The 288358-nt window shown below is 45.6% G+C and overlaps 5 protein-coding genes and 2 long non-coding RNA genes across 10 annotated transcripts in view; 3 read left to right on the top strand and 4 right to left on the bottom strand.

Moving 5' to 3' along the window:
* The first annotated feature begins 10954 nt into the window (after nt 1–10954).
* Nucleotides 10955–30397, top strand: LOC119397999 (uncharacterized). The gene is made up of 3 exons (XR_005184717.2): nt 10955–11065; nt 14059–14113; nt 30097–30397. It is a non-coding gene; the product is annotated as an uncharacterized LOC119397999 (long non-coding RNA).
* Nucleotides 30398–45858: 15461 nt separating this feature from the next.
* On the bottom strand, nt 45859–65626 carry LOC119397447 (neprilysin-1). The gene is made up of 5 exons (XM_037664872.1): nt 65534–65626; nt 54521–54595; nt 49610–51484; nt 48156–48506; nt 45859–46614 (listed from the first exon to the last, which is right to left on the bottom strand). Exons 1-5 carry the CDS (start codon nt 65624–65626, stop codon nt 46300–46302), a joined length of 2709 nt encoding a protein of 902 aa, XP_037520800.1. The 3' UTR covers nt 45859–46299.
* Nucleotides 65627–77027: 11401 nt separating this feature from the next.
* On the bottom strand, nt 77028–104838 carry LOC119397446 (serine/arginine repetitive matrix protein 1-like). Its single transcript, XM_037664871.1, has 9 exons — nt 103175–104838; nt 101457–101888; nt 100019–100129; nt 99179–99443; nt 95867–96024; nt 91647–91779; nt 89348–89452; nt 86072–86394; nt 77028–77046 (listed from the first exon to the last, which is right to left on the bottom strand). The coding sequence occupies exons 1-9, from the start codon at nt 104836–104838 to the stop codon at nt 77028–77030; spliced, it is 3210 nt and encodes a 1069-aa protein (XP_037520799.1).
* Nucleotides 104839–113482: 8644 nt separating this feature from the next.
* LOC119396073 (homogentisate 1,2-dioxygenase) lies at nt 113483–160403 on the bottom strand. Its single transcript, XM_037663150.2, has 15 exons — nt 160167–160403; nt 153487–153558; nt 150020–150108; nt 134234–134342; nt 133283–133342; nt 129731–129822; nt 129440–129474; nt 129242–129321; nt 127978–128077; nt 126551–126672; nt 125964–126068; nt 124366–124492; nt 122286–122338; nt 120113–120241; nt 113483–113708 (listed from the first exon to the last, which is right to left on the bottom strand). The coding sequence occupies exons 1-15, from the start codon at nt 160188–160190 to the stop codon at nt 113574–113576; spliced, it is 1332 nt and encodes a 443-aa protein (XP_037519078.1). The 5' UTR covers nt 160191–160403; the 3' UTR covers nt 113483–113573.
* A 410-nt stretch (nt 160404–160813) lies between these two features.
* On the top strand, nt 160814–262315 carry LOC119396072 (mitogen-activated protein kinase kinase kinase 15). 4 transcript variants are annotated; one of them, XM_037663143.2, is made up of 36 exons: nt 160814–160926; nt 174256–174403; nt 175414–175605; nt 175849–175959; nt 194921–195090; nt 197596–197674; nt 203961–204053; nt 205070–205176; nt 205940–206110; nt 207270–207542; nt 212872–212959; nt 213916–213987; nt 214091–214260; nt 215744–215927; nt 216818–217079; nt 218645–218745; nt 222633–222771; nt 224044–224105; nt 224242–224307; nt 226891–226991; nt 230785–230853; nt 231771–231820; nt 232427–232499; nt 236399–236530; nt 238213–238275; nt 240257–240422; nt 244329–244391; nt 245640–245718; nt 246253–246332; nt 247178–247283; nt 249765–249903; nt 253563–253661; nt 254426–254508; nt 256990–257084; nt 258351–258427; nt 261389–262315. In XM_037663143.2, exons 1-36 carry the CDS (start codon nt 160916–160918, stop codon nt 261447–261449), a joined length of 4035 nt encoding a protein of 1344 aa, XP_037519071.1. In that variant the 5' UTR covers nt 160814–160915; the 3' UTR covers nt 261450–262315. The 4 variants fall into 4 exon arrangements, with proteins under 4 accessions (XP_037519071.1, XP_037519069.1, XP_037519076.1 ...); XM_037663141.2 differs by having other exon boundaries at nt 231768–231820; XM_037663148.2 differs by lacking the exon at nt 236399–236530 and having other exon boundaries at nt 231768–231820.
* A 603-nt stretch (nt 262316–262918) lies between these two features.
* On the top strand, nt 262919–272122 carry LOC125759011 (uncharacterized). Its single transcript, XR_007416558.1, has 2 exons — nt 262919–271642; nt 271684–272122. It is a non-coding gene; the product is annotated as an uncharacterized LOC125759011 (long non-coding RNA).
* A 9534-nt stretch (nt 272123–281656) lies between these two features.
* LOC119397997 (uncharacterized) overlaps nt 281657–288358 on the bottom strand; it is a 10525-nt gene continuing 3823 nt past the window's right edge. Inside the window, exon 2 of the mRNA XM_037665274.2 lies at nt 281657–282150. Within this exon, the coding sequence (XP_037521202.1) occupies nt 281657–282150 (494 nt within the window). The remainder of the gene's footprint in view (nt 282151–288358) is intronic.

The following is a 288358-nucleotide window of genomic DNA, read 5'->3' as shown; positions in this document are numbered from 1 at the left end:
ACGCTAGCTTTCTTTTGTCGCACGCTAATTTTCCATGCTTTCTGGTGATACGAATTGCGGATGATACGAATATTTTTGGTGGTCCCGTGAGATTCGTATCACCGAGGTTTCACTGTAAATAACTATACACACTGGATGACGCAGCGGGTATAATTGCGGCCCCGGTAATGCTTACGTAGGAGGCAATACTTAAACTGAAAAAAGAAAGCAAAAGCTAAGCGATATATGAGCAGTGCGCTCGACACAAAGGTCATAGTTTATGTGCTCCCAGAATTGCTCCCAACGATCCCAGTTTAGGTGCCAAGGCTTGTCACGCTAAGTCAACAGCTCTGCGCATCGTGTGAAAGATACTGTTTACTGAACCGGTTCGTGAACCAGTTCAACCTATACAATCGCACTGTTATACATTATTTTTCTCCGAACTGGCACTGAACTAAAGCATAATGAAGCGCGTTTAAGCCGAACCCAAACTGAGCCAGTGGTGAAACAACCAGTCAACACGATGGATGAAACAACCGATAAATAATCGCCGACTCTGCTTATCACAATACCTGACCTTGAAGCCTGTTTAGCTGCGACAGTACGTTAAAAATAATGTCACGAATATTAGATTATGCGCTGAACCTGCCAACTTCGCGGAGGCTTGTTCTTTGCTAGAGATGACAGATTTCGAGTTCTTTTGGGCTCATCTTTGAAATAAAATATGATTAGCGCCTCATTTACGATATAGCAGTTAATATCATCGAGTTGGCTTTGACATGTATAAAAATTCTTGAAATATTGCTCTATGTTTTTCTCATACAGTCAATAGTGAAGCAGTTCAACAGGCATTGGAAGTTCGTGCATTGCATATGCCAGGCATCATAAGCATAAATCAATCACATTGACAAAATGGCCAGAGGCGCCTCAACAGTAACATGCATGACTAAGCTCTTCAAGAAAAACTTCTGCCGCCACATAAAATTTCAAATATTCTCCTAAATACCGTTGTTGGTTTACTACCTCTATGTAGGATAACCAAACCAGGTTTAGATTTTTTCTCAGTTTGTATTTTTTTTTTTGACGGAACCAGCCATTGCAATAATCGTTTTCATTGCAGATGTGGGCTTCCACCTCGTATTGGCGCAAGTATTAGATACGCTTGTACAAACAACGTAAGCACGACTATTAGATATTCCGTAGCGCATATCATAACCCACTGACTGCTTCTATAATATGCTGCTTTGCCAAGTCTACATGTTTGATCACTGGCCCATCCATCATGCGGACCAAGAGACAATGTTTCGATAGTTCCTCTCTGTGCTCATGACTCATGACAGGTGATGTGCGCTTAGATGAGGAGGGCCTTTTTAATGTGATCCATTTCTTGGTGAACAAAAGGCACTTTAAGCGTGCCTGCCTGCCTGCCTGCCTGCCTGCCTGCCTGCCTGCCTGCCTGCCTGCGTCTTCGTGCTCTGGCGGCCACTTCATGAACTTGACACGTACCAACATCGGCATGACATGTAATGAAAGTATGACGGCGAAAAATGAACGATCATGAGATGAATATCCCATGCGTGTCTCCTACGCCATGGCAAGATCTTGGTGCTTTCCTGGATATTTTATTAACTTAATGCATAACGAAATTGGTATGGCATGACATGAGTGTATGACGAACATAAATAATATAAATGACAGGCGATTATACCAATATCATACCATGGATGTCAGGACATAAATGGCGATTTATTGGACTCTCGTGGTCGTTTCATTAATATGAGTATGACAGCGGTGATGCATGAACAGGACCACAGGGCTCGTGCACGTGTTACTCAACAGAGGCAGTTCTTCAGACAATAAATCATCACTTGCAGTCAAGCGCTTGTGTTCTCACCTTCAATATGTGTGTGGTAATGCGTTCCTAATGCTCTGCCTCATCAATACCACATATAAAATTTCCCTTTGTTCGAAGAATACCCCATACCCCGGAATCATGTGCACTCCGAATATTAGCCGAATATTTCGCGCAGATATGTCGCGAAATTACGGCCGCATTACCCTTGCAGTAAATCTTCGTAAACTACAACATCTTTCGCAGTTCTCAATAAAACAACTTTTTTATTGAACTCATTTATCATCAAATATTCAATATGTCACTAGAAGCTACTTGGTTTTCATATAATTTCTGTTCTTTTCTTTTTTGTTCCTAAATCAGTGCAGAAATCGACGAGTGGGGCAAGCATGCGGTCTAGGCTGTACTTGTGTGCCTAACAACCTGTACAGGAATCTCTTAATCTGCTTGGCCAATAACCAAAGGAGACCCTACGATTTTGATCGATATCGAGGATGATTCGATGCGCCCGCATACTCTCAAGAACGATGTGCATTGGGTGCTCGCTGCCGCTTCTGTACTACCGTATAAGAAAGTTGTACAAAGCAACGCGAGCTGTACGTTTTCCTGATATTTTTTATGCACCATGGCAAATACCTGCAGAGTAATAAAAAAATACCTTTGGAAACCATTTCGGCAATACTGTTGAAGTTATTTCGATAAGCTCTGAAGTTATGCAACGATAAACTTCATCACTGTTATAGAAGAACGTCTTGCATGCGGCACGTCCTGGACGCGTGCTTTTGATGCTGGTACACTGCAGAAATCTTAAAATTATCCCGCAACCAAGAACATGATTGCAGTCTTTGAGTGCACTGGTGACAGCGGCAGACGTTACATCCACCGAAGATCAAATTGCATAGTCTACTAATTGCGTTAAAATTAAATCCTCATTTATTTATTACTTTACAATAGATATTCCAAATGTCGAATGGTAGCCAGAGAGGTCGAATGATATTTCAAATGGGAAGAAATATGTGGGTAGCGCGGAATTGGAGTGTAAGGTTCGGGAAAAACCAGAGAGTTGGGGAGGGCCGTTGGCGCCAGTATGCCGGCACCGTGCCCCACGCAAACAGAGGGACGGCGTGGGGGTTAGAGACATCTGTCACCGGGAGCAAGGTGGCGCCGAGGGAAGGCAGCCGGCGGAGGCGTCCCGGCGTCGTTTCTTGAAAGCAACACCCCCCCCCCCCCCCCCCCACCCGAGACTCGGGAGGTTAGCTCATCTGGAACACTGTACGTCATCCCTTCGGTGGAGCGCCTTCCCCGCGGGTGCGGCCGCATGGATTCTAGGAACTGGCGTGCCAGAGTTGGCGGGACCACGTGATCGCAGTGGGGAAAGGGGTGCTCAGGAGGAAGAAAAGAGGCCCGACCGTGGGAAGTAGAGCAGTCTGAGCAGGGCGGTGTTACTGCGAGGCAGTACTCAGGCTACACTTTTGGAGTGCCAGCGTCGCCGAAGGGTGGATTCGTCTGCACAAGCCAGCGAAACGCCAGCATATGGCGTGAGACACAGATAAACGGAAGAAAGAAACGAAGGTGAAACGCCAGCACCGCGATTTAGACGCACCGCACTCAGAGCAGCAAACAGAAGGAAAACAGTAGCAAGGAGGCCGTGGAACAGAAATTAGATGATCGCAAAGCAAATCAGGTAATCCTAAGATAAGAACAGAAAAGCATGGAACATATCACATAACCACACGAAAAGTACACAAATGAGCACAAAAGAGCAGATAAACAAAACACTAAGAAAACACAGGCGAATGAACGCCCCGCAGTTTGTACAGCTTTCACCTGGGGTGTAGGTGGCTTGAATTTTTCCTTGCTTCAAACCTCCATCTCCCCTGAACTTCTGTCTTGCTTTTAAGGAATGCGAGTTTTAAGAACTTTAAAGGATTTCCCATTAATGGCGCACGCGTGCGCATTCTTTGAAAGCTGGACGAACAATTTCGTGTATATAAATCTGTAATAATCAAATCCATTTAGTCAAAGCCGTACATATGAGCATCCCACATGTGAGATGGGTATTCGACTCTTTTTCACTGCCATTATACGGAGCTCTTGTGCTTCGCGTAAGGGCAACGCCGTACCACTGCATTTTTAATAAACATGCATATTCGGACATTCGCCGTCTTTTCGAATGGCCGTGCTCATTAATTTCCTTTCAATAACACGAGCATTTACGAAAAATAAATGAGGCTGCGTGAGCACTTGACGAAAAGTAAGAGATCTCGTGTATTGCCTCGAAACACCACGCATTCTGCAATCGTGACATATTTACTTAGAGCCGCTTCAGTCAGTACACTTGCCTCAAACTTCCCGCGCCTACACAAAAACACAAAGTCAGGCAGAACCACGTTGGCTGTTATTGTAATCGGTTTCCGCGTGTTAATTTCGTGACGGTATACTCGTATATGAGGAGTTCGCCGAACCATGTAATCGCACTTGATTTTTGATGGCGCCGTTGATTCGGAGGTTGTGCTTTTGACGAGCTGACTCGTTCGCATCTCTCACAGGTGGCATACGGAAATGGCCGAGGGTGACCCTGCCTCGGTACTCGTCCGTCTCTTTGGCAGTGTTCCTATCCACACTTCCAAATACAGGCCAGTCGTAGCCTTCGTCGTCCAACTCAATGACCACTGGCGCGCCCGTCGTTGTAGCTTCTTTCGGATGCCATTGGCTCGTAGTCTTCGCTTTCATTACGTGAGCGCGGCCAGTTGCCAAGCCGAATCGAATGAGCAACTCAAGAATTCCCGACGGTGGCGTCGGGGTCACGTCGCTCAAAGCGTCGGTTGTCGAATTCCTTGTGGCGCGACGTTCGTTATTCTGAGTCGACACTGGCAGATTCGACATGGACGGCGTGAACGCGTGTCGCCCAAAAGCTGCAATATCGATGAAGCTGTCAAAGTCTATTCTACCGTCGGGGTCGTCCTCTACGAACGTACCCTCGACGTCTTCAATGCCGTCACTCCCGGTCGCGAGGAAGAATGGTGTTTGCGCGTAATTGGAAGAGGTGACAACCGGAGACGTCGTTGGGCTTAGCACCGTTGTGTTGAAAGCCGGGGTGACGACCATTGACGAGGTGGAGTTGGTGTCATCGTCGTACTCCTCCTCAACGACGTAGTCCGCGAGGGAATCAGAAGGCGGCGGCTCCTCGGCAACGTGTCGAACGTCGAAGATGCTGCGACCCCACTCTTCTTCATCGGCTTCGTCGAGAAACTTCGAAACGTTCAGGTCGTTCGACTCGCCAGCTGCTCTCTCGCCCGCCAGCTTGTCTAATCCCAGGTGGCCTGCGAAATTCGTCGCGTGAATTATGGCTCAGAAATCCCAGACTACTTATGCATAACATTCGAAGTTTTTTTTTTAATGTAATACTCCAGTCGCCCAGGGGTGGGCAGCAGCTAAATTCTTCTTGCTCCCAAGAGCGTAAGAAAATATGATCGCGTATTACAGCAGACACAGTATGAAATGTCAGGTATTTGCGCTACAATCACTACAGCGTTGAGTCAGCAGTCAGCATAGCGCCTATCTATCTATCTATCTATCTATCTATCTATCTATCTATCTATCTATCTATCTATCTATCTATCTATCTATCTATCTATCTATCTATCTATCTATCTATCTAACTATCTATCTATCTATCTATCTATCTATCTATCTATCTATCTATCTATCTATCTATCTATCTATCTATCTATCTATCTATCTATCTATCTATCTATCTATCTATCTATCTATCTATCTATCTATCTATCTATCTATCTATCTATCTATCTATCTATCTGTCTGTCTGTCTGTCTGTCTGTCTGTCTGTCTGTCTGTCTGTCTGTCTGTCTGTCTGTCTGTCTGTCTGTCTGTCTGTCTGTCTGTCTGTCTGTCTGTCTGTCTGTCTGTATGCGACAATCACTTTGTACACCTTCTTCGCCTCAATACATTATCGTCAGCGGGACGGCTTAATTAATCTCCGTGGTAGTAGTTCGAACTCGGCTGGAGTAAGTACACATGCCACACGTATGCTAACTGCCGCTACAGGCAGGAGTGATAGCGCCCTGGCAGCACTGTTAATGGCATTGGAAACGCCGAACAGCCAGACGAGACGATACTAACGAGCAACACTCAGCACGCGAAGAGAAAAATTGTCTGAGCGGTGGTAAGACAACAACAACAACAACAACAACAACAACAACAAGACGCTCTTTCTGAAAGGAGCAGCTTGGCAAGGAAGGAAAAGAGGTGAAAAAAAAAAGATTGTTGGGTGTCGCCATATCTTTAAAGCTCCCGTACCAGCTCGACGTGACATTCTTAATTTGGAGAGCGTCTTTTCAGGCTCATTAATGAGTCAAGACGAGGTGTACATTGTATTGTTAGAGAGTGGAGTCCTAAATATTTCGTGCTTTTTTGGAGAAAAACAACTTTATTGAAATGACGCTGCTTGGTTGCCGGGCATGCCTCGTCCAGAGCCACGCTGGCTATTACGGCTCTACGGGCCTGTTCAAGGGTTGCCAGTTGGCTTCCCAATTCCCGTTCGGTGAGTAGCGCCTCCCATGACTAATCGATGAGTATGTCCCTTATTAGCAGCGAGACGGAGACTGCAGGAAGCTGTGTGCGCTGGTGGGTGATGTGTTAGAGTGTTTAGAACACTTACTGAGCTACAGCAGTCCAAATATAAAACAACCCCAAAGCCTTTGCAATTTGCCGTGTCAAATACTGTGGTACCTTCGGAGTACCGGCGTGATTGCTTTAGTCCAAGCATTTTATATATATATATATATATATATATATATATATATATATATATATATATATATATATATGTATATATATATATATATATATATATATATATATATATATATATATATATATATATATATATATATATATATATATATGTGTGTGTGTGTGTGTGTGTACATATATATATATATATCGTATAAGCAGCCTATTCCCGTGCAATAACAAAAATGAAGCAACAATAGCGAACACCTCGACCATCATGGTGGCTCACGCGTTCGTTTGTTCACTTGTTCCAATCAGTGTTGACGATATACACAGACCATTCTAAAAAAGCGAAAAAGCGGACCACTGAACACGTTTCTTGTTTGCGGATCATTTACTACCCTAAAACTGCCCAAATACGAAAAAAAAAAGCATGAAAGACTTTGAAATCTTTGAAGTCACATGCTTTGAAACCCAGAACATGCAGGCGTTGATGTTTTGCTTCGAATAAAATAAACACCTAACTTTCGCAGCCCCTCATTCTTCTTACTTGCCATAACAAGAACGAAGCTACAAAGGGTGATTTCTCTCCAAAGAGACGTAATCTTTCTCTGTATTGTCCCTTTATTATTTGTTTTGTTTATTGCCGATACAGCAACACCAACAGGGACGCGGTTTGCATGTTTACTTAGCGTTCCGATCAGACAGTTGTATACATACGCAGCTGATCCGCAGGAACCTTGGATTCGCAAAATGTGCTTCAGGAGAGCTTGTTCATGGCATACTTATTTGGGACAGTCAAATCACACAGACGAACTATTTTCGAACACGACAATGCTTTAAGATAAATGCATCAGGAAATATACGGCTACATCGAGCAGGAATAGCCGGAACACTTCATACATCGGACAGCGAGGAAACGCCCCGTAAAGTTGGCTTTCCCTCACAAGTGTGTTCTTCTCACGCAAGGAGGCTTTCCCGCAAACATTTGGGAAGGCTAGTGGTGTGATTGCGCCGCTCGTAGTAAAAACGACCGCTTGCTATCTCATGCTTGCTCCCATCATTTGTCATGCCCGTCGGCCCGTCGTGCGCAGTCGCCGTTCGCTTCTCCGCGATTCTTGTTTTTTTCCGAACGTGATGGCTGTCATACAAAAAAAAAAGATCCTGACATTCTCGCTAAATCTGGCGATAATCAACACAATTGAACGTGCAGCACAGAAGTCTGACGTCGCCGCTGCGTACAGCATCCAAAAAAGCACGCTAAACACGATATTGAAAACAAGAAAGCCGATATTAAGGCCAATGTGATCTGGCGGCTTCTGGCGCTCGACAAATACGCGCAGCTGTGTATGAAAATGTAGAGGCGCTATAAAACAGTTTTAGTTTTACGTGCGTAGAGGCTTTGCGTACGTAGAGCTTCTACGTGTGAGCAGTGCCCATGCGCAGAACATAGCGGCCGCGCGCTGGTCTCACGGACGTACGTGAGATTCTATTCTTTGCGTGCGTTTCTTGCGCACGTAGACCGCTTCGCGCTGAGTTTTCGTGAGATCACGAAAAGCAATGTCTTGTTCGTCATCTCGCGATAGATGGAGCTACGTGGTCCCTCCCGGCGCGCGTTGCGTACGTGTAGCTAAAAGCGTTTCAGATGGCGTGCACGTAGCGTGCGTGTACTTTTCACGTTTGCGTACGTGAAGTCCCCACGAACGTGAAACTAAAACTGTCTATTTATTTCGATACCGCATTTTCTCACGTATAACCCGCCCCAGTATATGACGATATTACCCGAAGCCCCAACTACAAAACGCGGAAAATCAAAAACAACAAAAAATATCACATGAGGGTTGCGGATTGCTGTGTGTGATGCGTAAACGATAGGGAAATCTCATCTCTGCAAATGAGATCTTCAGCACCTTATAAACAAGGGGAAACGATAGCGATAGCCACCGAGATTAGTTAATAAGTAAAATAGCGAAAATTCGTTTGTTACTGTTGTCCTTTTCATCTTACGCCACCTTACTTCCAACTCTGCAGAGTTCTGAAGAAGACTATTATGAAAAAGCTACTACCTATGCTGACACTAATGTATTAGAACACCACAGATTCTTATTTATAATTTCCTAATAACTGATGTCCACATTTAGAGCAATTTTCGTTCGTGTCCTTTTTTAATAGGACACCAGGAGCGAAACGCTTAAGACTGAAATCGGCTGGTGTTTCCTGATATTGGCTAAGCGATGGTTAATATTGCCGGTGTCGTCTAGCTTTGCCTAAAGGTGGCTAAATGACTCTTAACGGTAGCTACTTTAGCATCTTCGTTGTCCTAACACCACCATGGTGTTCATTTAGCCCTAAACCGATGATAAAATTGTCCACCAATGTCTTTATCTTTAGTATACGTGTAGTGAGCAAAGATTTGACCTTCTGGGGCTCAATTACATCTGGCTGCAGCCTAAGCGATGCACTCACATAAGACATCGCCGATCTCGTTGGGAAAGAGCAGGTACGCTATCGCAACGCCGAACGCTGCCAGCAGTAGTACGAACCACAAGCTGAGGCAGCAGCACCGCATCCACGGGAAACGCGCTCCTTTCGTGCGAGATTCCTCGTCACTGCCCTCCTCCTCTTCGGGGCTTGTGGACCTGCGCAGATGAGGCGACCAGACAGAGGCACGAAATTCACTTTGTAGCGCATCTTACCATGAAACTTCAGCCTTGCTAGTTATCCTTACTAATAGACACAGCCCTGACGATAAGAATGCTAGTATATTACGCTGAAGCTTCGTTTAGTTTCCAATAGGGGCGTTCCAAAGGCGGCTGTTTTAAACGCCATCAGTGCGCCTGTGTTCTTTTAAATGCCAGCGGTTGCGCGCAGTCCGGGGTAATCGCAGAGCCGACGGCTTCCCGGATCGGATTGCTGAATCCTTTGAGAGATGGCGCCGGGCAGCGTGCAGCGCACCACGCAGTGTGACGCCTAAGATTGTGGCTAATACCATCTCCAAGCAATTTGCTTTGCCGGTCGCCATTTCATGCTTACCTCTACTCTAGATACCGCGAGAACCGGTATCTGGAGTACGTGTCACTTATCAGGCAGCCTTCGACGCTTCCGATTGGATGCTGAGGACCGGTTTCAACGCTTCTCATTGGAGGCCAGTACCACACCAGCGTCGCACGTCATCACATCAGCCACTCCGCTCCTTTCAACGCCGCTAGATGGCGATGTCCTCCGCACGCCTGCTGCCGTAGAAACGGCGCAAACGAGACACTCAATGACGTATGTCATTGTAGTATGTTTATCTCAACTCCGTTTTTCATCACCAGTCAGAATTTCGTCCATAGAGTGGATCAGACTCCGGCGGCTTGTGCGCACTCGCGAAAGGTGGCTGGACGGCAGGTCTCCCGAGGTGTGGACGATGTCCAGCGTAGGCGCTCTGAGCTTGTAAATACGTTGTAAATATGCTGTTTTGGCAGCCTTCTGTATATAAACTGCTCGAATTCTCCATGATCTCCGAGCGTCTGCCTGCAAATCGCCACCACGACCGTCGCTGACAGGGAACCTCCGGTGCCTAATCTTCACAAGCCTGGTGGTCAGCCTCTGGCTGAATCGCGATTATCGTATCGCGGTTAAAGAACCCAAACTTTACTTGGAGATATGTGCTGTCAAATCTGTGGTGAAAATATGGTCAACCAAGATAGTAGCAATGAATTGTTTTACTCATTGAAGCCATCGTAAATAGCGCAACGAAACGGGACAACGCAGAGGAAGACGAGCACAGGCGCAAACGGTTAACCGATTTCATTGACGATGAACTTAACGCAAAACACCATCTAGCCCTACACTCAACTATCTTATGCGTTAAAGTACAACTGCAATTTGAACTCTAAGCGAAGGAATATCGCGCGGACGGTCGGTAGATTTCCGAGGAAAAAAACTGCAGGTGGAATTCAAAATAAATATTCTCCTCGCCGAAAAAAGAAAGAAAAATGATAAAGCATGTATTTGATACTATCCGTGGCATCGAATATTCTCGGTCACAAAATAAATAAATCAGAAAGATTAGCGTGGCTTGCCCTGCGTGCATCAGCGTAGCCCGCAGCAGCTTTTGCTGTTCTGCCAAGTTTTGGAAATTTTCTCTGTCTTTTTCCCCCTGTTTCGTTCTTTTTCTCTTTGCCTCTGTCTTCTTATGTCTTTTTTTTTTCTCTGTTATAAGATCAGTCGTTATAAAAGAAGTCGCAAAGCTGTTTCAGCCTTGGCACTAGCACAAGACAGTGACATAGTGGTATGCTTCATCATCTGTAAACAAAAGCATTCCTTAAGTTTATGCGACGATGCAGGCACGTTATATATCAAACGCCCTGAATGTCAAACATTGCTAGAATGTTGGGCAAAACCTTGTAGTTACTGAGTCCTTGGAGACGCCGTGAAGATGAAGCCTATAATATTGTATTTATTCGTACTGGTAGCGCTCAGTAGCATGGCTCTGTAAGTATAGCTTACAGAATTTATTTAATTCGTAAAAGGGAACGCATTTAATAGGAAACTTGAAGAACGACGTGCACCTGTCGCAAACCATTCTATTTGCTGTACAGTTTGCATCTGCGTTCATCTGAATGCCCTTCTATTGCACCTTTTAATGAAGTCTTTCCCCTTTCGCATCGAAATGGCTGACAACCCTTTTTGTGACAACTGTGGTAACGATAAAACATTACAGCACGTCTTCTGCGACTGTCCTTGGTATAGTGCGCCGAGAAAATCACTCGCGGTCGCTTTTCTTCGCGTAGACTACTCACCGATGACGGCAACAGCCATTTTGGAATATCGTCCTGGGAGGTCATCGCGGATGAAGGCCACGAAAGCAGTGCTCAAATTCTTGAAGTCATCAGACTTGCACTGCTGGTTATAGACCAGTGGCGATATCGTGACTATGAGTTGTGGGACTCTGAGGGCGCGTGCTCCCCCTCTCTCTCTTTCTCTCTACCTCTACTTTAAAGCTCCCCCATCTCTTTCTCCCGTAGGGTAGCATGCCAGTTTTTCTAGACTGGCTAACATCCCTGCCTTCCCTTTCTCTCCTGTTCCTTCCTTCCTTTTAACGTCCAACGCACTCGACGATTACGGTGATCGGGGAGTCTGCGTGGCATATGAGCAAGTATATATAAGAATGGTCTAAGTACAAGTATATAAGCACTATGCGACTATGACTCATCCCATTTTGAACTGCTCAGTATAGCCAGACGACGTACGCGCTTTTACGGAGGAACATATAGAACAAAGGTGAGCGAAAGAGCGGGCTCGTTGCTCGCAAAGTAAGTGCTAATACAACAGCACGCCTGCACAAAGATGGAGTTAGATTCAACTATGCAAATCAAATAACATGGTAAGTTTGCGCGCTAAAAATGTACTCCTTCTTTCTGCTATGACATTCTCATTGGTGGGTCAACGTATAGCCTATAAGCTGCTTTTTTTTAGGTGAGCGTCTGCCGTTACGATGCGGCTCTCTTATCGGTGTCGCGCGCACTAATTAAAATATTATAATTCCATTAAGTAATACCGAAAATGCTACGCACTACGTGATAATTCACCAGTGGGGAGTTTCTGCCTTATTGCATTTAACGAAAGTGCGCTGCAACAATAAGACAGCTGCCCTTGATTCCTGTGCGGATTATGTTCAGGGTTAATAATTAACCGTTATAAATGGTTATACGGTGCACTTTGTTCAGTTGACGCACTTCAAGGCTCCGGGGCTGTACACATTGAACAATGGCAGCAGGTCTAACAGCCACCGCAGGTTGCCACTTATATCGGAGGCAATGTTTACAATGCAAGAGCTGCGCGAAATATGAGCAGTGCACTCGAAACAGTGATTGCCGGCTGAGTTTGCGTTCTTGTGATTGCTTACGTCTCTGTGAATTGTGATTGCCATGCTAACTCAACAGCACTGTGCAACGCGCAGAAAGCAAAGGTTTACTCTATGGGCGCGGTTCGTGAACCGCTACATAGTTTGATTTCTGCGAGCCGGTACTGAACACAAGAAAAATAGAGCGCGTCTAAGGAGCAGTCAAACCAGACCTGCCTCTTTTTTTTTCCTTTTTCGGACTGCATGATTGAAACACGTGGTAAACAGCCACCGACTGCCCTTATCCCAAATTCGCATTGAAGCCCGTTCAGTGGCGACTGCACCCTAACAATATTGTGAAAAATAATATTTCATTCACTGAAATTGTATTGCTCGTTCGCGGTGGTCTGCGATTTCTTTTGATGCCTGAGAGATGTCAATTTGCTTAGGCACGTTTGCTGTTTGCTGCTCGCCTCGAGCGCACGCCTACAGCGGCATCCATTCGCCAAGCGCTGGAGTTGATTGTTTTGGCAGTAGTGCCTTGCGCGGAGTAATGCTAACTCTCCAATTTTTCCTAATAAGGATTTAACCACAATTATTCGGTTGATGGGCCTTAGCAGAACAGGGAGAGGTATCGTCGTACTGTTCCATGCATTTCCCCGACGCGCTGTACATGACGGGTCACAACCCTGTTCGACCAAGCTTCTTGGCACAGCATACGCACTGTTTCACGAGGCATCTTACTGAAATAATAATAACCAGCACCATATTAATAGGCAGCATCATACTAACCAGCATGATTTGTTTAGATATTTCCTCGGTTTCTCTTTCATCTTGGGAGAACAACTACTGTAATCATCTATTTACAAGTCTGTGAATTTGGGCTTGCTGCTATTACATACTTAATCACGTAACGCAAAAATTTGACGCAGGACAAGAGAGTGGACGTATACTAGCGCTAACTTTCAGCAAAGTTTATTTTTAAGCGCGTACAGATATACACTCTCGAAATGAAAAAAAAAACAAGCAATATCCCCCCCAGAAGCACACAAGTGTCCTGCGCGAACATCTTACAATGTCAGGAAAGTTAATTCTTTTTGACACAGCCTGAGGGAGGGAGTGCTGACGTAGTCTTGCCCTATTTTACAAATCCTCTCTTCCTCGATAATTTCTTTCTTTTATTTGTTTTTTTTCTGATGATGACTGTGTCATGCAAAAGCCGCTTGCAGCCGCACGTGCTGCAGTAGAAGGCCAAGAAACTATGGCGACCATTCTTGATATTACAAGCATGTTTCCGGAGCCTGTCATTAATACAGCGGCAGTTTGTCCTACGTACTGCTTGTCACATGAAAGAGGTATTTGATAGATTACGTTTGCTGCACATGCGACGTAAGGATTTTTGTGCCTCTTAGAACAACTTCGTTTTGCTGTTGTAGAAGTACTCATATTTCTACAGCAAGAGCATGCACGACTGAGCTCTTCGCGAAAAGCTTCCACACTTTTGCTGCCGCATATAATTCTGAAGATTCTCGCAAATGCCGCTACTGATTTACTACCTCTGTGTAGGATAACCAACCCAGTTTGTTTGTTTTTTCTTCTTTCTTGGAAGAACCAACTGTTTTCATCGTCGTTTTCATTGCAGATGTGTGATTCCACGTCCTACTGGCTTGACTATTAGATATGCTTGCACAAGTAACGTAAGCACGACTGTTACTCATGCTATAGTGCATATTGTCGCCCCAACGTCGAAAGCACTTCGCAATATAACCACTTGGCAATATCATAACCCATTGACTGCTTCTCTAGTATTCTACTTTGTAAATCTATGATTTAAAATAACAGAGAGCTGAGCTGGTTGGTAAGTATTCATGTTAAAGAGACAGGGCGTGCAAACACGAACGCAAGAGAGAAGACACCACAAACGCCGACTAACAACTGAAGAGACGCACAACGGCGGAAAAGAAAGAACGCACGAAAACTTATCTTCGCATACGCATGCAATAGGCGAACCTATCAATCCGGCACGCCTGGTGGTCTACGTGAGAGATAACTATTCAGACACTTGATTTCTTCCTATGGAGGTTAATCCACGGTTGGCTCAAGCATGCGCTCAACCATCAAACGCGTTTCTTCATTTTTGTGCCGGTACAAAATCGCTCATTCATCGAATTTAGGCGTGCACTTACGCTCTCGATAATGTAAACATAGATTAGATGGTGAGCCTCCAGTTAGCGATCTCTTATGTTTCATTAATCTCTTGTTAACACAGCGACCCGTTTGCCCTACGTAAAAGCGGCCGCAGCAAAACGGAATCTTATACACCACCGCAATCAATAAATTTGTTGGTATGTTTCACAACACAAATATCAGTCCGCTTCTTGTCTATCACCCGCTTATTCTTTATCTGTACTACGGCACATATCTTACCTAGCTTATTGCCAGCCATAAAAACTGCATTAGCGCTGTATTTACCCCCTACTTTTTTTAGCCTATGAGATACGCAATGAATATAAGGAATACCGGCGACACGCTTTTAAACGATCAAAGTGCCGCTAAGAAATGCGAAGCATTTCTTAGCGGCACTTTGAGCGTTTCTATCTATCTATCTATCTATCTATCTATCTATCTATCTATCTATCTATCTATCTATCTATCTATCTATCTATCTATCTATCTATCTATCTATCTATCTATCTATCTATCTATCTATCTATCTATCTATCTATCTATCTATCTATCTATCTATCTATCTATCTATCTATCTATCTATCTATCTATCTATCTATCTATCTATCTATCTATCTATCTATCTATCTGGCCGCCTACGTCTGGGTGCTCTCGTGATCGCCTCCTTAACTTGGTGTAGGCCGAAATTGGCGTGGGAGGGTAAGAGGATTTGACGAATATGACAATGACATTCGGCTCATTACATGAATAACGTGAAAATCTTGTCGCGTACGTCGTCAAAACCTTTCCTCCAGACACGTGTGGCACATACCCATTTACTACGGGCCGCGGTGTACTGCTATGCGCTACAGGTGATTGACACTTTATATCTACCCAGATGCGAGAGCGTTAGGAAAACCGACATCGGCAGCGTTGACCCAACAAATGCAAAGAATAAAAAGTAGGATCCCAGCAGGAATCGAACCAAAGCATTCTGCAGGGCAGTCCGGTATTCTACCAAATAGCCACGCCAGCTCTAGAAACTACTTTGGAAAAACACCCTATGCAGGCGTAATGTCGGTGCAACGTCAGTTGTGGCTGTGCTGCTAGCTGTATAATTTTATAACAAAGAAACAAACAATACATTTGTACTCCTGCTATACAGACGTCATGTCCGGTTAACGTCTGTGGTTCCAGTGTTGACTCCGCTTTTATAGCAGCCTAAAAAACGTCGCATTTGTATTTTTATGATTTAGCAAGCTATATTCAAGCGTTACCCGACCCCGGCAGAATGCACTAACGAAAGTTACGTATGACATTCACATGATCGCACCGTAAAGTGTACTCCGTTTACTGACGTGTGTGCTTTAAGTGGGTACTGCCGTTACGTCAGGCCAGGCCCGTAGCCAGGGGGGGGGGGAAGAGGCTAGCCCCTCCCCCCCCCCCCGAATTTTGGTGAAGTACGTGATTTTACCAAAAATAAATAATAAAAATTGGTGTTTTCCTCAAAAAGTCAAGGGTTTTAGCGAGTGCCCCCCCCCCCCCCAAAAAAAAAAAAATTCCTGGCTACGGGCCTGCGTCAGGCCATAAGTTACCCTTTAAACGCCAATGCTGTCGACGTGCCTGGTAAGCCCACGATGGGCACATATCTATACAAGAAAATTCGACGACACAAACCACCGAGAAGAAAAGGCGAAAGGAAAGAGCGTCAACTCGCAACTGACTTTATTCTTGCAAATCCACCGCAATATATATACCATGCCACACATGCGCAATAACACACCATGCGTCACATCGAACATTCGGCCACTCTCAATGCACGTGCTAATTCAGAAATCTGTCAAAAAAATCAAACTCAGCTGAACGCAGTACCACCGACGTATCGCTAATACAGATATCTTTTTTCTTTCGCCTGTCCTTTCTTTCCTTTCGCCTTTTCTTCTCGGTGGTTTGCGTCGTCGAATTTTCTTGTAAACATGCACCAACTAGCCCAACAGCAAGTTTTACTAATGCACACATCTACTACACTTACAAAAACACCTCGATTCACCTTGTAACGCTTGGCTCAAGCCAAAAAATGCAGCATAGAACCACTCGCTGACTGCTTCGCATGAAACCGATTCCCGCAAGGCGTGGGATCTGCCGAATTTTTTCCTATTGCTTTCTGCAACCATGCTCGGACTTCACAAAATTGATTTCTTTAAGCGTTCAGTGACAGTGGCAACTGCCACGCGAGGATAACCTACACCTAAAAGACGTGTAACCTATGCGCTAAAGCTGGCACTCATTTTGTGTTCCCATGACTCAGTGAGAGACGACTTGAGGTATGACATGACTATACCACTTTTTACAATCTTAGAATGCTTCGACGAGAATATTAACATCGGTTTAGGAGATCTAGGACAATTTTGCCAGCAAACGTGGTTGTCCTGAAACGTTAAGGAAACGTCTAAAAATTGTATTGCATCATTCTGAGGCAATTCTTTAGTTAAGTTAAGCCCTCCTCCGTTTAATTCAAATTGTTCGCTTATTCACGTGACCACCGATTCAAGGTCATCACCGCTACAGAAAATCAAGTAATCGTCCACGTACAGAAAACCGTTATTAATATCATTACCTAAGGCGTCCTCTGAACGTTTGTCGATCTTGCTAAGGTATAAATCACTAAGAATTGGAGCAACCTTTGAACCAATACAAATTCCTGATTTCTGCGCCTAAATACCTTCCCTCCAACCTACCAGCGTCGACTTTAAATACATGGAAAGGATTTCTAGAAAAGCCTCCTTAGACACATACTTTTATCAGTGAAAACAGTTTCCTGTCCTTGTTCATTAATACAGTCTCTAACACATTTTAATAACCCTTCATGTGGCTAGGAATAATAAAGGTCTTCGATATCCATGCTAAAAGCTTTACAACCACCAGGGTTCTCCTCTGAGTAGAAACTGAACTAGCGCCTGAGAATTACGCATGCGAAAAGGGTCTGAAAAACTCAGTGAGGTTAAGCGGTTCTGCTAGTAACTAGAAACAGCAATTTGCCAGGTGCCTTTTTTCAGAAACAATAGCTCGAAAAGGAATCTCGTTCTTATGCGTTTTCGCTGAAAAAAAAATTATAAAGTGAGCGATTTAGCCTTCTTGACATTACACGCGATTTTCTCAAGATTACGTCTTAACAAAAGATTGACAGCACACTGCCTAACTACTGGTGGTTTAAGTTTTACCATCCTAAAATTCTTTTTTTATGGCTGTTAACGCTTTTCTGAGAACATGCTGTCTGGACATAATTACGAAATACCCTTCCTTATATGAAATAATAGGCCTGAGTTTCTTCTCCACACAATACTTAACCAAAGACTGGATAGTATCTGGAGTGCTAATTTGCTTATTAGAGCCCTTGATACTCTTGATACTAGCAATGCAGTCTGAAATGCAATGCGAGCGCTCTTCTTCTGCGACTAGTCTAGTGATGCTGCGCGGCAGGCTTAAGACGTCTATTGCTTTTAGATTAGGTTTAAAGCAATATTTTGGACGAAGGCTAGGGTTTTGCAGTGACTATCCTCTACGACAGTTCCTCCGAGGACAAGTAGGTTATTTGGTGGTGAAATAGTAGAAAAAATCTCCTAGCGGCGAACTTCACGCCTCCAGGAGCCGTTGTGCGCCGTTGTGCGCCTTTTCAGTTCTTAGTCGGCGTTTGTCGTGTCTTGATATCTCTCTTGTGTCCGTGTTTGCACGCCCTATCTCTTTCACATATGTGGACGAGTTTGAACACCGGCCGATCCATCTGAAAATCTTTCCGTTGGATGTGGCCAACGAGCCAGTGTTTCGATAGTTCCATGCCGTGCACATCGCTCGTGAAGTGCGCTTAGAAGAGGAAAAGCTTTTCAATGCGATCAATTTCTTGATGAACCAAAGGCACGTGGAGCATATCTATCTATCTATCTATCTATCTATCTATCTATCTATCTATCTATCTATCTATCTATCTATCTATCTATCTATCTATCTATCTATCTATCTATCTATCTATCTATCTATCTATCTATCTATCTATCTATCTATCTATCTATCTATCTATCTATCTATCTATCTATCTATCTATCTATCTATCTATCTATCTATCTATCTATCTATCTATCTATCTATCTATCTATCTATGTCACGAACTTGACATTTACCAAAATTGGCATGGCATGTCATTCACAGAGACCGGACTTTAGGCAAATGCCCAATTTGTCCCTTGCAATCATTTCGCCCCACTTTGATATATGAGCCGGAATTAGAGGTTGAGAAGGGCTTTTGTAGTGCTTTATAGCGCCTATAAATGCCTGTTATTGGCGTCTGTGCCTAAATGTCTATTAGTGCCTAGAAATGCCCATTTTAGGATCGCCGCCTATATGAACACTATTTATACTTAAATTGGAGATTCGAGTGCAGTTTGAGGCCGTTATTCATGTTACCTGGCAAGAATGACTGTTCGGAACTCTATGCGGTTCAACCTAGTGCTCTACTTCAGACAGCTTCCGGAAAACAACCACTAGCAGCAGTGAAATGGGACGCGCCACCCTCCATACGTCGCCGCGCTGACATGGCGGGAGTGGTCGGCAAATGCAAAACAGTGTAGAGCCGTTAGGGAAGAGGAGAGTGAAGATCAAAAGAAAGCGAAATGTGAAGGGCAGGCGGCTTTTGTTTTGCTTGTAAGTTACTCCTTAATGTTTTCACCGATAGGGAAGAAATTGATCCTGCACGGTTATATCCGGCCAACACGAGGCATCCCCCCTTTTCTGGTGTTTTAGTGGTCTGGCTACCTTCTCCTGTGCTGCCCTTCTCAACAGTGGGTTGTCAGGTGGACACTTGATTTACCATGCCAGAGAATGAAAGAAGAGACCGTATCCTACGAACCGTGCGTGGAAAGAGTGATTTGCACGTCTATGTTCAACTGTTGGAGCCTTTGTGCCATTATAAACTATATCATCTTTTACTTTCATGTGGTAGATGCAAGTCGCGCACGTCCTTGCTTTGAAATTATTTGCATTTAGGTAAAAATGTATTGTGCCTACATTTACGACGTTGGAGGCCTAAATCTTGTTTTGTCTGCCTATTCTTGGCGCCTAAAACGTTTTTTTTTACTGCCCATTTCCGGCACTTAAAACGCGCTCTTTTAATGCCTAAAAATGCGGCCTCCTGTTATAATGTATGACGTCGATAAATTACAGATCATAACATAAACATCCTGTCATGTGTTACGTCTTGATACACACGAGACGGTTTTAATGGTTTCGCGGCCATTTCATGATTTCCATATATACCAATATGGGTATGGCATGACATGAGCCTATGACGAACATAAATTATGAGTCATGATATTGCCACGCACGTTTATGAAGTTTATTTTGATGTATTCGGGTTTCAGCCACACAAACTGTTAGCAATGCTGCGCGCAGACAGCACCGCGATGCTTGAGAAGCTTCGCGATTATTCGAGGTCATTCTGTTAAGATTACGCGCAGGATGCAAACAGTTAAGTTTATTCGAGAGCTTACGCGAGCTCCAGCGATAACACTGGAAGTTGTGATGACTGCATTATAAAAGACGACGCGCTCCACCGATGATGAGATTACTCGACGGCCGACGAGTGTTCACGCCACTATTAGTGTAAATCGCTTGCATGTCGTATTTTCATTTTCCGGGCACAAGTACGCCCAAATAAAAAGTTTAGTTTTGAACACGCCGACTGCTGCCATCGTCAACGTCACGAACACGTGACAGTATGAAAATCATGCCAATCATGTCATGCACGTAATGACATACATGGCATGGTCTGATGCAGAAACACTTGGCATGGCACGGCATTAGTGCATTCCAGACACGGACAGACATGGCGTGAACATCATGTCATGTGCGTCATGACACGCATGACACGGTCTTGGTTGTGTTGCGGCCGTTTCATTAGCTTGATATATACCGAAATTGGCATGTCTTAATTTACGATCAAGACGAAAAGATGTAGCAAGAAGCATCGCCAGAAGTATGTTCAATGTTGTGCTAGTGTTGTGTATAAGATACCTCTTTCTTGCGGGCGTTACTATGTTGGTCAAACGGGGCGGTGCGCTAATGACCGCATGCGCGAGCATGCGAACAACGTCCGTAAACAAGCCAGAGATAGTCAACTGTCTCTTCACTGTAGTGACTGTGGTTGCCAGCCATCTTTTAAAGATTCGATATTCCTGTCAAAGTACCATGGTGAACGGGCGCGAGTCATTTCTGAAGCGTATCATATCTATAACGGCAGCGAGGCACGTGTCAGCCTCCCCTCGATCTCCCTCCTTCCGAAGGAGTTAACTTTTCTGTCTGATTAAGGACTTTTTGGCCTCTGCGCAGGCTAATCATCATCTTCTTCTTTGCTTTCTCACTTTTCTGTTTCCTTGAAATTGTGGCGGAGTATACACATGCGGACTGGAAAAATAAAGCACATTTGGTTTTTAGTCAACGTCGTGGTTTGTGTCCTTTCGTCGTCCCGTCTTTCAGCGCTGTTTTCTACAGTTAATCATTAACCAACCAGTCCAAATGCGTACCTTATTGCAGACAAATTCACGCACGCATAAAATGACAAGAACACAAGCGCTGTGTTTTCGTCATTTTATGTGTGCGTGAATTTGCCCTTTTGTGCGCTGCTTCATCAAATATTAGAACAGTGGCCGTGTACATTAAATATAATTTCAAATTCGTTCGCGCGCATTAATGGTTATCGCGACAGACTCGTTAAATCAGAGATACCGCTTTGTGATGGCGCTTTCCGATAACAGTCGAAATTAACTATTGATCAGACGTGCTTTTATTTTAGCACGCTTTTTAACAAATGGGTGCCTAATCTTTCCCTCATTCACTATCTCTCGTCGTGCAAGGGCTGAGGAAGATTATTTGATGACAACTACATGATTGGCAGCTGGCGGCTGGGAGCATGGCTGCTCCCAACAAATACATGACTAACGACAGACAAGTGCGAAAGTAGTCCGCCTCGCTGGAAGAACCAGCGTTTACGGTGCTCGTCTACTGACTCGAAGGTCACGGGTTCGATCCCGGCCGTGGCGGTCGCATTTTGACGAAGGCGAAATGCTAGAGGCTTGTGTACTGTACGTTTTCAGTGCACGTTAAATAAGAACACTAGATGGTCGAAATTTCCGGAGCTTTCCACTACCGCGTCCCTCATTATCATATCGTGGTTTTGGGACGTAAAACCCCAGATATTATTGTTATTACGTGTAAGAAAGTAAAATTGGGACAGCTAATTTTTGCCCTTTGAAACAGTTTTAACAAACTCATGTGGGCACTGGCCTAGCCAGGAGGAGAACCAAAACGTGCGTGTAAGATTCCGTCCCCACAAATAAAGCTTTCTTGCCGCATCAGTCCATGATAGAGGGATCGGAACCACTTTAGTTCTTTCATGGGCTGAGCTGGCTGCGCCGTCGACTAATTGATTCCCATTTATGCCGGTAGGACCTGGTAGCCGCTGACATAATGTCTTATCCTCTTGCTCGATCCTGATGGTGTCAATTTCTTATTTCAAGCACCAATTGCTCGTACACGCAGGGCAAACTGCAAACTCTGAAGCGCTGCCTTTGAATCGCAGAATATGACCAGTTAGCATGGTCGCACTTGTACGATGCATTGTAAAGCGGCTCTCATAGCGGCGAGCTCTGCGGCCCTAGATGTTACATGTGACAATTTAAATTTCATTGCTAGTGCTGCTGCCGGAATCGCAGCTGCACCTGGTGAGCTGTTGAACCAACGGATTCGTTTAATCAACAAGTATCTTAGGGCATGGTGACAAGGAAATAAGAAAATGATTAAGGAATTCAAAGGAATGAGAGTTGCCCTTTGAAAGACACTGTCATGAAACAAGAATGACACGCTCTCTGTGACGAGATGACTAGAGCCACTGTGCTCAGCAATAAAATCGTTGCATATTACCAGTTTGGTATACCACGAGTTAGTTACGCAATGCAGTACACAAGTGTTGAAGATTGGGCGAGTTGGTTCGTCGTACTTGAACTGCTATAGCGCATAACGGGGAAGAAGAAACGGCCGAGCAGATCGGCACAAGAGGACAGAGCGCTAACTTCCAACTGAGCTTTATTGTGAAAATGCATCAAATATGTAGACTTGCGCAAGCATACAAAAAACACCCTAACGCAACGCCAAGATTAGACACACCATCGCACTGTCACATGCCACGGATTCATAGACGGTTTCCCTGATTAAGGAAGGCCACTTCATGTTCAGATAAAGCCAACGAAGGGGTGCTGATACATCTGATGCCAGCTCTTGCTATACAATGCGCTTCAATAATCTCTCGAGTGATTTGTGACGGGTGCTTCCTTACTACTTCACATTGATCAAACATAGGGGAGCATCCACAATCGCGGCAGTGAATTCCAATGTGTTCCTGCATTGCTTTGTGAAGATTATAATGGTGCTCTTTTAGCCTTTCATTAAGGCAGCGCCCCGTTTGGCCGATATACCTCTTACCACATCAGAGTGGTATCGAGTAAACAACCCCCACTTCACACGGCACAAACCGAGTTTTGTGCTTGGTTGAGCAAACAGTGGCGCGTGATACGGGGGGATTGACTGCTTTGCAAAGCCGCTGTAACTTATCCGGCACCGAAAACACCACTTTCACACTGACCTTCTCCCCTATCTTTTTTAGTCGGTGGGAAATTTCATGCACGTAGGGTAAAACTACGGGTCTTTTTCGGTCGTTAGATTCCGGCTGAGCCGCGGAGTTGCAGTCTTTTTTTTATCTGTTTTAATAGCTTTTCAGCTATAGATGCCAGTAGGATAGCTGGGTACCCGGCACTCAAAAGCCTTTCAGCTTGAGCTGCAAAGCTGCGCTGCATGACATGACGACATGATTTCCTAAGGGGGTTGATGAGACAAAGATTTGTGATGCTTCGCTTCACTAACTTGGAATGGGAAGAGTCATAGGGTAAAAGAGGTTTTCCAGTTCTAGGTGCATATAGCCAGCACACATGGTCAGGTGAAAGAATCAAATTCAAATCTAAAAAGCGTAAGCTGTTGTCAGTTGGCATCTCATGGGTCAATAAAAGCGGTTTAAAACATTCATTAAAAGTCATTACAATATCGTCGGTTAGGTGCTGGCAGGTAGCGTCACTGCAGTCGATGAAAATCAAGAAGTCGTCTACGTAACGACATACTTTGGCGACAATATTTTGGTCAAGCATGCTCATCAGCAATCGGTCATCATATGCAAGGTATATGTCACTAAGGTTCGGTGCGAGGCATGACCCAGGCCCAGGCCCAGGCCGTCGAGCCCAGGCCGTCTGCGTGGCAAGCAGGCGTTCTACCACACAGCGACGCTATTGCTTGAAACTGCTTCGGACAAAAAGCCTATATGAATGTCATGTAGTGAAAGAAGGCTCCTTAACGCATGTAATATTGCGTGGAAGAAGCGTACAATCGCGCAAGGCGTCAAAAGATGTGAATTCCGCAACGAGTGCGTGTTTGAAAGGCCCACCCATTACAACGCGCTCGCACAAATTTAATCATCATCAGCATCAAAAGCATCAAAAAGTGGCCAGCTGCGTAGGTTCGCTTGTTGCCTTACAGACGCGTAGTGGGCCCTTTGCTGATTTCAAAAAGGAAGAATTATGGCGCAGTGGGCACTCAACAACTGCACTTGCAGTAGGCATTCTACGTTAGTTTGAAATGGTCAATGTTACGCGCACACTCGTTCGTTTCCTTACGGCACGGTTGAGGCATGCACCGAGAACCGAAGCCAGGCTAGCAATTGAGAAGGCGATGCGCACGGGGCCCGATTACGCTGTCGCGTACTACACTCTAAGCACGGTAACGTTTACTAAAGGTGCACATTTTCACAAATTTGTGTACTTATAAAATAGAAGTTATCTAGTAACCTTTAGTACCCGTTCACAGTATCGAGCATTCTCACGTAAAAATAGAGGTTACGTTGTACAGTACACGGTATACTGTTTACACAAAACGGCTTGCAGGAGATTTTATACGGCCACATCACGTAAAAATAGAGGTTACGTTGTACAGTACACGGTATACTGTTTACACAAAACGGCTTGCAGGAGATTTTATACGGCCACATCACGTAAAAATAGAGGTTACGTTGTACAGTACACGGTATAGTGTTTACACAAAACGGCTTGCAGGAGATTTTATACGGCCACCGCTCTGCGCCTCTTCTTTCCTTCGCTCTTCTTTCTTCGACGCAGTCCAGGAGGTTACGCTCATCACATGGATCAGCCAGTTGTGCCACAGCAACGGAAGCACAGCCTCTTTCGCACTTCGTGCTGCGCATGCCTCGTGTTTTTTCCGCGCTTCCTTGTGCGGTTTTAATACACCGCCCATATACGTACGCTAAGAAATACGAACCTTTGCGGAACGTGTCACATGGAAGGTGCTTCTCGGAACACACGCGATGGCGCATTGTAATAAATCAAGTGCATGACTGCTTATAGAATGTGACAATTGCGGTGACCGAGGCCAAACGCGTCGCCTTCGCTCATTAGAAAGAGGCAGCTAACAAAACATTCGCATATTCGAAGCGACTTGGAGTTAGCATGCACTACAGTAATGATGAACCGCGATTATTATTAAAATGTGGTCGACCCGTCAATATCAGTGAAGACCAGAGATTTTATAACGGTATCATGGTATACGTGTCAGGTCATCCTCTCTTGGTCCAACTTCTATGCAGTTTAAGCATAGGCTGGCGTGATTATAACACTTCAATTATTTTTCTGCTGCTCGTGCACTTTCATTGACTGTGTGATTCGTGCTTATCAAACTGTGTCTTATCCGATAATAAATACCAGCCGTTTATTTGTTATAGGGCTATTTGCCATTTTGTTCACCTTCAAATATGGGATCAGCATTGGAAACGTGGATACTGACAAAATGGGAAGTTGACAAAGCAGGGAAGCTGCTGAAGGCGGTAAAGAAGTGCGCGGAGAATTAACACTGCTCCTCACGGCGTAGAGTATATTCAAAATTGATATACAGACCACTCGCCACACGCCACGTTAAGTCAGTTTCACGTACTTCTCGCAAAACCCAAAGAAATGTCTGAAATCATCGCGTAATAAGTAGCTGGCTGGTACGTTTGTGCATATTATATACGAATGCTGAATGATATTATTAGAAAAACACGCAGTAAATGCAAATGTATGCATACGCAAAACATACAGTAATACGAAGAGCGCATATCAAGAGCCGCAACGCGGTTTTCTCGAGAGATGCAAATTGTAATGCTTAAGCATCTACGTAATTGGATCAAGAGAGGATACTTGTCTGATACACATGGCACAACTCATGATTAAGAATATCTGTCAATCACCTGCTCTTCTTAATTATCGTTTTAGTGGCAGACCGCCTTCGAACGACGCGATGCTTGTGGGCGAAGGTGTGACGTTATGATGCATGCAAGCTCTAAGCCAACTCCAAAGGAAATTGTTTTGTGTTTTTTCTTGCGATTATGGAAGCGTACAATCTCTTGCCACGGACACCGCAACTGTCGTGATCTATGCAGACAAGTACCAGAATTATTCCAAAGCTCCAGCGTGTGTATTCAGGACAGGGCAGGCCATATGACACCGCCGTGAAAGTTCTCATTACTCTGTGTACATATTTGTACGCTGCATAATAAAGCCGCAGAAAGAAGTACAAAAGATTAGGCGTGCACAGAAAGAAGCCCTAAAGGAAGAGCCACGCTTCTCTTGCTAGACGACACTTGGCTGGGCCGATCATGCGTGTAGCGAGTGGTCCGAAATATTGTCGCAGAAAGAAGATCGAAAGAAAAAAGAGGCACATACCCTTTGTTAGGCGACATCTGGGTGGGTGGGCCACGGGTAGAGCTGTTATACTGAGTGGAGCCCCCTGCAAATAATACGTGATCAGCGTCGTGCTTCTCCTTAAGTACACTAGTGTGTGCGGCATACCATAAATGCTGGTACTGCAGGACAGCTGAAACCCAGAGGGCAGCCAAAAAGAGGGTGATTGTCAGTCCTTTACTTTTGTTGCTCGGGTTGTGCGTGCTCACAAGAAACTTTCTGAAGAAAAAAAGAACATGCACCATTCGAAAAGAATTCATATTTTATTGCTTTATACCTCCAAAGCAGAATACATCAAAGTTTATTGATTTATAGCTTCAGGGACTTGTCTAACTGATAGAAGACCGCAGGTATTCAAAGCGTTTCTTCTTGTTTTCGCCTGTGGTTGGTACAAATTTACAGGGGCAGGTGGTCAGGATCTGCAGTCAAACCCTCTCTTGCTGCACGCACCATCATGTTTCATCAGTCAATATGTCAGTTGCTGATTCCGCAATCTCCTCGCTGGACAGTCGATCCTAAAAGGAGAGGACCGTTATTTTGCACTATTCCAACGGTTACTGCCACTTTGCACACAACTGCCGATAGCACGTAATGTGAGACACATACTCCAACCCCCCCTCCCCCCAAAAAAGGGTGTTACTTGACTAATACATAAGCGTTCCTCAAATCTACTATCCTGTGCAATACGTTTATCGGAAAACAAAAATCTTATTTGAAAACGCACGTTAATCCCAAATGCAATTTACTTCTGTTTAGCACAAGAGTCAGCAATACAATAATGTAAGTAACAGTTTAGTAGCAGAAACACGACAGCAGGTGATTAGAAACAGAAACATTGCAATTTACATTTTTCAGTGACCATACTTGGCATTTCACGTGGAGCTTGAATATGGTCGTACCTAATTGTTTTCCTCAAGGGGCATATTCCACTTGACAGTTCATAACCTCGGCTGCACCGAACGTAAGGCATATCGGCGTCTGGAAGTTTCCAAGCTGCCTGATATGAGATCATCTCAGCATGCCTTGGTACATATACACAAGAAAATAACGTACTGAAGAGAGAATATTGCTTACCTGCAAATCACATTTACTACTGTCTTCGGGCAACGTAACAACGGATGCAACCCGCTCGACAATTGCCAGTCTCAAGCGAAGAATCGGCAATGCAGCTCGTCGCAATGGCCGCGCAGCCCACTGAACGTGCCCGTTGCCATGTCTCGTGGCTGATTTGCGGCTGATCGTGCACGTTGATGACTGTCCTTGCTTACTGTATCACCAGTTACACGCCACTCACGTACACAACACGATTAGACCACGCACGTCAACAAAGCGCGGAGTGTAAAACTTGGATAAATCGATGAAACAAAGAGCAGCACCGGCAGCACTACACAAACGCGACTTCAACAACCGCACCAACCGCCTCGCATTCGAATGCTCTTCCCGGCATACACCTCAAGCTGTGCAAAGCCTAGGAGAGATGACGCCGTCCCTGGTTCGATAAAGTTGAAGCGGCGCCTCGAGGACGCCACATTGTTACTCACCGCGAACTCATACATCTCTCTACGCGGCCTCTCTACTGGAGCGGCCGTCCCACGCTGTTTTGTGAACTCAGCGGCATCTTTTTCTCCCGTGTTGGCGAATTGATGACGGTTAAGCGTGTTTGGTGCTATGTTGTCCCGTGACGTTTGCTGCACTTTACGATCCGTTAATTATAACGCGAAAAAAAAGAAACAAACTAGACAACACGACAGCGAAATTCGAATAAATTGTATTGCGAGTCTCGGAAAAATATTTTTCTCGCGCCACGGGATGGTTCTTCGATCGCATCGTCAGTTTAATTTGGTCGGTTGTCGTGTGCTCACAGTACTTTATCTTGTCGCCATATGCGAAGCTTCCCGTAGGCAAATTAATTACTTCTGCGGCTTAAAAGCAAAATAGATATAAGAGCTACTTAATAAGTTGTTTAGCACAAATATTTCACCAACATACGATAGTTTTTCGTTCTTGTGCTTCTGCCGATGTCTGTGCAGATTATGTCACTTCATAAATTACGGGTTTTGGAAGCGGGCTCACCTTATTGAACTCCAGTTTTAGTTCATACCCCACCATCGCTTGCCTCAGTATGCCGCAATGTAAAATCGCTGCTTCTGTGATTTGCTTTTCTGCTGTCAAGACCCGTTCTGTGTGTACATCATCCGCTGTTCAATTGATAAAGCCAGCCTTGAACAAGACAGATCGCAATGTGACACACTGATCAATAAACTTCCACTCCATAGTGTAGGTCCCCTGACGGATGAGTCATTGCGCTTATATATAAGTTACAATCTGAAGGTTACAATGCTCATCGCGGTGCTTTAGCTTTTAACTTGGCACGCTACTGTCGATGTAACCTTTATGAGAGAGGGAAATGAAGAAAACACAAAGATAAAATTGCTGTAACAGCCATGTAACTTATAAATTATAGGTTACATGTCTTTTTATGCTGTCCTAAACGTTACCGTGATTAGAGTGTACTCTTGAAGGCGAAGCTCAAACATCCTCCAAGTTTTTTGGCCCTATTTCGCGCACTTGACTGTTTCTGTTGGGACATGTAACCCTTATCAGTAATTTTTACAATATTAATGCCAATATATCTCAACGCAATATCTTTTCTTCATTGCTTGAGTGTATTTCTAAAGTTTTTTTTCTCCTATCGCATAGATTTACGTACTATCTTTTCGTTGATTCCTGCTCATGTATTACAAGAAGTTCACAGCGGCACACTTCCGATCGATCTCCGTAAGAAGTCAATGCTCCGTCTAGCTGCCTTTTAATACTTTTTTATAATCCCCATAAATCTCGTGCGCCCATAAAATGAACTTATGGTATCTATTGACGGGATAGTTGGTGTGCCATGATATTGATGAAACAGCGCACAAAAGACGCATTCACGCACATACGATGAAGACGCAAACACGAGAGCCGGACTGCTACTGAGGAATTATTGTCTGAAGTCCCGCATCGTACAGAGTAACACGCGCATGCGCTACCAGAGCAATGATCTATGAACAAGACCATAAAGCGCACGCGCGTGTTACTCAATATAAAGCTGTTCTTCAAACAATAAAGCGTCAGTTGCAGTCCAGCGCTTGTGCTTGCGTCACGGTTATGTGCGCGTTAATTTGATAGTTTGAGAATTTGAGAACTTGAGAACGCCTTGGGGACCCACGCTAGTTTTGGATTTTTGCGTCTTGGGCCAACGAGAGCGCAAGAGCCAAAGAGTGGCTTGGGTTCTGCGCATGCGCCCTGGCGGCTTGCAAGCTTTTTGGTCTCCAAGCTCCTTGGGGCCCCAGTTCTCAAACTCTCTAATGTGTCTTTTGTGTGCTGCCTCGTCAATATCAAACATAAATGTTCTCTCTGTTCGAATAATACCCTGAAATCATTTGCACTCATAATATTTCGCGAAGATTTCACGCAGATATGTCGCGAAATCACGACCACGCTACACGTCGAGTGAATCTTCGTACAGTACTACGTCTTTCGCGAGTCTCAAAACACAAAACTTCTTCTTTGAGCTTATTTATCATAAATTATTGCATAAGTCCAATGAAACTACTTGGTTTTCTTATAATGTCTGTTCTTTTTTTTTCGAACCAGTGCGTAAATCGACGAGCTGGACAACCATGCGGTAGCGGCTGTTCTTGTGTACGTAACAACGTTCACAGGGATGTCTTAATATGCCTGGCCAATCATCAAAGAAGACCCTACGATTTTGATCGACATCGAGGATGATTGTAAGCGTACACATGCTATCAAAAAATGTGTGAATTGGGTGCTTGTGCAGCTTCTGGATTACCGTAAAGGAAGTGGTATAAAGCAACGCAGAGCTGTACGGTTTTCTGACATCTTTCTACCTATTTTTCATGGGAAATATCTGCTGAATAAAAAATAGCGCCCGAAACCATTTTGAAACCGCTGTTCAAGTTATTTCTGTTTGCTTTGAAATTATGCAACGCCTCCAGCGAACAGCACATGGCGGACAATGGTCAAAGAAGGGTACAAAGACAAGCGCTGACTTCCAAGAGAGGACTTATCATATATAGATATAAGAAGCACTGCAACGACAAGCATGTCAAAGGTGTGCACCATGGTTTACACAGTCAAGAAATGCCAGTTCCTTGGGAGCGGGTGGTGGTGGTGAAAACGTTTATTGGCTTACGACAGGCACAGGAGGTATGCTGGGGATCAGCCCGCGCTGGTCCCAGCATACCTCCTGTTCTTCTTATGCAAATACATACAGATACCTTACAAATACTAGGTGGAGGTCCCTATAGTTCGGGACTCTTGTGGCCGTGGCCGCCGCCCGAGCGCGCCCGACTACGGCTTGTTGGGCCTGAAAGTCGTGGCAGCCGAGTATGGTCACCTCCCAGTCTTCCCTGGTAGGGTTGGGGATACGGGGAATATAGCCAGGTTGCAGGGGCAGGCCCACACCATGTGATAGGAGTCTGAAGACACCGCGCCACAATTCGGAGAGCTCCGGCTAAAGGAAGGGTCGGAATGTTTTAGAACAGCCGGGCACAGCAATGCATAGGTGAGAAGGTGTAGTAAGAGCCGCTTCTCCGCCTTCTTAAGGCCTTTACATGGGTGGGGCTAAACGTGATGACTGTCTTGATAGTACGCAGTAATATCTTTGAAGGCACAGGCAGGATTAAAATTGGGTTCCTGGTTGGGTGGTGAGGAGAAAACAACCTGGTGAGAGAGCGCGCGGGCGGCTGCATCTGTTGCCTCGTTTCCTGCCAAGCCCTGATGCGCAGGGCCCCACATAAGGTAACGGTGGGCTGGGTCCGTACCCCGTATGCAATTTTCGTAGACTTGATACGCCACGAAAGGAGTGCAGCCTTGTATGACGTTCCGACGTGCCTTTCGAGAGTCGGGGGTTATGTATTTCGGATCGGAATGTGAGGCCGCGAGAGCAGTAGCGACTGCTCCGATACACAGCGGTCGAATTCACTAATCTGGGCACGAATAGGCTCTTCGCGCACCGTTATTAGCTGTTCGGCAGGAGAGTTCTTTTTCTCTACTGCAAAATTCGGCCCGAGTGAAAGAGTCCGCTGAGCGAAGTCTGGTGAAACGGCACCGGTAGCTGTGTGAACGCACCGGACATGGTGGCGGTGTTCCCGTGGATCGTGGGGCAGCGTTGTGCCTTCCGACAAGAAAAGTGGGATTCTTTGTTGTTAGCTATGACATGTTCTTGCAGGAAGCTAGGCCAGCTTGGCTTTTTTTTTTCGACCTACAAACAGTCATAACGTTAAAAGCTGCCAGGTTAAAAGCGAGATGTCTGTGCGGGGAATTGAACATAACAGGTTCGGCTCAATCTGTTAGAACAAAAAATTGGCTTTAGCAACATTCTTTTCTGCAAAAACGCACCAAGTTGACGCACATTTTCGTGCAATCGTCTCTGAGCAGGGTACCTGGCAAAAGTGAGAGGCGCTTTGGTTGCAAGCAAAACTGAAATTGCTTCACGCCCATGAACCGTTTCCACGTAGTTAATAATTCCTCTCAAATTATTCAATTTCTCACAAAGCACAGCAACGTCGCCTAAAGCTTTGGCCATCGATGTAAATGTCCTCTATTACTTCTTATCATACGACGAACACTTGTCAATTGTCGAAGAGGCTATTTTTGCATTTTTGAAAACGTCTGCAGGGTCGCAATGGGAGGCTTTCTGGAACCATTGACGGTTCACATGAGCTCTACTTTTGCCGGATGAAATGGAAGTGTGTTCGTTCAATAAACAGGTGTGTGTGTTGGCTTTTGCACAGCCCCGGTTTTAAGCGACTTTCTCTTGCACACCTATAGACAGGAAGTTCTGCGGAACGCTATCATGATCACGGGTTGAAAAATGCTTTCGGTATGTAGACGGCTACCTCGTTTGGATAGACTGTGATGACGCTGCTTTCGGTTCCTCTGTTCACGACACGTTGACCTTGTTCAAAGGGTGCCTGAGTCCGTTGTTGCTAACCCACGAAGTTCCGGAAAATGGTTTATTTGGACCTAATATTGATCCTTTCAGGCGACCTTATTAGAAAGCCACTTTTAATCTACATGTCACTCACCTTCGCGAAGAACAATGAACATCTTTCGCAAAATTCTCCTGTTTTCACTCCAAGGTCTGTATTTTTCTCTCGCTTTCAGATCCAATCGTAGAGAAGTCAAAAGTTCAACACATGGAATCACTTTCGGAATGGCACGAACACGAGCGCGCTTTCAGCGTCACCAATAGCCACTGATGTGAAGGTTCGGGCTCATGACGTCGATTTTAATTGGAATCTTATTTGAAACGGGCTGGCGACGAATAGTCACGTATGTAATATTTAAATCAGGTTTTGTTGCATCTATAGTTATTTCCTGCTTTCTACTTCTATTAATCGCATTCTTCACTCCAGACGTTATACCATATTATACAGATGCCTACGCTCTTGACGACTGTAATTCCAATCTCCTCCCAGCTTTTTTTTTTCACCGATACTCTAAACCGTTTTCGCTTAACCCAGCCGATTTCTAGTTAATACTTCCATTCACATCAAACCACAGCGCCTCTGATAGATGGTTTCCTGCCTTAGGTATTGTTGTGTTAATATCCTGGTTCTCCACTGCAATGCTCTGGATAGCATCCGGACTTCTGATGCTGCAGAAGATATCCCGCTGCCAATTTTTTTCCTCGGCATGCACTTGTTTTAGTAAGTACATGCTAAAATGACACTTTGGGATAACAATTTCTTTTAAATGTGTATTAAAGGTGCGAGCTAACCATGAACGAAAACACACACACATACATGCACAAACAGAATATTACGGCTTCTACGTGACAATACTCTAACAGCAACTTTAAGGCTCTATATGACCCTGCTTGCGGATAGCAAACGTTTTATTGGGGAGTAGCCATGAACTGAGACATATTGTCGATGTCTGGAACCCACATTCTTATGCCTTACTACTTGCATATATATACGCCTACCATGAGCAACCACACGACTGTTATTCCAACATAAGGACGAAAATTATAGTTTGCCTAAATTTTTCATTAGACGGTCACAATTACAGCATAAAAAATTTGTCGAGCAGAGCTAGCAACGTTCACTAACCTGTCACTCACGCAAGTAGTAAACTTTACTAACACCGACATGCTAAGTGGCAATGACAACTCCTACTACGTCTCATGTATCGCAATAGTTCTGAAACGGTATCGACACGCAGCAAAGTTGACTTTCGGGTACTAAAGGCTGTAGTTGCTGACGTTGCACTACCACTCTTTTTTTTTCCTGACCATGCGGTCGCTAACACAATATCCTGATCTCGGTTCTGAAGTACGTCACAAAGTCTGAGCGCTATGCTTAGTGACGCAGCGCCGTGATGATCACTCACATTCAGTGTTGTACGGAACGGCGTTACAAGGAACGACGTTCCAGAAACTAGATCCTTTTTGGAAGAACGGAGGAACGCAACCGTTCCATTGAGGACCTGTGGAACTGTAACGGTAACTCGTTACGTTTACGTAGAAACGGCATAGGGAAACGGCGTTCCTTCTGTAAACGTTCCTCGGCATTGAATAGGCGCCCACACACAGCAAATCATTCAGAACAGTGTGGATGGGCGACGGCGTGAGGTGCAAGAATATACCGCTCGCATGTTACTTGACTATGCTGCATCCTGGTTTTCACTTTAAGGCGCTCGCCGGGAACGCAGAGAAGCCCGCGATGTCAAGACCGACCACGAGGAGGAGGAATAAACTTTATTATCAACCAGCAATTTAAGTTCCTTGGCCTAGGCCTCCTACGTGGGGACGTCGAGGTCTTGCCTCTTCGCCGCCTCGCGGGCTTGCTGGATGGCCCATAGCTGATCGTCCAGGTGGGAGCTACCACGAGCTGAATTTTTTTTTTTGTCTGAGGCAATCTGACGGCAATCACGGGCCCTTCTGGAGTGTAGACACACCTTGGAGAACTTTTACTTGACGTTCGAGAACCATCGAACCCCTTTGTAAAGTGCTGCCAGGAAGGGGGACGCACTGTTTTTACCTCACCGACTTTTTTGTTCTGTCAACTCGAAAGTAGCTTGTGTGTGTGTGTGTGTGTGTGTGTGTGTGTGTGTGTGTGTGTGTGTGTGTGTGTGTGTGTGTGTGTGTGTGTGTGTGTGTGTGTGTGTGTGTGTGTGTGTGTGTGTGTGTGTGTGTGTGTGTGTGTGTGTGTGTGTGTGTGCGTGCGTGCGTGCGTGCGTGCGTGCGTGCGTGCGTGCGGGGAGGTGCGAGAGGGGGCCGCGTATTCTAGCGGTTCTACTGCGCGTCCCCATAGTCCTGGGAGCCGACTTACCGTAGTCGAGGCACATATACGCGTGGTTCCGCGGAGTTCTCGAACGGCGCGAATCACCGTCGCGAATCTGGTGTTTGAGGATTATGGCGTTCGGCTGCTGACCCGAAGGTCGCGGGATCGAATCCCGGCCGCGGTGGCTTCATATTCGATGGAGGCGAGAATGTTTGAGGCCCGTGTACTTAGATTTAGGTGCACGTTAAAAAAAACCCAGGTGGTCGAAATTTCCGGAGCCCTCCACTACGGCGTCTCTCATAATCATATCGTGATTTTGGGACGTTAAACCCCTGATAATATTATTAATATGGTGCTTGACGCGCATGGGACAGAGGAGCCAATCACGACGCCAGAGGCCGCAGAAAATGAGTGAAGCACCGACGTGCTAACCACCGAAATCCCGCGCGGTAGCCTCCCACTGCGCATGAATGGTCTTCGGCCCCAACGTAACGGTGATCAGGGGCGTAGCCACGTTAGGGCACACCGGTCCCGTGCCCCCCCCCCCCCCCCGAAATTTTTTTTTTTTGCCATAGCATACAGAGCAGAAAATGACACTCGACCACATCTGCCTGCTCGTCCCCACTACAGATCAAGGAGGTGCCCCCCCCCCCCCGAAAAAAATTTCTGCCTACGCCCCTGAACGGTGATGACGTTACACTTTGGTTCCACCCCTTGGCAGTGAGCGCCTTGCCACGCGCAGCGTACTCCTCCGACGTTTTATTGGTTTTAGGTTCGTGCGCTGCCGACTGCGATGTTTCGGCCCAGTTCCTGGGAATGTTTCTCTCGTCGCGTGGTCTTTAGCGGCTGGCTCGATCGTCCCTTTAGTATTTCGTGCATGCCGCCGGCAGCTATCGACAAATCTGTCTTTTGACACCCGGTTGCGTGGATTGCAGGGAAGAGGACCGAAACGTAGTGGACGCGGGTTCTGCAGTGGCACCTGTCCAGTGCCTTCGATGGTTTCGTTTGGGCAGGCATCCCTTCAACATGCGAGTTATCTTCGCGGCTATCGGTCTATAACTTTCATTATAGTTCAGTTCGACAGTCGCCGCACCGACAACGTCTTTCATGCAATAAACTATATGTGTACATCCAGCGCCACATCTTTGTTGCGCCCGCTGAGCCTGCCCTCGCCCCTACGACCACGGTTGACTTGTCCCCATTTGTGTACAACATGGCAGTACCCTCAAGCACTTGACAGAACGGCTTTTCAACATTGCCAACTAAGTGCTGACGAGAAAACAGGTTCCTCAGTCGGATACCAACATCGAGATGCGACTCTTGCTGAGTGCGAACAAGAACCTTTACTAAGTTGCGAATGTGTGTCCTGGGCATCATTTTCTACTCACACTGCGGTATTGAATCAGCATTCATTAAACCCCTATGTATTGTTCTCTTCGATGTGGTTATGTGGAACTTAGTTATATATGTGCATGTGTTTGAATTTCTATTTGAATATCTGAAGCGCAGTATTTTTAAGGCATCCGCGCTTGAAGACTGACGTGGAAAGTGCCCCATGTGTTGCACTCGTAATAGAAGAGCACGAAAGTTGCAGTTAGACATGTCTGTAGTATGGCAGTGGCCTCTAAAGAAATTTGTCTAGGAGCGTTTCTTTAGATTCATTTTATCTACATATAACCTTCTGCCGGTGATGTCATTTTCGTAAAATGTATGTAGCTCAATATTAGCTTTAAACTGCTCACCTTATTTCACCTCAGGGTTATCCGGCACTCTATTTTGATTAAAAATTCAAACTATAACGTGAAAGTATCGACACATTCCAATTCTCGAAAAGTAACTGCAACGCGTTCCTTTCGCAGTGCAGGAACTTGTAAGGGGAATTCTTTCCAAGATAGGGAAGGAACAAGGAACGAGCCTTCGTTCCTGTTTTAGAGAAACGTGTGCAACACTGCTCACATTGGAGTTATTTCTAGCAAAGCACGCAAAGAAGCAGCATCTATTTTTTATTTATTTATTTCTGTACTCGTTATAAAAAGTCCTGGAGTGCTTTGTGTATAGTTAGTAGCACAGGATTGTGACGCAGTTGCAAATCAACTTATCTGAACAAAAGAACTCTTTGAAGTTGAAACATCCATATATAGGTGTTATGTATCAAATTCCCCTAATGTCACACACGACAGTACTTTAGACAAACGCAAACTGGCGTGGTGACGTGGTGACGCTGTTTCCGCTTCCACCGCTCGATGGCCATCGAAGTTTCAATGGTGTCTTCGAGTGCTCCGTTGACTCGATGGGCCACTGACTCAGTAGCCTTCGAAACTGCCCGTGTGGCAGCGCGTGCATCCCCGTTGAGTCAATGGACCATTGGTTCAATGACCTTCGAAACGCCCGTGTGACACGGGTATTAGTCTGTATGCCCATCGGCAGAAGGAGGCCCTTCCATTTTGATCTATATCGAGGATGACTCGTAGCGCGCACGTATTCTCAACAAAGGGGCGCACTGCGTGCTTTCTGCAACATTTATATTGCCGTACGAGGTCGCCGCATAATGGTGCGCAAAGCTGCAAGCTCTTTTGATGCTTTGTTTTTATTGTACCTCGCGGAAAGTCTGCTGAATAAAAAGTACCATCAGAAACCATTTCAGAAAGACTATTGAAGTTATTTCGATTAACAGTAAAGTAATGTACCGATACACTGCATTACTATTGACAAAACGCAGCTTGTATGAGGGATCTCCTGAAGCCGCCTTCCAACGTTTCATAACACAAAGGACTATTAAAAATATTCTGGGACTGATAGCATTATCGTAGTGGTGGTGGTGGTGGTGGTGGTGGTGATGATGATGCTGTTGTTGTTGATGATGATGATGATGATTATGATGATGATGATGATGTTGCAGCAGGCGGGGTTAGCCTGGCCTGCATGGCAGGCAATTGTTCCGCCTGAGCATCTCCTGAATTGTAGGTGTCTGTCACCACGTGTTGGACAGCCCAGTGTCTCGCAGGAAGACCAGCAAAATTCGTTGCACGCTCCTCCTCGTTGCCGTGGACCCTTCAGGAAAAATTACGTCTTCAACTATCCGATGCCTACGACAATCTTACTGCAAGCAGCGGACCATCGCTGCTCATTCCACATCAAACTGCGGGCAAAGCCAAATAAAATGTTTAATATCCCCGATGTCACCACAGAAGGCACAAAGCGGGGAAGTCCATGAGCCTTATTGGTCAATGCGGCGGATATTAGTTTCACGAAAAATCGAAATGCGCAATTTACTAATTTTAAAGGTTGTAGGACATTTTGTGCACTTCACTGCGAGTCGTCGTAATTACAAAGTGGCTAAATATTGATTTACTGGCAAGTCCGTGGCGCCACGTTTCTTCTTCAGTAAAAAAGTTATTCCAGTACTCAAAACCAATGCGCGAGTTAAAGAACAGCCGCAAGCAATGCGGGGACAGGACCGATCATTCGTTTACCATTGTTGCTGGTATGTCGCACGTCTAAAATCGCATCAAACGTGACAGGGACTTTGCTAATATCACCGTTGTTATGGCACGACATAGCCAATCCTGTGGCACACGGCAATAAATACCCAATGCGTAGTAGAATGAACTACGATCGCTTTAATGGCGACATAGAATCCGAAGAAGAAGAAAAACACGTGCGTAGTGGGTCGCTTCTCCGCTTCCTCTTTCTCTTCTTTTCTAGGTCCCAACATCTTCCGGGGCCTCAGTTTTGGTAGCGCCGATCTCCAGGTAGTATATCTTCTGCGCGGGTCTTCTCAAAACTTTTCCGTTACCCAGGCGTAACAAGCAAGCGCGAACAATTCCGTCATTGCCGAGGTAAACTTCTTCAACTTTTGCCAGAGGCCACATAAACTTCGCTTTGTTGGGTGTGTCCACAATAACGATGTCTCCAACTGCTAGGTCGCGGGAAGAAGATCCAGGAGAACGATGTGCAGATGGTAGAGTGAGAATATACTCGTGCTTCCAACGTCTCCAAAAATGATCCAACAAACTTTGGCGGTGTTTTAAACGCCGTGAATATTCCTTCGCACCGCTGTGGTTCACTGAATCTTCTGTTGAATTACCATCCGGCAAAGTGGTAAATTGTTGGCCTATAAGAAAATGTGCTGGCGTAATCGCGGATGGCTCACCAGCTTCGAGGCAGGCGTAAGTAAGCGGTCGGGAATTAACCACAGCTTCGACCTCGGTAAGTAGCGTACCGAGTTCTTCAGCAAAAAGGCTGTTTCGTCCGAGGACTTTTCGTAGAGACGTCTTCACTGATCTAATCAGTCTTTCCCACCAACCGCCCCACCACGGCGCCGCATCTACGATGAATTTCCATTTAATCCGCTGTGTCGTGATGAACGACTGGAAGTCGGTCTCTTTGATTCGGTCCATTGCCACCCTGAGTTCCTTGGACGCTTTTTTGAATGATCGAGCGTTGTCTGAGTAAATGACGATGGGCAATCCTCTCCTAGCCATAAATCTTCGGAATGCTAGCAGGAAGCCTTTCGCAGTCATGTCGCTCACCAACTCCAAGTGTATCGCCCGCGTTGATGCACAAGTAAAAATTACAATGTACATCTTTTGGTCGCATTGTCCGGCTTTTTTGGCAAAGACTGGTCCTGCGAAATCCACTCCTGTAGTGTCGAATGCCTTGGATCTTTCAATCCTGCAGGTCGGAAGTGGAGCTTGTGGCGGCGAGCTTGCCTTCGCTCTATAGCGAGCACATAACGCACAACGGTTTATCACCGTCTTCACTGTTCGGCGAGCTCGTATAACCCAGAAGCGCTCTCTCAGGTGGCTTAGCGTGGCGGTTATGCCTCCATGCATTGTGCGAACATGGGAATTTCGAACCTCAAGAAACGTGAAGTAATGACCGTCAGGCAGCACCAATGGGTGCTTTGTACCAGGGCTTTCATTGAGGTTTTGTAGCCTCCCACCAATTCGAAGCAGGTTTTCTTCATCTAGAAACGGTCGCAAGTCATTCACCTTTGAACTTTTAGGTAGAACCTGCTTCTTAATAAGCGCAACCATTTCATCACCAAAGGCTTCATTTTGAACTTGGTGTATCCAGTAACGCTCAGCTGCCAATATTTCCTCTGTCTTGAGACCTCCGTACCTCGGGCAACTTTTATTAGCGTTGTGTATGAAGCGCCGTACCCACGCCGTGACTCTCAGCAGTTTGATGAGAGAACTGTGTCTTGTTACGTCAAAGATTGGCGCTCTCCGCTCATGCGATTTGTCACCTATTTGAAGGGCTATATGTGTCGAGTTGATTGCTTCCTGATCCTCTTCAGGAGCTAAAAGCTTCCTGAGTGGCCATTCAGAAGGGCTCAGCCGCAGCCAACTCGGTCCTTGCCACCAAACGTTCTTTTGTATCAAGGCGTCCAACGATTCACCCCTTGTTAGCAAATCCGCAGGATTTTCGTCACCTGGGCAATGCTGCCAGCTGCAATCCCGTATTTGAGTCATTGCTTTAATTTCAGCGATGCGGTTTTTAACGAAGACTTCTTGCTTGCATGAATCTGCTCGAATCCAATTCAGGACAATTGTAGATTCCGTCCACATAAAAGAAAGTGGTCTGTCAAAAAAAGGAGTATATGCTTCTTCTATATATTTTAGCAATCTGCTGCCTATTAGCGCTCCCATTAGCTCGAGGCGTGGTAAAGAGAGAGGCTTCAATGGGGCGATTCTTGATTTCGCAGCAACGAGACTTGTGCTGATGTCGCCGTTAGCAAGTTCAGCGCGAACATATGCGCACGCTCCATAAGCTTTCGTGCTTGAGTCCACAAAGACGTGTATTTCAATGCCACGAATATCAGCTGCCTCTGGCGTCAAACGTCGGGGAACATTGACCCTGGGAAGGTGAATCAAATCACTTCTCCAGCTCATCCACTGTCGTGTTATATCATCTGTCAGCTCTTCATCCCAGTCGACTTTACGGACCCATAGCTGCTGAAATAACATCTTTCCTCGTACCACGAAAGGAGCAACTAGTCCCAGTGGGTCATAAACTCTCGACACCGTTTGCAGAAGAAAGCGCTTTGTATCTTGAGCCTTCTCCAGGAATGACAAGATATTTTGAGAGCTGTAAGTAAGGCTGTCGGTCTCCATGTTCCATGTCATTCCGAGGACTTTTGTTGTGGTTGACGGGGTTTGTCCGCTGCTGTTAGGTATAGCTGGTTCGTTTGAGTCGAATATATCCTGCAGCTCTTGACAACTTGTTGTCCATTTTCTGAGTGGCATTCCAGCGTCATTCATTATTGCCTTTGTGGTGGCGTAAAGCTCTACAGCTGCTTGTAAGTTATTCGCCCCAATCAGCAAATCATCTACATAGAATGACTTTGCAAGTAGTTGGGCCACTCCGTGCTGCTCGTTGTCTACACCTGTTTTGAGGTGATGTTGAATGGTCGCTGTAAGCATGAAGGAACTTGACGTCGATCCGAAAGGTACTCTTGTCATTCGCCAGACCTGTATGTCGTCTTCCCTGAATGGTAACGTCGGCTTCTCAGCAAACCACAAGAACCTGAAGAGATCTCTGTCTTGTGGTCTAACACCAACCTGCAGAAACGCTTTTTCTATGTCTGCAGTCATTGATACTTTGTACCAGCGAAATCGCATGAGGACTTGTAGCAGCTGAGGATTCAAGTTCGGCCCGGTTTGTAAGCAATCATTCAGCGATTTTTGGTCTCTTGCATGCGACGAGGCATCAAATACCACCCTCAGCTTCGTAGTGAGAGAGTCCTCACGGATAACTTCTCGGTGCGGCATGTAATATGTACGCTTCTCATTGGGTTTCCTTTTGGAGACTACTTCCGCGTGTCCCGAGTCAGCGTACTGTCGAATGGCATGGTCGTACCGTTCCAGCAGGCTTTTTTTGGTTGATAGTCGTCGTACAAGGCTCTGAAGGCGGTTACGTGCGACGAGGTAGTTGTCTTCAATTAATTCTATGTCAGGTTCTTTGCACGGCACTGCAACTTCGTACCGTCGATCCTTCTTGACAATATTCTCTAGGAACCTGGACAACGTGGTTGAAGAAGTTAGCTGTTCTTCCTCTGGGGAGATGCCCATAACATCCAAAGTCCAAAAGGACTGCAGATCATCATTAATCTCCGATTGTGACCGTATATCTGTTCTTAATACACATACCATCACTCTGGATGTGCTTTGAACAAAGCTCCTTTTCTTCACAGGTCCTTGTAGTGTCCAACCCAATATAGTGTTAATAGCCACTAGTCCTTCAATTTCTTGGCTTCTGATGACTTCACCGGTTATGATCTTCCATATTTGGTCTGATCCAATAAGCAGACTTATTCCAGGCTCGGCTTGCGCCATAGGAATGGTAAGCTCGTCCGCTAATACCATCTTCAGTTCACGAAGGTTCTTGCCAAAGGAACAGTCAGTATTCGTCACTGCGACATCTTGACAGATCACTGGTATCGTGATAGCTTCGATGACCTGTTCTTTGTCTCCAAACTGACTTCTCACGTGCACTTCGACTATTTTACTTCGTCGTGGTTGGGAAGGTTCTTCAGACGCAAACGTGTTGATTGCCAGCTTCGTTTCTCCGATTACTTTCAGCTGCAAACGTGTAGCGAGTTCTTCCTTTATAAATGAACGCTGGCTGCCGCTGTCTAAGATTCCTCTTATGTAGCATGCCTTATCTTCTCTTCCCACCCAAGAACGAAAAGTTTGAAGATGTACACCTTCGTCAAGTTGGCAGCTCGTTACGGCAGTTGATCTTTCGTTCTGATCTGACTGCGTTTCGTTAACGCATGCTGTCGTTGTGTTCAATTTCCTAGTACTCTTTTCATTGGCGTTTGGGTTGCACATAGTTGTTGCGTGCCTTTTTTTACAAGAAAGGCACTGTATGCGTCTTCGGCAATCTCTGGCTAGGTGCCCCGGTATAGTGCATTTATAGCACCTCATGTTTTTGCCTAGTCTATCTTTCTTCTCTTCGAGCGTTAGAGAACTGTCGCAAACCTCCGTTTCATGTCTCAGGGATTTGCAGAAGAAGCACTCACCATATTTCGGCTTTCCCGTATGCGCGGTATGCAGCACAGATGCCGATGGAATATGCTTGCGGTTGTGAGTGCGTTCTGACGATTCTTGTGTCCCTGATCGCTCTCGGCTTTCGATTTCGATGCGGGTAAACTGTAGCAAGCTCTCGAGCTCCTGACACGATGACACTGTTTCTTCGTTTGTAGCAACCGATGTTCGGAGCATGACTTCACTTATACGGCGCTGGCGGTGAAAAGAAATGACGATATCTTGCGGCAGTGCTTTTAGTAGAATGTCATAGAGCATCGCAGAAAAGCTGCTTGTCGGCACCCCGAGAGCGTCGAGACCACGCATGTTCATCTGGACTTGGTCGTATAGATTGCGCAGCTGTTGTACGTCAGACGCCAGTCTCACGCATCGAATGTCTCTCAAGGCTCGTAGGTGATGTTGCTCTATTTGCCGTTTATCCCCATATCTGTCTTTTAGTAGCTGAACTGCATTTCCGTAGCATGCGCTTGTAGTCGCAAATCCAGCGATTGCTGCAGCAGCTTCTCCTCTCAGGTAATTCCGAAGGTAATGGAACTTGTCCGTCTCGCTTAGTGTCGCATTTGAATGCACGGTGCCTTCAAACTGCTCCCAGAAAGCCGTCCACTCCCGCATGTTTCCGTTAAACGGCTTGATCTCCAGTCGAGGTAGGCGGGGTCCGATATGTGTATTGCTGACATTCCTAGGAGCATGAACGGTACTTGCTGAATTTCCAGCGTCGACGGCTCTCTGCGCGTTGTTGATGTCCTCGATTCGGCACTGTAGACGTGCAAGTGTCGCTACCGCTTGGTCTTCGTAGTCTGCTGCTGCGGCGTATTCAGACGCGAGCTCCTCTGTTGGAATGTGGTCTTCCATTTCGTCCGATATCTTCTTCAGCTTTTCATTGCTGGATGTCAGCCGCTCCTTCAATGCGATGATTGTCGCTCTATCGACGCTGTCGCTTTCCAAAATAGCTGTCGCCTCGTTGATTATCTTGGTATTCTGAGCTCGTGCCGATGATCTCTTCTGCTTCAAACGATCCATTGCTGCAGTGTACTAACAGGAAACCTTGGGCTTGCGTCCACTCGTTGAAGTAGCTGGTCGCGGCCACCGACGAGGCTTACCAAGCACCGACGATTATTCCTCAGAGAAATGGTTCTTGTCGATGCTGCCGTCCGTGTCGCCGATTAGCCGCAGATCCCGGGTTTTCGGCACCATATGTTATGGCACGACATAGCCAATCCTGTGGCACACGGCAATAAATACTCAATGCGTAGTAGAATGAACTACGATCGCTTTAATGGCGACATAGAATCCGAAGAAGAAGAAAAACACGTGCGTAGTGGGTCGCTTCTCCGCTTCCTCTTTCTCTTCTTTTCTAGGTCCCAACAACCGTAATAGCGATACATTGCACTTTAAAGTGAAGTTGTACCACATTGTAGAAAAGAAGAATTATCACTTTACCCTAAAATCAATGCTTGCAACTTTTCTTACCGACACTACACAGATGTGACAAAAAACAAGTCGCGTACACTGATGTGTATGTTATGAGCGAACGAGAAACCAGAAGAGCAACAAACTAGTGTACACGCTACGTCCCAATTCTGTAAAGTCGTGGTCATGTGCCAAATTTCTGAAAATCTCATGTTAGTGTGAGCTACGTACATGCACCTGTCAATAAACTGCCTTCGTTTAGTTTTAAAAACTTTGTTGTGCAGGAATTTCCCGAGGTCAAGTTTAGGTTGCCAGAAACTTTCAGGATGTAAAGTTGATCACATTCGCCTTAATTCTTTCCTGATTTAATACAGGAGTTCGTGCTCTCTTTGCCATTCAACTGCATATATTTGTGCCTTCCGAGCGGAACAGTGGTTTTCTTTGCCCATGTCGTCGGAACCTCTCGCCCCGTAGACCGTTTTCAGTTCTGTTTTCTGAACAGCACATTCACAGCAAGGACTGTTCAAGTACTGCACATATTTTGTGCGCACTAGGTGTCACGCGGTGTCCACCGCAATTGTACACGGCGTCTGACACGCATTCTCCCGTATAAGGATTTATCCTAAACTTAAACGCTCACCTTATCGTAACCAGAGTTTCAATTTCGTTCCAAGATTTTTTTACAGACTTGGGTTTGCCCTGCTGTAGTAGAGCTGTGAACAGAGCTCTACTGCACGAAGGCGTGAAGTCATGCAAGTACTACCGATGGTGCTCGCTTTGAAATCCCGCAATGCCTCCTACCGCAGCATCTGTTCGCACTATTTCTGTACAGTGCTACCCCATCCTGCGATTTCAATTTAGTGCCACATATCCATCCTCTCCCGGCTTCCAATTACTGGGCCCAATTGGTCGGTTCGTATCGCTACAGCGCTCTGACTCAGACTGCGACAAGGTAAAGCCGACTCTTCACCCGAGCTCTCCTGAGCAACTGGAAGCCGGAAGAGAAAACGCGCACGAAGCGGTAGCCAGAAGTAAACGGAATCCTACTGCTGCACTTCGTGTACTTGTAGTACGAGGTTACTCCGGTAGGGCAACCTAAGAGGGCCTCCCTTATGTGAGTATATCAAGTCTGGTCAACCGACAACGAGGCGTCTCTTTTCTCTGGCATTGCTCTTCGTGTACCTGTAGTGCAATTGTGACATGGAGAAATGGCAGGTTTTCACGAACAAGGTGCGACTGTAAGAAGAAAGCGTGGCAAGAATGTGGCACAAACTGTTGCGTTAGTATAAACAGCTCACAGAGAACATGCTCTCAGTAAAACGAAGGTGTTCTAATGAAAGCAAAGCATCCCAGTGGACGCCGCATAGAACAGACGACAACATTTTTTTTTTTATAAAATTAGGCATCTGTGACACTGAACAGGATTTCGTTGTCGATCAATAGGGTGCGCTGAGAGTCCGCGCCTCTAAAATATTACACAATACGCCGGGTGTACGCACAAACAGACCAAGTGTATGTGAAAAATTAATTATATACAGAAGAAATGTTAGTATAGGCAAGTAAAGCCTTGATTCACACTGCTTCACTTTCATAGCTTGTCGAGCTAATGAAAACGTCTATAAGAACGTAAGCGCTATGTTCTAATAAAGGAAAGTATATAATAAAGTGCATTTTTCCACTGAATGAATTGCGCTCAAGAGGACGATTATGTGTACCTGAAGTTAACACAAATCCCGCTGCCCTGTAAAGTGTTGTTCAACGACTAATGACAAAAACGTTTACGGCACTCTGAATTACGTCCCATCGTCCACGAGGCAGCCAATTCTTTATAAGTGAAGTCAGGCGTCGAGTTCCCCACACTCACTGCGGGTATTCCACTTAAAGCGACCAGTAAAGTTGTTTCCGCATCATGCGACATATACGGCGGCCACACACTCAAAAACCGCACAAAAGGTCCACAAAACTATTTCGATTTCCCTTCCTTTAGCGCCGAAAATCCTTGTGGATGGAGCAGCTCCGCTTGTACTGTTCAAACCACGCACAAGGTGGCGCCGCCAACGCAGGTACGGTGTCGGCCCCTAGCGGAGAAGACGACAGGGCTCTCCGGCCGCCATTGGCGTATGGGCCGCGCATCCGTAGGAGTCCGCGAAGTGTACGGACTGGCGCAGAGCCATGTTGACGCGTACAGAGGCTGGCAGGCGTCGATGTGCCTCGAACTGGTGCGACTCGAACACCTCGTCGCTAAGCTCGCAGTTGTCTAGGGCGTAGTAGAGGAAAAAGAGCTGGTCCGCCGTGACGCCCAGTAGTGTGGACAGCTGGAAGTCGCGATGCCAGATGCGACGCACGCCCATAAGGTTCCGGAAGGCCATGAATGCCAGCTGGAGGGCCAGAACCTTAGAGCAGCGTAACGCAACGAAAAACAAAAGGGTGATGGTTCAAATGCCAGAATGCCCGTATCGTATTCAAGCTTTCTCAATTCCTTGTCACGGGAAATTCCGTTCTGACCTAACAGAGTGGTCGCGTTTCCCGTGCGCCGGGCGCACGATCAGTTCCGATATTGCCATTGAAATAGCATTTTGAGTGTCTCGAATTGCGCGCACCTTTCGTGATTTCTAACAAAAGGGTATGCCAATATCTGTCGCGCACTGCGACTTTCTAATATAAACAGCTGCCCTCAAGTCAATAATTAAAAAGAGAAATAAAAATACGTTGCTAATTACTCGATTCAGTGTCATTTAGCTGCGGCAAGGTATTTCATCCTCAACGTAGAGTTTGTGTGCGAAAACTACAGGAGCCTTACTGTCATAGGATATTTATTAAACATCTGTATTGTCTAAAAAAACACCCTGTGTATAGTGATGCTTCGAGTATTCTGGAAGGATGTAACATGCTAATACAGGTGGAATTATTTTCTTTCTGAACGTAGTTTGCTAGGCTGGTTGGTTAAAACTGTAGCTGTGAAACGTGATATTGACGAACAGTACACGGACGAGTACAGAGACACCGAATACAGCCAGTTGTCTTTCTACTGTCCGTGTCCTGTTCGCCATTATGTTATACAATTTAAAGGGGCCACTAAACCAACAATACGTGGTTTTCAGCGACAAATAAATGTAGAGGGTTTATTGTGCCTAAACATATATGAAAAATGGACTATAAAGGAGTATTTCAGTGGAAAATAAGCCCTAGAAGACGCCGGCTACAAACCCCACACACCGCTGGCGACCGCCTTTTTTTTTTTTTTTCATGGCGTGTGTGACGTCGTGGGCTGCATGGAACAGAGCCGTGGTCTTCTACCAATCAGCCGCTGCAAATCTTTCATTTCCAATGCCAAACTGAAGAAAGCTTAAATAGCTCGATTGCGCGTGCAGCTGACTACGGAATAAAACCGTTCGCCGGAATGCAGACGCTCGCACAGCAAGAAGCTTGTTACGTCACGCCTTGCGAGTGCGCCAGTGTTGCGCGACTTTCAGGCCGCTGGCGTGTTTATAAAAATACTCAATCATAAATTAGGTGCTTGACCAAATGCGCTAAAATTACGTCAGCTTTCTCTAATTTTTTTTTTTTTTGTGGACGCGCAAGGATTTACCCACATAACACAGAATATGATCGAAAATTGGGTGTCATGACCCCTTTTAATTTTCTTTCCCGTGTACCTTTGACGTCTCTTCACCAGAAGGTTAATAATACTAATATCTGGGGTTTAACGTCCCAAAGCCACAATATGATTATGAGGGACGCCTTAGTGGAGGGCTCCGAAATTTTCGACCACCTGGGGTTCATAACGTGCACCTAAAGCTAAGTACACGGGCCTCAAACATTTTCGCCTCCATCGAAAATGCAGCCGGGGCGGTCGGGATTCGATCCCGCTACCTTCGAGTCAGCAGTCGAGCGCCATAACTACTAGACCACCGTCAAAAGGTTGCGTGCACACCTGTTCGAGCAGGGCGTTGCGCACCCGGTCAGCGTCGAGACCGTACGGGAAGCGGCGTCGCGCGTCGCAGAGCAGGCAGTCGAGGGCCTCGTCGAGCGCGCGCTCCGCTTCCTCGGTGAAGTACAGCGGGATCTCCAGCTCGTACACGGTACCTTCGTACAGCAGCTGCGACAGGCCCGAGTACAGGCGCACGGCGAAGCGCGCCAGGTGCAGCGCGAAGACTGTGCCGTTCGTGGGCACCGAGATGTTGACCAGCCCGACGGGTATCTGCATCAGCTGCAGGCACAGCCGATACCGGGCCCAGACGGAGAGTGGTGAACCCAGACCGACGGGGAGCAGGCTCTTTCCATACTGGATCCGGGGAACAGGAATATTAGTATAACCAAGAACCATAAAGAGAGCAATAAAATTCCAATAGGGAGATGGAATACAGGAAAGGCTGGGAGGTTAAACTATACTACGCCTAGTTTGTTACTCTACAAGTGTAGCTCGGTAATAAGGGGGTGAACTAGAGAGAGAGAGAGGAGAGAGAACCATCAATGTACACATTTCATAACACACACACACAGTGCAGCGCGTCGCAGGTGGTCCTTGAATTATGTTGCCTTCAAGAAGTGCAGGAAGGCTCGTGCGGCTTTCTGAGCTGATCAGCTGTGAGGCCAGGCTCCCGAGATCTTTTCTTCTGTAAAAGGCCGATCATCAAGCAAGGCACACTGGAGAGTCGGCTGATGTTGAAAATTCCAGCAAAGAAGGGTATAAGGCAAGGAGATACGACCTCCATTCACGGCATGTTTACAGGTGGTTTTCACTGCCTTGGATTGGGAGCAGCTGGGAATAAGAGTTATGGAAGAATACATCAGTAACCTGCCATTTGCTGATGACATTGCTTTGCTGTATAACTCAAGGGACGAACCACAAAGCACGATTGCTGAACTGGACAGGCAAAGCAGAATAAAAAGAAATTCAAAGAGAAATACACACTTTCATAATTTCTTTTATACCATCTGCCTTTCTCGTTCTTCTTTTTTGACAAATCTAAGAAATTGGCCAGTTTGGCCACCACTAGCACCGCCTATACCAATATCATATAATAAATATCTATAATAACTAAACTAAAAAATGAAAACGATGCTATAGATGTTTCTCAGCATAATGTCAAGAAACTTCACGTATCAACTCCTTAGTGTTCTCTTCCTCTTTCCCACACACACGCATAGGAGACCGAGGTTACAGGGATTACAAAAGCACACAGGAAATTAAAAATGTCCTACTGTTCGCGATTCATATTTTCGAACTACCTACTAGCCCACACCTGCCACATCACAGCCATGGTCTTCATAACGTCTAGATAAAAAAATTACTGATTATACAAATAAATGCCACCGAATGCCATACCGAGGACCCTCACTTACGCGACAAATACCACGACGGAGTATACAAAAACTGTGTAGCACCTGACTGAGTATCTCCGTTTGCCGCAGGCCAACCGCTCCCAGGAAAGCATCCATGGCCTTGGGTGTGCCTTGGGTAGCGGCTTGCTTGCACTGATCTAAGGTCCTGGTCGGGAAAAACCTCTCGAAGCGGTGGTGGCGCATCTTATAGCGAACGAAGAGTGACGTGAGGTTGTCCATCCAAGAAACGCCGTGCACGTAGCCAACAAAGAGCGACTCCAGCTGTGACAACCACACGGACCGCCGCACGTCCTTGTGAACCTCTCGAGAAGCCTTGATTATGCATGCCGGGTACGCCTGGACCACAGCGCGAAGGCAAAGTCGCTCCGTGGTTGGGGCCTCGGCATGCCCTAGAGTGTACACCGAGTGAAGCACGCGAAGTTGAGCGAGCCGGTCCGGCAGAAACGGAGCCAGAGACACCAGGGCGAGAAGTCCGAGGTAATTGAGCATCGCTCGAGGTGGTGCGCTATTTACAGTATTGTCGATGTCGTGTCGCACCAGTTGACCCCGGTGCACCATTACGCGAGTACCGGCGCTAAAAGCTGTGACCTTCTCAAAGACGACGCGCATGAACGCCTGCACACCCTTGCCTAGCGCCCCGAAACTCTCGATCTCGAAGTCAAGCGGCGAAGTTCCGAGGTCGTCCAGATGGAGCAACGAGAGCGACGCGAGCGCGATCGACACGTCTGTGCCGGCGGCGTTGGCAGCAGCGGCATCTTGGGGGTTGAGCTCCTGCGCGGCGGACCGTACTGCATCAGTGAACAGTGCCATGACACGATGGTCGGAGATGTCTTTGGCGTAGAAGATGGTCCCCTTTGGTGGCCCTACCTCGACGATCGTTTTGTCCAGGTCGCGAGGTTCCAGGCCAATTTCGACGCCTACGATAGAGGGCACACCGAGGACTCTCAGCAGCTTGCCGGCGAACCGCCACACATCGTCTGGTGTGCCTCCGGAACTGGCGGTGCGGGGCCACTCGGAGCCCCAACTTCGGAACAACTCCTTCACGCTCAGGAGTGCCGCGTCCGCGTCGGCTCGATTCGTGCAGCTTTCATGCATGGTACGTGCCGGTGCCACGTCAGCGTGCGTTGGATCCTTGATGTACGCCAGCAAGCGGTCCTCCATGGCCCTCTGTAGCAGGGTGTCGGTGGAGACAGCAGCGCCAGGCTGGTTGTCCCGCAGCGGAGTGGCGTACTTCTTCCAGGCCTCGCATACGTACTCGTAGAAATCATCGCAGGCCCGCTTGGACGACTGCGACGTCAGACTTCTCAGGTAGTCGCCTTCCTTCTTGCAGTACTCGGTAGAGCAAATGAACACGTCGTGCAGCGGCTCTTCCGTAGTGCGCGGGGGCCGTGTAGGTACGACGGGTCCAACGGGACCGACCGAGGGTGTTATGCTGGTGGGACCCGTAGTCCGGCCACCTGGTGGCGTTTCGTCGCCACCGGTAGTTAACTCCGTGCTGTGGTCGTCGTGGGAGCTGCCGTCGGCCCTGGTACTAGTCTCGCAGCCGGGTCTGACTCCGTGCTTGACCGCGGCGGTCAGGATGAGAAAAAGGATCCATAAGATGCAGAGCAAGGCAAGCAGAATGACTAGCCTGCTCTCCGGGTACAGCTCTACGGTAGTGAGCTCGTAGTCGCGCATCTCCTTGTCCATCCGTTCGGCCTCCTTGTCGGCCTGCAGCTTCTGGTCGTCGATCAGCTCGGCGAGTGGCGGTGAGACGGCGGCTTCAGGAGGAGGAGGAGGAGGAGGAGCCGACTTAACGGCTTCGACTACTCCCGTTTCCGGGTCAGCCTCCACGGGAGCGGCGGACGCCTGCGATGCCTCGCTCTCGCTACTAGTGCCGCTTTCCGCCGCTTGCGCTTGATCTTCATTCTCGGCAGCCTGTGAAAAAAATTGTCGAGCCAGTTCTACGACATTCGATCACTGAATGCACGCGGTTCCGGTAACGCATCCGCTGCCTGTCGAAAACTCTTGCCTTCTAAGCCGTTGGGAAGTGCTAACTGAAATCACTGAATTAAGTACGGAACCAGTTTGACCTTTTCGTGTAACGACCACGCATTATTGCTTTGGGAGATCACGTTCGCGAAGGAAAGCTGTGCCGTTTATTCAGTATAAGGTGCGACAAAACGTCCGATAAAGTTTGCCACTTAGAAACGAATGAGCGGAAGCTCATTTGGCAGAGCTAAAGGCTTACAGCTTTTGAAGGCGCTACGGCGCCGCAGGGCGCCGCACGGCCCGCCGAAAACAGAACTTGCGTAGTTATCTAGGGAATCTTCAGGTGCTTTTTGCATGATTTGGGGGTGCTGTTCTGGACACTGTAAAATACCGCCACATAGGTCAAAATTTGTAAAGGCGGCATTTTAAGCCCATCAGAAAGGCCGTAGCAGCCCTCTGGGCCAATCAAAGTTGACCAATGGCGGAATTTGACAACATGGCGGAATTTGACAATGTCCAGAATAGCACCTTCGGACTGAAATGCACAAGTTGGATTTTAGTCCGTCTTTTAACGCGATTAAATGTTCTTTTTTGTCATGGGTAGTTTGAATACTTGTGATTACTGAGGCCCTACTACGTCATCAGGCTTGTGTTCCGGAATGTCCCACTGGTGGCGCAAATCGTGTCCTACATTTACCTTAATATCTTTATTACTGATCCGCATACTGGTGGCATTTTAGACATTATCAAGCATTGACCTTTCACTATGACATTAAATGTTATTTGCCTTTTGTGTCCCTTTAAACGCTGGAACTCTAGTCGCCATCATCATCAGCCTGTCTACGCTCACTGCAGAGCAAAGGTCTCTCCCATGTTCCGCCAATCAACCCGGTCCTGTGCTGTGGCAGATAAGAGCGCTTTGCGATAGGGGGCGAGACACTGGAAATTGTAAAGGAGTACGTCTATTTAGGACAGGTAGTAACCGCGGAGCCGAACCATGAGAGTGAAATAACTAGAAGAATAAGGATGGGATGGGGCTCATTCGGCAAGCATTATCAAATCATGAATGGTAGTCTACCACTATCCCTCAAGAGGAAGGTATATAACAGCTACATCTTACCGGTACTTACCTACGCAGCAGAAACCTGGAGACTTACAAAGAGGGTTCAACTTAAAATGAGGACGACGCAGCGAGCGATGGAAAGGAAAATTATAGGTGTAACCTTAAAGGAGCCCTGCAACACCTTTCTTAGTTATATTGGAATAGTCTCATTATTGACGTATGACTCTTCACGAGTCATATGCCGCAAACATTTTTCGAATCCGTCAAGTCTAAGTGGTGTTACCAAATTATAGAGATCACGTTCCGCAGCTTTCTCTCTCAACTCAACGCCGCGAGCGCGCGCGGAAAGCTAGGCAGCGAGTCGAGGGAGGCAGCGCAGAGGAACGAGGCTCCGCCCAAGAGCGCCGGCGGTGTTTTTTTCTTCATTTTTTTCTCTCTGACGTCTGGGCGCAACCACGTGGTCTGTGCCGCCACTTCCGGTCGGCTTGCGTCGTTCTCGTCGAGCGGAGCCGATATCGCGCGTGCTTGAAAACTGCGCGTCGGTTTGGTAATGTTGGGTGTGCACCTCGAACGCCGTAGTGTTTTCATCGCTCTGCCAACCATGGAAGCAAACCTGCGCGCTCGTTTGGAACGAATGACAGCTGAGATCGGTTTCGGCCCATACTCCGATACACCGCCTCGTAAGACGGCACTGGCAGACGACCCCGAAGCGCCGCCATTACCGGACGCCAGCATTGATATCGGAGACACGCTGCGCCCGTGCCTCGGTCGGTCGTGAGAACGTGCCGACGATGCAGTTCTCAGCTGACGAGGCAACACTCGAACGGCTGCAACTCTCAACGGCAACCGGCGATGGTCAAAAGCACAGAAATATTCACGTTTTCGGCACTGCGCATGGCGAAGAAAACGGAACCACGCAACTACGAGCAGACGAGCTGTCGGTGAGACCGGAAGTGCTAATATTAATGTTTGTTCGGTGTTTTTAACGCGGTAACAGAATATAAACATACATATTATCTACTTATTGAACTCAAAATTAACTACGAAAGTAATAATGAGGGTGTTATCGTGATTATAACATCAGCCAATGGTGGAACTGCCGACAATCGCGTCATATTTTGCGGACTAATACATCATTTGTCGAGAGAAGAGGGAGCGATTTTCAGCTGACTTTGAGAATTTATTGTAAATTCCAGGCCGTGCGCATCGCTGTAATATTTGGCTCGCGTGTTCTCGGGAGCCTCGACTACCGATCGGCAGCGCTTTTTGAGCATGTTCGAAAAGTGTTGCAGGGCCCCTTTAAGAGACAGGAAGAGAGCAGAGTGGGTCAGGGAACAAACGGGGGTTAAGTATATCATAGTTGAAATCAAGAAGAAATGGATATGGGCCAGGCACGTAGCACGTTGGCAGGATAACCGGTGGTCATTAAGGGTAACTCACTGGATTCCAAGAGATGGCAAACGCGTGAGGGGGAGGCAGAAAACTAGGTGGGTGGATGAGATTAAGAAGTCTGTAGGTATAACGTGGCAGCAGAAAGCACAGGAACTCTGGTACCGAGTACCAATGCTCTAACCACTTGTCAGGAAGAACAGAGCAGAGTTAAGAATTTTCCGCATGCAAGCAAGCGCCTTCAGATGCTTTACACGTTCTCCACAATTCTAGTGATTTCCTCAATGTTTTTTTTTTTTTTTTTTTGCAAGCCAGAGCGTTAACGCTTGGTGCGTTCTCACAATGCTGACGCGATTTTCGTCGAACTCGACGTTATTGTGTTCGCATTGACAGTCATAATTAGCGCAAGTCAGCTTCTCAGCAGAAATCACAGCACCATAATTTCTTTTTTTTTTCTTTTTTTGCGTCCCTTCGCACATTCCTTCTGTTGATATAACTTATATGATCCATGTCGCTATGGGAGCGCTCACCACGATGGGGACCATCTCGATAAGTTCGCCGTCCTGGACGACCTCTTCGCCTTGATTGTCCCAAACGTCGTTCCCCTGCGCACAAGCATTCCGTTTGTCGCTTGAGGCAGATCTATCATTCACGACGTCATGTGCCATCATGGCAACCTCGAAGACAGCGATACCATAATAACTGCACTAGTATTTCTAGATAAACAACAGACAGATAGATATCCGAAAAAAATGGCAGGAAGGCATATTCATTATATGGGAGACGACACATTTATTGTAGGGGCACATGGCACTACTAACTAGTTTCACTCTAGTATTAAATTTACCATACATCATTCTTACAGTGAAATTACCTTCCTACACGACGGTATCTATTGAAACAGGAAAATTAAAGACGGCGCTTTACAGAAAACCAAGAGACAGTCAACAACGCCTAAATAGGAAATCAACACCAGCTAAAAGAGCCCCCCGTAGACAGCCCCACCAGCCGCCAGCATTTATAACCAAATACTGAAATGCGCTCCCAAACATAAATAAATTCCTACGTAAGTATAATCCAATGCTGGCAAGCAACGAACGCCCTAGAAAAGTGATTCTCTAAGTACCAAAAGTCGTGTATTGCCGCAATAGGTATTTTAAGGACATGTTAGTGCATGCAAAAGCACGGTGCAAGATATATACGCTTTAGGTGGGGACACTCCTCGGCTTGCATGCAGAGCGCGTTCGACCAGATAAAGTAACAACGGCGCGCGTCTGTCGGTCCGGTGACCGCAGCGGGTATCTAGCGGCGGGAAGACGCAACTTGAGGAGAAAAAATGCTTTCTGCACCGTTGCTATAGCAACCAACGTGGTCGGCGGCAACGCCGGCGTCCGCCGCATGTGTCGTTTTTTGCTCGCGAAAAACGCAGTATGCGTTTCTAACTTTACTTGCTGGCGTACCATGGCCGCGTTCGCTGACTAGGAAATTCAGATTTCCCGCGAAGCGCCAGTTGCTACGGGAACGCGTTTTTGTGTTGAAGTTGCGTCATCCCGCCGATAGGTATCCGCTGCCGTCAGCGGACCGACGGGTGCTCAGCGTTGTTACTTTATCTGGTCGATGGCGTCTGGCGAGTGTCCTCACCTAAAGTGTATATATCTTACACCGTGTGCAAAAGTAAACCCTCATTCCACTGCCCACATAACCCCTTATTCTCGTCCAAGATATAAGACCTGCAAACACTTTCAAGATGACGGTATAGTTAAAAGCACCGGAAGTGATTACGTCCACATAAAATCTAGTTTTACCTGCACTAGTTCAAACGTTATCTACATGGTCGAATGTTCATATTGACACGTCTGTGTACATAAAAGAGAATGACGATGGGGAGGTTTTAGAGACTCTGGCTAGCGAGGCAGTAAGTTTCGGAATGAAAGACGAAGACGACGTTTTCCTGTACAGCTGGTTTGAACACGATATTTCACTGTCGCAAGTTGTCCTTGTCCATTGTTCGGTTGCACAGCGACAATATTGTCACAAATGGTACATTGGAAAAATAGGACAGCCTGATGATGATAGATTAAACGGGCATCGCGCGGGCACGTGGAAAAAATTACCGAAAGAAGTGGCACAGCATTTTAATGTAGCAGGTCAGAACTTCGACTATTTGAAACTGTACATAATGCAGTCAAACTTCTGGCCCCAAGAGACAGAAAATATACAGTCATACCTTATTCAGAAGTTCAATACACTCCAGCCAGCAGTTATATATGTTTCTATGGGGGCTCTTCAATCCATCCGATTTTGTGCATACACAACGAAAGCCAATGAGAGCTAAGCCCTTCTACAAATTTGTAACCTACCAGTTTAGTGATGCTTCCTCTGACAACCATAATTCAGCGAAACGTCTAACGCGCCGCCACCCCCCCCCCTTCGTTTTTTTTTACAAAATATACTTCGAAGTGAAATTGCAGAAAAAAAAGTTACAGAGGATTCCTAAGCATATTCGAATGAGATAGCAATAGGAAAGTGTTTCTTTTCACTAGGTTGATGAAGCATATGCGGGGTGGTGTTTCATAGATGTCTTATCAAGAATGAGGCAATGTAGAGGCTGAATTCTGTTTATGTACATGATTTGGTGCAACGAAAGTTGCCGACAACACTTTACACGTGATAGGCAAAGATGCCATTTCCTCAGCCTCTCCTCCTCTTTCAACTTCTGTGGAAGCCCAATCGATGTGGCGGACAAGGATGTGCTCCCTTCAAGTCTGGAGTTCCAAATCTGCCTCGTAGACGTCGATACATAACAACAACTGAAATTTTGGATGCTAAAGAGCTTCGGCGTCTGATTCTTCGGACTTCCTGCCCAAATTTCCGGCCCAAAGTAGCATTAATTGAGCCCCCAACTCTGCCACATCTTTCATCTCCATGTTGGAACCAGCGTTTTCTTGAATTAATACATTTGCGACCGTAGCGGAGCTTGAAAGACAGCTTTGCCGCAATACTTGCTTGTGTTGAGGTGAAGCATATTAAAAATCTAGGTACCACTTCCAATCGGACGTTGACTTTGTCTTGGCAAAGTTCGACCGTAACGGAGCTTGAAAGGCGGCAGCTTTGCCGCAATACGAGATTGTTATGAGGTGAAACATATTTAAAATCTGAAGGGGTCACTTTCAATCGGACGTTGACTGTATTTGTTTTTGGGAAGTTCAAATAGTTCGAATAGTAAAATTCCAGTGCAAATCGAATCGAATAGCAAACACTATTCGAAAAATATTCGAAATTTCGAATATTCGCACACCCCTAATATGATAGATAGATAGATAGATAGATAGATAGATAGATAGATAGATAGATAGATAGATAGATAGATAGATAGATAGATAGATAGATAGATAGATAGATAGATAGATAGATAGATAGATAGATAGATAGATAGATAGATAGATAGATAGATAGATAGATAGATAGATAGATAGATAGATAGATAGATAGATAGATAGATAGATAGATAGATAGATAGATAGATAGATAGATAGATAGATAGATAGATAGATAGATAGATAGATAGATAGATAGATAGATAGAAAGAAGACGTTCTAGAGCATTGACCTTTCATTCTGACAAGAAATATTTTACTGTTAAGGTTATTACTCAGTACCGAATACCAAAGCTCTAACCACTCGTCAGGAAGCAAGCGCCTTTAGATGCTTTAAACGTTTTCCACAGTTCTAATGGCTTCCTCATCTTTTTTTTTTTTTTCGTGCAAGCCAGAGCTTTAACGCTTCGTGCGTTCTCGCAACACTGACGCGATTGTTGTCGAAGTCGGCGTTACTCTGTTCGTATTGACAGTAATAATTAACACAAGTGACCTTCTCAGTAGAGATCACAGCACCATTTTTTCTTTTTTTTTACGTCCCTTCGCACAGGCTTTGTGTTGATATAACTTATATGATCCATGTCGCTATGGCAGTGCTTACCACGACGGGGACCATCTCGATATATTCGCCATCCTGGACCTCTTTGTATTGGGCAATTCCTTGATTCTCCCAAACGTCGTTCCCCTGCGCACAAGAATATTGCGTTGGTCGCGTGAGGCAGATCTATCATTCACGACGTCATGCGCCATCATGGCAACCTGGAAGACAGCGATGCCGTAATAAGCGCACTAGTATCTCTAGATGAACAACAACTGACACATAGATAACCAAACAAAGAAAACGGCAGGAAGTAATATTTATGGTATGGGAGACGACATATTTATTATACGGGAACATGACACAAACGCACTAAACGCATTCATTGACCACTGTGACAAGTTTCACTCTAGCATTAACTTTACCATGCACCATTGTTTCGGTGAAGTTAACTTTCTAGACACGACGGTATCTATTGAGACAGGAAAATTAAAGGAACAGGAAAATTACAAAAAACCAACCGACGTCCAACAACCCCTAGATTACACTAATCATCACCCGCGACACTGCAAACAAGGGTAGGACAGGCGAGGCGTATAAGAAGGATCTGTAGCGACGGCAGCGACTACGTTCACCACTTAAGCACCCTGAAGGAAACATTAGTTGAAAAAAAAAAAATACCCGCAAGATGGTCTAAGCGAGGTCTACAAGGAAGCATGTACACTAGATCGGAAATCAACACTAGATAAAAGAGCCCCCGTAGCACAGCCCAACCACCAGGCAGCATTTATAACCAAATGCTCAAGTGCGCTTCCAAACATAACTAATTTCCTCCGTAAGTATTAACCAATACTAGCAAGCAACGAGCGCCTTGGAAAAGCGTTTCCCTAAGTACCAAAGGTCGTGTATCGCCGCAATAGGAAATCTTAAGGACGTGTTAGTGCATGCAAAAGTAAACCCTCATTCTACTGCCCACATAACACCTTATTCTTGTCCAAGATATGACTTGCAAACACCTTGAAGATAACGGTATAGTTAAAAGCACCGGAAGTGAATACGCCCATATAAAATTTAGTTTTACCTGCACTAGTTCAAACGTTATTTACATGATAGAATGTTCATATTGTCACAAACGGTGCATTGGAAAAACGGGGCAGCCTGTTAATGTTAGATTAAACGGGCATCGCATGGACACGGCGCAAAAATTACCGAAAGAAGTGGCACAACATTTTAATGTAGCAGGTCACAACTTCGACGATCTGAAACTGTAGATACTTCAGTCAAACTTCCAGCCCCAAGAGACAGAAAATGCAGAGTCATACCTTAATCACAAGTTCAATAAACTCCAGCCAGCAGGCATAAATGTTTCTAAGGGGGCTCTTGAATCCATGCAATATTGTACATGCAGAACGAAAGCCAATGAGAGTTAAGCCCTTCTACGAATTTTAACCTACCAGTGATGCTTCCTCTGACAACCATAATTCAGCGAAACGTCTAAACCCCCCACCACCGCCTTTTTCTGTTTTTTCACAGAATGCCTCTTTCTTTTGGACTCACCCAATTCGTTACGGCGGCCTCTCCCCCACCCCCACTTTCGCAGTTGCCCTCTCCTCCTCCTTTGTTTGAATTGGAGGAGAGGGTACGAAGCATTATATACACACAAGAGCCAAGGAAATTAGTTCCAGCCTTGAAGAAGTCAAGTCCACTTGTCGAAACGTCGGCTCGAGCACACCACATCTGTTTACGCACTTTTTTAATCAGATAGATAGATAGATAGATAGATAGATAGATAGATAGATAGATAGATAGATAGATAGATAGATAGATAGATAGATAGATAGATAGATAGATAGATAGATAGATAGATAGATAGATAGATAGATAGATAGATATAGAAACATGGTCCCCCTCACCCCCCCCCCCCCCAGAAAAAAAAAAACTAACATTTGTTCCGTGTACGGTGTACGAATACAACCGATGAGCGAAGCTCCTTATGAATGGGACGCAGGCGACTATGCGCCTGATTTTGCTGCTAGCTTTCGTGAAGGCGGTAGGGTGAGGAGCGGGTGGGGAGAGTGCCTGCTGCGCTCGGTGGCGGGAACGACTGAGCGATTGAGTGCGGTGCGTGAAACGCAGGGAGAGGGGGACAGGTGGGAGGGGGGTGCGGGCGGTGATGCGGCGGGGAGCTTCGACGGCGGCGACAGAACGCCGCGCGCGCTCATTGTCTTTTTGCGCCGGCGCTGAGTGGGGAGAGCGTCTGCTACTAGCTTCGACAAAGCGCCCGTAGTGCGCTGGAATGATGGTTGTCATTTCACAATCCACGATAAAGGTGGCGAAAGTGAAGACGACCATTATAACCAGTCGTGCACAGAGATTCTATTTTTCAACCTCGAATTTCTGGTGCGCTAGAACCAAACCGCTAAAGGCCTAAACATTTCCTCTTAAATCACCGGCCACTGCAACCCAAATCTATGCTTAAGAGAAGGGAGCTTCAACGGCGACGACGGGGTGCGGGCCTAAGGAGCTTCGCTCGTAAAAAAGGAAATGAGCATGCCAGGAGCGCATGTACAGTCGTGAGCACGCTTAGCGTGAACACGGGAGTGCGTGCAGCACGGTGCTATCAGCGACGCCTACCCTAACCAAAACGAAGCTCTGCGGATGTGCAGTTCGTTTTCGGTGTGGTTAGGGTGTACTAGAACAGGGGAGTGCTCGGAATGAGCTTCGAAAACTGAAGCTCAAACAGGGTTAATCCGCTTGCAGCGCTGCGATCGGTAGTCTGCAATGTGTCTTCGTTTAAGAGCTGCGCGCGGCTCCGCCGAAGTGGTGCAGGGGTAGCATGCCCCCTTCCCACTCAAAAGGCCGAGGTTCGAATCGCAGCTGTAGAGGGTGGGATTTTAATTTTAGTGTCACCTTTTATAGCTGCAGTGGTACTCCTTTGTTTCTTAAAACAAGCTTCAGTTGCTACGTGTTGGTTCAAAAAGTGACTCAACATGTGAAGTAAAATATAAGAAATTTGACAGTGAGCGCAGGACATTAGAGCGCAGTTATTTGCAGCGCCACAGCCCGGGATTGAACAAAAAAGTCGCAGTTTCGCCGCAAGGGCGAAGCAATGAATGCGATAGCAAGAAACTAATGCTATACGAAGTGAGGCTAGCCAATGGATAGTCTCAGGTTGAACAGCGCTCCTATTGCAAAGGCGGCCGAAGCAGCGAAGGAAACTAGCGTGCTTCAAGTGTCGAGCTGTGACACTTAATAGTTCGCGCTCATCTTCTGTTTGTTCGTTTAGCGGCGTCCCTTGAGCTCGAGTGACTTTCGTACGCTCCGTAACATGAGCGCGGACATCACGGTGAAAGCTTGAAACATCCCTCTTCCCCTCACCACGCGAAAACCGCGCGAGCAGACAGCGGAAGGCAAGGTTCTCCTTGCGCAAATATAAGAAGAAGCGAGCGAGCTCGCTGACGACTTTTAAATGCGCCCGTCGCGCTCCTAGCGCCATCTCGCTGGTAATGAAGGAACGCTTATAAGCGCCTGCCGTCTCTCAGTCCGTCCAGCGGTATAGGGTGTGTATATTACGCGCGCCGTTAGCTACGTGGAGAATCTGCGTTTCGTGGCGTAGTGGTTAGCGCCACTCGCTGCGGAGCAAGAGGTCCCTGGTTCGATACCGCGCTTCAGAAGCATTTTAGGGGCGAAGCTCCTTAAGACGGCACCCGTTCGTCCCTCGTAGTCGTAGTAGTGCGTAACCAGTCGTAACGCTAGTACCAGATCTTGACCTCCAAGGTGGTGCAGGTGGGAGATTTTTCCTGTGCGTTGTTGAACAATAAAAAATTCGCAGCGTGCGCGTTAACTAAAAGCCGAATTCTTCTGTCTGTCATTCCCCATTAGCAGCCATTGGCATGTTCCAGTAGGAAACGTTAGTAGAAGTGTAGGTGTTAGCTAAAAGCCGACTTATTCTGTCTCTCATTCCCATTAGCAGCCATTGTATACCTCCAAAGTAGTGCCTGGTGAGATTTCTCCTGTGCGTGATTAAACAATAAAAATTTTCTTCAAAACGCCGTTGATTGATGAAATAAACCAACGAAAGACGCCTGATGTTTTCTAAAAGCAAAATGAAAGAACGCCAGATGTTTCTAAAGCAAAACGAAAAGACGCCAGCTGCTTAACGAAAGACGCCAGATGTTTTCTAAAGCAATGGTTTTCTAAACAATGAAAATTCACAGCGTACATGTAAAATTAAAGTGAGCTGCAAGTCGTCATAACTCATCGCACCTTTAGTATAAACGCGCCCGATCTCACGTCGGTGATGATGTACTGGGCAGAATTCACGGAAGATTCACGGTTTACCGATGAACCTCCGCAGCTTCGCCCACGCATCATCATTCACTCCGTGGATATGCTGTGATTTTTTTCTGAATTACTTTTCTTTGGGGCCTTTATATATATATATATATATATATATATATATATATATATATATATATATATACACACACGCATTCTTATACGGTGCATGACGACGGCGACGGCAAAATCTAGCCGAGACTGTCCATATAATTGCTATCGCAATAAAACGTGAAGTTTGGCCTCCGACATTTTCGCGGACACGGGACTCGAAACGAGATTTCACATTTTACGTCACTTTTTGTGGCAACACGTAGGAACAGAAGCCAGTTTAAAGAAAAAAGGACAACCACCACAGCTATAAAAGGTGACGCAAATAATAAATACCCACCATCTACACCTGCGATTCGAATCGGGGTCTTTTGAGTGGGAAGCGGGCATTCTACCCCTGTACCACTTTGGCGGAGCCGCGCGCAACTGTTAAACGACGACACATTGCAGAATACGGATCGCAGCGCCGCAGGTGGATTGACCCTGTTTGGGCTTCACTTTCTGTACATTGGTACTGCGGCCGTTCCGAGCACTCCCCTGTTTTAGTACACTCTAGTGTGGTTATTATTCTGTCGTGTGCATCGCATCATCAGTAAGTACTTTCAACGATGGGTCGCTCAGATGACGTGGTGCGCATGTAGGCGTCGCTGATAGCAGCATGCGGCACGCGCTCCCGTGTTCACGCTAAGCGTGCTCACGACTGTGCTTCGTTCACTTCGTCCGTGCGGCGTTCGCTCGAGTAGAAAAATAAAAGTTCGGAGGATTCTTAGAACTTTCTATTAATATGAAGGCGAAAGCCTACTCGGACCTTCTGTTGGTCTGCCGTTGAACTTTCTCCGGATGTGCTGAACTGTGTGATGAACGGCAACTGTTCATAGAGGCACGTGTATCGATCTGGCATTTCAGAACCAGGAATGTGTAAAACCGATACGGTGTGCTTCATGCTACTTCACAGCTCACGAGGTACTGCTTGTGAGTGTGCATACCGGGCATCCGCTAAGAGTTGCTGGGAATGCCACGTGTCACGTGGTCACGTGGTCGTGACGTCGACGAAGGCAGCAGTCAGCACGTCAGAGATGAAACTCTTTATTTGGCCGAACTTGTGGCCGGGAAACTGAAAGTCAAACTACAGCTATATCTACACTGATAGCGGCGGACAGAGCGTCGACCGTCGATCTACTGACAAGCGGTCAAGCGGGTCGGCTTTTATACAGGCGCTATCTAACTTCCCAGCAATATCGCTGGTGGCGGCGTTATCTCTCGACAAAGCTGGAACATTCGCGTGCGGGGCGCAATCTTAACAAAACGATCTACTACAATCGCGAAGCTTCTCGAACACTGTTTCGCGGACTTAATAGAGCGTTGATAACCGTCCCTGCCGGTCAAATCCGAATACATCAAAACAAGACAAGAAGTGGGCGTGGCAATATCTGCGCTGTCGTCACCGGCATTCGCAGGCACTAGAACCTCGGGAGGAAGATGCAGAGGTAGATATGAAGCTGGACAAAAGAGAAACTTAGCAGCAGTTTATATGCATGGTTTACATGACGAAATCTTCGTGACGAGTGAGATGGATGGCTCACTATAAAGGGCATCTTCCAGAGCCCCAGATCCGTAGAAGGGGAAATTGCTCCAATTCCTCCAAAGTGCTCCAATTGCTCCAAAGTGCAGTCACACCACACGCGATGGTTTTATGGGTGAATACTCTTTATTGGGTGAGCTTGTGCCCAGAAAATTAAAAGTGAAAATACAAGCAATGCGCGCTGCACACTGACAGCGGCAAGCACAGTCGTCGGCCGCCAGTAATTTGATCGTTGGTGGAACGCGTCGTCTTTTATATGTGAGTGATCGAACCTTCCAGCGTTAACCCCGGTGCTCGCGTAATCTACCGAATAAACTTGACCAATCGCGTCCTGCGCGTGCTCTTAACAGCACAATCTGAAACAATCGCGAAGCTTCCCGCACATTGCGGTGAGGCCTGCGACGGGTGATGCTAACAGTTGTGGGTGAAACCGGATCGCATCAAAATAAAGAACGGCGCGTGGTAGTATTGTCCTCCGCATTACAGTGAACTAGAAGCTGCATCCGTGGCAACGCGTCCTCGGTCCCTTTCAAAAGCCGTAACAATGGCGGGCTTCCATCATGTGTACGTACCAGAGTTCTTCAGTGTCAAACCTCGACAAGCGCGGCGAAGCGAGCGCGTTTTCAATGTTCTGGAGAACGCGAGCGCGAGCCGTCGAGCGCCCTCAAAGGAAGGCGCCTGCGACGAGCGAGTGCCGTCAACAAAAGGGAACGCTGTCGGCATCCACTTTCTAAGCCTCTTTTCTATTCGTGCCTATTCATTGCGGTGAATTGGGAAGAGCGTAACACATTGTGTTGCTGCGATTGTTGGTTAATTCAAGCAAGGCATGAAACAGCGCGAAGCTCTCGCGGAAATGGAAAACAAAGCAGACGCGCCGACCTGCAAATACATTTTATGGCAAGTTGTAGAACGTAAGAAAATGGCTGGTGCGCCGACCGCATCGCATTGGTCAATATGAAGTTAGCGCTCGTACCTTTGTCTCTCCTCTAGACTCTTAATAAGGTCCTGCTTAAATGCACGCTATATCCAGGAAACCAGATGAAAAATGTCCGGTTTCCCGGCTATATCTAGCATTTTAAGCGAGACCTGATTAAAAGTGCATATAGTCCCGCGCGAGAAGTTTGCGCATTTTCATAGGTACTTTGCACTGAAATATCCCGCAGTGAAGAAATAACAGGAACAATAGCTCCGTTTTAATTTACCGCAAGTTTGATGACATATACATCAAAATCCATGCCACTCTAAAAGTTCGTTCTAAGCAGATATGCATTGCTAATTCACCAACTGCGATTCGTCAAATAAAATACATGCCAAAGAGAAATTAATTTCCAAGCAAATTTCAGTTAGCCGATTATGTACTTCAATTTCATGCGCGAGTAATATCCGCTGTTTCGAGTATTCGAGGTCAAGGGCTACCATAAGTATATGCCAGGAGGGATAATTCAAAATTTACGTTATCTAAATAAACAGCCTGATAAGCGCAAGCGGACATGCATGGCAACAGTTCGCGGATGACATTGGGAAGCCGCGACGCATAGGCCAGGACATTGCTTACCAGTATACTCTGACTGTATAATAACATTCGGGACGAAAGCGTTCGTTTGCGTCCGGCGTGATGGCACCGTCGTCTTATTCGCGTAGCAGTAACGTACACTCACCTCGTCCACGTCGTATGTGGACTCCGCAGCATGGGTCTGCTGAGCGATCACGGCTTCGTCAGTCGTAGAAGAGCGCAGCAGATTGGTCTCCATGGCAACCGGAACCGCAGAGGACTCTTCAGGGACGGCTTGACCGCTTTGAAAATTATTAGTCATGCTCATTATATATATATATATATATATATATATATATCGAGAGAGATATATATACATATTGGTAAGAGATTAATTGATTGACTGACATTTCCGCGCGCGCGTGTGTGTGTGTGTGCATGCGTGCATGCGCGCGATTTATCATATTGACGCATGCCTTAACCTCTGCAGTGCATATGCTGCATCGACGTCATCGCAGCTGCCGCGTTGCACAGTAGCAGTACGTGAACGATTAAGCTGTAATAGTTAACGATAAGTGCAGGGGTTTTCTGCGCCAAAACCACGATATGATTATGAGTCGCGCCATAGTGGGGGACTGCGGATCGGTTTCGACGCCCTACCGTTTTTTAACGCGCATCTAATTACACGGATGATCTTTTCATTTAGCCTCCAATCAAATGCCGCCGCCGGGCATCGAACCTGCACCGTCGTGATTAGCAGCGCGACACTTTGTGACAAGATACCACGGCGGGTTTTAAGAAGCAGTCTCCGTGATGTCACGTTAGGCTATCAGTACGGCGTTCCATAGTGAGGACGTGGTTTTGATACATATTATTCGTGAATTTTAAAGTGATCTCGTGTCATGAACAGGACAATCGTGTTCTGCGTTGCAATGCTGTGCTAAAGGAACCCGTACGCAGACACACAGAAAGCATCTATGTCTTTGAGAAGAGCACTTCGAAGTAGCTCCGAATGGCACGCTCACGAAAAGAGGCGCTTTCATCTGTGCCTGACAAGCTTTCGTATATGCACGCACATTGAACGACGCTTGAACCGAAGACGATCAGCGAGCTAAACAAAAAAAAAATGCGTTGGGGTTTCAATGTCGTTGAAGAAGCTAAAGGCACTCGTCACTGTAACACCCGACAAGAAAAACATTTTGGGAAAGCTTACGCTTAGTTTTGCTGCTTATGTGCCTTGTTTTGGTGCGAGATTTAAAACTCGAAGAAAAAGCCCCGATAAAGGAAAGTTTAATGACAGCCCCTGACACAAACCGAAGAAGACCCGCGCATGCGTAGCCGAGCCAACGTGTGGCGCAGAATGAAACTGTTCTTGATGCTGTCTTTCAAGCAGAGTGGCTTTTCTTTCGATAGAACGATGTTTCCCTCGCGTGTACCACGATGTAGGTGCCACAGACACAAGTGCTTCATTTCCCATATCTCTCCTATGCACATTTGCCTCGTTCTCAAGTCATAACAGCAAATACAATATTGACCAGGAAGCACCGTAAAATTATCATTGCCACTTAACTATAGCTTGCACCAAATCTAGCGTAACAGCTCTTACCAAACCTAACGTTTAAATCAAGTTGCTGCAGTTCTAAAATGTCATAATCGGAAACAACCAGTGCAATTTCTCTTATTTTCAGCGCAAAACGAGGACCCTGTCTAGTGACTTCTAATTTCTCCCCTCGCGTGCTAGCCGACTCTCTGCTGTACTACAATATTTTCTTTAGGATACCCGCCACGATGGTCCAGTGGTTATGGTGCTCGACTGCTGACCCTCAGGTAGCGGGATCGAATCCCGGCCGCAGCGGCCGCATTTTCGATGGAGGCGAAAATGCTTCAGGCCCGTGTGCTTAGATTTAGGTGCACGTTAAAAAAACCCCAGCTGGCCGAGATTTCCGGAGTCCTCCCCTACGCCGTCTCTCATAATCATATCGTGTTTTCGGCGCGTTAAACCCCAACAATTATTCTTTTCCTTAGGATAGACAAGCGTGTTGTTTCGTGTAAGTTGTAAGGTGCCGAACAAGAGCCAAGAGCGCTGCAGAACTCCCCATCGCATCCGGATACTACGAACGAAACGGGCCGGATAATGAAGCGTGGACTCGCGAGATGGACAGATTGCTTTGAAGCTGAAATCGGGAAGCTTCATTTGTTCCTCAGACCAGGAACTCATTTGCGAAAGCTGCGAACCACCAAAGACGCGACGCTGCCATTCTTTCACAGAATCGCCGGCCATTGTAGTGTTCGTGTGCCGCAATTGCGGTTGTGCCATAACTTTCTGGTGCGTCCGCCATTCGAATAAAATTTTCGATTACGAACAGCCCTTCTCCATCAGCAGGGTTGAATAGCGAACATGTCTGAGAAGCCGGTAAATTACACGAAGCAATGCGGTTCTTGCTCAATGGAAATACATGTACTTTCCGTATATTCATGCTAGAAATAGTGAAGAAGTACTAATATATAAAATGTTATCCTTTTTTCCATTGAAAAAGAATGCGCTCTTTCAGAAGTTTTGGAAAGCAATTAGAGTATGCAGGTGGGGAGCAGGAGCGCCCCGAACTTGCTGGGATTGTGGGCGATTCGCTGGCTCTAAAGCTGCACTCTTGGAACCGCTCGATAATTAAGACTTCGGTATTAGTACCGTTCAGTTAAGTGTCGCAAACACACGTTTACTTCGAACGGATCCTACGTGAACTAGAAAACTCCAGGCCGGAGCGGGACACGTTGCTCAGGGCGTAAGCTGAAGGAGCGGCATTCTTAGAGCCCATTGTAACCTCTGTAAGGACTCCTACTGCGAGTACAGTTGCGATTCAATTGTACGAAGGTTGTTGGTTCCAATCCCACCTAGAGAAATAGTTATCTTCGCCCAATTTATTTCATTTTAATTCACGTGACAATTAGTACACCATAGTTGAAAACAACGATTAATGTGTCCCATGCTTTCCTTGCCATAATTGTCCGTTGAATTCATTTAGTTGTGTGTAACAAGGAAACGAGCCCCTCAAAAAAATTTCTCATCTTTCGTTCATTTTGATGAGGAAATAATACTAATGGGAGCATTTATTACGAAGCTTCTTTACCATCTGTTCGTGATCATTATCACATCAGGCTTCTTCATCATCGATTCGGAGCACTCTTCAAGTTTGAGCGTGATCTGTGCCTTGAGTGAGGCCATTTCGCAACGTCTTCGGGCGCAATGAAGGTCGAGTTGGCTGTTGAGTCACTAATAATAATAATAATAATAATAATAATAATAATAATAATAATAATAATAATAATAATAATAATAATAATAATAATAATAATAATAATAATATAAACATAGCTGAGATCTGTACCGGATCGCAGCATAGCTGTGCCAGAATCAAGGTCGGAAATTTTCAATGGGGCCAACGTTTCCCGCATCGTAATGAGTCGCTGTACGGTGGGTTAAATTAAAGTTCAGTGCAGCATTTCGGCGAAAACCTGGACGTGCAGGCTTCGCTGCGACATCCGGGCCCGGTAAACAGCAAACTTTTTCCCATTATTATTCTTTTCAAAGCTCTCGCCTGTCACGGACAGTACCGCGATTGCAATCAACCGGAGGCTTTATTTAAATGGCACAAAAGGGAAATCGATACGTAACACGCACAAGCACTAGCATGCGTGGAAGGTGCACTGCCTGACTTTATAAGCACGGTAAGAAAAGAAATTGCGACCCGCAAGGAATCACTGTCGCGAACGCGCGAACCAAGTATTATGCCATTCCTCACAGCGGGTGGCCGCCAATCTCGCGGTGAAGATTGCTCGCTCTTCCCCTCGAAAACCGGCGCCCCCTCCTCGCCCACCCACTAATATGCCCCTTCAGTGACGTCATAAAACCGCGTGGCAGGCTATGTACTCTATATTTGGTTGGAACTCAAGAAAAAAAATATATGCTCCGCCTACAGTCATTGTCGTCCTACGCAGGAGAGAGAGAGAGAGAGAAATTGCTTAGATACACCCAATTAGGTCACTTTCGTGGCGTCGGGCACTTGTACGCGTTTGACACCGGTGTCACGCAATGCACTACTAAACGCGATCAAGCCCGATCGGGATCAAATTTCTCAACAGTGACTGGCTCCCTCCGGCAGCTTGCGTAAAGGAGCCAATCACAACAAAGAAATTTCATCCGGATCCGACCCGATCGCGATCAAAAGTGAACGTGTGACACCGGTATAAAATAGTCGAACAAGGCGATAGGGATAGAGTATTTCACCATAGAAGTACAGGTTTGTGTCGCTGGTTTTAGACAGAGGACTTGAGCGCCGTGGCAAATTTTACCAGGTGTTCTGACACCAGTACGCAGCTATTATTTCGGTGTGCCTAGCATTTACATTAGAATAGCGAAAAAAAAAAAAAAAACTCACAGGGTCGCTTATGTCTCCGCCTCAGACAACTCAAAGGCGAAAGCCAACTTCTTCCAAGTCGATGCATTGAACCTCCCGCGCCCTCCTCCGAAAGCTTTCTGCAACTAACATGATATTGCAATTCCTCCAGGATCGGAGGCATTGCAAGCTTTCTGCACTGCCTCCGGGATCGCAACACCCTTGAACAAGCAATGATGACGTCACCATGTGAAGTCAGAGTATGTGACATCATTGTGTCGTCACGATGACGTCACAAATTTTGGTGATCTGTGACGTCATGGTGACGTCATCACGTGATGAATTTTTGCATCACTCTTACTGACGCCGCCGACTAGGGACGCCGGTCAATCTTCGCGTTTCATGAGGCATCTAAGGCTTTCACCTTAATAGTCTCGCTTCGAACGAAAACCGGCTGGTAAAAGATTCTCTTGGAGTGTTGACGGACGGGCACCTCGCGAGTTGTTGTGAGCAGAGCTTATATTTAATCGTAGGTTCTAAGCAATCATAGCGATCGCGTTCTCGGTCGCTTTATTCCCGAGTCCGGCATGTCAGACGCGCTTTTGCAATTTCCTAGCGGACTCGTAATCGCCGTTTGCTAGCGCGTCCCGCCCGACCTGTCAACAACATTCGCTTGCCAACCTGGGACATTTTTGTCAGACCACGGAAAGTTCCTTGAAATGCACGGACGGAAATAAAAAAAAAAGACTCATTCTACCTGAAAAAATAAGAATGGACATTACGTCGCTGTACACGAATGCCAGCGGCATGAAATGAAACCATTGGGTCTTGGAGGGAAAGGGTAAGAAAACACTTCACTCCTTATATTATTACTGGGTTCCTAAAAAAAAAACATACGCGTGAACATCGAAGTGTTAGGAACCTTTGGTAGAAGCGAAGGAATTGCGATGATCTGGGGAGAGGAGAAAAGAAAACGAAGTTGGAACAACACTAGAGCGGAAAGATGGATTCTGGGACTTTACGGCAAGCCTGTTTGCACTGTACTTTTCTACATATGAACTTTGGAAAGGTATTCGTTGAAACGACTGGCACTCACCACGCGGGCTGCCAGTTTCGAGGAGAGTGCGCGGCAGGGCTCTCTTACGGTTGCTAAACTATCAACGTAAGATAAGACACGAACAATCGTCAACAGTTGATATAAAATTCTGATAAGTCTATTAACGTTTAGTAAATTGACATTTCAGTCTCCAGAATGTAGATTTCAGTGTTGACAATGTGCTTTGAAACAGACTTAAAAGTGATTCAACTGTGTCTTACTGCGTAATTATGGGTAATGGCGTAGCATAGGGCATCGACACTGTCTACGTAGTATATTAATATCTAGGGTTTAACGTCCCAAAACCAAGACATGATTATGAGAGACGCCGTAGTGGAGGGCTCCGGAAGCTTCGACCACCTGGGGTTCTTTAACGTGCACCTGAATCTAAGTACACGGGCCTCAAACATTTCCGCTTCCATCGAAAATGCAGCCGCCATGGTCGGGATTCGATCCCGCGACCTTCGGGTCAGCAGTCGAGCGCCATAACCACTAGACCACCGTGGCGGGGCTCTGCGTAGTATATTCTAAGACGTAGTAAAGAAAATAGACCCCAGTGAACCAACGTCAGTGTATGCGATGCATGAACGTCTGAAAAACTTTCAGGAGAGTCGGAAAAGCTTAATCTGCGAAACAAATGACGACAAATGACGTATACAGCATTGCTTACACTAGCATTTACGTTATGGCCTTGTTTGTATACCCCAAATATGGGTTGTTTTTTTCAGCGAAGTGGTGTTAATCGTCGCAGAAAAACTTCCTTGCAGTCTAGTTGTTTCATCGACGTGCTGGGGAAACAGAACAAGAGAAAGGAAAGACAGGTGAGAGCACAGGACAGTGCTCTGTCCTGTCTCACTTTGCTTTTTTTTATTTTTCTGCTTGAGGAGCACGTCAGCAGTTCAGTATGTGACTCCAGCAGGAACCATTGGACCGGAAATCTTCAAGTAGTATGAAAAATTATACATACTATCAAGTCTACACTTACGCTGCTTCCTCCGCTTCCAGTTCAGCCTCGCTAGAAAAGAGGGCAGAATGAAACAAATTATTACCATATCTTAACATAAAAAACGCTCCCGCTGTAGCGATAATTTAAAAAAACACAAATTACACATTAAAAACCACGGCATACCGAATAATTCCCACAGTGTAAATACTCTTACACCGGAGAGGTTGTAGAAACAGCGTAGACACGTTTTTACGCCCCCGCGTTACGCCCTTCCGTCATTATTTTGTAATAGTACACCCTTTCAATAAGGTGCTAAATCCTCCCAATATATCGCCGCTCGAACAAACAAAAAGTGAGAGACGAAATGTCATTTCTCATATTTATATGAAATTTATTTATTTACACGTGCGGTGGCGCTCGACATAGGGCTATACTACACAATATTATTATTTTTCAGTGGCTTATCACGAAGAAAAGCGTGAAGATCCTTGCCTTCAACGGTACGACACAAGAGCAAAACTTTTTAAACATGTTATCACGAGCATTGTGATAAAAGACGGTGTTTTACGCTCGAGAACCGCGATACGATTCTGAGGCACGCCGTGGTGGAAGGCTCAGAAAATTTCGGCCGCATTCTTTAACATGCACATAAATTTAAGCACACGGACCTCTAGCATTTTCGCCTACATTGAAATGCGACCTCAGCGGCCAGGATCGAATCCGCGTCCTATTCGGGTCAGCAGCCGAGCACTATAACCACTGTACCACCGCGGCGGCCTTCACGCGCATTATAGTAGTAGTGTACGTTAGTTGGTAGTTTCGGCTTCTGCAAGATATCATCTACTTTACAGAATTCCGCTGGAGGTAACACTGCGAATTCGAAGAAAAAAGTCACAAGGTCCCTTATGCCATCGCCTAAGATGATTTGAATGTGAAAGCTATATTCTTCTTTCCCTTCTCAATCGATGTATTGACGCCCCCCCCCCCCACCCCCCACCCTGTCCCAAAGCATTCTGCTCATACGAGGTTTGGCACTGCCTCCAAGATCGGAGACCTTACAAGCTCTATGCACCTCACCTGATTTTGCACTGGCTCCGCGATCGGCACACCTTTGACCCAGCGACGATGTCATGTGATGACGTCATCGTGTGACGTCATAGCGCCCCGCCACGGTGGTCTAGTGGTTATAGCGCTCGACTGCTGACCCGAAGGTCGCGGGATCGAATCCCGGCCGCGGCGGCTGCATTTTCGATGGAGGCGAAAATGTTTGAGGCCCGTGTACTTAGATTTAGGTGCACGTTAAGGAACCCCAGGTGGTCGAAATTTCCGGAGCCCTCCACTACGGCGTCTCTCATAATCATATCGTGGTTTTGGGACGTTAAACCCCAGATATTATTATTATTGTGACGTCATAGCAATGTCACGATGACGTCATGATGCAGTACAAATTTTGGTGATCTGTGACACCACGATGACGTCGTAAATACACTTCATCACGTGACGATGATTTTTCCCATCACTCGTGTTGACGCCGCCGACGCCGACGCGATGGTCAGTTTTCGCGTTTGATGATGCATCTAAGGCTGTAGGAGTGCGCTTAACTGGGCTGATTGGTACATGATTAACAAGAGAGCAAACAGTGCTAAACACGGGACGGAGAAGAAGAACGACAGACATATCTAAGGCTTTTGCCTTAAAAAGGCTTGCAGACTCTTCGTGTCCCGTGCCGTAGCGCTCACTGATAAGAGTTTAAGAGTTGAACGGTAAAGTGAAATACAAAACGTTTATGACTGATTAGGTACACCTCGAGGTTCGAACGGGCTTTTTAACTCTTTGCTGCCTTTGACCATTTCCGAAGATTTAGCGTTTGGTCGCCATTTATACTTGCGCGATAGATATGGGAAGATATTGACGACTTCAGGCACTGTTTATGAGCTTAATGCTGTGTTGTCGAGCCGTAGACAACTAGACCCGCAGTCGCACCTTAGCGGCTATCATGTGTAGCGTTGCTGAATTCTAGGAAGCGGGTTTGATTCCCAAGCACGGCGGACGAATTTCGATGGGGACGAACTACAATATTACCCATGTACATACACAAACATGGGTGCGCGTTAGGTAGGCTGGGTGGTAAAAGAAATAATGCGGAGTCCTCCACAGCAAGCATCGTGGTTTCGTTCCGTAAAACCCCAGAATTTATTTTTAACACGAAAGTGTTTTATGCCGTGGTCCACCACGGCTTCAGTGACGTATTTCAGTCACGGATATGACGTTGGTTAAATGGACGCTAACCGATAAGGAAGAAAAAGACTATAAGAAAAAGTTCAGCCGCCGGGAATCGAGCCTACGACCTCTCGGTCCGCGACGATAAGCGCCCGGTGCTCTACCGACTAAGCCCGTGAGGCAGACGTGCGACACTCCACAAACGCGCCTTATATCTCTCACGCATCCTCTCTCGCGCGGTGCGCTCTGTTGGCGGGGCCAGGCGGGGAGGTGCCGCCATCTGTGAGTGGTGAAGAGAAGTATTGAGGCATGACACTTACTAGCGCCGATAGAGAACGATTCCGCGACGGCGCAGTTAAAGTGTGGCCTCAGAGAAACCTGCCGGCGCGCACTTTCGTAAGTCATGGTTAAAACATCTCGATGTATACCAGCGAAAAACACTGGCGGCGCTAGCATCGCGGAGTAGCCCTACACGCAGTTACGTTCTTTGCCTTTCGCTTCGTGTTAGCGTGTGACGGCTCGTTGTCGGAATAGTGCAGCTTCCACGTGCACCAACGGTGTTTCGCTTTTCGTTTCGCTTTTTTGGTTTCTCCGCCGCCGACTGCTTCCAGTGCGACGGCAGCGACTGATAAAACTGCTGCAGTAAGCGCCGCCGCAAAAAGGCAAGGATGTCGATGGACGAATGTCGGGCCTCAGTGGAACGAGACAGAGGTCAGCGGGACGTAGAACGACTGCGCGCGTTCGCGGCTCAAACTACGAACCTTTGCCTCCCGTGTTGCTGAAGCGCAATGGGGGTAGGTTACCCTATTACTCAGGAGCGCACACCGTGCCGTTTCTCTCCTTAAATGACGACGCTTTCAAGACGTTCATGTCGAGTACCAGTGTGCTTGTTGATGTCATCTTTGCGCGGGATTCACGATACGCTGTGTCTAGGCGTCAACGTGGGTGCATCCACATCATACGGGGCTACAGCTGCCAAACAGTAGACACTGTACAATCTCTCTTATAACACTACACGATAAGCCCTATACTTCTGTGAAAAGACGTTTCGCTTTCATGGTATACCGATTCTTATGACGGAGGGATCAGTCATGTTTTTTTTTTAATTTTCTTTAGACTACTAATGTAGTTGGTGGCACATTAGATAACCTGTCTCTGGCTGCTCTCTGACGCAGGGGCGTAGCCAGGGGGTTGGGGGGGAGGGTTCAACCCCCCCCCTCCGACATTTTTCAGTTTTGCTTGCATATATATACGCACACACATACAAACGTACGCACGAAGATACATAAAGTATGGTTGATCCCCCCCCCCCCCCCGAAAAAAATGTCTGGCTACGCCCCTGGTAAGACGTCTTGCGTCGTTAAACATGCGCCCCTAGGTATGTGTCCGAAAAGACAACATCGGCATTTGCTATGTGCAACTGGTTATGCGATGCTCAGTACGTGCTTTCATTCCACGCAGACAAAACCTTCCCGAGCACGATTCGCTACCTATACCTTGCCGGAGAGATTACTCCGAGCTCGACAGGTAAACGCATTTCACCACATTAACAAAATGCACCTCCCCGCCCTTATACAATTCTCTCCGCAATTCTTTGTCTTTCCCTTTTGTTTCGCTCTTTCTCTCTACGAAATGCCGCTCTTGCGGAGAACCTGAATCCCCTCCATACACCTATGGAACAGGCGTCTATAGCGCACCTCAACCAGCAGGCCGCAGTAACAAAATTTAGCTCCGCAAGGGCCGGGACTGTGAATGATGTAGGCAGGGGGGGGGGGGGCGGTGAAGGGAGAGGGGGCGGGCGGTACAGAGTTCAGCTCACGTTACCATTTGTTTGAATGAAGGCCTTTTCCATATCTCATATATTGGTCATTTCTGAAGGGGACTTGGCGTCAGGATTCGAGAAGCATATCGATGCCGGGCTTTCTCTTCTCGCCTTCTTCTCCATTCTCTTTCTTTCGAAGCGGGAGGAACGGAGAATACGGCATTTCGGAGTAGGAGGCCTTGGGCCACTACAAAATCATCTCTTGCGACAAAAACAATTGAAGAGAAACTCGTTCGCCGTCCTTGCCTGCCAAGTCCATTTCTGGTACGGACAGCTGTCCATTGCGGGAGGGAGGCTCATGAACATACCTATTATAAAAACAAAATGGGACGAAAACAGTCATGAGAGGGAGGGGCCGCGTGTTTGAGAGTTCTGGTTTTCAGTAGGCTACAAACAAGCGCAACTAAAATCCTCAAACCCTTATCGCATCAACAAGCTTTGGGACAGAACCTTGGCCAGCTCTGATCTTGAGGAGCAGATACAACTGGTCGCAAGGACGAGGGACGCGGTCCGAGCTCTAATCGTTCTGTAAAAGAAAGCCTCTCCGATGCTGTACTATCGAAATAAAGAAGTTTTCTCTCTCTCCTTTCTCTCTCTCTCTTGGTCAATCATTCAGAAGAGGAGATACACCACTGTGATGAAAGAACTAGTATCGCACTACTTTCCCGTATCCCGCATCACTACTTTCCCGCAGACAAGATCGACGCATAGATCTCGCTGTGAAGTATCAAACTATTGCACCGCAAGGAAAGCAGCTGGTATTTCAAACGATAGGTTGCGCTCCGCTCCTCTCGAGTTAGCACCGTTCCTTGTCCGGGTGTCCAGGTGACACGCACAAGGATCCCAAGGAAACATGCATTGCTAACAGCGTCACAGCATATGACGCGTGAGATAGAAAAGCAGTTTGAAAATGAAGTTGCTGGCGGTCCACCACTATGGTTTTTCAAAGTACATTTGAAAGTAACGATAATAATTATTTTTGGCGTTTTACGTACCAAAACCACAATATGATTATGAGGGACGCCATAGTGAAGGGCTCCGAAAATTTCGACCACCTGGGGTTCTTTAACGTGCACCCAAATCCAAGTACACGGGCCTCTAGCATTTCTCCTCCATAGAAATACGGCTGCCGCGGTCGGGATTAGATCCCGCGACCTTCAGGTCAGCAGTCAAGCACCATAACCACTAGACCACCGTGGTGGGTCTGGAAGTAACGATGCAAACGCGAAAGCCTTAGATGCCTCATCAAACGCGAAAACGTGACCGTCGGCGTCAGCGGCGTCAACACGGTGTGACAGAAAAAATAATCATCACAAGATGACGTCACAGGTTTCTCAAATTTGTTACTTCATCATGACATCATCATGACAGCAAGCGGATAACACCATCACACGACATCGCCGTTTGGTCAAAGGTGGGACCACGGAGGCCGTGCAAAACCACGTGAGCTGCCGAAAGCTTCCAGTTCATCTGATCCCGGAGGCAGTGCAAAGCCATTTTGGATGTGGCAAGCTTTCGGGCGGTATCAATACAATCCACTGAGGCGAAAAAGATGGATCTCGCCCTCCAGTCGTCTTAGGCAAGTGCATATGGGACCGCGTGACTTTTTTCAGCAACACGCTGAAAAGAACTAAGATTTTGCCGGCTAACGCTACAGTACTTTTCAGCGGTTATCGTCAGCTATCGCTACTGATAACAAATGTAGCTGCATTGGTTCATGCGCTAGCTATTGCTCCACGTTACCTATCCATGCCCATCTGGAATGATATCTTACCGTACCGATCAGGCACCCAGCCGATATACAAAAGGCCCCTTTACCTTGGGAACCAGCGATTACCTTCGATACTTTCCACCACATCCTCACCCTCCCGACGCACCTCTTTTCTCTTATTTCCTCTTTCGCAACGCCGGTGGTGATCCAGCGCGCTTATTGGATGAGGCACGCAGAACCACCCCGGAAAGCGGCCCCGACGTCATAAAAATGTTGTGGAACATGTTCCATCTTTTTTTTTTTTAGCAGCGATGCTGTTCTTAGTCGAGGCTTTCATGTCCGAGAACGTGGTAGCGGTGATCACGTGCCGTCACAGTGTGTCGAGAGTGAGCCTCAGTAGGAAGGGGAGGGACTCGTGTACTGCGAGAGGCGAGGGCGAAGGATGTCGAGGGGTGAAACTTCGAGAAACGCGCCGAGATGGGGTGAGGGTGAGGCGCAGCGGAGTGTCAAATAGCGTGTCAGTGTCAGTGTTCAGGAGATCGCACTTTCAAAATGGCGAACATTTCTCATTCTCCCGATAAAGAAGCCGCCCGACGTGAGCGTCAGCGAGAGCTGACGCGAGAACGGGCACGTCGTCGCCGAGCCAACCGCGACGTTCGCGCAAGAGAGTCTAAGAGAGGCCGAAGCTAAGCGCCAACTAGCGGATGATGAAAGCAATTAGCGCGAAAAAACGTAAGACTAGACGAAGAAGGCTACAGCACAAGCCAGGGCTGGGCAAAGATACTTTGAAATTGTATCGCGATACGATACAAGATACTCATGCAAGAAGTATTGGAGATACAGATACAAGATACTGCCGCAATAATTGTATCCGATACGATACTTGGCAATTGTATCTTAAGATACTTCGATAAATTCTCTAATTTGTAATTATAGATACATATAATGTAGCAGCGAACGCCTATGCACGAAAATGTCTTCTTCAAAGTTTCCTAACTGCGACCTATTTTGTTTCACTTAATGAAATGTTTGTTAGTATCTAAAGGTTTTGCCCTTCTTCCTCAAAGTACATTAGTTTCCTTCCAAAACAGCTTATTGCGGTTTGTTTTCGCTTTTTCACAGGACAACTCTTTATACGCTTCGCTGGCAGCGGTTCTTGCTTGTCATTTTTGCAATTAATGGGAGTCGCTGCTCAGCTTGCCGACCAGCTAGCGGATTGCCATATAATCACAATAACTTTTATGAGAAGCCTTCGCGCGACGGCGCAAATACCGGTGTGGACTTTTACCTTGTCCGTAAAAGACAGTGCGCACAATACCGTATATCCGGACAGGTGTACAGTAGGAACAACGCTGGTGGCGACGTTTTTTTTTTTTTTTGGGGGGGGGGGCGCATGGTGTATACTAGGGGTTTGAAACTTTTCGCTAGGGGCCCTGCCCGCACACATGACCATCTTCGTCCCATTTGTCTTTATTTTCTAGATAAGTATGTTCATGAGCTACACAGACATGACAGGTCTCAAGCTTTCCTTTCGTGAGGAACATGTGGTCACGATGTCCTGAAACATAACCGTGGAACAAAAACTCTATATTTCAGAATCCGCGTCCAGAATTCACTCGTTGTGCACATCGGTATCGATGTTTCTCTAATCCTGACTCCTAATTCCCTTGAGAAAGGACCTATATATGAGGCACGGGAAAGGCTTCCTTTCGAATGGCAACGTCATTTTGTTCAAACTCTCTCCCACCATCTTCACTGTCCCGGCGCTTCGAATTAAATTTCGCGACTATGGCCCGCTGTTTAAAAGCTGAGTTTGACACCCCTGGTGCATACGTAGATGACGTAAAACGGCAATGAATTTTCATATTCTACTTATCTGCTGGCGTAAAGGCTTCTTTGTTGATATACTCATTAACGTGTAATCTTTTAGCAATTTTTCTTCAACGAGAAAACATGTGCAACACAGAGACGTCTCAGACGTATTGTATAGTTGCACAAAGCGTGGGAGGACACCGCCGTTATTCGCGCTATCGCCGCTTATAGCTCCCATTAGATGTCGATTAGTAATACGAAAAATATTTAAGAAGGCTTAAAACAGGAAAACTAACATAAGTAAAATATAGAGGTGGTTCTGTATCAAACATTCACACTGAATGAGTACAGAAACACAATACAGACAGCGCCCTTAATAGCTATGAGCATGAAGTATCGTCAACTTACCTATTAAGACAATAGAAAAGTCAGTGCCTATGGGAAATTACCTGAAACGGCTCGTTGGGACGCTCATGAGTAAAACGGAGCATTCAGTAAAACAACGTTTCTCGGATCCCCTTCCTAACATCTTTAAGATGGCTCCTAATGATTTCCATTATTATAATGCAAACTCAGTTTCGCTGTTTTCCTAAGCGATATAAGCAGAATGCTTTGTACTGTAACTCAAGGAACGCCTACATTATTATACATTTGTTTTCAAAATCGCCTTGACAACGTGTAAATGGGTAAACAGTAGTAGAAATATAAAGCAGACAGTTAGAAGAATAAAGCAGAGATCTTATTCCGGCAATGCGTTACAAAAGACATACTGCAGTGACCAGACCAGAAGAACAGAACAGAGACCTAGGTAATGTAGAGGATGCAAAATGACAGCAAAAAAGCATTTGTGCTAATAATCAAGATATGATTTCATAAATTCTTTGAATAAATGTAGCATGAAGTAAAAAATACAGTACGCCAAGATATTTTCTGTTTGATAAACGCTTGCTCTATGAGATCTAGCATTAGTACCAGTGGTGCTATAGTTGTTTGCGTATCTTATTTGCATATAAGTTAATTCACTGCATGCAAGTCAAGCTTTACATCCACGAGATCCTTCAAATCGCTGATATGTAAAGTCCACGAGACACAAAGCAACCCCATTCTTGCATGCATCACATTTCGTTACGGAGCAAGACGCAAGAGAATCTTCAATAACGACACTGTAGCAACATCAGAATTTGCGCGATAGACGCTGCACGCATGGAGTACGCGGCGTAGGCAGTGGCTAAAAGCAAGTGTCGCGGCACTGGCGCAACTAAAAAGCAAAAAAAAAAAATCGAGAGAAGGAAAGGTACGTGGGCCGGGCGTAGACGTCCGCGTGCTTGTCTTCCTCATCTTCTGCCCTCACTGGAGGACTCTGGCGGAAAAATAAAATTGCGTCACAGCCCTTAGACTTGTTCAGGTGGCTTAGTGGCACCAGTATCAGCTTGAGAAGTGGAACTTGGCCAGTGATTATTGTTTCGCACGGTTGTGTTGCGATAGAAGTATCTTGTATCTTAAGATACACGATACATTATCGAATGTATCGGAAATACAGATACAGATACTCATCTTTCGAGACGTATCGCGATACAGATACAAGATACTCATAGAGTATCTAAGATAGTATCTAAGATACATATATCTTCGATACTGCCCAGCACTGGCACAAGCGCTTGTGCTGTAGCCTTCTTCGTCTAGTCTTACGTTTCTTTCGCGCTAATTGCTTTCATCATGAATTACCAACTCGCCCAACAATCAATCCTTCTAGCGGATGACTTGAAGAACATAAAAGTACGATATGGCCTCATTCAGAACGGGCATATGTTTCACTGTTTCGACAGTGTTCGCGAAGTGGAGCTGGCTGGATTCTTTTTTTCAACCACCGCACGGCCTGCCAAATGGTGGTTGAACTTCCAAGTCTATCGCGTCTTTTAAATGCGAAGCATTTCTTAGCGAACTTCTGCGACTTTGACCGTATCTATCTATCTATCTATCTATCTATCTATCTATCTATCTATCTATCTATCTATCTATCTATCTATCTATCTATCTATCTATCTATCTATCTATCTATCTATCTATCTATCTATCTATCTATCTATCTATCTATCTATCTATCTATCTATCTATCTATCTATCTATCAGGGGCGTAGCCAGAAATTTTTTGCGGGGGGGGGGGTTCAACCATTCTTTATGTATGTTCGTGCGTGCGTTTGTATGTGTGCGTGCCTATATACGCAAGCAAAACTGAAAAATTTCGGGGGGGTTTGAACACCCCCAACCCCCCCCCCCCTTGGCTACGCCCCTGCTATCTATCTATCTATCTATCTATCTATCTATCTATCTATCTATCTATCTATCTATCTATCTATCTATCTATCTATCTATCTATCTATCTATCTATCTATCTATCTATCTATCTATCTATCTATCTAGCCGCCTACGACTTTGTGCTCTCCTGGTCGCTTGGTTGATCGAATGTACACCAAAATTGGTATGGCGTAACATGACTGTATGGCGAACATAAATGACAAGTCATAACATGAAAATCATGACACCCATGTCATGTACAACATGATTTACGTGCCACGTTCACGGTGCGCTGGCGGCCGTTTCGCTAGCTTTATATACACCAAAATTGGTATCTTGCGACGTGACTGTGTTACGAATATAAATGATACGAGTTAACGTGAAAATCAGGACACGCATGTCATGTACAGCATGACTTACGTGCCACGCTCATAGTGCGCTGGCGGCCGTTTCGCTAGCTTGATCTACCCCGAAATTGGTATTAGGTGACGTGACTGTGTGACGAACATAAATAATAGGAGTTAACATGAAAGTCATGACACGCATTTTCCTCAATGACATACAAGACGATTTATGCAGATCGTTGCTGGCTGCTTCGCATTACATCGATTCCCACAATGCGTGGGATCTGCCGGCTTTTTTCTTAGTTACCTGATTGTCAAAAAAATGCCTCCCTGCTGCGCGTTTCATTCCGGCTGTAGATCCCAATGAGCACTAGCATTAAATTTCAATTTGCCGAGCAAAACGGAATGTCGAGCGCCGGAAGCTAGTTGCCACACGACATCGTAAGGAAGGACTTTGCCTGTTCAATACGCGAGGTTCTTTCCGAGAAAATCATTGTTCCTGTCACTGTATTTCTGGATAAAGCCGCACTGAGAATTTTCTTTTTTTTTCGGTAACCATGGAGATTTCTCGTTCAATTACAGAGTTCACTATCTTGGCTGAGCACACGGCTTGTTTTTTTTACGAGAAAATACTTAGGTGAACTTTTCTGTGCGATGTCCCTGCTGCGGTATAGCGTTTCATTTGCGTTCGCATTAATACATGACCTTGAGAAATAGCTGAAATAGATTTCCGTGGCCTCACGTTTGCAATAAAGAGTGTCTTGTTTTTGTTTGTGTTTTTTTTTTCTCCTTAAAGTATATATTTTTACGAGGTCAAGGAAGCGCAATACTTCGTGGTCCTCGTGTATTTGTGAAGTTTGAATGTGGTAACGTCCGTACACACTGAAAGGGCTGCCATAATTCAGCTCTAGTCTGCTGACATATGGAAAGCTTATGTAACGAAAAAACAACGCCGAACAAAGTTCTTACTTTGTTCTCACATTAGCCGCTGCCAGCAGAAGGAAAACCACCGGCAAATAAGTGTTTCGTGCTAATTACAGCCATAGCGGCATGTAGCCATAGCTGCAGAGTAAATTTATGAAATGAAATTGTGTTCGTTTATTTTTCAACAATTTCCCCACCGCAAGAAGCACTTTCGAGGTTAACGTAACCTTCTCTTCTTTTTCGAATCGCCTACCCTATAGACCAAGTTCAACCCCGCCTATATACTGAACATTCGTAGTTGAGTCCCGCAATATCCGTCAATCCGTCAATACCATATTAGCATTCATATCAATACCATATCATCCATATCATCCATTTCATCCGTCATTACTATATCAGCAATACCATATCATCCGTCATATCGGTCAATACCAGAAATAGTGATATGCGGCATGTTCCATGGTTTCGTAATAAATATAGCCTACAATCATTACAGTATATTCTGCCACACATTTTAAATAAATATCAAGGTGTAAAGTGTTGCTCACCGAAGGAACTTCGAATACATTTTGTGAACATGTGATGATTAAGTGTTTTCGTCTTCGTTTTTAGTGTTCTTTAATCAGAGGCACTAATGCATGATTTATTGTAACCCTTGCATATATCTCTCTCTTCTTATGTATCGAACATGTTTTCATTATTCTTTATGTTATTTATATCTTTTGTGCATTTGTGTAAATATTTATTTACTTTGAGTTTCTAACAATGTTACTATTTTTTTTCATGCAACCGTCACGTATGCCTTGTAACGGACCATCGGCCCAGGCAAGCTGTTTTTAAACAGCCGTTAGCCAGTGCTATCACCCAGAATGTTTGTATATCTGGAAATAAAGCTGTATTGTATTGTATTGTATTGTATTGTATTGTATTGTATTGTATTGTATTGTATTGTATTGTATTGTAATGTATAAACCAAAGTAATAATAATAATAATATCTGGGGTTTAACGTCCCAAAACTACGATATGATTATGAGAGACTCCGTAGTGGAGGGCTCCGGAAATTTGGACCACCTGGGTTTCTTTAACCTGCACCTAAATGTAAGTACACGGGCCTCAAACATTTTCGCCTCCATTGAAAATGCAGCCGCCGCGGCCTGCATCCGATCCCGCGACCTCCGGGTCAGCAGTTGAGCGCCATAACCACTAGACACCGTTCTAAACGAAAGCGGATGACAACACAAAAGCATCACGAATTAAGTTTTTTTTTTTTGTCAAATAAAACAACTATCCGTTCTCCTATGTGCTTTCTTAAAAATGAATTTGTCAATTGCAAGTGAAGGAAGACCGTTAACGACCCCTTACAGTTATGCCGCGGTAACTGCCGCCGCGACACGTTCAAGCAAAATCCCGTAACTGACATGCATTATACGTGGGCTATAAAACACCACTTACACCCGTCGCATATGCTACCTGAATTTTGATGAAGTTTACATGTTACGTGCTATATGTTTATCGTAAATTATAGCGCCTTAGTCCAAGAATAGTTTTCACGAGGCGCACAGCGAGGCCAGCGTTTGTGGACTAGAATTTCTCGTGGTTTCAACACGCCAAAACTCAAGCACGCGCATTGCGTCACATGTTCGCTATTCAACAAGCCCAGAATTTTTTTCGCGCAGTGGCATTGGCACAATCACTCTTGGTGCTCTCAGTAAGGATACTCACGGTCAATAAACTAAAAGCCACGAAAATTAAGCAAATAGCCACGTACTTTGTGAGTTTCTGAGTTTCCGCGTCGGAAAAGGCCTGAGCTGTTCGGGAGGGCAAGTCGCTGCTTGGTGTCCGTTTTTTAGAGCGCTTCCACTCACTCAAATGAAAGCGCATTGAAAAGAAAAATAAAACGTTCAAACGTTCGTCGGCGAATTCTTTTGAGCACTTAATGGTGTCAGTAGACGAAGAGTTCTAAAGATATTTCGAACCGTCTGAGCAATAAACACGCGCATTGAATTTTCCGAGGTGGTTCGCGGCCAAGCATTTCCTGGGTGCCGTGCGCATCGCGCCAAGCCGCGTGAGATATACATTGGTGGAGGAAAATGTGCGCGGCGAAGATCGCTACTTTTCAAAATTAAAGGGCTTTAGCTATTCGTTCACTCACCTTCCGATTCGGTCATCCGCCCATCTGCATATCCTGCCACTAATTCATCCTGAATGCATCCATGAATTCATCCATCCACCCATTCACTCATTTACCGCCCCACACACCCACCCGTCTATTCATCCATCCATTCATTCATCCATGCACCCACCCACTCTCTTACGGGCCAAGCCACTGACTAATTATTAGGGTGAAAACCTTGAATGCCTCATTAAACACGAAACGTGGCTGTCGGCGTAAACACAAGTGATGCAAATATCATTGTGTGATGACAATACCGTGACGTCACAGATGGCTCAAATTAGTGACGTCATCATGACGCTCTGGTGACGTTACAGAACAATACGTCACATAATAGAGAGTTTGAGAATGGTGGCCCCAAGAAGCTTGGGGACCCCAAGAACTATGCCAGCCGCCAGGGCGCATGCGCAGAACCCAAGCCACTCTTGGGCTCTTGCGTTCGCGTTGTCCCAAGGCCCAAAAATCGCAAACTAGCGTGGGTCCCCACGGCGTCTTGGGTCGCCAGCGAGACGACGCAGACGCAGCGCGGGCCACGACGCAGTATAGCTTGCGTCTCGCATGATTGTAATAGCGCCATGCATGGCGCCCGGTGCGTTTGACCCAATGCAGCTTGCGTTTGACCCAATTCTCAAACTCTGCTCCTCTTGCGAACGCAAGAGCAGCCTACCCAATGCAGCTTGAAGACCCAGTGTGTTGGGTCCCCTATTCTCAAACTCCCTAATGACGTTATCACATGACGTCTCTTGGTCATAGGTGGGCCGATCCAGGAGGCACGTGAGGTGCAAAAAGCTTGCAATGACTCCGATCCCTGAAGCAGTGCAATACCACGCCAGGTACAGAAAGATTTCGGGGGCGGAGAAATCAGCACGATCGACTGAGAAGAAAAAGAAGATGGCTTTCACCTTCGAGTCATCTTATGCAAATGCATAAGGGACCCTGTGAGCGTTTCATTCATCCCATTTAACGCACCTTTCGTAGACGGTTTCGGACACCCCTTGGTCCCGGCTGGAACCCCAGCCGTGGCCACTGGCTGCTCCGTCTGCACGCCGCATCTCGTCCGAGGACCAGGAAAAGCGTCCTGCGTCGGCGCTACTTCCAGCTGAGCTTGCGCGGTCGGGCCTTGCCAGGATGTAGCTCCGCCGCCATCCTTCCTCTGGGGCGTCCCACGAGAAGTCGAAGAAGTCGGCGCCAAGGCCTTCAGCCATCGCTCCGCCAGCTCCGGACAGCAGCTCTTGCTCTGCCGGGGCCAGAACCACGGGTACCAGGGGCTGCTGGGAACCGCTCTCGCTAGCCTGGGAGAAGGGCACACGACTTAGGATATGTGTCCTTATAAAGGGCCCCTAAACAACCTCTGAAAATACAAAAAAAAAACGTGCACGGATATGTTGGATGAACAGGAGAAAAGTGCTTCAGACAGACTTGAGATAAAAATTGTAATTGCGCAAAGAGGACGGGGACAAAGTGAAGACACGAACTGACGGACACGGGCGCCAGTTCATGTCCCCACTTCGTCCCCGTCCTCTTTGCGCCATTCCAATTTTTATCTCAAGTAATGAACCAACTAGCTCAGCAACAAGTCATTTTGCATCACACAGGCTGGCCGAGGTTTCGATAGGAGGACCTATATTTGTCAAATGCGCCTTGTCATTCTTGGCGTCAGGGGCGTAGCCAGAAATTTTTTTCGGGGGGGGGGGGTTCAACCATACATTATGTATGTTCGTGCGTGCGTTTGTATGTGTGCGTGTATATATGCGCAAGCAAAATTGAAAAATTTCGGGGGGGGTTTGAACCCCCCCAACCCCCCCCTTGGCTACGCCCCTGCTTGGCGTGTTAGTTTCGCAGCATGTGCCAAGGATAACAAGGGGCGCTTAACCTGTTCCGTTATCGTCAGCAGACGTGGAAATTCAGTCTAGGTGGGAGCCGACGGATGGAATTTGGGAAGAACGAGCGCATCATTCCCGCCTGGCGTCTCCAGTCTTCTCTGCCGTATTCTTGACGTCAGCATTCTGTTCGCGTGACGTCACGTGGAAATAAGCTCTCCATCGGTCCATACACGAGGGACATCAGTTGTCAATTGTCTCCTACCGTGCTTTCCCAGGCAGTCGCACGCCCGTTCTGCTTTGTCTAGCATGACTATCGCGTGTGATCAATTGACTTCACTTCGTTTTGTGCGTTTTCGACTAGGCAAGTTGAGATAACAGCGTGGAGCTGAAAAGTGTGAAATCCTGATAGGCTCAACGCTTAGTGCTGACATTGTCAACGTGCTTTATGAAGATATAGGTGACGAGGAGTAGATAGCGCATGTAGGAAGAGTAACGAAGACGAGAAAGAAACAACTCTCTCGTCTTTAAACTCGGAGTGGGAATCGGAGGAAGTATGACAAACAGGGAGAGAAGGACGCGTTGAAATATAAAAGTTGGGAAGGAAGGTGAAGAACCGAAGACAGAAAATGAACGTACATTCTGCCTGTCCATTATGCAAGCGATACTGGGGAAATAGAAAACGCAATATTAAGTTTCATGCGTCCATATGAAGCTCCTGATGATCGTGGTGGTATTTATTTATGAGTATACTGCTGCGGACATCCCACCGTGAACTATCGACCCGGTCGTTCGCGAGTTCGGCTCCCACGAGCTCTAAGTTGTCCAAGCACTTTCTCTTACTCCTTCTACGTTGCCATTCAGAACAACGTGTATCTCCGCGCATGCTTCCTGTGGATGTTTTTCTAACTAGTTTTCTTCTTACGGGTTTGATATTCTTGCCCACTGATAATGCATGCAGCTACAACGTAGCACTACCATAAACTTGGGAGTGGGGATGCGATGAGCAGGGGTCGTGATGAAATCAGAACAAAATAAAAAATTGACGTCAGCCAGAGTGGCGGTCCACGTCCACGTGTCACGGGGTTATTACATGGATGTGTGCCAGCCTGTCACTCTCTTGAATCACTTACTTCATTATATACTGAGTCGACCAATATCGTTGATAATAATGCCTGGGCTTAATTTTCGTGCCAAAACCACGATATGATTATGAGGTACGCAGAAGTGGAGGCAGTGTTGCCAACCGTACTCTCTTAGTCAGGTCCCGCCTAAAGTGCTAGATATAGCCTGGAAACCGGACATTTCTAGATATAGCCTGGAAACCGGACATTTTTCGTCTAGTATTTGGATATAGCCAGCACTTAGCCAGGACCTGATTAAGAGTGTAGGGTAATTACACTATTGTAGAGTACTTTGAGAACTTTTCGGCCAGCGTGGGGTAGTAGGGCGGTAATACAATTTTCGTCTCAGGCGTAGGGCAGTTTCTGCTTTTTGCTCGACATCGATCAGTGAACAATTTTAGACGACCTACGCGACACCTGCGAGAGCAACGTCCCTAAAGACATCTGAAAACTAAATATTTCTTCGAATAAAATTTTAACTGTTTTAAGTCACGTGTCACTAGCATGGGGAAGAGACGAAATATAATATGCCACACATGCCTGTGCTCGCATTCTTTTCCAATGAACAGCGTCTCCTCTCCTCCGTCCCTCTCCATTAGTTCTGGGGAGGGGCTTTTAAATTTCGGGATGGCGGTCGGTTGCACTTATTAAGGCGAAAGCCTTAGAGGCCTCATAGACGAAAACTGAGCGCCGGCGTTACACGAGCGATGCAAAAAGTAATCTCATGTCATGACGTCACATATCGCCATTATTTATACGTCATCATGGCGTCACTGTGACGCCACATGATGACCTCGTCGCGTGACATAGGCGCTTGCTCACAGGTGGCCGATCCCGGAGGCACGTGACGTGCACAAAACGTTCAATGCCTCCGATCCCGGAGGCTGTACAAAACCAAGGTAGGTGTAGAAAACTTTCGGGGGCGAGGGGGGTGGAAGGCTGAAAGAATTGACTGAAAGAAAAAGATGGCTTTCGCCTTCTAGTCGTCTTAGGGGAATGCATAAGGGATCCTGTGAGTTATTTTCGATGACAGTGGATGGATGTATGCTGTGAGCGTCAATTTTATAAGGAGGAGGTGACCTGCGCGTTAACAAGCTCAAGATTTCATTATTATTATTATTATTATTATTATTATTATTATTATTATTATTATTATTATTATTATTATTATTATTATTATTATTATTATTATTATTATTATTATTCATACAATATATCCCGCGGTTTCGAATAGAACAAACGGCATAGTGGATGTGTTTCGTGAAGCGTTTCATTTTTCCGTAATGTTACGAAGAACATACCTGCGACACGATATGCAGGGGCTGGTACCAACCGTACATCGCCGAGGCATCGGATGCGACCACAGCTTGCACTTCGTCCATCGACACAGGTCGGAACAGGTCATCCTAAAGATAAACGAACAAAGGAGAACGATCGATCAAAGAGCCTGGCAAGCAGGTAAGCAGTTTCCGTAATTTTTCCCGTCGTTATCTAATTTAAGCAAAACAGCACGGCACATTAGACACACAAAGCACATCACTACGCATCTAGAAAAAAAAGTTCAACAATTGGTGCAACTTCCTTTGTGGCCGTGGAGAGTAATAGCACGAAAATTACACATTGTATCTCAGATAAAAGCTGGACCTACAGTTCCGAAATTAATGTGGTTATTTTGTTCATATTGTATGTGTATGAAGTAAGCGCCAATATGAAACCATTTTAGCTATCCTCACTGCACATAACGAAATACCGTATGTACTCGTGTAATCGCCGCACCCATAAAATAGCCGGAATCGGAACTATGTTAAGTAATCCCCCCCCCCCCCCCCCCCCAAATATATTTTTTTAAATTACCCGTGTATTAGCCGCCCCTTAATTTTTGAGAAGGTTAGCAGTAGTATACGTCGTGCAGTGCGAAAATTCCGAAGCTTTTCTTTTTTTTTTTTCGGGTGCAATACAAGGCAGCCGTGCCGAGTTTTCGGCACATCCAGGTAGCAAAAGCACAACCTCCGAGATTTAGCGTCTGGCTACGAGCCGTTGCCCTCCATAAAGCAACAACAATTGAACGGCTATAGAGGGCATCCCTCGTGGGTGTGTGACCGGATTTACGAATCGTGAGATGGGGTTTCCTTGAAGACGGTGGAAAACAATCCTGCAAGACGGCGGAGAGAACCTTCAAGGGAATCTCGCACAGATTCGACGGAACTTTTCAGTATTTATACTCTAGGACCCTCATCTGTATACACGTATTATGTAACTAACGCTCATGTCACCAATAAACTCAATAAACTCAAACTCAGCTCAACGGAGTACAACCTCATCTGGCACAGAGGCGAGTTTGAGGATGCCACGAGTAACAAAGAGGACGAGGGCGAAGATTAACATTCTTGCAACTGAGTGAAAGTGACAAAAGCCCCTTTTTCGCGTCTCCCAGTACAACCGAGTACTGCAGTTCAATAAAGGCAAGTAGCGTTGAAAATATGTACGCAAAAAAAAAAAAAGTTGTATTTTTCTCCGTGTAATGGCCGCATCCGCGATTTTAACCCCAAATCTCGGGGGGCGGAGGGGGGGACCCTGCGCCCATTACACGAGATGCAAGCAAACAACGACGCGATAGCTGGCAAGTGTGATAAGTGAAAATTTCAAAGTGGGTGGCGTAATCTTACGCGAAAGAAACGCGATTTTTAAGGAGAGGAGCTGCGCCGACGGAGCGCTTTACCACGTGTCGACTTTCGAGTCCATAAAAAAAAAAGACTCGATTATACAACGCGTGCACACTGGCCTCAAAAACATCTTAATATTTTAGACTGATTCATCAAAGCTTCGAAACCGCATCGGGAGTAATGCACGGTCATACTGGTAGCTGCAAGATAGCAGTAATGCACTCTTAAGAGCGTGTTACTGCTGCGTGCACCCGGCGCCAGCACCCTCCCTACTATAGGTGGAGCCCGTATTCCGGGGCTCCATATAGTGCTGTTAGTGGAGGAGGCCAATAGGGCTCTAACCCAATCACCTCTCTGAAACCATGCAATGGTTCATCATCATTATCAACAGCAGCAACAGCAGCAGCCTGACTACGCCCACTGCAGGGCAAAGGCCTCTCCCATATTTCGCCAATCAACTCGGTCCTGAGCTTCCTGCGGCCCCTCAGACTTCTTAATCTCATCTGCCCACCTAACTTCCTGCCTAGCCCTCGCGCGATTGACTTCTCTTGGAATCCAGTCTGCTACTCCTAATGACCAGTGGTTGTCCTGCCTACGAGCTACGTGCCCTGCCGATGCCCATTTCTTCTTCTTGATTTCGACTAATACACCCTTAACACCCATTTGGTTCCTGACCAACTCTGCCCCCTTCTTGTCTCTTAATGGTTATTTCATGATTAATGAATTTTTTCGCCACTACCACCCAAGCCCTTCCATTTCACCCGGCGGAATCCGCTATGTGCCGGCGTGCGCTGTTTCTCTGAGATCGGACTGACGCTGTGCCCCATTTTTGTGGTGAAGTATAAGGTGCACACTGCAGTTATGCTGCAACCGGCCTCTGTTCGGGCAATATTCTCTGCAACGTACGCAATGCACGCGAAATCGACGCGCAATGTACCGAGAAGATCCTCTGAGGCACGCTGTGAGTTGATCGAGGAGTACTTGACGACGATCCGAGGGCGCTAGGGCTGGAAGCGCTGCTGGCCGGACTCGTGAGAGAGGTTGACATAGGCCTGGACGCACGGCTGCTACTGAAGAAAAAAAGAATAGTGAAAAAATCACCTGACATTAAAAAAAAAAGATATTTAAAACATATTGAAAAGAAACAAATTACTGAGGCGCGTAAACTTGGGCCGAACAATTGTGACGGCCGCTCAAAGAGGATCAGTGATGCAGGAAACAAAAAGATCGCGTGGCAAGCGTCATGTTAACTCACAGTACTTAGTTCAACGCTTGTCCTATGTCCATTATGACCTAAAGTGAAATAACACAACGAAGCGCTTTGGTGGTGGTTTTTTTTTTTCGTTCAGTCGTGTTATTTCAACTTAGTACTAAAGACGAACCTCTAGCCCTCATGACATGGTCGCGTTATAACGGCAGCACTGAAGAGGCGGTGACGGGATAAAAATGAGGACGCAGGACGAGCGCGGGATGTCGTTATACTACTAACGTGAATATATCATAGCGACCACTGTAACAATTTAAACTTTTTTTTTCTTTTTGACAGCGTTTATAAGCTTGAGGTTGAGCCTCTCCGTTCGCAGAAACTCTGGCGGGTATGCGCCGCAGGAATTGGGTAAGCCCCACTACCGAGTACAACAGGTGCAAGGAAAAGCGAAGCCTGTAGTAAAACGAGGAGTGCTGAGGCAAGTAGCCGGGAGGAGGAGGAGGGAGGTGAGCATTAAGCGAAAACTCCGCTCGGCTTAGTGGAGAGACGCAATAAATAAAATGAAATAAAAATTTTCTGGCATGGCGGGATTCGAACCCGCATACCCACGGTCGGTAGTGGAGCGTCGTAGCCACTCGGCTATCCAGGCACGGTACCAGAACAAGCATTTATGGGAACCACATGATTGCGTTGCTATGGGCGAGATAAGGAGGAAAAAGAGAGAAAGAAATAGAGGAAAAGAAAGCATGGCATCGCCATGTATAGTGCAGTATAGCAAAGGGCTGGGGAAGGGAAGTGGTGGTGAGGAGCAGGGAAAGGTCAGGGGGATGGTAAAGCATAGCATAGGCGTGCATACTACATGCGAAACAAACGAGCTCTAAGAAACGGGGACAAAAGAGGAGGCACACAGGACGGGCGCTCATGTTTTGTCCCCGTTTCTTAGCGCTGGTTTGCTTCGCATCAAGTATTAACCAACTTGCCCCAACGGCGTGTAATGTAGACTACAGTATAGCAAGGGTGCGAGAAACGGAAGTGAGGGTGAGGAGGAGGGGAAGGCGGAGGGGAAGCCACCAGCTCCGCTGTTTCCATAGTCTTCGCATCACCAGTGCGCATGCGCAACTGCCCCAATTTTTTTTTAATGCGCAACGTGGGCAGATCTGCCCAGCCTGTGTCGCATTCATGCATTTCTCTCTCGTTCTTTATTCGAGATCACTTCAAATTTGATTGATTGATTGATTGATTGATTGATTGATTGATTGATTGATTGATTGATTGATTGATTGATTGATTGATTGATTGATTGATTGATTGATTGATTGATTGATCTTTGCTCTACCAGAACTGACATTCACGCTTGTGCTAGAAGCTCAAAGATGGCTTGAACATGCCCACTCGTCTGGTTGCAGTCGGACTGATTCATGTGAATATCATTGATAATGAACGTAGCGTTAGCATAGTGGACGCGCATGCACGGCATAAACGAGGTGCAGACGCCGTCGCGAGCTGAGACTCACGACCCTCAGCTGACTGCGTCTCACTAGCGCTGTACGCCCTGCATTGACTTTTAAATGCGAAGCATTTCTTAGCGAACCTCAGGCACTTTGGCTGTTTCTATCTATCTATCTATCTATCTATCTATCTATCTATCTATCTATCTATCTATCTATCTATCTATCTATCTATCTATCTATCTATCTATCTATCTATCTATCTATCTATCTATCTATCTATCTATCTATCTATCTATCTATCTATCTATCTATCTATCTATCTATCTATCTATCTATCTATCTATCTATCTATCTATCTATCTACGTCCGGGCGCTCTCCAGGTTGTCTCCATAACTTGTAATATGCCAAAATTGGCATAGCAGGGGATCAGTATATGACGAACACGATCCACTGGTCATGACATGAATAACGCAAAATACCTGTCGCGTGCGTCATCAAACCCTTTCTCTCAGTCACGTGTGGCACGTACCCGCATACCAGAGTTCATGTTTTGTGGGTATGTGCCACAGGCGATACAGAGTCTCAACCAACACCGTAACCGCGAAAACACACACATTGACACGCAAGGAAAATGATCATAATAATAATTGTTGGGGTTTTATGTCCCAAAACCACGATATCATTATGAGAGACGCCGTAGAGAAAGGCTCAGGAAATTTTGACCTTCAGGTATTTTTAACGTGTACTGAGATCACACAGTGCACGGGCATCTAGCATTTTGCCTCCATCGAAATTCGACCGCCGCGGCCGGGATCAAACCCGCGACCTTCGGGTCAGCAGCCGAGCGCCGTAACCGCTACACCACCACGGCGAACGCAAGGAAAGGGAGGAACCTGAAGACAGAACAGCCCTGGAAGACGCTCAACTACCATCCACTCGTCCACGTGGTCCGAATCGTTGACCACGCGGATTACGCAAAAACCGGGATCAAAACTTCCTAAATAAGTCTGCCGAGAGTACCAGGCCTCTCATCATTACCTGTGACTTCTACATTGATTTATCAAGACCCAACAACGCCTGCTCCTTATACTGCGTCAAGGACGGCTTGGATGTGGACAGGGAATCAAAGGACCTCGCTGCCACGTCCAGGACAGGAGGCATCATAGATCATTTCATCGTAAGAGGCATCAAGGATTTCCACCAGCTGTGCTATACCTCGCACTTCACTGCACTCTCACCCCTCGTAGCCGCGATCATGAACGGATCCTAATAACAAATCCGGTCCAGCTTCTGGGGCTCACTAATCACGGTGATGATGACCTTGTTCAAGAGCTGTCATGAACCCCTTCCACACATGCACACGGGTTTGTGCGTGCGTGCGTTCTCCGTCATAACGGACAATTATAAGCCTAACCGTAACAACTGCACTGTGACTGTAGCGTATGTGCAGTGCGCCTGCGCCTGCCACTCGGCAGTGTACATATCTAGGGAAGCTTTCCTGAACGAAGCTTAGTTGCGAGCAACGCCTGTCTTGCGCATCGGTGTTCCTTCTTTGTCTTGTTCGGATTCGCGGTATCCAGTATTGAATAATATAAGCACTACATATAAGCTTACCGCGTATGGTGTTGGTAACACCCATGTTTCTGTTCGTATCGTTACGCAACTGTAAACAACTGGTTATATAATACATATGCAACTCTTCAACATATGAGTGTGCGTATACCACTTCCACATTTCTGTATAGCGTCATTCCGTAACGTTTTGCTCAATGTGAAAAATTACGCCACAGTCATCACCCCGTGCATGCTTCGCATAACATCGATTCCCAAGGTACGTGGGATCTGCCGAATTTTTCTTTCGGCATGACGACCTGCTGTGCTACACTCAGGATTGAAAAGACATTCGGTGGTTACACTATGGGTCACACTAACTGGTTTGTCAATAGTCAACAATGCAATTGGCCAAACGAAGCTTGGCACTTTGCGAATGCACTCTGTCACCTATGACCACATCTAGCGCGCTTTTGGCCACGTCGTGAACCAGCAGTTCTCCGCGAACCGTGATTTCTAGACTGAGCAATGCATAAGCAAGGCAACGTGCACGGTGCCTGATATGAATGCAAGATTTCGATTTCTGGAAGTGACTGAACATTTTTGTCATATGAGCTTCTTTGACTATGGGCCAAGGTAACCGTGTCCTAATAGCTGTGAATGGCGAAGCGTCGCGTTTCAACACGTGATTGTTTTTCACATTTAGATGAGCCTGCACGACAGCAGAGTCCGCTTACGTGTAGAGGATTATATCTTCGCCAAGAATGACGGAGGCTATAGACACTGTAAAAATTAATACGGAGGGGGGAGGAGGGGGTAAATCGTTCTACGGTATTGCAAGGGGTTTACACGCAAGCTCTAAGAGTTATAGAGCAGCGTTAGTTAGACTCAATGAATGACGTTGCCGTAGAGCTCGTTGCAACCACTTATTTCCGAATATACACATACGTATCCGTCGACTGTCCTTCGCTGGACCCGAGCAAGACGGACATTTCTGCGACCACGGACTTCTTTCCCGGCATTCCCGCGCGCCGCGACTGCTCGTACGCTTCCTCCAAATCCTCCGGGCTGATGGACTTGCTTCGTTGCATGCCACCGGGAGACGGCTGGAAACAATGAGTCAGACGAGTTGAAACGGGAGCTAAACAAGACGCCTCACGTGCATATGTAAATGAGCGTTGCTTTTCCACCAAGGAGTTTATTATCAAAGCGACCAGCTGATGCGTCTCGAGCGGCCGCAATGCCCGAACAATGAGCCTGTTCTATTTAACATAAGATGTATTGTAAAGCAACGAAGAGCAAGTGAAAGCACGCCCGTGAGAGTGAAACTATCGCAATCTGCATAAAGTTACGGCACACTACCATAGATTCGATCGTCTTTAGCGGAATTTTTAGCTCCGGACCAACTCTTCCAACACGTTTAAAATACAGCAGTGGTTGAGTATCAGTGCAGATGGATGTCACTTAAGTTGAAAGCTGAAGTTAAACAGGCGGCTCTCCCTCACAGCACATTACTGTAAGCCCACTTGCATGTACCTTGACAGGTATACGCGGTAATAGTAGTAAAAACTCACGGAGTCCCTTATTCATTCGCCTAGGACGACTCAAAGGCGAAAGCAAACTTCTTTTTCCTCTCAGTCGATTTATTCGTGCTCCCCGCCCCCCTCTGAAAGCTCTCTGGACCTAACGTGGTTTGCCACTGCCTCCAGTGTCGAAGCCATTGCTATCTTTCTGCAGCCGGTTTTGCACTGCCTGCGTGATCGGCCCACATTTGACCAAGCGACGGTGTCACCTGACGACGTCATCATGTGACGTCACGTTATGTGTCGTCATGATAATGCCATAGTGACGTCATCACCTGAGGATGAATTTTAGAGCGCAGCTCTTAGGCGCGCCCGTTCCAGCGTTGAGCGGCGTCGCCGTTGGCGTCGGCGGCGTAATCAATAGAGCGAACGAGGAGAGCGAACGCGAAGTCTGTCGCTATCACGAGCCACTGGCCTCTATCCTCACTTTCTTCCTCCGTCACGCGTGCTGGCCCCTCGGTCGGAGCTCATGCGTATGCAGGGCTGGCACGTGCGCTGCGGGTGGCTTCGCTAGTCTTAACGGGGCTGTCGGCGTTTCGCTTAGTTCGCGATGCCTGCAATGCACAGAGTGGTACGCGTAGCACCCGAGCGCTGGCAGTTCCTGTGTCAATGTATAACGAATGTTACATTGGTACAACTGCGGATAGCAAAAACTTCACATTCGGCGTTGCCCCAACACGAAGCTGCTCTCAGAATTCGCATTAGGCAGTATCGTAATCGTCGGGAAACTTTTTGCATCACTCGATCGTAGTGATGCCGCCGATGGTCCATTTTCGCGTTTGATGAGGCATCTAGGGCGTTCGCCTTAAGAAAGTTTTGCCCTTCTTAAAATGGTTAGAAAAGCCGCCGGAGTACCGCAATGCGTGGCCTCCACAATTAATCCCTGCGCGAGCCAGCCGGCGGGCACATACGAAGACAACGCATCGCCGACGTAATGTCGCCGAAAGCTTGTGATCTATGCGCGTGTTTCGGCGCTGAAATAGGCTCCCACAGCTTTTACAGCTACCACTGCTGTCACGCTGCGAGTTTAGGAGTTCCGGACAGGTTAAGCGGCGCGTGCATCTCTAGCAGCTTAGCTATACATGGTATGTGTAAAGACGGCAGACGGCGAATATAAATTTCAGGGCTTCTCTTTCACATGCCAGAAAGCGCGACTTAAAGAGGACCGAGGAATTAATTATACCTGGGCTTAACCTTCTCCACCATATAAGCTCGACCGCTGTCACACAAGTACAGTAGGATACCGCAGCTCCCCATTCTTATTATCAGTAATGAACTGCAGTTGGCAATCAAAGCTCGTGTTCTCCTGCTCACAGCCTGGTAGCTGTTTAACGCAGCGTGCTTTCGTAATACCTGGATTACTGGACTCGATAGATGACTAACTTTAAGTATATAAGAAGTTCCCGAAGAAGTTTGTCCTGGACACTATAGCACTTTACTGTAAGGTTTACTAAAACTTTACTAAAAGTATTCCTACCGGTGCTGTATTCCCGTGCGCAAGCTCTTTCGGAAAGTTCCTACAACGACGGTTACTAATACCTCAGTGAACTTTGTAGTGAACCACTACTACAGCGCTTGGTTCCTAACTGACGCAATTCTTCCAAAGAATGTTGCCTGATTAGACACATTTCTATCGTTGCTCCCTCAACTGAGCCAAGGTTAAGTTTCCCGTGCTCCTTTTAACGCATCCCACGGAAGCGCTTTCAAGCGGGATCTGTGCTTGGGTGGCGAATGGCATAACACGATAACGCGAAACAGTTCATATTTGGGATGACCATAGGTTTTCACCGCATCCACGAAGCCCAAGTGTAGATCCTTTTGTCTTTCTGTAATTCCTGCTCGTATGAAAAACCAGCAGTGGCCATACCTGTTGTCTTCATATCATAACTCTTCAAACATTTACCCGCTCTACCACTCAGTTGCCTTTCTTTTCCCAGCTTCCCTCTCCGTCTTTTTTTAAATATATTTCCCTATGCCAGCTCATTTTCCTCACTCTCGCACACACAGTGTTACAAAGTGTAAGCTATATGTGTGTACGCGTACGTCATCTAAGAAACGTAGGTATTTGTATATAAGCGTACATAATGTAGGAACGTAGTTGCTGCTTACGATGGATGCGATGCGGGCTCGCTGGTAACACATCTTCAGTAGGTTTCCTTGCGGCGCCCATAAAAGACGGGACAAATGTAGGCGCACGGGGACACACGGGGCGCGAACTTCCAACAATCATTTATTTTCGGAAACCGGGGTAAGCTAATGCGCTCGACCCGCGAGTCACAGCCACGTGCTCATGATGAACAAGGAGAAAAGGTACTGTGATATCTCAAGGCACGCGCAGATATTCTAATTCCTTCTCCGACAGTGCTAACGACGGCTTGCCGATACGCATATTTCCGAAGGCAGCAATCTGTTCAGATTCTATTATAAGTCGTGTTAGTCCACATTTGCTACTACCTGGTATTTTAGTGGACGTAGAGGACCTGTGTGTCCATGTGTGCCCACATTTGTCCTCTCTTTTATGCGCGCTACAAGAAAACATACTGAAGTAGTTGCTGCCTTGGCAAATGCAAGTCTTCTTGTCAAAAAGTTGGCTCGAGCAGCATTCGTTCCACCAGCATCGATCACTTCACCGCGAAAGCACATTAGAGGGGGAAAAAACGTCGACACGAGCTCTTGCCTCAGCGGTGGCCGGTGCCTCCTCGGTTTCGCCGCAGCACGATGATATCGAGGTGATCAGCTCGCATATGATCGATTGATGTTCGGTGTCCTGCTCTGGCGCGGAGGTGGGAGTGACTACGAAGCTCACAGTGTTCTGCGCGTTCGCGATGCTCGAAGCTGATGACGACTTCTGCGGCAGCCCAGACTGTGGCGAGGTGGGCGACTCCGGCGACGGCGGCTCGCTCTCACCTGGCACCGAGAGGTTCCTCGTCTCCGCGGATTCTCTGCGCATGGTAACCGATGGTTAAAATGGTAGACGAAGCTCTCTGCAGGGACCTTCTGTTCATCACTGAAACAATGTTCGGCCGGGCTAAGATTTACCTGCAGTAATATGGGCAGGCGTGTTAATACCACAGAAAGCTGACAGATGCTGAAGCCGAGGAAAGCATAGGGACGTTATTTGCGGTATTTATTTGAACGGTGATAAATATGAGATAAAGAGAAATCAGTGTGGACAAAGAAACAACCTGCCGCCTGTGTGGACCGGAGACCCACAATCTTCGCATCACGTGTGCGATGCGGTACCTGTTTCAGCCGTCCATTTTCTTGGTTATTTCCGTATGTGCAAGCTTATGTTCAAAGTCCACCACCTTTGGCTACGAGTGGCGCTGGCTTACACTAAATGGCATGGACTTGCACTTGTCTCCTAGTATCAATATGCTGGGACAAGTGGGAGAAAACGACGCGTAATGTTGCACTTACCGTTGATCTATAGATCAAACTGATAGATATCAAAACCCGAGATTAGTCAGAATATGTAACATTTGGTCAATACAGTTAATACACGTAACCGGCTCACCCCCATTGTAGGTGTGCGCGCACGATAGGCGAAGGCGTGTCACTGGTGGGTAAGGAACCGGTGCTACCGGGCTGCAAAGTGTCCTCGGTGTACTCGTAACCGGGCGGCGGGCTGCACAAGAAAATTTATGGCAATATTTTTAGTAGGTGCGTATTGCAAGACAAAGGCGTCTGAAGATATCGCGTTAGCAGCTAACACTGGCAGGTCTCAAACACAAACAGCAAACATAATATATTTGGGAGCACGAACAACTCGTTCATTCCAGGTCACACGTAAGAGAGGTAATCAAGGCAATCAAGCTGTACCTGGATTGTATGTAAGCAAAGAAATATCGTATACAAGTTACGCAGTGCGCGCTACAAAAGACATCTTTAAGAAAATAGTTAAGATGTCTTCGTCTCGCTGAAAACAATAACACTGAGCGCAGATTTGAGCGTTGCTGTTAGGACAGTTATTAACCTTACTGTTTATTTGAATTTAAATAGTCAGTACTTCATTTTACAGCTGCGATAATCAATAACACGTTACCGTCGTTGCGATAGCGACCGGCCGCCAACATCGTATATTATTTTTTTTACTTCGGTGCAAACAGCGCTAAAGCGAAGACCCTAACGCTTGTACGTGCTAAGGGTTTATGGTAAAACAATACAGGCCTTCTTGATTTAACAGGACACATCAACCAATTATGCACTAGCATTCTCCTACATTACACTTAATATCTAACACTTAACGTATGCTCTCATTACCTGCCGTGGTCGTTTAGCGTCTATGGCGCTGCATTCCCAAGCACGAGAGCGCCGGTCACGGCTGTCTCAATTCCATAAGAACGAAAGCACCATCCAATTTGTCTTTTCTACTTGGATGAAAAAAGCCCGAATGCAAAGACCATAACGCATGCATGGGCTAGGTCAGGTGCACCAGGCCTCACAGTCATATCGTGGCAGGTAAAGCAATAGAATTTAGTTAATTTATTTTTAAAGCTTGAACATGATCTCACCTCACTTGACACTGTAAGTAATGAAGAAAATTGCCTAATTGTGCCTCAGCAATTTCATATGTGGGAGATTCTTCTCGTCTGGCCGAGGCTGGAGGCTCAACAAGGCCTTTAGGACCAGGCGGAGCATGTAGCCAGGATCACTGCTGTCCTAAAATATGCACCAAACCGCCCACTCCCTTCTGCCCTACTCCTTGCTCTCTTCCCTGCTCTTATCACTTATTAGTCAACAAAGATTTTCTATTCATCCATCCAAATTTAAAAAAAAAATCGCGCGGTGTTTTTTTTTTTTTTTTTTTTTTCTGGGAACAGTCAGGGACGCTAGCACTCCTTAAGAAATCTGATAGGTTACTTCAGTGGAGTTAGCACGTATAGTGCACCATACGCCAAAACAGCGCACGATGACGAACATTCATTTTCTTCGTCCCCCCGCCCCTGACTCACCAGGAGCGACTCCTAGACAAAAAGCTTCCACCCGTGGACCACACGTGACGCGGCAAACGGCGCGTCGACCAGATGAACTGCCTGGTGGGGGCGACGGACGGCCAGTATGGTTCTGCGGCCGCCGCAGCGGTATCGGCTGTCGGCCACAGCCACGGCGTGCTGCGTGCCGGCAACACACCGCCACCACCGAACGGTGGAGCCCTGGAAAACGGCCGTGGCCACAGTGGCGGCGCGGGTGACCGGTACATCATGAATTCCATCCGTCGTTGCTCACGACGGACTGCGGCCGCCTGTTTGCAGCATTCGCCGCAGCACTCCCGGCACCGACACGTGTCGTCTTCCGAACCGGCGCCAGGCCACGACCCATAGCTGGTCGCGGAAAACACGGGCGGAGGTGGAAAAGTAGGAGGAGGTGGGCTGTACCTTGGCAGGCTGCGAGGGATATTGCCAGCCAGAAACAATAAAGAGAACTCAATTTATATACAACTTGTGTGCAAGTTGGAATATTGGAAAAGCTGCATGTTTGTTGGTTGTTACCATAGGCGTGCGCACAAGGGGGCAGGAGGGGGGCAGCCGCCCCTCCTAGTAACCTAAGAGTGTGGGGGCGCAAAATCTGCCAAAATCTGCCTTAGTAGGAGTGGGGGCTGCGATGAACCTTGCCTCCCCCCCCCCTGATGGGGAACGCTGCGCACATCTATAGTTGTTACTTGGCCTTTCTAGCAAAATTTTAGCTACCAGATGAACGTGCTGCTCCTCGGGCGATCTCACAAGGCACGGCCTCGCTTACTTGCTACGGACGACCATGCCAACGGAGCGCCTCGATTAGACCTATACGTGGCGAAACACGTTCTGACCGGTTATCATTCTATTGCATTAGTTCTACCGCTCCCTAAGGGTATCAGGGGTTCTATCAGTTTATTGCACGAAATAAGCATTTGAGGCTTTGATTTGACGATTGATTGATTGATTGATTGATTGATTGATTGATTGATTGATTGATTGATTGATTGATTGATTGATTGATTGATTGATTGATTGATTGATGTGAGTGAGTGAGTGAGTGAGTGAGTGAGTGAGTGAGTGAGTGAGTGAGTGAGTGAGTGAGTGAGTGAGTGAGTGAGTGAGTGAGTGAGTGAGTGAGTGAGTGAGTGAGTGAGTGAGTGAACTTTCTAGCAAGCACATTTTGCGGATAACAATGTTTCAGAAGGCAAGACTGCAGGGCACTGCCGCCAGCCTTTCTCGAAAGCTCGAAAGAACTGTCCGCATGGAAACCAGAGCCGAAAGTGTCAGGTCGTCTAATGCTCTACAGAAGTGGCTACTTCCGCTGCCTCATGCTCGCCTATGAGGTCGCTTTAGACGCGTTCTCTAATTATCAGCAAACACGAGCATGAAACGTAAGATCTTTATTTCATAATTTCTCGCACTTTACAGGTGACTGATGTAGCGTTGGACACCCTTGTGCAACACCAAATCAATAAAATCAGTTATCACCGCTGGATGGACAGCTACTGGAACCATTATAACGTTTTCGAAACGGATCCCTAAGTCAAATTTATCGTTTTACGACGCACATCACACGTTAGACAGATCACGATCGGTCACATAACAGCGACCCCCGCAATAAGACAGTCGTGCACGTGAAGAATTCATCAATTTCACATCGTATCTAGTACCAACATAATGCGGACAACCACATGATTATACAGAGGTGTCGATACCTTGGTTTGAAGAGTCCCGGCTGCCACTGACGCCAGTCACGCGGGCGTGGAGGTGCCGCAACGGGTGCGGGCATGCGTCGCTGCGTGTTCGTATACCAGCTTGAAATGGGGGCTGCGCCTGCTGCAAACGAAACGCGACCGCTGCTATAGCGCTGGAACACGGGAATTGGTGCGTAGCCTGGCGGGGGTAGAGGAGCGGAGACGTCCGCACAACCACGCGGCTTTGGGTATTCCGGAGGTCGTCCGTAGACTGGGCTCTGAACTGGAGCTGGGGCAAATGAAGAAGGAGGCCCTTGGAAGGCGGCAGGCCGAGAAGAGGCTGAAGCCTGCGGTGCACCCTGTGAGTAAGCCGGAGCCTGTGGATAAACTGGTGCCGCGGGGTTAGCCGAAACTTGTGGGTAACCCGGAGCTTGCAGATAGCCCACATAGTACGCTGGATCCTGGGTACACGGGGCATTCCAATAAGGATGTATGTAAAACGGCCCTACACTAGGGTCCCTCGCGTTGTGCGCGCTGCCCCTTCTGTCTCTGCTGTGGCGCCTTCGAGAAGCTCGATCTTTGCTGCGCCTGCGGCGCCGTCTGTAATGGGAGCTTCGACTCCTTCCTCTGTGCCGGGAGTCGGCGTAGAGGTCGTCCGAGCCGCCGCTCTCAGTCGTCGAAAAGCTTTCGTCGCCGTCGCGACTCTGTCTTCGAAGCGACAGACGGCGTCCGTTGCTGTCTCGCCTGTGGCGAGACGCGGCCGCGCTGGACCGTTGTCTTGTGCTCTGAGCGACGTGACCGGTTCTGTGCAAGTCGGTATGGGAGGCTTGAGGCCCTAATCTGTTAGTCGTCGGGCTCATAACAGACGCGAGCGAAGGCGGCGACTGAGTTGTGTCGGGCGAAAAGTCGTCCGAGAACGGTCCCTGAAACTGCGCGGGCTGATGCGCCGGGCGTTGATCGGGAGCCAGGCTGCGGGGTGACAGGGCAGGGCTCGGATTGAATGAGTTGTTACGAGACGTATGTTCTCTTAGATTCGCGTCGGCTGCCGGAATTCGACCAGAACTGGCGGGAACCGGCTTGGCGGATGGACGCGGTCCCCTCGTCACCGCAGTGCTGGTCGCCACTGGTGCTGGACTCGTGTGGGAGCTCGCTTTTCCTGATGCCTCGTTATTTTTGGCGGGAGTTCTATTGGCAGCCTGTGGCTGCTGCCTACCAACCGGTGACATCGGCGACGTAACTGAAGAACCTCCTGTCTTCTTTTGCTTTGGCGTGCGGCTAGTAGAAGCGAGCCTTTGGGAATTCCTAGCAGACCGCGCCGTTCGACCGGACTTGCCACTGCCCAACAGCCGTCTCTTTTCCTCTGTGTCTATGCGGGAAAGAGTGACGTTGGTTTCTTGTATAATGTCGTCGATGTCCACGGGAATTACAGAGTCACCCCTCGGGCTGTCTACTGTGTCGAAGTCCTCAGAAAAGGAGGCCTTCTCGGGTGGCTCGGTCTCGTTCGGCGTCCCTAGCAGGTCGTCGACGTCGCTCCTGAAGAACTGTTCGGTGAGCGGACAATCATCGGCGTCATCGTTAGTGTCTTCGGTCTTATCGGCTTCAATGTCTTCAGTACCAGCCTTGGACGTCTCCTTCTTTGACGGCGAGTCGTTCTTTCTGGGCGGCTCGTCAGTAGACGGTTTCATTTCCCGTGGAACAAAAAACGTCGGGCGCGTGTGCACGACGCACGCGGTTAAGAAAAATGATGATGAGGATGATGTCATTAACCAAGACTAGACTGCCGCGATCGATATGGATTAATTGAAAAGACTTTTAAAGATCAATCGCTGAAACAATGCGGTAAAATAAAGGGTTTTATTGCGAATTAGATACCAAACGAAAATAATAAAGCAGTGAAAATAAGGCCCGCATTCACAAACGAAACTTATCCTTAATTTATGACTTAAGTAATCGATCGCCGCCTATTAACGCGTTTCATAGAGCAATCTTGTACTTAAGTTCAACTTCAATTGGCACTTAACTACCGGAAAGTAAAGTACAGCTACTGGCTACCTTAAGGGCGACTTTTGCTGTGTTCTCGTCCAACAAAATGGCCGACTACTGCGGCAGTCTCGCCGACTTCGCGTATTTTGCTCGCCGTATGGAAAAAATTACACAGGCTGAAGCATATCGTTACGCCCAGTTCTCAGAGATCGCCACAATCACATAGAGGCGTATAACGACGCGGAATGCTTGTCGCGGTACCGCTTTTACAAGCGAGCGTTGCTACGCCTGTTGGAAATGCTGCCGCTGGTCCCAAAGGACAACGAACGCGGTCACCCTGTTCCGCCACTAGCTGCATGTCGATGACATGCGTGAAATATATTTCAGAGATGCGATTCTTTCGTTTGCTTCATTGAACAGTTTTAGTCAGGTGTCCGCAGCAACTCGGTAGACGCAAGCTTTAATTAGAAATTGCTGGCAGCGCGCGTCCGTAGAGCTATGCGGGCGCCCAACCACATCTATTGGCAACCTGCGTCTGCAGAACAGCTGTGGACGCCCGAATAAACTCTGGAACGGAACAAGTGAAAGACGCTGACCTGTCAATTTTAACACGAAAGTGTTTTATGCCGGGGTCCACCAAGACTTTCATGACGTATTTCCGTCACGGAAGTACGTCAGCAAAATAAATGCGATCAGATGGCAAAGCAAAAAATTTAAGAAAAATTCCATTGACGGGAATCGAACCCATGACCTCTCGGTCCGTGACCGTGGCTGGCGGGAGTTCAGCCCACTGAGCTACCGCCCAACTTTTTTTTTCTTTATTGCCAGCTACCGCCAAACACCTTACGGAGGCGAGATACACCTTACGGAGGCGATATGAACGCGCCTTTTATCTTTCACACTTGCCTCTCACAGTGACCTTGGGTGGATAGACGCTATGAGCGTCCCCTTTTAAAACGGGGCGGTGACATCTGTACCACCAGGCTCGAAAACAAACAAACAAAAAACACGCGCAGTTGCAACGACTGTCCCATTCGGCGCGTTTCCAATACATGTTTCATTTCGTCAACGTTTTATTACACCGTGAGGTGGCGGTTTTAGCGCAAGCCTCGCTCATAGCATCCATTTACATCAACAAATAGCTCTCCGACGCTTGCCTGGCTGTCGCACCACGATCGCGGCTCGCTCTGTGAGAAGTAACGGCCTGGCTAGAAGGAAGACACGACGCGCGTAGCGTTTCTCTTCGCATTTCACGACGCTTTAAAGGAGTGCATATCGAGCATTATTGTTTATTATGTGCTATTATTATATTCACCATATTCACCATTATTATATTCAACACTTCTTTGGCGACACGTTTCACTTTCGTGTTACACCGATTCCTATGACGGAGGGATCAAGCAACCATCTTTTAGATGTGAAGCATCTTATAGCGGAGTTCAATCCGGTGGTAGTGGTGGTGGTGTGCGGCGTGACCACCCTTACTGCGCATGCGCAAACCTTCTCCACTTCCCCTCTCTACTTCCTCTCTCCCCCTTCCCTCTCCACGTCACCCCTTCCCTTTCCACCTTCCCTTCCCCCTCTCATTTTCCTTTCCCACCCCCTCACCACTCCTCCTCTCCCCTCCCCTCCCTCTTTCCCCCTCTCCCCTCCCCCTTTCCCCCTCTCCACATCACATCTCCCCTTTCCCCCTCACCACTCCACGTCTGAAACGCGGGCTCTACATGCCGAAACTGCTTCGCATCGCCTCATGGTCCCCTTTAGCGGGAGATGGTGCGATTTTTGGAACTGTTGACGTTTCACATGAGCTCGAATTTTTTTTATTATTGTTGGTTCCTTTCATACGGTAACACTGCACTTCTTAAGAAAAAAGGGAACGGACACGGGCGCTCTGAAAATAAAAGAAGTTAGAGAAATACACCAAACGCTGAAAAGCAGAAAAAAAATCCAGGGGGCTAAATGCACGTAATGCGACGAAAGAACCGCTCGTATTGCGCGCGATATATCAACACAGTAACGATAACGTAGTCACTTGCAGACGACGAAATAAACGCGAGTTGTGACGGCCACTTTATAGCGACGGCCGCTGAGCGGCGGCGGCTTATTGTGGCCAGCCGAAGGCTGAAAAACCGACAAAAGCGACAAATATTTATTTCGCCTCTTACGAAATGTACCTTGATAAAGACTAGAACATTTACGGGCAGTGTTGCTCGAAAGCTACAGTCATTTATTTGTCGAAGCAATTATGAAAACTTCTATAGTCTCGTTCCCAGGAGCCTTACTTACCCAGAAAGCTGGTGCTTCCATAAGTGAGCCCTAAGTGCAGTTTTTGAAACTTTCCCTATATTTATCGTAAACTTATACATTTCTCGTACTTTTATAAGTCAACTTTTCGCGATACTTAAGTTCTGTTCTTGAATACGGGCCTAAGACAACGAAGAAGAGGAGGACAATAAAGTTACCTATTTGGTTCTCGGGAACTGCAAATTAAGCTATCTATTGCGTTACACATATATTCCTACGCATGTGTCCCGGTATGTATCTTTTAAGTAAAATATAAACGTAACAGTAGAGAAACAGAACTGTCCCATTCTTCTTCCTCTTTCAACCTCGTCCACACTGAGCTCATCGTGAATTGCTCGAACTCATTCTCGTACTCTTGAAAGTACATCGGGACGATGCTTCCTTTGTCCCTGTGAGTAAATGCCCCATAGGATAAAAACGTACGTCTCGTCTCGTCGTCTCGTACGTCGGATAAAAACGCACGTATCTCATCGTGTCTGCACACACACAACACACACACACACACACACACACACACACACACACACACACACACACACACACACACACACACACACACACACACACACACACACACGTGTGTGTGTGTGTGTGGATACGTATAGACAGCATGGGCCAGTAAACTATACGCGACCTGCGAATGGTCCGTAAAACCCATCACGGGCGTTTCATTGTGATATGAAAGTACGAAGCCTCATATTCATTTTTATATGTGATAAATTATATGTGCGTGTGCATCTTGTATCAGCAATCATCCCTCTATTAATATCATACATCACTCCCGTTCTCGTGACAAAGCACCTTATAGTCAACGAGGCTGGGCTCATGCATCCGCTGCTGCTGCTACACTTAGCTTACCCAAACAAGCTTTTTTGCGTCATTTATATGATTTGCTTAATTTTTATTTCTGCTCTATGTCGCTTTTCCGCCACCTGAAGGCTGTGAGAAGTCTATTCGTGGAGCAGGATATTGTGGTGGTTAGGATGTGGATGGTGGTCTGGGGGTGTGTCCAGATAAGAGTGAACCTGAGGTCCCGGCGACCATTCCCGATTTTTATTAAATTTACTCTAGACGTAGTTTTTAGACCCTGAACAGAAAGTGAGAAGGGCTAGGGTGCCCACCTGCAACACTATACCCTGAATAATGACTTCGAAATTAGTTCCGCGCAAAAAAAAAAGCTACTGTTCGCCTGAAAAAAAAAATACAAATTTTGGCCGCGAAAAACACTTTCCCGCATATTTCGCAGTTGGTTTATTTATTCATAATACCTGCAGTGCCCACGTGGGGCATTAGTGTAGGGGGGAGTATTAGGGTATTATCATTAAAATACAAATAGAAATGCATGACAAAATGCAGACAGTTCCGGAACTTTGAGCGCACCTAACAAAACACACAGTGCACTTCTTGCTCACAATATTTGTTCCCATCAAAGTACAAACGAAATTTAATTTTATGAGTATTTTATTTCCCTTTACTGTCGAAGCACTTTCGAAGAAAGAATAACAGACATTGTAAGCGGCACCATATATGCCTGTATTCCAGGAATTTATTGCTGCTGACAAATTAAACTGAGGATAATAAAACTCGGTAAATGCCCACTTTGATCTTCGTGCATTCTGGTACAATAATTTTCTCCGTTTTCGCGCTCACCGTTATACTCCAGGATTGTGCTGAAACGTATGTGGTTTACGAAAAACGCCTAAGTTTGAAAATACTTTTCACCAGAAGGCTAGTTTTAATTTTTTTTTAAACCCCTCTGATTGAAGTCATGAACGCTGTCTACCCCTCGCGTAAAAAAAACGCACTATTTGATTGGCTCACCAGTTATAATTGGTCAAACGTGACCAACTCAACCTAGCGCCCTCGATATTAATTATGTACGGCACAGCGTATACAAGTTGCTCGAAATAGTTGTTTCGTGACATAATCACAAAGCAGCTGTTCCAAAGCAAGAAATGCATAGCCAGGTTTTATGTTGCGGTCAGCTTTGTCCTTTTGGGATGAGCCGTTTGGCAAACTTGAGTAGACGACCCGTAGCGGCGGCCGCTCGAGGCTGCGGGCGCTCACATAAAATCAGCGCCGCTCCGACGGCGGACGAGCTCCGCTCTCGCGTGACAACGAGGTTGTGAGGGCTGTTGAGATGAGAAATTTATGACTGTTAAAAGCAAAAGCTTTTACTCACCGAAAGGGTTCATATCACGCAGCGATAACTGTGCGGGTATTTGTAATCAGAGCCTCCAGTTCTGCGCGCATGATTTGCTTTGTCTCTTCTGATGTCCTAAAGATAATTAGGTCCCCATCTCTCAACAGCATATGACACAGAAAACAGGCATGTGACATTTAAAGAAGACTCTCACACATGCTCGCGCTGGTCAAACAACTGAAGCTGCAGTTGTTCTGCTTGTCATGCCGGAACACTGATTTCAGCCGGGGTTAAGCAAACATTTTTTTTTTTTTCAAAAATAAATCAGTTGTTAGATTGCGCTTGTCCGTGCGTACACCTTCCTTCGTCCCCGTTTGTTTTCGCGCAATTTGCCACAATGAATTCAGCCGGGTGTTAACATAAATGTGTCGAAGTCCTTTGCTTTACGAAAGTACTGCTCCTGCACTATTGCATTCTTGTGAGTCTTCAGACGTGATACGCAACACAAACCGCGCGTTCTTCGCGATATTTCGCGGCTTCTGCCGTAACAACAGAGGAAGACACACATGCTTCCAGTACTGAAGGCGCTCGCTGCAAAATTACCGGCAGAGTTTTCATTGCATAATATTTACCTTGTTTGCAAATAATAGCTTCCACTTTTCGCAGTGATCCATTCCTTATCTCATTAGCACTCTGAGCGTCGTTTTCACGCGAGGTTGTAGCTCGCCCGCAGTCGAAGCGCCGCTCATGTAGTGTCAGCGTCCGCAGCCTCGAGCGGCCGCCGAATACGGGACGTATACTAATGTTTGCCAAGCGGCTCGTCCCAAGACAAAGCTTGCCGTACCATGAAAAATGTTGTTGTTGTTGTGAAACAGCTGCTTTGTGAATACGCCGGGTACAATTATTTTGAACAAATTGTACACGGTCTAACGAGAGCGTACAATCAAGCCAAGGAAAGTATAGGGGACGTTATTTGTGGAAATTATGGTAAATGTGAAGAATTTAAAGCGGACGAAAAGACAACTTGTCCCCGGCGTGGTACGGACTCGCAACCTTCGAATAACGCACCCGATGCTCTATCAATTGCGATATGGCGGCGCTCGTCCTCCCGTGCACTTCATAGGGTATATCTGGCCATTTATACCTGCAGGGAGTGTCAGCCAGCGCCGCCCGCAGCCATGAAGGTGGATGTGGAACACTCAATTTTGGCCTGCTGGTGACACGTAGCACGTGCTCTGTATACGAGCTAGCAGCTTATCAATAATCCCTCTCACCTCGAGACGTGAAGTCTGCCGGAACGAGACCGGGGCTATGAACCCTTTAAGCATGAGACCCCATGAACGAGACCCACTTTAATGTTTCTTCATATACTATAATTGCTACAAACGACGTCCCCTGTATTTTCCTTGGCCTGATTGTCTGTTCGTTCTCATTAAAGTTGTAGCTAACAAAGAAAAAAAAACGAGTCCTTATATTCCCCTTCCTTCGTTCATTGGATGCGGCTTGCATAACATAATTAATGGCACGTTTGCTAGGCTGACTTGGTCACATTTGACGCCTTTATAATTGTCAGCCACTCAAATAGTGCAAAGTTTTTTTTACGCAGAATGATAGACAACATTCTCGACTTCAGAGATATTTAAAAAAAAACATAAACAATAGCCTTTTTGAGAAAAAGTGTTTTCAAACATAGGTTTCCTTGGTAAACCACGTACGTTTCAGCACAGTTTTGAGGTATAACGGTGAGAGTGAAAACCGAGAAAATTACTTTAAGAGAATTCACGAATGTCAGAGTCAATGTGTACCGAATTTTATTATCCTCTGTTTAACAAGTCTGCAGCAATAAATTCCTGAAATAATTAGATTTTGTGCCGTTTACAAAGTTTGTGATTTTATTTCCTCAAAAGTACTTCAACCAGCAAGGGGAAATAAAATATTCATGAAATTAAATGTCACTTGTACTTTGATGGAAGCAAATATTATGACCGAGAAGGGCACCGTTTTTTCGCTAGATGCGCTCAAAGTTCCCAAATTGGAAAATTTTCCGGCAAAGTGTTTCTTACGGCCAGAATTTGTAAACTTTTTTTTTTCAGACGAACACTTTTTTTGCGCTTTACTAAATTCTAAGTCATAGTTCAGGTGTCTAAAACCTACGCCTAGAGTAAATTTCATCAAAATTGGGAATGGTGACCTCGTGCTCGTTCTTATCTGGACACACCCTGAGGGCTCCCCGATTATCTTTTTTTTTTTTTTAAAGATGGAGCTGTTCTAGGACTGGTATTGACGACAGATGAGTGTCCGCGTCGTATGTCACGACGCGGACACTCATCTGGTGTCCCAGATACACCCATAGAGGGCGTAACTGCCTCGGTCGCGCTAGAGTGCCTCGATGTCCTCCACGCCCACCGCTACATCGAGGCACTCAAGGTCGCGCCGTATGCGGTAGCCTCATAGTGAAACGTGGAAGGGGCGGCACTGGCATGAATAGGGCCTAAGACAATGTATCAAGGGCAGGTGTAGCCGGGGCTGCCACATGTACTTTCCCGTGCATCTCTGCTCTACAAACAACGCAATCCGCACAAAACAACCCGCACAAAACTACAAATAGCATATAAAATCGCGGAACATCACGAGGGAAACACGGGAGAACCACATACTCCGCTGTTTCTGCAGATTTCCCACTGGGTGGAACTGGAGTAATTTTTTTTTTTGTCGATGGTTATGGGCATATGTTTTCCTCCTAATGTCCTATGAAGATGTCCTCACCCGTAATCTGAAACTTCAATCGAACAGTGAAGTGTGGCCGTGTCAACATGGCTCCTATAATAGGAAACCTTTATACAGCTTCGGTAGATTTAAGTACACTTCTAAGTTGGTATCGTCGCCAGCACTTTATGTAGCTGTTAAAAATGGCGTTTTCCCACTATATTATATGTTTTGCAGATTGTCAGTTGCGCGTTGCTCCCAGTTATGATGTCCGAAGTGAATTAACTTAAGCGTGGTCTATTTTACCTTTGTAGAGGAGCGGCTTTGTTTCCGGAATTGCTTGTTGCCTTCAAGAAGGAAGGCCAATTTTAAGGGCTAGTTTTTTTTTTACTTTGCTAGACACAACATTAATTAGAACTAACAGATAAGAAACCCAGGGAAAGTATAAGAGATGCTGTTTTGTAGTAATTTAGATTTAAATGTGAAGAAAGTAAAGTGGACGAAAAGATAACTTGCAGCTGGCAGGGACCGAACCTGCGACCTTCAAATAACTCATCCGATGCTCTACAACTGAGCTACAGCGGCAGTCATCGCCCCGTCATACTACATAATGCTATGACAGCATACCAAGTCGACATGTCTTCACTTGTACAATGTGCACATTTGCTTTGGATATGTTTATCGTGCATGATTTTAACCCGCCACGGTGATTATGGTGCTCGAATGCTGACCCGAAGGACGCGGCATCGAATCCCGGCCGCGGCAGCCGCATTGTCGATGGAGGCGAAAATGCTTAAGGCCCGTGTACTTAGATTTAGGTGCACATTAAACAACACTATAGATGATCGAAATTTCCGGAGCCCTTCACTAGCTAGGCGTCTCTCATAATCATCGTGGTTTTGGGACGTTAATCCCCAACGATTATTATTATCATTATCATCCATGCTTTTACACAAGATTCCTTGCCTCACAGCAGTTAAAAACGTCGCCGTGGTATCTTGAGTTTTGGGCGGGCTTCCTTGTAAAAGTAAACTTCGGCGACTCCGCCGCCAAATGAACAAACGCCACGGCGTTTGCGGTGTCTTGAGTTCTATCTTGTGTCCGTGTTTGCACGCCCAGTCTTTTAGAACTAATACTTACAAACTAGCTCAGCTCTCTGTGTTTTTTTTTAAAACAAACGCCATTCCTTTATCCCAAAACAAGCGTGAGATTTTATTGTTGAGCGTACGGCGCCTGCGAGATGGCATGGCGCATGCTGAGCACGCCGACAGTGCTGGACTCGTTCTATGGCTTCCAACTGGGATCGAAGTTCTTGCGCAGTCCCTGCCAGCAGGTGTAGTACTCCTTGTCGAGCGCGTGCGACTCGTGCTCGGCCCACGGAGTCACCGCCATGCTCAGAGAGCTTTCGAACATGAACGCCTGCGAAACACAGCAAGAGCGTACGTCTCAACTTTATATTGTTGGCTTATCGATTTGCGGCAGTATGTACGACAGCGGGTGTCAAGTACCACGTTACCGCGATGTCACAGTCCCCTGCCCTAATGACGGCGCATTTTATATGCTCTATCGGCGTGAAATGAAACGCGAACAGTGGTAAGCGTTGGCAACGGCATAGTGCGCGCCGTCCCGACATCACCGCTGACGGGCCCACACATCGGGATTGGCAGCACTGCGCCATCCCTCTATAGTGCCATATTTTGGCTTCTATTTTAGTTGTGATATACTTATATGGTGATAAAGGTGACCGGCATGGGCGTGCGGAGTGCTTTTGGTCGTTTAAACATTATTTACTTTTATGTTAATTTCTTCCCCTGAAGTATCAGATTTAGAACAGAAGCGAAAATATCGCACTATAGTGGGACGGCGCAGTACTGCCAAACCGAATGTGCGCGCCTGTCAATGGCGATGACTGGACGGCACGCACTATACGATTGCTAATGCTTGTTGCCGCTGTTCGCGTTTCATTTGACGCCGATAGTACGTGTGCGTTTGCGTGTATATATGAGTGCATAAGCGTATCTATACCATTTCCTCAGAATAGAGGCTGCGTGCGTAGGGGGAGTGTCTATGGAAGACGCACAAAATGAGTATCGAGCTCACAAAAGAAATCAGGCATGGTAGCGGCAGCAATTTTGGAACTTACGCATTCATTACGGCACTGCATGACACATCAAGAGAAAACTGCCGTTGTACTAGAGCTGTCTAATGTTCTATGCAAAGAAAGGTAGGAGGGCAGGGGGAGGGGAAAGGAGGGGGGGGAGATGACGCTTTCGTTTTTGGGCATGGCTTCGTGTTGTGCGCGTTCCTGCATTATTAATGGCATTTACAGATCTAAATTGTCTACGTATAGCCTCTGCCAATGAGGCCTACGCGCGGAGAATTGCCATAATTAACGGACCACTTTGTTACGTAACGCTCCATTAGCACCCCGAAAGGTGACCTCTCAAAAAAATGTTCATTGTACCGTCTCAGATGCTGTGATGTCGAAGTGCTTCGCGTTAATTATATTCGCACACAGCTCTGTAAATACCCCATTAATGCGCTTCGTTCTCGATGATCACCTCCGTTACATCATCGCCACCGCAATGCGCTCGAAAATAGAGACAGTGTATACTCTGTTCGCAGGATGTCGTATTGACAGTTTCGTGACCCACGCCCGATTAGCAAATGACGCTGTTTGATGTCGACCGTCAATTAAAGGCTCAAAATTACGCCCAGTGGGCAGGAGCGACGCCGGTATGTTTCTACTGGTTGAGTGCCCACGACGAGTGAGTTCTTTTAAAGGGGGGTTAGGGGCAGACTAAAATTTGGAGGCCGCGCCTGCCAATCGGCGTGCTTTAATAAAAAAACGCTCACTGCCTCCTTTTTGAGGAACACAAACACTGTCATCTCATGCAAGCGCTTTCTTGAGCTCAGTTGAACGCCGAACTAAAATAGCTTATCCCGAACTGCACTCTTTGTGAAGCCCGTCTCTGTGATGGTCGTGTTGTAATAGCTTTGCTGTTGCTTTTTTTGTTAATGCATTTTTAATATCCAGAGATAGCGGTGGGATTAATGCACCAGGCCGGGTTCGGCAAACACGATGCGAATTTCCTTGAGCAATACAGTTAAAAGACTTTTGTATGAAACAAAAATTGTTCGTGGAAATAGAAAACGTATAGCGGGTGTTCAAAGTTAAGCTTTACGGTATTGTTAAAATTCAGCATTGGGAAGAACGTGAAAACCACCTTTGCAGTTAAGTTTTTTATCCAGGGGGACATAAGTTTACATTATAATTATTCAGCCACCCAATTAACTAATATTGAATAATGAAATTTTTATTGAGTGCAGCAAGCGGGCATATTTTTATAGAAGAGTTGGAGGCCGTGGCGTTTCTACACAGTTCCACTTGGAAGAACTCTTCTACCATTCCTGCGCTCCGAGATGCAATGTTTAATTGCGGTTTGCGTGATTACGCATGCAGGAAAGTGAGCACTAGCGCTAAACCCTTCCCCGATGTGACGAGCAGTCATTGTTTGCTATCGCCAACCGGTAGCAAACGGGTAACCGTTATCATCTTTGCCTATGCCTTCGACCCGTTGTGAGATTAAACGCCGCATCCAAGTGCCGCGGCACATCGGGCAGGAGCTTTGCGCCATGCAGTGCTCACCGTCTTGCATGCGTAAACATGCAAACCGCAATCAAACTTCGCATCGGGATATCTCGGGACACAGGCATGCTGGAAGAATTCTTCCAAGTGGAACTGCGTACAAACGCGACTGCCTCCAACTTTTCCATACAAACATGCCCGCTTGCTGCACTCATTGAAAAGTTCATTATTCAATCATAGTTAATTGGGCGGCTGACAGCGATAATTGTTATCTGACTTTATGTCCCCCTGGATAAAAAACTTAGCTGCAAAGGTACTTTTCACGTACCTCCCAGGCCTGAATTTTAAGAAAAAAATAAAGCTTCATTTTGAACACCCTGTATATCGCTTCGGTATACCTGCAGTGAGTGTCGTTTCATACTCTTCGAGCGGTAACAAAAATTCAATACGAAATCCCAATTGGGGACTCCAGAAACAATAAAAAGAACCTGCTGCCGCACTAGAACCGTTCTCTTCTTCTCCGAACATCCAAGTCTTGGTTTAAAGAGTACAGTACAGCGTTTACGTTGGTTGCAGCGTCAAGACCTCAGCGAAGCGTTCAGTTTATTCGGATCTATCGATTGATTTAATATAAACTTATATATATATTTGCAAACGAACACTCTATGTTACCTGCTTCTCTGTGGTATTAAGTAAACAATTAAAAAAAGATTATGAGAGGTGAACCGATATGCGAAGCGGTTGTCCTGCGTTGTTCCGTGTAGTCTGTAGAGAGTGTTCACTAGAGTAATTGCACCAAATCAGCACCAACTAGTCCCAGCTAAACGCATCTACGTGAAGCAATACCTTTCAGCTAGAGGGCGCAGTGCAAAACATGGTAGAACTCCCACCACCCGCTTTCTTATGTACCTCTCTGCTATTATTGCGAGTATACCTTCCTAAAGAAAAAAGTAATACTAGAAGGAAATCTGACTCATCCAGATAATACAGGTACGATGGTTAGCACGTGGATTTAGAGTTCCAACTTTATTTCCATAAGTAAGTATATATATATATATATATATATATATATATATATATATATATATATATATATATATATATATATATATATATATAATTTATTTACAGAAAGGCAGAGAGGTCGAGCTGAGCGATAGTTTGCTTTGGCCTGCTATTCTACACCGGGAAAGGGTCGTAGGTAGGGCTCCGTGTTTTCAGTTTTATCCGAAAAAATCCGATGAACATTCGCCGGTAAAATTTTTGACCATTCGGATTTATCCGATAAACTCTGATTTCAAGGTTCAATATGACCTGGTTCCGTTCTTTATCGAAAGGGCAAGTTCTAAGCGCTAACTGATACATCTTCTGGTTTGACCGATTTAAAGTTTACCGCGCGTAGCTGTATTAGGCGACGTAGCTGTATTGTGATCCGACTCAGCTTCCTACATGCAGAAGCTTCACAAGGACTTGCAACTCTCCAACCCCGAATTCAAGGAGCTTCACTTCAAAGGTCCGTGCCACCTACTCAACAACGCTCTGGAGGATGGAATCAGGACGAGCTCGTTTAACGTAGTTCACGATTTTGTTGTGCACTTTCCTGCCCTGTTGAAGTCGTCGCGGGAGCTGCGCCGTAAGTTTGGTCTTATGCGCTTGGCCATGGGCATGTCCATCAAGTCGCTGAAACCCCGTGTCCGTCGAAGTGGTTCTCTTTTTATGAAGCTCTAGAAGATATTTTGGACTACTGGCGCGCCATTTGGTCTTTTTTGAGAAGGGGCGAAGCCAAGGAAACGAAGCGTGAGAAGCTTAAGAGTCTTATTTCATCGCCCGAAGCTGTCCACGACTTTCTGGTTAAGATGACGTTTCTGAAGGCCAATTCGTGTGCCGTGCTCTCAATCATTAAGGAACTTGAGGCAGAAAGTACCCTGCATGGTACACCAAGTTTATCCCATACTGGGGGTTCGTTCGCACGCACCCATCAGTCAATGGCGTGGTCCAACCGAGGTCTTCGCATCAGATGTCACAAGTCTGTTGGACCTCCTTGAATAGACTGACCGCCTAACGACTGTCGCAGACTTTCACGGATACTACGCTGCTGTCGGCGAAGAGTGGAGAAAGACATCTGAGAGGAACCTGTGCGATCAACTCCAGTACACCAAAGAATCGTTTTGGTACTGTGTTCAAATTGTGAATCCAAATGTGAATCATGAGCTGCCCTGCGCGTTCGAAACCTATGCGCCCATTTTTTAATTAGTGCTTCTTGAAACTTACGACACGAGCCAGCTCCTTAGTGATTTTGCGAACTATCACATGAAATATTTGTTAAGCTGTTTATTGGACGGCACTCGGCGACAATGCACTATGGCGACAGTCAAGGCAAAAGCACGGGCTCGGCGAGCACAAGCGGCGTTTAGAAGAGGACGACCCACTAGGAGCCGCTGGAGAGCGCAACCGTTAAGCAGTACCAATTGCTTCGCCACATATGTAACATTGTTGAACCCCTGTCGCTTTGCAGACTTCACAATGTCCAGCGGCCAGTGCTTTCTCGCTGCGCGCTGCGTCTTCTGGCGCTTCTGTTTCTAGCGCTTTGAAAAGGCATTTTCAAAGCTGAGAGGCGTCAATCGAAAGGAGCACGCTTCGATCACAACAGCAAACTCGCAAAGTGTTCTTGCGTGTTTTACAATAAGCTTTAAGTATAAGGTTGTTATAAGCACAAATACAGGTGTTTTATTTTCAAGTATTTCGCTTGTGCGCATATGTTTTTGTGCATCCAAACCTTCTAGAAAAAAATAAAATATGCTTCGTGTGTTTTGATGCTTCAGTATCCAGAAATGAATTGATCTAAGCTTTTTGGGGCTTTGAGAATAATGCAAACCTCCGAATTTCGGAGAACGGGGGATTTACGAGAAATAAACTCCGATAAACGCCGAATTTCCGCCAAAAATATAAACTCCCGATAAACATCCGCCGATTTTCAAGAAATATAAACACCGAAAACATGGAGCCCTATGCATAGGTAAGCAAACGAGTAACGAATGATGATGGTAAGTTAGGAAGCTGAGAATATAGTCCCGCCACGTTGGAGCAACCTTAAAGACGTGCATCCAGTCGATTGGCTTGTAGGAAGGCTACGACCGCTCCTATAACCACATTTGCGTATGTGACATCAGGCCAAGGGTCTAGCACAACCCCGTCGGTTATTTGTCGGCTATGAAATCGTGCATTCGAGGAAATCAGTTTTAAACGTTCCCGTGCCGTATGCTGGACAGACACAAAGTATACGTGCAAGTGTTTCTGGTAATTGACAGTGGGCACAATTGGGACCTGTGTCACTGCAGCCGATCATGTGAGCATAACGTCTTGTGAAGGCCACGCCGAGAGCAATTCGGTGGAATTAAATTCAAAAGGGGTGGAAGCACTGTAACTTCTCCACCGTTGCTTAAGGAACAATTCTTGTTGTGTAATTTTGTTATTTGTTACACTTGTTACGTTAAAGTTATACCAGGAAGTTGCGGTTTTGGAACACAGAAGTGGACTCTCCTCGGATGCGCAATACGGCGCGTAAAAAATGCCATTTTTTTTTACGCGACGTATTGTTGGAATTGATGAACTTGCAAATTTCCAAGAGCACTTGAAAGCCGGAAGGACGAAGTTTATTCAAGTTCCTCTATATGGAGGCCATTCTACACGCCTTAACCATAATACTTTGCACAAAAAAAAGAGAGAAAGAAAGAAATAAAAACACCAGAAGTAACATAGCCTGGCACTATAGACGTTTTAACACTATAGACGATTTAACAGCCCAAGATGGGCACCGCTACCTTCGGCTGCTAAACGAATGTTTTCTTTATTTTGTATGTCCCGGCGTGAAATAATGATGTTATAAAACGTCGAATGCAACCATGCCATGAATATGACTAATTAAACTGATTTGTTCTGGCTCCTATTTGTCTTGTGGCTCCGCAACTTCAGCATTTTCGACGATACGGCGTTATAGGTGACACAGCACGCAATTATTATCCACGCGCGCAACGACGTGCGTATTTCGTTTACGTGTTCAGAGAAAAATAAAACTGCTATTGTCTGAAATTTAGGAAACAGAAAAGCGTAAAGAAAAACGCCGCGAGAAATCGCCTCAAGTCTCTAGAGTTCCAAGATTATACGAATTCACGCATCATGCCCGCCGTTTCCGTGGTAACCGAACAGCTGCAGCACCATGGTTGTCTATACACACCATGCATCCGTCTCCGATGCGCTGCGGCGCCAGCTTGGCCTTGGATGCTTGCTCGAAGCAGTCCACGTCTGGGCCGTGAGGGGTCATCATGCTGTGCAGGCTAGCGCCGCCGCTCTGGAAGCCCGTTTCCTGCGGACGCAAGTGGAACAACAGTAATGATTATTGTTGGGATTTTGCGTCCCAAAAGCACGATATGGTTATGAGAGACGCCGTAGGGGAGGGCTCCGGAAATATCGACCACCTGGGTTTCTTTAACGTGCCCCTAAGTCTAAGCACACGGGCCTCAAGCAATTTTACCTTCGTGGGAAACGCGGCCGCTGCGGCCGGGATTCAATCCCGCGACCTCCGGGTCAGCAGTCGAGCATCACAACTACTAGACCACCGAGGGGGGTTAAAGTGGAACAACCGCTCGTCGGCATTTTAGCCAGCTAATATTGGGCACTGCAGGCCAGCGAGTACTAAGCGTGGAAATGGCTCAAGAGCACTGGAGTCACAAGAACAACACAGATGGCAACATTACTCCTAAAGATTAATTACATTACATTACTGATTGCTTGACTAGAGTTTTACGAACGTAAATAAATTTCATTAGAAACAACAGCTCGCCTAAAGTAATGAAGTTACTCTGAAATCACATTAACAAAAATTGTTCAAGGAATGTTCACCAAGTCTTCGAGTTCGGATGCTACGTGGTTTTCCTGCAGACCTGCCTTGTTCCCACCCTTAAAATTTGGCGCTGAGATTAACTTTTCTTTGTTATTTTTCTTGTATTTTTGGTCAATTTTTTATGCCATGAGGAAAGCGGGCATGCTTTATTTTACATAGACCCCGGCAAAAAGCTGTTTTTCCTATGAACAGTCTCTCTTTCTCTCTCCAAAGTAATTAACAATGTAATGAGTATTCTTGAAATTAATCGCTTTATGTAGTTCATTACATTGCTAAATTACCAACCCACAAAAGTAATTCATTACATTAGTCTTTACAGCAAAAAGTTTTCAATCCCTTCTTCTCCCTGCCTCGCCCGAAGGAAACTGCCGGACCAGTTTTAAACAGTTTATTCATTCATTCATTACTGCCAAGCCTGTCATCCAGTAAACCTAAAGCAGTTCATATGGCAGTGAGTGACGTCACGAAGGGTGAACGAACATAGCCTACTTTCCTGACGATATGAAAGCGCCCTTCAAGAATAAAAAACCACGTGCCTGATAAAGCTCCTCAGGCCTGGCAAACTTTCTCTAGAGCCCACCGACAACCTCAATGACATCCGGGAAACGCTCGCCAGATTTGAAGAATAGTGGTCAGGGCTGGTGACCTAACCTTGAGGGGCGTTTCCAGATCATCAGTGTTACAGAACATGTTAGCTCACCATTCATGGCGTCCCTTACACTTAGAATAACTCCTTGGTCCCAGGTTAACCTCGTTGAAGCGTGGGAGGCAGTGACTCTCTGCTTCTCGCTCGAAAAACCAGCCTAGCCTGGTGGACCGGATTCAGTCGACAGCGATCGCCCGCTCTTTCCAGAGCTGGAAAGACGTGCCGCCTCGTGCTGGCATGGGTTTGTTTACACCAAATGTTTAATTATTAAACGTTTGTTTATATACTATAGAACATACGTTGTACATCTCAGTCACGCTGGCTAGTTGTGTATATTTAATGTGATGGGTCGATTCATCACCGCTAGATTTGAATGTTATCTCTAGCGCTGCAAAGTTTTATTCAGGCGTGACGGTTGCTATTCGACGTTCCCGTTACCCTGTTATCGAAGTCATCCTTCTGACTACATATAGCATTTGGATTACTGGTTCTATACAGGAACGTGAGAGCTCCTTCAACGCCATCCCCTTCAAGAACGCTGCGTGAAGTTGGTGCGAGTTCCAAGCTGCTGTGGCATTAGTTAATCAGCAAAGAAGGCGCCAGCGCAGCTGCTCCATTTGTTCATAATAAAGGCGCACGGAACCCGCTTTCAAGAGCTCGTGTAGCAGTAAAGCCTCACGTGCTTGCCAAAGAGCGATGCCCATAGGAGTACGAGACAACGTACAGGGGCCGTGAATGAGACATAGTCACGTGCTCTGTACCGGGACGACGAGGCTACTAAGCCGCAGCGGCACACACGAATAATTAATTAATTTTTTTATTGCATGGTCTAAACGCGAAAAAGAAAGTAAATGTGCATACCTTGGCTTCATACTTTCCTGTGATAAGACCCATGAACTCGCTCATGCAGTTTCCTGGGTGAAAAAAAAATGAAATAAAACGTAAACTGAGCAAAGGTATCTTACTTCAATGTTTCACGTGAAAAATAGCATAAAAAGGGGGACAGATTATAAGTGAAGGGAAAGAACGAAAAAAAAATGACTTGCGAGATGTCGAGATACTTCAAGTGATTAGAGGTGAAATATGAAAGGATAATGAAGTAGCATAAAATAAAAAAATGGGAAACAATAATACCAATAGTAGAACAAAAATAACCGCGGAATCATCAAGTCCCGACAGAAAGATGCAGTCAATAAAAAATAAACTGCAGCACAAGGAATAACCGAACTAAATCCACATACAGGAGCTCATTAGGCCCCATTGGCCGGCGCAACAAAAACTCAGAGGTGCTGTTTCCGCGAAAGTCAGGGACTGCGCCTCCCGGAAGTCGGGAACTATTTTACATATCTTTTGTGCCGGTAATGACTACGGGGCCATTAGGGTCTTAAGAAGATAATGCGATATTTTTTAGAACTCCGAAAATCGGCTTTAGTTCAAAACAGTGCATTTACGGACTAGAACGTGATTTAGAATGAGAGCTTGCCTAAAACACGAGCAACAGTACGGGAGGTAATCGCCCGCTTTGAAGGGTACTGAGGCAAACAACTATCGTGATTTTTTTTTTTTGCTTTTTGTTTCGCGGAAGACGAAAGTTCTAAGCCTCTGGAACTTTAGTTTGAATTCTGAGAAAACTCATGAACACCGTAATTAACTTATTCGTGATCCTATAGGAACTATACGTCGGGCATGCCATAATCTCGGGTTAGTGGTTCTTTGCACGATATCGTAGGTGAGGGTGGCGAATTGGGCTTGTCGGTATGGTTGCATGATAATTGATGGTAGCGCAGGCTAAAGACAGGGACAAAAGAAGGCACATTCGAGAACCTGTGTCTTAGCGATGACAATGGAGCTGAACCGTGCTCCCGCAAGGATTCCAGAAAGTAGCGTCCATTTCACCTTATTTAAGAACCTGTTTCATCGATTACCCTGTTATTTATGGAATCGCGGACACAACCAAAAAGCGCTACTTGAATGTTTCTTTATTATTAGTAGTAAATGTGCTCAAGGAGGTGTTGGTGGATAGGTATGGCTCCGGCTACTCCTCTTCTATTACATCATAGTTTCCATCGTGAAGTTGTCAATTATCACGAAACAGTGCAAAATTGAAACATGAATGGACATTCATGTGTCAATCTTGTGCTGCTCTGAGAATGGCTCATCAGACCGGCTTTCTTTCCCAAGCTTGTGGTCCACTGCACCGGTTTGTTCGGTATCTGATCAGAAACGCTCTCCAAGATCGGCCCACTCTATTAGGCACGCCCACCTTTCGGACGCAGAAAAGTGGGAGCCGTCCCACAGTAAGTGTAACGAAGGTCACGTGCTCAGAATTGACACTCAACCGTGCTGACGTGATTGGCCGACGAATCCGTTGAACACTATGGTAAATGCTGTTGAACGATCTTCTTTAGTTTGAACTCCTCTGTCCCACCAATCCGAGGAGCTTAACCGAGGCGAGATTAACGGGCATCGGCCTAACATTGTCCAAGAATATGGATAAAATGTTTACGGTGGAACATATGAGCGTGCACTGTTGTGGCCACAGACCAATAGTCGATGTTCTTCAATATTGTATCGTCAATATTGTAATCGGGAGTGTATGTGTCATTGGTTGCGCGATACCGCGATATCGCACGGTGTTCGAAAGCTTCACTGGCCAGTCATGTCAGCAAGAGTTAATGTCAATCGTTCTTTTTTTTGTTCATATCCGTTATTTTCACATACGTCCCTTTTTAGCCGCATGTTATATTGACGGTGAAAAAGTGTGATCTACAGAATACAAGTTGGTGCCATGCAGGAAAGTTTAACTTCGCACACTCTCTTCGTTCTCATGTGTTTATATAGAACCATCCCGTTATGCGCTTTGGCACATGGATGAAAAGTTTGTTAAGCCACTACTGCATTTCCTACCTCATAAAGTATGTACAATTGTAAGCGAACTCACGGTGGTAGTATGGTGGCCTGAAGGTGTTCTCGGCTACTGACCAACGCGGTGGGAAGATGACGAAGTCGGCGATGGCCGTACCCGGCTTGGTCGAAGGGCAAGTGAGCACCGTGAAGATCGACGGGTCCTGCATTGACCAGTATATGACACATGCAGATCATGACGCAATCAAATAAAAACCCGAAGAAAAAACGCTTTAAGAATGGTGTTTCCCATTCATTGGTATCTGTTGCGTTGCTCTAACTGGCCAGCGGCTGTCCTTCCTAAGCATATTGCACTGCCCGCCCAAGTACATCTCCTTCTGGTAATATCACCTTGAATACCGGCTACCCCTGCTGAGTCTGAGTCTTTATTCCAGACATGCATACACAAATACATGGCTGAGGAGAAGAGAAGAAAAGCCGCTCAATCGCGGCTTCACGGTCATCCCTTCCCCCTCGTGTACATCGTTACTGCGGCACGCACAGAACATAAACAGTACAGATTAATGCTATTACAAGAAACACTAAAAAAAAGACTTAGAAAACACTTGGTGCCTCATTAAATGAGCAATCCCACAAATACAATACCATCTCATGACGTATTCAATACAGGTTACACACACGCAAAAAAATATAGTGGCGGGTCAATGAACACCTAACGAGATATGTTGTAGAGAGAACTATAAGAAATTATTCGGATAGAGGTATGAGACAAGCCAAACTTGTTTAGTAAAGAATTCAAGGTGTAGCTTAGAGTTCGAAAACCGTAGTTAGCACGCGAGTGAGGCCCAGACCAATGCTCGCGGTGTCGTGCAAGTTAGAAGTGAATGTTTGTGTGTAGGTGAGCGACTTCAGATAAGAACAACATGCCGCGTTGAATATGTGATTCGTATATCTTTGAAAGACGATAGTGGTTGGATGAGTGCATGATACCATAGGCTATAAACAGTCCTTGAGAGCGCGTTCTGTAAGGCACGTCAGCAATCGCCCTAACCGCATTCTTCTTCATTATGAAGAGCTTACTCGTGTTCGTCTCTGATCCATTCTGATTTCTTCCTATTTCTCAACGCCTGTCACATTCCACTGAATCGCGCTATGCGTTGTCCTTAACTTTCTGTCGAGTTTTTTTGTTACCACCCCAAGTTTCAGCCCCGTATCTTAGTACTTGAAGTCTGCAATGATAGGGAACTTTTCGCTTTAAGGACAGCGATGAATTGCATTTCATAACTTGAGAATACCTGCCATATGCGCTCCAGCCTATCCTTATTCTTTAGTGAATTACTTCAGTTGCATAAGCAGGTTGTCCTGTAGGTAAATGAACAAGATACACGTACTCTTGCACATTGTCTGGAGACTGGTTAATAAGTTTGCACTCTTGCTGTTTCGCCAGACTATTGAGCATTATCTTTGTCTTCAGCAAACTGTGTCCATGTTTATCCCGACTTTAGTACTTTATCAGTTTGGGCCTTCAATCATCTTTTGCACTTCGTCGCCATCATTGCTGGAGAGTTCAATGCCATCCACAGATTTATCTGCCGAGGAAGTATAATGGGGCAACGCCAAACCAAGGGCCAGAGGCAAAGAATACTTGAATTGAAATTTCATCTTTTTACTCACGCAGTGGTCGTAGGAGACGGTGTTGACGGTATTGAACTTGGACAGGTCGTACTTGTAGGGAACGTAGTTGCCGTGCCACGCGACCGCGTCAAAAGGCGAGTGGTTCTGCACCCCGTTGGAAGAAATAAATAAAAATGCTGCGTTACTGCAAAACTGCATTGTCATTTCATAACAACTGATTATGTCGCGCTTGTTTACATTCAACGGCCCTTGAGACCCGCAACATCCAAATACATGAGCTTCACTGACTCTGTTACATTTCTCTCGCTCATCTCTCTATCAGCTTTCTGAGTTCCGTGGTCTAAGCTATACTCTAACCGCCCGTTGTGGTGCCTAAGACAGCAACGTATTCCAAACTCGAGTCAAAGCCAAGGCCAAAGCCACAGAGGACGACTAGAACAGTGTCTTTACTGTACTGGTCTTTCAGTATCGCTGTCAATCTTTTTTTTTCTTGGTCATTTTTTATTCTATTAAAAGGCCAATACTCGCAGTTTGCTAAGCTTCTAGTGTAGCTTAGGGCACGTCGAAACCTAGCTAGTTGCCATAATGTGAACATTGGACCACTTGGCCATGCCATCAACACTGACCTGAGAAGCCTGGAAGAGGCACCCTTGGTACTTGCTGATGACCACAAAGCCGTTGACGTCGCGGTCCTCATACCAAGCCGTTGGGGTCTTGAAGTCGCGAGGGTTCGCCAGCCCGTTGGCACCTGAGACGTACACATCGCCGGGTTAATTACATAACCGTTGCGCCACTGCCGTCGTTTCGACTTCCGTTGCGAGAACCGTGACTGTGCGATAGGTTGTTGCAAAGCTTGTTGTTGCGAAGCGTTCACTAAAGAACTTGAGACACCATAGGGAGAGAACAACGGTGCAATAAATTAATAGCACCAAATAGGATTATGACTTCATGACAAGCTAAACAAAGTACTGGGGAAATGATTTTCGCCACGGGTCCTTGTCGTTATCACAGATCGGAACATTGACAAACACTTCCTGTAATATTTAACGTGAAGGTGGATGTGCAACCCCGTATGTAGTTGTAACAAGTGCGTTAGACTGAGCATGACCTCCGTTAACTGGAGGCGCAAAGGTCATGGCCAGAAGCTGAGAAAACGAATAACAGAAAGGTTTAAGGAAAGGAAGAGTCACATTTCTCTATATCGACTTTGATATATACCCCATTAAAGAAATCTGTGGGCTGGGAAACAAGCAAGCCGCCCAGTTTCCGAGACACCGTTAAAATATGACTGCGAAAAAGGACTGCTGCACCGGCTCCAGCCCATCTCGCAAGAGCAGGGCTCCTCGAGCCTCACAGGCAACGGATCATGTTGTACCCACGAGTTCATGTCACTAGTTCCTGTCAGCGTTCAAGAGGGCTGTTATTCAAGCCGAAACAAACCATAGCTCGGTGGGACGCAAGCTTGAAGTTTCTGAACCGTTAGTTCAGCAGTGGTGGCTGCAGCGCGACGAAATTTTCACGCGTGAGGCGAAGTGCTGAGGTTTTCGCGGGCCGAAAAAGCGAAATACCGGTGACGCACTTCAAAGCCAGCAGTGCTTGAGCATCGCAGCTCCTGAAAGGGGATGGCTTGAAGATGACCATAGAGGCTCTGGCATTTCGCGATTACGCGGTCAGGTATTATTCGATTCGAATTTGGACCCGGATATTCGAACTCCCAATCTGTTTCCACATTTTCGCGGAAAAACGTTAATTCTGAATTCTTTCTCAAAACATTAGAAAGCATACACACCGACGTGGAGGGAAAATACGGGAATGTGCGTTACAGTGAATGGGGATGACTCTGAAGGGGGCATCACACAGTGCTCCGTTTGGCTCAGAAATAAATTGTCGGTGACATCACTTCCACTATACTTCCCAGACGAACTCCTACAGTGATTCGGCAAATGCATTTCCGCAGCGTCAAGGTAAGAAACGTCAATTAAGTTCACGCAACGACAGCAGCGCCTTTTTGCTATCCCACAAACCGGAAGAAAGCATATAGAGATGTGCTCACCGATGGGACCAAGGTTTGGCAGCACGAAATGGTTGTCAAAGACCTCGAGGATGTAACCGCGGCTGGGACCGGACACATACACTTGGAAACGCATTCCTTGCTGCAAAATACGGAATGACATGTGTAATCGCATTTCTGCTCGGGCGCGCAGTGACCTTCTATTGATGTTTTTTTTTTTCTGTCACCACTGTCTTTGGTCCCTCTCGTCGCCTCACTGCTACGCCTAATATAATAGCACACATTAATGCACTGCATCTCTCCAAAAGTTATGCGTAAGTCTGGAAGGTAATGTTGCAAAGTGCACCTTAAAATTTATTGACTACGAAGGTGAACATGGCGCCGACAGTTCGCTTGCGATAAACTCAAAGGCCTTTTTTTTACGTGTGGTACACATTTTACTTTTTTTTTAGTGTATATACGGAGAGGTTCGCGCCGGCTACTCCACTTGTATTGCGTAATAGTTGACGTCGCAACGTAGTGAACCAGCACAAAATTATACAAATCAGCACATAGACGAAAACTCGCGCTCTATAGCCCTAGTTCTTCAATACGAAAAAGTGTACACTCAAGAGAAAAGTTCACAAAACGCAAATATTCACACAAATGAAATGCCCACTCATAGCATAAAGGTACGCCAACATGTTGTCACATCCGTTCATCGGACACTTGCAAATTGTCGCTTCAGTACTGCGTTTATAGCTGCAACAGTTACTTTTGCACAAGCACATCTGAAACTGGTGAGATTAAAGAACTTCTACAGCGCCCACTGAAGCATCTTTGAATCTATGATGTCACAATTACGCATATGCCGAGAGAATTTTGGGCGTGATATAGACGGAATTTTTTTTCGTCGTCTGCAAATAAACATTTCATCACAAAAAATAAATTTTATTAGGCATACCTCATTAGCATAAACCAACTTGAATGCTGTCGCGTAGTGTCCCCTCTATACGTAGCGTCCCCTCAAGCAGCGCGTTAACTTCCGGCGACAGCAGAGAGAGAAAGAGACGCGGGATTTCTAGTAGGACAGAAGGAGGGGACCCGAACCTGTGAAATACATATTGCGCAGGCCATCCGACGAGCGCACTGGATAAGATAATGAAGCTAAGTATTGTGGACTAAAATATAATAATCTACACGGAAGACACAGCTGCAGAAATAAGAAAACACGTGCTACGTGACGAACCAGTAATTTATTTATAACTTAGACTTCTTAACACGACCGAAACGCAGCCATAGCCGCGAAATCTTTGTTGTCGCCCACCTGAATGACGCAGATCTCGTTGGGGTCCACGTGCATCCTGCCGAACTCGGTGACGACGTTCAGGCTGCCCTGCTGAGGAACTGAAAGGTGCGAAAAATACGCATAATAATATAAGCAGTCGCCCTTGTCCACACTGCATACCTCGGCAGTTAAGTTCAATAGCTAACCGCGAGTAGAAATAAATGTTGAAAAACTTGCCTATTAGGAAATCTCCATCCGAGTTGTACATGGCCCTGAGTTAAAGAGAAAAAAAAAGAAGGCAAAAGTCATTTTAAAAACGTGATAATTTCCGCGAATGGCCTTTTTTTTTAGAACTCCGGGACTTTTATTTAGAATGTAGTTTGTCTGTAATGCTTACTTTCACCTCCTGGCCAATGAGTTGTTGAAAATGTTTTCGATTAAAATATGTCTCCGTGCACGCATCATCATACCAGAAAAAAAAACACTATGATAAAAATGCAGTTAATCGCTAAATGCTTCTCGACTTACTTGTCCTTCATGGAAACGTTACAGCAGTACACATGAATGGCGACTCCATGGCGTGTCCTGGCGTCACCTGCTCCACACACGGTGTTTAGACCCTGGAAAAAAGAATCGATGCAACGGTAAATAGTAAGTGGATATATTCCGTTGGCAAGAAGATATTATTATTCATTTACTGCGGTCTCGATCCCCAAACTCTACAGGCTAGGAAGGGGCCGCTTCCATCCGGCATGCACCTCGCTAAGCAAGCAGCAGGCGACGGCATGGCTCCTCCTATACCCGTGTTTTAAGCGGGCAAGTTAAGCGTGATTACGGGTAGCACACTTCCGCTAAAGTGCGCTTTACCAAATCTAAATGACGCAAGCGGAGTGTTACTCGCAAAAGATATATACTGTGGTCGGAGTGCGTTCCGTGAACGCATTTTGCTGCGTCTTGAACGCATGCGCCTCGGCCGGTATTGACTTGCAACGCTTGTATAAAAGACAGCTGCGTTTCTTGGTGAGAAAAAAAACTGCTTTGTTCTTATGTACGATTCAACGTAAAACGATCATATTTCTACATGTCCTTTTTTTCTTTTTCCTCTAGATCTTTGCAAAACGCAGACTCTCGTCATTTCTCCTTTGCTACAAGTGCGCTCTGTTTTTGTGTCACTCAGGCTTCCAAAGTGCACTCCCCGTAAGCGCAATTAGCTTTCCCGCTCGACGCGGGTCTTACGGACAAACACTTTCCCTAATCTGGTCGCGTACCACCGCTACCACCCGGAGTTATACTCAGATATGTGTATACCTGGTGACTACTTTCTGTGGCAGCACAGCCGAAGCTACGTGGGCGGAGCTTCTGCCTGTGTGTTACTACGCCAAGCAGTCCGTTTGCAGGTGATTGTTTACAGGCGCAGGAAAACGTGAAATCGACCCCAGATAGCCATAAAACTAGAAATAGCAAAAAACGAAAATCCTTCACGGGATAAGCTCTCTTACTTACAATGCAATAGGTCTTGAACATAATGCCTATTTCTTTTCTTTTTATGTTTTCTCTTATGCTACGTAGTCTACACAAGTTAGAGTTCTCGGAATACAAGCAGCAACTTAATAAAAAGTGTGTGCTTTGGTTCCGTAGTCTTGGCTGCGCTGCCACAGAATGTTGTCGTTAGATATAGATTTTGTCATCAAAGGACGGACCTGAATGCCTCAGATGGGCTTGCCTCAGAGTAACAGGGCAAACTAGAACATACATTAACGCAGAGCAGTGGGGAACTCGTTGCTCAGCTCAGACCCAGAAGTGTAACTTCATATCCTTCGGCAAGCCGAGGATGCCGCCACAGCACAAGGACTCATGGCTGCCAGCTAGGGGGAGGATGCCAATCCTCCAAATCTTGCCGTTTTCAATAAAACTTGTTTCCTCCTGCTCCTCCATTCATTTGTAACGTTCGTAATCCCTCCATTTGTACATGCATCCCTTGCAAAGAAACAACTTCAAATACAAGGCACGACTCTATTTTTCTCTTCCTTTTTTGGGGGGGGTGTGTAGAAGACTTACGCGTCGTTATGAAGCGAACATGTACACATCGAAAACACGCAGATAGAATCCCGTTAAACTGTTCTAGTTGGTGTAAATGCGTAATGAACACCAGTGAAACGTTATCCCCTTTTCTCGTACAATGCGTTGTGCCCTGGTTTTATTGATGTTCAAGAACAAATCTCTCTTCGTCATCTGTTGAATTTTCTTCCATAGTAGTGTGCACATCACTTGAGTCGTCAATCATTTTAGGGGCGAAGCTCCTTAAGGCGGCACCCGTTCGTCCCTCGTAGTCGTAGTCGTAGTGCGTAACCAGTCTTACGCTTTGACCTCCAAGGTGGTGCCGGTGGGAGATTTTTAAGTGCGAATGCACTTTATAAGCGACCCTGAATCCGCCGTCCCATAGCAACGGCGCGAGGAGCGGAGAGGAGCGTCTGTAGCAACGGCGCAGCGACGTCACGCCCCACGTGACTGCGCGCGCTCCGCCCTCCGCTCCGTGGCTGCGCGCGCCCCGCGCATTGCCTGTGGTGATGAAGGCCGGCGGGGAGACGCCGAACGAAAGCGTGCGAAGCGGGCCGAGCACAGCCGAGCACCCCGAAGCCGATCTGGCGCGGGGACGCGCGATGCGTGAGCGAGCGCGGGCCCTCGAATTCGATCGGCCGGACGCGCGCTTCAAGCGAGACTTCCTGGACCGCAGCTTCGGATATAGCTGCGCGGTGTGCGATCGACTGTGGTTCGACAACAACCTGAGCCCCATCTCGGGCGTGCGCAACGCCGCCAACAAGTTGAACGCGTTGCGGCAGTTGCGGGTTCTTTGGAACGAGTTCGGAAGACAGATCATCATCATCAGTAAAAGTGCTTTGCACTTAAAAACGGCCAGACCTCCGTGGGTCGGCTGGCGCGTGCTCTCTCGCTGCCGTCTCCTTCGCTCGGCTCTGCAGTTTAGTCGCGCGCGCCCCCTCATAGCATCACCCCGTGCTTCGCACTTCCTCATACTCCCCTTCGGGGAAATGCGGGTTTTTTCCTGTGCGTTGTTGAACAATAAAAAATTCGCAGCTGTAGCTAAAAGCCGACTTCTTCTGTCTCTCATTCCCATTAGCAGCCATTCTTTACCTCCAAGGTAGTGCCTGGTGAGATTTCTCCTGTGCGTGATTAAACAATAAAAATTTTGTTCAAAACGCCGTTGATTGATGAAATAAACCAACGAAAGACGCCAGATGTTTTGTAAAAGCAAAACGGAAGAACGCCAGATGTTTCTAAAGCAAAACGAAAAGACGCCAGCTGCTTAACGAAAGACGCCAGATGTTTTCTAAAGCAATGGTTTTCTAAACAATGAAAATTCACAGCGTACATGTAAAATTAAAGTGAGCTGCAAGTCGTCATAACTCATCGAACCTTTAGTATAAACGCGCCCGATCTCACGTCGGTGATGATGTACTGGGCAGAATTCACGGAAGATTCACGGTTTACCGATGAACCTCCGCAGCTTCGCCCACTCATCATCATTCACTCCGTGGATATGCTGGGATTTTTTTTTTAACACACACAAGGCATTATTACAGCGCGGTATTCAGTTATAACTTTTTTGGTTCTTATAGCGCACAGTCATGAATTTTCCTCTTGAGTTTATCTTATTTGGTTCTTCTCTTATAGAAGTTAGTTAGTTAGTTAGTTAGTTAGTTAGTTAGTTAGTTAGTTAGTTAGTTAGTTAGTTAGTTAGTTAGTTAGTTAGTTTGTTTGTGTGTTTGTTTGTTTGTTTGTTTGTTTGTTTGTTTGTTTGTTTGTTTGTTTGTTTGTTTGTTTGTTTGTTTGTTTGTTTGTTTGTTTGTTTGTTGATGTGCCATTTGTCAACTTCTCATTCAGGTAAGGAAAGTGCCAAATGTTCTGCGATTCTAAACTTCCCGAAGAACCCTTACGTTGACACGCCGACATACCAATTGTCCAGGGAAAAAGAAAGAGGTGTGCAGAGCACTTTCACCATATAACCTTCATCAAAGAGAGTCGGAAGTCTAACACTAAGTGTAATTTCGTTACACAACTTACGTCAACAAAGTCAACGGCCGTCTTTCCTTGCTCCGGAATGCTGAAGGGCTTCCATCGCAGCTGAAATAAATGAGAACGCATTCAGCGCCACAACGCGCTTGCCACGACCCGCGACGCTCCAGGTCGTATTTCCTTTCGCGGAAAGTGTCACATTAGACGGTGCTTAAGTACAAAGCAAGTTCAAGACATGTGACAGAGCTATACGCCACGAACGTCACGTCCATCTGTGTCCTGTGTCATGCATGTGCCGTGTATGCAAGAACTTTCGGTATTTCATCAAGATGTTTAATCAGACGCCCCTTGACTTAAGCGCCTTGTAACGCGATGGCCTTAAAGAGCTCGTTCCGCAGAAATTCCGAAGTCGGCGTCGGGGCTCTGTGGTAGATTACTGCCACCTAGAATGCCTGCATTAGGTTGCAGGCCCATGTACTTAGATTTAGGTGCACGTTAAAAAACCGCAGGTGGTCAAAATTTCCCCAGCCCTACACTACGGCGTCCTTCATAGTCACATCGTGGTTTTGGAACGTTAAATCCAATCAATTATTGTTATGGATTAGGTTCCGGCTAGAACTTTGATTTCTATTCTTTGAAACATCGAGATTTCAAGCTCACGGACGACGCCAACAACACCACATTTGCTCTTTAACGCTATTGCACTGAAATATTATTTTACGTAGCCGTGGCACCAGCCAGGAAATTGTTGTATATGTACTTCGGTCCGGTCTCATTACGGACAAGTGTACCTTTGTACGTTTTTCAATGCCTAGTTTGCTATCATGTTAACAAACAGGCAGTCACGTTTTCCTGTTGACTATTACTCCCTAAAACATTCCCTAAATATCGAAGGCATGTATACGTGAATTTACGCAAATAGTTTAACTATATGCGCGCAGTGCAGTCATGCGTATATGCACACGCTGGTGCTAGGCTCTAATAAGCCTGGTAACGCACCTGGTTAGGGTTCGGATGGTTGGAGTTCCAGTCAGAGGTGAGGTTCTTGTTCCCATTGTACTTGGTGAACGGCGCGTGCTGCACGGATGGCCTGATACGGTACAGCCAACTGCAAGTACAAGTAATAATCATTAACTGGTGGAATTGCACTTCCATGCACTGGCTCTCATATATACACGTTGAGCACGAAGTTGTGGGTGCAATTCCCGACCATGCCGCCGTGTCACGACAGAAGGGGAATGCGAAAGCGCTCTTGTAGTGGGGAGCCATGTGCTATAATCTGCACAATACATGCATGTCGTAAAATCGATATGCCACAAATTATATTTCGGACCATTCTCACCACTTGGCGCCATACAAAAACGGGCAGAGTGAAAAGATAGGTCATCCAGTCGGTTGTTTTGCCGTTTAGTCCAATCAATCAGTGAATCACTCAACTAGCAAATAGATTAGGAAAGCAGGCACGTCGTGATGAATTGATTAATAACGACTTGCCTTTAGCAGCCCGTGACCAATATTTCCCTCCATAACAGTGCGCAAACAAACTGTTAGAGGAAATAATTATTATTATTATTATTATTATTATTATTATTATTATTATTATTATTATTATGTGCTCACTGCCGACGAAATCATATCCACGGTACCTTGTCCTGCCCTGAACCAAACCGAAACACTAATTTTTGGATTCTGCATAAAATGACCATGCAGAAAGCATAGACCCTTTGACGTACCCGCCTGCCCCTGCCAACACTCAACGTTATAGTCCTTATAATCCTTACTTACTTGACCACGATGTTTTTCGGAGCTCACAGTCATCGTTTTCCTACGAGCTTTGGGCTGTTTTACCTCAGTGTCGTACAATGTACATGTCATTTTATCCTTTATTTTTCGGCCTCCCTTGCGCATTCCTGTATGCGATAATATTTATGAGTGGTCTTCGACATATCTCGCGTTATGTTGTTGCATTTATCGCTGTTGTCCTCACTTTTTCTTTGTACATATTTTGCTCTTAGCTCGTATTTTTTCCTGCAGACTGTCTATATTGTATACTGTTCGTTATTAGTAACCTTTTCGCGAGCGCCAGCATGAAAACCATCACGGTTGTTCCTGGGCACGTTAAATAATTGATTGATTGATTGATTGATTGATTGATTGATTGATTGATTGATTGATTGATTGATTGATTGATTGATTGATTGATTGATTGATTGATTGATTATGAAGCACCAAGCGTGTTTAAGCACTCCAGTTCATTAAAGACATCATTTCTGCAAAAGTGCATGAGTGCTTTTTGTGCGTTGCATAATGACCCTTCTCTGTGACATCTTTGCCGTAGTACAAGAATGCCGTGCGGTGAAACATGCATGTTGCACATGTATTGCGGTGAAGCATAGTAAAAAGGAAATGAACGCACAGTTACGGGGCCGAGTATACGTGCTCCTTATCTATGCACGTGCTCGCCGGCCGCCATCGATCCCAGTACAAGCACTGAGACTTTAGTAAGTGTATTGGCAGGCCTTCAAAGCTGGTTTTTACGGGAATAACTCCAGCCTTTGTTTTGCCTACCTTGCGTGTGTCTTGTGCATGAGATCGCGATCAATTTCATAACGTTTGCGTGCATTAAACATAAACGCGCGCATGCGCCGTACCTGGTCGCAGTACAAAAACTGAAACATCTGATAAATGCACTCGCAAGCTTTTCAGCGGGCGCGCATAAGGTTGGCAAAATAAGGGCTTAAACCGGCGCAAGACACCAGCCCACTGGCAGGTCTTGCTTAAATCGACACAGACACCTAAATGCACTGGCAGGCATTTTAAATGCCTGCCAGTGCATTTATTAAACGATGTGGCCAGCGACTTTCCGTGCGCGCTAGCGTAATTACGCAGCGGTACTGGGTCCCCTGACCTTCTTGCTATGTTTCACTGCATAAAAAAAAGATACTTCACCGCAATACAACTTGTAAGTTACATCGTTCAGCAACACTGCTTAGTGGTGAAACCTCTTACGGAGAGCCCATCATTACGCAATGCCTGCAAGACTGTGATGTGGCAAGGGTCTTATATACGTTGCATAATAGTCGAATCGTTGGAATAAGCTTCGCCCCAATACAACAAGGTCATGAGGTGAAACACACTTGATACTGCGGAGAAGCGTGCAAGTAAACAAGCCTGAGGTTAAAGCCACAGCGCAAACACACAAGACGCCCCACGAAGAAAAGACACGGTACTTGTGTCGTGTATTTTGTGTGTTTGCGCTGTAAACTTGTGTGTTTGTGCTGTAACTTTTTCCTTCTTGACTCACCAGATGAAGTCACCACCTTAACATAGTTCCTTTTAAATCATCCATGCATTGCTTTGAGTTTTCCTTTTTTTTTCCTCATACTATCGACATTTGGAATAGTCTTGAGGGCTCCCTGAGCCCTCAAGATGACATTGTTGAGCGACTGCCAAATTACGTTCACTGATGAGCAGTGTATACTTTCCTGATATAGTTCTCTTTTTTTTAATGTATATACTCTTTTTTATATTGTAGTTTTAGTGTATGTACGTAATCATTCCTGCAATATCTTGCTACACAAGATGGCAGTATATGTAAATAAATAAAATAAATAAAACCTTAATCACAGGAATATGTATCAACTAGACCCGAATGAAGTTTTATTGAAGCAAACAGCTAGTGCAGCATTCCGAAGAAATGCGGTGTATAGGCCTAGTTGCGTTCTTGGCTGTTCTATTATGTACACGCCGCGACAGCTTAGTGCCTGCTATGTAAGGCTGCAGAAACAGTGGCTACGGATTCCGTTCCCATCATGGCGGCAACATTTTCGATCGGCACGAACTGCAACCGTAAGGGTGGGTACCTAGATTCACGTGCGCGATAAAGTACACCAGGTGGTCAAAAGTAATCCAAAGTCTCTCAATACGGCATGTTTCATAATCGTATCTTGACACGCAGAACTTCTGAACTTGTTTTTGTTTTATCTGTAGCGTGACTCGCACTGAAATTCGGGTTTGCGCGGAAGCCCGTCCTGTCGGAAAAATTCACGGCGGGAAATAGCGAGCGCCCGACCAATTCTTGAAATAAACAAAAAAAAATACGATTCAGCCCGACTACGTACGGAGGCCCTGTGCATATCATCATCATCATCATCAGCCTGTCTACGCCCACTGCAGGGCAAAGGCCTCTCCCATGTTCCGCCAATCAACTCGGTCCTGTGCTTTCTGCTGCCACGTTATACCTGCAAACTTCTTAATCTCATCTACCCACATAATTTTTTGTCTCCCCCTCACGCGTTTGCCATCTCTTGGAATCCAGTCAGTTACCCTTAATGACCACCGGTTATCCTGCCGACGTGCTACGTGGCCGGCCCATATCCATTTCTTCTTCTTAATTTCAACTATGATATCCTTAACCCCCGTTGCATATAAAGCTCGTTAATTCGACCCTCGTTAATCCGGAAAATCGGATAATTCGGACGTGTTCCCTGGTCCAGGCCAGAAATATGCATTGTTTATTGGCATCAAACTCTCACTAATTCGGTCAAATTTGGCCGCAACCCGGTCAATGCGGACAATCCTCGGAGCGCGCCGTGCGTGAAGCGCCACAAACGTGCGATACGAAAGAACGAAAACGACGTTCGTAGACAACTGAAACGAGACGGCGCTATCCTCATCGATCGGCTGAACACCATAAAAAAGCGGATGCGTCGGCACACACCGTATGTCAAGTGGAACACTTAGCAGCTGCACTATTCTGCAGCGTATGTTGCGTGGTACTGTGGGTTCACGCAAGTACTCTCCTCTCTCACCCATTGAGAATAACAAGGCCTGCGGTACACATGCATCCACCTCCCTCAACACTCTTTCACGTATGGTTTCAGTCTCACGAAAGCCAGTTGCTGCACATCCCATCCTGAGCACAGCTGCGTTGTCATGGGCGTCGCACGCATCTGTATCTTTTTCTCTCTTTCTTTTACTTTTTCTTGCACAGCATACTGCATAACTGGAGCCAACTTACTGTGAAACCGCCAAGTGCATACCCGTCACGAATCATCTCGTTGCAAACTCTCACGCTGTGCTTCTTAAGGCATCTTAAACGAAAAAATAAAGTAGGTTTTGTTGCAGGTAACCTTCGAAAACCGGTAAAGTCGGGCTCTTTACTTATGTATTGTAATAATAATAGTAATTGTCGGGGTTTTACGTCCCATAAAGACGATATGATTATGAGGGACGCCGTATTTGGAGGGCTTCGGAAAATTTCACCATCTGGTACTCTTTACCGTGCACCTCAATCTAAGTACAGGGGCCTCATGCATTTCGTCTCCATCAAAATTCGACCGCCACGGCCGGGATTCGATCCCGCGACCTTCGGGTCAGCAGTCGAGCACTACCACTAGACCACTAGCTGTGGCGCGTGGTTATGTATTTTAAGAATTGGCATGCATTAAAAACGCGAAATGTTCCCATCCAGAATTAACAGCACTGCACGGAACTCAACTGGTGCCTGATTAAGGGGACGCTTATGGAGAGAGAAATTCATTTCTACGGGTTCTTGTGCTCGTGCGATCACAGTTTTCCACGATAAGTCCAACATCTATACGGTAGATGTTCGATCGCAGTCGCTTGCACTGCGATTTATTGACAAATCATTACGAGGCAAAGCTCTACGGGATAACGGGAGATGGCAGTGAGACCAACACCACGATAAGAGGGCTTACCGTGCAATTCCTTTTTCGCAAGCGTACGCCTGATTTCTGGCTGCCGAGTTCGTATGCCGGCGCGTGAGAGATCACGGAGGCCACTTCTGATCTGATGCAGCAATATCCCATTACATATATATATATATATATATATATATATATATATATATATATATATATATATATATATATATATATATATATATATATATATATATATATATATAATGACGCAGCACATCACCACCTCACACCCTCAACAGAAATGACATGAGTGCCCTTGGGACTGCGAACCCCCACAACCACGCACGACATGCGCCAGAAAAATATCTCGCGTAGGAGGACACAGGTTCCCTTTGCGCAAGCAAACCCCATAACTACATATTAGTCACAAAGGGCCACATACGCTCAGGTAGTCTTCGGGTACGATAAGCGCCATCCACTGAAGTTTGTCTACGTAGCACTTTCCAGAGCTATCAGCCTCGACGGCGTATACCTCACCAACGCAAAATGTGATTTCAGGTTCCGACATGTCGCCGGCTCTACCGACAGACAGTCTGTCGACGACATGACCCGGCTATAGCAAACAGGCCTCTAGACATTGCCTTGGACCGGGCTACCACCTTCATTCGGTGCCACAACCACAACAATCACCTCACGCACGCCGCTCTCAACGTACACTCTGTGCACGCGCACGTGCACGACCTCGAAAAAGACGCTCTGCTCACAGAAACTTCCGTGTTAGCGCTTTCTGAAACCTGGAGCGATGAGCCCACTGCAATCACGGGATTCCAATGTGTCGTCCACAGCAAGCAGGTGCGGCGGCGTGGGCACATATAAGAACACGACGATGCGCAACTTCAACGTAGGCCGCATCCCGCTTCACCGGCCGCCAGACACCGAACACACACAGACAAGGAGCAGAATCGGCGATATCTGTTGTGCACGTCAATCACAATAACAAAGACATTGCGCTCGCCGCCATCTACCTGAGAATTGTCAAGAACCTCTTCCACACATGACCACAAGTTCGTGAAACGTGCGTGCGCTCTTCATCACAAGAGACAAGTATAAGCACTGCCTATCGGCTTACTGTGTCTGGTGTTGGCAATACCTATGTTGCTGCATGTTGGCATCGTTACGCAACTACGAACAACTGGTTATATAACACATGCGCGACTCTTCAACATATGTGTGTGCGTATACCATTTGCGCCTGCCTTTAGCGTCATTTCGTAGCGTCTCGGTCAATGTAAAAAATTACGCCACAGTCCCTTTCCCGCCGCATGCTTCGCATTACATCTATTCCCACGGTACGTTGAATGTGTCGAACTCTTTTTTTTTCACTCATAGAAGGCATGACAGCACTGTGGCAACACAATAATTTGGAACTGGAAGCCATTGCCTCGAATATCATAAAGATTACTAAACGAGAGCTTCGGTTAACGCAACGGCTGATGAAACGACGGCATCTCAAGACTAACGCGGGTACAGAAAGGACAGCCGCTTTCGTCATATTTGTAGAGGACTGATAGCTACTCAACTCCAGCATTACTACCAGCCTTATGGAGGCTCACATTGATACCCACTTCTACTCACAGATACTTCAACACACTAGCGTTCATACGCCAGCTCAATATTTATTGATCAGAGGCGTGCCTTGACCCCTCCACCCCCCCCCCCCCGCAAAAATTTTTCAAAGCAAGTTTTTGATAAAAATATCTCGTGTGAGTCACACCTTTTACTAAAAATGTCCTTACTAGCTTGCAATTATTCATAACTCGTTTGTGAAGGTATGAGATCAAAATAGCATCGTAGAGTACCGATTATGCGAGATATTCGCGTTTAAGTGCGTTGACATCCTGAACAAAAGGTGTATGTACGCTAACGGACTTATGAGTCGACTCACTCAGACTCAGATCGAGTCGTGAGTCTGAGTCTGAGTCAGTAATATTTAGCTGACTTTGAGTCCGAGTGATTCCGGTTGAGGAAAATTTTGGTGAGTGTGAGTCCGAGTGAGCCCTAAGGGCAAAATATATTCCATGACTGAGCCTTAGTGAGCTCCACATTTTTTGCCAACCTATGAGAGGACCACAAGCGCATTCATTCCTTCCAGATTGATAGAGACATGCTTGTGGCGCCGATACCGAGAATGATGTCTTTTCGCCTGAAACTTGGTAAAGCAACACAGCACTGCCGACTTGGCGAGCTTATGCGCAAGATTCCATGAATCACGGTATAAAACATCCGTTTCGAAACCCGTGCGGGTTCCTAAACATCGATTAAACAGTTTTCTTTTCTTTTGCTCCTGATTTTAGCGAGCGCTCAGTTTTTTCTACGACGTTCGCTCCTCGCCAGACGATATTTCGTGGAACTAATGACTATACTACTTCGCATGAGGAATGAGCAAGAAAACTAAAGGCGTTGCAACACGATGTATGGTGTGCGGCATGCTTGTTTGGCTTAGTTCTAAATTTAGGTTGTGGTGCCTTATTAGCATGTTCATATTTCCTAGCAATACTTACAGAATTCTGAGACAGCATAAAGAATAACTTCGTAAACGAACAATAACGAAATTTAAACCAACGAGTAAAAAATTGTGAGCGATTCAGATTATACTGTGCGTTCAGCGATGGAAGAGCTGTATGCGGCCGACCCTTCTTTACTACAAGTAAGATTTAGGTGCACGATAAAGAACCCCAGGCGGTCGAAATTTCCGGAGCCCTCTACTACGGCGTCCCTTATATTCATATCGTGATTTTGGGACGTTAAACCGGTTAAACCCCAACAATTATTATAATCACGTACTCTACTACAGGGAGTACGGCTACAGCGGAATACACCGACGCATTGCGAATGGAGCCAAGTTACAACGCGATCTACAGATGTAAGGCACTTTTAAAAGCCAGCGTGCATGGTCTGGTGCAATCTGCAAATCCTATCAGCGTGTCTAGTTAACATCACGCGGAATCACCAACTAAATACTACTGGCCAAAATATTTCTTTCACTACTTATTACCGCTTAAGCTAACAGCTCCGAATGTAAGCCAAATACGTCGTCATAAACTATCATCCATCAAAAAAATCGCCAGGCCTGCGCAGAACACGCAGCACAGTCACAGCGAAATATGGAAGAGCGGCCTTTCCGGAGCCCGGTGTACACACTACGCCAAAAGCCACCGCAACTTTCATGAAGTAGGGAAGCACCCACTATGCCATTATTCGTCATTCTGCGGATAAGCGAGGTACCCGCTACCCATCTGTAAGTCATTATGTGCACTTTGTTGTGCTGTGACTGATGACGCTTTCGCTGAAAATATAAACGCCTCAAAACACCGTCACTGTCACCAATGCCATGGCCGGGAGCACAGAGTAGCAGCTTATAAATGGCTAGGTAGGTTGTGGGTGGAAGCAACAGCCGCCACCAGTGATATCTGTCGCCCAGGTTGACGCCTTCGCTTCATCTTGAAAAGCGACGTCGGAACCTTACCAGCTGTCAGAGGCGCTAATGCTTTGTTGATTATGATAGTCAGAAGAGTGGATGACGTTTCTAGATTTTTTTTCTCATTTCATTTTTTTCTTATTTCGCGCGATAGTGGTTACGGACACCGGCGGCGCCGCACAACTACCCCACTGCCGTAGTGATCTGATAACAGCTTTCACTGTAAAAAAACAAACAAATAAATAAAATGCAGCTGCATTACCGTGAAACCTGCGGAACTGCGTATACGCACTTCCGGTAAGTTGTAAATGTGATGACAAAATGTTAGTCTATTGAGGTGATCTGTGGGGACTAACAGTTTGGCCGGTGAGGACTAAATGCTAGTCCATTGAGGTGATCTGTAGGGACTAACTGTTAGACACGGTGCCGTTAGTCCTTAAAGGGATTAATGGTTGTGGCAGCCCCATCAGTTCCCAAAGGGACGAACTGCACACCGTTTTAACACCCTTTTGCCTTAGAGTGTAGCGCGGGCACCCAGCAATTCCCGCTCGTATAGTTCCCGCTGCTCCGTTTACCAAACCGCCGATGACGTCACTGTTTGAGGTGAGCATGTAGGGTTTCCCCGGCGCAAGTAAAATCTTGTTAAGGAGATTTGCAAACTCGGTGTGCGACATGCGCGCTACTTTTTGCTGCGCTTTATCCACTTCGTGCTTGTTACGGCAGTTGAAATACGTGTCGTCTGCAGCGAGTCCCGTCAGGTTGTTTTCATTTTCAGATGTAGCAACGAAGTGCCGGAGAAGCGCCGGTGGGAGGAGCAATCGCGCGCGTGGCGAGGCGGTGGCGCGATCTCTTGCGTGGCCCGGGTGTCCGCCGCATGTTTCCGAATCGTTTTACAGCGAAAGCTCTTATCACAACGGCAGTGGAGCAGTTGTCCGCCGCCGCCATCGCTGGTGTCCGTAACCACTATCGCGTGAAATAAAAGAAAACGAGAAAAAAATTTTAGGACCGTCGGTCACTCTTATTGACAATCATCAGCAACAAAGCATGGGCACCTCTAACAGCAGGTAAGGTTCCATGCCTTTGACCTCGCTTTCCAATATCAAGCGACGTCAACCTGGGCGACAGATACCACATGTGGTGCGTGTTATTCTTTGCTTCCACCCACCACCTACCTAGCCATTGGTAAGCAGTCACTCTGTGCTCTCGGCCATGGCTCTGGTGAGAGTGATGGTGTTTGAGGCCCTTATATATGTAATAGCGAAAGCTGTTATGAGATCACAACAGCCAATTTTGGCGCCGTAGTTGTACGCTGCCGCCGCCGCGGCCGCCGGTGTCCGTAACCGCCCTCGCGCGAAATAAGAAAAAAAAATTGCACCATCTCCCGCCTAAAGGGACCATGAGGCGATGCGAAGCCGGAGCACTTGCACGATCGCGTTCCGTTGGCGTTCGTTGGGCATGCTACCGACCTCGCGTCGTAGAAATGCGAAGAGGAACACTACGCGCGTCGTGTCTTCCCTCTAGCCTAGCTGTTAATTCTCACTGGGAGTGCGGGGAACGCCGGAACGCCGTCGACAGGCGCGCGAGAGAAAGGCAGCGTAGCAGAGGAGAGAGAGGGGGAGGGGACGCGCATGCGCTGGCCCTCATCGCTGCGCTGCTCAGGAGAGAATTTCGGCATGTCGAGCCGGCATTTCAGAGGAGCCAACTGAGGCAAGCGCTGGACTGAACGCGCGCAGCCCTCTACCACTTGAAGGAAAGGAGACTAGAGGGGGAGAGTAACGCATGCTCCGTGAGAGCAGAAGCAAGAACGCAGGAGAAGCGCAAGCAGCTGCTGGTGGAGAAGTGGAGAGAGTTACGCGCAGCTATTGGATAGAGGGAAGGAGGATGAGTCGCGCATGCGCAGTGTGAGTGCGGACTACGCCGCGTGCGGATTACCACGCCGCGTTACGTACCCCGAGCAAGAGATACTTCGCATCTAAAATGAGGTGAGAAAAAAATTTTCGAGGTCGAGTAATACCTAGAAAAGAATTCGGCAGATCCCACACTTTGTGAGAATTGGTTTCATGCGAAGCAGTCAGCGAGTAGTTCTATGCTGCATTTTTTTTTGCTTGGAGTCAAGGGTTACGAGGTGGATCGACGTGTTTTAGTAAGTGTAGTAGTTGTGTGCACATCGTGGGCTTACCAGGCACGCCGACAACACTGGCGTTTAAAGGGTAACTTCTGGTCTGACGTAATGTCAGCACTCACGGTAGAGCACGTACGTCAGTATTATCGAAACGAAGTGCACTTTATGGCGCGATGATGTGAATATCGTACGTAACTTTCGTTGGAGTATTCACCCGGGGTCAAGCGACGCTTGAATATAGCTTGCTGAATAATAGGAATGCAAATGTAATTTTTATTAGACTGCTTTAAAAGCGAAGCCAACACTGGAACCACAGACGTTAACCTGACATGACGCCTGCATCGTACGGGTACATATGTAGTGCTTATTGGTTTGTTATAAAATTAGATAGCCAGAACCACAACCACAATTTGCATTGCACCGACATAACGCTTGCATAGTGTGTTTTTCTAAAGCAGTTTCCAGACCTGGCATGGCTCTGTGGTAGAATACCTCACTGCCACGCAGAATGCTTGGGTTCCATTCCTGCTGAGATCCTGATTTTTATTCCTTGCATTCGTCGGGTCAGAGCTGCAGGTGTCGGTTTTTACCAATGTGTGTTGTCGCCGTTTCTTTGGTAGATATAAACTTTCAAACACCTGTGGCGCATACCCGTATACCACTGCCCATGGTAAACGGGTATGTGCCACACGTGTCTGGAGGAAAGGGTTTGACGACGTACGCGACAGGATTTTCACGTCATTCATGTCACAACCAGACAGTCATAGTCGTCAAGTCCTCTTACCCTCCCACGCTAATTTTGGTCTATACACCAAGTTAAGGAGGCAATCACGAGAGCACCCAGACGTAGGCGGATAGATAGATAGATAGATAGATAGATAGATAGATAGATAGATAGATAGATAGATAGATAGATAGATAGATAGATAGATAGATAGATAGATAGATAGATAGATAGATAGACAGACAGACAGACAGATAGACAGACAGACAGACAGACAGACAGACAGACAGACAGACAGACAGACAGACAGATAGATAGATAGATAGATAGATAGATAGATAGATAGATAGATAGATAGATAGATAGATAGATAGATAGATAGATAGATAGATAGATAGATAGATAGATAGATAGATAGATAGATAGATAGATAGATAGATAGATAGATAGATAGATAGATAGATAGATAGATAGATAGATAGATAGATAGATAGATAGATAGATAGATAGATAGATAGATAGATAGATAGATAGATAGATAGATAGATAGATAGATAGATAGAAACGCTCAAAGCGCCAAAGGTTCGCTAAGAAATGCTTCGCATTTAAAGCACGGGACATTTATGCTACCCCAGCAAGTCCGAGTTACTCCTTTATAGACCGATCAGGCGAGGTCCCAAGCCCAGGGGATGGAAGCCACTCGCTGATGTCGATATCAGGCTAACCCCACATGACGGAAACCTCATAGTCGAGTCCATACGCGTGTGGGGCATGCTTGTCGAACCCAATGGATCCAATAGGTTTACGTTGGATAGGATGACCAAGAAAACGGAAATGGCTATCAGACTCATCAGTAGGGTGTCTAACAGAAGAGGAGGCTTCAAAGAAGACAATTCGTTCAGGCTTTTTCGTGCCTTCCTAATGAGCCAAATCATCTACGTAGCGACCATGCACAACTAGCACAACTTCGAGAAAACGAAGGTGAACGTCCTCATTCGGAAAAGCATCAAAAAAGGTGCTCGGTATTCCCGTGACTGCTAGTACAGAACACCTCTATCAATTAGGCGCGCGCAATACGCTGGACAAAATCATCGAAGCACAGGAATCAGCACAGCTGGCTCGACTATCCTGCTCTTTGGCAGGGAGAATAATCTTAGGGATTTTGGGTCTCAATCCAGTGTCGGCAGAAGAGAGAAGTCATCGAATCACCGACGAGCAAAGGGAAAATATCCTTGTTGCGCCGATCCCTCTCATTGTGCACCCGGAGCACAATGAGGGAAGACGTAGAGCGAGTGCGATCCTGGCGAGACCAAGGATGATCCCCGCTCGGTTTGTAGATGCGGCGCAATATGGACGCTCATCTCACTATGCTGTAGTCGTAATAGATAACAGGGGTCACATCATCTCGTCGACCTCCGTGACTGGGACCACCTCTTCTAAGGCTGAGCAGGTCACTGTTGCTTTGGCACTCTTCGATGACAATAAAACGCAAATCTACTCGGATTCTAGATCGGCGGTCACGGCGTTTGCATAGGGCTTCATAGCGAAAGAGGCCCATCATGTTCTTAAGAACAGGACCATAACTATGTACACGATCACTTTGTTCCCGGCACACTTAGGCCAAAATTTGGACTCGCTCACCAACCTCAACGACATCGCCCACTCCCAAGCACGCGTATACACTAACTATCCGCGTGGGACCTGAAGCCTTGTCTCAGTTCGAGGTCCAAGAGTTGCGAGACACTGTGTTCACTTTTAATGAATTCACTAAACACCTCTACCTGGAAAGGAGAGTATTTCCCGCACCACACAAAAAGCTCACGTGACGGCAGGCTATGACCCTTAGGATGCTCCAGACGAATTTAAATCCTAATCTCGCTTTCATGCGTTGCCTATTTCCAGGCGACTTTAGTGCACAGGACCCTCGCTGCTGGGGGACATGCAATCTCGAGAACATGTTCTGGCCGTGCCCATCGTTACGTGGGCACAAGGACCTCACAGAAAAAAAAATTGAGCTCGGCCCTCAAGCGCTTGGAGTGCCAACATAAACTTTGGGCTGTCCAGACAGCCTGCGATGCGGCGGTTAGTCTAGGTCTAACTGTCCCCACGTGAGAGCGCCGCGCGGTGTCGGCCTAAGAGGTGGTAACTTCTCGGGATGCTTTCAATAAGGTTCTTCGTACAGTACCGTAGGAACGAATGGGATATGAACCCGGGCCCGCTGCGTGGCATATCGAGCCACAGAGCCACGCTGGTTTGAAACTCCCTCGCAAAAGTGCTCTATACAGGCGTCATGTCGGGCAAGCAATCGTGTTAACATACGCAATATAGCGTCGTAGAAGATTAAAATAAAAACGAGGCGTCACACAATGCGAATTGCGCAACGAGTGACTGGATCGTTGTTTGCTTCCAACCCATCACAAAAGAATCAGCCATAATTCTTCATCGTCATCAGCCACAACACAAAATGCACATAATGCCTTACAGATGCGCAGCGGGTACCACGCTTCACCGCAGAATGACGAATAATGGCATAGTGGGTGCTTCCCTACTTCATGAAAGTAACGATGATTTATGACGTAATGGGTACCTTGCATGTGTACTTGTATGAGTTGCCCCAAAAGAGTCTAGAAAGGCTCTAGAAAGGACGCTCTTCCAGCTTTCGCTGTGACTGTGCTGCGTGTTCCGCGCAGGCTTGGCGATTTTTAAATGCGAAGCGAACCTTTTTAGCGAACCTTTGGCACTTTGAGCGTATCTATCTATCTATCTATCTATCTATCTATCTATCTATCTATCTATCTATCTATCTATCTATCTATCTATCTATCTATCTATCTATCTATCTATCTATCTATCTATCTATCTATCTATCTATCTATCTATCTATCTATCTATCTATCTATCTATCTATCTATCTATCTATCTATCTATCTATCTATCTATCTATCTATCTATCTATCTATCTATCTATCTATCTATCTATCTATCTATCTATCTATCTATCTATCTAGCCGCCTACGTCTTGGTGCTCTCATGATCACCTCTTTAACTTGGTGTAGACCAAAATTGGCATGGGAGGGTAAGAAGATTTGATGAATATGACTGTCGGGTCATGACATGAATAACGCGAAAATCCTGTCGCGTACGTCGTTACACCCTTTCCTCCAGACACGTGTGGCACATACCCGTTTGCCACTGGCCGCGGTGTACGGGTATGCGCCACAGTTGATTGAGTTTATATCTACCCAGGAATGGCGAGAACTCTTGGCGTTTATTGCTTTTTTTGCAAAATCTAATTTTGCAAGAAAGCAATAAACACTACATGATACTCCTACGATACAGGAGTCATATCAGATTAACGTCTGTGGTTCCGGTGTTGGCTCCGCTTTTATAGCAGTCCAATAAACAATACATTTCTATTCCTATGATTCAGCAAGCTATATTGAAGCACTGCTCGACCCCGGAGGAATGCATTAACGAAAGTTACGTATGATATTCACACCATCGCACCGTAAAGTGCACTTAGTCCGCCAGAGCGGCGCAATGTCCTCTTCATTTCTTACGAGGCTGGGCGATGGCCACATGCTGACCGAGGATGATGCCAGATTGACTGACAGCCGCTCTGTAGACTAGGCTACGTAGGCCACATATGCCCAGGTAGTCTACGAATACAAGCGCTATCCACTGATGTTGGTCTACGTAGCACTATCCAGGCCTACAAGCCTCGACGGCCTATACCTCACCAACGCGAAGGATCACTTCAGGTTCCGACATGTCGCCGGCTGTATCGACACAATTTGTCGATGAAATGACCGAGGCATCCACGATTTCCAACAGCAGCACTATACCCCTCGTCACCGCGATCACGACCGGATGCAATAACAAGTCATGACCAGCTGTTGGTGCTCCCTGACCACGGTGATGATGGCCTTGTTCAAGAACTGTCAGGAACCTTTCCACACATGCACACAGGTTCGTGAAACGTGCGTACGTTCTCCGTCATAAGGACAAGCATTACATATCAGCTTACTGCCTCTGGTTTTGGTAATGCCCACGTTGCCGTTGGCAGCGTTACCCAACTATAAACAACTGGTTATATAATACATATGCGGCTCTTCAACGTATATGTATGCGTGTAAAATTTATACGAATCTACAGCGTCACTTTGTAACGTTTCGCTCCGTAAAAAAAATTACGCCACAGTCACCTTCCCGCCGCATGCTTCGCATAACATCGACTCTCACGGCACGTGGGATCTGCCGAATTTTTTTTAGTGATCTTAAGTTAATTATTGGGATTACTTCTTGGTTATTTCTGTCAATTATATTATTTTAGATCTTGTTCTTTAATTTTAACCCGATTTTGAGCATCTTATTTTGAGCGTGAACACGCCACATGAGATCTACGGATGAGCGACAAGCCGGGCCCCTAAAGGTGCTACGCACTTATAACCAAGTAGACCATCATTCCCACTCGTGTTCTTTTTCGAGAAGGGTGCGGGCGTCACTTTCCTCGCTTACGTGAACCAGCCTCGAGCGGGTCGAGTCGGAAGTCGATTCGACCAGTATCAGCGGGACCGCATTACCGTATATTTAGAGGTGCGTCTTGCCAAGCGGATTACGGCAAGGCGAGTCAACCCATATACTGGCAGGCGAGTTTTCGGAACCCTCCTCGGCGCTCGCTCAGTCCACTTCACGGCAGTGTTTACGCGAACCGTATCGCCGATTTTATAACGGCAAAAACCGACCCGAAACCACTTTATCGGGTTCGCGTAGACGGAGCTAGCGATCGAATCTCACCTTCTCTTGTTGGTTTCCCTGGGAGCCGTGAAGGCCGTTCCCGACAGCTGCTCAGCGTAGAGGCCGTAAGGACACACTTGTGGGTTGTTCTGCAGAGTAAAGAGATGGGACGCTCTGTTATAGTTGAAGGGTACATAAACGAAAATAATGCTGGTTTCGCGTTCCCAACCTACAGTTAAGCTTTAAAGGTCGACGCTACGATGGACTTCCCAATATTCATTACACAACGACCGCTGTTATATATACACTCGACGCCTTGTTTTCTACTTGTACATTGCTACAGTAATCGATCGTCACCAAGATCTCGCAAATCCTTCAGATGCGTTGTAGAGCTGAGCACATGTTGGGCGCGTTGGTACAAAGTTGAACTTACTGCAGCGCGCTGATTGTTCAATAAGCCTCTATACTTTGCCTATTGTGTGGTCTGTAGGCCTATACTTCTATGTTGAGTCCTGTTTATCTGCGTCTCCGCCCCCCCGAGTCCACATACTACATAGTTGCTTCTTTTTCTTTAATTGATTCAGTATCTTGCAAATGTTGTTATAAAAGCTATGTTGTATTTCGAATGACTTACGGTGCGTTCAGTACTGTTTTCGTTCAAGTTGAACGCCATGCATCGTTGTGATAAGAGAAAGCTATAGCAATGATCACACAAGTACCATGTTTCCTTTGCCTTACTTTCTTGAAGGAGTACTGACACGATTTTGAGACATCGTAAAAGGGACGTTTCGCTCTCCAACCACCAGAGTCGGATAACACGTATAAAGTATTTTACTTTGATTTTAAAGTTTTCGTCGTTGGGCATCAGCAAGCCAGCTCCACCGCAATGGACATTATCCCGACGAGTAAACAGTTCCAATGAGTTTGCGAACTCTGTGTCCTGCGTGCAGCCTAAATCGCAGAAATCACTGTCGGGGTCACTGGATGGTAATTCACTCATCGTTGTATACGTGCACCACGAGCAGATGACGAATCTGCAGCTAGTACGTCGCGAGTAGCTGTCTGCCCATGACGTCATACTGGGATGACACGTCACTTAGAAACCGCCCCCTCGACATCAAAACCGAAAGTGTTTTTTCAAGGTAGTGGTATTACAAAAATTATTCGATTCATTCCCAGGCACCATAATACTCTTTTTAGTGTTCTCGACACCATCGTTTTTATTTAGAGCGACAATCTAAAAATATTTAAAATTTGTGTCAGCGCTTTTTTAAACCAATCTCCGAACGAGTTGCGATTGTGGCTGCGCGACGTCTTCACCACAACGCTGCCTTCTGGAAGGCATCCAAGGAAAACAGGTGTACAGCCTTAAAAACTCATCATATAGACGTATATATACGGGTGCCAACGAGTTTGCTGCGTAGTCAAATCTACACCGCGTGAAATCGCGGCCTCCGTCCGCGCGTCAAGACGGGCGCCTCGCATTTTCCTCGTAAACTTCGCCGCTCAAAACCATTCACTTAATGGTATGCAGTCATCGGACAAACGCGCACATTACCTATAACTACGCAAGGTGTTTTTCACCGAGCATGTACGCAATGCCTGTCATCTCTATTAGGTCCTTAACTTTTTTTGCTGATCTATTATTGCGCTCTTACTGTATAATCGGCGTCGTCGTGAAGCTGATGTCTAAGTGACAAGATAATGACGAGAAATAAAATAAAAAATGGTCCCCTCGTGATCGCGGCCTGTTTACGACACGCGTGGGGCAGTTCAACAAACGCCGCCGACCGAACTGCTCAATGCACTTCTACGAGATGGTAAACACGTAGTCGCACTGGAATTGCAAAAGAAAGAAAGAAAGAAAAGCAGACTATGAAGATTTCTACGGAGCTGGGGTCGAATTTTCGTCAATGATCGGCAGCACTGGCTGCAATTTTATGTTACAAAACAAAATTTGTCATTACAAGTTGTCTTCAATACGGACCCTGGTCTGCGAGTGCCCCTTTTGAAACTGGCTACTGTTTAGAGGCAGTGAAATCATTATATTTGGACGTTTCTACTGAGTTTATTATCGTCAAAGTGAGGCTAAAGAGAAACGCTAAATAATATTGTACCTTAACATTTGATGATTCCGTAATAACAAAAAACAAAAATTGTATAGCAACAGGTAGTTTGGACATTGTAATCCCTAAACGATCTTTTTTTTTTTTTGTCAAGTTTACGGACTGTGAGCTTCAGGTAAAGAACTCTCTATGAATAAACCTTAGAAATGAAAACATCAAAGATTTCGTGACTACAGATTACCTGGAAATAACCCGTCCATGCCACTAAAAAATGCGTGATTTAAAATGTTGCTGTACACAATGAAAAGGGTGAGCCCGCTGCATGAGAACATATGACCAATCCTTCAATATACCTGTACACTGTGGGATCCTCACAGTCAAACGCTAATCTGTAAACTTGAATACATAAATTATAGTGCAGCACGCGTTATCAACTCTTTATATAACTTTATTTCCAGTATAACTAACATCCAACGGCAAACAAGGTTGGAAAGCTCTTCGGCAACGTAGATGTTTTTCGAAAATATTTTTTTCATTCATTTATTAATAATGAGATTGGCGATAATAAAGTTTTGCAGGTGATGAACCCACACAGCATATCTCAAAGCAGTGACCACAATAAAAAATATTCTGAATGTATAAGTGTCGGACGGACGTATCCACGCAATTTTTTCGTTTTTTTTTCTTCCTGTGCGGTTCGCAATTGGAATAAATAGGATGTGAGTGTTGTCAGTGTTCCACTACAAATGCTTCTTTCATTTACGTACGATGCTTCTTTATTAAAGGATAATAGCTGCCTGTTCTTTCATAAGTTTCTTTTGACAGTTAAAATTTTTGTTTATTTAGACGTTCTGATTGTATTTTTACCGTTTCATCTACTCGCAATAACTCCTAAAATTGCATTGTAGGTTCGCGAATGAATGAATTAATAAGCAATCAAATAAATGAATGTGTTCAATTATAAATTATTTAAAAATAAATAACTTTCTAGACAGCAAATATTTATATGCAACAATTAGAGGGAGTAGAGTGAATGGGGCGTAATATTAAGACGGTGATGCCTCCTGCATAAGGAACGTTCCGTTTCCTTAACTAATAGTAAATAAAACTTCGATGAATTAATTGATGAGAGCATGAGTTTTCGAAAATCTGGACTGTGACGGGTACTCAGATTAAAGTTTGATGCTGAAAGTTTTAAAGACGCAGAATTGTTCTCATTATGACGACGGCAGATGAATACGTTTTTAAATTTTTATGTAGATATACATGTAGGCAGTCGGCCCACTAACAAAGTTACCCTTAAAAGCTTAGGCAGCGTTTGAAACATTTAACTGTCAATCTCTAACACATCAACAGATGACGATCACACTTTGTGTAACTATACAGTTGCAAGCGTGCCAACATAACGAAAAAAATGCGCAAGCTTTTTTTTCTTTAGCATGATAGCCAAAAATTTCTTACCTGGCCTTCTGGAAGAGATCCGGGGCACCTTGGATCCTCGGACGCGAACTCACTTCCGAAACCCGTCAGGTACTGGAAGCGAAATTAACCGGTCAAATGAATTAACCGGACAATTCATTCCTGAACCAGTACAACTATCCGTGCAACAAATCAGGTGTTTTTCTTTGTTCGTTCGAGAGTTCGTTGAATTCGTTCGTTCGTTTGTTCGTCTTTCGTTTGTTTGTTTGTTTGTTTGTTTGTTTGTATTTGTTATTTGTTCAAGACAAGACAGGAACTTATTTATTATAAATTGCCCGCACGTGGCAGATAGTGAAACTGCGTGCCCTTCGAGCTGCATAACTCGAGAAGATGGGCTCAATAAATCAAAGTGCATAATCGGCTAACAAATAACGTTGCAGTAGTTATTTTTTAGTTAATTATAGTTTACGGCGCATGTATTGCGATTCATAAGTTTTAGTGGATGGGTGCCCTCCCAAGGCGTTATTCATGCAGTTTAAACCAACTCTTAGGACAGCACCATATTCGGAAAGTTGGAAAACAGCATCTATAGTTCGACACCAATACCGTTTATACATTAGTGCCAGTCACGTGATGTCACTGTGAAGTCACAATGACGTCACAATTTTTTGCTATCTGTGATGTCATGATGTCATATGGCGACGCCATCACTTCAGTGCTGACGTCAGATGTGACGTCGTCACGTGATGATTATTTTTTGCATCACTCGTGTGGACGCTGACGCGAGACGCCGGTCAATTTTCGCGTTTGATTAGGCATCTAAGTCTAGCGCATTTGACTGATTGGGCAACCGTATCAATCGAAGTTTGAAATGCCGCAAGAAGACAGGTCACCATGTTTATAGCGGGACTGAAGCCCAGAATAATGCGTTTCTGTATCTGAATTTCTGCCCAAGCCAGTTTGCCGATTAGTTAGGGCCGATTTTTATCTCTGCTGCTACAACGAATATCGGATATAACGAACTAACTTGTGATTCTGATGCTACTTCGTTACGACAACGTTTGACTGTGTTAATTTTCTCAAACCCAACCGAATCGGTAAACCAAATTTTATTGAGCTGAACACGCATTCGAGGTGTTTAGCACAGGTTCCTCGTATCATGAGGAAATTTACAAGTCAATTATAAATGTATTTCCTTTCTTTTCGGAACATTACAGAGCTCGAGATAAAGCTCGTAAGCAGAGGTCTATACCCCCACGAATAACTTGATAATAACAAAATTGAATAGTCATTAGTCGCAATATGTTTCCCAAATCAATCAGGGTGGCTATCACCTTTGTGAGCGGTGTGTAGAGTGACGTCTCAAAGACCGTTTTGTGTGGTTCGGCTGCAATGTAGGAGTGCAACAGTCCGTCTATCTGCCGGCGTTTACCGATTTCGGTTTCAATAGGCAAATGCTGTACGTAACGAGTCACTGGTAGTCCATGAATACTATTAATGATAAATATATTCACTGATGCCGGGCTTTAGAGATAAACTAAAAAAAAATGTTTGAGCTCATGGTAGCGTCGCCAAAAGGCTGCTCATTTAAACTTATATTTAGATAGCATTTACATTTTATGTTCTGCTATATTTACGTTTTATTAACATAACTGTACTACACTGCGGGCCCTCGTGTGGTGCCTGTTGTGACTGAGTAATTAACACAAGCCTTGCAACTTACTACGTTTCGTATGCCTGTAAGCGTGTGCATGCATTGATTTAAAAGTGTTTCGTGCGTTTTAATAAGCGCGTGTAGTGGCAACTGACGAAGAGAACACAAAACCAGCGCGTGACTTTCAACTGAACACCCGCGTCTCAATCAGTACGTAAGGTGACGCGCTGCTAAGCTAGAGGACGTGGGTTCGATTGCCAGCCACGGCACGCCCGCATTTAGATGGGGCCGAAAAGCAGTAACACGCCAGTGTAATTTATATTTAGGTGCACGTTAGAGATTACCAAGAGGTCAAAATTAATACGCAGTCCTCTGCCACGTCATGCCTAATAATCACATAGCTTTGGCACGTAAAATCCCATAATTACATTACTTTCAACTGAACAGTTTTCACGCAGAAATAGTCGCATTGAATTTACATACGCCGTGTGATAGCGGCTTTGATGGCCGTGGCACACGTCACCGTGTGATGCCCGCATCTTGACGTGCACACCGATGCCTTGCGTAAAATTCAAAAACATTATCGATGACAGCGGCATTGCTTGAATTCATTAACACATGAAAAATGAATAATTTGTAAGAGCGTGCTTTATAGTCACCGTCGTTGTTCATATGTGATACTACTGCCGCTCGCATAATTGCTGGATTGACACTTTATAGTGACACAGGGGTTTGCCCGAGATTGCTGTTGTTTACATTATGGATTAAAGAGTAACTTCAAATGTATATTGAATTGTATGTGATAACGTCGTTATGTGTTCGTTTTCCTTTAGGAACTTACGTGCAAAAGTACACAAAGCTATACACCTAACTGTTCGATCGGCGTGAGAACCACGAAATAGCCGGCACCGTATTTCTGCGTTAATGTCACTTTCTTATAACCTATACCACAGAAAAAAAAGAGATACTTTATCTCATTACAAAATGTCACGCACAAGTGAACAGAGCACGAAATTTAAGTATAAAACCACAGGGGCACAAAGAATAGCGTGTGATATGTAACGATCGCCGACGATGCGCCGCAGCACACACAACGTAACAAACAAGGTTAATATCGGATACAGGTGAACGGGAAATAATGACCCACGCAGCTATGTAATCGCGACGTATAAAAGTAATAACGATCAGGCGATCGTGTGGATCGCAGAAAAACACGTGAAAAGTTTTTTTTTTTTTTTGCCACCTTTCTTCTTTTTTTTTCTTGTTTATTTATGCTTTTGGCCCGCTGTCCGCAGCATGAGACCCCACCGATACACAGGTTATCACGTGAAGTGTTAATTACAGCCGTTAAATCACCGACGAAAGACATGTAATTACCATGTGATGTCACACCAATTAGCCGTTTCCAGGTACTGGTGGTACCGGTGGTTATTACTGGTGGTACTTTTCCTATCATCCGCAATACCGTAGTCTCGCGAATGCGCGCGCTCTACTCGCCGTGTCTATAACCTGTCGTTTATAGCACCAGCTTGGCCACTGCGCCTTGAATGAACCAGACGAATGCATTCCGAGTGATCCAAAGCGACCTGTCGAATTTAAACCCAGCAAAAGAAGTTTACGGTGCGCAAGATTTGCTAAAGAGCTGAATCCCCACTTAGCCGAGAGATATAGGCTCTAATAGAATACACTGTTGCATGTCTTGAAGAAACATGCTCGTCCACTTCATATGACTACCTCTCAAACTCAAACGCCCGGACCTAGTGAGATCGATCGATCTATCTATCTATCTATCTATCTATCTATCTATCTATCTATCTATCTATCTATCTATCTATCTATCTATCTATCTATCTATCTATCTATCTATCTATCTATCTATCTATCTATCTATCTATCTATCTATCTATCTATCTATCTATCTATCTATCTATCTATCTATCTATCTATCTATCTATCTATCTATCTATCTATCTATCTATCTATCTATCTATCTATCTATCTATCTATCTATCTATCTATCTATCTATCTATCTATCTATCTATCTATCTATCTATCTCTTCTTCTTGAAAATTGTGGCAAATATGCAGTTTTTACTCACCTCTTCTATAACAAAACGCCACTCTATCAATCAAAGCACCAAAGCGACTGTAACGCTAACGTATTTCGTCGCATGCGTCTTCGAAGTGAACATCTCAAAATTATTGTTAGCCTCGGAATGCGTTTCAATGTATAGAACGTGTTTCAGTGTATAGGAACACGCGTTGAAAACCATCGCTGACTATAATTCCTAACTTGTGGAGAAAAAAAAGCAATGAATTGAAAACCTAAACTGAAAAAAAAAAACTCCTATTCCGTCCATTATGCATATCGATGAGCGTAAGTATGGCACTTGGTCTTTTCGTCAGTTCACGAATGAAGCGCGAATCTTCACTGTGCCGAATATTTCTAACCAGTACGCTCTAATGTTCAGTTCTAGTTGGTTTGCTCTATACAGGCGTGCTCCATCGCTTGCTTCAAAACTCTAGCATGACACTTCTTTACCATACTCGGCCTTTGCGTCATAAATCACATGATCAACAAAATCATCATCACCAAACTTTAGCACTTGTAGAACATTTCTCGATGTCTGCAGTCACACTGTATGAACAACCTAAACAACGACGTTGGCAGTTTCCAACGTGCACACTGCGTTGTGATTAACAACGTTGTTGAAGGCTGCGGAATAATTCGCTTGGTGTTTTTTTTTTTGCTTTTCTTTTTTCTTTCTTTTTTTTTTACCATGCGCCTAACTTGCTGTACTTGAGCATTGATGCGCCCCTATCGGAACGAGGCCAAGGCGACCAGAATGTCGAAACCGCGAATTTTTGCTTCACAGCTAAAAGCCATAGCCACTGCTGTTGATACTGCGCAATATCGGCAATCGTATTTGACGATCGAACATGCCTGACACTGCACAGAACTATACATCAATATAGGTCATTGTGCTGATGGTGCGCTGTCGTGGCGTTGGTATTAGGGCGCATTCAGTCATCAACACTCGGGTCAGAACACTGTACGATTGACGACGCATGTATTGATTACAATGGAGTCCTATCACTAATGGTGAAACGATAAACGAAGGACGTTTTCGGGTGGTTATATTTCAATGACACGTCGGCGCACGAAACAAACCACGCGAGCGCCATTTCATTTAATATGCATGGGGTGAAAACTCATATGCACTTTATAAGTTCGCCGCATTGCAGTCGACATGTGGACTGATTGATAGAAAACTCGTTTTATCGCAACTTTTGTACATATATGTGGTTCCTGTGATAGCTGTTGTAATCTTGACATTCTTGATTATTCCCAATCTTGCGTTCTACAGACGTCAAATATTTCTAAGTTATCGTGGTCCGTGTTAAAAGACTGGTCGTGCAAACATGGACAAGATAGAAGCGCAGACAACACAAACGCCTTGTCTTGACTCCTCTCTTGCGTTGGTGTTTGCAAGCCCAGTGTTTTAACATGAATACCTGCCAACTAGCTCAGCCCTCTGTTATTCTATCACGATCCGTATAGGAGCATTTATTTTATTTTCGTCTTTCGAGGTCCACAGTAAAATACGTTATTAATGGGACGGAGCAGTATACCTAAAAAATCGGGGGCTTAGAGGCCTGAGTCATTATGGTGTGCATTATCGCTCACTTGTGGAGAATTGGCATCCCTAATAATGGATTCTAGAATGGGAGCCTTTTTCGCACACTGTAGATTACACTGCCTGATTCACAACACCAACAAAGAAATTGTTCCACTGGACAACAACAACATCAACAACGACCCCAGTATTCCTAGAAAGTGACGTCTAAGATACGGAAAGAATTTAGCCTTTTCTGTCTTAATCTGTTTATTTTCGTCGGGAAAAGTAAACAAATTGGGGGGAGGAGGGGTCTTTTAAGCGCCGTCTGCAGAGCCCATGCTACCGGTGAGATCCAGTTTCACGTCTCCCCCCGAAGTTGCACTTGTTACTTCGGGTAGTTAATGCAGCCGCACCACCGTCCGGTGGTCGTCCTTGAAGACGGAACCGTAGCCCACGGCGGTGTGGAAGAAGTCCCAGAATCCTGTTTTGGCTCGCGCGATCTACTTCTATCTTTATTTTTTTTTTTCTCTTGGCACGTAGCTCAGCGATAGGCGCGTTCCTGAGACCAGTCCTTTTAGGAGAGGGTACATCGCGAATGTGAGGAAAAATAACAAAAAAGTTAATGAAACAAGATGGCTGTCTACGCGCACTGGCGTCGAGTGTCGTCTGCTGTAATTTTGCGCGCGCTTCGTGCCACGCGGAAATCGAAAACCGGCTGACAAGCTAGTCCGTCGGCTGCGGAAGCCGCGGGCGCACTGACTGCACCCCTCTATTTTGCCTTTTTTTTTATTTTTGTCGCGCTTTTTCTGTTGTTTTCAGCTCAGTCGCTCCCAAAGATAACACTGCAGATTGTGAATACGCGCTTCACGCTCTCGTCATTTGAAACCGCGCCTCGCTGAAAGGATCCCAGTCCTTGTTTACTCTTTTGACCCAGGAGTCCTTGTGGATAACGTCGTAATCCTTACTTGAAAAGCAAACGTAACTATAACGTTATGGTAATGCGTATGCCATCTAAAACATTTGGTTGTTTTTTTCTTCTAGCGCTATAGTTTCGGACTTGTTGCGCGGTTGCATGCATCAGATGCAGGATTTCCTCGCAGGAAAGTTGATACTCTCATCAACGAGATATCTGCGAGCCGGCCTCGCCAGCTTGAACTTGGACTCTCGTAATCTGTAGCTCCACGAAACCGTGTGTCGCGCGACTCATTGCATTGCATTGCACAGCTGGCGCGTAAAGATCAACGGAATGCGTAAGTTTTGTTTTATCCTGGAGTTATGGGGTGCTTTCATTTGTTGTGCATACTTCGAACACTTACAGGAAACACATACGACGCCTGTTACATTGAACGCAAATTCACACATTAGCTTATCACGCATATATTTGCTTTAAAGGCGACAAGTACAAGAGAAACGAGAGCGCTCGAGGCAGCAGCACATGCAAAACTTACGTGGAGCTCTTCTTTCTTAGACATCTTGTAGACGTCCCCTAAAACGCAGCACGCGCGTAGTCGCGGCGAAAGACAGTCGCGATTTGACGTTTCACTGATTAGCCGCGGAGAGGTCTTGGGCTCACTGTGGAGCTTATCGCCGGATAATGGAGCGCCTGGGTTTCGCTCTCTTTCCCAGAGGCGGCCTCTCGCGGGGAATGCTTCACGACGTCTCGTCCCTACCACATTTCACTTCGTGCGTCAAAGGCTGCGATTGCGTGTGCAGCGATCAGGAAAAACAGTTGGTTGAGTAACCTCGGAAAGCGCCCGTTTAATCTCCGCGCCGTTCCAATAAGCGGTTTCGCGGAATGTCCATCTGCTGGTGGCGATTTGCACTAGCGGTTTCGGTTTGTATACGCGCAACATAGCCTCCGAGAGTAGGCTTGCGCACAATGCCAAATTTCGGAAGCCATACTCACTACAGTAAAAGTTGGAAATAAGGCCAGCAGATGTCAGGACAATACACACGTTTTTTTTTTCTTTTGATAAAGCGATTTCAAGCGCTAAGTACGTTCACAGAAAACATTGAAGTTTAGTTTCTTGAAATAGTAGTTTGCGCATAACTGCTGCCAGGGGAAATAAGTTTGAATTGCAAGCACGCCACAATCACGTGAACAAACATGGCGCTTTTGCGATCACGTGATTAAGTATGGCGTCCGCCATAGAGTTTGGTGAAAGGCGATGGTAGTTGGTATGCCCATGAAATTCTCATGCTCAAAAGGTAGGAATGCGATCATTTACTGTGGAGCTAACGGGATTTTCGCGTTCACAAATTGCCGCGCAAGCCTGTAGAACGTTCTTGAAAGTGAATGGCGGCTGGGGATTTCGGCGCAGTCGCTTTGCCATCGCTTGATTTTGCCGCCGAGTTGGTGTGTGACTCAAATACGCGCAAGTTCTACTACGACGGACCGGACGTTTTTTGCGGATGTGTTGACCCGCGAGGTCGTGACTCTGACGGGGTTCGGTGTTGTTAGCGCTCTTCGAGGCTGTCCCGGAGACGCGGTTTGTGACACTGTTGCGCGGTTACAAACACACAAATGAAACGAGCGGCAGCTGTTTTTGGTAACGGTTGTGTGGCAATCTAGGGCCTCATTGGTAGTACGACGCCCCTGCTCCCTCTGGTCCTCTTTCGTTAAGCGAATGCGTCGCGCCGCGTAATCGCCACTACAGCTTCGTGTCTTGTGTTTCGAACCGTGTGCGCCCTGTGAGTATAACGGTCTCTTTCCTAATTTGGAAAGCAAAAACTTGAGACGTCGACAGCCATCACCAAGCCGTGGCTTCGCGGGTTGCCCAGAAAAATAAACAGGCCGAAATAGTTTCGCTTGTTGACCGGAGGTCAGCGCAGTCCGCGGGACGGTACGTGTTTTGCGTTTTGGAAGTGTTTTTTTCGTCCCGTTAACCAATCTGCCCTCTGTTTCGATTGATCTTTAGATTTCGCCGCTTTGTGTACTACGAGTGTTTTTTACTTTGCACTACAGGTCCTAAAAACAAGACAAAAGAAAAAGTCTGAAATGCCCGCCAAAAAAAGAAATTTGTCAGTCGCTAGAATTAACCTGCTTGTAACGATCGATTAAAGCTAGGATGACTGTAAAGTCGAAGCCGGCATCTATATTTTTCCGGTCGCACTTCTCATAGGCGCCAAAATTCAATGACTTTGCGCTGATGTGACTGAACGTCGTACGATTGCCATGGTTTGGACCGCAAACGCCACAGTGTCAACTAACATAATCTCCGGATATCCATCCACTCTTCGTGTTATTGTTGCTGCCGTGTTTGTACTTTTGCGAACGGCACGCATTCCGTATCGCGCCGGCAAATGTCGCCTCTGTGTAGATGTTTCGAGCTAGCACACAGATACTACTGCTACGCCGTGTCCCCCGCTGCTTGTAGTGTTTTGAGATTTTGGCAGCCGCGCTACGTGTACGCTGCGGTCTCCACACGAATCGCGCGGCGCTTGATCCGAGTGCGTCGAGGTGGTGTTATAGCTTTTTATTGCGTATCATAAACGGCGGCAGAGCGCCGCTGCAAACCGCGACCCGCTTGCATGTCTTGGTTCGCACTTTGAACTCGTCTGCGTGTCGCTCACTGGCTACCCTACCCTTTAGAACGTTCATGTAAATTTTATTAAAAGACAGTTCTGCGCTGCAGATGCACGTTTGGCCATCGAATGTGCTGAATTGTTCGTTTGCGTTAACGCTTGCGGTGAATGTAGTTGCGTGTTACTTTTTCTTTGGTCGTTTTTTTTCCCTCTATAAGTATTTTTGTCGCGCCTAACTTGTAGGGGTGTGCGAATAGTGAATTTTAGAACCGAATAGAATACAAATTGAATACTATACGAATAGTTTTTTTTAATAGTAAGGCAACCATTTTTAAACCAGCCCTTGGATGTTAATGTAACCATGTTCAAAACAGGCCAAGAATTCCATAACATTTTACTTGAAACAAATATTCACAAGGTTTAACAAAGGAACGCTACGATTACTTTTAACTGATAAAAAAAATACCGGAACTATGTAAACTGAGGCAAGTTCGTATACAGCAGCAACTACAACCTTAGAAATATTTTTATAACTGCAGGTTGAAATACAGCAGTATGTGGCACTTCGTGAACAGCTTTTAAATAAAACTAATATATAACTACTTAACAATATTAATGAGTCAACATCATCTTGAACGTAATGATGAAAGTAGTCATTTGATGACTGTTGCTTCAGCGACACTGGAGTTTTAAGCAGAAACACCTTCATCTTGTGATCATGTAGTCTCCTGCGGTGATGTAGCAGTTAAGGTGCTCAGCCGCCGACCCGAAGATCACGGGATCGAATCTTGGCCGTAGAAGCCGCATTTCGATGGAGGCGAAGTGCTAGAGGCCCTTAGATTAAGAACACCGCGTGATCAAAATTTCCAGAGCCCTCCACTACAGCGTCCTTCATAATCATGTTGGGGTTACGGGTCGTAAAACCCCAAAAATTATTATTATTATTATTAAATTGTGTATCATTCGGTTTCAGAGCATTAATTTCTGAACTTTCAGAACCATAATTTGAATCGTGAAATTATAATAAATGCGTAGAATTTTTTTCAACTTTCACTGAGCATTCAGATGAAATTCAACACATTCCGTTGTGCCTGTGTAGGGCCATGAGCAAAAGTATATGGACCGCAGACACGCCAAAAAAAAAAAAGTAGACAGAAAGAGAAAGTGCAAACTGGTGTGTGCACTGGAAAGTTTCACAATCTGAAGTCTTGCTTGCAGTCCATAATTCCAAATTACATTTATAGGCAGAAAATAAAATCAGTATGATCGCTCAGTACCCAGTCTTGCTACTTGTCTCTAGGGGGTACATACTATGTTTCTAAATTTTGAATGATATTTGAATGAGCATTTACTGTGGAACGAGTTTGTCTCAAGAGGTTAAACAGTGAGTTACGCTTACTGCTAATGACGTTGTATGACAACAGGCTGAGTATATCACAACTGTGATTGGCCTAAAGGGAGTCGATTGATCTTGCTCATTACTATTAATTTCCACTGAACAAGAACTGCTGTGGCGTACATTAGGCTCGCGAAAACGGAACAGGCGTTCCTTTTCTGTATCATTGACAAAACTAGTTCCTTATTTTATATTTAATCTTCTTGGCCTGCCATGATAGCTTAGCACATAAGGTGTTGTGTTGCTAAGCTCAAGGATGTGGGTTCGACTCCCGGACACAGTGGCGGAATTTCGATGGGGGCAAAATGCAAAAAACAGCCATGTGCGGAAAGTCCACTTTGATTTGGCTGCTCGTCCTGTGCTATGGCGTGCCAAATAACCATATCTCGGTTTTGCAAGTAAAACTTCTTAGCTTAAATAAAATTTCTTTTCTAGTATTTGACAACTGTTTGTGTTGCTTCTTTGAAATCTTTGCGTTTATAATTTCTGTATATTCTATTTTTATCTTGCTCTTTGTTCAACTGACCTTTACGCTTTCTACGGCATATTATAATCGGGTTTTCGCTTATTTTTACTTGCTTACCCGTCATGTAAAAGAACCTCCCGACAATGGTGAAGCACCTTAATTGCAAATCACTAGGTCAAACTGAAAAACAAAAAAAAAACAAATAGGCGTTCACAACTGGATGTGTTATCGGGAAGCCTTTCTATTCATCGCGGCTTATGCTGATCTCGGGTTGTTAGCTCCATCGGAATGCCAACAAAGAAAGTCCGTTTTGTTATCTTGCCATGATAAGACCCAAGTGCTTCGCATGATAGCCAACTTTCCCCCGTCTCAGACACTCCCAGTGTTCGTGTTTAGTGCTCTGGACGTGCTTCATGGCCCTTCACAATCATTCTGCAAAGTAAGCCACTCTCAAGAAAAGCACTTTTTCTGTTTCACGCCCAGAGTTTTTATTTTATCGCTAACAAAATTTTAAAAAGAAATACCCTGTGGTGTGTAGCATGAACTTGCCTATTTTAGGCAGGATTACTTGAAGACGTGGACGTTACTTGCACTGTAAATCAAGGTACATAATTTTACAATTAACTAAGTTTTACCAATCTCATTTTAAACTCATTATTGTAGCGCACATATCGCAGTGCACGAAGTGGATTCAGTGATTCGTTGTGGGAAATCCACTTTGAATAATTTTGGAACTATTATCGACTCTCAGATAGAGCTGCCAGACTTGCAGTAGCAGTGCACCGTTGTTCCAGTTACTTCGTTAACAAAACGTTGTTTTGATGTGTTTGAGCTTGAATATAACTGGAATACTGCAGCTTTTCGTCCCAAACTTTTGGAATGCGTGTCTCGAAACTGGTGTCCTCCTTTGAATTCGTTCCGAGCGAGCGGTACTTTCACTTTCCAGCTGCATCCTATGTATCAGCAGTACGTCTTATGAAGTCGTTTTCATTAGTATGAAAGTTAATTCGTGAAATCGATTACGTAGAAGAACACGCCAGCCACATTGAAAACAGAAAAGAAGGTTTTTCAGCCCTACTTTTAGCACAAGCAGTTGCGCATGTATGTTGAAGCACATTGATGTTGCGTTCACCCACACAGACGATTGCATGGTCGTCAATGTCGAGACAGCCGGCATGGCTCATGAAACATTAATAATGAAACATTAATACATAAAAAAGCTATTAGTTGCTCCATCTCAAAGGGAGCGGGCATTTCTTGAGAATGCCAGCACGGCCAGTAGGCGATAGGGATATGTCGGTAGTTGTTTCCTAGCTTAACAGCCTTTTGTATTTATTCACTATACAGTCTCGTCTACAAAAATATTAAGTTCGTTTGGCAGTACGTGCTCATTCTTGTCTGTTCTTAGTCCCTCCATCCTGTTCCGTGCTGCAACAGTTAGTATAATACATTGACGCTAGCTAGCCTTTGGTCTTTCATGTATTACTGTGAGGTACTCATGTGCATGTGTATTCTTCTAGATTTAGAAGACAGGTATGTTGTCAGTGCATCGCTGTGGCTTTCTTGTTTTCAGGCACTTTGTCAGACGCTTTTAAAAGGATATCACAAGCTTCACGAGTGCATTATGGCACTGAAATCAGTCTGTCATTGTTCTAAGACTTGCAGCAAGCCTTTGTGCCTGCTCAAACTCTTTAATCTCGGTGACTTATATGTTTGTTTATTACCTGCCTGCCAAGCAACACGGAAAAATAAAAAAAAGAGCTATGAGATAATTTCCAAGAGGCTAATTGTATTTTTGGTTCTAGCCTGAACACTGTTATTGCGAGCAGGTACACTCAGAGCATATTTTAGGTGGTGTAATGGCTGCAGTATGTTCTAAGTTTGACTTCGAGTATCCTCGTGCTCCTACGTGGCGCAGTCTTTGCTTGAACAGATTTCACATCTTGGTTCATGTATTTAACTGTTAATTTGGATGGCTTATTTAGTTTGATACAAGAGTTTATGTTTATGAATGATGCATTGCTGTGTTGGTAACTCCTCCTAATGCAGTTCACAATGCTGCCCTAAAACCTCATTACATGATTGTCATTTTTGTTTTTGTCACTCTGCTGGTGTCATGCTGCAGTCATTGTCACATGATTGATTGATTGATTGATTGATTGATTGATTGATTGATTGATTGATTGATTGATTGACATGGTACACACTGTGTTGCTGGTGATATGCATTTGTGTGTATTGTGATAAATGGGTAGCAATAACTGATGCTAAGTATTCAAATGTTATGTTTACCTGTGACTAACCCTTGAAAATTTTTGTACTGCAGTACTGCTCCTGAAACTAGTTTTGACTTTTGAAAAAATAATCGTCTGTCCAGTTTTCATAAGTAAGGTAGAGGGATACTTTGTTAAAAACTCAGTGACGAGTATGCATTAAACTTTAAAGAGGTAGTTTTGAGGGTAAAGCTGCGCTCTACCAGAGAGATTGAACTTAGTAGCTAATTGCTTGCTATTTTGTTGTGCACAATTTCTGTTGATGAGACTTAGCTATTATTGATTACCTTCCTTGCCTATTTAATTCATTTTGGCGAGGAGCTGTGAAATTGTTGCATTTAAGCAGTGAAAGTGTGACACTTCAGATTAATTAATTGAGCTCTATTGCGGGTACATGAGATTAAAATAGCTCACAGACATGATCCTATTTACATTTTTATTGCTGTTTCTAGATTATTTTATGTGCATTAACACCAGATACACTTGTGATGGTAATTTTGCATGCTGATAATGAAATGGTAATGAAATGATAATGTAGCGTGTCATCACTTTGTGCATTCAGAAGACATTCACTGTTGTAACTAAAATCTGTACTTCACTCATCCAATGCAGTGGCACTCAGTAATCTGACCTAATTTTCATGACTAACTAATCTGGATGTTAAATCTTTCTCACTGAGAGAAAATCCAGGTGGTATTGACAACTGCTGATATTATTTTTATTTTGTGTATGCGTACTTTGCATTGTTTGTATATACCCCGCTTCGTGCAGTAACCCCATGCGTTACCTATGAAGAACTGTCTGTGAATGCATCAAATTTACGCAACATAATTTCAGGGCACTCAGTATTCTATTGCAACAAAAATAGTGACATAATGTGTTCATTTGTGTCTTTTATAGTAATTAACGGGGGTGCAACAGCTGTGCCAATTGCGCCAATTTGATACAATTCCTTATTTTGGCGCCAAGCTGAGCCAAAACCATGAAATTTATTGAAATTGCGCCATGCTGTGCCAAAATGCTCGACGAGCTTCACAATTTTCTCAGTTGTGCAAATTTGAGCGAGAAATGGAGGCCGCGTTGGTCATCTGCAGTGTAGGCATCGTCATCCAATACAGACGTGCAGACCCTAACCCTAACCCCCCGCGAAAGAAAAGAAAAAAGTCAGTTTCACCAGAAGGACGAAACAATGAATACGATAGCAACAAATTGTGATGCTATACGAAGTGAGGCTTGCAGCAAACTCTTTTGTATCCGATCTCGCGTAACTCTACAAAACGTTGGTGTAAGACAATATGGCCACTGCAGGGAAAGATGCTCTTTCTGCACAGTGTCTTCGCATTGAGAGCGCAGCACGTAGAAGGGTAAACGAGCGGCCCGCTGATGGCTGTCGAGATAGCGTGCGTGCCAGCAATCGCGACCGCCCTTAAAATCAAAGTTCAAAGTTGCTGCTCGAGTGACACCTCCCCCTCTCCCATCGTGTCTTTTCATGCTTGTTCAAGACGGGCGGGGTGTTTCCTCTCTGCTTTGACGGCAGGCCTCCCGAGTGAAGTGGTATTATCGCATGCGACGGAGATGCGCTGGCTTGTTTGATCTCTGCTTCAGCCGCGTTTGTCACCCGCACTCGCGCGCTTTTACCCGCGGTAGAACGTACTATGCGCAGTGGGATGTTATCAATTTGGGCTTTATACAGGACATAACGGCAAAAACTTGTCGAGAGTGTCCATATAATTGCTATCGCAATAAAAAAGTACAGTGGTTCTCAAACTTCCTGATGCTTGTTTTATTGGGTGCAGAACGCTTTTTAAGCCACTTTTGCTGCAATACACTGGTGTCCTGTGGAAAAACGTACTGAGATTTAGAAGGGGCTGTTAGGTACTAGGCTACTAGCTGTCAGGGGCACAGCGCATTTCGTTTCTTAATTACTCATTCATGCACGCGCTGTGTAATTACGAGTACTAGTCTGGTTGCTGACGTTTAAAAAATTATTGGCAATCATTTGGAGCTGCTGTGTATGGCGTTTCCGCGGCCTTGGGAAACAAATAGACAAAAACATACGCCAGTTTTCTTTTTTCTGCACCCCCACTTGCTCCTGCTTTAGGAATCTCCCAAATTTCGAGGTTGCCAGGTTCGCAGGTCCGCATTAGCATTTGCAGTGCCTGTCGAATTATTTGACAGGCCCTGCAAATGCTAATGTGACTTAGTCATATTTCGCACTGTTGGGTGGCTCAACACACTGCTTTTATTGAAATAGCAGTGTTCACGTGCACTGTGCACGAGTTAGCTGATGTTGAATGGTTTGTACGTATTTTTGTTTTCATTTCTAAAATTAAACTTTCTATGTTATACTGCTCCAGATTCGGGATTTCGTGCTAAAAATTCAGTTTTTTTTGTAACCTGCTCCAAATTTGGATTTTTATGCTCCAAAAGCAACATTTTGCTGTTCCAAAAAGTGCTCTAAATCCTATTTCGGCTGTTTCACCCCCTGAATTAATCCTAATTAAATTGTAATAAATGTTTGTTTGTCCTGAAGCCGTTCATGTTCTGTTTTTGCATAAATAGAGTCAAATCTCAGGCTAGAAACATAGTTCAATTTCGTTTTAGATTATAATTATTTCGAGCAAAGAAAAATTACGTTTTTGAGATGGCCTGCGGAAATCGGCACATTGAACGACTTGTCAGACATCATAGTGCCTTCAGCAAGGTGATCATCTACAACAGTGCACTGCAAAATGAAGTTAAATAAAGACATATTTATTAAGCAGGAGGTGCAATTCATGCAAATATCAACATATCTTGCTCTTTCTTAACCTCTGGTCAACACAGCGAACTAAAACATGTGTACACAAATGTGTACAAAGCGCCTCAAAGGGTTAAGTGGCAGTACGCAGTATGCGAAACACAGTTGCACTTGCAGTGTGCAGAAGGTCGCAGTATGCAGTACAGAAAAATTTATTGATGAATTTTCTTGTCACTTGTGAGTAGCACCAAGCCATAATGTGAAACATGATGGGAAACGGGGATTCGTTGCATAAGGCCATCTGTAGAATTAAGGGATTTTATGCAAAAAGAACTCGAGGAATTAAAGCTCACTGTGTGATACTTAATTTTTTAATTTGCAGGGGAAATAAATGGGGAAGAAGAAAAGTGAATAATGACGCCATGTTATTGCTACATCTTCACCCTTATCACTTAGACCTCATAAGCCACAGTTCATCATTGTTTACAAACTTGCTGTTATACAAGGTATGTCATTTTCTATGCACAGTAGCAGTGGCAGTGAATAGTACAGTGATGCATGTTTGTGATTGTCACTGCCCACCATAAAAATGTAACTTGATGTGTAATATTTAATTGGGTGGGCATTCAGAGTTGATGGACGGTAGATAAAAAGAACCAGACAGCTTCAATACAGTGTCTTAGAGTAAGGTTGTTGTAGTCTGGTAATAAAGAGACAGTAATTGTGCAAGAAATGAGTTCAAACTTACAAAGTGTTGTTTCAGAGCACAGTGTTGAATAATTTTATAATGCTAGAATGGGGCATTTGATAAGATCTATCCCAGGTGCTGTTTGCTTGTGAACTGTCCGCATTTGCAAGCTAGTAAACTTTGCAGATTTGGGCTTGCGCCGTACAAGTCACTTGGGCCGCAAGAGTTCCTCCACGGTTTTTTTATAGCAATAGATGTTATGGGATCACAGCAACAGCCGATTTTGGTGCCATAGTTGTACGCCGTCGGTGTCCGTAACCGCTATCGTGCGAAATGAAAAAAAATATACAGGATCGAGGGGGACTTGAACCCCGGCCCACTGCATAGCAGGCACATACTCTACCACAGAGTCACACTGGTGCTTGAAACTCCTTTGCAAAAAGACCCTATACAGGCGTTACGTCGAACAGGGAATCATTTTAACAAATGTAATATAGCGTGGTGGAAGATTAAAATATCAACCAGGCGTAACACAATGTAAATTGCGTAACGAGTGATGCTTTAAAGCTTCTGATCCATTACAAAGGGCTCAGGCATAATTCTTCGTCATCAGGCACAGGATCAACAAAGTGCACAAAATGCCTTACAGGTGTTTAGCGGGCACCTTGCTTCTCTGCAGAATGATGAATAATGGCATAGTGGGGGCTTCCCTACATCGCAAAAGTTATGATTTATGGCATAGTGGGTTCATTGCAAATGTACTTGTAGTAGTCTTCCAAGAGAGTTTACAATGGACTCTAGAAAGGCTGCTCTTCCAGCTTTCACTGTGACTGTGTTGTGTGTAGCATGCAGGCCTGGCTTTTCTTTTTTTCTTTTCGCCATGTCTGCCTTTGTGAAAGGCCGTACCAGGAAGATTGGCACAGCACAAGCATGCTCAGTCCAGTGACTCCAGTAAATTAAATGCATCACATCTTAGGAGGTGCAAATGGCAGAGTTGGAACTGGCGAAGTAAGTGTTAGCTTTTGGTGTAGCACCCACGTTTCTTCGCTGAAAGTGTTCCGTACCCTTAAATTTGGAGACATCGCTCGGTTGGGAATGTCACGTACATTCCGGGCACACAGAATAGACGAGTGTTACACGTATATATGATTTCTTTGACCCGGAAGGGCAGTTAGTATGCAAGCATGCGCAGAGAATTACCGGAACGACAGTTGCCGTTCTCTAACGGCACCAAACGTGCGAGAAAATTGCAGCACTTGCCACTGTAACGAACCGCGGTCCAATGACGCGTGACCGCATGGCCGACGATGTGCAACCAAGCGTGACATCAGGGGCCTTGCAGCGGGAGTGTCAAGGGTGAAACACGTGCGTCATCCGGCACACAGAACGCTTGCGCTAGTTTGCCTGTTGACAGCTTGTGTCACTAGCGCTGCTGACAGCAGTTCACGTGAATGACAGTTGTCATAGCTGCCGATTCTGAACAATTTTGCTACATTGTACGTTCACACAGCCTTCATCTTAGATGGGGTGAGAGCAAGCTTCCCATGTCTTTCGCACATTTATCTCCTGTTCTTGCACGAGTGCCGCCTTTACCAAAAAGCACCGGCAATGCTTGCTTGCTGCACATTTGTTGTCACAATATCATGACTTGACTCACTCGATCCACTGTGCTTTCTTGAAAAACCCAATCACGCTTGTCACACCAAAGGGAAATTGTTTTCTTATTTCAAGCCTATAAGTACTGCTATCAAATAGAGAGCTTTCAGGAAATCCTCATAATCTTTGTTTTTCATTCCACTCAAGACTAGTAGCTTTCGTACATTTTTAGAGATCAGCACCTCCGTATGTGGTGAATTTACCATTGACTGTTTTGATTCATCTCTGAAACATTATCACGAATTGCACCTTTCACGTGCTCACTTGTCACGTAATGTATTGTTGGGACCTTTCAGGTTTATATATTAGATAAATATATGTCCTTCACGTGTAGTGCATACCTGTCTATCGACTTTGTCTTTGCCAGTTGTGACTGGTGGTGATGAAGAAAGAAAAAACTGACAGACATCTAGCATTAGGGGAACTAAACACCCCACATACTCATTCAGTGTTCGTATAATTTGCTGTGTGCCATGTGTTCCCAAGTTTGACAGGATGTGCAGCATTCCACTAATGACTGCAATTATGAAAGAATAATTTCTCATTTCTTATTATGCTTGCAACCAAATAATTATCAAGAAGAAATAAATAGCGCAGGTACGAGACGAAGTGAAGAAAACACACGAGGACAGGCACTCTGTTTCCTTCGCTTCGTCTTGTATCCGCGCTGTTTATTCCTTCTTGAAAAGCATGTAACAATTGGCCCGCCATTCACCGCTTGTTCAGTTCTAAATAATTAACCAGTGTGTGTACTTCAAGTCAACGATTAACTTCTTTTACGCAAGAGTGCATTATGATCTCCTGCATAGCAACTACATGTCTAATCACTTTGTAATTGTCATGGCTCACTAGAATATCATTATATGTAGAAAAACATCATACTGCCTAACCTTCTTGCAACTAAGTGTCTGGCATGATGTAACAAGTTATTGAAAATTTGATGCATTCATCAACAGTGCATAATAATCTGTGCAGAGGATATAACTGCTGAAAATGAGTGAGCCACAAAGCGGAGTTAGTTGAAATGCCATCCGCAGGTATTTTCGTGCCCTGTCAATATTTCTGTGGGCCTAGGGCCACAGGTGGGCTGCAAGCATTTACTGGCTTGCATAGACAAATAACGTGTTTGACAGCTCTTACTTTCTTTGCATGTTTCAGCGCCTACTGATTGCTGAGCCGGGCTCAGAGTTAGTGCGAGTGAGAATGATTGTTATGAAATGTCCTTGAGTCATTGATACTTTCACTGCACAAAACTGCACCTTGTGCATTTTAATTAGCATCAACATCTAACATAAAGACTGCCACACTCCTGTTTTTAGAATACTATAGCGTATTTCAATGGTGCCTAGGGATGCAGAGAACAATAACTTTCAAACAATATTGCTGAGCATAAAGACAACATTTTGTGAGCTGGAAAAAAACCAAATGAAGTAGGCACTGTGCCTAGTATTTATCAGCTCTGTGTGAAATGGAACGCTGATAAGTGTCAAGTCTAAACTCCAATGCATTGTCACTGCACATTTCGAGGACGTATTTCCCAAAATAGAAGCTAGTCACGAGATCTCTTGCAAATTCTTATTGGTTACTTTATTGCTACTTTGTTTTCTATTCCACCGCGCTTAAAACATGCTCTAAACCGATCAGTTACAAAGTTGGTGAAAGTTTGATAATCAGCTAACATTTAACAGAAAGCTGTTTTGCAAGTAGTGCCTACCTTTTTCTATCAATCCACCTTAGGTTGAAGAATAGCTCTATTGGCCAAAGAAGGCTCATGTGCATCCAGGTTTGAGGTACAAATGCCATTTCATTCTAAAGTCGCATCTAACTGTAGGTTTTGTTGAAATAACCTATTGGGCTGTGCTGTTTGGTAGATAGCCACTGTGTGTCACCGTCGTTTATGTATGTCCTTGTGTAAGACCTCGTAGCACCGAATTAGCAAGGCCAGGCAAAGAAAACACAATGATATGGCACAACACAGACATAGTCTTTGTTTTGCTGCTTGCACTGTTTTCCATGCCTTTTCTGTGAGTAACCAGCTCACCCATCTTCTTATGCACTAAACCTTGCAGCTAATGTCACATTGTCCATTGTTCTTTCTGCACAGTATTTGAATGCTTTGCAGAAAAGTCAGAGGAGTGGGGTTGCCTCTATCCTTAATCTGTTTAGGTGAATTCACTGATTATGTTATGCTACATTTAAGTCATTTAAAGAATGCTAACCGTAGGCTCTGAAGAAGCTTGGGTTTCTGGGGCCTAAAGTCTGGTAGCAAGTGCCTTTGTTCTGTAGTTCTGTAGTTGCCGTCATCGCATTATCGCAGAGCCTCTAGTACTGGATTTTACAGCACGTTTTGGCTCCCACTCATATGCCTGTCTGCAGTTCAATGTGCTTTTCTGTGCCCCAGCTTTGATTTGTAAACTTCAATCATTGAACCCGCCATTTGACACCTTTCAATGGCTGCGTGGAGCGTGGTAAAAAATCCAGCAATCACTTTGACTTCGCGGGCACCACGCTCCTTTTGAGGTGCGTCCATGTTAGTGGCAATGCGTCACTTCGTGCGCTGTCTGTCATTCACGGGCTGCCATCCGAGGATGGTTTTGCTTGCCGTCGGCAAGGTCTCCTACAATCATCATCGGCAGCAGCAGCGAACAACGCGATAAAAGTGGGTCACTGAAGCAAAGAGACACGTACACAATCACAGTAATATTTGTAGAACAATGAAGATACACTGAAAAAGAAGTGGAGGTGGGAAAAGAAGGCAGGAAATCGCACTGACTGTGCGGTGTGCCGTTTCCAGAAAAGCCCTGTGTCGGAGCTCGGATGAGGTTCCTCCCACCAAGCTGAGCTGCCCGGCCATGAGTGAAGTAGATGCTCGTTCGTGCTGCAGCGTTGCCAGCACCGGTCATCCCCAAGGCAAGATGAACATAGCCTGTATCATCGACCTGGTGGGTTTGACTCTGCTCTGATTTTCTTTCGCAATCATAGTCACGCCTTCACTGCCAGCGTGCACAGCTCAAAAGTTGGGCCTTCCGTATCTTCATAACAGCTGTCTTAAGCTCAGCAATGTATTAATCAGAGTCAGTGGTTAGCTGTTTAACAGATAATGTTCCCCGAAGCACTCGCAATGGTGTGCACCGACGATGGTGTGCACGTCTGATAGAGGAGGTGCTTTTTGATATATTTATAGTTTGGAGCTCCTTGCTCAGAGGCGTGCCCACTTTCCAGGTTATCGTATTTTCAATAATGTCGGTATGGTACAAACACCCTCACTTGGCAACTATGGTATGTCCTGCAAGAAAGCCAACCTCTCGCCAGCCTCTGTCATGCCTTGGTCATTAGTACCTGCAATGCACTAACCCTACAGAAATTTGGTAGGCGATTCGGGAGCCACCAAAGAAACAGACAGGTGTGTCCACTGCGGGGCCAGAGGGAGAAGTTAACCCTGGCCGTAGAAAGCACCTCAACCAACCAGTCGTTTTTTTACGCAGCTCTTCTAGTGGCAAGTCATCTTTTCATGTATATTCAGCTCCCTGCTTCGGGTGCAGTTTTCTATTGGGCAGCATAAAAAAACGTGCCTTTGAATTTTATTTTCGACTGTTGTAGCTGATGTCGTCTAGCAATACTGCAGATCTCAAAGTCTATTCTCATGTTTGGGTCTCTCTTGCGCAACAGTATCCCCTAAAAAAGTTACAAGCGGATAACTTGTTTTGATTTTTTTTTTTCATATTGAAGTGTGATTCCCTTCTCGAACAAATGGCATTTCACCCATTAATCATTATATGTCCTTTCTTTCTGGCTCGGCGAGCCCATTTTTCACTCAAAGAAAGGTCGTCCTATACGCAAGTCCTGAAGCTAGTGTAACCACTGCATTCGAAATAAACATTTCTCTTTTGTGTCACTTTTAAGGGACATTACTTGCTTTGTAGACATTCTGTCGATGCTATCGTCTTTACAGACCACCGGGACAGGTGCTGCGGGAGGCCGCTTGGCACAGCGCAAGGCGGCATACGAGGAGATCAAAAAGGCGTCAAATTGTGTCGGGGCTACCTTGCACGAGCTGCCCTTCAAGAAGCTTGACTTTGGGGAGACCAAAGTGCTGGAGCAGTTCCATGATGCAGACGTGGCCATCATTGATGTTTCCATACAGGTGCGTGCTCCAGTTCATCTCTTGTTTCCGAGACGAGGAAATACTGAAGTGTCTCAAATCGCATGTCTCCTAGCATACTTAAGGTACTGGCTACACATGAGATCAGCAAGTTAGTGCAGCAGGTTCTGGTAATAAAAAAAGAATTTGTGCGTTGTATTTGCGTGGCGTCAGCGAGCACTTGTCGTGCTCATTGCAGTGCCCATTATGTTTCTAATCTTCGCTGCCGGTATCTCTCCAACACAGGACCAGCGAAACGCGCTCTTTTACCATCTGGGCGTGCGGGAAAGCCTAGCAATGAAGCAGAACATGATCCTCTACAATGACCACGCTCCTGGCGAGGCATACTCCATAAAGGTAGAGGCCTACTTTCATAAACATTTTACATACCTTGACTCCTAGGGGACCAGTTTGGATCCCTGTACAGTAAAACCTCGTTAATTCAAAGTCACTGGGACTGGGAAAAATCTTCGAATTATAAGGGGGTTTTCGAATTAACCAAACATACAAAGAACATACATACAATTACTGAAATTAATCAGAGGCGGTTGTTTGCTGTCTCTGCTAGTTCGCGAGTCTAAAGGTTGTGTTTTCCAGCAATCCCCGGTCCCAATTTCGCCGCTAAACTCGCGAAACAGCAAGCCTCTCGGCTGCCAGCACAAAAGAAAAGAAAAAAAAATACAGATCTCGTGATCAACTGAAATGCACACCTGCGGAAAAGAAGACGTGCTTCACTGCAACACAATGGTGACACAGGGACAGCATGTCACCTGCTCCTCACAGCGTCAGCAGTGAGGAGCAGGTGAGGTGACAGCTGCTAATTGCCGGAGCAACCACCAATCGGAGGTTCGCATACATCGCGAATTCCGTCAGACCGTCCTTTAATAATTCCTTTATTTCCCCAGAAAGAATGGGTAAATCATGATGCGCTGACGTTGCGAGAAACATGTGACATGCTGCCCGCGTCCGCTGTGTTGCAGTGAAGCACGTCTTCATTTCCACAGGCGCCTATTTCAATTGACCACGAGACCGGGGGGGTTGTTTTGTGCTGGCAGCTGCGAAGCTGAGGAGCTTCACCTGTCACTCGTCAGTATCGCTACAGTGCATTGCCTTGTGGCTCCCAAGGGCCGTCGTTTCCGCGGATTAGCAGATGGCACCCAAAGTTTTCGAATGGACCGGGCTGGTACTGATCGCCGCTTCAAATTATCCACTCAAATTTACATTTCAAAATACAGGACTGCAGAAATCCTTCGAACTAAGCGGGATTTCAAAATAACCGAGTTCGAATTAATGAGGTTTTACTGAACTTTGATGCAAGAGCGCCGCACAAAACATCAGGTGCCTCATAAAAATCCACAACTGCTTGTAGTGGCACGTCTGATAAAGGAGGTGCTTTTTCATATATTTTACAGTTTGGAGCTTCTTATTCAGAGACGTGCCCACTTTCTAGGTTATCATATTTGAAAAAATGTCAGTTTGGCACAAACACCGTCACTGGGCAACTACTGTATGTCCTGCGGGAAAGCCAACCTCTCGGCAGTGGAATGCGCCAGTCTGCATCTGAAGGAGTGTGGCTCACACCAGTGAATGTCACTGGCACTGCAGTTATATAAAGGCGCAACTATTATAAATTGAAAAGTCATTTACCATATTCATTTCCTGCTCTATATTAGTTTCTTTATGTAATTCGCCCTGAAAGATTGGTTCGCACACCCTGTTATAACTCATCAACACAGGTTGGGCCCAACAGCTAGTAGTACTACCATAGGTTGGCAATTAAATTAGAGCTCACCCGGGCTCGCTCAAAAAATATATTTTGCTCTGAGGACTCACTTGGACTCAAACTCTGCAAAACTTTCCTCAACCGGACTCACCCAGACTCGGACTCACTAAATTTTTCTTAACTGGACTCGCTCGGACTCAAACTCGCAAACATATTGCTCAGCCGGACTCATTCAGGCTCACGGCTTGACTTGAGTCTGAGTGAGCCTGAGTGTGTCGACTCATTAGTTCGTTAGTGTAAAATTAGCTTTTTAGACCATAGTCCCAATGCTCTTCAACGCCAATATCTCACATAATCGGTGCTCCACGATGCGCCTTTTGTTCTTGTATTTTCAAATAAGTAATTATCAGTGGTTTCAATGCATTAAGGACATTTGTATGAAATATGCAACTCACATGAGATGTCTTTATCAAGAACTTTCCATGAAAAAGTCACAGTTTCGCCGCAACGGCGAAGCAATGAATGCGATAGCAATAAATTGGAATGTAACGCGAAGAACGGAAAGCAGCTCGAAATTGCCAGCGCGTCGCTCGAGCCCAAAGGACGCACGAAAAGAACACACACAGGACGAGCACGAACTATCATGCGTCACAGCTCGACACTTGAAGCGCACTGCTCAAACATAAAGCAGGACGCACGAAACGAACGAACAGGTACACACAGGACGAGCGCGAACTGTCACAGTTGTTACTTATTTCTGTTCAAACAGCGTGCTCCTTTCGCAAACGCTGCCGCTGCAGCGAGTGAAGTGACCTTCATACGCTCTGTGACTTCAGCGCAGACATCGCGGGGAAAGCACAAGACATACAACCGCCCGCTACACCCCCCCTCCCCCCCGGCCGCCCCCTTCTTTCCTCGAGATAAGCGCACGAAGGCGACCATGCCCTGTAGGGCAAAGAACAGCGGCGTTCGCAGGAGTGGGGCGACGATCTTTAAAGCGCGCCACGCACGCACGTCGCGCCATCTATGTGGTGACTAAGAAAGCATGCTGAAGGAAATGGTGTATATAAATAGCTCGCTGTTAGCAGGCTGAAAGATGGTACTGCTAGTGGCGTAACCGTCTTAACGCCGCGCGTTGGAAAGCGAGAGGTCGCCCGTTCGATTCCGCGCGTCGGAAAGTTTTTCTGAATTATTTTTCTTTGTGGCTTTTATTTATATATATAGACATATACATATACTGTGCATGACGACGGCAACAGCAAAAATCAGCCGAGACTGTCCATATACAGTGAGCTCCCGTTAAGACGAACTCAGTTAAGATGAATTCTCGCTTATACCGAACAACACGGGACCATTTGTTTGGTTTCCCATAGACTCAATGCAAAAAAAATTCGCTTAAGACGAACCACCCAACTGTACTCTTCTGTCACGGCCGCTGGATAAAAAGCGCACGGGTACAGCCTGCCGCGTGCCCCGAAACCGGCGTGACGGGCCTAGTTTCCCGGAGCACCGCCGCGGCGCCACTGGGCGGGGACGGGTTTCGCGGACGCCCGCGGGATCACATGCGCGGCGCGCTTGCGGCAGTTATGCTTGGGCGCGTGCGTTTTCATGTGACGGCCGAAATCCTCTTCTAAAATTTATCTAGCGTGTACACATCAGTTAATTACCGATATTTTTTGTTCATTCTTGCAGCGCTTGGGAATTTTTGTTCTTGCCTTGCCAAAGAAGCAACTTCGCGCACCGATCGCTTTTTGCGGAAGTAATCGCGTGGGCATATTTTTCTGGTATCCTAGAAGACCACAACTAACCAACCTGGAGGCACTGCACCTTTCCTGATGCATCGAAATTCTTTATTTTGGCTCTGAGTATGTTGATTCAGATTTAATCATTTCATTTCAAAAAAGTGATCTCAGAAACTGCAGCGGCCACTGTTTATTTGACACGAAATAAGATAAACTTCTTCCTTCCTCCAAACATGTTTATAGTACACATACGGTACGGTATCGCATGTAAGTGCCGTGAAATAATGCTTATCATATGTGCGACCATCACATAGAAGGAGATTCGAGTCACTTTGAAATTTCAGTGACACTACATCTTCAATACTGACAATTGGGCGAGCTAATACGGATTAAATAATATGAAAACGGTCAGACGGAAAGAGTGATGAAAAGACTGAAAAACACACGAACACAACTGCTTGCATTCCTGCGCTTTTCAGTAGTTCTGTTTCTTCCCGTTACGCCGTGTAACGTGTAACGAATTCAACAGTGAACATAAAATCTGGACAAAATGTGAGAAGTTATTTTATTGATTATGAATTCAGGGCTCATCCCTGCCAGCTGCAAACGGCGGCTTTGCAAACGTCGTTGAAATCCAGCGGCCGTGACACCACCTTCCCGTTTTCTCTTATCTCTCGGTTTTTTTTAGTTCCCACCTTTCAGCCCGCGGCAACTGTCATCGGTTCCGGTTGTTTCCGAACGCTGTCGCGTTGCGGTGGCGTGCGTTGCCCCGCAATGCCATGTGGTACTGATGTTGGTTGCCGTGAAAAGCACGTGTACTCCTTTTATTCAGAGAGTTGGGTTGTCTGTGGTCATTAGCGGTACGGGCCACAGACTCAAACTTACCTCAGCAAAACATGCGGAGACAAAAAAGTGCATAAAAGCCGCTGGTGGGCGACGACAAGATTTCATTTCAAACAAATATACGTGGCAGCCAGCACACACATTGCGAGCGACTCACAGGGACAAAGTTAAGGTGGGTCGCTTTTGACAGCTATACGGTAAAAAACAACAAAAAAAAGAGGGGGGGGGGGGCGGAGCTAAACGCTTTCCTTATACTCGTCTCTGTTTTCTTCTTATTTTTTATTATTGTTTTGTTATGCCTCCAGCTTGTAAGCCCAAATTTTGGCTTCCCATGTCTACTTCCAGTCTGTGCAGACCATAAAACCTTTCGTTTTGGTCCTTTGACGTTAGCCGCTGTACAGGCACTGGCGACTCTTTGTTGCACACGAACGTGATTGTCTTCTGGCAGTCTCCGTCATGTGGTCGTCACTTCTAATGAATATATAATTCCGCAGCCTTTTCAACAAAGTTACGAGGAGTGCGTCACTATATTTGTAGAATCCGCTAGTATCAAGCATCCGAAGCTGAATTACTTTTCGGCACAGTATCATGTATCAGACATCATGAAAAAGATTCAACGTATGTTTTTACATGCACTTCCTGTGTATAAAGAACATGAACGTGTATTGCCAGATGTTTCAAATAAATACCTGTCAAGCATTTTCAGAAAGGTGCTGAAGAAATGTCACGGAAATCAATATGTTAAAATAACAAACGATGCATTCATTACACGCACATAAATATAACAACCACTTTTTCACACATTCAGCGCCATATAATGTTGCTACGCGCATTGTGGAATATTCTTTCAGACACAAAGCAAAAGTTAGTCCTGGAAAAAAAACGTGCCAGGAGCTCGGCACGTACATGGAAATTTAAGTGGCTATTTAACCAGATTACGCGAACGGACTCAACTGAACGCATGATATGTCGTGACTGCGATAGATGAGATGGAAAAAACCGCTTGGAACAGCTGAGTGAGATCGCTGTTGCGACCATCACCAACTAATTTGCTGCGGCTGCTGCCCCAACGGAGCCGCCGGCACCCGTTTCCCCTTCCCCGCCCCGTCGCGCCGCAGCGGCCGCAACTGCAACTAGGGCCAACACGCCACGGCCACCTGGATCGGGGCGCGCGGCGGTGTTGCTCCGGCCGTCCCATTCGGCGCGCGCCCCTTTGAAAAGTTGTAATTGAGGTAGTTCAGACGCGCGCCGCGACGCGGCGCTCTCCTCCTACCCCCTTGCGAATGATGCCGCGCTGACCGCGCCGTAGGCAGCCGCAGATGTGTTTGGAAAAATGCACACTGGACATCGTGCACGTGGTGACTGGAATCAAGGTACCCTATTATGTAATGTTAATCGGGCTTTACACAGTGAGTGTTCTCTGTAGCATGTTACAATCGAGATAGAGCCAAGCAGCGTGCTTAAGAGACTTCGTGTGGCGCGGCGCGTTCATGTGCCATATGACCACGGCCGCTACATAAGTGCCATGACACATATATTGTGCCGAGTACGTGATTTTCCGTGCTTCTCATTCTTTGTTTTGGCAATCGTTTCTCCCACGGCCGCCTGGACCGGCGCGCGCCATGCTTCTTTCTAAAGGAAATACATTTTGTCGTCGTCGACACTGCATAGCTATCTTCTGCGGTCGAGCGCTGTCTTAAGAGCATCACGTTGCTGGAAAACAATTGCGGTAATGATAATGCTGTAGTCGTTTTCTCCTTGCCCATGATAGGCAACATTTTGATATGGGCACGTCTCTTTGCATTCTGAAGTTCCCACGATACGACAGTGATGTGAATGCGACGTTCTTATTTAAGCGCAGGCCGCATGTAGGCGAATTTGAACGCGAAAGCGATGAGTGACGCTTGTCTCCTGCGAATTAGCTAAGGGTCGGTCGCGCAATGGCCACTTTCTCTCGTTTTGGTATCGAATTGTCGTTTTAACGCGACAGCATGAAAGAGCCCGTTTCCCAAGCAACATTTTATCCTTGGCAAAATGTCGGCCTGACGTCGCTGGCCAACTGCACTCTCGTTGGCTCAACCTTGGCAACCAATGTAGGGCCGGTCTTGGGGATTGACATTGGCCTCATGTGGGCCTGCGTCGGCACCCGATGTAGGCCCGTCCACCGTGGCCGACGATGCCGAGTGCATGCCGCTCACGGGTTGACCAAGGCCCGACGTTACATAAGCGTCGATTTACCGACGGCCGTAGGTCGGTTGCGGACGTTTCTCGCTAGTATTGCTCTGCTTTTTTTTCTTATTTTTTGTGCGTGTTATAACAAAACGCATCAATTGTTTTTCTGGTGTGTTGGTGCGTGTCGTATTTAATGTGAACGGGCAGTTTATAGAGGCGTTTAACTCTATCTGAATTAATTACGGGCAGAGTGCACATGTAAGACGGAAATAAACGCCTGTAACGGTCTGCACTAATTAACGTGTTAATACGTAACACACAATAAAAGAAAGACGTGAATATAAGTTTTCTCTCTTTAGATGTTTCACATTGTCATACCACATTGACTTCAGGCAAGTAATTTGTTTTTTAGTCTGCGTTCCACGAGGTTACGCCTGTTAGCTGTAGCTGCGACTTTTTCACAATAAAAAAAGACGTGAATATACGTTTTCTCTCTTTAGATGTTTCACATTGTCATACCACATTGACTTAGGCAAGTAATTTGTTTTTAGTCTGCGTACCACGAGGTTACGCCTGTTAGCTGTAGCTGCGATTTTTTACAATAAAAAAAGACGTGAATATACGTTTTCTCTCTTTAGATGTTTCACATTGTCATACCACATTGACTTCAGGCAAGTAATTTGTTTTTTAGTCTGCGTTCCACGAGGTTACGCCTGTTTGCTGTAGCTGCGACTTTTTCACAATAAAAAAAGACGTGAATATACGTTTTCTCTCTTTAGATGTTTCACATTGTCATACCACATTGACTTCAGGCAAGTAATTTGTTTTTTAGTCTGCGTTCCACGAGGTTACGCCTGTTAGCTGTAGCTGCGAGTTTTTCACTCGCTTGCCTCATTTACCGTGTTTTTCAGAAACGTGCCGTACTGCCGCGTGCCTTACTGTAAGTCAACACCAAGAAAGATTACGTTGCCCCGACGCCAAAGTGGCATTCCTTCCAGCAGGTAAAGCTCGCGCACTCAAGGCCGCAGCATCCCAAGGGAAATCCGCCAACCTCCTTTAAGGAACCAACCTTCGGATCGTTTCCCCTATTCTGGAAGCACTCAGAAAAAAAGGTTTTTTTAATAAATCTCGTGCTTTCCTTCGCATGCACGTATACTTTTTACTGATATGCTGCAAAGAACACCAAAACAATTTTCTTGAAATGTTACTCGCGGGTGTTTTCGCTTCGGTCACCATCATCACGACAAGGACTGGCGCGCACACACACAAAAAAAATAAAGAATATAGCGATAGCCGCCATTCATCCTTTTATGTGCTTTTTGTGAGGGTGGGGCAAGTGCTATGCTAACTCACGGTTACTCTACAGCGATAGCTTCAAGGCGCCGCAAACCTTCCCGCATAGAGCGCAAAGGAATGGAGGGGTAGTAGGCGCGCGCCGCGGTGCGGCGAAAGGAGCGGTCACGCCCCTTTCTGCAATTACGCCTCCTCCGTCCGAATGGGACGGCCGGAGCAACACCGCCGCGCGCCCCGATCCAGGTGGCCGTGAACACGCGCTCTCCCATAGAAAGGCGCCCGACGCGGCAGGCCGTACCGTGCGCTTTCTATCCAGCGGCCGTGCTTCTGTTAAGACGAACTTTCGCGATGATCAACAACGCTAGCGATTCTGCGAAACGAACACTGCAGTCTTGGTGGGGCATTCAGGCGACCGAGAAAAGGCAAAAAGATGAAAAAAAGCACTTCCTGGAGCAAAGACGCGGAGGGCGCGAGATAAACGAAGAAGACCGGTCAGCGGATAACGCCGGTATCCCCTCTCACCCCCAGCCTGTGGGTGGGGAGGTGTGGGCTTTATCAGCAAAGAAAGCAACAAAAAGAGCGGGGGATTTACAACTTGGACCCCCAAGCCATTGCGTCCTTTTGTATCCCCCCCCCCCCCGTTCTTCCCAGCTGGGGTACAAAGGAGAACAGAACAACACAAGAGCTTGGGGCCCCTCCGCCGTGGTCAGAGGGGCAAACGCAAGGGGAGTGGGGAAAAAAAAAAAAAATAAAGCGACAACAGGAACAAAAATGGTCTGTGCATTACAATCGAGTACGAAACCGAAACCACGATCGCGGCGCACTCCCGTCAGAGGTGTCAGGTGCATTGTCATCGCCATCACACAATGGCGGCCGAGCACATGTATTTTGTGGTCAATTCGCGTTGGTTTGCCTAGGACCTGTACGCGTTCTATCTGTTCCCAGTGAAGTGCAAGTTGTGATGAGCCATTTTGATTATGGAAGCGCACGACAAAGGAAGGCTATTTTGCACAGTGAATATAGCTGCGTCGTGTCTTTTTCGTGGCGAGGCTTGTGACTGTGAGTAGCCCGATGGGATATCTTCAGCTGCACGTTGATCAGGAAAAGTTACTACGGGCCGAAAACGGGAAAATATCCGGACCTCGAAGAAAACCTTGCAGACTTTCTTAAGCAACTCGGCGTATCCAGAAGTGATCTTAGAGCCAGCAAAACAGGCTCACAGAAGAAAACGAACTGCCAGGACAATAAATTTTACATTCTTTGAAGAAAAATTGTGCTTGTCTCTTAATTTTTTTTTCTAATCGTAAACATAGGAGCGTGTTACAGTTTTATCATTAAAATGTGGTAGCAAATATCTTCACGAGCATTTTTAGTTTTGAACCTGCGAAATTGGGAGCTCGTATGATTCGTGTAAATACTCTGCTTGAAGGCATAGTCTTTATCTAGATGAGCCAAATAAATGCTTTTTCTTGTCTTTTTACCTCACATTGTAAGTCTACTGCATTCAGTCTTTCAAGTAACATATTTGGATGCACTTGGCATGTTAGCACGTCTCTTTTTGGGGGCACTTCTGATAAGCCGAACTCCTGATAAGACGAACAGATGACCGCGGTCCCTTCGAGTTCGTCTTAACGGGAGTCTACTGTAATTGCTATCGCAATAAAAAGTTTGCCCCAACTCACACCTCTGATCAATAAATACTGAGGTGGAAAATGAACGCTAGTGCATTGAGACTTATGTGAATAGACTTCAGCATAAACATAAGCCGATATAAGGCTGTGTTATGCAGGTTTAGTGTTGTCAGATTGTTTTAATTGAGGCAAGGCCTCTGACCGGAAAAGGAAAGAAGCCATTTTCAAACACACACAAAAAATTAACTTTATCGCACACATGGGAAAGAAGAGAAAAGGAAAAAAACAGGTAACGGCACCAAATAAAGTCATGCTACGCCTAGGCTAACATCATGGTGACCGGTGCTATAAAATGTATCTCAGTTCCAAGGAACGTTCAAGAGAAACAAAGTCACCGGTTTTGAGTCGCTGGCGGTGGCTCGGGTGGCGGAGTCGTCGCTGACGCGTTGACGGCGACGGCGCTCGTGGAGTGGACGATGGGTCGAGTCGGCGCGGAGGTTACAGAAGGGGTTGGCCTTGGCAAAACGGCTGGCCACCTTCCTGCCCACGTACCGAGCGTGGAATCTGGCGGTAGGCACTCGGGTTCGTCCCGTGATTAGCAACTGGCAGCAGGAGTCCTCTCGGCAACCGGGACAGTGAGTTCAGCGCTCCACGGTGGCTCAGCTGCCCGATCCGCTGCTCGGATGATGGGAACGACCAATTCCCAGGATTACCCGTCTCCAAGGACGTCTGGAGGCAGACGCTGTCGGGCCCTTTGTGCTCGAGTCCGAAACCCGACGGCACAGACCCTGACACCAGCGTCTCGTCCGGGCTGTCCGAGTCAGACTGGCTCCCTTCTATCTCCTCGTCTTCCTCTTCTCTCCCGTCTGCCATGCCATCTTCCTATTGGCGGCGGCCACACATGTCATGCCCCGCCGATGTCTTCCTCTTTGATGTGTCGCACGTGTCTGTTGCGCGGTGCTTCAATAGCGTCACCCACCGCGTTTGGAATCCTTGCGCCACCAACACCAAGACACAGCACCGAATACACGACGCTCGCATTGTTCGCGCACTCACTCATCACAGGCTGATAGTACAGTAATGCCTCGTTAACTCGAAGTAGTAAAAACCAGAAAATATTTCAAGATAGGCAGATTTTCGAGATAAGGAAATTTGCGCACATTCCATTGAGAAGTCCAATTCTATCTAGAAGCGTTATCACTACTGACCATTTTCTTAACAGGAGCACCTAACTGGCTCTTTGTAAAGGTTTTAAAGAAAAATAATGACATACCAGAGCTATCAACCAGCTGTGTTTTTCGGCACTGCCTTTTTATTTAGTGCAGAAAGACCGACTAAGGCTGGTCTGCCTCTCAGTGACACTTGCACCTAGCAAAGCTTTCTCGAGTTGCTTAACACATCATATGTGCCGATGATCCGCGCCGCTGCACTCAACTTTATTTCGCATCAAGTGAAGCATGTTTCTTGGTTCGGCTGATGTTGTTAGCCCTTGAGTAGCTGCGTCGGCACTACCACAATCACTGTGCGTTACGCCACGTTGTTTCGCTTAAGAAAATGGTCAAACCAGCCGATGTTGCAGGCGAGATCAGTGTAGCCCACCGCTAAGTCCAGAAAATTGGCCTTCTCTGTCGATGTTGTGACTAGAAGGGGCTCCTTTCGCACGATGCAACCACACAATCAGTGCCGTTTTGACGTCCGAAAACGTCGAGCCTCGAATCCGCTTCTTCGTTAGGTCTACCTTTCTTTGCAGCATCAGTGACTTGCTTTGCTTTGGCGGCGTTATTCTCACCGTATTGCAAGGCCGACAAAAAAATCCACGCGACGTGCCTTGCGTAAATAAAATGCTGAAATCGCATCTCTGAACACTTGCTATGTTACTCTATGTCTCCGACTGTAAACAAAAAGACGTGTACAACACGAGCTATTTTGCAGGGCCTGCCTCTGTGCACGTCTATTGTGTCACATTACGTGACACAGGGTTGCTTGACAAAGTTATTAGGCCACTAGGTTTCGACTTCACTTTTGGGGAACAATGTTCACTTCGTCGTAAGCGCAGCAGCCTTGCGCGAACCTTGTGAAACGTATGACATTTTGCCGCTAGTATTTTGTGAAATGGTTCGGCGGCGAAGTTTTTGTTCCACTCTCAGTTGAGATTTTGAGATAACCGAAAGTGGGAACGGAAATACTTCAAGATAAAGGGCAATAAATACATTGCACCTATGGGAAATTGTTCGGTACCGCAGAAAATTTCGACATAGCCGATTTTTCGAGATGTGCGAGTTTGAGCTAACGAGGTATTACTGTAATGCTGAGGATGAGTAGATATGACTATAAGTCGGCACAAAAGGGTGGAGCTCACTCAGACTTGCTCAGGAAATACAGTAAACTCTCAGTAAACGGAACTTCAAGGGACCGAAAAATTAGTTCCGTTTAACAGGAGTTCCGTTTACTGAGAGAGATGTGAAAAAGTGCGAATTCATGTGTGCAAACTCTTTAAATACCATTTTATGGATGCCTAAGCACTGTGAAGAGAATGTAACTGAGATAGGTTATTAGAAAGCAGGAAAACTACACAAGGTTTTGACATGACATCACAAGTTTACTGGTCTACAATCAGTCACTGTGCACTGAAAAATGAATCAATTTTTTTTTGTTTCAGTCCTTGCATGCGCATCTTCAGGATTCTTTTCTTCATAGCACTTAAGCTTTGGACAAACAATTCTGACTCAGGTTCCTTCTGGAAAAAATTTCTCAAGTACAGGACAGCTGACTCAGCTCCCTGAAGTGTGGTAACTACTGCGGTGCATTCCTCATCAGAGTCCTCTTCCAGCTCATCCTCCTCTTCGCCACACACCTCTTCAACAATGCCTTGCACTGTGTTGTCAGGGCAAGTTGCAACACCGCTGTCAATATGCATGTACTTGTCAAAGTCCAGTGGGATATCCCTTAGAGCACACTGCTCGATCACCTCCTGCCTTTCAAGAACATCTTCGCAGTCAGACTCAGGCAAATCCTCCAAGTCGGATGCCTGGTCGCTTAAAAAGCCTGCATGCCTGAAGCAATTTGCTACAGCACAGGGAGTGAGCTGCCTCCAGGCGTCGGCAATAAGGTGAACGGCGCCGAGAATGTCCACCTTGTATTCCTTGTCCTGGCTCATGCATAACAGCATTCTCTGTAGGAGACCCTTACGGAAGTGGGCCTTAAGGGCTTGAATAACTCCCTGATCCATGGGCTGCAACAGTGCTGTGGTGTTGGCTGGGAGGAATTCCAACTGAATCGACTTCAGTCCTGTCACAGTCCCATGTCCAGGGCAGTTATCAACAAGAAAAAGAACTTTCCTATTCTGTCGTGAAAATCGCACATCTTCTGTGTGCAGCCATTTGCTAAACAGGGCCTGTGTCATCCACGCTTTCGAGTTGGACTCGTAAGTGACGGGCAGAGAAGTGATGCCCTTGAAACAGCGAGGATTTTTTGATTTCCCGATAACAAGCAGCTTCAATTTGTCGCTGCCGGACATGTTGGCTCCTACTAAGACGGTTAATCGTTCTTTGCTAAGCTTGCCCCCTGTGCACAGCTCACCTTTGAAGGCAATTGATTTCGACGGCAGAAGCTTATAAAAGAGCGCTGTTTCATCTACGTTGTAGATATCGTCAACTTTAAATTGGCGCATGATCTCCGGCAGCCGTCCTGCCCGCCAGTCCCGACATGCAGTCGCGTCAGCTGCTGCAGCTTCTCCGGCAATGGTGCGGAAAACGAGGCCATTTCTCTCTTTAAACCTCGTAAGCCAGCCTTCACTACACAAGAAGTCCGTTATACCGAGTTGAAGAACGAACTCTTCAGCCTTGGCACGGATAAGAGGACCGTTGACAGGAATGTTCTGGCTCCGGGCTCTCCTAAGCCACAACACGAGACACTTCTCCAGTCCTTCGTGGTCGCCGTGTCGCAGACGCTTCCGTTGGGGCCCGAATCGCGATGTTTCAAAGGCAGTCCGCAGCTTCTCCTTGTCGTGCAGAATCCTTGTGAGGCTGCTCTTCGGGACGCCGTGCTTCGTCGCGAGCACCGACTTCGAGTAGGAGCCGCTTTCGAAATCGAGAATGATTTCCATCTTCTTTTCTAACGTCAGCGCATGGTGTGCGCGCTTCTGTGCTGCCATTATACAGCAAAGGCAAGGTCTCAACTTCGCGAGCGCTTACGAGTTATCGAAGTCGGACGACACCAACGCGGCAATGAAGAATGAATGGCTCCACAACGGCAGGAAAGACGCAGCCGTGACCTCGGCGACTGGAACCGAGACTGAACGACGAGATGAACGGCAATGGAGCGCGATGGAGCATACGTTGCGCAGTCTACCAACGAGACGAGGCCTACAAACAACTACGCGGCTGGCTAAAAAAAAAAAAAAAAAAAACAGCCGGAACCGGAAAAGGTCGATGCTCATGGCGATGGGTCTGCCAGAAGTTCCATTTTCGGTTCCGTTTACACGGTGGCGCGTAAATTTTGGTTCCGATTATCGAAACTTTTTTTACATTGTGTGAATACAAAACCAACCAACTTACAGCCTACTGTTCCGTTTAAGCGGCAATTCCGTTTAAGCGATTTCCGTTTATCGAGATTCTACTGTATATTTTGCGCTTAGGGCTCACTCAAACTCAGATTCACCAATATTTTCCTCAACCGGGCTCACTCAAACTCACATTCACTTATCTTTTCCTCAGCCAGACTCACTCGTACTCAAGCTCACCAAATTATTACTCACTCGAACTCACTCAGACTCACGGCCCGATTTGTGTCTGAGTGAGTCTGGTGATTCCACTCATGAGTGGGTTTGCCGACCTATGAGTACTACCAACATTATTACATTCAGAACAATTAAAGTAGTCCTTGTGCTTAGTTACTATTGTCACATGGCTGTGATGGTGAAGAAAGCAAAATGCAGCTGGTGAAGATGAAACACTTTATTGGGCAAACTTGTTCCCATTGAAAGAAGTAGCACTCAAAGTGCAGCGAAGGCAGCAAGCACAGACATCAGTCATTAGTAATCTGCTCATATGTGAGATGCGTCTGCTTTTATACATGCCCTGTAGAACATTCCAGCGTTATCGCTGGTGCTCGCGTTAGATTTAGAATATATGCTCAGTTACTCGTGGCCTGCCCGTAATATTGAGACCAGTCTGAAACAATCATGAAGTTTCTAAACATTGCGGCGCGGCCTGTGACGAGTGGTGGTAACAGTTTTTGTGGGTGAAACCTGATCACATCAGAAATAAAGGAATAAGTGCATGTGGCACTAATATCTTGAAGAATAGCTTGTATTAAAGCTTTTTTTCAGGCTTGTGCGAATATTCGAGCACTTCAAATATTACGTTATTCGATCGAATATTACAGGATTCGAATTTGCTTCGATTTAAATTTGAATTATTGGAAATTTTGAAGTATTTGAAGTGAATGAATAGGTGTATACAGTTGAGCTCGACTATATCGAACCCTTTTATATCAAATTATTCCGTATATCGAACAATTCCTAAGCACGATAGATTTACATTGAGAATAGTATATAGCAACAGTTACTGTTACATCGAACGAAAATAGCAATGACAACCGATATATCAAACTACACGTGCCTCAAAAGTGCCCCAGCAAGTTGGCTTTCCCTCGCGGTGGCGGGGAAAACTGCCGGCGCCACCCTAGAAAAAGTGGTTTAGACCCGGCTGTGCATGGGCGAACACCCCCCTGCAACAAATGATCCTGGCCTGCTCGCAGCGTTTACAGCCAATCAGAGGCCGTCGTGCTTTCTCCGAGGCACGGAGGCGGTACAAGTGAGCGCCACTTTTTCTTTCTTTATGCTTGCGTGCCTGCTGCTGCCTCTTTTCCTCGAGTCCTCATTCAGCGTGGTCCGTGCTGGTGGTGTTGCCTGTTAACGCTCTGTGAACTTTCTTGGCGCGCTGTCGTCATGGCTTGTGCAAAGAGGCAGAATTTGCCATTCGCCGCGAAACTCGAAATCATAAATCGAGTCGAGCGCGGTGAGAAGTCCGACGTCGCTGCCGCGTACAAGATTCCAAGCAGCACCTTGAGTACTATCCTGAAGAACCAGGCTGATATCAGGGCCAAGTCGGACAAAAGGCCAGGTGCCTGTGGCGACCAACGTGTGCGCACTGCTGTGTACGAAGATGTCGAAGTGGCCGTTTACAAATGGTTTGTAGACGTTCGGTCGCGAAACATCCGATGACAGCACTGAAGACAGGTGTTTCCGCCAAAGTTTGGAGCGAGCTGGCAGAGTTCCCGGGTGCTATCGACAGATCGACATTCGACGAGTTCGTCAGTGCAGACGATGATGTCACCATCATGGGCCAGCTACAAGATGAGGACTAGGTTGCAGATGTCGTGCCAACCACGAGCCAAACGACAGCAATAAGGAAATTGACGATGGCTTGTTGCCTACATCCTCCGAAGTGATTAGTGCACTTGCGTTGGTCTGGTGCTATTGCGTGAACATGGAAGGTTGTGGCCTCACCTGCTCCGACTCGTTGGACAACGTGGAGGCGTGCGTGCTGTCACAGGCAACGAAGTCGTTGAAACAGAAGAAAATCCAGGACTATTTTGTTCCAAAGTAGGGCACTCAAGTAAGCCACCATATTATAAAGTACTTTTCTCATTGGTATGTGCCTTTGTGTCATCAAATCCTATAGCGGGCCTATATCAAATTATGCCATATATATCGAACTAATAAACGTTTTTTGGCAAGTTCGATATACTCTGGTTCGACTGTATTAGTCCGCATCTAAACCCCTGTTAAGGTGGTTTCACTGCAGTGAGGTTGTGCTATACCGTGAGTACACCTTTCCAGGGAAAATCCGCACTGCCGCGAAGCCCCACTTCCAGGTTAAATGAACATATTACCCTCACATCGATTCATCATTTTTTAAGTTTAAAAGCTTGTTATACCGCCTTATATGCTCTTAAGTAATAGTAAATTTTAGAATGTAACATATTTTACAGGTTATCACTTGCATTGTACCGAAAGTCAAATCCTGCTACTATTCAAAGTTGCTTCCACTTCCTTTGAACCAAAAAGAATGACATTTGCACATGCCTTGTTTCAATTTTTTTAAAATATTGTGCAGGTTAGTTGGGTCATGACAGATATGGTCGTTTTTCTATATAATATGTGATGTATACTATTCGAATTCGATTTGAAATTATTAGACCAAATCACTGTTCACTTCGAATTCGCTTCGGACCTAAAATTTCCTATTCATTGAAGCCTACTTTTTTTTTATTATCTTGTAAAGTGCAGTGGCTTATCCTACTAAAGTGTTGTGCCTCTATGTGACCTTATTGTGCAAATAGACCTTTTTCAAGCACACGAACGACACCAACGGGCGCACAAGCGCTCATGGGAAATGTGTGTACGCCGCAGCAGCAGCCGCCGCGACGAGCGCGCGGGCCTCGCGCTGTAGCTTTCCGCTTGTGCCGTGCCAGGACTTCTTAGACACAGTGAATTTGGCAAGGTGCAACATGCTACTGCGCAATTTAATCACGAACTTCGGTGTTTAGCTGCGACGGCCTCTCGACGATTTCCATCTGTCCCACTGTTGGACCAGTTGAGCGGCTCAAAAGCGTCACCTTTTATTTATTTTATTTTTTGGTGCCAGTGCGCCTTACAGCATAAATGGAAAAGAAAAAAGATACAACTCTGTTGCCTATGAAGTGCAGGAGCGGTCTATGATTCGCGGATGCGTTTGGAATCAACGTCCATCGACACTGTCGACAAGTACAGTGTGAGGTTCTGATATTGAAAGGGTGCACTAGAAAGTGTAGTCGGCATTTGGGGAAATGAGATACATTCATTGCGTCGCTCGCACCCTGTATGTAACGAACGATAAGCGCCTACTAATCTTCGTTGGTGCTATAACTACAGGTTGGAATAATAAGGAAGGAAATGCACAAACCAGCGCTCACACACAACTGAAAGTTTATTGCACGCGTGAAAAAAAGCATATATACAAAAATGGGAGGGCGTCGCGCGCGTCATAAAGAGGCACGAAAAGTCAAACAACCAAGGCGCGCGCTTACAGTCGATTAATAAAATTGAATTTCTTGCTTGCAACGACTAAGAAGGTTGACTGACACAAAGTGTGGCGTTATTTGTGACATGATATGCCTCCGAAATTTCTCGCGTTGTTCGATTAGGTTGATGGTGCAAAATTACTGTGCTTTCGAAGATGGGATTACATTTTCGTGACTGAAATAGCGATGCGAGATAAAACGGCTCCATTCAATGAATTTTGATGCTCGCTGAGGCGCGTATTAGTACACCGACCAGTCTGGCCGATGTACATGTGGACACAAGAAAGAGAAATTTGTGGTTAACTCCTACACAATCTACAAAACAATTGGCATGCCTCTGACCGCATTTTTCTTTGCCCACCGCAGACAACTGCGACCTTAATGTGACTTCGCTTATTTGGGGCGGCAAACACAACCTTCACCCCCACATCGCTTCTCTACGTTAAGGCCCTGTGACTTCTTACACATATGTGGAATAACTGCAATATTTCTAGTTTCTTCATTATTTACAGATGGAGGACGTCCGTGGTAACTCTTTCTTTGCCATACCGTACGAACAGATTTTCGCAAACCGATGCAGCGATACACAGGATATCCCGCCTCTATGATCACTTTGCAGCTGGAAACTACTGCTCATCTTATGTGCGCAAGTTTGTTTCCAATGCTGTGCATAATCATGACATCACAATTCCTCGTTTAACAATATTCGTATGCGCCGACGCGAAATTAAACACCGATTTCTCTGAATGCGGGCTAGACAGCCCGCAAACATGCTCCGCAGTGAAACTTAAAAGCATGTATCAAGAAACTGCAAATTATCAGAGCAAGGCGCTTAGAATGTGCTCACTTCTTTGTACAGCACGTGACTTGTCAATTAAAGTCAAATAATCATCTGTATATCTGAACACTGTAACACCTCTCTACAGTTTGGTTAAACCCGATCACGAGCCGCTATGGCAGTTAAATGCCATAGCGGCTTGTGAACAAGTAATCATTGTATAAATACGAATCCGGTTTTGCAGCTCACATTGTTCACGACAGCACGTTTTGACTTTATGTATCGACACGTGATAACTCGCATGCCGCTTAACTGCCACATCCGGTATACATCCACTCGGTAATACCTACACTGACTGCATCATTCCTTTCGCATTTCATGAGTAGAGATACATGCAGGTGCGTTCAGGCATGTGTAGTATTTAGGATTTAATAATAGTCAACCAGCGGCGGCGCGTTTTTTTCGTTTGGTGCTCGCACGGCGCCAACGAGCAGCGAGCGACGGAACAGCCGGTGGGCTCGCCGTACACACTTTTCCCATAGTGCATCGCGCGCCCGCGGGGGGTTCTGGGATCGCTTGAAAAAGGTCTATTCAGATTCCCTACTGTCCATTATTGTGCAATTGGCAGAGCATTTAGTGTTTCCAATAGAATGCATTATCACAGCTCTATGTGTAAGTTTCCACTGTTGTAATCTGTGCTTGCCTTTTCTGTATGCTGCACTGAACTGCACAGTGTGATAGGCTGCTGAATATCTGTTCTGTCTCTCAAATAATTTCTCATTGCTAAAAGGGACAGAATTTTTTATTCTTTTTAGAGATAGTTGGACCTTGAAACACAGTTGGTCTTTTGCAGGAATGTTTGTTAAAATCGTTTCACCAGAATTACAAGTGCTTCTTGAATTTGAGTGTGAAGTTCAAAATTGGCTATCAGAAGTTGTGTATGGGGCTTGACACTTTGCTTTGTGTTCAATTGTCTGCCATTGATAGAATCCTGTTCATGACCTTCCCTGACAGATGTTTTTGTTTTGCTTCTTCGACTCGCGCATCTAATGTCGTTGTTTGTCTGCAGATTGCCTGTTCAAGCTACCCGCTGACGACTTACAAGGTGAACGATGCTGGTGTCTGCGTCGTCACTGAAACACCCGGGATGGCCATCGTTTCCGAGGAAACGGTGGAGTCCAAGCAGACCCTCTGTGCCAAGCTCAAAAAGTTCCTCCAGGACGCTGAAGTACAAAGCAAGTGAGTTGGCACTCTGACAGTGCAACATCCTGCTGCACATACTTTGCGAAACTATGTTCAAGGCGTGTTACATCAAATGTTTCAGTGACATTTAACCTGATTGCAGTAGAATCTCGTTAAAGTGAACCTGAAGGGACCAGGAAAATGTGTTCCATTTAACAGGTGCTCTGCTTACAAGCCTTGAAGAAAAGTGCAGTATTGATGAATTTTTCATCAAATTAAAAGTGGTTGTTCTGTTCAGGGGGCAGTTTCATAGTGATTTCTGTCTGCTGAGCTTCTGCTGTACAGGTTCTATTACGAAAGTAATGCGCATGATTTTATTGTGGTGCAACGATCCATGGCAGAGCGCAGTAAAACAGGACGGGCAGTGGGGGGGGGGGGGGTCTGCAATACGCTATCAAGTTTTGTGTGAAGCTTGGAAAGCATGCAACCAAAACATTCCATATGCTTCAAGAGGCCTTCAAGGACGACTGCATTTCAAGGTCCAGGAGGTGGAACAAGGCCCTTGTTCAAGGAGGACTGGAAGGAGGTCCCCGATGTACACCATACTGGACGCCCAACAGTGACCAGAACCGACAAAAACGTGGATCGTGTGCGCACAGTTTTGCGTTCTGACCGTCGATCGAGCATCCAGCAAATCGCTGATGCAGTGCACATGGCCACATTTGCAGTGCATGGGGTAGCGACCAAGGATCTGCAATTGCGCAAGGTCTGCGTGAAACTTGTGCCGAAAGTGTTCACGGAAGATCAGAGTTTTGCGCTGTCAAGAATTGTTGGATTTGTTACCAACTTCCATCATTGCCAACTTCCTGGCCCGAAGCAACACCCCGTGTAGTCCCCCATCCCCCTTGCAGTACCAACTTGGCTCCGTGCGACGTTTTTTTGTTTCCTCGACTGAAGAGAGAGCTGAAAGGAAAACATTGGTAGACTGTGGAAAACACCCAAAAGCAAGTTACAACTTTCCTGAGAGACATTCCCGTCGAGGACTTTCAGGGTGCCTTCCAGGTGTGCCAGACACGTCTCCGCAAGTGTATTGATGCAGGGGGAGAGTACGCTGAAGAAACTTAACCATTTGTACAGGTCCGATCAGTCAATCTATTTTTTCCAGAACATGCGCATTACTTTTATAATGAACTCTGTATATGCTTGTTTTTTGTTCCCTCTCAGATTCACAAGAGTCAATGTAGAAAACTCCTCGTGACTTCATACAAGTCTTATTTGAACTTCAAGTCCACTGTGATGGCTTAACAGCTATGGCATTACACTGTTGAGCACAAGGTCGCAAATTCAGCGACGTTGTGCTTAAAAGGATACTGAAGTGAGGCAGTGAAGTGATTAAGACTAAATAAATTAGCCTGCAAAAAACTCTACTGTTGTTAATTTCACCACCACAGATTTATTAATAGAAGAGAAACAAAGGGTGAAGTTTCAGTTTGTAAATCTTGCACCAAAATATTGTACATGATGTCATGGATTTCAAAGTGTTTTTTCGTACTTTGGCAACATTGGATCAACAAAATTTTCTGTACGCCAAGTCTCTGGCCCCTCGGAGGACAATGTACTTAACTTTTAACAATTAAGAACTATGTATTGTCTTGTGAATGCCGTTAAAATCAGTGACATCACAGTGAATCAGTGCAAGAACTTGAATGTAGCGTTGCCACCTGCATTTCCTTTTTGCGCATTTTCTTTCTTACTAAGCATCTGCTCGGGCAGGAATAGTGCTTTTGGTATTGACAAAGGGTACTCTACCACTGCCAGAAAGATCGTTTTTCCCTTCAGTGTCCTTTAACCCCTTAAAGGGGCCCAGCAACTCTTTTTGAGCACAGTCAAAAAGCCTGCCGATCGATAGTCGAGGCTCCTGAGAACGTGAGCCGAACATTACAGCGCGGCGCCTGGCCTGAAATTTACAATTAATTCTCAAGGTCAGCTAGAAATCGTTCCCTCTTCTCTCGGCAAATGATGCCATAAACCTAAATAACCGCGCCATTAACCAAAAGTCCATGGCCATTGGCCGATTTGAGCATCGTGAGCTGCATAATTACTGTGGCCGCCACAGGATGCCGCCACGTGCTCGCGCTCGCCCTCGCGATCACACTGAAAGTAAGCTGCGTGTTCGAAGAAAAAACAAAATTAAAAATGCTCAAGGTCATGACACGTGTTGACAAAAGAACGCATCTTGTTGCCCACTTGTCATCCCCAACCCCTCCCCTTCCCGCGTAACTTTCAGCGCACTCGCTGGTACGAAAGGAGAGAGAAAGTGCTTAAAGCATGCGACAAATCGCTGTAACTTTTCTCGTACCTGGTGATTCTAAAAATTTTTGCAGCAGTCGATTCGCGAGTCAATGAAATCCTTTTATGAAGCCATTCGATGATTGCCTAGAAAGGTGTTGCAGGGCCCCTTTAACAAGGTGCGTACCTATATAGGGCTGCAGTGGTAAATCACAGTTTCAGGCTGTACTGTTGCAGTGCATGTGGTTTCATGGACAATGTGCTGTTGTGCAGAGCCCACATGAAGGAGAAGTTTCTTGCCGACCTGCGCAAAGCACGGGACACCACCACCAACAATGAAGAATTGGCTGTGGTCAGTAAGCCCCTTTCAGAAACATTCACCATTCTACCCTTACCATTGCACAAAATCAGTTATCTTTTGTCATTGAAAACATTTTAGAAACATTTATCGACCAGTTGCTTCTCTTATTTGTCTTGGGCAAATGTTGAATGAGATTCATGGACTTGTGTTCTTTGCCTTTTGGCTCAGGCTTGCACTCTTGGCTATCCTACCTTCACTGCAGCTGTGCACTCACAGTACTAGAGGCCATGTTTGCGGCAGTTGCCCTCACTGCCACTGTCGCCATGTTGTTAGAGAAGCTTTTACCTTTATCTCTTCCTGCTGTTCATGCAGTCACGCAATATTTCTGTTCTGGCACAAATTAAGCACCCTTATAGGTCATTCTGTTGTGATAAGCCATGCCCACAGAAGCTTCAGATCAGAAACCCTGAGCGATACATTAAAGAGCTTTAGATGTAATGCCTTAGCATAATGCTAAAACTTACCATAATTACTCGAATCTAAGCCTTACTCGAAAATTACTCGAAAAAGCGAAGTGCGAAAGTGCGGGGGTTGGCTTAGATTCGAGTACCATGATTTGACCGTAGCTGCCACCTACCTAAAGGCCATCCGCACTAGCGGCATGGCGGCTCACCGTGCGCAGACGGCTCTGCATGCACGTCCGAGGCTCATTTTCGCGACATCCTACTGTAGCTGCACGGTGACGAAGTCGCTCAGGCTCAGCGGCAGAGTGGTGGTCCCCATGGTTACTCAGGCCAACTGCGTCGTCTGCTTCGTACTGTCCATTGTTCCGAAATCTCGCAGTCCTTGTTCATGCAGTGAGGGTCGTCAAGCCAGCGAGGTTTCACGCTGGCAAAGGCGGGCTAAGGTGGATCGGGTCACATGATTACGGCGCCGGCGAATGCCATGCACTTTGACACCCTCTCTCCTTCTGTCGTGTGACACGGAGGTGGAAGAGGCGCGAGCAGTGCGATTGCGGAGTTGGTCAGTTTTCTGGAAGCGATCGGGCAGTGTAGTGCCAGTGTCAGACGGCGACTGCACAGCGAAGCTACACTTGCCTAGCCGGAGCTGATTTTCGCGTGGATCCTCATGAGTCGTGCTGCGCATGCGCGAGGATCAGTGATGTCACACAGCTGGCTCACCGGAGCCGGCATCTCACGCGCTCTCCGCCACCACCGCGCGCGGCTCGCCGCTGCTTGTCTGCGCGTTCGGGAGAAGTGGCGTCGTAGCCGCGACAGACAAACTGGCGCCGGCGCGTGCGCAGACTCCGCCACCGCCGCGCATGACTCGCCGCCGCCGGTCTGCACTTTCCAGAGGAGTGACGTCGTAGCCTTGGCAGACGTATTGGCGCCAGCGCGTGCGCAGCTATTCGCCTTCACTGTGCAGTCGCCGTCTGACACTGTGCTGGAGCCGCGTGATAGCGCCTCTGACTGGCATTTGCAGGTGGGTAACGCCATGGAGAAGGAGAGCGCAAATGCTGCTCAACGGCGCAGAAGAGCCGAGAAGCTTATCCCATCGGATCCCAAAATAGTTGCCTGGCAATTAGCACTTCAGCGTATGAAGAATGAACAGAAGAAGGCTAATAATCCTAGACAATCTGGAGAGCTAAGGATAATCAGCTGAACCATTGCTAACGCTACATATATCCTGGCATAGCCAAGCTAAGCCTCTGCAAATTTTTAGTTACATATGTATTCAGCTTCCTTGCAGTGTTTAACCCCTTGAGGGTTTTCGCCATACATGTACGGCAGAAGCTTCTTGGTACCAAAGGGTTTTCATCGCACATGTACGGCATAGCGTTTATTTTTAAAACGCACGCCTTTTTCGATCATTTTTCTTGCTTTGCATGTGCTGCCATGCTTCGGGAATACGTAGAATTTTTTATGCGCCGATGTCTCTCCGTTGCTTTTTTTATGCTTCGCAAAACGGCACGCCGGCTATCGCTTGCACAACCGAGCATGCCCGCGGCGCAGTTGGTTTCAAACGCACGCCTTCTTCGATCATTTCTCTTGCTTGGAATGTGCTTCCATGCTTCGGGAATACAGGGAATTTTTTTAATGCGCCGATGTCTCTCCGTCATTTTTTTGCTTTTTGCTTCTTCTTTTTTTTTGCTTTCCAAAGTGGCGTGGCGGCTTTCAGTTGCACATCAGAATGCGCGCACGCGGTCCAGCTGGTTTCAGTTTCGTCCTTCGTGTGGTTTTCGCTTCTTGCGCCCACAAAGCTGATGGCTGTTTGGTTTCTAATCTGTCAAAGGGGGACTGCTTGTTACTCTTTCGTTTATTGCTCCCTGGGGCGCGATTACATCTGTTTCTGTGCAGCGCTAAACTACACAAACGACGCCGCCGTGATTGCGTTTCCTGTTTTGGGGTCTCAGAAAAACTGAGTACGTCTTGTTGGCGATAAGACGAAGGATTATTATAGCTTTTTCACTCTTTTTGCTTTCCGGACGGGCGCACAGCCATAGAGTTTTCTTCCGTGTGCTCGCTGACGCAGTTCGCTTACGCTATGGAAGCGCATGCCGGTTGCTCTGCTGCCAGTGAGTCGAGCAGCGATTCTTCCGATGTGGACTATTCCCCAAGTGCCAAATCAGAATCTGATTCATTGGATTTCAGTTTGTCAGACGAGGATATTCTGACGAGTTCAGACTTTGGTGCCTTGGAGAGGACGACTTTCTTTTCGACAGTATATTCCTTCCAAGAACGTCGCTTTGGAGTGAAGTTGTTCATGCTTTGTGACGTTCATACAGGCTACATTTCGAGATTCATCGTCTATACCGGAGAAACTACAGCTGTGACTACTATGAAGGATTTGGGATTCTCGGGGTCTGTTGTCGTAGAGCTGCTAAGAGACTTCCTGGACAGGGGGCATTCACTTTTCGTGGATAACTGGTACACCAGCCCAGAACTATTCCAGTTTCTCTTCAGCAGACAGACAAATGCTTGTGGGACGATGCGCAGAAATAGGAAAGGGCTTCCAAACTTTGCAAAGAAGCTGAAGCAAGGTGAAGTGGATAGCTACCACACAAACGCTATGTTGGCGCTGAAATGGCATGACAAACGAGACGTGCACATGCTGTCCACAATGCACAGCGCGATCGCCGAAGCTGAAAAAGTGGATTGGAAAACGGGTAAAAAGAAAAAGAAGCCAAAATGCGTGCTAGAATACAACAAAAAAATGGGACTAGTAGACAAAGTTGACATGCAACTGAGCTTCTCCGAAAGCATCAAAGACAATGAAGTGGAACAAGAATTTTTTTTTTTTTCACTTGCTGGACCTGTCACTGCTAAACGCTTTTATTCTCTTCTGTAGAAACACCGCATCCACAACAACGTTTGCGGACTCCGAACAGCAAGTAGTGAGCCATCTGATCGAGGAGTATCACAGCGAGAGGAGCAAGGTAGGAAGGCCAAGCAGAGATCCTCCTGTTAGGCTGACAGCGCGATACTTCATAGGGAAGGTGCCACCCACCGATGCACCGGGAAGCAGGGCCTAAAGAAGATGCTACGTCTGTGCCAACACCACTCGACGACAGAAACTTCGCAAAGAAACGTGCTGCATGTTGGTGGAGTGCAACAAATCACTCTGTTTGGAGCCATGCTTCAAAGACTATCACACGCTGAAAAGATTTTAGTGTTAAAGCACGAACATTTTTAACCAGAAAAGTACTCTGGTGCGCTTATTTTTGTATGTCTGCGAGCTATGTTTAATACGATGCATAATTTTTATTTATAAAAAACTGTTAAGTGTATTTTTTTAGGATTTTGCTTGATCTTACTACGAATAAACCATGTGTATGTAACAACAAAAATGATCTTTTTGTCATTTACGGTCAGGAGAAAGAATTTTAGGCAATTTTTTGCTTAAAGGGACACTAAAGGCAAATAACAATTTATGTCAGAGTGAAAGCTCAATTTATGACAACGTCTAAAACGGCAATATTATCAACAGCAGTGCCCTACTTGCCGAGAAATTAAGCTAAATGTATCACATGATGAGCGCCACGAGCGGCACATTTTCAAAATGATCCCGATGACGTATGAGAGTCTGCCTACAATTAATCACTAGTAATCAAACCAGCAGCAATAAAAAAAAGTACTTCCGTGCATCAAGAGACGTAATAAAATGCTGTTTGTTCGTTTCTGTTTGGTTCCTGGAAAAAGGAACCTCTTTGGCGTTGCCATGGGGAACGACGCGTCTGGTTCAAAGGTTCCGTTTTCGCCGAACTGCGCTTCGCCCAGCGCCCTGCTTCGCTCACGCGGTCACGTCTCACTGGTAGTTTTGGTAGCGCGTACTGCCGCGTGTTCGACAAAATGCCACATGCATGTGATGTTGCCGGATGCCCAAATGGTGCACGCCGCCGTGCATTAAAGGCGGGCAACGTTGGACACGGCAGCAGTGACGTGTGAAAGACTGATGTCAGGCGGGGGATTTGAAGTGCGCTAATGCAATGGGGATCACAAACGCAATTTTATTTCAAAATAAGCACTTCCTTGGCATAAAAGTAGCACTACGAGGTTTCTGGCCCGCTATTTAAACAATCAACGTCGACTTAATATTTGCCTTTAGTGTCCCTTTAAAAAAATTGGCCGCGTATCTGCGTGCTTCGCTGCAAATGTCGTGTAAAGACGATAGAAGAGGCGCTGTGTGAGATATGGACGCCATCTGGCAATACGTCGGGAAACATGAGTGCTGTGTTGCGTGCTGGTAGTCCCGGCGCAGCAGCAGGCGAAGACCGGCAGTGACCAACGCGACCGGCGGGGACGCCAGCCAGCCCGAAAACACGGTTTGGCGCGAAGCGCTGAAGCAGAGAAACGTCCGCACTCAACGCGTACTCTCCACACACTCTTTTATTTACACGTCGCCTGGGTAAAACAGGAACGCCAGAGCGGCGCCTACAACCGGCAGCCTGAAGGCCGCCCACAACGCTGCTTTTTCATTTTTTAAATATTTTTTTTCACCTTCTTGGCCTTCTCAAAAGTAAAGTTTTTCAACACCAACCCATGGCATTCGTACAGTGCAATACAGAACCGAAACCGAAACACAACAATGAGCTCGTGCGAAGGGCACGGAGGAAGGCAAATTTCAGCGCAGTCGCATTTTCAGCTTTGTTGAAACAGCGCTCACTAGACGACGACGAAGTAAAAGAAGGCACAGGACAGGCAGCGTCTGTCCTGTGCCTTCTTTTACTTCGTCGTCGTCTAGTGAGCGCTGTTTCAACAAAGATGAACGCATACCAACTCGCTCAAGCTTCCATTCTTATGCATTTTCAGCGCAGCTTAAGAAACTAGGGTCCTTAAAATTACGTATGTATGCATTTTCTATTAAAGGAACACGCCACCTAATACTTACCTAGTGATGTTGCACCTCAGATATGTATGATATTTACTTTTTGATCGACAACGTTCACAAGTATGAACAGCCGTACCAGTTCAAGACGGCTGGCCCTTGGGCAAGTGGTTCAACTTTGGCCGAGTGGCTGAATCGAGGGACGTGCCGACAAACAGAAAGACAGACAGAAAGACAGACCAAAATTTCTGCGTTTAAGTTCCCCAAGAAAGACTATCGTCTTTAATAGAATCACCTGAAGAATTTATTTCAGCAATAAAAAAGTTACACATTTTTTGGACTGGATTTCGCGAAAAAATTCGACCCTCAAAGGGTTAATATTGCAATGAGTACATACACGATGTTGAGGTGATGTGTGTGTAAAAGCAAGAATCAATTATTAAGATCATGTTGCAAGCCGACGTCGTCATCATCATTGGCAGGGCTAATGCTTGCTTCGTATTATTCGGTGCAGTAAGGTTGCTAAGCCAGAGCCATTTTATTAGGACAGCTGAAGCAAGGTTTGGGACCAACCTAATTGGTAATTTGTGTTAATAAGAACAGCTGTTATTTTCTGTCTTTTGTCCGCTGTCGGGCCATTCACTTAAAAGTGGACAGCTTACATAAAATAAAAAAAATTAATATTTCAGGCACGTAGTGTTGCGTGCTCATAACACTGTCGTGGTGTACAGATGGACGGGCAGTCAAATGGTACTGCACTTTCCATGAGTTACTTTGGTGGCTAGAAGGAATGTGATAAACTGACAGACTAAAACTGAGTAAACGTAACTCTGCTGAGCATGACTGATTTCAGTGCAACTTGCATGGGAGATGATATGGAAAACACATATTGCGGGAGAGGTGGTGAACGAAATTGATGTTGCAGATCGGGAGTGTCGGTAAATTTAAGCGCCCTTGCATATGTCAGTGGCACATTTGTACAGATCACTCGCTTTCTCGCCTCTTCTTACAGTTGTTACGAAAGTTCAGGCCGCGGCTGGACGACCCCAACATCATATCCGGTGACGTTGTACTGAGCATGCTCATCTCCTTCAGAGACGTTCAGGTTGGTTTCTCTGCCTGCAATTTTGCTTGAGTCTAGGGAATGATAGACTTGCACAACAAACAGGCATCTTATTTGCTAGCTTGAACCTACTAACGAAGCAAAAGCTTGTCTAAAATAATGTATAACATGTGAAGTAATTCTTTTTACTAAAAACACAAATCCAAACATTAACGAAGTTCTGGGAAAGATCAAGGATTGAAGTAATCGTGAGAAGTTTCCAGACAAGGATATTCTGTACAGCCAACCTTTTAATCGAACTCTGAATTGAGACAAATACCCTTGTCTTAAATGTTTATTCCAAAGGTATTCATTGCTTGATGATTTCTTATCCTTACAATGTTAACTTTCCATGTCTTGTTTCTATGCTCTGTCAGAAAGTTGTTCGGGAGTGACTTGTGCAGATTATCTTGTGCTATGTTGTCATTTTTGAGGAATGTGAAAAATGAATGGTTTTGACTAGACTTGTGCGAATATTCGAGCACTTTGAATATTCGAATGAATATTACAGCAATTGAATTCACTTCGATTCGAATTTAAATTATTGGAAATTTCGAAGTACTCGAAATGAACGAATAGGTGTATATTAGTCCGCATGTAACCCCCTTGTAAAGGTGGTTTCACCGCAATGGAGGGGGCTGTACCGTGAATACACCTTTCCAGGGAAAATTCGCACTGCCGCGAAGCCCCACTTCAGGGTTAAAGGAACAGATTACCCTCACATTGATTCATCATTCTACCAAAAGTCAAATGCTGCTAGTATTCCAAGTTGCTTCCACTTCTCTTTGAACCAAACAGAATGACATTTGCACATGCCTTGTTTCAATTTTTTTTTAAATATTGTGTAGGTTGGGTCGTAAGAAATATGCTCATTTTTCTTTATAATATGGGATCTATAGTATTCGAATTCGATTAAAAATTATTCGACCCAATCACTATTCGCTTTGAACCTAAAATTCACTATTCGCACAAGCCTAGTTTTGACCAACTGAGTTCCTGACTTTCTTTTTTAATTCTAGGATTACGATGCAATGGTAAAGCTGGTGGATGACCTACAGACAGTGCCAAACATGAAGTTCACATCAGCGCCAGCCATCCAGCATGCGTACGCATTTGCATTAAATAGGTATGTGTAAGCTGTTCTCCAGTCTTGTAAAGGAATTGTCTTTGAAGATAGCACTGTTAACATTGCAGCATGCTCATGACCCTTATAAACATATTGAAAATCAGCTTTTAAGAAACTCGTACAAACGGCATTGTGGACCTCTGTAGTCTGGCATTGGTGGTGTATCAAGTGTTCTGTATTTAATAACTGAGCTATGATTCCTGAATTCGGCTCCATAAAAACAACTCTGAGATAGCTTTTTTGTTAACCATGTTTTTTCTTGTATGTATCTTTCTTTGTTTTGCCGAGAGTCGCATTACACGGCAAACACTGTTGAACCCTGTGACCATCGCAGCTGGAATCTATCAAGTCTCTTACACAAAGGAAAACTTATTTTCTTGAGTATGGGGTGTGCACCACAGTATGGGGTGTGCACCATTTTTTCATGAAAACAGATAAAGAAAGAGATACAAAATGATACAAACCTTGCGGCAACCTCATAATATGCAATAGTAGGTACTCTGACATTGAATACGAACTCTTTGCTAGTGGCATTGAATTGTCAGTTTATATTAGCTCTAAAGTTGTGTCCTTTGCCTTGCGTGCCTTCTGTCAAGGTTGTAAGCACATTAGCTATGGTTATGTGCTTTGAAACATCCACTGCAAAAGTTTTATTCACAGACCATAAGCCATCCATTTTCTTCAAGAAATACACGATTATTAATTTCCCGATTCACTTCTAGAATGGGACGTCTGTTGAAAGTACATGCCTTTTTTTTTTTAGGCGTAACCGGCCGGGCGATCGTGAGCACGCCTTGGAGGTGATCATGTCTGCGCTGAAGAAGAAAGAGAACCAAGTTCCCGACATCCTGTGCTTATGTGGCCGAGTCTACAAGGACAAGTTTGTTGAGTCAGACTACACGGACCAGGAGAGCCTGAAAAATGCCATTCACTGGTGGGTCATATGCATTCATTAAAGCCTGATGAATCAGAAGGGAATCCAAGATGCTTTATCGCAATGTGGTGCCATGTTGTAGGCCCCGCTGTGTTGCTGTTCCTCTCTGTCATTGTGCGACGGTTTGGGAGTGTATTGCCAGTTAGCGGGTCGCTGCAGGCCAAGCAATCATTCGTGATGGTACTGAAACACACAGAAGAAAAGAGCAGCGATACAAGATGGCAAGGCAGATAGGATGAGTGTTCGGACACCACTCTTCAAGTCTGCCTTACATCGTTGCGTTGTTGCCTTCTTTTTTTTCTCGTGCTTCAGTAGCGTCATAGAACCATTAAAACTTACCCTATTTTCAGTTCTTTCAAGCCGTCATCATTCCTGAGATGGCCTTCCTCACTTCGGTTTCGATATCAGTGTGGCGTGCTTCTGTTGTTGAGCTGGGCTAGTGCCTGGTTCAATGCTTAGTGGCTTTGAATATTCATTTGCCTTCTATGGAAATGATGGATATGTCTAATCTGTGTATGATCTTGTGAATTTGTGTTCAGACATTCTTGTGGATTTGTGTAGTATTCTTTGCCGTTCAAAATACTTTTTCTTTCCCTCTTCATGAAAGCAGTAGGCTTCTGCATGAATACTATGTCGCCAATGCAAATCGTTGCATTTAAAATGCATTACAGTCAGTGGTCATTACAATGGACCTCATTAATCCGGTGAGAAATCCGGTAAGTCGGTTATATTTACAGTTTTTTCTGCTCAGTATTAAGGCCTCACTGCATTATAAAACTACGGAAATCTGCATAGCCACTGTTGTCTGTTTTATCACTGGAACACTGGTGCAATCGCAAGATTGATGAAAGAATTCAGGATAAACTTATTAAGTAGATAGGCAGATTCACTTATGCAGTGATCGTGCAACCACAGTACACTCAAACCTTATTATATCAGTCGCATCTGCCACGAAAATAACTTTGCTATATCCGAAAATTCGTTATAAACGTTTTTTTGTAGCACTGTGTCTATGACAAGACTATTCTTCATTTACTTCGTTATAACCGATAATTCGTTACATCCACGCTCGTTATATCGAGGTTTCAGTGTGTCGGCATGATGCCTTGCCTTCTGCGTTTTGCAGTCTCTTCACCATAGCAAAATCGATTCACTGCAGGTACCGCAAGGGATTTGAAGTCCAGCCCAACGAGTATGCCGGCGTGAACCTGGCCACGCTGCTAGTCATCGATGGACACGAGCTGTCGAAGTCGACAGAGCTGCAGCAGATCAGTCTGCGGCTCAACAACCTGATAGGGCTGAAGGGCTCGCTGGACAATTTGGTAGACTACTGGGACGTGGCCACCTTCTTCGAGATCAGTGTCCTGGCCGAGAACTACGCTAAAGCCATCCAGGCTGCCGAGTGCATGTTCAAGCTGAGCCCACCCAACTGGTGCGTCGTGCCGTGTAAAGTGTTTCTGTTGCTTAGCAGGTTGGAGCTAGTATTGCGATTGCACAGTATATGCATTTTAAATTCAAAGCAAATATTAATAGTGTTGCATAGGCTTGTGCAAGTAGTACATTTTAGGTTCGAAGCGAATGGTGATTAGGTCGAATAATTTCAAATCAAATTCGAATAGTAGTATATGTCACACATTATATATATATATATATATATATATATATATATATATATATATATATATATATATATATATATATATATATATATATATATATATATATATATATACACACACGGTCGATCCCGGGTATATCGAACTCTGATATATCGAAATATTGTCTATATCGAACAGCTGAAAAATCCCCTTGAAAAACCTATGTAAAAGTATAGGGCACGTGTGCACGTATATCGAACACTTGTACGCCGACGCATTCGACATATCGAACGCTGCGCCGCGCCGGAGCCGTGATAATGACCGCAATTCGGTCGCGTTCCAAAAAAGTTACAGACCCTTTTCATGTGCGCGTTGAAAATGTGACCGCGTCCATGCACTCAAGCATGCTATCCCCAAAAGTATAGCCTTTGAGATCCATTTCCATCGGCGCCCCATGCAGCAGTGGCTATTTCAGATCTCGAAGGCCATGCCTTTGCGAACTGTACACCCCTGGCGTTTTTTTTTTTTTTTTTTTCGTCCTTTTTTTTACCAATGTTGCGACTGCCTGCTGCGAAAGCCCAAATGCCATTGCCATCGCCGAGAGCATGTTTCGACAGCATGTGCGCAGGTTGCTTTGTTGGTTGTGTGTAGCGTGCTGCGATAGTGTCCTCTCGCCGCTCCCACTTCCGACTTGTGCCGCCGCTCCCACTTCCGACCACGGTGTGCGCGGTATCTGTTGACCCCGGTCGCCATGGACGCAAAGAAGCGGAAGAACTTGGATTTGGCGACCAAAGCCGACATCATTCGGCGCGTGGAAGCTGGAGAAAAAAAAGTCGTCGGTCACAGAAGCATCTGGCATTCCTCGGAGCACGCTGAGCACGATTCTGCGGAACAAAGCCGATGTAAAGGCGAAGGCTGCCCAGTTGTGCCATTCTCAGGCTTGTCGTGTGCGTGTTCCTGTGTACGACAATGTTGAGAAAGCGCTGTACGCCTGGTTTCTGGAGACTCGGTCGAAAAACATTCCTATTGACGGCCCGATGCTGATGGAAAAAGCAAAGTGGTTTGCTGCGGCCTTGGGGGTTGACGGCTTCACTGGTGGCACCGGCTGGCAGCAACGCTTCAAGACTCGCTACGGCATTGTTGGAAAGACCCTGTCTGGCGAAAGCGGAGCGACAAACAGCCAGGACACAGAGAAGTGGCTCTCCGAAGAGTGGCTGAACATTCGCGACAACTTTGCGCCGTCGGATATTTACAACGCCGACGAAACGGCGCTGTTCTGGCAGATGTTGCCGAACAAGACGTTGGACTTGAAAGGGACCTCGTGCCATGGGGGAAAGATGAGCAAAGTGCGCGTCTCAATTTTGCTCGCGGCGAACATGGATGGCTCCTGCAAGCTGCGCCCGTTCGTTATCGGCAAGAGCAAGTCGCCGCGCTGCTTCAAGAACGCGAAAAGCCTCCCGGTCCGATAAGCGTTCAACAAGAAAGCGTGGATGACACGGGACCTTTTTTCCGAATGGATTCGCGCATGGGATGCCGAATTGGAGAAGTCTGATCGAAACATTTGTCTTCTGGTGGACAATTGTTCCACGCACCACGTCGTCAGCCACTTGAAAAGGATAACTGTCAAGTTTTTGCCGCCCAACACCACGGCAAGGTTGCAGCCTCTCGACCAAGGCATCATCAATGCTTTCAAGGTCGGATACAGGCGACGTCTGGTGCAACGGCTCCTGATAAACCTTCAGTTGGGGGTCGAACCGAAAATTTACCTCCTTAGAGCGATCCAGATGATGACTGAGGCATAGAATGATGTAAAAAAAAACCACAGTCGTAAACTGCTTTCGTAAAGCTGGCTTTCTAGCGTCACCTGACGACTTCGAAAGCGACATCACAGCAGACAACGACATGGGGTGCCTCGAGAATGACTTTCGCCAACTCTCAGCGTTTCCGGGTGCCATCGCCGATGGGGCCACTGCAAGCAATTTCGTCAGCGTTGATGACGACGTACAAGCAGTTTCGGACCTCACCGATGCTGAAGTCCTGAGCAGCGATGGTGATGCTGACGACGCCTCGAAGCAACCCTGCACCGCTGCAGAACTTGCGTCGGCATTCAGCCTCATTTGCCGCTGTTGTGGCACAATGGAAGGCGCAGGACTTGGCTATCTGGAGGGCCTCAGCCGTATTGAGGATGGCCTCATGAAATTCATGGCTCAGAAAAAGAAGCAATCCAAGGTCACGGACTTTTTTCATGCCAAATAGAGTGTGGCTGTTTTCGTGCATTTTTTTTTATATTCTGTGCAAGTCGGCAAGCTCCTGCTTGGCACAGACGCTGGAAACCGCTCCGAGGCTCAGCGCGTTACAAGGTAACTCTTAAATGGACATATTTTATATTTCGGATTATCGATATATCGAATTATTTCGCGATCCCCTTCGAGTTCGATATATCCGGGATCGACTGTGTGTGTGTGCGTGTGTGTGTGTGTGTGTGTGTGTGTGTGTGTGTGTGTGTGTGTGTGTGTGTGTGTATTAAAGGGGTGGTGCCACCAAATTTGTGGCTGGCGCGTTCTTTGCTGTAAGCGTTTCCTATAGCTCCAGGAAGCATGATGCACGCAGCAAGATTCATGTATTCTCGCTAAATAATTTAATATCGCCTTTTGATGTCGACAACTTTCAGTTTCGGTTTCTGGGCGCCGAGGTTGGGCAGTGACGTAGAAGTGTAGGAGGCTTGGTCACGTGACCACACAAGGCTGTGACGCACTTAGCCAGGAAGCGTTAGAAACGCGGCGAGTGATGTCGCAATCGATGCTTTGCCGGTACTATAGTGAACTAGAATATATTCTAGTTCACTACAGCCGGTACGTACGTTGCGGAGGTAGCGGAGGTCCGGAGGTCACTCGCGTCACTACAGCAGATCTGGTGTGACGTCACTACAACTTTCGTTGCCCTTCCTATAGATCTCTGTCAGAGCTGGCGCGCTAGCGATGGGTTTCCATCGGGAGAATGGGCATTTAGGTACACTTTGGAAGTGAATTAAAATATATTCTAAACGTTTGCTGTGTCTGACCCTTCGTGTGGAGTGTCCTTGCATACGGAGGAAACCCGCTACAGGCTTGTTATAGCCTCGAAATTTGATGGCACCACCCCTTTAAGTAATGAAGAAAGAGACTCCCACATTCGTTTGGCACCGTATATTTTCACTAACGTTTCGTCTGGTGGACCAGACTTTGTCAAACTCAGATTTTGACAGTCTGGCCCACCAGACGAAACGTTAGTGAAAATATACGGTGCCTAACCAACGAAAGTGGTAGTCTCTTTCTTCATTCCTTATTCTATTGGGGTCTGCGCGATTCTATTCCCACTACTATATATATATATATATATATATATATATATATATATATATATATATATATATATATATATATATATATATATATATATATATACATATATATATATATATAAGAGCATATTTGTCATGACCCAACTAACCTGTACAATATATATTTTTTTTAATTGAAACAAGGCATGTGCAAATGTCATTCTTTTTAGTTCAAAGGAAGTGGAAGCAACTTTGAATAGTAGCAGAATTGACTTTTGGTAGAATGCAAGTGATAACCTGTGAAATATGTTACGTTTCAAAATTTAGTATACTTAGAGCATATAAGCCGGTATAACGATCTTTTAAACTTGAAAAATGATGAACCGATGTGAGGGTAATTTGTTTATTTAACCTTGAAGTAGGGCTCCGCGGCAGTGGGGACTTCCCCTGGATAGGTGTATTCACGGTATAGCACCCCTCCATTGCAGTGAAACAACCTTTGCAGGAGGTTACATGCGGTTTATGTATGTATATTCGTTCATTTCAAATATTTCAAAATTTAGAATAATTTCAATTCGTTTTGAAGTGAATTCGAATATTGCAATATTTGTTTGAATATTCGCACAATCCTAGTGTTGAGTAACCTTAAAGGGGAAGTTTGAGTAAATTATAGCCATAACATCAAAACGTTGAAAAACCTGAAAGAATGCTGTAAAGAGGTCTTTTACTTACAAGATGGGAAATGGTGAAAAAGTCCACGTATAGTAGTTCTACTACACTGAAACATCCAAAGACATAGGCATGGACAGGTTGGCCCTCACACTAGGGATGTGCGAATAATAAATTTCATGTTCGAAATGAATAATAATTTGGTCGAATAATTTCGAATCGGATAGTTTGAATAGTATATATCACATATTATAAAGAAAAATGAGCATATTTCTCATGACCCAACTAACCTGCACAATAGTTTCTTAAATTTGGAAAAAGCATGCACGAATTTCATTCATTTTGATTCGAAGTTAAGTGGAAGCAACTTTGAATGAATAGTAGCAGGATTTTAAATTGAGTAGGATGCAAGTAAAATATGATTAAGTTTTAAAATTTGCTATACTTAGAGCATATAAGCCCCGCATAACAAGCCTTTAAACTTAAAAAAAAAAAATGATTAATCGATGTAAGGGTAATATTTTAATTTAACTTTGAAGTGGGGCTTCGCCGCATTGCGGATTTTTTCTGGGTAGGTGTTTTCAAGGCATAGCACTCCTGCGCTGCAGCGAAACCATCTTTACAGGGAGTTACCTTCGGTCTAATATACGATTGTTCGTTCATTTCGAATAATTTAAATTCGTGTCAAAGTGAATTCAAATACTGTAATATTTGTTCGAATATTCAAAGTGCTTGAATATTTGCACCTGCCTACCTCACACTAGCGTATGGAGCACCCATGTACGCACGTGTTATGATTTCCAGACATACTGAAAACTCCAATGCAGTCCAAGATGAACAGGCACAAGCGATAAAAGAAAGTATGCAGATGACATAAAAACACATGCATAGAAGCGCAGTAGTTCATTTACTAGGCTTGATCATGAACAGAAATGTGGCTACTACTGCACAGATATGCTGCAAGCGTAGACAAACACAAATGAGTTGTGTATTACGTATTTACTCGACTGTAACGCGGCCACGATTGTAACACGAGGGGTGACTTTTCATTACATCTAGGAAGAAAAAATAGTTATTTTGGTATTCGATTGTAACGCGAGGGTCGACTTTAGGTGCAACGCTACATTCGAGTAAATACGGTAATTACAAATGATAGAAGTAGGTTTAATTTCCAGGTTTTTGAAGTCGACGTTTGGCAACATCAAGCTCATCAGCCAGTTCCGGAAAAGGCCTGAGGATGTTGAGTGCAGTGCTGAAGAGCAGGTGAGCTCTCTTTCCAACTCACTGCTGCTGCTGCGAAGCTTTCATGATGCTTTACAGGCTGCTGATTTATACACCTAGACTTTGTTATAATGAATTTGAAGGGGGAGCTGAAATTATATCCTCTGTTATAGCCATTATTTTGCTATATCCATTGCCCTTTACTGCAGTATGTACGTACACTCATAGCTCGATATAATGAACACAGATATCACGCATTATGGGTCATGACGAAGTAAATGAACAGTCTTGTCATAGATACAGTATCACAAAAATATACGTTTAATATGAATTTTTGGATTTAATGAAGTTATTTTCGTGTCAGATGCGACTTTGTTACAGTGAGGTTTCAGTATGCATACAGGGCTCAAAACGTGTAGAGAAGATGGTGTTGCGGCCTGAAATAATCTTATACAGCTACGTATGCTATGAAATTTTATTGAAGCTGCAAAAAAACCTTCGGCATTGGCATTCGGCTACTTCGTAGCACCTGGCGCAATGGCCTTTACGTTTGCTGCCTCCTGTTTCAGTGTGATAGTTTTTCACTTCGATTTCACACTCTACTCGTTTGTATGGCAACAATACCAGTGAAATGGTGGTGCAGTTAAACAGAGACAAGTGCAAAAAAACGTAGGTTGTAAACGAGCAGCACGTGGCTCACAACCAAGCGCATCAGCTTTTGCTGCCAATCGAGCTAGTTCCACTGTGGAACGACGCACAAGAGTGTAGTCCACTAAACCTTGCCACTTGGTTCAGCCGTCTTATGGCTTCCAAGGTGGATCCTGAGCTGATGCGATCTCGGAGGACATGCCTAGCCGCGCCAACGTTCTCAGCATTCGCAGACTGCCACAATGACAGAAGTGGATGCACTAGTGATTCTCACTGCTGCAGGAGTTTGTTGTTGTCACAGCAGGAGTTTGGCCACGTTTTATTACAGAGAACATTATTAACATTCACAGGTGTTTGACTTCTGGGTGGATTTCTTCGTCGCCAGTTATTCAGCAGACTTGGAGAACACCATACGGTTTCCCGTAAGTTCTTTGGCCAATATTGTATTAGTGGCCTCAAAATCATATGTTGTATCATGCTTGATGTCTACATCACATACATACCGCTTTTCCCAATCTGCCCCAGATTTTAATAATGGAACCGACTAAAGTGATGATGCCCAGCTACGTGACAGTGAACATGGGTGCCGAAGAGAAGTCCCTCGAGATCCAAAACGTCTGCATCGACACGCTTAGGGGAAACTGCCGCAAGATTCACAAGTGGCTCTTTAACGCTTCTTCAATCCGCAGTATTAGGTGAGTGAGCAGTGTTTGGGTACTCCTGAGATGCGAGACGCTGAGAGGGAAATGGTCAAACTTGCGGTTCCACTTCTTGCTTGCTTGCACCGCTGAGGAGTGAGATGAAAGTAAATGTGTTCGTGTTCCAGTTGAGACCGTCTTGAACTGCTAGAGGAATGACCGTCTTGAACTCCTAGAGGAATGCTATTGGGAAACAGTTAACCGTGTTGCCGGTGATGCATCTCGTAGCACATTTTACGGGTGAACGTCTCAGAATTTTTTTCTACTCTTAGGATTTCTGCCAAGCACACAGGGCTTCTTCACTACAGTGTGCTCATTTAATCTTGGAAGCCATGCCCACATTCTCATAAATTCCCACAAGCCTCTACTAAGCGGCACATGTTACTGGGTGATTCCACGAGATCGAACATGCAAGTCCAGTCGATATTTTTGTTTTGTCTGGTTTTTTTATATGTTATGTGGGTATATTGGAAGGGCATGGAACCGAAAGTATTATTTCCAAAAAATGATCCCAGCACGCCACAAAAATATTTGAAGGTGGCAGCGCGGCCTTCTCGCTATTGCTTAAGCAACATTTCCCGATTTTACGGGAGAATTTGATGCGTACTATAAAATGTTGTGGCGAAAATTTTTTCTACTGGTTTTAATACGCATCACTGTGAATTACATCCATGCTTTCGTTACGCTGTCCAAAAAATGAAAAAAACCTGAAAAAATGGCAAACTCAGCCCAAATAAAAAAAGTTTGCTATCTTCCATACGCCTTGGCACATTTCCTATTTTACTCAGAAACTTCAAAAATGTGTCAAATATAGGAAAATGTCTATGGAACATTTCTGCAAAAGAGTTTTCTTAGAGACAGCGTGAAAGATAAAAAGAAATAGTTAAGACTTTCTTTTCATCTTTCACGCTGTTTCTAGGAAAACAATTTTTTGCAGCAATGTTCTATAGACTTCTTTCTATATTTGACACATTTTTGAAGTTTCTGAGTAAAATAGGAAACGAGCCAAGGGCGCATGGAAGATAGCAAACTTTTTTTATTTGTGCCGAGTTTGCCATTTTTTCAGAATTTTTTCATTTTCCGGACAGCGTAAGGAAAGCATGGATGTAATTCACAGTGATGCGTATTAGAACCAGTAGGAAAAATTTTCGACACGACATTTATAGTGCGCATCAAGTTCGCCCGTGAAATGGGGAACTGTTGCTGTAAGCAACAGCGAGACACCCGCGCTGCCACCTTCAAATATTTTTTTGCTGCGCTGGGATCGTTTTTTTGGAAATAAGATTTTCGGTTCCATGCCCTTCCAATATACCCACGTAACATACAAAAAACCAGACAAAACAAAAATATCGACCGGACATGCATGTTCAATCTCTTGTGGAATTACCCTACTGTTCTGCCTCATACTCGTCCACATGAAAACTTCTTCACTGCAGACAGCCAAGCACTAATTTTCGACCTGAAAACTTGCCCATTGCAGTCAGTACAAGCGGGACGAACGGTGCCTCTTCCTGTATGTGCACCACAATTCAGACGACTTCCAGATGTTCTTTCCGACAGTGCCACTGAAGAACCGCTTCTACGACCTCGTCCTGGCACTGACAGAAAACCAGGAAGGAGTGGTTATGGACATAGACCTCGACGATGGATCAGGATGCATTCAGGTGTGGGGAACGTCACAACGCAATGTCTTATCACTCTGTTAGTACTTTATGTCTTTTATAAACTAGAGCAGCGCTCCACCTGAAAAACACTTTGGGCTCATGGCTGTCATTCTCGCGACATATTCAGAGCATGAATGGACATGTTTCTTATGCCTGTCAAACTAATACGCCTGATATTCATACAAGCAAATAGTGCAGGCATTCAGTAACTTGATTTTGAATTCATCTCTTAGCACTGTGCCAAAATTCACAAGCTCCAAAATATGTCCGTCTTTATTGCGGTAACTTATTGGGAGAGACTACACTGCCTTGCTGTTGCTGCTCAAAGTGTACACTACGGAGTGTAAGTTAGCGCGGAAGCTCTGTTTGTCTATGTTTTGCGAAAACGTTGCGACAAGAATGAGGTAGTCTTGTCGCAGCAACAACAGCACTTGACGTTCACTAACTTGGCAGTCCGGACTTGTTGTCATGTCGTCATGAGCAAAAGCTTTTCCGCTTTTTTAACAGCTCGATTGAGTGCAGAGGAAGACTACTGAGTGCAAATGAAGTTTTCATCGCTTTCGCTCTCTATCTTCTCTTTTGTGTTCCTTCATACTCACTTGTGGTATTCAAAAAATCTTTACTTAATGCATTCAAAGCCTCCTGCCTAAGTTTATTCTTCACGTGTGTTGGCTTTCGAACAGAGGCGAAGTCTGAAAAGTGGCAGCAATGTTCAGCCTAAAGCGTACTGGCAGCTCAGGTGTGGAGCACTTTGCTTCAAGGAGGCTCACACCCATGGGTCACACAGCGTCCTTACCGTCCTTCTAATCTCAACAGTGCCGATGTTGAAAATGGCAAATCACCCATTCGTTATTATCTGCATTTATCTTACCTTGGCGATTTCGACGCAGTTCGAGTACGAGACTGATGACCAGGGCCGACGCATTATCCTGGGCAAAGGCACGTACGGCGTGGTGTACGCGGCTCGCGACCTGACCACCCAGGTGAAGATTGCCGTCAAAGAGATTCCGGAGGCGAACCTGAGCGAAGTACAGCCCTTGCACGAGGAGATCAAGCTTCATGCCCAGTTGCACCACCGCAAGATAGTCCGCTACTACGGTTCCATCAGCGCGGATGGATTTGTCAAGATCTGCATGGAGCGAGTGCCCGGAGGTGAGCCCCATCAACAAGCTCCTTACTTGCCTGATCACTAGGGATGTGCAAATATGAGAAAACATAAAACATTGAACCTGTGGGGGATACTATCACCCCCTGTAAAGTTGTTTTTGCCTCATGCTGCCCGCGCGTCGCAGTTTGCATAGTTAGTTGCCGCCATGAGACATGGCGCTGTGGCGCCAGCAGTGCCGCCTGGCGGCAGTGAGGTTACGTGTGCGTATGAGGATGAGCACTCGGTCTCTGGGGTTTCGCGACGTTTGTGGACAAACATTTCTCGTGCGTGGGTCCGTGTGGATGATTCCGCAGCTCGGTCTGACAGAATCGTGTGGCGAGTCAAACGTTAGCGACGCCGTATTCGCAGTACATTGTATGCGTTATGTTGTTTTGTGTATGTTGTGTTGTACTGGCATTATGTATCTGGTTATTTAGCATGTTGCTATATAGTCGATACAACTTAAGAAGTCGGGAGAGGCCCCGCCCAGACGACCGAAGCGCGGCAGCCGATCGCCTCCGCGACTAAAGAAATAGTCCAGCTCATGCACGCACCGATGTCCTCCGAAGGCGAAACAACCGGCCGTCCTGCTCATGACGTCAGTCCCAAGTGCACGCCCATTGGTGCAGGCTTGTGTTCATCCGCCTTTGAGTGGTATAGCGGTTACGGTGCTCGGCTGCTGACCCGAAGGTCGCAGGTTCGATCCCGGCCGCAGCGGTCGCATTTCGATGGAGGCCCGTGTACTTAAATTTAAGTGCACGTTAAAGAACACCAGATGGTCAAAATTTCCTTAGCCCTCCACTACAGTGTCTCTCATAATCATATCGTGGGTTTGGGACGTAAAACCCCAGGTATTATTATTATTATCCACCTTTGAGGAGGAAATGCTGCTGACTTCTAAGTTGTGTCTGACTATAGTTATGTATTAGATTCGGCTGGCGAGTTTGCCGTTGTAAAAGCGTTTAATAAATGTACAGGTGTTTGTTTGTTGCGCCAATGGCATGACTGTGTTTGTTCTGAGAGCGGCGCTCTTTCAGACCCCAATAACCGAATGCAGTAAATTCCCATTAGTATGAGCTCTGCTATGCCAAATTCTTGGGTTTAGGGAACAATGGGGGAATGTTTGGTAGGTTTTCAGGGGTGTGTAAACGGTAATTTTTTAGACCAAATTGAATACAAACCAAGCACTACCAGAAGAAAATTGAATTGAATCCAATGTTGAATACTTTTCGAATAGTTTTTGAATGTAGAACAGCCATCTTCGCAATTAATATAAAATGATGGTCATATCCTAGTATTCATAATACTAGCAGAATTTAAAAGCCCTGTCCTTAGTCTTGTAGCTTGTAAAAAAAGTGTGATTGTGTGTGTGTTTGTAATGCGTAGTTTCAGTGTACCAGCACAGAATTGGAAGACCAACAGTGCTTTGTCCTTGTTGCCTCCTTCATCGTCATTGTTTGATTATGTGTGTGTGTATGTACTGAAAGTTTAGCTACAGATTGCCTGACAGGTTTCTTTACACAAGCCTTTGCAAGTAGGTTAAGCACGTTTGTGATGGCTTACTTTGCAGGGAGTCTGTCTCAGCTCCTGCGGTCAAAGTGGGGTCCCTTGAACAACGAGACTGCCATTGCCTTCTACACCAAGCAGATCTTGGAAGGTCTCAAGTACCTGGTGAGACCGTCGGGTCCCACTTAACCATTAATTATGATTAGTCAAGCTTTCGTTATAATCAAGTATTAAGTGTAGTGAATCAATTGTTATTCTTTCTGAGAGCCATAGAGATACATGTACAGTAAAATCTCGTTAATTCGACCCCCGTTAATTCGGAATTTCGGTTAATTCGGACGCGGCGTCTTGTCCCGTCCAAAATATGCATTGTTCTATGGCTGAGAACTCTCATTAATTCGGACAGATTTTGACCTCGCTTCGGTTAATTCGAACTCCCGACCGATGTCGGGTCGAGATGGGGAAGCAGCAGCGGATACCGCCACGGCCGCGGTTCGGATATAATTCGGATTCGCAGCCGAAATCGACGGCGCATCTAAACAACTTCAAGATCGAATCATGGCCTCCGAGATTTAAAACGAGGTAACGAGATCGGATTATGGCCTCCGAGATTTAAAACGTGGTAACGAGATCGGATTATAGCCTCCGAGATTTAAAACGAGCTTTGCATCTCGGAGGCACATACACAATGAAAGGCAGTGCATCGCTACTGTCATCGGCAACAGGCAACATGGCGACGGCCCGTCCGCGTTATCAACGCAATCAGCCACCAGTGGTGGATGATAAGAATAGCATAGAATATGGCATAAGGCATCGTTCCGCGATAGCACCCCTGGTGTTCCGCAACGTGCGCGGTGAAGCGTTGTGCAGGCCTGGCGTTCCGGACTTTCCGCACACCTTTCTACGCACGAGCCGTGCAACATTTTCAACACTGACGAGACAGCGCTGTTCTTTAAAGGGGTGGTGCCATCAAATTTCGAGGCTATAACAAGCCTGTTATGGGTTTCCTCTGTATGCAAGGGCATTCCACACGAAGGGTCGGACACAGCAAACGTTTAGAATATATTTTAATTCACTTCCAAAGTGTACCTAAATGCTCATTCTCCCGATAGAAACCCATCGCTAGCGCGCCAACACTGACGTAGATCTGTAGGATGGGCAACGAAAGTTGTAGTGACGTCACACCAAATCTGCTGTAGTAACGTGAGTGACCTCCGGACCTCCGCCACTTCCGCAACGTACGTACCGGCTGTAGTGAACTAGAATATATTCTAATTCACTATAGTACCGGCAAGCATCGGTTGCTACATCACTCGCCGAGTTTCGATCGCTTCCTGGCTATGTGCGTCACAGCCTTGTGTGGTCACGTGACCACGCCTCCTACACTTCTACGTCACTGCCCAACCTCGGCGCCCAGAAACCGAAACCGAAAGTTGTCCAAATCAAAAGGCGATATTAAATTATTTAGTGAGAATACATGAATCTTGGTGGGTGCATCATGCTTCCTGGAGCTATAGGAAACGCTTACAGCAAAGAACGCGCAAGCCACAAATTTGGTGGCACCACCCCTTTAAGGTTCTGCCTGACAAGACGATCGTGTTTAAGGGGGACCCGTGTGTCGGCGGGAAACGCAGTGAAGAGCGGGTGACGGTTCTTCTGGCTACGAACATGACCGGCACGGAGTGGCTGCCGCTGCTGGTGATAGGAAAGGCTGCGAAGCCAAGATGTTTTAAGAACATTAAGCAGCTGCCTGTCGACTACCGCTTTAATAGAAAGGCTTGGATGACGGCTGAAATATTTCAAGCCTGGCTGCGTCAGCTAGACCGCCGCTTTGGGGCACAGTGTGCGCGGACAGCCACCTTCAGGAACTTAGCAAAATTGTGATTTCCTTGCACGTTGCCTCCGCGAAGCAAACCGCGATCACAGACTTCTTTAAGAAATAAAAGTCTGGTGGTGGCGCGAACATTTTTCTAGTGTTTTGATCGTACTCGCGATAATTCGAACCCTCGGTTAATTCGGACATTCTCTCTGGTCCCGTGAAGTCCGAATTAACGGGGTTTTACTGTATTTGAATCCTCATTATTATGAAGTAATGTTGTCTTGTCAGTGGATACGACTAGATTTGTCTCCGAAACCGAAAATTACCTGTGCTTTCGCGACGACTGCATCATTTTCTTGCACTATTTGCCAAAAGAACTTACGAGCGGTGCCATTGCACGTGACGTGACAAGAGTGGAAAGTAAAGACGAGGACTATTAGATGTTTGTGAGGTAGACAGGCCAGTGGCTGTGTGTGCTCTTAATGTGATGGATTTGTTGTGTCACTACTTTAACAAGCATGACCATGGTGAGAATGAACTGGAGGCTATAGAAGCAGCAGAGAATGCAGTCATCTACTTAAAGAAGACTTGGCAGACAACAGTAACCGCCTGCTGTGCTGCAAATCACGCTTAATATTGCGTGACTTTGACTCTGCTTCTTAGCATTCAGTAGTTGCATCCCGTTTGCCGAGAGATATGGCCACTAAGGCTGGAAATTGTCTACAACGAAGTGAATTCTCATTATCAAATAACAAACTTTAACTATGTTGTTACCCTTTGCCCTTTCCCTGCCGTTGAAGAAGGCACAGGTTGAAAAGGCTTGCAGGGAGATAGCTAGGGTCTATTTGTGCATCACAAGAGATGTGTGATCATGAATCTTTAAAAGCCTTCGTCTAATAATGAGCTTCTGATTAGCTGATGACAATAAATGAAAAAGGATGACTGAAAACGTTTTAAGCTAGACTCATCAGACATATGGTGCTGCTGAAGAGTTTTGAGAGTACTACTGTGGTCTGCCAAATGAAAGAATATCTCATTCCTAGGGGAGATTAATACTGAATGTACCGTATTTTCTCACATATAACCCGCACCAAAAAACGGAAAAATGGGCTTAAAAAGTGGGGGTGCAGGTTATATGCAGGGGCGGGTTATATGCGAGAAAATACGGTACCTTTGAAGGAAAAGTGCTGAATGTAAGACTTTCTTATCATAATCATACAACGTGGGCTTTATGGTCCAGTGGAACGAAGAAATGGAAGTCGCAAGATGGTATTCTTCTGGCCATAGTGAAGTGTCTCGGTGAGCTTAAAAATGATGCATTAAAGGGGCCCTGCAACACTTTTCCAAGCAATCATCGAAGGAATTCATCAAGAGTTTATTGCCTCACGAATCGACTGCCTCAAGAATTTTTACAATCTGTCAAGTACAAGCAGAGTTACAGGAATTCGTCGCACGCTTTAATTAAGCGTTTTCTCTCTCCTTTCGTACCAGTTAGCGCGCTGAAGCTATGCACGGGGTGATTACGAAGGGGCAAGAAGCTACATCTATTCATGAGCACTTGTCATGACCTTGAGCGCTTTCTTTTCTCTCTTTTTTTTTTTTTTTCTTTGAATGCATTGCTTACTTTTAGTGTGATTGTGTGCGCACACATGGGCACGTCGCAGCATCCCGTGGCGGCGCCGATAACCATGCAGCTCACAATGCTCAAATCAGTCGATGGCCCTGGACTTTGTGCTTATGACGCGGTCGTTTCGGATTGTGGCATCATTTGTCAAGCGGAGAGCGAATGATTTCTAGCTGACTGAGAATGAATTGTGAATTCCAGGCCACGTGCTGTGCTATAATGTTTGGCTCATACGTTCTCAGGAGTCTTGACCGTTGATTGGCAGCGTTTTCTGACCATGCTCAAAAAGTGTTGCAGGGCCCCTTTAATTTATTTCACTGGTGCTCACACTGTACTCGCACTGTTACCAGGAGTCATTAGCGACTCTGTGACACCTAACAGTGACATGACTTTGCTTTTGTGTTATGCTACAAATACAACAGAAGGCTTTAATTTGGTTGTTCCCCCTATTCAAATATGAGACGATAATTGGCGAGCACTCATCCATGCGTAATTTGTAATTGCCCGACTTTTAGTCAGAATGCATGATGGTGCATGGAACATCACTTCTTCAATTTTCTGCGCATTCACTTACTGTTGAAACTTTGGTCATCTCTTTCTCTATTTCAGCATGACCAGCGAATAGTGCATCGCGACATCAAAGGTGACAATGTGCTGGTGAACACGTACAGTGGTGGCATCAAGATTACAGACTTTGGCACCTCGAAGCGCCTTGCTGGGATGAACATGGTTACAGGCACATTCACAGGTTGGTTTCAATACAGAGAGGTGGCTGATACCATTCACTGTGAATGCAGTGCTTACATTGACAACCCATGGCTGGCTGCTCAGCACAAAAAGTAGGGGCGGGGGCCAAGTATTTTAATAATGAGGCCATTGTGGACAGGCTTGTTTAATGAGTGCAGTGGTTCGTTTTGCTTTTTTTGCTGCGTAACGCTGCTGTCAGTGTCTATATTTCAGTTCCCTGATATTGGCAGGATTTGCAAGGAGGTCATTGCTAAAGCTGCTGCCTTAGGCCATAGGTCACATTACCTTTTTAGTAGGGGTGTGCGAATATTCGAAATTTCGAATATTTTTCTAATAGTGTTTGCTATTCGATTCAGTTCACACTGGAATTTCACTATTCGAACTATTCGAACTTCCCAAAAACAAATACGGTCAACGTCCGATTAAAAGTGACCCCTTCAGATTTTCAGTATGCTTCACCTCATTACAATCTCATATTGCGGCAAAGCTGCCTTTCAAGCTCCGTTACTGTCGAACTTAGCCAAGACACAGCCAACGTCCAATTGAAAGTGACACCTTCAGAGTTTCAGTATGCTTCACCTCATTACACTCTCGTATTGCGGCAAAGCTGCCTTTCAAGCACCGTTACGGTTGAATTTAGCCAAGACACAGTCAATGTCCGATTAGAAGTGGTCCCTAGATTTTTCAATATGCTTCACCTCGTCACACCCCGCTATTGCGGCAAAGCTGCCTTTCAAACTCCGCTGAGGTCGTCAATGTATTAACTCAAGAAAACGCTGGTTCAAACTAGGAGATGAAAGATGTGGCAAAGGTTGGGGCTCAAATAATGGTGTTTCGGACCTGAAATTTGGGCAGGAAGTCCGAAAAATCGAAAGCCGGAGCTTTTTAGCATCCAAAATTTCAGATGTTCTTATATATCGACGTCTACGAGGCAGATTTGGAACTCTGGACTTGAAGGGAGCACACCCTTCTCCGCCACATCAGCTGGGCTTCCAAGAAGTTGAAAGAGGAGGAGAGGCTGAGGAAATGGCATCTTTGCCTATCGCGTGTAAAGTGTTGTCGGCAACACTTTGGTTGCACTAAATCATGTACATAAATACACTTCGGCCTCTACATTGCCTCATTCTTGAATAGTAATTTGCAACTTGAGTAATTTGCAACTGAAAGTTCAGTTGAGCATTAGATGTGCTTGATGTGCAAGTGTTCATGTCACACTGATATAGCACGGACTGAACAACTTTTTGTAACCATTGGTGTCAATTTCCTTGCTCAGGGACCTTCCAGTACATGGCACCTGAAGTGATTGACAATGGCCAGAGGGGTTACGGGGCACCGGTGAGTGTACCATCATGTACAGAACTTGGAACTGTCCTTGTCATTTTCTATCAAAAATGCATAACTTGCTGCCTCTCTCTTGGAGTGGAGGTGTACATTGTTCTGCTGATGTCCTGGCTTTGTGCACTCTGTGCAGGCTGACATCTGGTCTCTGGGATGTACTGTGGTAGAGATGGCCACTGGCAAGACACCCTTCATCGAGGTCTGTTCTCCTTGCCCACTTTGACCAGGATTGGTGAACTTAGTAGACCTATTGTGTTGTGCAGTACTTGCCCCGGGGTTCTTTCGACCTGAGCTTTTTCTTGGGTGCTCTAGTGCCAAGTTTGTCTACTTAAATGTCGGATGTCAGAGTGGCACGAACTGTGGCACTGCGTCATGTGGAAGTTGCTGAATAACTGTGATGGTCTTTTCTCGAGCTTCATAAGGCATGTTACTGGCCCTTGTGCTGCATTATTGGTTGTAGTTACTGCATTTAGAGACTGATGGATTGCAGAAGCAGCTTGCTTGCTTGAATTTGGTGCCAGTATAGGATGAAAGTAGGGCTACTTAGTATTCATTTTCAGTGACAATAACTTTAAGCAGAATTCGGATGAACACAGCACAAGGATGATATTCTAAATCACTCACTTTCAGGGGTGTGACCACTTCACTTAGATTTTGCTAGACTAATACAGAGTACATTGTGCTTTGTGGGTTACGCCATTCGTGGTACAGTGCCAAGCATACTGTGTTCGCACACTATCGGGAATATTGCTGCCTGTTGACGGTGTCTAATGAAAGTCGTACAAAACTTCGTAAAAGTGTCTGTATCCCCGAAAGGGATTTTGAGATTGCCGCTCCAGGGTTCAGAGTCGTGTGGTTAGCTTTCTGCGTGACCCTTTAAAATCACCACCTGGTGCCCTACGGCTAAGTTGTCCGAACAATGAGCCAAGCATGCCTAATGGGCACGCAAGACTATCTAAGCTCTAGAGAAAAGCGTGAGGGGATCTGTCGGATTTGATATTGTGTTAGTCACAACTGTATGAAGAAATTAACAGTGAAATTAGAAAGAGGATAGGGTAAATTAATTTATGTGTTTGTTTGAATGCAAATGTAGGAGTCAGGGAAAGGATGTGCAAATAACTTGTTGCAGGGGTGGTTCATCATCTGCATCGTGCGTGCGGGGCTTACTAGTGAGGCAACCAGAATGGCAGCCCTCCCTTTTGCATTATTGAGTATACACTGAAACCTCGTTATAACAAACACGGATATAACGAACTATCGGTTATAACGAAGTAAATGAAGAATGGTCTTGTCATAGCTACTGTGTTACAAATAAACGTTTATAACGAATTTTCGGATATAACAAAGTTATTTTCGTAGCAGATGCGACTTTGTTATATGAGGTTTGAGTGTATTTGTATAGTATGTGCAGTATTCACCTTGGGAGTGTTTGGCTTTTTGCTCAAATAGGGCTTGGTCTTTTTAGTATGCATGAATGGGTTGTAGTTGATGAAAACTGGTAGTCGATGGCAATTTTTGCAAAACCGCATGTCCTTTAATAAAAACAACACTATTATGGGCTGGCTAGAAAAGGCAGAATTTCAGAATGAGAGCTGTGAGAAGTCGGGTGTCTTTGCTGATGTTATGTTGCGCATATGAGGATTCCAACGGCTAATCAAGAGAAGTGCACCTCACTTTTCAGAAGCATGGTAGCATAGACTGTTTTCACGTCATTCTATACTTTTTCATTTCCTTACACCTTCTGTGAATCGCTTGCCATCAGCAAGCTCGTCGAGAAAACTCTGGCATTTAAGGGCCGCTAAACCACCCAGAGGTTGAAATTTAGTTGTGGTGTGACAGTTGTACACAAGTCTACAACGAACACATAGCTGTGAGAATTTTTCTAAAGAGTGCCATTATAGCGGAGTTGCACGCATTTGATGATCGAAACGCAGCGATCGCTCGTTTCACTCTTTCCTTCGCTACCCTCCACTCATCGGCTGGCCTTCTCTCCCAAAGCCGCTTTGCCCTCCTCACCGAGTGCCCCTCCCAATCTCGTGTGACGTACTGTCATCGCTGATGTGCTCTTCGAAACAGCGTGCACTTCGGGTAACCGCTGTTGTTGCTGTGCCGGCCCGTGCTCCTACAAATCGTGCCGATATGGACCCTGCATTGTGCGCACGCCTTCAAAGGATCAGCAACGTGATGGGCCCATATGGCGACACACTGTGTTGGAACACCTACGCTCGAGATGAGGAGCCAAGCACCGCACACCAATGCATGAAAGCCATCTCAAAACACTGTGGATTCAGTTCACGCAGCTTATCAGACTGCTAGGCGGGATTGTGTTGTTACACTAGTGATTTGGCAGTTTCGTTACGGGCTACAGTTGCCAATTTGCAAGCGCACACACGTGCGCAACACGACAAAGAACAGCAAGGAGCGCAGGCAGCTACTTGCAGACTAACCGGAAGCCTTAGGTTCTTGTTTGACCAATCGCAGCACCGCTTGCAGGCTGCATCACAGATTCAACATGTTGATGTCACGCACGTCATTGGGGAGGCCGGAAAGGCCCGGAGAGGAGAAGGGATTGTTTCTTGGAACACGTGGCGCGCCCGCGGCTTTTAGCGCTGCCAAGTTGCCAAGTGTGGCATTGCTAATTGTGATGGCATTCTGCACACGATGCGCGTGTTTACTTGAAATGTTTGAAAAAATATCGCAGGTGGTTTAGGGGCCCTTTAAGCTCACGTTAAGCTGCAAGAGCTGCAGTTTTGCAAAGGACCTGTTGTCTGTTTCGTTTCAGCTTGGCACACCGCAGGCAGCCATGTTTAAAGTGGGCTGCTTCAAGATCCACCCAGAGATCCCATCATCCTTATCAGAGAAAGCCCAGAAGTTCATAAAGAGGTGAGAGATCGTGGAAGAAGTAGGGATGGGAGAGTCATTGATATTGCATTGCATTAACAAGGTTTGGTGTAGCGTGATACTAAGCATAGACCGCTTATAACGAAAGTCGCCGGAGTCGCGAATATCCGCACTATAAGCGGTACCGCACTATAACCAAAACAACATTTTTGGAAGGTTGCACGTGTGCAAAACATGACCAACGGGTAGGCGCGCGATTCCGACTATCGAGGCATGCGACTGGGACGTCAGTTTGCGTCTGCTTACATTTGGAAATGTTGAACGGTTAGCGTCCGCGGTACTGCGGTGCCGACATAACGAACGCGGAAAAAATGCGCCGTCACGGGAAGTCACCGCGGTAGCACACTGCGCGTGCACCATGTCGAAAACGGCGTCGACCACAAACCACCACTCGAGCGTTTCACACGCACGCTCGCGTTTTCGTTAAAGATGTAAGTCACCCCTTCTAAATGCAACAACTGCAAAATGTTTCATTGACTCGGCACCAAACCGCAACTTCTGTAGTCCGCGGCCACCGACATGGCAGCTAGCGCTCGTTAGGCCTAGCGTGCGCGTTGCAACTTGGCATGCCGCCGCGAGAAGCTTGCCCTAGGCAACACGGAGATCGGGCGTCAAAGAGATCGCACTCGCGAGCTAAACCGAGGGCATCACGCGTGAAACGAAGTTTCGGTTCGCGGTCAGGAGAACAGCCGCGGCAACTATCCTGAAAAAGTCTCTCAAGCTTGTAAGTCCGCCTGTTGGTGGCAAAGGCGAAAGCTCAATCGCGTCTAAAAACATTGTTACTTGCGGGGGAATCGAGGTTGCACGCGCGATATCTGCGCTCTACGACGAAGCAACTATTTTCCCGACGGAGACAAATAGCGGTAACGCGCTCTTGATGCGGACGCGGGCGCCCGTACGTAGCGGAGCGCGCATGTCATGCGGCCGGGGCAAAGCGCGCATGTCAAGGGGGCAAAGGCTTCTCCGTCGGCCACGCACCCGCTCCCCCTCCTCACACCACGCACCCGCGCCGGGCTGCTGTCCCCCACCGCCATCCCCTTTTTTTTTCTTCCCCCGCTCCTTGTTCGTTCGTTCCGCGTCCGCTCCTCCTTCCTAACGCCGTCGCCGCTCTCTCCCCCGCCGGCGCATCTCCGCTTAGAAGCACGCTCGCTCCCTCGCATCTCTGAGAACGTTCCGGCAGCCGCATTATAACCGGTCTTTCATCTCGGGGGACTGCACAATAAGCGGTATGCGTATACATGGAGTTCTATGGGAGGGTAAACGGGAGTCAGAAAAAACCGCATTATAGCCGGTACTGCACTGTAAGCGGTTACGTTATAAGTGGTCTGAGCTGTAATTGGTTTGCAGCTTTTACGTCAGACCTTTCTAACAGGGGTGTAATGCACTATGCCTGTGTGGTGTCAGCATTGTAGTATCATCATAGTATAATTCTTTATCAACGTCACATGCACTTTCAACTTCATTGTAGAGCAGCAAAGGACAGTGTCATGTTTCATCATATGTTTGCTTGTTTTCTTGTGTACTTGTCCTTTGCCATGCTATGATTTTTTCAGACGGCATACCAAGAACCCCGTGTAGCCGCCCTTATTAACGTCACATGCACATTTTGTCTGACACATTGCTTGGTGAAGATGTGAACAGAGATACAGTGCATGGGAATGAGTTACTCCAAGAACACTAATTTTGTGGATGCGACAAACTAATATTGACAAAACTTTTAAAAAGAAACAAATAAATGACATTAAATACAGGAATACTCCTTTTTTTAGCATATTTGTCTTCAGCAGTCTCTCTTGCAGCACAATATCCGTGAAGAATAGTGTCCTAAAGGTGTGCAAACATTACGCTACACTTTAGGTAACGCTGTATGTACATAATGAACCAGTAAGGAGCGTCATTACTGGGAATGCCAGGAGCACCCTGCTGTCATGGGTGGTGTGTCTGTAACTCGCGCCACTTCCACCGACACCTCAAAGATGCTGCCACTCAGCAGCTGTAAAGCTTTGGCATATTAACTGTTGTGCTAGCAATTGTGCTCATGCCACACAGGAACAGTGTAACTGTGGTTGCAGACAGGAACGGCACAGGCCTTGTTTAGTGGTAGTGCATCCATGGCCAGCGTTTCAAGCGTTAAATGATATCAAGCCAGTGATGGAAGTGCTGCTCCAATTGCTCCAAACTGCTCCAAAAGGGAAGTGCTGCTCCATGCTGCTCCAAACTGTAATTTTTGTTAGTAACTGCTCCTAACCTGCTCCAAAATGGCACTGGGAAGCTGAAAACAATGCACTTTAACCGTGTGATCATCCAGCAAGCCTAAACAAAACCAAAAACAAGCTGTATACTATCATCCTAGTATGCCGCTTGTATACTAGCTGCATAACAGCATTGTCAATATATATCTCATTTAGCAATATATTTGTACAATCGGCGTCAAATGAAACCCGAACAGCGGCAAGCATTCGCAGTGGTATATAGTTCGCGCCGTCCGGTTATTACCATGGACCGGCGCGCATATATGCGCAGTGCTGCCCAACCGAATGCGCAGGCCTGTTCATGGTGATAACTGGACGGCGCGCACTATACCACTGCAAATGCTTGCCGCTGTTCGGGTTTCATTTGACGCCAATGATACCTGACAAGCAGACTGTTTTGGTGAAATGTGTGCGAGATTAGTTCAATGTCATACTGATTAATAACTGCCGCTGTTACAAATGTGATGTGTGACTGACATTTATCGCTTTATCAGCTTCGACCTCCATTATGCCACAAAAACAGGCATTTTAAGTGCATAGCTAGCTCATTAGTTGCTTCTTTTTTTAATTTTCAGTGCAGGCTATTTTGGTGAAGTATGAAAATAACAGATTGCTTTGATCTCGTACCATTTATAAGCTGCTTCTTTGGCGATGGTCATATGTGATTGTGGTTACTTTTATCATTTGGTGTTCAGCTTTATCGCTTTTATGGAATTTCTGCCACAAGTACTGGCATTTTAAATATGTAGCTTTTAAATATATAGCATTTTAAATATATAGTGTTCAGTGACCATCCATCTGCTTAATTATGTTTCCTGCAATTATTGTATGTGCATTATGTTTAATAATAAATATTAATGTTCATGAAATGCTTTAATGATGCTTTAAACTCCGGGAGTTGCACAGAATATTTTGCCATCAGCTCCAAAAACACCGATTGCTGCTCCAAAGCAGCATTTTTTCTGCTCCAGAATATGCTCCAAAAAACAAAATGTCGCGTCCATCACTGTCAAGCTCATCAATACAGCCTATGCAAGCTACCCAAAGCACAAAGTTCAGGGGACTGATTCACTCATATATTCTTTGTGTAACGTTCCCAAAGACTCGTAGTACATTTAGTGTGCCTTCATTTGTTGCTTGTCAGACAGGTGCAGCTCTGAAAACCACGCAACACGTAGCTTCAGGATGTCCTGAGCCCGTAAGAGGCCCCATGTTCAAATCGCATGTGAATTATGACACATTATTCTAGTTTTTCCAAGACTGGGGGTGTAGGCAGGTGCTCATAGGTGTACATATAATTGTCATGTTTGATCACAGTGTGGATTATATCATTTGTGTGTGAGCACCTGCATAATGTGTCAGGTTTTCAACCAAGCTGAAATCACCGGCTTCTCGCTGACGCCAGCATCTGTTTTATCAATAGGATCTTTTACATTGTTGATTGCTTTTAAGGAAGCAGAGTTGGGAAAACCCTAAATGGAGGTAGGCAATCGTGAAATGCTGCTTGCCGCTTTGCCGTGCAGGTGCTTTGAACCGGACCCTGCCAAACGGGCCACTGCTGCTGAACTTTTGGAAGACCCGTTCATAACAGAGTGAGTAAGACCTGATGTCTCCTCATTGCCTTTCTTCCCTTGTCTGGAATAGTTGGTCTTTGCATTAAGATGACTCGATGATTAGTTTGAAAGTTACTCTTTGATTTTTTACCTGGCACATTTACTGAATCGTAACATTACTTGAGGGACAACTTTCTGGTCGCATGAAATGAGAAATACTGAAATCATGAACCTACCGTGAAGAATCTAACTAATCTAATTGAAAGCAAAACAGTACAGGCGTTCAAGAAATCACAGGTTGAAATGAGTTCACTCTTCACAGTCTGAAAAGCAGCAGCTTTCCTTGGGTGATCTTCTCAGGTGGCCAACTGCAGATATAGTATAAATTTCACAAAATAGTATCGCATGAGTTGGCACAGAACAAATCGGTGACTTTTTTTTTGGCACTGGGGCATGCCTGCTGCCTTAGCACAGTTACAAGTGTGCTGACAGCCACATACTCTGAGGGCTTTGATGCCGAAACAGGCCGAGGTCTCACTAAAGCAAACCTACATCCAAAAGTGACTTCTCTAGATATGCCACCTTTCTAGCATTTCTGAGGTGCCCCCAGATTGTTTTATTCGAGAGGCTGTATCATTTTATAGGGCAATTAAAGCAGTAACTAAGGCAATTAAAGGAGTAACTAGGCTGACAACACTGGCAGTTGCAGTAGCGAGTCGTGGCAGCAGCTGCATAGAGCTTTTCATTGTAGTAAAGCTAGAAGTAATGAATGCTGAGGAAGAATAGTGCAGTAAATGAATGCACAAGAACGAAAAATGTGATACATTTTTGTTTTTTCCTTTTTGTTGCTTGTTTTTCGCAATGTTCTTTGTCAGCAGTAAAGGTAAAAAGGAAGAGGTGCGTCCTTCTGTCTCGTTCTAGACTCCCTTGATTTCCTTTTGTCTTTTTTTCAGTAGCAAAAAGAAAACGCGGCCTGCTGCACCTGACTTCAGCCGAAGCATATCAGGTGATTCTCCTGTATTTTGCTCTGCGGTGTACCATTGTTACGTGAGCACTTTTGATTGCGATCAGGGCGCACCCTGTTTAGGTGCTGGCAAACGGTGACTTTTAATCACGATGAGGCCTGATCAAGATCAAGACAATCACAATCTGGCTCCCAGATCATGATTTGACTAGAGAATTTCTTTTCTGGCATTCATTTTGTGGGCACCATGGGTCTTTGGATCTTAACCTTTTGACGTTTCTAAATTTGACTTGATGCTTACATACAGGTCGCATGCTTTGATTCCCAGATACGTGTGAATGCTTGTTCTACGTGTTTCGCATATGCGCAGCATCTGAACAATGTTTGGATCACCTATTAGGTGTAGTACAGATTGTAATGTGGATAGTACTAGTCACGACCCCGGTGACTTGTGTTGTAAGTGGTGTACTATGCTGTATTGGTCATGTATTTAAATACTTGTTATGTCACTGTGATGTGAACTTGGACAACTTGGAAATTTTGTTGCAGTTAGCGTTCATTGTGTTCTGGAAACTGGACCAGCGAGAAGTTCTAGCCGTTACGTCTTGTCTGAAATGGTAGATGTGGGAGATGTGTGTTGTACCGCAGTTCCGGCCGATCGTGTACACAAGATGGACAAGCCGGAACGGATGTCTCGGTTCGCCAGCACTGGGGAGGACGGGTCAGTGTCCCTTTGCTTGTGTTTAAAAAAACAGTTGGATTACAGCACGCATGCCCGTTGTGTTTTCTTTTTTTAGTTATGGCCAAGTTCACAACAAGTCCTTGTTTTCCTTCGGTGTTTATGATTTTGAGCCTTGTGCTTTTTATGTGGCTTGCGCATTTGCTTGTGGCTTTTTTCTTTTTGCTGCTGCTTTTGGACAAAAAGGTCCTGCGGAACAAGTACCAGGCTGTGTGGGTATGTTTTTGAGTCCCGATCCATTTTCCAGGGGCAGGTGTTGGCGGATGAAGGCAGTAGCGTGGCTGTTTTGTAAGAGTGGAACTTGAGGTGTTGCTCACGTGGTGTGGGCATCTTCTGTAGTTCTTGGATGTTTCTTGTGATACTTGGTGGCATCATGAAACTTCGCGCCGAGAATTTGGGCATGCCTTGCCCCCAAACAATGACCGTCATGTGTCTCGCATTTCCTTTCTTAAAAACTCTGTACTCGTTACTTTCCTGCCAAGAATGCTGTCATGATGATGCTCACACCACTTGTGACCTGTAATACCTGGCATTAAAGGGACTGTCTACCGCTCAGAAAAAGTTTTTTGATTGTGGTGAGAATGAGAAGATTGTTTGTCACATCGAAGGCAACGAGCATGCTTTTGTTCAATAAAAAAGGAATTATGTTTTTAATTTGGCTCTGAAAATCATTAAAGTATGACCGCTAGCATCATACAGCAATTGGTTTCAATCTATTGGTAGAAGCAAAAAACTCTCGCAGGTAGAGTTATTTTGCTTGAAAACAAATACGTATAACTTAAAATTGTATGTTACGCACTTTTGGCAGCTTCCCTTTTCGTCAAAGAGTAATTCTTGCTTTTTTCGTCGCGCATTCTAAGATGCGCTCGGTGGTGATGCTGGCGACACATTTGCCTGCCTGCCTACGGCAGAGAAACGTGAGCCACCCGAGCACAGCGTCCGGCGCCACTCAGAAAAAAAACGTCTTGGGCGAAGAGCAGTGCAACTGACTTCAGGGAATTTTTGAACCATGTCTGTGATTCCTTTTCTTAAAAGCAGTAAAACTACGCTGAAGCGACATGACAGCCGTGTTGGCTGTCATGTCGCTTATGCAACACAGAACACCTAGACATAATTGAAAAACAGCAAGGACCTTCTTTTCTTCTGTGAAGCACATCTCATGTTCATTTTAGTTGCACGTTAGGCATTAGTGGAACCACTGCAGTTCGTTTCACAATGCTGGCATACCAGTGTTGCTGGAGCAGACCAAGTTTTCCACTCGACTGCAGTGGTTTTTCAGGCTGAATAAACAAAGCTTGAGAGACTGTGGTAATAATACTTTATTATTTGACAGTTTGTGAGCTCTAAACGACCATTACTGCAATCGTTTTATCATTAAACAAAACCTAATTAAGCCTGCAAGAACTGCATGTGGTTCCAGTTTTGAACTTTTGCCAGCACAACGATTGTCATCGCGTGCAGTAACCAATGTTGCAGGCGTCCCTGCACTATTTGAAGATGACAGAACGTAGATAGAAAAATTCCTTTTTTAAAAATTTCTGCCCGCTTTCCAGAGAAACCGCTGCAAGGTTGGACACTTCAGACTGTATGCTTCGTATTGCGACACAAAACAGAAAAGCAATAAAGCACGGTAGACAGTCCCTTTAAGGGGGGACATGGGTTGTGGAGACCATAAAATCATCAAAGAAAAAAGTGTTTTTTAAATTATATTATTGACATCTACAGCTATTATTTCGCATGTAAAGCCAAAGAGAAGTCTTATAAGACCAGTATTTCATCTGCAGTTTAGATCTGTGCAACGAGTACGAGCTGAACGTTAAATGTTTTTGGGTCATTTATTTAGCTTGTCGGAGTGATATCTCATGATCTAGAACAGCTAGAGCTGTAATTACTTTTTTAACATAAAGCCCAAGCTGTGTATCACAAAGTGCTGAGAGCAGAATTCTAATTTTCTGCTCATAGATTTTTTAAAATTGATATTGTTTTTTCTTTACGGTAGTCATGGTACAAACATTGAATTTCGATCATCTGCAGAATAACTAGTTATGATCCGATCTGAAAACTGTTTGCAGCGTTGCACTTATTGCATGTAGTAGTATCTAGCTATCTGATAATATTCACTTTCTGCTGAACGGCTTTTCTCCTATTGTCTCCGGAAACAATAGAGAGGCAGCTTTGTGTGTCTCGTAAACCAGTTTGCTTACAAGAAAAATTATTGTATATTTGAAATCGGCATGAAAAACCAAACAAGTCCATTTAATTTCATCAGGTTTGGACATAAGATACAGAAAATATCTCCACACACCATGTCCCCCCTTAAAGAAAGGAAAGGTAGACGGATAGCGTATAGTTGGAGGAAAAGGTAAGCCTCCTTGAGTGCAGACATTTTTTGGACTAGCATGTGGGCATTTGTGGCGTTTTTTTTTTTTTTTCGAAGTGAGCTAAATCCAGAAACGGAAACTAGCTCAAATATTGCTCCATTGGCAAGTACATTCTCTCAACTTTCCTCTAAAAGAGTTATCAGAACGAAATGGGTCAAATACCAACAGCTACGTGTGCTCACAGATCTCGTTTCAAAATAAAAATGAGTCAGATCCATGCGCTGTATGGATCGAAATGAGTCAAATCCAGTATGCCAATAGTAGAGCGCTTCAGCGATCACGTGATTCAGCAAACATGGAAGCCTCTGTGTGATTTCCCGCCGAGCCTGACTGCTCTGCCTGTTTTCTGGGTGTTTCTGCAAGTTTTTTTTTGCCCTTTTGGAGCTGGATTATCATGGATTCTGATGGAAGTGAAGAGATCGGTGAGAGATCTGTCCCCAGACGTCGACGACGTCGTGAACAGAAGCAATGTCGACGCCGGCGAAGCAAGAATGTGCCGTTGCCGGAATTTCCATAAAGTTTTTTCAAGAATACCGCATTGAATTTAATGTCTCAATTCAATATGAGCCAAATCCAACGTTGTCATGCTAATAATGGGGAAATCCGCTGCATATTCTTTACTCGATTGTGGCCAGAAACTTCCCTTAGCCGACATGTAAAACATATCATAGAATAGCTTTGACAGCGTTGTATTTAGTTTGCATAGCAAATTTTTGCCGTTTTCTCAAATTCTCTTTGGATGGATTTGACTCATTTCGAAAAAAAAAACAACTCAGTTGTTGGCCTTGTTCTTATGCACGTAAGTTCCTGCGTAATCTTGTTTTGTCAATGACATTTAATGCGCCAGTGATTACCACAAGAAGCCAAGAGACAGTGCTATCAAAGACGGCTTTGGGGAAATTGACTTTTGTTCAGCTCAAGTGTATCTAGTAATTGCAGGGCAGGCAAACATTTCATTTAACCTTAGACGTTATTATCAGACTTTATATTTAAGCGTCGAAAGAAAGACTGTAGTAGCTGATTCTGAAAAATTTTGTTTGGCACATCTGGAAGAGCTTTTCCCAGCAGTCGCGTCTGAAGTGACAAATGGGGCAGCTCAGAAAAGGGGAATTGGTTCAGGTTCAGGGCCCGTTTCTGTTAGGCACGACCGTATAAAGTCAACAGGTAATGAAGTCAAGGTAGGTGTAGGGGACATTATCTGTAGTTTTTACTATATTTGTTATTATGAAATATAGGGGAGTGAACATGGATGAAAAACAACTTGTGGCCATTAGGGACAGAGCTAGCACCTCAACATTTTTTCAGAAAGTATGTATCCCATGTATTTTGTTGATGAGAGGCTCCTCTCATTACCTTCTCTGAGAAATGGTGTTGCCAATTGCCCAGTGGGTTCATTGATGTAAAAAATAGTGTTTAAGTTAAGTTCATCAGTGAAAACGCAAACAAAAAACAGTCCTCTGGCCCGGGCTGGGGTCCCGCGTCTCTTACCGCCTTTTTTAGAGATGAGGAAGCGGTCGAGTTTAACTCGGATCGAGGCTACAGTTCCTGCGAGGCTAGCCCGACCACCTTAGGCCAGGCAAAGCGGGTGCTTCCACGGATTCCCCGGCCCGAGCGATTTGACCTGTCCCAGAGGTAAAGCGGCGGTGTGCTGTGTCCACTGCATGGGGGTGTTGGCATGGTTGCGCGCACTGGAGGAAGTTGTCTTTGGGGCGCATAAGCTGGTGCAGCGGTGCTTTCTAGTTGCTCGAGGGAACTTTGGCACAAAGGGCACTGCCTTCCATAGTTCGCACTTCCTCACTTTTGTGGCACCAAGGCAACTCTTCAAATTTGATGATCTCCATGAGATATTGCTGTGTGTGCTTTCTTCACGCCTTCTTCATGCCTCCCGTAGTCTGCTTCATATATCCGCATTGTTTCCCGTACGCAATTTTGCTATTAGATCTATCTCTATACCGCATTTTCTTGCGTGTTACCTGCACTCCCTATAACCTCAACACCCCCCCCCTCCCATCACCCCTGCAAACTGCGAGCAAAAAAAATGTCACAGTTTCACCGCAAGGGCACAGCAATGAATGCGATAGCAACAAATTGTAATGTTATACGAAGTAAGGTTCGCCGCTAAATCTTCTGGATTCAATCTCGTGTAACTCTACAAAACACTGGTGTAAGAGAATACGACCGCTCCAGGGAGAAAACCAGATTTTGTTCAGTCTGTTTGCGTTGAGAGCACAGCACGTAGAAGGTTATACGAGCCGTTTTCTGATGCCTGCCGAGATAGCGCGCACGCAAGTGATCGTGGTCGTGCCCTTATATTCAAAGTTCACAGTTGCTGCTCGAGCCACACAGCTCCCCCCCATCCCCATCCGCCTGTGTCCCTTCGTGCTCCTTCAAGACGGGCGGGGCGTTTCCTCTCTGCTTGAGCAGCAAGCAATGGCAGGCTGTGCATGCGGGGTGGTGTTATGAAATGCGCCCTCCGTGCGACGGAGATGGGCCGGCTTGTTTCATCTCTGCTTCAGCCGTGTTGGATGCCCTTGCTTGCGCGCTTTTACCCGCGGTTGAAACACACACTGCGCGGGGGGATGTTATCGATCTGTACTTCATGTGGAACATGACGGCAATGGCAAAAACCTGTCAAGAGTGTCCATATAATTGCTATCGCAATAAAAATTCCCGCGTATTGTCATGAAGCTGTTTTCCTTCATTACTGAAAAGACGAAGCAAACTTGCATGCCAAGGTTTGTGTGTAGCTTGCACCCTTATTTCATTTCCAAATTTTCGGTGTATTTAGGGGGGGGTTACACGTGAAAAAATACAGGAGCATTGGTTGCACATTCACGTAGAGGACAAACATTGTCGCTCTGCTTCACCAAAAGAGAGGAAGGTGCCTCAAAGTAGCGTTTCCTTATGTTTTTCCTTTGTGCCAGCACCTGAGCAATGGCCGCTGCATCCTGTAGATTTCATGTAGTGAGGTGTGCGATGTGGCGGGCTTTTTTAAGTGTCTCTAACCGGGTTGGCAGTGCTTTGCGGGCGTGGGGCTTGGGTGTTTTCGTGCATGCAGATGGCCCCCTAACACTGCTGTGTTCTTTTTTTTTCTTTTTTGTCCTTTTTTTTTCGTTTGGCTCACCTCTTCTTCTCTATTCTTTCTCCCTCTGTTGTTTCACTTCACCGCACCGTGCCTTCGGTGCCTGATTGTGTCCTCTTTGTTTCTGCCTACCCTTTCTCTGAACTTTTGTCCCACTGTTCCATGGTCACAAAAAAAAAAAAATGTGCTGGCCTCTGCCCCCTCCTAAATCTAGGACATCCTTTCTTCTTAGCTCCGCGGCGGCCACAAGTCCGACGGATGCAATTCCACGGTCACCTTCAACATTTTCCTTTGGGTAACGTAGTTGTTCTTGCAAACTTTCTTTTCATTCTCATTTTAAGCTTTTGTGGCAAAATTCTTAGTGATAACTGAGTTGCTGCCGCTGCTGCTGCCCTGATATGTAATTAGGAGGAAGGACTTTTGAGACTCACTACTGGTCAGGAACATTTTAAGTGCAATCATTGAACACTGATATAACATTTGGTAGGCATTTGACAGTAAGATTGTAATTGGTAGTAAGCAGATCTAATTATAATTAGTAAAGGCACATTCTGGCATAATCAGCATGGACATAATCAGTATTGTGCCAGTCTTCTTGGTGTCATTTTTATGTCTGCTACTTGGGCTAAGTTTTATTACTGAGTTCCTCCCCATGTAACATTCAAAAAAAATGTGCTGAATCGTTTTTAATAGGCAGGCCACTGAGCTTTCTCATTGGGCAGAATTCAACGCCTATGACGGCGCCTGCCAGGATTGCATTTAATGTTTACATTTCGTGTGACTGTGGTCACATTCTGCGTACAGTCATGTGCTTGTGAGTGTCTGAGACACCACTGTGTCAAAACATTTGTCGTCTGCTTCGGAGGGCAAGTATTGTCTAGTGAAGTCGTGTCGTGCTTTGTTGAAGTAACAGTCTCCTTTTTTTTTTCTTTTTGCTTTCAAATGCTGCCAATCGCTTTATTGACTTGGAGGAGTGTGTGTGTCCTGTGGACATATCTCTCATGCATGTTTTCGTGCCCTTTCTTCTGTCAGCTCGTCGTAGCAGGCTCCTTACACGTGCTTTATCAGCATAGTTCATTCTAGTCGTTAGCGTAGTCTTTCTGCTTTTAGACAGATCATCTCCTCCTGGGAAAACTACATTGTCTGCAGTGCCAGAGCAGATTGCCGTCTGCATTTTTTCTTGTTTGCCTAGATGCTAGGACTAGTACGTGCCTAGCTTTTGATTAGCCAGCTGATTGGTTTCCATGTTGTCATTGTTGGCAAGTTTTGCGAAAACATGCAGCAACTGCCGCTGTCACATTCCGAACAAAATGAGCTGAAAGGCTTTGTTGTGTGACCATTTTTGGCAATCCAAATAAAGCAGAACTTGATTCTTGGCAAGGTAATTGGCAGTTTTATACGGTGGTCAAATGGCTTTTACATCAATAAATAGCGGCACACAGGCACAAAATACAGTAGTAGACTCGGTTTTATTTGCTTTATGGCACAAAGGATCGCTATAATTACTGCTGCCTTCTGTTCCATTCCGTTAAATTTACCTGAATTTCATTGCTGAAATGCACTTGTATTGGCTAAAGCAACTTCATATTTACTGCAGTCTTGAACCTTACAGAGTAGTGATCAAAGACGCAAAACATATTGAGCACTATCAAGAGAACAGGTGCAACTTAACTTTGGTTTTTCAAAACTGATTTTCAGTGCACATTGAATTTAAACCAATTCACTTGTGCAAGATGCATACAGTGGGAACCTGTGTCAATGTACAGTGGAGAGCTGTCACACTTTGCCCTTTGCTTTTGACCTGTTTACTTATACGAACTCTATACGTAAAGGTTGCTGACATGATACAAGCTGCAATAGCTGACTGCTCTTTTGTGTTCTTAAAACGGAAAAGAAAGAGTTCAGAAAAATATAAAACATCACAACGCAGTACAAGCAAGGGAGCAAAGGACGGTACTCCGTCCTGTGCTGCTTTCCTCATACTGTGTCATGCTGTTTTATATATTTTCCTAAGCTGTACCAGCTATCCGCGGTGAACATTCGAAAATTGTTGCAAGAAAAAAAACAGCTTAACGAAGTGGAAATAACGTCTTTCTGAGAGGACCAGCGATAAAGCAAAGCCTCTATATCTGGGCGAGTCTTGTCCCTTTGCACTACCTGTGCCTAAGTTACTTGAGGAGGAAATCAAAGCTTGCTACGGGCATGCCCTGACGAGTGGAGGCAAGCATTGCCAAGCTGTTGTTAGGTAAACGCCACATTGGCTGCCCGGGGCGCAGCTCTGAAACGTCGGAGGGCGGCATGCGACGCTGCAGCTCTGGCCTACTGAGTCCGCCCGTGGATGGCTCGTCCGTGGACCAGGAGTCGGGCGGATTCTACCTCCTCAAGAAGGACTCGCAGCGACGGCAGACCATTTTGCGCGTGCTCGAGGAAAACGGGGGCACAGTGAGTGTTGCCGTCTCTTTTAAATGCGAGAGCACTTATTTCGCTACCTCTGCAAACTTTGCCCCGAGGGGCTATCTGGCACAGAACCGTTCTGCCTGTACACGTTAAAAAGCCCCTAAACCACCCACAGGTCGAAATTTAGTTGGTGTGTTGCAATTGTGCACGATTCTACCACGAACATGTAGCCGTGAGGATTTTTCAAAACTGTGCCATACTGGCGGAATTGCATGCGTTTGATGATTGCATTGCGGCCCTTGCTCATTTCACTCTTTCCTTCATTACACTACGTTCATTTGTTAGTCTCTCCTCCTCGCGGAGTGCTCCTCCTCGACGTGCGGAGAGGAAGAGCAGGTAGTGCGCGTATATCTGCCGCAGACAAGCAGGTTCATGTTGGTGCTGACATGAGACGAAATGCGGGTGCCGACTTCAGGACCAACGCTGGGGAAACCGAAAGGCCCGGAGAGGCGCACAGGATTGTTTTTCTATATTGCGATGTGCCCACGGCTCAAAGCACTGTTGCGTTTGGCATTGTTGGTCATGACGGCATTGTGACTTTGATGCGCGGGTTTACTTGAAATGTTAAAAAAAAAAATACCGGAGGTGGTTTAGGGGCCCTTTAAAGGCAACCATATTTAGAGTTGCTCCACTGTGAGAAATCAAACACGGGCTTGCATGTTAGTGAGGAAGTATGTTTCTTTGGCACCAAGCCGAGGAAAGATACTCACTTGGTTATATAAAATACGCTCAAACCTCATTACAACAATGTTGCATCTGCCACGAAAATAACTTCGTTATATCCGAAAATTCGGTATAAACGTTTATTTATAACACTGTACCTATGACAAGACTATTCTTCATTTAATTTGTTATAACCGATAATTCATTATATCCGTGTTCGTTATAACGAGGTTTGAGTGTAGCTGCGTTCATAGTATAGTTTGAGTAGATGTAGGAACACATTGAGAGTGCAGAGAAGCAATACTGATAGAAAATAATTGTACATAAAAAGAAACATTAATTAGCATCCATATTTTATAGCGCGAGACGACACCACAGAAAGGAAGGCACACAAGACACACGGAGCACTGTAAAAGTTAATTAGCAGAGGTACTGCTTAATACATTTCTCTTAGAACTATTACTAAGCATGGACCTTGCACATTAACCAGGATAGCGAGGCTCAAGCAACGAGCATGAGATGAGTTAGGCCACATGGAACCGAGTTTTATGTCAATGCTAAGTTTTGGTCCAGCACACTTCAGGCTACAGTAGAACCTTGGTAAATGGAAATCTTTAAATGGAATTGCTGCTTGAATGGATCTGCCTCTGATTTGGTTGCATTTGTGTTTGACTGCTGTTTCATATTGTACAACTTTCTCAGTAAACAAAACCCTTTTTTGTGGCAGCATATTTTCTTGATCTCATCAGGGTCCATTGCACGAGAATCTATTTTATAATTTCTGCTTGAGAATAACTCTGCAAAAGTTGCACTGATAGTATGCTAGATTTGCTAAATATACTAGTCTTGCGACTGCGGCGTGATCTATGTTAGGATCGTGACCTAATGCGGTAAGCAAACCCTCTCAACCAGTAAAATTCTGGACTATTACAACATCGGTGTTGTAGACTTGTAGTAAGAACCTTATTTTATGACAAATCCATACCAACTAGCTAGCTAAGCTTTCTGTCTTTCTAAGGCAAGAAATTTTTAATTTTATGGGATCCATTTACTTTGATGTAAAACTGTTTATTGAGCACTTTTTTAATGGTGCCCCATGTCTTTGTTTTGTTTACAAAGATCACGCCAGAAGAACGTTTGAAATCAATTATGTTTTGGCGAATATCTTTTTTACCGCAACAAAAGAGAATTTTCATGCTTTAATGGGAGCATGCTCGCATATAGTGGGAGCAAGGAACACTTCATAAATGTTAGCAGTGCTGTGCCACGCACGTAAAAATTGATTATTTGGTAACTCTGGCCAGGGATAATCTTACCTTTGTATCATTCAAAGCATTGACAATCCTGCATTACCTAAGGGCCTAGATGTATGCTTTCAGGCATAAAGATCTGTATGGTCTTACAACGTACTTGTGGGCTAGGTGGTTAACCATGATGAAATATGGCAGTGCGCATCTGAAGAACGACACAGAAGCACCATGTGCAGATATACGTACTTGTCATGAAGGTACCGGATTGACATTGGCAAGACACTGTTCTCGTGTGCTGACATATGGTGTCTTCTCTCTCTCCCTCTTCTTAGTATGAGCAAAGTATGAGTGTAAATAGATTAATTGTAAGAGCTGTGCGAACAGCAAAATTTCTGGTGCGAAGTGAATTCGAATAATAGAGATTGAGTGCGAATCGAATCGAATCATTTTCGAATAAATTTCTAATATTTCTCAAGTATGCTTCGAATACTACTTCGAAGCAAAATGACAGAAAAAAGCTGCAGAGAATCCCGAAGTATGTTCTTACAAGACAGGAACAATTACAAGTCACAAACATGGTCAAAGAACAGATTTATTCCTAAGGGAGGATGCGGTTTTTGTATTGCAAAAAATAAAGAAAAATCGATTTTCGAAAATTACATTTTCAGTTTTTGATTCCAAAATATCGTCACTGAAAGCTACGTAGAAGTGCGGTAAAAAATTCGTTGTGCTTGCCGAGGTGGCGAAAATTACTGCGAAAATCACAAAAAAAAAAGACTGCGTTAAAAAAAATTATAGTTCCGCAACGGCGCAACTGGGCACTGCCATCTTGGGCTCGTCTGAAAGAGCATTTCTCACTCTTCAAATTTCCCACTCCAGCTAGGTCCTCCATTCAGAAAAAAGTGCACAAAAAGCAAATGTTTGAAGTTCTTTTTGAGACCTTCGAATGGCTGCGTCCGCCACGTTGCCCCAGCACAAAACATTGCCCAGCACGCCTCGCCATTGGTATGATCCTCGCTCCGGGATAGCGTCGTCTGCTCCTTGCACGTCGCAAGGTCACGGCTGTCAAAAATTGCGCTACTTAGTAACGCGTTCGCACTCGTTCTGTGTTCACAGGTCGACGATCATTTAGAATATAATTACGCTTTAGTTTGGCAGTTGCAAGTGGAAGCTCATGCATCAGATTATGATAGTGTGCCGTGCTCGTCGCGAACATCGCAGACGTGTGTCTCGGACAAGCTGTTCTGCTTAACAGCAATTCGCACCTCGTGACGAAGACCATCGCGGGACGACTATTCGTTATCGCAATCGAGCATGACATACTTTGCAACATCGGGTACTACGGCCACGCACATCGCGATCGAGCTTACTGCTCGGAGTCGTGGCTAGGTCTAACTTCGCTCACGGCGCCTATGTACGAGACGAATCTGAACTTTGCGGGCAAGAACATTGCGCCTGCGGACGTGCGAAAGCGAAGAAACCGCAATGTGTTTTGCTGCAAGCAATGAATTGCATCGCCCGCTGGTTCCTCGGAACCGCGGATGGGCATTTTACGCATCGGCAGCGGACCCCCCGGCAAGCTTGTCATGCAGCGACCACTCAGGGCATCGGTGGAAGCGCTAGCAGTTTCGCATGTCGGCACCCCAAAACGCAAGACCAAGCACGCTACATGTCGATTTAGCGTCTTTATATTTATTTTCCATTATTATAAACTGTTATATTTATTTTCTGGAAGTTCGAATACTTCGAATAGTCAAATTTTACTATACGAAGTATTTGAACTTCCGGTGCGAATCGAATAGCAAGCACTATTCAAAAAAATATTCGAAAGTTCGAATATTCGCACACCCGTATTAATTGTCTCTCGTAAGCTTCTTACAAAGACCATTAACAGGGTAAAGTGCTTAGGACTGTAATCAGTAGGATCATCGTAGTTTTTTGGTGAAGGCATTCATTTTTCTCTGTTTTTGCCCATCAGATCTGCGACATATGGATGAACAAGCTGCATCAGGATAGCGGTGATGACTTGGTCATTACAAAGGTGAGCCAATTCTTTTTTGCACTGCTTTGAACTAAGCTGCCAGTTTGTGTAGTTGTGAAAGCATAGGAAAACACTGGAAAACAGAAACATCAAATTTGTAACGACTGCGCTGTTTGTTTATGAGTGCCAAATGAAAAGTTAGTAAGGTGTCTCTCTTATGTCAAACCTTTGGACGCTGAGATTAAACATCACAATAATAAGTATACTAAACAACTGACCACACTAACAAAACTGTTAATTCCTGTGCAGCATATAAGTTATAATGCTCCAACATCTAAGCCGCACCTGATGTTAGCTATTGTAGGAACACATTAAATTTTGTGAGTTGGTGTAACTGCACATTTAAACCAGTGTGCAAACACAAGGTACAGGCGTGAAGTCTGGAGCATACATGGTTTCATTGACCTGATGGTGAGGCTTATCGCCTATCGTTTTGGTGCCAGGAGGAATCTTGTCATGCGAATTGACGTTGATCTTGATGTACGTACGCCATGTGACTTTCTATGATTTTATTCCTTGTTTTTCTCTGATTAAACTTGGTTGCAAGTTCAGCAAAGTGTTATCTTCTTTTCTTGCACCTTGTGTTTGCATACTAGTTTGAACACGTAGTCACCCCAGTATGAGCATTCTTTCTTTAAGTGTACTTATTGCATTTCGGGAATGTAGAAATAAAGACACTGCCTTTGTTTTTTGTTTTGCTTTGTGCAAGTTGTAAAATGTTAGTGTAGGAACAGACGGCCTGTTCCTTACTGTGGGTAAAACTGACATTTTTTGCCCACTGTGGTAGCTCAGCAGGTAAAAAATTGTGATACTGAGGACAAGATTGTGGAATCAATTCAAGCTGTGGTGGTTGCATTCCAATGGGGGTAGCAGAAAACAAGAACGCCTGGTTACCGCACCTTTAGCAAAATAAACTCCAGGTAGTAAGAGTTCATTCAGAACCCCACACAATATGACATGCAGCGTAATCAGATCAGGGGTTTGACGCATAAGACGCCAAGAATTTTCTTCAAGATTCTAAGTCATTTTGTTTGGCATTTTTGTCTGCCTACATGCTGCAGTGTGCCAGCTATTCAAGGTGCGCTTTTCTTGGAACATATCACAGAATTTGCAAACTGTGTTCTTTCATGCCTTTCCTGTCCTTATAGTACCACAGTTTCTTTCTAATCTTTCTTGAAACTTCAAAAAAAAAGAGTTGCATCATCTGCGTCGTCATGTTGCAACCCATGACCCATTGCTTGCCTGCAGGAGCAACTTGTGGCCCTCGTTGATGGCTTCAAGAACTACATCCCAGAGCAAAACAAGACTGGCCTCCAGCACATTATCGGTAAATGCACTTGGAAGTTTCGGCTAAAGTCCCTAGATGTTTTTCTTTTCTTTAATTAGCGACAGCCATTGACGTGCCGCCGCCGAGTATCATTGGGTAACACTTGTTTTTGGTAGCCACGTTCTTCTTAACGCTTTCTAGCATCTGGTGAAGTGTCCGGTAAAAGGTGCATGGCTAACGTACTTAAATGTACGTGGCTTTGTAAATCCTCTAGGTTAGGAAGAACATCACGGCAGACACCGGCCGCACATAAGAGAGGGTCAGGAGAGAAGGCAGTTGTTGCTACTTAGGTGAAAGTGAAAAATGTAGGGGCATTAGTTTCGGCTATTTCCTTGAGGGTTATCTGTATGGCTTATACGATGCTCCACCAAGGTGGAGAGCTGTAAGCATTCATGATTCCGTTTTTTTGATTATTAGACACAGACCTACTCATTAAAGTGTAAAAGTTACGAAAGTTTGGCTGTCAGGGGTCCTTTAATCGTATCGCTGATACGTTGTGAGCCTTATCACTCAATGCTTCTTTGATATTTGCAGGAAAGTTGAAGCAAGAAGTTAACCATGACCAAAAGGCCTTCAACCAGATCACAGTAGCCTTGTATCTTTTCCAGAGCGCAGTAAGTATCTTTCATTCATTTTCATTTATTGTGGGATGGGCAGAGGTGTTGGGTGTCGCCAGAGGTGTTATGATACTGTAGATGGTTTGCACTTCGACGTTCTACAGAGTCATTGATTTGTTTCCATAATGAGAAATGGTTGTCACCCAGTCAACTGTAGCATGAACCTGCTTCGGGAACCCATACAGTGTCTCTGAAATTCAAAGTTCCACGATCTGTGGAACATTCGTCTAGGTTCAGAAATTCATGTCCTGGTTCCGTTTGTTTGTTTTGGTCGTGTTCTTTTTTTTTTCAACATTTTTGTCACACTTTATGCAAGAAACGTGCGTTTATCTACCATTTGCACTAATGTATGGTTTACAGTCGAGCAAAAGTCGAGGGACAGTCGGCAAGTATCTTCCTAGCTCAGCCATAAAAAGTGTAACCGTGTCAGTCAATTAAATTCGTTGAGCAGGCACATGTGAGGTGTACCACTAGATCTCTTGCATTGCGTGCTCCTGGTGAAGAAAAAAATTTCCTCTGAATCCACGGTGTTCAGAATCAGAATTATCCTCGCACCTATACAAAACGTACTTGTAATTTGGGCAGGTCATAGCATATTTACAAACTTACCAGATCTAAGTGTTTTCTACTTTTTCTATGCTTTTCATTTACAAGCGTGTGTAATTCACTCATAGGGCTTTTTCATAGAAAACAGTTCGCTTCTTTGTTCAGAACCATCTCATTTGTCCACCTTGCGAAAGACCTGCCAGCTAGTTTTCAATTCCTCGGTGCCTTTAATATCGAGAACCGAGCTCTTGCATATCCTTTGTGCCTTATGCCTTATGGGGCGTTATAACTTGCAGGTGAATGAAGTGCTTCGGAATCAGAACATCAAACCACACTGGATGTTTGCGTTGGATGCTCTCGTCATGAATGCAGCTCAAGTGGCCAGTGAAATCCTGTCCTATGGTAAGAGCCGTTTCCTTTGCAAGCTGTAAAATTGTATTGGCAGGATCTTTTTTGTTTTGTTTTGTTTTTTGGGTCAACACTAAAAGGATAACGGCATTGTGAGCCTTAAGTGGTTCTGGTTTCTTCTTTTAATGCACTATGTAGTTATGAACTGGGTGTTGTGGGGTATTCCTACACAATTAAGCTTTGAATTAACGAAGGCGGTAAACTCGGCTATTTATTCTGTCATAGTGAAACGTTGTACTGAAACTCAGCTTTTTATGCAATGTATATAGCTGACGATGAATTCTGTTTTACTGGAAGGTACCACAAAGATGTTCGAAATATAGGGCAGCATAAAAAAATGAAAACTAATTTCGATAATAACAAGAAAGTAAATTTTGAACTTTAAGTTCGGTAACAATGACTGCTTGATTATATGTCTTAATTGCTTTCACTGGGAATTTATGTTACTCTTCAGAGTCGAGCACGGGCCGGTATTTTGTAATGATTCCTTTTCCGATGCTAATGCCCTTTTGTGATTTTCGCGCTTCACAGGTGGTCTGTGTGGCTGCCTGTTCCTTGAAAATTTTCAATTTTGCATGTGTGTATATGCACACGCACGTACAAATGCATGCCCCGGGTCTGTCCACATAATCGTTGGGATCAGCCAGCCGCGAGCAATGGCTGTTAGGACTAGCATTAGTAGCGTATAATCCGGCATTGCATGTTGCTACAAAAATACCAGCTTAGAATGGCTTCTTTCAACTTCGGGATCATGAAGAGGGAGCTGTTGTGATTTCCTGTAACAAGTGGTGACATCTTTTCTCATGCCGATCTAAATCGCTGAAGATGTACACTCAAACCTCATTGTAACAGTCACATCTGCCACGAAAATAACTTCGTTATATCCGAAAATTCGTTATAAAGGTTTATTTGTAACACTGTATCTGTGACAAGACTATTCTTCATTTATTTCGTTATAACCGATAATTCGTTATATCCGGGTTCTTTATATCATAGTTTGAGTGTACTGGCATTATCGGCGACTTCTGTTTCCTGAACGATTGTGATGGCTGGTTAGACAAGTGAGAGGTTGTTGCAGTTAGTACTACAACCTGAATGGCCACTTATGCTTCACTAAAAGTTTTCGAAAATTGCTGAATTTTGTCTGGGTCTTTTTAAATATAATGTCACCCTTTTTCTCTGTACAGAAGTAAGCACGGTCTTACTAGACACTGATAACACTATACTTCAGTAGGTTGTTTGACTTCATGCGGGTGAAAGCCACGTTTCCAGAACACTAAGGTTTTAGGAAGTACTAGTAAGAGCTGTACTGCTCGGTTAGCTTTACAAGCTCTCTTTATGAAAAAGAACGACCCTAATCTGTGTCAGCGAGGCTTCGATGGGACTGCATTCTTCGGAATATTATTTCATGCAGACCGCTCTTTGACCTGTGGGATATTATCGTGTTATTTTCCACGGCGTTTTCATGAAGTGTCACGACGCATGCACGACAGAGTGTATATACGGCACACTGTCAGTAAATGAAAATTTCTTAAACGGAACTGCTGCTTAAAGGGGCCCCGCAACACATTTTCAGCATGGTCAAAATAAGCTACCAGTCGGTAGTCAAGGCTGCCGAGAACATGCAAGCCAAGCATTGTAGTGCAGCACGCGGCCTCGGATTTACAATAAATTCACAAAGTCTGCTAAAAATTGCTTCCTCTTCTCTCGACAAATGATGCTATTTACTCAAAATCACTGCGTTACTGACTCAAGTTCCACGCCATTGGCTGACTTGAACATGGCACGCTTGACAGTTACTGTGGTTGCTGCAGGAGGCCGCCACTTGCCCGCACGTGCGCGCGATCGCACTGAAAGTATGCCACCCATTCGAAGAAAAAAAAAAGTGTTCAAGGTCCTTCTTCCTCTGTGCCATCCCTCCCTGCTTAGCTTCAAGCGTCTCTGTCGTGACGAGAAAAGAGTGAAAGCAATTACACCGTGTGACAAATCTTTGGAACTCCGCTCGTACCGGACGGATTCTAAGCATTTTTGCGGTGGTCGATTCGTGAGGCAATAAGCTCCTTTAGTGAAGCCATTCCATGGCTACTTGGAAAAGTGTTGCAGGGCCCCTTTAAATGGAACAACTAGCACTGATATGATTGGTTTCATGCCTGAATTTCGCACCCCTGCTCTCGGTAAACAGAACACCTGTTAAGCGGAACGCATTTTCCTGGTCCCTTCAGGTTCCCTTTAAATAAAATCTACTGTATTTCAGTGGGTGTTTTCACAACGAGCAGTTATCAGTAGTGCCTGTCCTTGTCCCTTCATTTGCGCTAATTTGACTTTGTTATATCGATAAAATGTTATATCGATAACACTGAATGGAGCAAAATGTTCAGTTTTTCTAAAGTTAGCCAGAATATGAAGCCAGTCTAAATTATGATTTCACGCGAACTGCACGGACTCGAACTGGAAGACACGTTAACGTACTTGCAGGTCAGGAAGACCAGGAGGATAACGACCTCGAGGATGCCGAGTCCACTTCTGGCGTGTCGACCATCAACTCCAGCAAGTCCCGCAGTGCGGCTCTACAGAAGCCGCTGGCCCTCGGCCTCCCTTCGGAGGAGACCCAACGGTCAGTTACACGTGCCCTCTTGTGGCGTTGCATGCAAACTCTGGAATGACGCTTACGTGTAAACTCTAGAGCACTACTCTGTCCTTGGTGGGTTGTTGTCTAGCGTAAGGTTCCTCAAACGGAGTTGCGCGAACGGCACTTCAAGGTTCTGCAAGTGGTCGGAACAAAACTGACCTCATCCTGTTTCCCCCATTCACTTACACAATTTGTCGGTTTAGAGAAAGATGTGTTGCTTTGCACCAACAAGGGCGTTTTTGACTCTTAAAATACAGTTGAACCCGTTTACAACGAACTCAAAAGTGTCGCGAAAAGTGGTCGTTATATCAGTAGTTCGTTGTACATGGACTCGCCCTTAAAAACATGCGCTTAGCGGCCAAGCCGTTTTTTTTTCTTTGCACTTTTATTAAAGTGCTAGCAACCCCTTCGGCGACAAGCTAAGCCTTTTCGCGTCGTGAAGCGACGCCCGCTGTGTGCTCATGAGTGAATTAACCGCCTTTGAAACGAGCTGATACCATTTCACCGAAGCGCGGTACCGCAACGTGGAGCCGATCATCCCTGGCTAGTTGCATGCAGCGCGTCGCCTACTCCATGGAGGAAGGAATACTAGTAGAGGCCCTATCGTACTTCAATGCATTGCGAAAAGTGTGGCGGAAGTGACGTCAGATTTATGGGGCAAACAAACCGGTATGGGGCAAACAAAACAGCAGACGCCCCGCCAGCCCCGCGGCGTGCTCTCCGCAGTGGTTAGCTTCTGCGCAGATTTGTAGTCCTGGCGTAAACTTAGCGCGTATTGTGCGGTTCGCACGCAGTAAAATGTTGCAAGGAGACGCGTTTACCAGGCTGTTCGTGCGTGGCAGGCCCGAGCGCTGCGTGCTGAAATTCTTCATGGAGCGTTTTTGTGCAACAGTACAGAATACCGGTACGTGCCGTGATCAAAAACGTCCAGCTCCTGCATCATCGTATTCGAAGTCACCTAGCAGTGACTTACGCGTTCTGCTGGGTGTTAGGCCTTCCCTTTCTCATAGCCCAATTTCTCGATCTGTTGCCGGATCAGCGGTTCTTTGTTCGTCTATAGTTGACGTAACTTCACGTCGAAAAAAGGACACCGCTGTATTGTATACGCGATCGTGCACGTTAAGTTTGTAATTCCAGTACGCACACAACAACAAGCACACAGCGAGCCTACACCACACAATACACACATCACGTAGTCCGATAACAACAACATAAGTTTATTGCCCTTTCATTGAACGACACAGCCTCTAAAAACGTACGATGCCTTCGGCGCATGTTATGTACAGCGCGTCAGACGCCAAAAACAAAAGTTCACGTGTGTTCCGAGTTGACACAATGAGTAAGAAGCAACAGAGCGCACATCCGAGAGCTTCTCATGCAAATGCCATGCATTAGTGATCAGCAATGAAGCGAACGTGTACGTACACATGATAAGTGACACCCGGTACTTTCCGCAGTGCACGCGATTTGCACCGGGTATACGCAACCATACGCAACAGGTGGGCATTGCGTAGCTTTCCTAAAGAACACACACAAGGAGCAGCATGCGTGAATCGACTGCACCGTGGCGGCGCTTGCACGGCGAAAAAAAAAAAAAGGCTCGAATCGCGCATGCGCTTGCAAACGACACAGCTGAAATCGCGAAATGTTTCGAGGCTTCTTCGCTAGGAGGCGATGCGGGTGTTTGCGATGTGGAGGCTTCACGAATGTGACGTCAGGGCCTCTCCTTATTTTTCCTTCCTCCATGGCCTACTCAGCTCCCGGAGTCACTGCCGGGTCGCTTGCTGTATGCCGTATGCGCGCGTTTGTACGTTCTCCGTGCTTGCTTCACTCCGGACCATGCACGGGTGTGGCGACTAGCCTCTTCGTTCAACGCGGCGAAAACGCATTTTGCAAGCAACGCATATTCGACGTCTCCGCGATGCTCTCGCGGCCCCGCAGGACGATGCGCGCCGCACTTGAGTTGTCACCTAGTCAAACACGCAGTATATGTCAGTGCATCGACGTTTCTCGGTGCTCGCGCTGCTCAACAACAGCGAGCTACTTTCGTTTCTACAAAGCAACGCGCACTTTAAAGCGGTCTCGCATGACACGGCGGCGAACTTGTGAACGGCAGCATGGCGCGCTCGTACCGCCGTCAATCCGCAGTGTACGGCGTACGCCACACGCGCAGCCGAGCAGATATCTACAGATGACTGTGATAATAGGTTGTCGGCGATAAGTCATAATGGCACATTCATCGACGGCCGCCACCTGGCCTTCGCTCTTTTCTGATGCTTATCCGCGAAGGCATCGCCGCAATCGCGCGGAAGCCGTAATCACCGATTGACCGGTCTCTGCCGTTACCGAAAAGATGGACGACCTTTTGCGGCACATTGTGGCATTGACGCGTTTAGGGACGCAGTGAACCTTTTTGCGATGGAAAGTTATCGCGGTTATCACTTCTTGCATTTACGCCTTCTTGCGTTCCAAGGCATTGTTTGGTTCATCGCAGGCGGTCGTAGCTGCAGAGAACAGCGTCAGGAAAGGTTACCGTGCAAAAGCTGACCGCAAGGCTTCATGCTGCCTGCTATTTTTTTTTCCCTCACTGCCATTCTGCCGCTGAAGAAACGCCTAGAAAGTGAGCGACCTCGCCCGCAGCGTCCGAAATCTGCGTGCGGTGCTCACCGATCAGGGATATCTTAGTGGCGAGTAAACTGGAGCGGAGCACGTGCGAGCGCGCGCCCCTGTCACGCTTTAGAAGGGATCGATTCGTTGGGCAAGTTGGTGATCCATAGTGTTACTAACAGCGCAAAAAAAGGACGAAGGACCAAAAAAAACAGCGCTTGTCTGTGTTTCTTCCTGGTCCTTCGTCCTTTTTTTGCGCTGTTAGTAACACTATAGAAGGGATGTTTTAACTTTTTTTCGCTTCGTATGCACCATATTTTTACCGTGACCGTATCTGAAGTGTTCGTTGTAAAAGTAGGAGGCTTTGAATAATGTTCGCTATATGTGGACGCAACTTCAATGGTTAGCATAGAAAAATCGTAAGTGCACCCAAATATGGTCGTTATAACCAATAGATCGTTATATGTGGGATTGTTATAAGTGGGTTCGACTGTACTTTTTTATAGATATGTTCGTTACCTTTTTGGTATTGGCAAAAAAAAACATTTTAATTTACCTTGATATATATAATTCATTATATCCGTGTTCGTTTTTACGTCGATGTATGGTGCCCCGTTTCGGAACGGAATAGAAAATGGCAGCAGAGTTCATTCTGTAAGCAAATTAAAGAGCTTGGCAGCTGTTTTACACAACCACATAAAATATAATTATCATAAATAAATTTACTCTTTTGGCCAGGCGCGAACACCAAGTGCCTAAATGGCGGGCAGCCATGCTGGCATTCTTCATTTCTTCCTAAAACATTTTGATTTTGTTCAGCACAATAATGCACTGGGGGCATTCGCAGCGTTCATTGCATCCCTTGAAAAACAAGTGCAGTGGGCATGGCCTCGGAAGAATTGAACCAATCATAGAGGGCTATTGGTGGATACGAAATAGAAACAGAATGGAGTAGTTTTATGTTATTGTGTCCGTAGTCTGCATCTCTTATTTTGTGTCTGCTTTCGTTTTTCTTTTTCTTTGTCTACTCTTTGCAGGGTCATAGATGCCATCCAGATGAGTGAGCAGCTGTACCAGGACTTGCTAAGGAAGCTTCTTGACAGTCGCTCACAACAGCGAAGCTTTGTGGAGGGCTGGTGGGTGCTGCCACCACCTACACCTATTTTTATTTTTTTTGCACCTCTAAGATGCTGTCACAAGATCTGTCATGCACTGCCCACTTTTAACAGCAGAGCTGTTCAAGCCAAGTGTCAGTCCGTAATCTGTGAACAAAAACTATCATCACCATGAACCGGCATGTGCTCTCTTCGTCCTCCTCTTCAGCTTCACTCACAGAACACGTGTGCCAATTTGTCCGGTGCACGATTCTGATAACTCTGATGGATGAGAGTACGAGTACAGAAAGAGATCGAAAGAAAGAGAGAAATCCTTGGCGAAAAAAGTTTCTTGGCGAGGCGGTATTCGAATCTGCATACCTACAATCCGAAGGCAAGCATTGTAGCCACTCGGCTATCCAGGCATGCTAGCCGAACAAGCATTTATGGGAATGAGTTGCTATGGGCGAGAGAACGAAAAAAGGACAGAGAGAGAGAAAGAAACAGAGAAAGAGAGAGAAAGAAAAGGATAGAAATAAATAAATAGAGAGAGGGAGCCCCAACTTGGCTTTTCCAGGCTTAACTGCCACTCTCTATGCTTATGTGGCTATATCTAGGCTTAACTGGCTATCTCTAGGCTAGGCTTGGCTTGGCTGGTATACTAAGGAAGGACGCCCAGCTCTGCTGTTCCTTCAGGCTTGGCACCGCCAGTACGATTTGTCAGCCCTCTCTTGTTTGTCGTAATCGAAGTGTTCACTTGTATCTCATTGTAACATTTACCAATTGCCGATCCCCCTTTTTTGCAGCCTGAGCCAGAGCAGGTACCTTCATCCGGGTAGCAGAGAATCAAGTGTTACCATATCTGGTCCATCATCATCCGTTCCTTCTGGTGAGACTTGAACCTGGTTGTTTGTTCAGTTTTCACGCTAGGTTGGAGAGCTACTGGAAACCAACCAAGTGAAATTTATCATTATGTCTACATTGTAGCGCAAGAAAGATTGGCAGTGAGGTCACCCAAAGTGAACTGTTGTGTAGTGTCCATAGCATTCCATTGAGTGAAGCAAAGAGTAGTAGTACGGTGTAATGTCACTGCAGTAGACTTGTGTAACGGAACCTGAAGGCACCATGAAAATGTGTTCCATTTAACAGGAGTTCCATTTACCAAGAGAGGAATTGGGGTGCGGAACTCAAGTAGGAAACCAATCGGTATTAGGGGAAGTTGTTCCCTTGAAGCAGCAGTTCTGTTCAAGAGATTTCCGTTTACTGATAGTCTACTGTAATTTGAATTTCATGGGGACCAGACATTTGTAAGAATAAAAAAAGGACCTTGAATTAAAAGAGAGCCCCTTTAAATATGGCACCAAATGATCTGAGCAAAGCTGCATCCTTATTCCTAGACGGCTAATGCCTGCAACGTCTTCGTAGGGTGCCCACATGGTGGGTAGATCAGCAGGCGCAGGCTTTCTTTTTTTCGGGGATTGTAGTGTATGTTTTGCCTTAAATTACACATTTATTGGATAGCATGTGTTCTAACTCACACCCGTAGAGAGTTTTGTTCTTTAGCTGAATAATAGCTTGCATTTTTTTTATGCTGTCATAAAAAGTAGCCGAAAACTGCTACTCGAACCTTGGCTTAGTTCCTATAAAGTAGAGCTGTGTGAATAGCAAAATTTTGGGTGCGAAGCGAATTCGAATATCGAAGTGTGAGTGCGAATCGAATCGAATAGTTTTAGAATATTTCTCGAATATTTTTCGAATAGTTCGAAGCAATAATGCAGAAAAAAAAGTTAGAGAGGATTCCTAAGCACATTCTTATGAGATAGCAACATGAAAGCGTTTCTTTTCGCTAGGTTGATGAAGCACTGGCAGTGTGGTGCTTCATAGTTGTCTTATCAAGAATGAGGCAATGTAGAGGCCGAATTTCATTTATGTACATGATCTGGTGCAACCAAAGTGTTGCCGACAACATTTTACACATGATAGGCAAAGATGCCATTTCCTCAGCCTCTCCTCCTCTTTCAACTTCTGTGGAAGCCTAACTGATGTGGCGGACAAGGGTGTGCTCCCTTCAAGTCCGGAGTTCCAAATCTGCCTCGTAGACATCGATATATAAGAACATCTGAAATTTTGGATGCTAAAAAGCATCGGTGTCCGATTGTTCGGACTTCCTGCCCTAATTTCAGGCCCAAAACAGCATTAATTGAGCCCCCAACTCTGCCACATTTTTCATCTCCATGTTGGAGCCAGCGTTTTCTTGAGTTAATACACTTGCGACCGTAGCGGAGCTTGAAAAGCAGCTTTGCCGCATAATGGGGGTGTGATGAGGTGAAGCATATTGAAAATCTAGGGACCACTTTCAATCGCACGTTGACCGTCTCTTGGCAAAGTTCGACCGTGAGGGAGCTTGAAAGGCAGCTTTGCCGCAGTACGAGAGTGTAATGAGGTGAAGCATATTGAGAATCTGGAGGGGTCACTTTCAATAGGACGTTGACTGCATTTGTTTTTGGGAAGTTCGAATAGTAAAATTCCAGTGCGAATTGAATCGAATAGCATACACTATTCGAAAAATATTCGAAATTTTGGATATTCGCACACCCCTACTATAAAGCACTCCACCTTGAAAAGAACCCTGATGCCTCCGATAGGTATTAGTTTTCTCGGCTTGTTGACAGCTTGCTCTCTTGATACAGCACACACGATTAGCACTTACCTGCTTACAAACATACTTGCTGAGTTGCTAACCCTCAACTTCCATTAGAAACTCTGAAAAATCAATCAGAAGTTATGTTTTATTGCATTAATGCATTTTCTGTCTCTTTCTTTTCTTTTTTTTGTCTATAGCACACTTTTGTTGCTCTTGCTAAAAAAGTTAGCATGAAATTTTATGCTTTATTTGTTATTTTCTTAATAAACAATGCAAGATACTGCAGCCTTTATTCGCACACGCGCTGCCAAAATAAAGAGACTTGAGTTATAAAAAGGTAGCTTGACTGCATAGCATACTGTGAATCTAAACCTGATAGTTACAGGAGGCAGATTCTTTTGGTCAGTGACTCACTTCCGGGCATCAAGCCCCTCCCCCTTGCCCCCATCCTTTTGTCTTCGCCGCCATTTTTAAAACCCTATGTTTGTGAATACAACTTTGACATGGACATTAGAAAACTTTAATAGTCTCATGCCTGGATCTCATAGCTCCGCCCCCCCCCCCTTTTTTTTGTTCTTGTTTTTAGCCTGTGTTTTCTGGGACACCCTGCATAACTGCTTCTCTTGAACATTGGGCTTGATGCACTGGACAGGCGTTCATTACCAGTGAATCGCTTTATTCTACTGAATTTTTACAGTTCTAATTGTTTTTCTGCCGCAACCATAGCCTCGGCTGGTGTCCATAGACCTGACATTCATCGTGATGAAGATCTGATGCACTGGCTACAAGACCTTGGCATGGACACAGAATGCATAGAAAGGGTAAGCATCAGTTTGTATTTGGTTACCAGATCACATAATGTTGTATTTAACTCTGAGTCTGAGCACGTCATTACGAATGTCACTGTCGATGAATTGACGTGTTCATCTGAAATGAAATTTAACTGTTAGTAGATCTAATTCATGTTTAGCAATTTGTCATCAAATATTTTTGCCACCTCATGTTGACCCTCTGTATGACACATTAAATTGTGGAAGTTCTTGCATTAAAGCTTGCATATTTTAATGGCACTGAAATTCGAAAACTAATGTGTACATGAAGGAATTGTACAATCACAGCAAGAGTTGCGTGCTTACCAGCAGTCGCCCAATCATTTTTTTGCTGATATGCTTTTATATACTAGTGTATGTAATATGAAAGAGATTTCAAAACAATAAAATGATATGCCAGTAATTTTATAGATGAAACATAGGCCCCAGATGGTATGCTTCACTGCATTGTGTGCCTGTGTTGTGCTAGAGCTTACTGAAGCAAATTCATGTTGTGCAATGAGCCATCTGTATCTTGAGACATGCCCCTTCTTCATCTTTTCCTTCGTCGCTTGTAATTCCCTTCACATAGAATGCCTTGAGTGATGGCACGTGCCAGAACGTTTCTGTTTGTTGCGTGAATACACTATAGCCTAATTATAACAATGTCACATGTGACATGAGAGAATAACTTCTTTATATCCGAAAATTTGTTATAAATGTGCATTCATATCACTGTAACTATGACAAGACTATTTTTCATTTACTTCGTTGTAGCAGATAATTCGTTATATTAAGGTCTGAGTGTATTTCCAAAGGCACAATAAATGATCATGGTACCAGTACGAGAACTGCATTTCGGAACACAGTGTTGTGCAATGTTTCAACGTTTCGAAACTAGCAGTGAACGTATTGGTGTGTACATAGTACTGCGCTATACTCGTGCGTCTTATTCTTTAGGTGATTGCGGACATGTGTCCTGAATCTTTCATTTCAGGTTTCTCTCGCTTAGAATTTGACGTTTTCGCTGCCAGAATACATGTTTTGAGTTGGGTAAAGACAAATCATTTGCTGCACTGTAACCCCTGTTGTCTCATATCTTGCATTCTTCTCAGTTTTATTATGGCAGTAGAGCAAATACCCATTGCACTAAGGACAATGCAACCTCATTCTTGTTCACATCATTTAAGCATGATTGTTATGCTGAGGTTCTACAGTCACAGAAATTCAAAGATTTCCACCTAACGTCTTCTTCGTAAATCTTGTTCTTTGTCACAGTTTGCCAGAGAACAGTTCACAAAAGAAGACGTCCTGCATCTGATGACGAGAGACGATCTGCGAAGGCTTGGGCTCCGGTATGTCTTTTGTCACGTACATGCCTTGTCAAACTTTGGAGTTGAAGAAACAGTGCAACGTGAAGCACTGGTGCTAGCATGTCGCTGCTGAGCCTACTTGATCTGGCTGAAATGCACGCCTGCAGAAAAAAAAAGAAAATCAAAATTTACGCTGTCAGCTTGCATCTGTCGAAGCACCTTGAAACTAAACATGTTCGTTAAGGTCTTTAAAGAGAGGCACTAAAGAGAAAAGTAATTTTTCTCGTATTAGTAAATCGCTCATTTACTATATTGACATCATTACGCTTACTGCAAGAAGGCACTTGGTAAGCAAGAAAACGTGCAAAAAGAAAATGCGGGTGGCACCGCCACCTTGATGTTCCCAAACGAACCGCCTTGGCGTCATCTATTTTGATGGCATGCACCGGTGCCTACACAGTTCCTAATGGGTAAAAACTAGGGGTGTGCGAATATTCGAAATATCGAATATTTTTCGAATATTGCTTGCTATTTGATTCGATTCGCACTGGAATTTTACTATTCGAACTATTCGAAGTTCCCAAAAACAAACACAGTCAACGTCCGATTGAAAGTGACCCCTTCAGATTTTTAATATGCTTCACCTCATTACACTCTCGTATTGCGGCAAAGCTGCCTTTCAAGCTCGGTTACGGTCGAACTTTGCCAAGAGACAGTCAACGTCCAAATAAAAGTGGTTCCAGATTTTCAATATGCTTCACCTCATCACACCCAGGTATTGCGGCAAAGCTGCCTTTCAAGTTCCGTTACGGTCGAACTTTGCCAAGACACGGTCAACGTCTGATTGGAAGTGGTCCCTACATTTTCAATATGCTTCACCTCATCACATCCCGGTATTGCGGCAAAGCTGCTTTTCAAGCTGAGTTACGGTCGAACTTTGCCAAGACACAGTCAACGTCCGATTGAAAATGATCTCTCGATTTTCAATATGCTTCACCTTATCACACGCCGGTATTGCGGTAAAGCTGCCTTTCAAGCTCTGCTACGGTCGCAAATGTATTAACTCAAGAAAACGCTGGTTCCAACATGGAGATGAAAGATGTGGCAGAGGTGGGGGCTCAATTAATGCCGTTTTGGACCTGAAATTTGGGCAGGAAGTCCGAAAAATCGGAAGCCAAAGCTTTTTAGCATCCAAAATTTCAGATGTTCTTATATATCGACGTCTACGAGGCAGATTTGGGATACCTGACTTGAAGGGAGCACACCCTTGTCCGCCACACCAGTTAGGCTTCCACAGAAGTTGAAAGAGGTGGAGAGGCTGAGGAAATGGCATCTTTGCCTATCACGTGTAAAGTATTGTTGGCAACACTTTGGTTGCACCAAATCATGTATATAAATAAAATTCGGCCTCTACATTGCCTCATTCTTGATAAGACAACTATGATAAACCACCCTGCCAGTGCTTGATCAACCTAGCGAAAAGAAACACTTCGATGTTGCTATCTCATAAGAATGTGCTTAGGAATCCTCTCTTTTTTTTCTGCAATTTCACTTCGAAGTATTCGAAAAATATTCTAGAAATATTCGAAAAGTATTCGATTCGATTCACACTCACACTTCAATATTTGAATTCGCTTCGCAACCAAAATTTTGCTATTCATACAGCTCTAGTAAAAACAAGAAAAGAGTGTTCCACACTCACCGTCATGGCTACGATTGGCACTGACTAACGCTCCCAGGTTTAAATGCACAGATATACCCATTAAAGTGGACGGTGGGACGGCCGCCACCATAGCTTAATTGGTAAAGCATCGGATGTGGTTTGCAGGTTCGTTTCCTGCTGGCGGCAAGTTGTCTTTTCGTCCCCTTTAATTTGTTCACGTTTATATTGCACTTGCTACAAATAACATCCCCTATACATTGTCTTTTGGTTCTAATTAAAGTTGTGTCTAACAAATAAAAAAACAAACCCTTAAAGAACTTCCGCTTTTTATTGCGATAGCAATTATATGGACAGTCGCGGCTGGATTTTGCCGTCGCCGTCGCCGCCGTCATGCACCGTATATGTATAAGTATGTATATATATATAAAAGCCCCAAAGAAAAATAATTCAGAAAAATGCTTCCGACGCGCGGAATCGAACCAGGGACCTCTGGCTCCGCAGCGAGTGGCGCTAACCACTACGCCACGAAACGCAGATCCTCCACGTAGCTAACGGCGCGCGTTATATACACAACCTTTACCGCTGGACGGACTCAGAGACGGCAGGCGATAATAAGCGTTTCTTCATTACCAGCGAGATGGCGCTAGGAGCCCGACGGGCGCATTTAAAAGTCGTCGGCGAGCTCGCTCGCTTCTTCTTATATTTGCGCATGGGAGAACCTTGCCCTTCCGCTGTCTGCTCGTGCGGTTTTCTCGTGGTGAGGGGAAGAGGGATGTTTCAAGCTTTCACCGTGATGTCCGCGCTCATGTTACGGCGCGTACGAAAGCCACTCGAGCTCAAGGGACGCCGCTAAACGAACAAACAGAAGATGAGCGCGAACTATCAAGTGTCACAGTTCGACACTTGAAGCACGCTAGTTTCCTTCGCTGCTTCGGCCGCCTTTGCAACAGGAGCGCTGTTCAAACTGAGAGTATGCATTGGCGAGCCTCACTTCGTATAGCATTAATTTCTTGCTATCGCATTCATTGCTTCGCCCTTGCGGCAAAACTGTGAGTTTTTTTTTTCACTAAAGAGTTGCACGACGTCACAATTTTGGCATGCAGCCTATGTTGTTATTTCTTCAACATGATTAGCAGTAGGGCATTCCTGATATACTATACTTCTTAGAAAAAAAATAAAAAGGTGAAATAAGTGCATGACAGGTCTCTAAAAATCTGCAACTTTTATCGATTTTTTTTTTCAATTCTGTTGGCAGTTAAGGGATTCAAAATTTGCAGCCTAAATGTTGTCATCTGGGAGCAGAACTTCGGTTATTCAGTAGAGTCTCATTTTTTTCACAGGTTGGGTCCCGAGCTCCGCATCTGGAAAGCAATACAGCAGCATCGGGACAGTTCGTCCTGAGGATAGACTGGTCTAGGAAAGAAGGATATTTGCGAAGGCTTCGAAAGCTCCGGCAGTGCAACCTACAGGTGATGGGCCAACGTAGTCATTGTGGTCAGCCGAAGCTAGAAGCCAGAAGATGTCATATACGTCCTTCACTGGGGTCATGATGGGTATTGAGGCAGTAGAGCTGTGTGCCGCAGTGGCTGCCTTCCAACAAGCAGGTTGAGTGGGGGCAGTTACAGCCCGATACGACGGGCTGTAGTCTCAGTACAAAAAATTTGCCGAGTGAAACCAGGCACTATTGATGCACGAGCCGCAAGTGTAAGCATTCATTCAATGTATAGAAAGGATTAGCGCGGTGATTCTTTTTCTGCGCTGCGTGGGCTACACCATAGAGCTTCCTAATAATACTCTAGAGGGAAATCTGGCGCTAGTGTCTATGGGAGCTGCAGCGCATGGCGTTTCAGCCAGCATGGGAATGATGGGTAGTACGTGGATTTGTCTAAGCTTCGTTATCTTGGCTCCATGTGGCCTGCAAGCGCTTTGTCGCAAGGCTGAGTTCAGCAAATGTTCGACTGTACCACTGCCCTGCCTTGACCTTTTTTAGGCTCACCAATTCAAATCGAGTCACGAACTTCACAATGATCCATTCTTTTATCCAAAACAAACGCCAAAACACAGCAATAAACAAAGCCACAGGGGCGTTCGAAGCCACAAGCACGAAGATTAGGCAAATTCAGGTACTACCTGTCATTGCCATGGCGGCTGAACGATCGCAGCACCGGAGTTCTCTCTAGTAAATATTGCAGGAAACTCTACGGGCCACATGTCCTCGGAAGTTTCTTCGGGCAACTTTCTGAAGCTGAGCAGTGAGGCCCCGATTCGTTTCAGTGAGGCCCCGATTCGTTTTGCTCGTTTATATATTTACTCATGTAAGGCTCACATTTTTATCAACAAGCGTTTGTTGCTTTCCCACACATTAAGTGTGCGGCTGGCTTCTGACACGATGGGTGCCGTATCACGGTTGGTTCGAGCTGCAGTGTGTTAAAATTTCAAAGGCTCAGTGCCCTAGAATGGATAATGCCGAAACCTTGGGTGCATACTGTACCATGTTTGGAACCCATAATGTATTGTGTGCAATTCGTCAACTGTTCTGCACACATCGGAGTTAGTGTGGCCACCTCAAGCAAGCGACAAGGCAGGTCAAGCCTCTTTGCTTGTCTAAACCCACTCAATAGCATTTGTGTAAATACATACAGTTAGTTCAGAGAATGAAGCCCTCATTAGGAAAGAGCTGAAGAGTTCTTTACCTTTCTTATGCAAACATACATGCTCAATTACATACACTAGAATGTGACTTTCAGGAATGACATAATCAAAACTTAGTCCTTATTTCAAAAGACGTTTTTTTTTTTTCCTTTGTGTTGAGTGCTTTCATATATATATATATATATATATATATATATATATATATATATATATATATGAGCAGATTAGTATGAAGCAAACCATCAAACTGCATCACGGTCTCTTCAAACTAGCTTTTCATCCACAGCTGAAGTGCTGGAAAACAGTGATGTTAGTCTGTGAGGCCAAGTCCAGGTGTGCAGGACATATTGCCAAATCCCCAAAGGGTAACTTCAAGGGTTGCATGCGTTTTTCCACAGTTAAAAGTAAAGATTGATCATCTCATAGCATCGTTGTCACTAGAAATAAGCACTTTTCGATTTCTCTGGGCAGCGAGACATTGCAGCAAAGCCAGCTTTACTGTCCTCCAAAGTGCGTTATTCAGCCAGCTGTTGCCCACATATTTTTATAAATGCACTCGCCGTGTACTTGCACATGAAGAAAGGATGTTCATTCAAAAGTGGTATATTACGGACGATGATTCATTATATACCTATTGTACCATTTATAAGGGACTGTAAAAGAATGCGTTGGACAGACAACCGGTGAACAGTCAGAGCAACAGAATGGTTACCAAGGGGCTGGAAACGCAGTTGAGGAAAGCAAAGAGTTAGATGGAATGGCGAAATTGAGAATTTCACAGGGATAAAATGGAATCGGCTTGCACAGGATAGGATGAACTGGCAATCACTGGGAGAGACTTTCGTCCTGCAGTCGACTAAAACAGGCTGAGAATGATGATGATGGTGAGGACACTGCTCAGAGCATAGTATAATAGATTGGGCCAATGGTCAGAGGAGTGAGTTAGGTAGCCTCGGGAATTATATCAAAGCTCAGAGCAAAAATTGAGAAAGCTCAAACAAAGAAGCTCAAGAAATAGCGCGGTGCCTCCTTTTAATGGTGTCTCTCTCGTTTTTAACTATTTCTCGAATGCAGGTGCGATGCATGTAAACAAGATTTCCTTGTTCAGCATGTTTTTCTTTTTCTCTTTTTGCACTTTTCATCATGGAGTGTTGCCTTTTATCAAACATCTCAGTGTAAATTACTTGCAAGTTCTTTATTGAAAACTGTCACGATAGCGAGCTGAGTTTCAAGTTGAAAGGAAAGTCCATCCCCGGTTCAATGCTCTGGCATCTCATGATATTCGAGGTGACATGCTTCTCGGCCACATGTAGTGTGTATGCTTGGAGACCTACCATTGGATGATCACATCTGACATAGGTTTCTTTATGATAGTTAATAACTCTTTATGATATATACACTGTATATATATTTTTCTAAATGCTCTTTTTTTTTTTTCCTGGCATTGTGTCTCATGTCATGGTTCTCAAGCCTACGGCTATGCAAACTGTTCACATTTGATTGAGGCATCTTGTGTAAAAAACCGGATGACATTGTGCACGATTCACAAACACTAGAACAGTCATACATTTGAGGCTTTGAGGCCACTGGTACATTGAGTGGCCGATTAAAAACACTGGTGTTGCTGGAGTGGGAAATAAAAATTGTGCTAATGATGTACTGCTTCAAATACTGTCGAAGCCAGAAGTTTAGACCAGCGTCAACTGGCAATGTACGTGACAAAGGACAAAAAAAATAGACAGGTTTTATTTTAGTCCCTGCAAACAACGCAGCTGCACAAAGATTAGCCAAGCTTGTCAGGCATGCACATGGAGAAGGTGGTCGTTAAAGGCCCCTTTGAGAACTCTGGAAGCATGGCGGCCAGATTAACTTCCAACATGCAGAGTAAAAGAACACGAATCCGAGACAGCAGGAGTTGTTTGTTTGGCATTGTGCAGTAGAACCTCGTTGGTACGGTTCTGTCTTCTGCAATTTCCCGGTGCCAACGTTCTCGATCGGGAACACAAAAAGTGACGTTATGTCCAGAAGTACAGCTTTTGGGGCTAGTTGGTTAGATCAGTTTGAAGGGGTCATAATGGACAAGGAAGACCGATGAAAGAAGCGCTAGCTTTCAGCTGATTGTTTATTTTCGAAAAGCGCGATAATTATGATCCCATCATCACACATGAAAAGGAGCAGCATCCAGATAAGTCATTTTGCGTCACTTTGGGCAACAGAAGGGCAGCTGATGCAGATATCACCTGGCCCAGCCCTCAGAGCTGAAGCAATGAACTATAACGAACACTGTTGAGTGCAGTGCAGGCCCGCATGACCACACCATGTACTGAATGCATGCAATTTGGGCAAGCCGAGAAAATAGTGGTTTCATTGCGTGCCCTGCGTTATACGTTTTTTACGTCGTCTGCCTGTAGACGCTGTGTAGTTTAAATATTGAAGCAAGTGACAGCATGTGCACTTTCTGCTCCTGGCACTGCCAACATCGTGGCAGTCATCGAGTGAACCGTTATGTTTTTCACATTACAACACGCTTTAGTGTGCAAGCTGACGTTTACTGCACCTTACACTGTCAGTAACACCATGAGTCTAAATCTTCGTGCAGTAGTAAAATTCATTGATATCTCAAGTGGAGTTCTATCAAAGCTTCGCTTTTTAGCCGGTACTGCACGATCTTTTAGTGACCGTGGATTGTACATTTTCCCGGATAGTGCAATTCTTGTCGCATTTTTTTTTTTCAAGAACGTATGAACGAGGTTCTGCTGTATAAGGCTAATTTATTGCTACAGTCAAAATTGTTTTTTCTCCTAGATGTTCCTCCAAGTTGAGTGTGCAGAAGAGTGGCGCATCTTTATAGTGCCTGTAACCGAACACGGAGTTTTATCCAAGGGCACAGGCTTTCTGATGCCAATGTTTCAACGTGTATAGGGGGACGGGTGATTTTGTACATACCTACTCGTCCCTGTGTTGGAAGGCAGCTGCTCGTGCATGTCGCTCACACTTTTGAAGGGAAGCTCCCTCGCCTACTCTTGCATTGTTCGACATAGATGAGTGTGTCTTGCCAAGTGGTGACTAAAAGAATGTTAAGCACGTCCCGACTGAAGAAGGGAGGGAAGTCGAAGGGCGCCCACCTTGCCTCTAATCACGGAAATGAAGATCAAGTGCACGCTAGTTTGCTCTGATAAAACCCAGTAGGATTGCAGTGCCAGCCGTATTGTCATTGCGCATCGCAATTCGTGCTCCCGTTTGCACCACATCCAACTGGATGCATGTGTGTGTATGCTTGTGTATTTGTGTGTGTAGAGTCATGAGTAGCATGATGGAACACTGAATTCGTGTTTAACCAATGATTACTTGTAATGTACTGACATGAATGTGACGTACTGAATCGCAAGAGATACCTTTCCGCTGGAGCATTTAGTGTTATGGACACTTTTGTGCTTGCCAGCTGTGTTTCTTCTTATATTACTCACAACTGTACATGGTATACAGACTGTGCTTGAGGGCTGCAAAGGACAGTACCTCCACTCTTCAAGACAAGTGTGTGTACAAAATAAGGCATTACTTTTCGGTCTAAAGGTGTGCAATGTTCCTCATGGCGAGGTGCTGCGTTTGGACCCTTGCAGCACGCGCTATGTGGCCACGCAAGTGACCTTGCATGATCTTGGTGAAAGTGCACTCACGAGCAATCGCATAGTAACCTGTAGCACAGGCATAAATGCAGGCATGAATATGCAAGAACTTACAAACTCATACATCGGCAAACATATGCGCGTGCGTTTCCAACAAGATCTGTGTCATTTAGATTCCAGCGCTTTCTTATATATTTGTTAATGTCCTTGTTGGTTCAGTGGCTGATGTTCATGGTTTTGGTTTGCCACTTGGTGGAGAGTTTGCCGCAGGATTTGCATTTCTGCAGTGTGTAATTTGGTGAGTGGCGTCTTGTGCCATGCTCCCAGCGTTGCTTAGCTGCATGAATTACGTCCATGCCTGCACCATTGTCTATACCAAGAAAGGCAAAGTGCAGCTCTAGTGCATAGGTGCTTAATTTCAAAGAGCAATACAATTGTTGTTTCTTCGTTTGTAGTGTAACACAGTGACTATAACTTGTTTTCATAATGGGCAAATCAATGAAGCGTCACGCTCGTGTGTAATTTTGATTGCAATGCGATTTTGTGCACAGCCCTAAGTAATGTGGAGTAGTAGTACACCTGGGAATGTAGCGATTCAAATGTACCCAGACTTTTCTTCAGTAGCGTAGCATCGTTTTTCATGTTTTCTGTGAGGTTCTACAAACTATTGTTTGGGTCCTTTGCCATTAATATCGGGGATAACATAAAGTACAACAGACTCCTCGTGAGAAAAAGATTTAAAGGGGCCCTGCAACACTTTTTTGAACATGATCATAAAATGCTACGGATTGGTAGTCGAAGGTCCTGCAAACATGCGAGCCAAACATTATAGTGCAGCACAAGGCAGGGAATTTACAATTTCCAAGTCAGCTAGAAATTGCTCGCTCTTCTCTCAACAAATGATGCCATATACTCTCAAAATCAAGTGCATCACGTACCCGAGAGACATGAACATTGGCTGATTTGAAGATTGTGAGCTGCATAGATACCTCGGCTGCTGCGGTGTGCCGCTGCATGCCCTCGCCGTGGCACGTCACGACGCGGAGAAGTGAGCCGCACGTAATGTCTATACGTTGGCTGCGCGTCCTTTCAAAGAAAACAAGAAATTGCTCAAGGTCGTGAAACGCGCTGACGTGCGGATGTAGCTTCTTGCCCCCAGTTTTTTAAAGTGTTTTAGAGCGTCCGACAAATCCTTGTAACTCCGCTTGTACTTAACGGATTCTAAAATTTTTTGCGGCCGTCGATTCGTGACGTAATAAACTCTGATAGCGAGGTCATTTGATGATTACTTGGAAACGTTTTGCAGGGCACCTTTAAGAAGCCATGGAAATCTGTTTCCAATGTCAGAAGTTTGGGTTAACAGAGATGCACTTGGCATGTGCTGAACGTATGTCTGTGAACTGCTCAACTTATCAGGCAGTTCAGTTTTAACAGGGTTTGCTCTAAAGAGAGTTCGCTTAAGTGCTGACTACAGGGTCGCTTTGTACTGCATTCTTGTGTGTTCCTGTGATCTAACGAAAACCGGTACGTTATACGTGGCCTTCTTTTTTTTTTGTTATTCCTGTCATATTTGTACTTTTTTCCCGGGCCACTTGACCTTGTAGCTTCTGTGGTACGATCCAGTATGTTTTCCGTGTACAAGCCTAACTAAACTAGAGTGCTATCGAAAAAGTGTAGGTTTTTGTTTGTTGGGATGAAAGAAATTTGCTGCAGGATAGTGCAAGGTAATTGATTTTTGATAGCTGTTTGAAATCCTGCCCGGTGCATTGAGGGTATGACGGAGGTTGTCTTGCCATGACAACTCACCATGACAAATTATTACTACAGCTCTTTTAATGTCTGCATCCATGATATGACAAAGGTAAAACAAACAACAGTGTTTGCCGTGTTGTCTTGTTTGCCTGAGTGATGTAATGAACAGTGGCATTACCATATGTTGTTGCCAGTTGGATGGAGCAGAAAGTTCATAACAAGCCGTTTGTATTGGAAGAAAAGTGTTTCTTTCGTGGTGAACTTATTTCACTAAGCTGGATATTTGACAAAGAAAGAGCTTTTTTAATGTGGTCAGGGTTTGATTTGTAATTGCAGACATGACGAGGTCACTTGAAATCTGTGCACTAATATGTCAGTAAGGAAATACCAATCCGAGTCCGGTTGCAATAGCATTTCTGGAAGATATAATTTGTGTGCCACAATTTTTAAGTGCTTGAAGCTCCACATTCTTCTACTGCGGTGGCTCTTGAGCAGAAGCCTTTTTCAACATCTCACGTTCAGCATTAATTATAAGTTTCAAGGAAGGCTGGAACTGTGGCCATCACTGCGGCCATTTCCCAAATTGATGACTTTATAGCATATGTTCCACAGCAAGAACTTCTAAATGAACACCAGTGGGATGGCTTTCTGCGCTCACATCCTGTCCGACTCATTTCATTGTGAATGAGTGTCAGAGGAGAAATGGTTCAAATGTAGCCACAATTAGAGCGAGTACTCTACAGAAGGTGTATTTTCAAAAGTAGAGAGTGTGGCATTTTTTTGTCATGTGCTGTTTTTTCCATCAGTTTGACAATGCTGGCTGAAGCAATTTAGGGGCTGCATTGATGTCATATATTCATGTAAAAGCTAACGGTATCTTTAACATGACAGGCAGAAGAAAGTTGGCTGGTCAGATGAGAAGGGACAGCAGTTGTGTTCATTTTGCCATTTTCCTTTTGTCCGTTGTGTTCAAAATGCAATTGTTTCTTTACTTATATAATCACTAGTCCTGCTATACCAATCATGTTATCTTTTGTCATGGATATTGAGACATGCAGTCAGCTTGCAATAATTCAAAATTTCGGAGACAGTACGCTTTTCTTTCAGCTACACTTAGAATTATTGTTTAAGGAGATCGACTGGCAACTGCTGGGTGTAATGGTGTCAAACGAGAAATAACTGTATACCCTGTGAGCGCAGGACGTTCAGACTGCAAACGCACGACCATGGCAGCAGTATGCAGAAATTTACAGCTGCTTGATTGTGAGGCAAGGTCAGAGTGGTGCTGTTTATGCCTAACAAGTAAATGTCCCATGGCCAGCCATTTCCTTTTCTACATTGCTTTGTGCATGAGCAGACCAAGAGTTCCTACTGACCAACAGCCTCATAAAAATTAATGTGATTGCAAAATGCACGCAAAAGATTGTAGGTGAACACAAGAGGTACAAGGAGACTAGAAAGGCTTTCAGCAGGTACAAATCGTGAGTAGTGAACAGCTGCCAATATTGTACAATGTTGTTCTGTTACTTTATTTATGACTGCCATGTGCACTGTGAAAGCAGGCCTCGAGGGCTATGCTGCATCTCTTTACAGTTAAGAAAATATTGAAGTGGCTTTTGTTAATATAGTGTGCTTGTAAGGCTGAAGAGCTTGTTGTTTCACATGCAGAAATCGGATGTGCTAGGGACACCAAGTGCACTGAGGGCAGTGGTTTGTGGGAAAAGATTTGGGAGGATTTGTTCAGGTTAGCTGGCATGGTGAATTATCAATGTTCGACTTATTGCAGGTTGACCATAGTTGAAGCATACCTACTCCATGCTGTGTCTAGTTTATGTGGCAAGCTTTCATCCCAACTCCATTACCCCTCCATCTTGTTTGTTCGTGCATTAAACAGACTTCGGCATGACTATATTTGCATCAAACCTTGGAGTGCGCTAGTTTTTGTTTAAAAGTTATTCTAAGTGAAGTACAAAAAAAAAATGAAAAAAGAAAAACCTTACAAACTCTTGTTGCTCGTTAGTGCTAAGTGTGTCAGCCATCACACATCAGAAGTATGTTATTTTCGTTACTTCACTTACTACAGACGTGTGCAGACGTGTGTTTATGTGCCTGTACACTTTTTCTTCCATAAAAAAAAAGAAATGTACATAGTAGGGAGAGTCATTTGTGGAAGTCATCTATGGCATTTTTTTCTAATTAACTAGTGCTACTCATTGTCAAGAGGCTGCTACCAACTTTTGTTATAAATACGAAGTATTTTTGCAGGCTAGTTACATAAAAGTCATGCGTTTCCTTTCTTTATTTTTAATTTTGTGTGCGTAATTGTTTTGTGTGTTATTGCATGTTGATGTTATGCATTGTTACATGTGTGGAAAGAACCTATGTATATATTTTTTCTTATTCTCTTTGTGGAACAGAGCTGCTGTTTGCAACAGATCTGGGCATGCTAGGCTTGCAAAAAGGGGGCTTTATTTGTGCGCCTGTCATAGCAGTCCTAAAAAAATTGCTTCAACATGAATTGGAGAACATGGTGGAACATCAGCATGTAGAACAGAGAACAGCCTAAGTTATCAAGACACTTTTGCATAGGCAACTTTGCCAAAAGAACAGAAATAAAGTACTAACTCCCAGTGTCTAATAAGGAAACGCAGTTGCGTCAGTAGCCATTCATTCGCTGAATGTATGTACAACTCGTGTGGGCCATCGGCATAGCTGCACGTTGCTCGTCTCGTCTCGCTGTATCGCCTGTGAAGTTTGTTTGCATCAAGTTTGTCCTTTATCTGATTGTGCTCATAAGACGTAACATAACAAAAAATTTGATAATGTATTGATGTGTTTTGAGGACAGGCTGGCGTTGCGGAAGCTTAAGGCTGAGAATGATGACTTCACCTGCAGTATGGTGATCAGGTGGAAGCACTCCCAGGGAAAATTTTTTCCTTTTTTTTCCCTTTTTTTCCCCCTTTTTTTTTAGTGCAGTGCAAGAATTGTGCTGGCACGAAATGTACATTTAAAGGAAATGCTATTGTGATGGAGACTGGTGGATCATAGAAACTGAATTACATATGAAAACGAATTACGTTTGTCATCACTTGCCCGTATTTCCATATTGCCATACTTCCAAAACTTCCATTAATGATAATTTAATAATATCAAAGAATACCTAGATCTTTTTATCGGTGACCTCAGTAAGCAGTGTCGGGGCTCGGGCTACCTACCTTCAAGCTGACAAAAGGTAGTGATCTTGTGAATGAAACAAGATTAAGAATGCTTTTCATGTTGGCTCACAAGTGCATTACAATCTGTTGTTTATCTGTAAGGTGCGCAAAATTCATCCAAGTTTTAAAAAGCCAATTTTTTTTAGAACACGCGCACTGCCATGATAGGCGCACAGATTTGGTCAAAGCTCTGTAGTTGACAAGTCTAGCCGCTACCTCTTGTGGGAGTATACTTTAAAAAAAAATGTTTTGACGCTGCGGCCTTTTCCGCGAAACAACTCCATTAGAATTGTTGCGGAAGTCATTGTTGGTTTTGCACAGGTTTGTTGACTCTGTGCAATATTGTTAAGTAGTGTAGGTGTTAGCCAAGTTGAACATATTTCGAAGCAGTTACGGCTGGTGATTGCTGGTGCCCAGCATTGTTGAGGCATGTTCCTTGGTGTTATTGAACTTACTGTGTGCTTTTTACTGTTGTTTGCTTTGTTTGATTGTTTTCACCGATCTCTGCATTAAGGCACACCTGAAAAGATAACATAAACAGGTGTGTCGTGTCGAGCATTGGGAAAATGCGTGCTGTTTCATAATAGTATTCATTACAACTAATCACATTTTCACCAATTCCGTTCACCTTTGTAAGTTCAAAACATGTAGTTTCTTCGTTGGTGTTTCGGTTGAACCATTGCAGTGGTTTGACATACCTGATTCTTTTCTGTGTTCTTTGCATCAAGACTGTTTGGATTGCTGTTCCAGTTTGCAGAATACTGTATCTGCTTTTTATGTGTGACGGCTCCTTAAAAAGAATGGCAATAAAGAATGATAGTGTTCACAACATCTGCCTAGCGTCTTCTTTTTCAAAGCCTATTTATTGTGCCTGCCTCAAACCTAGCCGCAAGAATAAACGAGTGACACATGCCATATGATCGTCAGTTAAATGGGTCTGCTGCGCTACAGTTGTCAGGCTCCCATCCCACTGCCAACATATACCTGCCAGGAAGAGATCAGATACAGTGGGCCACTGAATATTGGTATCTCAGTGTAGTATTAGCACCTCCGGTGACTTGTTGGGGGTGCATGAAGAAAATCTGCGCAAGACTCCGCAGGGAGCAGCAAATGTGCTGCACCGGAAAAGCCTGTGGGGATGCAACCGTTTCCTCTTCATCAGAGACTTGTGGAAGGCTGTTCACGTCCCAGGCCTCACATTTGCCAATGCCACACTGTGCCTCACTGTGAAAACAAGGCAATGGCTGGAGCGTGGCCAACGGGAGGTGGGCCGTATGGCCCTTGGATGCCACGGGCGTGTCGCCATCGAGGCCATCCAGGGTGACCTGGGATGGTCCACATTTGAGGCGCGCGAGGCGAGAAGTGAGGCTACATACGAAGTACGCCTGCGACTCATGGATGACGAACGGTGGCCCAGGCCCATGCCGTGAAGACGTAGGTGTGTGAGGAGGAGACGGAGCAGTGGCAGCGTGCCATGGAAGATAAATCCACACTGCTCACATACCACACTCACAAGGCCGACATTGGCATGGAGCCCCTTTATGACAACAGCGGTGGCAGTGCACTCCTTTTTGAGGCACGTGCAGGAGCGCTGCGTACGTTGGCATACCGTCGCAGGTTCGACACATCTGCGGACGTGGCCCGGGCCATGTGCCGAACATGCGGCGTTGAGGAGGAGACCACAGAACACATCGTCTTCCGCTGTGCTGACTTGTGCCCGGGTCATGTAGAGGGCACCACTTTCCTGCTGGCACTGGGATTCCGAAGAGATACGGACAAGAACACAGTGGGGGCCAGAGCGGTCCACGTCACAAAACAGAGATTGGTGCAGTGGTGGCGCAGAACGCGCAGACGACATAGACATTCAGACAATGTAGCCGGTCTGCAAGGTGACACTGGCTGAATGTTGCAAACGTGATAATTCGTTTGTGTGTGTGTGTGTATCACTTTTTTTTCTCTTTCTTCTCTCCACGTCTTTTTTTTTTCTGGTTAAGGCACTTGAGAGCTGCCTACCCGTTACAAAGGGCAGGACCACAAATCATCATGAGCGTACGCAGAGGTATGAATGGCTCTGGCGTTGCGTATTTGCGAGTAGCGTCGCGCTCCACTAGCGCGCTCGCGCTGAAAGGGAGCCGAAGCGCAGTGGCGTAGTCGGGGGGGGGGGGGGGGCACACCGGGCCCTGCCCCCCCCCCCCCGAATTATCTTTTTTTTTTTTGCCATGGCATACAGAGCTCAAAATGACACTCGATCACATCTACCTGCCCGACCCCCACTTCAGATCAAGGAGGTGCTCCCCGCCCCCGAAAAAAATTTCTGGCTACGCCCCTGCCGAAGCGTACAAAGTTAAAATAAAAAAAATTGCTTAAAGGGGCCCTGCAACACTTTTCCAAGCAATAATCAAATGGCCTCAGACGATTTTGCCACGTGAGTAGACTGCCGCAAAAATTTGTAGAATCCGTCAAGTTCGAGAGCTACGGGGACTTGTCGCACGTTTTAAGGGGTATTCAGACGGGGGGACAAATCCTCGGGGGGGGGGGGTGTAAAGGCGAAGCCTAGTGACGACAGCTCACGAGGAGAAGTCTCCACAAATGTCCCCCACTCACACGGACGAGGCGAACGGAAGGGGAGACCAGTGTTACTAGACTACTCTGGTGGCTTGCACTACCCGTTTGACGAGCTGCAGACGACCATGCACCTGCAGACTGGACACTCACTGCCGCTCTGCAGCAGCAAGTGCAACAATGTGGCCAAACAAGAGCCCGAAATTCCGCTATATCCCCCGCCGCCGGGGGATCGTTTGTCCTGTCGGGGAAAAGGCATCCGTATCCTCCGAGGAGTCGCGGGAGGGGGGGGGGAGGGGAAGGGGGGGGGGTGTTGCGCCCACTCACTAATCCGTGACGTCGCGGTCACGTGATCCGCAATCCCCTCGTGTCCCCCGCCGATTTCCTCCACCGAGTGCGCTGAAATCTACTCACGGGTATAATCCCTCTATCTTTCAAAAGTAGCGAAAGGTCTTGATCCCGCCGCCGCGCCCTGCGATAGGTCGGTTGGCGACACGTGACCTTTTCGCCTTTGCGCCCCGCCCAAAGGGTCCAGCGGCGGCAGCGCTGTGCCGGCGATAGGTACGGATCTGTGTTTTCAAGCGTGGAGTGGCTCAATTTTAGCAAGTAAAGAGTACTTTACGCGCCTCTGTCGCAGTGTTGTTGCAAACTAGAAGCGTTTATGTACCTGAAATTGAGTGGACACAGGAATTCCGCGTTTGAATTTAACGTTTGGAGCGTGACGTGCTATAGTATGTCGGGTCTCTATGCCCTCGGTTGCCTCCCCGCGCGGAGGACAGAAAAAAGCTTTTTTTTTTTGTTTCGTTCCTCGCGGTAACAAAAATATATGCTAAAGGAAGGCTCAACAAAATCAGTCGCAAGAAATTCGTGCCCACACAAAACACCTGGCTATGCGAACTAAGTGGTTTTGTAATGGTTATAACTTCAAGCAGCCTTTCGCCTGGCCGGCGAGCTTTTGTTCGTGCATATGCATGAGCATTATCTTAGCAACGATATTATTGCTTCGACGCTTTTTATGCCGTATATTTGTGCATAGTAGTCAATGCAGTCACACCCCGTATCTCAAACATTAAATTGCTCGGAACCCAATAAAGCTGCCTTTGTTTTTCTCACCGGGGTGGCTTCAACACTACAAGCTCACAGGGAAATGAGCATTTGGGATTAGTTTTTTTGCCACACCTTGCCATGTTTTGCCGCACTGCTGTGTGCGAGATCGATTAAGGCTTCTTCGTTGAAGCATTCCGCGTAATGTTTTCCCTAGAGGATCACAATGCTTTTCAGAAGTTCGAATAAATTATACTGCAAGACACTAGGAGGAAAAAACTGAAGCCGCACCAAGCATCTTTGCTAATTTTCCAAGGCAGAAGGAACGGAAGCCACCCTGAAAGCGAATGAGGGGGATCAGTGCTCACAACAAAACTTCCAAAGAAGTAGTTTCTTATGAATTCATGCGATAAAACCCAGTCTTTCAATAAGTGCTCTTTTGTTTTCTTGCATCTCTACAAAAAGCCACTTAACTCAGATTTTCTGGTTGTAGTCTGGTTTTAGGGCCTGTACGTGTATACATACCCCAAATTTATTTGAAATTGCATTGGGTAACATTGCAACGCACCTTTATATCGTCGGGACACGGAGGCAGCGGGGGTAGTAAAAGGGGTGTTGGCTTTGGATAAATGCACGTTGTTAAAAACAGTTAAACATTAAAATAGGCGAGACACTAGTGGGCAGGCTATATTTCCTAGATCTTGAAAGGTACTCAAGTTGCTGATATTCCTCAAATGCAGTGCAACTGCATTTGTGGAATCTCCCCTCTTCTCGTAAGTAAACCTCTTAGAGTATAAACAAAATAAGCTTAGTTAAAAATACCGTTTAACTGTGGGAAGACTTCCGAACGCTGACAAACACAGTCAAACCAATAATAGCGTGTATTTTGCGCTACGCAATACAAGAGCGCTAGGTGCCCGATGAAGTTTCCGAGTGTAGCAGTACGCTCACTACCTGCCTATTTTATTCAAACTAGAAAACAAGCACTTTTAACTCACCCAAGCACCACCTTTTCTTCAAGTTACGCTGAATGTCAAAAGACGCAAAAAAAAAAATAATAATAAATGCCATGCATGACAGCTGCTGTGGGGAACCCGCTCGGAACCTACTTCGGAAAGGCACGCGTATTATTTCAATGTTTAACGTGCTCCGTGCTCTTTGAAGTTATTGTCCCTGTAGTTTGATAATTGATGAACATCTTCGGCCACAAATGTTAATAATGTAACGGTTCAAGCGAGCACCGATTTCGGTTTCAGGCGCCCGCAATATGCACGGGAGCGAGCGGCGCGTCGTCTGCTATCGCTGCTCCTTGGACCCCTCGAGAGGGCGCGCGTGTAGTTGTCGCTAACTTTAAAAATATAGGGACCTTAATCACGGGGGATGACAAAAGGGCAAGAAGCTACATCCGTACGCCTGCGCACGTCATGAGCTTGAGATTGTGTTCAGATAAGAACATTGGTGCATGTCCGTCGACCCCCTTTTTAGTCCACGACACTCGCGAAAAAAAAAAAAAAATTGCCTTCGTCAACAAAATTTGGAAGCCTCCACTGAGCCAGAACTGCTTTTTGCGAATTGCGCAAAAATTGGATTTTTACGAGATCCTACAAAAAAAAAAAAAAACTACTGTAGCTGTGCGTCTCAAAATTTTCTTGACGAACTATGAATAGCGTGCATTTACAAGATATTGTTAACTTGTATTAAGGCTTTTATTTGAAGAAAAAAAATTGCAAACATGGCACATTGTTCAATAATGCCCCAATTTCAGATTCCTTTTTCCGCCGCGTGTGTAGTAATCAGAATCCTCAAAAATTCCCAGAAATTTGCCGCACATAGGATTAGCAATTGTGCCAAATATAATTTCCGAGAATGACGTAGAAGGCAAACCAATAATGCTTAAGTAAGGCCATGTCCGTAGAAATGCAATAGTTGGAAAATTCATTTAAAACGATAGGCCACCTTTCCACAGGGCGCTCGAAGAGCATCAAGAGTAGCTTTGAAACGCATAATAAGGAGCGAAAGTATGACAGGACAAATGTTTTATTACATGAAATTTACAGCATGAGTTTGGTATCAAAAATGCAGCGGATATATCTTGGCCTGTTGACAGTACTTCTGCGGTGACTTGTCAGTTTGGGGTTTCACCAGGAATCAGGTACGCAAACGTGGAACGCGTTCTGTCCCTCCGATACTCCACGTCAATGCGAAGGCAGCATTCTGGCCTAGAGCGATGGAAAATGATAAACAAATAAGGTTAAATAAATGACAAGGTTTGAATTTTGAATATCGCGCCCTATAACATCAGCCTCATGAATATAAGCGTCACGTCACGAATTTTAGACTTTCTTTTTTGTAGTTAGGTCACGCTGACGTGATGAAATTTCCCGAGTGGCTAGAGGCGTGTACACACCAAAATCTGCGATAATTTTATTACTTTATGTGGAAGGCCGTTTGTTGATGACCCTCATAATGCTCGGCAATGGCACGATAGCGTTCTAGTAGTTTAATACAATCGTGCAATTTACATGGCGATTTTCACGGTTTCAAAAATTCCCACTAAGTGGTGGAAAGCGTTTGAATGGCGACAGAAATTAGTAATCGCGTGACAGCAACATCGCGAGGAGTATCAAAGGGGTGACGCTGAAATGTTTTCATTCTACATGTGGTCACGGTGGTTCGGCTTTTCAACAAGGGCTTCTTGGGTGCCGCCCGTATAGGCGTCGGCAGTGTCTTGTGTGTCTTGTGGTGCGAAAACCTGTGTTGCATCGCTGTGGGAGAGGGGGGGGGGGGCAAGTATTTGTTCAGCACCCCCCTGCCGATGCACGTGGGGCTACCATAATCCCCTCTGGGCTGTCTTAAATATGCGTGACTCCCTAAACATTTCGACGTGTAAGGCGCAACGACGACAACGGCACTGCCGTAGCCAGGGGGGGGGGGAGTCAACGCTCCCCTCCCCCCCCCCCCCGATATTTACACGCACACACGAACATACATTAAGTTGAACCCTCCCAAAAACAATTTCTGCCTACACTACTGGACTAAGGGAGAGTCAAACACACACACGGCGCGGCCTTTCGATCCGCTCTTACACTTCAAAATATGGTGAACCAACAAACCCAGTCTGCCATTCTTACCCCCTAGAATTGCACTGCCCAGGCGTCAGCCATGGTACTCACATGCAGCACTCCAGACCTACAGTCCTTTCAGGACTGTTGCGCGGGGGTACAAAGGTGATACGAATCTCACGGAACCACCAAAAATATTCGTATCATCCGAAGTTCGTATCACCAGAAAGCATGTAAAATTAGGATGCGACAAAAAGCTGGCATACATTTTCATTTATTGTTATTCCGGGCCGCAGCAACGTCAGGAAGAACCCTGAATGATTGTCAGTTAAGTTTTAGATGTCTGCAATCATACCAGCACTCGTAAATATACGGCCCCTACGCGCGTATTTAATTAATGAACCAGGTGCGTTTTGACCCGAGACAGCAGTAGCCGCTTCCAAATTTTAGTATGCTTTTGTGCACGACAACGGAGTACTGCAGCGAATGCAACAAAAGAAGTGCTTTGACGCGATGGATCAAGGCCACAAAATTACAGAAACACGGTCCTGTGTTATGATGTTGTTATCGCGGAGGTGTTGGGGATGTTTTTTTTTTTTTAACACGAAAGTGTTTTATGCCGGGGTCCACCAAGTACATCCGTCACGGATATGACGCTGATAAAATGGACGCTAACAGGTGAGAAAGAAAAAAAACCAAGAAAAAGATACTCCGCTGGGAATCGAACCCACGACGTTGCGGCCGCGACGGCAAGCGCCCGACGCGCTACCGACTAAGCCAACTCGGGAGATGCTAGGCACGGCGCGAACGCTCCTTATATCTTTCACACACTCTCTTTCGCCGCGGGCGGAGCGGGGCGGTGCCGCCGTCTGTGAGATGTGAAAAGAAGTAATGCTTCACGATCGACACTTACTAGCGCTTACTCCGAGATTGCGCGTGATATCGGAGGTCGTGGTTAAAGCGTCTCGATACCAGAGAGGTAGACTGGCCGCGCTGGCGTCGCCGAGGCACCCTTGACGCAGTTATGTTCTTTGCCTTTGGCTTCGTGTTAGCGTGCGTCGGCTCATCGGAGTAGTGCAGCTTCCACGTGCACCAACGGGAATTCTCCGCCGCCGACTGCTTCAATTGCGAGAGCGCCGACTAACAAAAGTGCTGCAATATGCGTTGCAGAAAGGACGCGATTTCGACGAGCGAATGTCGTGCCTCGGTGGAGCGAGAGCAGCGCCTGCGAGACAGAGGCCAGCGGGACGCACGCGTTTGCGGCTCAGGCTACGAACCTCTACCTCCCGTGTTGCTGAAGCGCAGTGTGTGTTATGTATGCATGAGCACAGGCGTCGGCTACCCATTACTAGAAAGCGCACACCGCGCCGTTTCTCTCCTTAATTGACGACGCTTTGAAGAAGTGCATACCGGGTACCAGTGTTGATTATGAGCTTGTTAATATCATCCTTACGCGGGATTCACGATTCGCTGTGTCCAAATATATGTTCACACCGTCAGCTACCACAGCAGTTTAATCATGATCATGGGCGTTAGTAGTCGCGATAGAGACATGCTGTCAACATGGGTGCATCCACGTCAAACGGTGCTATAGCTGCCAAACACGAATAGACGTACATTGTAGAAGCTCTCATATATCACTACACAATGAGCACTACTTCTGTGAAGACACGTTTCACTTTCGTGTTATACCGATTCCTAGGACGGAGGGATCAGCCATGTTTTTTTTTTTTTTGAGATTTACGGTCGTGCCCGCATAAGTGCGACCTCAACAGTCGCGCATGTTGACGTTGTGAGGCCTGAACCGTTCGCCAAGACCGTCCTCGCCTTCTTTCGGTTCTCGTCCACCTTTCATAGGATGTCTGACGCACGAGGCAGGCACGTGTAAACACAGTAACAACGACAGCAGCCCTTGTCAACGCGTTAGAAAAATAAAGCATGACGTTAATGTCCTCTGTAATCTAAACGCGAAGGCACACGGAGGCACATAAGAGCCTCAAAAATCCGCGTAGACAATCTCGGAGGCCGTGACGGGTCTCTCAAGGTTTATTCTGACCGTTGGTTGGTTGGTTGAAAAACGTAGCCACGCTAGCGCATATGCTCTGGGAGTGCAAGGCAACGCACACTAACCCCGATACTGCTTCGGCCAGGTGGGAGGCGGCCCTCCGCAGCTCCCTCCTGGCTGACCAGCTCTGGGCCCTCCAGCAGGCCCGCGGAGCGGCCGGCAGGCTTGGTCTGACGGTCCCGACGTGGGAGTCGTCCGCTGCGCGCACCGCAAGAAACGGGTTTTTCTTACAGCATGATTCTGACGATTTGGCGGTGCGGTGCGCATGCCCACGCTTGCGTTCCCGCGCTCGCACGTGCTTGGCGCGTCTTCCGCGACAGCGCGGACAGCACCTCTTCGTACCTGGGCGGTAGCGTACGTTCGTATCAAACGTCGCTGGGTGAAAATCGGTTCGCAACAATCGTACTCCATTACATTGCAGGCCAATGGGCCTTGGCCGGACCAACGAAAAAATCGTATCACCCTGAAATTCGTATGAGACGCGATCATATCACCGAGGTTTCACCGTAATAACAAGAGCCCGGAGGAGGTTATGGAGGGAGCCATAATCCCCTCTTGATGAAAAGGTGAAAAATTTGTCAACTCAGGGTGTCGCTTGAGCCGACGTTTTCTAGAGTTACCGTATATGACTCCTGGAGCCATATACGGTAACTCTCAAGTTTTAGACAAGCAGACGTGTCTTCTTCAAGGCTGCAACGGAAAAAAAGTCCGCTCGTCCAAACGTCGGCTCCTGCGACGCCCCGTGCTCACGAATTTTTCATCTCCTCAAGCTTCCGTCTTCCCCTGAATCTCTGCATTTTGTAGAAAAAAGTGCTATCTTCAAAAACATCATCACATTTGCCACACACATCTCCAGCGTCACATCTTTTGTAGCTCTCTCTTGACATCGCGACATGTCTGGAAAAGGAGCTGCACTTGGTTTCATGACTTCGAAATTCAAATAAATTACCTTTAAGCCGCCAGTTCTCTATCAAAATTGGTCACAGCATTTCTTGCAAGCTTGCAAAGCTCATGCTGTAGTGAGTTTACAATGGGATTTGGGTGTCTACGCCCCTTTAATAGCATTTTGACGCCCTTAGAGCACAATGTAATTATGTCCGCCGGGAAAGAATCTCGTAAAGGCCCTATATATCAGTGCCGTCAAGGTCTTTGACGTCATAGGAAATTTTTGTGGTTCGCTGAAGTCACTATGAGAATTGTGAAAGGACAACTTACAAATAGGACAAAAATATTTTTTTTTTCTCTCCTTAGTGTAGCCTTCACACGTCGTATGTTAATGTAACGAAACAAAAAACAAAGTTATTTCGTGTTAATATTGACACACGTTGATATTTCTGATATTAGCCAAATCACCAACAGTCATATTCCTCTTTGTCTTACATGCTATAATTCTGGATTCAAGATATATTGCCACACAACGCGTTGACCGGGAAAACTATCATGGAAGCCTGTAAAAACGAAATGTCTAGTTGCGTTCACACATCGTCCAGAAAGCACATGCGTATAAAACGATTACTACGTATATCCTCAGCAGTCTGGTAACGGCGCACGATGCCTTTTACGATGCGCTGGGATTTCACTGAGCCCAACGACACAGTTTTTTACAGTGAATGCACCTACCTTTCTTCATTCACGAGACGACTTCTTCACCGGCCACGATGCGCCCCAGATCTTGACAGTGTACCCGTTCTCGCAGCCACCTTATGACGTTGTCCGACGGAATCGTCGATCCATCCTCGCCGCACAGGCGCTGTTTCCAGACGTAGTACCAGAGCATGGGAGAAGGCAGTCGATACCTGGCGGCACAGTGGAACTCCTTGCACTCCGCGGTACAAAAAGAAGAACAGGACTTGTCCGCATCCAGACGCGACGGGGTAGTATCGGTCTCCAACGCCGCAGTGGGCGAAGCAGCCGCGCTGTCACAGTCTTCAACGGAAGCGTCCAGAGATGGAAGTTCTGCGCAGTTGGATGGTAATTGCGAGGTGCTGCCAGTGTCTGTCACTGGAGTCGACACTGGAGGATCCTGGAGGCCCGTCGCGTTGGCTAGACTGAAGATCCAGTCCTCGTAACTGCCTGGCTCCTGAACCTCGCTTTGGTTTCTTGGCACCATCTCTTCCAGGTCGACTGTAAGATTTAAATGAAAAAGCTGGTGACGAATTTATGGCTTGCACATGACGTCACAGACAGGTTCTCTGCGCTTGTTCACCAACATGGCGGCCACCGTGACTTTTTTATCTTACTAGAGTGTCATTTCAGCGGAGGACACACAGCCGTTCCCTCCCCGCGCGTTCTTTTGTGCTCTCCCCGCTTTCTTCTGTTCGCCAGCTGCGCCAAGGGGGAACAAAAAGAATTGGAGGGGGCCCCGGAACTAATCTGATGTCACCGTTTCTCGCTCCCCGCGTTCGAGCAAGAGTTCACGTGCGTCTCAACCAGTTTGTTCACCAAGATGGCGGCCACGGTGACGTCAATGCAAGCTCACTTTCTGTAGTACTGTGCAAGAAGCTGACTGAATGAACGAAAGGAGACCAAGATTGACAAAGAGAAAGAGTGACTATCTGTGGCGACCTCCACAGACAGGCTGGCTGACAGGCGACAGCAACAAAAAAATAAGCGGTGCTATGAAGTTACAAGTTACCAGGGGCGTAGCCAGAAATTTTTTTCGGGGGGGGGGGGTCAACCATACTTTATGTATGTTCGTGCGTGCGTTTGTATGTGCGCGTGTATATATACGCAAGCAAAACTGAAAAATTTGGGGGGGGGGGGGGGGTTGAAACCCCGCCCCTCTGGCTACGCCCCTGGCAGTTATAGCCTTACTGACCGTTCATAATAATAAATGTAATTGCTGGGCTTTTACGTCCGAAAACCACGACATAATGTGCTGTAGTGGAGGACTCAAAAATTTCGACCATGCACCTGGGGTTCGTAAATCTAACCACACGAGCCTCCAACATTTCGCCGCTATCGAAATGTTGCGGCCGAGATTCGTTCACGCGACCATCTGGTCAGCAATCAAGCATATACCGCGACCACTCACACCGGCAGGTAGGTATGCCTAGTAGTTGAATTGCGTCTAGCAGTTGCTGTTAACGCATATAAATTCACAACACAAAACTGGTGTTTCGATGATTCTACTAGTTAAATTTTCATTTCATGCGGTTTGCAACCGCAGGGTCCTGCAGGCTTCAAACTTCCGGTGGAACTTACAAACCGATAACTCCCCGTCCTTTCTGGTGAATTGCGGACGAGAATAGTTTTGTGAATGAGTAGGCGCCAATAACGAGTTTCAGCGCACAACAAACGCGAATTCAAAATTCTAATAAATTGTTTCCGCCTACGGTCTGACTTGTGTAACGCGTTCGAGCCGTCAGACATTGGCGCAGGGGTAGTTCGCAGCTGTTACCTCGCGTTAGATTAGTATACAGTTCCATTTACGCTTGTATTATAGCAGAACGTTCTATAGCGTATACTGATGTTTTTTTTTTTTTGAGATTTACGGTCGTGCCCGCATAAGTGCGACCTCAACAGTCGCGCATGGTTGACGTTGTGAGGCTGAACCGTTCGCGAAGACCGTCCTCGCCTTCTTTCGGTTCTCGTCCACCTTTCATAGGATGTCGGACGCACGAGGCAGGCCGTGTAAACACAGAACAACGACAGCAGCCCTTGTCAACGCGTTTAGAAAAATAAAGCATGACGTTATGTCCTCTGTAATCTAAACGCGAAGGCACACGGGGGCACATAAGAGCCTCAAAATCCCGTAGACAATCTCGGAGCGTGACGGGTCTCTCAAGGTATTCTGACCGTTGGTGGTTGGTTGAAACGTAGCCACGCTAGCGCAGATCTCGGATGTGCAAGGCCCACGCACACTAACCCCGATACTGCTTCGGCCAGGTGGGAGGCGGCCCTCCGCAGCTCCCTCCTGGCTGACCAGCTCTGGGCCGTCCAGCAGGCCCGCGGCGCGGCCGGCAGGCTTGGTCTACGGTCCCGACGTGGGAGTCGTCCGCTGCGCGCACCGCAGAAACGGGTTTTTCTTACAGCATGATCTGACGATTTGGCGGTGCGGTGCGCATGCCCACGCTTGCGTTCCCGCGCTCGACGTGCTTGGCGCGTCTTCCGCGACAGCGCGGACAGCACTTCGTACTTGGGCGGTTAGCGTACGTTCGTATCAAACGTCGCTGGGTGAAAATCGGTTCGCAACAATCGTACTCCATTACATTGCAGGCCAATGGGCCTTGGCCGGACCAACGAAAAAAATCGTATCACCCTGAAATTCGTATGAGACGCGATCGTATCCGAGGTTTCACTGTATAACAGAGCCCGGAGGAGGTTATGGAGGGAGCCATAATCCCCCTTGATGAAAAGGTGAAAAATTTTGTCAACTCAGGGTGTCGCTTGAGCCGACGTTTTCTAGAGTTACCGTATATGAACTCCTGGAGCATATACGGTAATCTCAAGTTTAGAAAGCAGGACGTGTCGTCCAGGCTGCAACGGAAAAAAAGTCCGCTCGTCCACAAAGTCGGCTCCGCGACGCCCGTGCTCACGAATTTTTCATCTCCTCAAGCTTCGTCTTCCCCTGAATCTCTGCATTTGGTAGAAAAAGTGGCTATCTTCAAAAACATCATCACATTTGCCACACACATCTCCATCACCTCTTTTGTAGCTCTCTTGACATCGCGACATGTCTGGAAAAGGAGCTGCACTTGGTTTCATGACTTCGAAATTCAATAAATTACCTTTAAGCCGCCAGTTCTCTATCAAAATTGGCACAGCATTTCTTGCAAAGCTTGCAAAGCTATGTTAGTGAGTTACAATGGATTTGGGTGTCTACGCCCTTTAATAAGCATTTTGACGCCTTAGAGCACAATGGTAATTATGTCCGCCGGGAAAAGAATCTCGTAAAGGCCCTATATATCAGTGCCGTCAAGGTTCTTTGACGTCATAGGAAATTTTGTGGTTCGCTGAAGTCACTATGAGAATGTGAAAGGACAACTTACAAATAGGACAAAAATATTTTTTTCTCTCCTTAGTGTAGCCTTCAACGTCGTATGTTAATGTAACGAAACAACAAAAACAAAGTTATTTCGTGTTATATGACACCGTTGCTATTTTTGATATTAGCCAAATCACCAACAGTCATATCCTCTTGTCTTACATGCTAATTCTGGATTCAAGATATATTGCCACACAACGCGTTGACCGGAAAACTATCATGGAAGCCCGTAAAACGAAATCTAGTTGCGTTCACACATCGTCCAGAAAGCACATGCGTATAAAACGATTATACGTATATCCTCACAGTCTGGTAACGGCGCACGATGCCTTTCGATACGCTGGGATTTCACTGAGCCCAGCGACACAGTTTTTTACAGCGAATGCACCTACCTTTCTTCATTCACGAGACGACTTCTTCACCGGCCATGATGCGCCCCATATCTTGACAGTGTACCGTTCTCGCAGCCACCTTATGGACGTTGTCGACGGAATCGCGATCCATCCTCGCCGCACAGCCGCTGTTCCAGACGTAGTACCAGAGCATGGGAGAAGGCAGTCGATACCTGGCGGCACAGTGGAACTCCTTGCACTCCGCTTACAAAAAGAAAACAGGACTTGTCCGCATCCAGACGCGACGGGGTAGTATCGGTCTCCAACGCCGCAGTGGGCGAAGGCAGCGCGCTGTCACAGTCTTCAACGGAAGGTCCAGAGATGGAAGTTCTGCGCAGTTGGATGGTAACTGCGAGGTGCTGCCAGTGTCTGTCAATGGAGTCGACACTGGAGGATCCTGGAGGCCCGTCGCGTGGCTAGACTGAAGATCCAGTCCTCGTAACTGCCTGCTCCTGAACCTCGCTTTGGTTTCTGGCACCATCTCTTCCAGGTCGACTGTAAGATTTAAACGAAAAAGCTGGGACGAACGAATTTATGGCTTGACACATGACGTCACAGACAGGTCTCTGCGCTTGTTCACAACATGGCGGCCACCGTGACTTTTTATCTTATTAGAGTGTCATTTCAGCGGAGGACACACAGCCGTTCCCCCCCGCGCGTTCTTTTGTGCTCTCCGCGCTTTCTTCTGTTCGCCAGCTGCGCCAAGGGGGAACAAAAGAATTGGAGGGGGCCCCGGAACTAATCTGATGTCACCGTTTCTCGCTCCCGCGTTCGAGAAGAGTTCACGTGCGTCTCAACCAGTTTGTTCACCAAGATGCGGCCACGGTGACGTCAATGCAAGCTCACTTTCTGTAGTACTGTGCAAGAAGCTGACTGAATGAACGAAAGGAGACCAGATTGACAAAGAGAAAGAGTGACTATCTGTGGCGACCTCCACAGACAGGCTGGCTGACAGGCGACAGCAACAAAAAAATAAGCGGTGCTATGAAGTTACAAGTACCAGGGGCGTAGCCAGAAATTTTTTTGGGGGGGGGGGGGGGGTCAACCATACTTTATGTATGTTCGTGCGTGCGTTTGTATGTGCGCGTGTATATATACGCAAGCAAACTGAAAATTGGGGGGGGGGGGGTTGAAACCCGCCCCTCTGGCTACGCCCCATGGCAGTTATAGCCTTACTGACCGTTCATAATAAATGTAATTGCTGGGCTTTTACGTCCGAAAACCACGACATGATGTGCTGTAGTGGAGGACTGAAAAATTTCGACCATGCACCTGGGGTTCGTAAATCTAACCACACGAGCCTCCAACATTTCGCCGCTATCGAAATGTTGCGGCCGAGATTCGTTCACGCGACCATCTGGTCAGCAATCAAGCATATACCGCGACCACTCACACCGGCAGGTAGGTATGCCTAGTAGTTGAATTGCGTCTAGCAGTTGCTGTTAAGCATATAAATCACAACACAAAACTGGTGTTTCGATGATTCTACTAGTTAAATTTTCATTTCATGCGGTTTGCAACCGCAGGGTCCTGCAGGCTTCAAACTTCCGGTGGAACTTACAAACCGATAACTCCCCGTCCTTTCTGGTGAATTGCGGACGAGAATAGTTTTGTGAATGAGTAGGCGCCAATAACTTCGAGTTTCAGCGCACAACAAACGCGAATTCAAAATTCTAATAAAATGTTTCCGCCTACGGTCTGACTTGTGTAAAGCGGTCGAGCCGTCAGGCATTGGCGCAGGGGTAGTTCGCAGCTGTTACCTCGCGGTAGATTAGTATACAGTTCCATTTACGCTTGTATTATAGCAGAATGTTCTATAGCGTACACTGTAAAAAAATTTTTGTCAAAATGACGGGAAATATCCTGGCAGCTCTATTTCCAAGCATATGGCCGTCAAAATGATGGCAGGCCGTCATTTTCAAATGATGTAATATTTTATCATTTTGATGTCTTTCCCGTCAATTCAAAACAAGCAACCGTCAAATTGATAAAATGTAACAATCAAAATAAACTGAAGGTCGTCATTTGCAAATGACGGTGTTCTTTCATTTTGACGTCTTTTTCATGAACTCAAAACACAACCGACCTGTCAGATTGATAACATTTCACCGTTTGCAAATGACGGTTGTTCTTTCATTTTGACATCTTTTTCGTGAACTCAAATAAAACCGACCTGTACGTCTTTTTGTCAATGCAATTATGAGACCATCAATGTAGCATTTCTCTGTGAGGTGACAAGAGGCTCTCAACATGAAATGCAGCTGCATTGTTAGTATGAGGCCCAGGAGATCAAGTGTATTCTGTGTCACTATGAACTGTAGAGTGGTCTACCTCACCATGCGACCATCACTCGACATGGGTAGTACCTAATAAAATATGCAACGAAAGCTTTTGTCAATACTTGCACATTTATTATTCAAGCGCTTTGATAGGCTGAGCACCCTTGGTCCTATTCCGCTCCCTTCTCTTTTACCCCGCCTTTTTGGTCCGGTTGATCTGTCCAATGTACCTGGAGTAAACAAAAAGAGAATGACAGAATAAATCCATGCGCCATAAACTATGCCAATCACATATTCGAGTTTCAGACGTGAAATGCCGGAAATGTATAAACTATGCTGCATTGTGTGAGAGACACTGTATGATGAAATCAAAGGACACCAGATAGAAATGCTGAGCAGCAAAGGTGACCATATTTGTCGCATGCTGAACTAGCTACATGTATATGCTCTGGTGCATAATGTTCCCAAGTAAGCATGGAGTGTAACAACAAATATAAAATGTAAAAAGAGCCCACAGTTGCACAAACAACCCGTGTATTATTTCTAGTAACAGAAATAGCTGCTCATGATGTAGAGGGAAACCACATACTCTAAACCGTAATTCTGCAAGGTCATTTTGCTTCACTTCAGGAGCTCTGCCATGAATCGCATCTAGACCACTAAGTTCCAGTATA

This window comes from Rhipicephalus sanguineus, chromosome 6, assembly GCF_013339695.2.
Source record: "Rhipicephalus sanguineus isolate Rsan-2018 chromosome 6, BIME_Rsan_1.4, whole genome shotgun sequence".
NCBI lineage: Eukaryota > Metazoa > Arthropoda > Arachnida > Ixodida > Ixodidae > Rhipicephalus > Rhipicephalus sanguineus.
Note: the sequence above shows the minus strand (reverse complement) of the source record. Positions and strands in the feature narration are given on the sequence as shown.

What these genes read in the sequence shown, in the direction of transcription:
- LOC119397447 (XM_037664872.1), bottom strand. Translation starts at nt 65,626, where the DNA reads ATGGAGACCAATCTGCTGCGCTCTTCTACGACTGACGAAGCCGTGATC. An exon ending in CCACATACGACGTGGACGAG is followed by an intron (nt 54,596 to 65,533) that starts GTGAGTGTACGT and finishes GCTTGTGCGCAG; the next exon opens with GGGAACGACGTTTGGGACAA. An exon ending in AAACGGAGATACTCAGTCAG is followed by an intron (nt 48,507 to 49,609) that starts GTGCTACACAGT and finishes CCCCGGATCCAG; the next exon opens with TATGGAAAGAGCCTGCTCCC.
- LOC119397446 (XM_037664871.1), bottom strand. Translation starts at nt 104,838, where the DNA reads ATGAAACCGTCTACTGACGAGCCGCCCAGAAAGAACGACTCGCCGTCA. An exon ending in GAAGGACAGTCGACGGATAC is followed by an intron (nt 91,780 to 95,866) that starts GTATGTGTATAT and finishes TTTTTTCTTCAG; the next exon opens with TAGCAGCCGTGCGTCCAGGC. An exon ending in CCCTGCATATCGTGTCGCAG is followed by an intron (nt 86,395 to 89,347) that starts GTATGTTCTTCG and finishes CCCTTCTCCCAG; the next exon opens with GCTAGCGAGAGCGGTTCCCA.
- LOC119396073 (XM_037663150.2), bottom strand. Translation starts at nt 160,190, where the DNA reads ATGTCTAAGAAAGAAGAGCTCCAC. An exon ending in CAGGCCACCATACTACCACC is followed by an intron (nt 122,339 to 124,365) that starts GTGAGTTCGCTT and finishes TTTTTCACCCAG; the next exon opens with GAAACTGCATGAGCGAGTTC. An exon ending in CAGGAAAGTATGAAGCCAAG is followed by an intron (nt 120,242 to 122,285) that starts GTATGCACATTT and finishes TTGCGTCCGCAG; the next exon opens with GAAACGGGCTTCCAGAGCGG.
- LOC119396072 (XM_037663141.2), top strand. An exon ending in GCCCAGAAGTTCATAAAGAG is followed by an intron (nt 226,992 to 230,784) that starts GTGAGAGATCGT and finishes TTTGCCGTGCAG; the next exon opens with GTGCTTTGAACCGGACCCTG. An exon ending in ATCATCATCCGTTCCTTCTG is followed by an intron (nt 254,509 to 256,989) that starts GTGAGACTTGAA and finishes CCGCAACCATAG; the next exon opens with CCTCGGCTGGTGTCCATAGA.